Source organism: Spermophilus citellus (assembly GCF_964194105.1).
Source record: "Spermophilus citellus genome assembly, chromosome: 2".
Taxonomy (NCBI): domain Eukaryota; kingdom Metazoa; phylum Chordata; class Mammalia; order Rodentia; family Sciuridae; genus Spermophilus; species Spermophilus citellus.
The window spans coordinates 193,444,159-193,732,516 of record NC_138183.1 but is presented as its reverse complement, the minus strand read 5'-3'; the positions used below and the strand labels follow the sequence as shown (position 1 = coordinate 193,732,516).

Below are 288,358 nucleotides of genomic sequence, written 5' to 3'. Positions count from 1 at the left end.
GATCAAATGAAATTGCTTTGTACTTTGTAAATTATAAAGTATAATGCTCACAACATTGCTATTATTGTAATGTAAGTATGATGAAAACTGTAGTAGACCCAGAGATATTATCATTGTGTGTACAAGGATATTCTGTTATCATTTATTTTAGAAGTTGGATTTTATTCTGTGAAAAAAAGAGAATTTTAAAAAAAGAAGCTTTTTTCATTTGAGATTATCCCAAGCAAAATGCCAATAATACAGAGAAAAATTCTGAGAAAAACGCCCAAATCATAAAGTATTAATAACATAGAAAAAGTGTATATACAACACTAAATATAGAATTTATATACAATATTAATCTTATCATTCAGATTAAAAATTAGGCAATTTTTCTCACATTTGTAGAAATTTCTTCATTTTGGTTTCTTAAATTATAATTATTCCTGAGGGTAATTCATTAAATTCTGTAAATGGCATATATGAACCCCCTGTTTCTAAAACAATGGAAAAAAGTATACAAAATTTCTTCGAAAGTACTATGAATGTGTGCGCATGCACACATACACACACATGCACACACACACACACACACACACACACACACACAAGCACACAAACCTTTTCCTAAGGTTTTCCTAATGTTTCTGTCTAAACTAATCCCCTCCTTCAGGAACTAGCTGACTCCTTCTCAAAGGTGCATTGAATCTGGTCAAGTGCAGCAAGAATTTTTGCCAGCCTTCTCCATTACCTGCTAACCCTTCTCCAGAGTCTTGTCTTTGCTATTTTCACAGGAACACCTTGTTTCACACTGCTTGAGAAACTTTGCTGTAATTAGGGTCTTAAATCAGGATCGCACACCATCTCCTTTACTTCTTTCCCTTTTTCATATACAGATGAAAGAAAATCAGATTCCTTCCTTCTCAAAGCAAATTGAAGGTTCAAGAACTTTATATAATTATAGTCATTTGGCAAAGGAGCTTATGAACCATATATTCTAATTCTATAAATTTGTAAAAAGTATACAAATATTTACTGAGAATTTTATCAAAAATTGCACTGGATGAAGTTCAACAGGCAAGGAAGGATTTCTTCAAGATTTGCAATATGAGTCAAGAACTTTGCAATAGAAGAGAGAGATTAAAGCCAGCTGAAACAAAAAGTGCTGAGTTTTCAGGTGCTGGAATGAGATAGCGAAAAAGCACTGAAGGCCCTATGGAGTGAAATGGGTCTATGTGTTTAGGCTACCTGAATTTGCCAATTAGGGCTTTATAAAAGTAGACTGCTTCTTTCACACTGAACTTGGGAAATAGGAATGCTATATTTTCTTTCTTTTTATTATTTTATTGAGGTATAATTGACAGAGTATACATACTCAAGACATACAACTTGATATTTTGATATATGTATATATACATTTGAAATGATCATTACAATTGACACCTACTAATCAGTAATTCAGAGAGAAATGACTGGTACTTCCTGTTTTGAAAAGCTGCTCTGATCCTGATACAACACCATGAGGAGAGCCAGAGCCAGTACATTATCTGTTCTGAGCATCTCTCATTCTAAAAAAGTGAAAATAAGAAAAATGTGTTTGTTGTTGTTTTTCAAAGTTGAGTGTAAAATATAGCAGGAGAATTTACGAGATAAAGCTGAGAAGGTTTTTAACTCCAGACAGGGGGAATGTCTTGCTTTTCTTTTCATGAATAGACATGCATTATAGATACATAGTGATTGCCTTATTTTTTAGCAGTTGCCATTAAAGAATTACTATCACAGATGACCACATTTGTGAATCTTCCAGGTGTAAATGTAAGTGAATTAAATTATGTACAAAGGAGTACATATGTTATAATTCCATTACTAAAATTTCAAAAGAAGGCAAAACTAATTTATGCTATTTACTTTAGTGGATTAGTAACTGAAGGAGATCAGGGTGAAGAATTTTGATGTTCTTTGTTAGTTGTGTATGTCTTTATTTTGGTTGAATTATGGAGATGTGTGAAAAGTCTCTGAGTTTCTATTAGATTATATTTACTAATTAGCTTAATATTTGTGCACTTTAAGTTATCAATGAATTAGCCCAATGTACACACACACTCACAGATCAGGCTTGCAAGGGCTTCTCTGGGAACTCCTTTAAGACAGAACTTGGTGTTCAACTGTGATTAGTGCAGTTAGCTAAGTAACTTTGGCTCTAGCACCTTTGGGATCTGTCACAAAATTTGAATGGGGGATGCATTCTTCCTGGGCAGGCCTGAACCAGTGCTGAACAGCTTTGTAAGATAGGGAAAAATGAGGCATAATGGTTTTCTTTTGTAAATAGAAAGGCCAAAACAAACTTCCATGTATTTGCAAAAGAAGTTTTCCAAATACTGCATATTTGATAATTTTCTACTCTACCATTTAAATGAAATTCTGGCAGAATCTAATTTAAGAGGCAAAGATATTGTTTGTATAATTCTAAATGCAATAACATAATATGCTCTAGCGAAGAAAACACATTAGAGGATTAATGAGTACTTATTCATTAAATTTTAATGGGAAACAATAATTAAAATGACAATGGTTAGAAAAAGTATAGATGAATTTAGAATCAAATAATAACAGTTGTTAAAACTCTTATATTTGTCAATCACTGAACTTTATATACTTGACTTCATTTGATATGCCCAAGGAATAAAATTTAAGTAGAATTACCTCCACTTATGTATGCAATAACTAGAATTATAGTGGATATCATTTAGGATACAAATCTAAATTCTTCTTGCTTGAAGAGCTCTTTCTATAAATTGCACCATTTTATTTAAAAATACAAATATTGGTATTTAGACATAGAAAAACATGGCATACTACAAATTATGTATGACAAAAGATAAACTAAGTTATGCCTTTCTAAATAAAGGGGGTATATAGCTCTGTGGTAGAACTTAGCTTAGCATGAGCAAGGTCCTGATTAGTTCCCAGCCCTTCAAAATAAATAAAATTAGTAAATGTGTTAACTAGAAAAAATAAGAAGAAATGTTGTTGTATTCTTATCTAATGCCATAATAAAAGAAATCCAAATTGGCCTATAGAATATGAAGAAACTAATGAAATTGTCAAATCAATAAATGAGAGAACAAATTGCTAATATCAAAAATAAGAGAAACAGCACCAAAATAGAACCTATAGATATTTAAAGTACAGTAGCAATATTTTGAATAATTTAATTCAATAAATGAAATGGGAAAAATATTTGAAAGATACAATTTACCAAAACTCACCTGCAAACAAATAAAATAAAATAAATACATATATATATGTGTGTGTGTGTGTGTGTGTGTGTGTGTGTCTGTGTGTGTGTGTGTGTGTATGTAGACAGATAAATAGATAGATAGATATAGATATATGGAAAGCTTTGTATCTATTCAAGAAAATGAACTTATCGTTAAAATTCACCCCATAAAGAAAACTCGCATTCTAGATGACTTCATTGATGAATTCTACCAAATATTTGTTTTAAAAAGTAGCAATTTTGGGGCTGGGGATGTGGCTCAAGTAGTAGCGTGCTCTCCTGGCATGTGTGCAGCCCGGGTTCGATCCTCAGCACCACATACGATATTAAAAAAGAAAAAAAAAATCTTTCTCTCTTAAAAAAAAGGTAGCAATTTTCTAAAGTTCCTCAAATCTCAGTAAAAAGAGTACAAGCAAACAATTTTTAAAAAGTGAAGTATTTGAACAGACTTGTATTTAAAGATATATTCATGGGGCTTGGGATGTGACTCAGCGGTAGAGCACTCGCCTGGCACATGTGAGACCCTGGGTTCAATCCTCAGCACCACATAAAAACAAATAAGTGAAATAAAGGTATTGTGTCCAACTACAACTAAAAAATAAATATTTTTTAAAAAGATATATATGTCAATCATTTTAACATATAAATTATAAGCATATAAATCATTAAGGAAGTATAAATTAAGGTTAGATGACATTACACAACTATCGACATGGTAGTCACACCAATTTTAAAGATCATATGGAACTAGAATCTGTATAATGGTTGGTAGAAATGGAAAATGGTCAAATTACTTTAAAAACAATTAGGCAGTTTTAAAAATTCACCTAGTGTATCACATTATAAACATTCCATCTATATGCATTTACCATGAAAAATGGGAGCATGTACCCATGCATTATATTTGAATGTTCATAGCAGGTTTATATGTAACAACCAAAGAGATACAACCCAAATCTCCAACCATAAGATGAATTGGAAAAAAAAAGTTTCTGTGTATCTATACAATTCCATCTTATTCAGCATTAAAAATAGATGAACTATTGATACATGCAACATAAGTGAATCTCAAAAAATACTGAAGGAAAGAAGCAAGAAAACAATTGTATATAGGATATGATTCCATTCCTATATTTCTAGAAAATGTAAACTACTCTCAAGTAACAGAAAGCAATAGATGGTTTGTCTGTAGATAAGGGCAGAAGGTTTTTGAAGAATGAATGGCTACACCTTCCTGAAACCCAATTTCTTGCCTCATTTGGGTTGAACTTTCTAGAATGCCTTCCCCTCAATAAATAGGATGATTTCCCATGTGCTCTCTCTCTCTTTTTCCAAAGGACCCTTGACCCTTGAGGCTGAGAGTTGTCCCTGATTCCTGCAAGCAAAAGGTATTTCTGTGTGTTGCATGCTTCTTGAACTGTTTTCTTAGTTACTGATGTAGCCAGCTCTTGTGAACCATCTCAGGTTGTCAGCCCGGCTAGCAGACGTTAGCAACCTATTGAAAGATTAACTATGTAAGGGCACAATGTAGGGGCACAATCTATATTTTCATATATTTGCAGAAAGTCTAGCTCTTTTAAATTCTGGGAAATTAAATAAAACATAATCTAAGAGGAGTTTCATGTTTAGATAGAAAATACTAGAATCCAATGTTATGAAACAGATTATACTATATGTATATATGTGCTATATATACACCCATACCACATAGTATAATGCATATCCTGTTTATTATACTCTATATATTCTATTTATCATCTGACTACTTTTATTTTCAAAAAAGTGTGTCTAGTTTGTTTTCTATTTATTACTTACTACTTTCCACTTAACATCTGTTTCTACTTGGTTCCCACAGTGCTGAAATCATGGCCAAAAGGAAAGATTGTGTGTGTGTGTGTGTGTGTGTGTGTGTGTGTGTGACCTTCTGTGTTCCTCTGGAAATGAATAAGTAGTAAGAAATTCAGAGAAATATGTGATATTAGCTCTTATCGTTAGGTTCTTAGGCAAAATTAATCCATTATATCTCCATCTATCATTAGCTCTATCCATATATTATTTTTTGTGGCATGTCTAAGCACATGCCAGACATGATCTCATTGTTTCAAACTATACAGAAAGCTTTCTCTCTACATAGGCAGTCACATATTCATTTAAACCTCATAGCATATTTAAAAATATGCTAAGCATTCAGGGTAAACTTGGTATTTCACTTCACTAGATGGCAAGTGATAGGAAATGATAACATGAGGCAGTCTACAAGAATCACAAAAATTAAGGACACCAAGAGATGAAGGAAAACCTGGAAAGTATGTCATTTTCCTTGCCTTATTTATTTGTACGAGCTGAACTCTCCAGGAGTTTAGTCTTCTTGAGCCAAAGATAGAACTCAGGATCCATAGTCCCTTTCCAATGTTTCCTTCCATTGTATTATTTGACCTTCCTTAGTGAAATGAAAGTTAACTATGATCCAACTTGTCTGGAAGTTTGAAGCAAGACTAGATCATTCTGGTAGTGATAAATGAGTCCAAGAAAGCTTGGCTCTTTACTCTGAGCCCTAGTTTCCTACTCTGTGCTTGTTTTACTTTTTTTTTTTTTTACCCCAGGGGGTGAGGGTACCAGGGATTGAACCTGGGGGCACCCAACCACTGAGCTACATCACTGGCCCTATTTTGTATTTTATTTAAAGACAGGATTTCACTGAGTTGCTTAGTGCCTCATTGTTGCTGAGGCTGGCTTTGAACTTGAGATCCTCCTGCCTCAGCCTTCCAAGAGGCTGAGATTACAGGCATGCACCATTGCATCCGACTTGGTTTACTTTTAGAAGTATTTGTTAGGAAATATTTCTATTGGAATTCGAAAAAAAAATTTAAAAAAGAGAAGACTCCCAATGGATACTTGTATTTTTGTATTAGACCTTCATGGAACACTCCTTTGCTGTTTTACAAAGTGTTCCCCAGGTCCACTAGAACACATGGGAAAATCTGTTTGCTTTCCATTTTCAGTGTAGTTCTTGTGTGAACCAGTATGTGTATATTACCCCTGTCAAAATCAAACAAAAATATACAAACAAATGTCCAACAGAGAATCTTTTATTTGGGAATAAAAAAAAAAATCAATATTGCAATCAGGTATCGGCCAGAATGGCCTCTGGTATGTGTTCGGAGAACAAAGGGGTTTAGGAATTTTATTAACACACACACACAAAAAAAAAAACAAAACAAAACAAAAAAAAAAACAGAGAAACAACAACAAAAATATCCTTTTCTAGCATTTTGGGGCTTTAAAGACTCTGAGCAGTAGGAGTTACTATTTAATGTAAGTCGCACCAGTTTAGAATTCCTTGCTAAGTAAGAATAGTCTCCAAGTTAATGTAGGCTGTTTTCTTGGAGAGGTGCTGAGGTAGTTTCTGGGGCAGGCATCTGTGACTTGGGTGTTCCCCTTCTTTTCCCTGGACATGGACTCTATCTTATTGTGACAAGACAGGCAGTCAGTATAGATAGGTAAAGCAAGGCAGATCAGATCAAGGAGGCCAAGTTGAGTGAGTCCAGGAAGTTGGAGACTGCCCCCTGAGGGAATGAAAGAGCCCTTCCTCCACCCTATCAAGGTAACCTGCCCCTGCTCCAACCTGTTGCTAAGGTAACCTATCCCAGGAACTGTCGCTCCCTACAGGGAGTTATAAAGTTGTTAATTAATGTGGTCTGGGCTGCTCCATCATGCCCTTCCTCCTTTACCCACCTGGTTTCCACCTTTTGGCCCTCCCACCAAGCATTTCCTGGGCCTAGTCAGGTATGCAGGAAGGAGAAAGATAAGGGGAAGAGGGCAGGAGAACAAAGGAAGCCTAAGACATATAAAAAGGCAGAACACCTTGCTTCTTGGGATACCAGGGTACCAGCTATGGCCCCTTTCTCCCTTCCAGGAGAAGTCTATGTAACCCCTTTTTTAAATAAACCCTGCTTTATATGCTTGCCTTGGTGTGCTTCTCTAATGTTATACTTCAACATTTGAGGGAGCAGAACTTGTCATTGGTAACTGGAAGTAACATTATTGGGGTGAATAACTCCGTTTTGTACAATGCATTTTCACACTCCTGAATCTTAGGCACAAAAGATAATGAAAAAAAATGGTCATTAAACACAGCATAAACATGTTGTCTTTGAGTGCCCCACAGGTTGGTAACTGGGGACAGATGACACAGGGTGAATAAACATGACATGGGCCTAGTTGATAAAAAGCAGATTGTGTTTTGTTTGCACTTCATCCTCATGTACTGGCCAGTCTCACAGAAGGAGGTTTGCACTTGGCAGATTAAAAAGGAATTGTGTTGATTTCCCATTGCTGCTGTAACAAAATTACCACCAACTCAGCAGCTTAAAATAATGCAGTTATTTTCTTAGAGTTTTGGAGGTTAGAAATAAAGCAGTGATTTTTAACAGGCTAAAAGTCAAGGTGGTGGTGGGGGTTGTGTTCCTTTTGGAAGAACTAAGGGAGAATCCATTCCTTTCTTGCCTTTCCAGCTCCTTGAGTCTGTACACATTTCTGGGCACCTGGCTACACTGTCCATCTTCCACATCTGTCCTCACAACTCCTCTAATCTTTCTGCCTTCTGATTACATGAGCCTTACCTGGGTAAACCAGGATAATCGCCCTAACTCAAGAGCTTTCATTTGATCACATCTGCAATCTCCCTTTCCAAGTAAGGTAATGTTTATGGGTTTGGGGAATTAGAGCAGGTACATCTTTGGGTGAGAGGGCAACTATAATAACACTATATTTCTCAAAATTTTCCTCATCAAAGAGAATACACAATAACTTCAGGGAAAGATGATAGTATGTTTTGTGTTAAACTTGTTCAGGACATACGAGACTACATTTGATTCCATCTTTCAGGATGATGAAATGTCTGTGTAACTGGTTATACTTCCATCAGAGTGAATTTGTGAATGTTGATGAAACACTGAACTTGAGGTCAGCTGCCATGGACCCAGCCTCTAGCTCTGTGAGAGTTCCTTAGCATTGCTCCTGGGAAATCTTAAGTGCTCAATGAATATCTATTTCATGTAATTAAAAGGTGGTTTTATAAAGCTAGTTAGAGCTCTTGAAAAGATGAGCACAGTGAGTGGAAAAAAAAAGAGAAGGAAAGGGCATAATTTACTTTATGGCTTTATTAAGACATAGTGTATTCCCTAAATTGAGCTTTTACCCAATTGATAACATTTTCCAAATATCATTAACTGTAATGAGACATTAAGACATGAAATACGAAAATGAACCTGATGGTATGATTCAGCATCTAATGAACCATGCAAGTTACAGAAATTGTTTCATAAAATAATTATCTATATGTATTGGATAATAAAAGATTTGGACCCAGAGAATTTAAGATTTGGATCTTAAAGCAAATTGAGCTGACTTGGAAGGAAAATAAAGAGGAATTAGCCAATTAATATGATGGGAATCTTCCAAACAGGGACATATACATAGCTTGTTGATGCATTCTTGGATTGGTGATTGGAGAAAAGGATAACTGTGCATTTTGGGACATGTTAGTGTCAAGTAAATGTGCTCAACACAATTATATGGAATCAAGAAAGGATCAATGTGTGTCCTACTATGATCATCAAAGCCACCCTCCTTTCCTGACTTCATCCCGATCTGTTCTTGGAGAAGTGCCATTTTTATAGAAATCTATGGCTACTTCTAAGAGCTCTATTTATCAGTGACCCTCTTAACAGCAATTCCAATTTTATAAAAATATTTATAGGTGTCACATAGGTGGACAGATTTGCACTGCATTTTCAGTATCATCACTTGAAGACAGCTAAGGTAGGTTTCTTGGACTGAGGATGCAGCTCAGTGGTAGAGCGCTTGCCTAGCATGCACAAGGCCTTGGGTTTGATTCCCAGCACCTAAATTATTTATTTAAGCATAAGTTAAGGTAGATTTCCCGACAAAGCTATGACAACAAGTCATATGTATTATTAATAATCTCCTTAAGAACATTATACAAAGACTTAAGCTTTCTGCTTTAATGTTGAACAATATAATTAGTGACATTATTGACCTTTCATTCCCCACTTTTTGCTGTATCTGAAGCAAGATACATGCACTCAGCTTTTTAAATTTTTGAACAAAGGTAAGCATTCTCATTTCTCCCCCCAGGTGTGTGTGCATTTGTGCATAATTGGGGGCATGTGTGCACTCTAATGAGTTGAAGGGTGGGGTAATGAAGGATTGCAGGGTTTTATAAATGAAGTCCCTCAGTATCTCTAAGTAGTATCTGTAAGGAAAATAAAAGGAGACACAGAGATAAGATACACAGGCAGAAAACGAAGTGGCTGCCCCTTCAAGTAGACACATTTATTTATCACAAAAGGTTACATTAGGTCATTAGTGTCATGACTACATTATTATTTAGTATTACTTTAATCCCAGGTGCTGGGTATCTGAGATCATAGAATCTCTTATTGAAGGACATTACCATAGTAACTAGATACTGCACCTGTGTTAGTTATCTTACCAGGTTCAAGGAGAAAACTACTGAGCCTTCCAAGCATGGAAAACAGAGTGCCAGTTGCCCCCCAGGAATTCACCAGAGGAATGCTTTCAGGTACAATTTCATGGTCAGAATAACTACAAGTCTTTCTCTTCCCAGGAGCTGTGTGCCTGAGATGAAGATCCAAACTGATAAGACTTCAATAGAGTTTCCTAGTCAAGGACATTCTACAGCAGCAGGCATCCTGTGTCTTTGCACAGAAGTTTCCCAGCAGTCAGGCATTCCATGTTTTGCAAAGAAACTTCATAGCAGTCAAGCATGCCACAGTCACAAAGTTTATCAGAGACCCCAATCCCAAACACAGAACCCCTACAAGCGGACTTACCTGAAGTCTTCAGACATGCTCTTGTCCATCTGCACCAACAGAGCACAGAGGCAAATTTACAAATTAGAAGCCAGATGGAACTAGACAGCAGGAAGGATAGAGGCAGGTACTCCCAAACTTCTTCTCCTCCTGTTGTCCCATAATCAAGTCTCCTCCTGGTGCCTCCCATTGGACAAACTCAGCTGTCTGTCAGAGTCTGGGTGCTTAAGCCACAGAGGTTGGTCTTCCAGAGAACTAAGAAGGGAAGATAAGTAATGAAAATGAATACGGGTCAAACACAGATTAAAAAGACTCCCTTATCTTCATTTATCCTCACATCTATCCCCCAAAACAACCACCTGAAACTTCCTAAATTATTCTTTGGATCTTTGGCACCACATTCTTATTAAATTCACTTATATCTTTCAGTCTTGTTTTCTCAATGGTCTCTTTGCCTCCCAACTTCCATCATTCAATGCAATCTGCTATAAACATGCACACAAACATTTTAATATTTTTACTCTATCAATATTGCCGCCTGGTTACTTTGTTAAATCAGTATTCCATCTGCATTATGAAGATTACATACATAACTATTCATAGCTGAGCTGTATTTTGCATCATGACAAGTATTCCTTGCCTGGACAGATCTTCTTTTGTTCTTGTCCTCTAATTTTGATAATGGTCATTTATTTTCATCTGTTCAGTTTACCAAAAATGTATTGTTTATTCATACACTAATTTTCTGCCAATTGCATAGATTTGCTTTTAGGCAAATTCAGATGCATCAAGTATTACCTTAATTTCTTACTAGAATTCTCTCTCCCAGGGTTCTGATATATTCCAGTTGAGACTGTTTGTTCTTGACATAAGATGTACCACTCTAAACCTGGAATGATATCTTTACCATGTCTATTACATATTCTCTTTAATTTACTTCTTTATTGTGAAGGAATACAATTTCCAGTGGAAGAAATATACATAAAGTAAAATTTCTAAGACCTTTTGTATACAAAATGGTCATCATTCCACCCTCATACTTGACTAACATTCCAGGTTTCACATGTTTCTACCTCAAGCTTTTGAAGGCACGTCACCATGGCTTTTCAGGTTACCCATCTTGTCATTTTAAGTACTCAGTCAATTGATTACCTAACAGTTTTGGGGTGGCCTATTTTGTTTTAACTGATTGTTTTTTTTTCCTTCTGTATGCTAAAATATTATGAATATACTCCTTGGCTGTTGTAGCAGTTTATCCATCTTATTTCCAATAGCATCTCACCAAGAACTAAATGCTGGATCAATTATGCTATAAGTGCTGGAGGGAGGGCTTCACCTTGGGAAAGTGGTTCAGTGACACACATACCTTATTTTTCCACAGCTCTTCTTGAGAGAAAAAAGGTTCATTTGTATCATATTTCCACTAATTAGTGTCATTCACTAAGGAAATCCCTATATAGGTAAGACTGGCTAAAATTATATGAAATTAGTATCTACTATTAATGCAATGCCTACCTACTATTAAAGCAATTCTTATATTAAAAAAAAACACTTTCATCAAAATCCTCAATGTTAGTAAACAGAGAGGCTGACCGTCACTGAGATTTATTTACCAAGAACCTTACATGTTGAGAGCCACAGCCAAAGGGGCCCCAGCAAACTTCCAGCTGCCAGCAAACTTCCAGCTGCCGGCTGATGATTGGCTCACATAGGCCCCAGCAACATCTAGCTGAATGGCTCCTCTGTGGTGATGCTCATTGGTGATGCTCATTGAGCTGTTTCCCCGCCCTTTCAGACTGCCAGCTGATGATTGGCTCACAGCGGCCCCAGCAACATCTAGCTGATTGGCTCCTCTGCGGTGATGCTCATTGGGATGTTTCCCTGCCCTTTCAGACCATGGAGCTGCTCACTGGGGGACTTTTTTGGCTCTGCCCACGCGACCCAGCCAATCGGCCTCAAGAGCAGGAGGATTGTGGGAGGTGGTGAGGTTTTGGGAGAGGCTTATGGGAAGCCGGTGGTGGCAGTTGGGCTCTGAAGGTTTTCCTGAGGAGCTGTTTTGTTTGGCGTGTGTGGTTCTAAAAATAAAGTTAGTTTCTTTTGACAAGTGGCTCCTGAATTGTGCCCAGCCAGACTGCGGCACTTACATATGGCACATAATAGTGATGAAATTCCAAACAATGTATGTAAATTCAAACACTGGAGTCCTTAATCTTTGGGAGAAAAGAAGGCATGGTGCTTACTTATAATTTCTTAGCACCTGTGAGTTGTTTAAATCTTTGGTTCAATAAATTTCTCATGTGTTTTACACTGTGTATTCTCAACTTTTAATTCTTCATGTAGAATTAAAACATAATGATAAATTTGGGTAAATTTAAAAGTTTTAACTCTGTGACATATATCCTTCTGGAAAAGACTGACAGTGCCTAAAATAATTAAAATATGGTTATTCTATCCTGAACCTTCATCCTGTGTGATGGTGGTGTTGGGTGAGAGAATGTAGAGAAGGAAAACTGGGATCTCAGAAGAAAACAAGAGGTCCAGGGATTATATACTAGGACCAGATTCTCAAGTCTCTCTATATGTCCACATCGATTTCATTTGTTTGGTTGGGTTATATGGACTCTGGTGCCCAAAGAGAATCTGATCAATTTTGCTGATTTTATTCCACTTTGATTCTTAGAACTAATGAAGCCAAGCAGATGGTAAGACAGAATAACAAGCACTGGAATGGGCTGATGCTGCTTGAGTTCTACCTGAAAATATATTTATATAATACCCTTTATCAGATTAGCCTCTGATTGGTCCAAGTTCATGACTGCACAAAGCTATGCAGGGTGAGCTCTGTGTAAATTTGTTTGATGTGGAGAACAAGTCGAGCCTAAAATGCAGTCTCTGATGTTCTTGTTATTATATATGCTGTAGCCCAACAGTTGCCAAAAAGCAGTAGGGTTTTTTGTTTTTTCTATTCATGGAAAATTGATTTATGTGCTACTGGAGAGGACTAGAAAGCAGAAATTCAAGTCTGCTTATAAGCAAGGGCAAGAAACCAAACCTTAACCCTGAAGCCATATAGATATGTTTACTTGATTAAGTCCTCATCTCCATTGAATTATATTCATTGGAAGTAATGCAAGCTCTTGAATTTTACCTTAAACTTAAATTTAAATCGGTTTCTCAAAATGTCTTCAAATACATTACAAACAGATACAACATTAACACAAAAAAGATTAGATATACAAAAGGTTGCCTGTGATAGAAAATTTAATTAAAGGTAGTCAACAACAGGAAATTTCCTAGAATAGTTATAGAAGATGTCACAGCCAGGAAAGGTGGGTGTGATTGATTCATCCTTGGAGAAGGATCACTTAATGTCTTACATTGATGTATCTAAAGTTTCCAGGTGATTTCAACAGAATCTCTTTATAATCCATCTGAAAGTAATTAATTCAGGAAGAAATAAAATCTAAATGTTACTTAAAAACAAATGACAGGGCTACTCATTCACATACCTCAATATTCTCTAGGACAGATCTTAGGAGCCAAAGGGTTCAAAACGATGAGCTCAAATTGAAAGAAAGAGTTATTCCGCTTCTATGCAAACATTAGAAGAATCTGTGGATCTGGAACCAGGAAAAAGTTTAAGTTAATTCTTTTTATTGCTGGAACTTTTTTCCCCAAGTTTGACTTTGACTTTTTGTTATAATGGATATTTCTAATTCACATTTTAATATTTTAGGCCAATTATAACTTATAACATAAATAAAATAAGTTCTAGCTTTCTTCACATTTTGCCATCATAGACACTACATGATTGTTGTGTGCTCCTTGAAAATACTTCAGAATCCCCATTAACACAAAATGGGTTTGAATTCATAAGAATTGTTTTAGGTATATATGAAGGAAGAGAAAATTTTTTTCCTGTTTTCTACATGGAAAATATATATATCGTGGTTCCAAATATAATAGAACTCTTGAAAACAAGCAATTGGTAAAAAAGAAAAACTTACCAAATGTTGTGCAAGAAATTAAAAAGACAGAAAGAAAAGAAGAAAAACTTCAATATAGAGAGACACAGGATGAGAAGATAAAACCATTACTTATCTCTTTTACTGATTAAGATATAATATTAATAACATTCAAATATGTGTCACATATCCCTCCTCTTGAAATATTTTTGTCAAATTATAACTATGCTTTGAGTCCAGTGTGTGCAAATTAATTATAAAACTCTTAAATATATCTCTCAGGTATGGATATATTGAGATTTTTCTGCTAATTTTGACAATTTGGCAGTTCATATATTTTCAAAAAAATCATTCCACTGAGATTTTAAAATGTATTCATAAACACTTTATTATCATCTATTATTATCTCTTTTTATATATCCTCATTCTCTCCCAGTCTCTGAGTCTAGAAATATACCAGTTAAATATGTATATTTATATAAACACATATATACAACCCAGTCAAGAATTTTTAAACATATGCAATAAAAGTCCCATGAAAAGGAGAGAAATAAGAAAGGTAGGCAGAAGCAAGCACTGGAGAGAAAATGGCTAGTAAAGCTCTTAAAATGTTGAAATATATCACTCCATAGTTTCAAGAAGCTCTATAAGATGACAGGCAGAAAAAATATAAAAGAGAGTCCATCAAAGTAAGACCTGGTCAAAGTGATGAAAAACATTGAAACAGAGGTGGGGGGACCCCTTAAAAATTGAAGAGAAAAAAAAAAACAGCTGAAATGATTTTCAAACATTCAAGACCAAACAGGAAGAGCACTATAAAAATGCTAAAACAGAAAAACTGCAAACCTCTAACACATTGCCAGCAAAAGTATCCTTCATAAATGTAAAAGATATAATATTCTCAAACCTAAACTTGTTGCTTACATATTTTTACCAAGAAAAATCCTATAAGAATTTTTTTGAATATGGAGAAAAATTATTTCAGCCAGAAATAGCAATGCAGAAAAGAATGAAGAGTACTGGAAAGGATAAATATGTTGGCAGATATGAATAAAAATGAATTGTGTAAAGTGGTAGTGTTTTAGAAAATCTTAAATACTTTGGAATTAAAATTCATGGCAAAAATGTCTGGAAAGGGTATATGTAGCTAAAATGTGATATCTTAATGTTAGTGGAGAAATTGCCTAAGCAATGGTTTTAATACTACTTGTAAGTGAAGACATGTTGTAATTTATTTGATAATTCTGAAAATAAAGAATCTTGTTCTACTATGTATATATACATACATTATGATAGATATATCTGTATATATATATATATACATTATGATATATATATACACATATATACATAGTATACATAATACATTATTATACATAATATATAACACATTATATATTTTATAAATATTATACATATCATATTATATAAAATATATAATATACATACACACAGATATACATGGACTCATAAGAACACATATATAAGAGGTTAAATGGAAAATATTTTATTAATAGAAATGTTCCAAATGAAAATAAAAATGACATAAAACATGTAAGTTCATTATATACAAATTCCTTTTTTAATATTTATTTTTTAGTTGTAGTTGGACGCAATACCTTTATTTCACTTATTTATTTTTATGGGGTGGTAAGGATAGAACCCAGGGTCTCGAATGTGCGAAGCGAGCGTTCTACCGCTGAGCCACAATCTCAGCCCAAAGTTCATTATATACAAATTATTAAATGATAGTTTTTAATCAAACAACAGATTCAGTCGCAACCACTGCAAATGAACTATCTTAAACAAGATTATCTGATTGCATATAAGAAAAAAAGTGCTGATCACAGATTGGTGCTTAACTACAAGGATCCAAAGGTGGGTTTTTATTTATTTAATTTTTTTTTTAATCGGCTCTCACTTCCATGACTCTCTCCTGATTTGCATCTCCTCTGCTGACTGTAACCTCAGTTCTCTGCTACTTCAATCAGCAAGTTGCTATTTTCTGCTACTGGAAAAAGAAGATGCAGAACACTCTAATGATATTTTTAAGCCACAAACTCATAATTCTTACATATTACAGTTACTGTCTTTTCTAAAATTAATTATTCATATTTTAATTGCCCATATTTATGGGGTACAGTATGATAATTTGATATACATATGCGCAAGAAATTATTAAATCAAAGTAGGTAGAATTTTTATCCCTTAAGCTTTTAAAATTTATTAACATAATAACTGTACATATTTATGAGGTACAGTGTGATATTTCATTACACATATATTGTCTTTCAAGAGAGAATTTTCTTGCAGTTAATTCCAGCATTTAGTCACATACCAGATAGTGTCTTCAAATTGTTTTTTGATGAATATTTTAAGTTTTATAATTATTGTCTATAGAAAAGTTTTCTGGATCAGACTATGACACTACCATTACTGGATGTAGTTTTTAAATAATAATTTGGAAAACAACTTTTTTGAGAGAAAAAGATTATATTAAAGCTTTATTTTGTCATTCTTTGTAATTACTAGTGGTCATTTCCTTATATTCACCTCCACTATTATTTCTTCTGCGAATTGTCAACTAGTCTTTTTGTCATGTTTTTAGATAAGCTTTCACTGACCTACTTCTAAGATACTTAAAATTTATCATATATTTTATTATTCTATGTCTATCAATTTTATTTTAATGAGAAAGTTAACTTTTAATTGGCTTTAAATAATATATTTCTACCATATTTCCTCCTCTTAACCTCTGAGCTTTATATGTATGTCTGATTTATTCAGTCCTAAAATAATTTCATATTATGTGTTTTGTTTTATTTTATATAGAATTGGATTATATCTTAGCATTAAGCAATCTTATTAGTAATGAAAATTTAGATTCAATGCTCCACTTTCTTGGTGTGTTTTATCACTTCTGCTTTTCAAATGACATTCCCTTTCCATTTTGAATTATTGCAAGTATTTTTGGTTGGATAGAGTATTTCTTTAAGTAGTATATTTTTGACAAAGTACTCATGAGGAAGGGCTCTGGAGTATCTGACATTTTTTTCATTTTACTTCAGTATGAATGAAAAAAGCTTACCTACTTATTAAATCCTATCATCACTGTATTTTTCTCTTGGAAACTCTAGAAACTTATTAGCTGCTTTTACTTTTAAATTTACAAAGAGATATTTGAATTTTGCTTATGTTTGAATGTCTGTGGGTTTTTTTTTTTGTTTTTTTGCTGAATATTTTAAAGAATTAAAAAATATATATTTTTAAAGACAAATAATTAGCTTAATTATGTCCAGGTATCTGTGCAATTTTTCCATAAAACTTGGCAATTTCTTTTAATATTCAGATACTGCCCTCTGGCAAAAATTAAAACCAGTAAAAATACCTCCCTAATAATCTCTAACATACAGATAAAAGGAACCAGAAATGATGAATAATACTATTGAGAAATATATGGTAAGTGACTTGATTTGAGACATTAATTAGAAGGACCAAACTAGGCTTCACACCAATCTGCCCAGAGCTGACAAATGTGTCAAAAAGAAGTCAATTAATAGAAGCATACTTCAGGTAAAGTTCAGCTAAGTCCAGGCACCTCTCCAAAACCTTTGTAGGCTTATTAGCTATACTTCACTGTTGTGGCTTAATACAGATTGCTTAAGAGGTACAGTAGCCATCTTTATTGTTATGTTTGATCTTCCATCAAGTAATAAATGGAGTTACCAGTCTTGCCTACAATGGAATGTCCAACATATACTTCCACTTCCCTTTCCCCTTATGTTGGGTCTTTCTTGTTATGCACTTAACTTCTATGTGTATTGTTAACTTCATAATGTGCTTCATTAAAATTGTTTTTTCTTACAAAGATCAGCTGTCTTAACTGGATTTCTTAACATAAAAGGAAATGTCTCCATCTTCTCACTCACAGGTGCTATCTCTGATGTTCTTTCTTTGTAGGGTGAATCTTCTAGTTTCTTTTGTATTAAGAACAACTTTACTTCTCCTTAGGTTTTAAAAGATAGTTTTCAAAATATTGTGTGTATGATTCTAGGTTATATTTTTTCCTTTTACTACTATAAAGGTGTTGAGCTTTCCATTTTTCCAGTGAGATGTCTGCCCTCATTCTTTGATTCTCCATTTGATTGTAAGATTTTTCTTCTTATTGGTAGTTTTAAGTAGTTTGATTATGATTTGACAATATAAAATTTTTTATTTTGCTTGGAATGACATTCTTAGAAGCATGGATTTAGAAATTTCATCAAACTTTGAAAAATATTGGCTGTTATTTTTTCAAATATGTCTTCCACCTTCTCCTCTTTCTCTTTTTTTAAAAAATTTTTTTAGTTATACATGGGCACAATATCTTTACTTTATTTATTTTTATGTGGTGCTGAGGATAGAACCCCATGCCTCATCCTCTTTCTCTTTTCACTGATATTTTCTATTCGTATTTTTCAGTCCTTTTTCTACTTCAAGTAGTTCATATAATTGTCTTCAAGTCAACTCATATTCTCACTAAATTAATGTTGATGCCAATAAATATATTTTAAATCAAAATTTTGTTAATCCCTAAAATTTTCCTTTAATTCTTCCATGTGCCTCCTTAACCTGCTTGTGCTTTCCTTTACCTTTTTGTATATGTGAGACATCATTATGATTGCTCTTCTTAATGTTCTTTTTTGACAAATTCTATATTTGTGTCATTTCAGTGACTTTTTATTATTAATTATTTCTTCTGGTTATTTGCATGCCAATTAACTTTTTGTTGAGAGCCATTGTTAATTCTTTGCTTTTTGGGTAGCTTTCAAAGTTTACTTAGACTTGTCAGGCAGGACCAGAGGAACAGTCTTGAGCTTAATATGCCCAATAATCTAATAATGATTTACTGAGTGTTCCATATACATTGTGAATTTTTTCTTCCTTGTTACTGGGAACATAAACTTTCTCCAGCCCTGTGTAAACTCCAGAGATTTGCTTCAGCTCTTTCTTTTGCCTCATATAATTTATTCACAGACAGGTGCAAATTCTACTCCAAGGAACACAGATCCTGCTCCTTTGCACATAGATTCCTCTTCTATAGTACTGTTCCCTGAAAATTCTAGCTGCCTTGCTCCATCAAAGTCTCAATCCTGTTCCTTAATTCAAGAAGACCACCAAGCTCTCCTTTCCTCCCATGCCCCCTTTCATGGTAACTAACAAACTCTTCCCAAATAGTTGGAGCATTCACAGGGCTCATCACATTTAATTCCCCTCTCTCATGGAACAGTAATTGGTGCTATTGTCCATTATCTGGAAATCTATTTCCTGTTACTCTGATGAGCAGAATTTGAAATCCCCAGCTGGTGTTTCTGAACTCAACCCTTCTTTGCTGATACTCAAGCCTTTGAGAATAGGACATTGCCAGCTGGTGCTGCTCTCTCTGAGATGGTATAGTGTAGATGTCTCTAGGAGAACAGGAAAACAAATGGACTTCAATTCAAACTGCTGCTGGATGCAACTCTCACTGCGAGGGCAAAGTTAGGCTGGGTGATGCCAATAGAAATAGCTAGCAACCCAGAAAAAAATGAGTTTTCTCTTCCAATCTCCCTGTAGTGCCCCCTTCCTCAGAACCTAACAGGGAGGTATCTGATGAAGGAAAACATATGGTTTTTCACACCCAGCTTTATAAACCAAACACAGGGTTACTCAGACCAGCCCTGGGAGTTGTTATAACAGTGTGGATTTGTAGCTTCTTCAGAGTTTACCTTGGCTCCTCAGAGATACCTCATTCCAGAACATACCTATTCCTAGGCAGCTTATACTTAATGACTATTCTTTACTAGGTTGTATAGGCCTGGCCATTTGTAAGACTATCCTGATGAGTCATAGATAAATCCAAGCTTCATGTAGGACTGTGCAAGTTTTTATCAGTCCTATGATATAGTTATTATCTTCTTCCTCTTCCCAATCTTGCTTCCACTCTTCCTCCTATGAGTATTTCTATTATATGCTGATTGCCAAACACAGTCTGTGTCTACTTCTGGAGCACCCCAACCTGGCAAGGTGAGTATAGAGCTGAGACAGAAGCTTGATCAGCAATGGAGTCCACCCCTTTGGTTACTCAGTATGTTATCTTCATGTAGTCCAAGTTCTGTGTAATCTTGAATCTTTCAAGATTTCAACCAACATTTCTCTTAAAAATCATTATTTGAATGTGTAAATAACTGTCATTTTCTCCTCCAAGGGGGAAGACACAGAGTCCCAATAGTCAATGCACTTTTTACTGGATGATAGTCAAAGCATCAATTTCTGGGAAGTGTGAACTATTCCCTAAATTTGCTAGCCATCCCACCTGAATGTTCAGAATCTAAACCCCAAATCATAAAGTTAACCATCATGGTAGTCCTTATTTTAGATACTTAAGTAGCAGAAGGGAGGAAAAATAAATATTAGTTCATAAAAACATGTAATAACAGAAAATAATATTCATAGCTACTACTATCTTCATTCCAGATCATGAATCTATAATTTAGATTAATAACTTCAATTTTTACTCCCTACTTCTATGTACACTCTGCAATCCATGTTTTCTTTATGTCACTGAGGATCTCAGTTTTTGCTCCTCTTTATCTTATGGAGCAATGCAATCTTTCAGTTTTAAAAAGTCTGACTCCACAATGATACTGCCTTTCATGATTGACACAAGATATAAAAGTGATATAAGACAACTATTCTAGAGACAGCTGAGGCCCTTTATTCTACTCCACATTGCTTATCAGCAGCCCAATTTCTCCTTGATAATTAGGATCAACCACCCAGCATTGCAATGAAGTAGCCATCTTCTTTACATATTTCTCTGATGTCATCTGGAGAACAAAAGGTTCCTTTGGTAGAAATATTTCTTTATTGACTCCTAGACCTTAGGTCAGCAGAGCTAAACATTGTGGAAACAGAAAGCACAGATTCTGTGGCTGTGTTATTACAGAGTTTAATGAGAGAGCAAACCCTGCCTTTCTTGATTTACAGATCCGTATATTCCAGTTTGGGGAGAAATGTTGGTCTCTTTTAAGGTAAGAACAAAACTGCTCTGTGAACTTAAGCTGCATCTCACAAGTAAACTCTTTCCCATTGCTGTAGCTGCTGAGATATTTGTGTAGGCATGAAGCCATCTTCAGAAAGCAGTTTGAAACTACTTCTCTAGAAAACTTAACAGCTGCATTCTATGACAGAAAACCGTTGTTTCAAAGTGTTGTTTTCCAACTTGTGTCAGAACAATATCTTAGATGATAATTACACTGGGCCCCAGTCCAGTCATCAAAAGGGAAATAAAATTTCAGAGAAGCATTCCCAGCATTATAAAGCCAATAAAGAAGAGTGAGTCTGGAGCCAGGAGACAATGGTTTATTAACAGAATGACATGCCTGCAAGATGTGTGTATGCTCTGCATGCCCATAGATCCCTGGTTGAGTTCAAACTTATCTAAGGGTTATGGTAGAGAACTTTGGGCCAGCTAATGACACAATTTTGTTTCCCTTTTGAAATATCGCTCTAGTTATTCTGTAGAGGAAAGGTGCTCTCTTTGAATGTTAATTATGAAGTACTTATTAACCATCCAAGAGAAGATTTTGCAGTTGTATGGTCTGGTACTCAGTGAAGTGGGCTGCTCTACTCATTCAATTTTAAAAGTCATCATCAGCATATTGTGTTTTAGTTAGCTTTTTTTTTCACTACTGTGAATAAAAGACCTGACAAGAACATTTTAGAGAAGGAAAAGTGTATTTGGCACTCATGATTTCAGAGTCTCAGTTCATACATAGCCAATTCCATTGCTCTGGGTTCTAGTTGCAGCAGAACATCATGGCGGAAGAGTGTGCTGGAGGAAAGCAGCTCAGAATGTGGCACCAGGAAACAGAAAGACAGAGCTCCACTCTCCAGGAACAAAAAAAAATATATCCCAAAGCTGAAGCAGCACTTCCTCCCTAAGATGTTTCTTTGTCTTTCTGTTAAAAACTGCAACCTGCTAGTTTCTGCTTCTGTAATCATTCTTTCTTAGCAACTATGGCAGGAACCAGAGCTGCCTGAAGAAAGAGGGGAAAATCAAGGTGACTTGCATGAGAAAGTCTTGAAACCAAGAAGTCCATATAAAAGATACTGAGAACAAAGGGCTGTGCTCTGCTTTCTACTGAGCCTGCTCCAGTGCTGGATAAACCTTGCTCTTCCACATCTCCAAGAGCTGCTTGTCTGTTTCCAGAGCCATACTTTTCCTTTTTTTTTTCTTTTTTCCTGCATTTTCCATAACAAAAGCACCCCCCCATGACCTGCCTCTTCCAGTCACACCTACCAGCCTATCAGGGGATTAGTGCACAAATTAGGTTAAAGCTCTCATAACCCAATCATTTCACCTCTGAACTTTCCTTCATTGTCTCACACATGGTGATCTTTTGGGGTATACCTAATATTTAACTCATAACATCGAGATATATAGACTGTGGCTTAGGTCAAAGAATGATTAGGATCACACAGGGAAAATGCATAGATAGAAAAATTGAATGGAGAATTCTGGAGCTCTTCTATTCTTAAAAGTCGGTAAGAACATAGCTTCTTGGGAGTCCTACTTGGTGAACACTCTGGAGGCTAATTTCTTTAGGGCCATATTTCCAAATACCTATTCTAAAATAATATTCAGATCATAAAATCTGAGAAGAATAGATTGTCTCTAGCTTGTTAGTGAACAGGAGCTCAGTGAATTGTTTATCTGATACTTTTTTTTTATTGGTTGTTCAAAACATTACAAAGCTCTTGACATATCATATTTCATACATTAGATTCAAGTGGGTTATGAACTCCCAATTTTTACCCAAATGCAGATTGCAGAATCACGTCAGTTACACATCCACATTTTTACATAATGCCATATTAGTGACTGTTGTATTCTTCTACCTTTCCTATCCTCTACTATCCCCCTCCCCTCCCCTCCCATATTCTCTCTCTACCCCATCTACTGTAATTCATTTCTCTCCTTGTTTTTTTCCCCATTCCCCTCACAACCTCTTATATGTAATTTTGTATAGCAATGAGGGTCTCCCTCCATTTCCATGCAATTTCCCTTTCCACTCCCTTTCCCTCCCACCTCATGTCTCTGTTTAATGTTAATCTTTTTCTCCTGCTCTTCCTCCCTGCTCTATTCTTAGTTGCTCTCATTATATCAAAGAAGACATTTGGCATTTGTTTTTTAGGGATTGGCTAGCTTCACTTAGCATAATCTGCTCTAGTGCCATCCATTTCCATGCAAATTCCAAGATTTTGTCATTTTTTACTGCTGCATAATACTCCATGGTGTATAAATGCCACATTTTTTTTATCCATTCATCTATTGAAGGGCATCTGGTTCCACAGTCTAGCTATTGTGAATTGTGCTGCTATGAACATCGATGTGGCAGTATCCCTGTAGTGCGCTCTTTTAAGGTCTTCAGGGAATAGTCCAAGAAGGGCAATAGCAGGGTCAAATGGTGGTTCCATTCCCAGCTTTCCCAGGAATCTCCATACTGCTTTCCAAATTGGCCGCACCAATTTGCAGTCCCACCAACAATGTACAAGTGTACCCTTTTCTCCACATCCTCGACAGCACTTGTTGTTGTTTGACTTCATAGTGGCTGCCAATCTTACTGGAGTGAGATGGTATCTTAGGGTGGTTTTGATTTTCATTTCTCTGACTGCTAGAGATGGAGAGCATTTTATCATGTACTTGTTGATTGATTGTATGTCCTCCTCTGAGAAGTGTCTGTTCAGGTCCTTGGCCCATTTGTTGATTGGGTTCTTTGTTATCTTATTGTCTAATTTTTTGAGTTCTTTGTATACTCTGGATATTAGGGCTCTATCTGAAGTGTGAGGAGTAAAAATTTGTTCCCAGGATGTAGGCTCCCTATTTACCTCTTTTATTGTTTCTCTTGCTGAGAAAAAAACTTTTTAGTTTGAGTAAGTCCCATTTTGTTGATTCTTGTTATTAACTCTTGTGCTATGGGTGTCCTATTAAGGAATTTGGAGCCCGACCCCACAATATGTAGATGGGAGCCAACTTTTTCTTCTATCAGACGCAGAGTCTCTGAGTTGATATCAAGCTCCTTGATCCATTTTGAGTTAACTTTTGTGCATGGCGAGAGAAGGGGATTCAGTTTCATTTTGTTGCATATGGATTTCCAGTTTTCCCAACACCATTTGTTGAAGATGCTATCCTTCCTCCATTGCATGCTTTTAGCCCCTTTATCAAATATAAGATCGTTGTAACTTTGTGGATTAGTCTCTGTGTCATCTATTCTGTACCATTTGTCCACCCGCCTGTTTTGGGACCAGTACCATGCTGTTTTTGTTACTATTGCTCTGTAATATAGTTTGAAATCTGGTATCACTATACCGCCTGATTCACATTTCCTGCTTAGAATTGCTTTTGCTATTCTGGGTCTTTTATTTTTCCATATGAATTTCATGATTGCTTTATCTATTTCTACAAGAAATGCCGTTGGGATTTTGATTGGCATTGCATTAAACCTATAGAGAACTTTTGGTAATATCGCCATTTTGATGATGTTAGTTCTGCCTATCCATGAACAGGGTATATTTTTCCATCTTCTAAGATCTTCTTCTACTTCTCTTTTTAGGGTTCTGTAGTTTTCATTGTATAAATCTTTCACCTCTTTTGTTAGGTTGATTCCCAAGTATTTTATTTTTATTGAGGATATTGTGAATGGAGTGTTTTTTCTCATTTCCGTTTCAGAAGTTTTGTCGCTGATATACAGAAATGCCTTTGATTTATGCTTGTTGATTTTTTTTTTTTACTATCTCACTGTTCATCTTCTCTCGCTCACCCATCGTGGCGGTCTGTTTGTTTTTGTAGATGGATGCAATACCTTTGTTACTTATTTAGTGACTTAGTTAGTTATTTATTTTAATTGGTGTTTAGGGTGAAATCCACTACCTCACACTCGATAGGTAAACACTCTATCACTGAGCCCCAGCCCCAGCCTCATCTTGGTGGTTTCTTGATCCTTGTCATAAAATTAAGTCTTTAATAAACTAGTGTTTTAGAAAAGCAGGGTCTAGACAACTTGTAAGTTCAGTTTTCCAACCAAGATGAACTTAAAAATTAATTCAAAATAGCAAAGCTTTCAGATACATTTTACCCAACCAAGTAAAATGAATTCAGGATCTCAAGTCACTCATTATATAACCTTGAACAAATTATTATTTTTTTCCACCTATTTATTTATTTATTTATTTGTTGTTCAAAACATTACAAAGCTCTTGACATATCATATTTCATACTTTAGATTCAAGTGGGTTATGAACTCCCATTTTTACCCCAAATACAGATTGCAGAATCATGATATTTTTAATATTATTAGCTGTGGCTCTGAAGCACTCAGACTTGCAGAAAAGAGTTTGTAAAGTCTTGTTCTAGTTGGTCTCAACAATGTTGATGTTGAGGCTCAATAATTATTACAGAGTTCACACTTCTCATTGGGAGGCTCAAAAGTATGCATTTTAATGATCTTTGCCTGCTCTTCTCTTTTTTCTCCTGAATTATTCCAAAAAGGCAGGATTAGGGCTTCAGTAAGTAGCAAAATCTTAGGCAGTGATATTTATAACAAGTATCAATGAAATAGTTTAATCAACATTATAAGGACATAGAGTTTTTCATTGGTAATGCATCCTGACAATACTATTGATCATCAGAGCCTAAACACCTTTTTCCTGAAAGCCTCTCCAGTAGATTGTTTTGGTATGTCAGGAACAGTGCTTTATATTTGCTATTTGTGGAATCCCTATAGATGGTTCTGAGATCAACTGTGTTTGGGACTACTCAGAGGTTATTGAAAGCAAATTTATGGCAGTGCCTTATAGCTGACTTATCTAGTCAGTGAAATGGTAATGGCGTGTGATTACAACAAAGACAACAAATTACAACAAAGCTCCACTAGTGAACCACCATTTGTATCCAGGGAGGGCTGCTGCCTTTAGATACTTCAGTCTTAACACAGAGCAGCTTGGTCAGTGAGACCTGCCCTCCGGTTTGGATACTAGGATGTTTGGTGGGTACCCCTTGCTAGAGGTATCCAGGACCCAGAAGATTCCTCTCACATTTAGAGATAAGAGTAGGGAGTTTTTAAGCACTCTGTTTAGTCATTTTGACATGCTCCTTTCCTTGATGTGTGCCATTTACCCTTTTATTGCCCCTAAAATTCAGTTGTAAGATTTTTGTTGCAAACTTTCAGTGAAGTCCACCTTATGGAAATTTAGACAACAGGACATTAGTTAAATGATGTTTAGATGTGATTTTCTCCCCAGTTAGTAATTCAGCTAAATTAATTATTTATCCAGGTAAATAAATGTATTCTGTAATATGAATCCATGAATGTACATGTATCTGTTATTGCCTAAATCAAATAGGTGTTGTTAAACCTTTAGTCACATTTTTACCACAAGTAAGTTTATGCTTTTTCAACAAATACACATTTAGGAAATCTTACTCCTTACTTTGGTTGCATATAAAAGTTATCATGAGGGCCTTTAAGCATTAGTTCCTCAAGGCATTAGACTAGTTAATGCCCCTTTGAAATCCTAAAGAAAGAAAAGATTTTGCAATATATCCTAGAGTAACATAAAGTGAGGAGCTACAATACACAAAACTATTGCTACAGAGCACCTACCTGAACCAGCCCCTCACATCACACAAAATATCTATCTTCTAATCTCAAATCTGCTGTGGGAAGGGAAGAGATATTCAGAGAATATGAAGAACTCTAGTCGTATTCATGTCAACATAGAATCAAAGTGAGTGGGCTGGATCTTTGCACTTCCTCTATGCTAAGACAGATGCCTTCAGGAATAGTAAATCTTAGCTATGACTACAGTAACAAGAAAAAAAAACATTGTAAAAAAATAACCACCAATGGTGGCATTTATCATCAGAATTAACATTATATTATAGCTTCCATTTAAATGAATCTCTAAAATGTTAAGCAGAGTGTTAATACTTTAGAGACTCTTTAAATTTTAATTATGTTTAATTCCCTCTTTTGCTCCATAAAGAAATTATTATTACCCCTATTTTACTAATGAAACATTTGGAAAAAATTAGTTTACTTAAGGTTACACAGAGAGTGATAGAATTATTATATTAGCCCAAATTTAAAAAAAAAAAAACTATATTAGACCTGAAGATGGCTTTGGTTTGGCTGGCACAATATTGGAATGGTTTTGTTATTTGAATGTGTTCAGGGATACATTAATTTCCCTGTATTGCTGTTGGTTTGTTCCTCCTTGACTGCTTTGCTTTATATTAAATACTTTATTCATTTACTGTGGTTCTAGAGATCAAACTGGGGCCTTGTGCATGCTAGGCAAGCTCTCTCTCTCTGGGCTGCATCCCCAGCCCATTATATACTTCACAATGCTCGTTTTAATTCCTTTGTTAATTTTTTGTTAATTTTAACTATATATTTTTAAGTTACTTTCTCAGTGTTTGCTCTATGATTACAATGTGCATCATGATTTATTGAAATATACTTCATAATACTAAATGAATTCCACCAAAGTATACAAATTTTGCTCCCATACAGCTTCATTCTCTCCTCCATCCCATATGCAATAATTTTCATGTATATTTTTTGGGGAAGGAACCAGGGATTGAACGCAAGGGCACTTAACCACTGAGCCATATCCTCAGGCTGATTTTATATTTTATTTAGAGACAGGGACTCACTGAGTTGCTTAGGGCCTCACTTTTGCTGAGGCTGACTTTGAACTTTTGATCCTCCTGCCTCAGTGTCCTGAGCTGCTATGATTACAGGCATGAGCCACCATTATTGGGCTTTTTAAGCCCAATAATCAAGTGCCATATATTCTGAATGCAAAGTCCTCTGTTTTTATAGTATTTTAAAATAGAAGATATATCTTGGGGTGTTATAAAAATTTCCTGTTTTTAAAATTAATGTTTGGCCAGTTTAGGGCCTACATTTTGGTATAGTTTAGAGATATATTATGTTGAATATTTGTTGATAAGAGGTGCTATTGATTTGAAGAGACATCGTTCAGTGATGCCTGTCAAAATTTGCACTATTCAGACTCTTGGACTAAGGCAATGTTTATGTTGAAATCCAAGATCACCATCTTGGGTGTTCTTCATTTCTGCCTGTATGTTTTATTCATTCACCAGAATTGTCCCTTTTAGTCTCTTGGTCTTTTTTACTTATCTTGGAAAGTATGTTCTCAGTAATAGATACCTTCAAGCTCTGTTTTTCTGAAAATAGCCTTATTTGACTTCAATAAAATACTTTAACTTAACACATAATTCAACCATTTCAACTGCACAAATATAAGTACTTAAAATAAACTTATGGAGTTAGGCAACTATGACCATAATACAAGTTTAGATCATTTTCATTGCTTCATTATGGTGTCTTATGTTCATGAAGTATAGCACTCCCCAATCTCAGGCAAACATTAATCCACTTTCTATATTCATTGAATTTTATCATTTGGACACTATAAAAATATAATAATTCAATAATTGTCCTCCTGTATCTGGCTTTCATCACCCAGCACAATGCTTGTGGGATTCATCTATGTCATATGGACATCAGAAGTCTGTTTTCTACCCTGCTATACATCATTACTATAAAGATAAACTAAACTGTTTCCATGGATCCACCAATCATTGACACCAAGTCTGGCTCCAATTCCTAGTCACCATTGAACATTGCCACTGAGAACATTTATATAAAAATATCTGGGTGGGTATATGTTTTAATTTCTCTTGGGTAACAAACAGGGCTAATAATCATAGGATGGAGGATGGGCTAGGGAACCAACTATGTGACTTAAGGATTGGAAGATTCAATCCCTTGACTTCTGGGAGGAGAGAGGAGATAAAGGTTGATTTATCCTCAAGTACAAATATTTGATCAAACATGCATATAAGATGAAATCTATAGAAAATCCCAAAAGGACAGAGCTTGGGGAGCTTCTTTGTTGCTAAATATATGGAAGGTGGTGCATCCAGAGAGCATGGAAGTTCCATGTGCCTTCCCCATACCTGCTTTAAGCATCTTTCCATCTGGCTATTCCTGAGTTGTACCTTTGTACAAAAAAAAAAAAAAAAAAAATGTGAAGCAGCAAGTAAAGCACTTTCCAGAGTTCTGTGAGCCACTGTAGAAAATTACTGAACACAAAGTTAATGGGAGTTTTTGGGTTTTGGTAATGTGAATCACTGGTTTATAGCCTTGGTATGAAAGCACCAGTTACAACTTGGACTTCTGTTTGGCACTTGATGTAGGAGAAAGGGCATTCTGAGGGGACTCAACTTATGCCCATTGGATCCAACTATCTCCAGGTAGATAGGTTCAGAACTCAATTGAGTTACAGAACAGCCAACTGGTGCTAGAAAAGTAAATACATGGAAATAAAATCCATGTATTAAAAATCAGCATAAGTGTTCCTTGTTGAATTTTAAAATTAGAGGAAAAAATAATTTGTATTTGTTCTTATACATTTATACTCAATATTTTTAGTGTTTTACTATAAGATTATTATATTGAATACATAAGATTATCAGAGATCAAAATCCAAATACTCTTGTAAATAAATGCAGACAAAGTATTGAATAATAACCATCACTCACTTTTGATTTAGAAAAAAACTGACTCTGAATAAGAATACATATACATATATATGAATATACATACTTATACATTTATCTATGTATATATATGCACATACATATATGTACAAGTATACAAATATGTATAAGTATACATATATTTATATACACATATATACACAAACATACACACACACATATATACAAATATCCTTTATTGATAAATTAAAAACCTACCAAAAAACAAGCCTTAATGTTTATAATAACCTCTGCCAAAACTTGTCCTGAAAAATCAGTCTAATATATTAAGTGAAATAAGAAAATCCTAAAGATTTGAAAGAAAAATTCTTAGGACTGCCTCTACCAACCTGCACAGAAGCCTAAGCCCAAGGTAGGCCCAGGTCCTTCCCTCTATAAGCAGGTCCACACTGGAGCTCAGGCCCAGGACCACCCCCACTGACCAGCAGACCCACTCTGGAGCCCAAGCCCAGGCCATCATCATATTGCACTGCATGCAGTATCTTCCACCTTGTGACAACAGATGGCCTAAAAGAAGCTCCATCTCGGAACAGACATCCCAAAGTCAGAGAAGGCCCACACTTTCAGCCCCATCTCTGAAAGAAGTTTCATCCATCTTGGGACACCCCCACTGCTATCTTAAGTTACCTCCACTCTTGCCACCACCACCTTTAGTTGCAGTAACATCCATTGCGGGACACCAGCAGGGTCTGGAAGCCCAACACCAAGATGAGGCACAGATAATTTGCATGGATACTACAAGATTATAGGGTAGAAACTGTAATACCTCAGGTCCTCACCACAAGAAAGGAAGATACATAGAAAACATGAAAAAACAAGGGAAGAAAGTACCCCAAGCAAATCAGGATACTACCGTAATAGCACCCATGGTCAGTGCAGTTGATGAAATGTCAGAGAAGGAATTCAGAATATACATAATCAAAATGATCTGTGAATTAAAGAATGGCCAAAATGAGAAAATACAGACAAAAATTAATCATTCCAACAAAGAGATAAGAGTGCAAATACAGGCAAACATTGATCACACCGACAAAGAGATAAGGGAGAAAATATAGGAAGCAAAAGATTACTTTAAAAAAGTTATTCTGAAAAAATTCAGAAATCCTTGAAATGAAGGAAACAATAAAACAAATAAAAAACTCAATAGAAAGCATCACCAACAGACTAGATCACTTAGAAGACAGAACATCAGATAATGAATACAAAGTATACAATCTGGATAAAAAAGTTGACCACATAATGACAATAGCAAGAAACCATAAATGAAGCATTCAGGAATTACGGGATAGCATCAAAAGACCAAATCTAAGATTCATTAGGATAGAAGAAGGCACAGAGATTTAAACCAAAGGAATACACAATCTCTTCAATGAGATGATATCAGAAAATTTCCCAAACATGAAGAATGAATTGGAAAATCAAATACCAGAGGCTTATAGGACACCAAATGTACAAAAATTATAACAGATATACACAAAGGCACATTACAATGACAATGCCTAGCATACAGAATAAGGAGAGAATCTTAAAGGCCCCAAGACACAGGAATCACATCATATATAGGGGAAGACCAATTCGTATCTTGGCAGATTTTTCAACCCAGACCCTCAAACCCAGGAAATCCTGGAACAAGATATACCAAGCTCTGAAAGAAAATGAGTGCCAATGAAGAATCTTATATCCAGCAAAATTAAGCTTCAGATTATGATGAAATAAAAACCTTTCATGATAAACAAAAGTTAAAAGAATTTATAGTGAGAAAGTCTGCACTACAGAGCATTCTCAGCAAAATATTCCAGGAGGAGGAAATAAAAGACATCCACAGACTGAAAGTGAAAGGGTGGGAATAAAATGTACCACTCATATGGACCACATAAAAAAGCAGGAGTTTCCATCCTCATATCAGATAAAATAGACTTCAAACCAAAGTTATTGAAAAGGAATAAATAAGGACATTTCATAGTGCTTAAGGGATTCATACATCAACAAGACATAACAATCATAAATATCTATGCCCTAAACAATGGGGCATCTATGTATGTCAAACAAAACCTTCTCAAATACAAGAACCAAATAGACCACAACACTTTCATACACCTCTTTCACCACTGGATATATCTTCCAAACAAAAATAAACAAACTAGAGAACTCAATAATACAATTAATAATTTGAATTTAACAGACATATATAGAATGTTTCATCCATCAGTGAGTGAATACATTTGATTCTCAGCAGCAGATGGATCCTTCTACAAAATAGACCATATGTTATGCCACAAAGCAAGTCTTAGCAAATAGAAAACAATAAAGATACTACTACTTTATATTCTATCTGACCATGATGGAATGAAATTAGAAATCAATGGTAAAATTAAAAAGATAAGCTATTCCAACAAATGGAGATTGGAAAATACTCTATTGAATGATACATGGATAACAGAAGACATCAAGAAGAAGATAAAATAATCTTAGAGGAAAATGAGAGCTCTGATACAGCTTATCAAAATCTATGGGACATTATGAAGATAGTGCTAAGAGAAAAGGTCATTGCATTAAGCTTACTCATTAAAAGAAGAAAGAGTCAATAAATAAGTGACCTGACATTACATCTCAAAGTCCTAGAAAAAGAAGAACAAACCAAAACCAAAAGTAGTGAAAGACAGGAAATAATTAAAATCAGGGCAGAAATCAATGAAATTGAAACAATTCAAAAAATTGACAAAAGAAAAAGTTGGATTCTTCTTTTGTTTTGCTTCACTTTTGTTTTAAGTTGCCTGTCCCTGGAGATGAGTGAGACGGAAGAAAAACCGCTCACATCTGAGGAAAAACTATTTGCGTCTGAGGAACAGATAGGGAGAAAGGACGGATGGACATTTCAGGAGGATAGAAAGGCTGATATAATGATTTTGTGTGGTTCCATTTTTATTTCATTCTGTCTCGGTTTTGTTTGGTGTTATCTTGTTGGGTTGTATTATAGTAGAAATATGGGATCAGAAATTAGTAAAAAACAAACAGAAAGAGTGTTAAGTAAATTGTTAGAGGAAGGAAGCATCCCAGTAAAATCAAGAACAGTCAGGGCATACGTTGATACAATACAAAAATGTAGTCCATGGCTTTTTAAGGAGGAGTTGTTAAATATATCACAATGGAACCATAATGGTGAAGATTTAAAAAGAATAGAAAAGCCCAGGAACTCTGACAGTTGGCACATTGACATTGTGGGAGTTGGTATCTGGTTTGCTTAGTCCAAAGCCTTCAGTTCAGACAAAGATAGAGGAAGAAAGCTTAGAGCAGAAAAAGCCATCAGGGGGAAGTTACAAAAGGAGACTGCTACTAACACCTTTCTATCACCAGAGGGTGTAAGTGTCCAACCAACAGTGCCACCTCTACAGAAGACTGCTACTAACTCCTTTCTATCACCAGAGGACGTAAATGTCCAACTAACAAGGCCACCTCCATATGCTGGGAGGCCCCCAACCCCCACAGTTGATAGTTGAGATCCTGAGACAGGATCTCAAGTATTAACATGCCCTGTATTTGAGGCAGGAGGGCAGCAAATTCACCATGCTTTAAATTTCAAAACAATGAAGCAGCTAAAAGAGGCTGTAACAACCTATGGTCCTCAAACACCCTTCACTGTAAGCATGGTCGAATCCATTAACAACTTGAACATGATGCCAGCAGATTGGGCTAATATGTGCAAAGCTGTGCTAAATGGAGGTCAATACCTGTTATGGAAGGTTGCCAATGAGGAATTTTGCAAGGAGACGGCTAGGCTAAATGCAGCAGCTGGTTATCCTCAGAGAAATCTAGATATGTTGTTAGGAAAGGGACCTTATGAGGATCAGCAGCAACAAATTGCATATGATCCTGGCGTATACACACAAATTGCTGCAGAGGCGGTTAGGGCATGGAAGACTTTACAAGGACATGGAGGTTTACATGGTCAATTATCTAAGGTAATACAAGGAGCTAATGAATCTTACGCTGAATTTGTAGATAGGCTTATTCAAACAGCTACCAGAGTTTTGGGGAATACATAACAAGCAATGCCATTAATAATTGCTTATGAGCAACCGAACCGTTGGTGCAGAGAAGTCATTAGACCGTGGAAACATGAAGATTTAAACACATATATTAAATTATGTAGAGACCTTAATGAACAAGAGCAAGTCATGGCAGCTGCAGTAAAACAGGCTTTAGATGCCAGGCCAAGAACATGCTACAATTGTGAACAAACAGGACATTTTAAAAGGAATTGCCCCATAGGAGGAGGGTTTAACAAAACTAGGTATCAAAGGAGTAGAATACCGGGTATTTGCCCACGATGCCATAGAGGGAGACATTGGGCTAATGAATGCCATTCTCACACCACCATAGAGGGTACTCCATTATCAAAAAATGAACAAGGACCAGGTGTTTATCCATGATATCCTGGAGAAAGGCATCGGGCTCCATAGCCAAAAAATGGACAGGGGGGCCCAATGCTCCGGGGCCCAAAACCACAAATATACGGAGCACTGGAGGAACCCAGCAACCCCATCAGGGTAGTGCCCAGGACACATTGTCCATTAGATTCTTCATCAGACAAAACAGAGGGAGAACAGGGTTGAACATCTGCGCCTCCGCCAGAGCAGTACTAACTCCAGAGATGGGAGTTCAAATCGTTCCCACAGGGGTAAAAGGACCTCTTCCCAAAGGAAAAGTAGGCTTATTATTGGGATGCAGCTCTTCTACTCTAAAAGGACTTATGATAATTCCTGGGGTAATTGATCCAGATTATGAAGGTGAAATAAAAATTATAGCCAGTTCTCCAAAGGGTATATCAGTAATTTCACCAGGAGATAGAATAGCACAGTTACTAATAATACCCAGCCTACATGATAGATTTTCCAGTTGTACTGTAGAAAGAGGTTCCAAGGGATTAGGCTCCACAGGTGTAGATTGGGCTATGCTTTCTTTAAATTTAGAGCCCTAATATCCAGAGTATACAAAGAACTCAAAAAATTAGACAATAAGATAACAAAGAACCCAATCAACAAATGGGCCAAGGACCTGAACAGACACTTCTCAGAGGAGGACATACAATCAATCAACAAGTACATGAAAAAATGCTCAACATCGCTAGCAGTCAGAGAAATGCAAATCAAAACCACCCTAAGATACCATCTCACTCCAGTAAGATTGGCAGCCATTAAGAAGTCCAACAACAACAAGTGCTGGCGAGGATGCGGGGAAATGGGTACACTTGTTCATTGTTGGTGGGACTGCAAATTGGTGCAGCCAATTTGGAAAGCAGTATGGAGATTTCTTGGAAAGCTGGGAATGGAACCACCATTTGACCCAGCTATTCCCCTTCTCGGTCTATTCCCTAAAGACCTAACAAAAGCATGCTACAGGGACACTGCTACATCGATGTTCATAGCAGCACAATTCACGATAGCAAGATTGTGGAACCAACCTAGAAGCCCTTCAATAGATGAATGGATTAAAAAAATGTGGCATTTATACACAATGGAGTATTACTCTGCATTAAGAAATGACAAAATCATAGAATTTGGAGGGAAATGGATGGCATTAGAGCAATCTGTATACGGGGTAAAGGTGGGAGTTCATAACCCACTTGAATCATTCTGTGAAATATGGTATATTAAGAACTATGTAATGTTTTGAACAACCAACAATAAAATAATAATAAAAAAAAAAACTTAGATTCTCGCCCCATGCTAAAACTAAATATTCAAAGACATGAATTTAATGGGCTACTGGATACAGGTGCAGACCTTAGCATCATCTCTCATCAAGAATGGCCAAAACATTGGCCATTACAACAAGCCACTCAAATGCTTCGAGACCTAGGAGTGGCGACTAATCCCCTTAGAAGTGCAATGGTATTAGATTGGAAGGATCCTGAAGGATGTGAAGGAACTATACAGCCATATGTATTGGATCATCTTCCCGTAAATTTATGGGGACGAGATGTCCTAGATCAATTAGGTTTGACATTAACAAATAACATAAACCAAAATGCACCCACTATTATGACTAGACAAGCATTTAGGAAAGGAAAAAGATTAGAAAAACAAGAACAAGGTATAGCAGCAACAATACAAATAGATCAAGGAATGGACAGACATGAGTTGGATTTTCAGAAAGGGCCACTAAGACAATAAAAATTACTTGGAAATCAGAAAGACCAGTATGGGTTCCTCAGTGGCCCCTGACTAAAGAAAAGATACAAGCAGCCCATGTCCTGGTCAAACAACAATTAGCTGAAGGACATATACAACCTTCTGTATCTCCCCATAATACTCCCATTTTTGTCATCAAAAAGAAATCTGGTAAATGTAAATTATTGCAAGATTTAAGAGCTATTAATAATGAGATAGTTATTATGGGACCTGCTCAATTGGGGATTCCTCAATTGTCTGCTTTGCCAAAAACTTGGTATGCTTTAGTTATAGATATTAAAGATTTTTTTTTCAATTCCAATTCATCCTGAGGATAGTCCACATTTTGCATTTACTATCCCTGCACTGACTGAATCATGAAGGTCCTGATCAGATATGAATGGAAAGTACTCCCTCAAGGGATGGCTAGCAGCCCAACTATGTGTCAAATTTATGTTAACAAAGTAATCCAGCCACCTAGAAATCAAAATCCTGAACTACAAATATTTCACTATATGGATGATGTATTATTAGCATACAAAGATAAAAACACATTGCTAGAATGTTATGCCACACTTACAAACTTATTAAAAAATATAATCTAGAGATAGCAATAGATAAACTACAATTAAATTTTCCAATTAATTATTTAGGAGTTCTATTATCCTCAACCATGGTCTGTCCACCAAAAATTCAAATACGAGTAGATCAACTCAAATATTAACGACTTTCAAAAGTTATTAGGAGACATAAATTGGATAAGGCCTTATCTAGGTATACCAACAGGAGAGTTGGGACCTTTATTTGATATCCTAAAAGGTCCATCAGATCCAAATTCACCCCGAATGTTAACACCTGAAGCAAGAAAGGCATTAAAAATCATTGAGACATATATGGAAAATATGCATTTGGATAGAATTGATATAAGTTTGCCTTTATTATTTATTGTACTACCAACAAATAATATTCCTACAGGAGTATTTTGGCAAGAAGGTCCATTATTATGGATACATTTATCTTATTCTCCTAACACTATTCTTACTAGGTAGCCTGAGGCTATAGGACAATTAATAGTCAAAGGAAGAAAAGCAGCAAAGGGAGTGTTTGGAATTTCTCCCAATAAAATTATTACTCCATATACTATGAATCAAATTGATGAGTTAGCTAATGAGTTAAATAGTTGGGCAATAATCATGTGCAAATATAATGTTTCATTTGATAACCACTTCCCATCTAATCCTTTATTGTCTTTTTGGTCATCGCATCCTGTAATTTTTCCAAAAATGGCAAGAAAAACACCTATCATGAATGCTCCAAATATATTCACTGATGGGTCAAATAATGGTACAGCAGCAATAGTTACACCTGATCAAACTTTTACATTTTTAGTACCCAAACAATCAGCTCAAAAGGTAGAGCTTAATGCAGTATTACAAGCTTTTGTGATGTTTAAAGATTCTGTATTTAATTTATTTTCCGATAGTCAGTATATAGTTAATGCTATAGTATCCCTTGAAGATGCTGGTAGGATTTCCCCTTCCTCTACTGTTTTCTCCTTGATTTCCACTATAGAAAGTCTAATCTGGGACAGAAAAGATCCATTCTTTATAGGACATATCAGGGCACATACAGGATTGCCTGGAGCCCTTAGTTTGGGCAATTATTTAGCAAATAAAAGTACACATGACATACATATTATCTCTACACTAGAAGAAGCTATAAATTTTCATTAAAAGTTCCATGTCAATGCTAATACTTTACAAATGCATTTTAAAATAAATAAGGAACAAGCTAGACAAATAATAAAACAATGTCAAAATTGTGTGATCTTTTTACCACAAGTTAATCTTGGAGTCAATTCTAGAGGACTGATACCTAATCATATTTGGCAGATGGACATCATACACTTTCCAGAATTTGGAAAATTAAAATATTTGCATGTTACAGTTGATACTTCTTCTGGATTTTTGATGGGCTCCCTTCATGCCGGAGAAAAAAACTAAAGACATTATAGCTCATTGCTTACAAAATTTTGCCACTGTGGGCGTTCCAAATCAGTTAAAAACAGATAATGCCCCTGGTTATACTTCTACCTCTTTTAAACAATTTTGCTCATCATTTGGCATTACTCATATAACAGGAATCCCATACAATCCACAGGGACAAGGCATAGTTGAAAGAGCTCATCAAACTATTAAAAAGTACTTATTAAAGCAAAAAGAGGGAATTGGGAAGGGGTATATATTCCCCAAAGATAAACTTAAAATAACCCTTTTTACTCTAAACTTTTTAAATTGGATTCATCAGGGCTTAGTGCTGCCGAAAGACATATGTGTCCAAAAAATTTACATAAGCCCAAGGTACTTTGGAAGGATATTCTAACAGGACAATGGAAAGGTTCTGACCCAGTAATCGTCTGGAGTCGGGCGCCTGTTTGTGTGTTTTCACAGGGAGAACAGCAGCCGATATGGATTCCAGAAAGATTAACTAAAGCGATTTCTACAGACCAAAAAGAAGATGATTTGGCTCAAATCCAAAACAACTGATATCCAAAACTCCAGTTTGGCTATTCTTACATCTGCGACAGAACCAGGATGCTTTTTTCAATATCTATTTTATTATTACCCTTTCCCACATCATGAAGTTCTATTTTGTTTTTTGAGCTCACACAGACCTAGGTTAATGTTTTGCTGATCAGTTCTATTTTTTGATTATAGAGTTTTTAAACATTGCAATGGAGATTTCACCTGTAAAAAGTTACAAGGCCTTTACTATTATGTGTTGTGTGCACACTTGTGTTTTATGTTGTATGTTTGTATGTACGTATGTACATATATCATATATGATGAGTGCTCATGAAAAAATGGATCCAAATATTTTTTTTTATTCACATGATTTAAATGGTTTAATTTAAATTGGGTAAACAGCTGTTGAGGATTTTTTTAATATGTGAACAAAAAAGGAGGTTAACAGATCTGTTTGTTTACTTTCACCTTTCCTTTTCATTATATTTAATAATTCTGTTCAAGATAATGTAAATTGTTAAGAAAATTGTTTTCTTTTAGTGCCTTCTGTAATGCTATATAATTTTTTCTTTAGCCATTATTGCCAGAATTCCTATCTTCATCCCAGTGCCAGTGAAGACAAAGATAAAACCAATCTACAGCTTCGGCAATAGTCATCACTGAACTGCTTGCAGAACTTGCCTGGACTATGTATCACTTATATGCATTGTGAACACACTTGTATGCATTGTGAACTATCTGTTGGTGCAGCGAATTGTGGTAGTGTTGGGGTATTTATGCTGATGGTGTCATCGGTGGTACAATTTTTCCAAAAGGAGCCGTCAATTGGCTTGGTGTATCTTCCTCCCTTCTGCTTGTCATGGTCATTCAGCTAAAATTTTGGGGGCCAACAGAGGTGAGGCAAAGAACCTCACCCCCCCCCCCCGCTGGTACAAAGACCTGTCCACAGGTGTGGCTGTATACTGGACTGGTAGTCAGTGACGGGTAAGATCCAATTGCAATGGTACCAACCTAAGACAGGCGGCTGACACCTTGAGGTCAGCTCATCCGATAACGGGTAAGGACCATATGTAGTATTGGACAACCTAAGGCAGGCACGGTCCCTAAGCCACATGCTTGTTGTTTAAACAGAGAGGGGGAGATGTTGAGAGCCACAGCTGAAGGGGCCCCAGCAAACTTCCAGCTGCCAGCAAACTTCCAGCTACCAGCAAACTTCTAGCTGCCAGCTGATGATTGGCTCACAGTGGCCCCAGCAACTTCTAGCTGCCAACTGATTGGCTCCTCTGTGGTGATGCTCACTGGGCTGTTTCCTGCCCTTTCAGACCATGGAGCTGCTCATTGGGGGACTTTTTTGGCTCTGCCCACGTGACCCAGCCAATCGGCCTCAAGAGCATGAGGAGTGTGGGAGGTAGAGAGGTGGTGGCAGTTGGGCTCTGAAGGTTTTTCCTGAGGAGCTGTTTTGTTTGGCGTGTGTGGTTCTAAAAATAAAGTTCGTTTCTTTTGACAAGTGGCTCCTGAATTGTGCCCAGCCAGACTGCGGCACTGGTTCTTTGAAAAAAATTAATAAAATTGGTAATCCCTCAGCCACCCTAATGAAAAGAAGGAGGGTAAAACTCAAATTACTAAAATTTGTGATGAAAAATGAAATATCATGACAGACATTATTGAAATACAGAAGACAATTAGAAACTATTTTGAAAATTTATACTCTAGTAAAATATAAATCCTTGAAGACACTGACAAATTTCTAGAGGCATGTGATTAACCCAAACTGAGTCAAGGGGACATACACAATTTAAACAGATCAATTTCAAGCAAGTAAATAGAAGATGCCATCAAAAGCCTGCCAACCAAGAAAAGCCAGGGACAAGACAAATTCACAGCTGAGTTCTACAAGATCTATAAAGAAGAATTAATACCAATCCTCCTGAAATTATTCCATGAAATAGAAAATGAGGGAAGCCTTCCAAACTCATTCTCTGAGGCTAGTATCATCCTGATAACAAAACCAGGCACAGACACATCAAGGAAAGAAAATTTCAGACCACTATCCCTGATGAACATTGATGAGAGAATTATCAATAAAATTCTGGAAAATCACATAGAATAACATATTTAAAAACTAGCACCATGATCAAGTGGAGTTCACTCCAGAAATGCAAGATTGGTTCAACATAAGGAAATCAATAAATATAATTCAGCACAGCAATAGACATAAAAGAAAAGAATCACATGATTATACCAATTAATGCAGAAAAAGCATTTGACAAAATACAGCACCCTTTCGTGTTCAAAGCACTAGAAAAAAAATAGAGCTTTATAGGAACATACTTCAACATTGTAAAAGCTATCTATGCTAAACCCAAGGCAAACAATATTCTAAATGAAGAAATATTGAAAGCATCTATCTTGTTCCATCTAAAAACTGGAACATAATAGGGATACTTTCTTTCACCACTTCTATTCAACATAGTGCTTGAAACTCTAGCCAGAGCAATTAGACAGACAAAATAAATTAAAGGGATACAAATAGGAAAGGAAGAACTCAAACTATCATCATTTGGTGATGACATGATTCTATATTTAGAGGATCAGAAAAATTCCACCAGAAAACGTCTAGAATTAATTAATGAATCTAGCAAAGTAGCAGAATGTAAAATCAATACCCATAAATCAAATTCATTTCTATGCATCAGTGATGAATCATCTTAAAGAGAAATTAGGAAAACTACCTTATTCACAATAGCCTCAAAAAAAAATAAAATAAAGTAAAATACTTGGGAGTCAATAAAAGAGGTGAAAGGTCTCTACAATGAAAACTACAGAACACTAAAGAAAGAAATTGAAGAACACTTTAGAAGATGGGAATACCTCCCATGATCTTAGATAGCCAAAATTAATATTGTCAAAATGGCCATACTACCCAAAGCGCTATATAGATTCAATGCAATTCTGATTCAGATCCTATCATCATTCCTTATAGAAATAGAAAAAGCAGTCATGAAATTCATTTGGAAAAAAATAATAGAACCAGAATAGACAAAGCAATCCTTAGCAAGAAGAGTGAAGCAGGAGGCAGCACAATACCAGACCTTTAACTATACTACAGAGCTATAGTAACAAAAACAGCTTGATATTGGCACCAAAATAGACATGTAGACCAAAGGTACAGAATAGAAGACACAGAGACAAACCCACATAAATATAGTTATCTCATACTAAACAAAGGCACCAAAAACATACATTGGAAAAAAGATAGCTTCTTCAACAAATGGTGCTGGGAAATCTGGAAATCCATATGTAGCAAAATTAAAATAAACCCCTATGTCTCAGCATGCACAAGGACCTAGGAATTAGTCCATAGATCCTGCACCTAATAGAGGAACAAGTAGGCCCAAATCTTCATCATGTCGGATTAGGCCCTGATTTCCTTAACAAGACTTCTAAAGCACAAGAAATAAAGTCAAGAATTAATAAATGGGATGGACTCAAACTAAAAAGCTTCTTGTCAGCAAAAGAAACCAATTATGAGTTGAACAGAGAACCTACATTTTGGGAGCAAATTTTTGTCAAACGCACGTCAGACAGAGCACTAATCTCCAGCATATATAAAGAACTCAAAAACTTTAACACCAAAAAAAAAAAAAAAGAAAACTAATCCATAAATGGGCTAAGAAGCTGAACAGAAGAAGATATACTTTCAATCAACAAATATATGAAAACATGTTCAACATCTTAGTAATTAGAGAAATGCAAATCAAAACTACTCTAAGATTTCATCTCACTCCAGTCAGAATGGCAGTTATCAAGAATATAGACAACAATAAATGTTTGTGTGAATTTGAAGGAAAAGGCACACTTATACATTGCTAGTGGGACTGCAAATTGGTGCAGCCAATCTGGAAAGCATTATGGAGACTCCTTAGAAAACTTAGAATGGAACCACCATTTGACCCAGCTATCCCACTCCTCATTTTATACACAAAGGACTTAAAAAGAGCACACTATAGTAATGCAGTCACATCAATGTTCATAGTAGCTCAATTCACAATAGATAAACTATGGAAGCAACCTAAATGTCCTTCAATAGATGAATGAATAAAGAAACTGTGGTATATATACATGATGGAATATTACTTGGCATTAAAAGAGAATAAAATTATGGAATTTGCAGGAAAATGGAATGGAATTGGAGAATATCATGCTAAGTGAAGTAAGGCAATCCCCCAAAACCAAAGGCCAAATGTTCTCTCTGATAAGTGGATGCTGCTCCATAAGGGGGCAGAGCATGGGAAAAATGGAGGAACTTTGATTGGACAAAGTGGGAGGAAGGATGGAGAGGAGGCATGGGGCCAGGAAAGATGGTGGAATGAGATGGACATCATTACTCTAGGTACCTGTATAACTGCACATACAGTGTGACGCTACATCATGTGCAACTAGAGAAATGAAAAGTTGTGCTACAACTGTGTACAATGAATGAAACTACATTCTGCTGTCATATGTACCTAATTAAAATAAATTAATTAACAAAAAAATTCATAGAATTTATAGCAGAATTTAGAGTATAGTTTACTAGATATAAGATTGCTAGACAAGAGAATACTTACAGTGTTCCTTTATACAAACAGCAACCAATGAAACCTACAGTGTTCCATTATACAGACAACAACCAATACAGAAATAGAATTTTTAAAAGATAACATTTGCAATAGTAAAGAAGGTATTAGAAATCTAGTTGGTAATAGATCTTAAGACTAGAGTACTAATGAAACAGTGACAAAAAAGAAAGAATTTAGAAAAAATATATATATGCATATCAGAATATGGTATGTAACAGGTGTACAAATCAGTGGGGAAATATCTGCTTATTAGTAAATTATGGAGAGTTATTATTTCAATAAAAACTGTAGTGCTGGCGAGGATGTGGGGAAAAGGGTACTCTTGTACTTTGCTGGTGGGACTGCAAATTGGTGTGGCCAATTTTGAAAGCAGTATGGAGATTCCTGGGAAAGCTGGGAATGGAACCACCATTTGACCCAGCTATTGCCCTTCTCAGACTATTCCCTGAAGACCTTAAAAGAGCATACTACAGGGATACTACCACATAAATGTTCATAGCAGCACAATTCACAATAGCTAGACTGTGGAACCAACCCAGATGCCCTTCAATAGATGAATGGATAAAAAAAATGTGGCATTTATACACAATGCAGTATTACGCAGCACTAAAAAAATGACAAAATCATGGAATTTGCAGGGAAATGGATGGCACTAGAGCAGATTATGCTAAGTGAAGCTAGCCAATCCCTAAAAAACAAATGCCAAATGTCTTCTTTGATATAATGAGAGCAACTAAGAACAGAGAAGGGAGGAAGAGCAGGAGGAAAAGATTAACATTAAACAGAGACATGAGGTGGGAGGGAAAGGGAGTGAAAAGGGAAACTGCATGGAAATGGAAGGAGACCCTCATTGTTATACAAAATTACATATAAGAGGTTGTGAGGGGAATGGGAAAAAACAAGGGGAGAGATGAATTACAGTAGATGGGGTAGAGAGAGAATATGGGAGGGGAGGGAAGGGGGGATAGTAGAGGATAGGAAAGGTAGCAGAATACAACAGTCACTAATATGGCATCATATAAAAATGTGGATGTGTAACCGATGTGATTCTGTAATCTGTATTTGGGGTAAAAATGGGAGTTCATATAACCCATTTGAATCTAATGTATGAAATATGATATGTCAAGAGCTTTGTAATGTTTTGAACAACCAATAAAAAATAAATAAATTGAATTAAAGGACCAAAAAAAAAAAAAACTGTTACCTTACTACATGTCATTATCAAATTACTTTTTTTTTTTTTTTTTTGGTACTGGGCACACAACCCAGAGGCAGTTAAACACTGAGCCATATCCCATGCCCTTTTTTATATTTATTCAGAGACAGGGTCTCTCTGAGTTGCTAAGTGTCTTGCTAAGTTGCTGAGGCTGGCATTAAATTCAGGATCCTCCTGACCCTCTGGGATTACAAACCTGTGGCACTGCATGTGGCCAAAAATACATTCTAACTACATTATAAATATATAAAAATCATTAAGATAAAAAACTCCACATCTTTAGAAAAAAAGAAATATATGAGAGAGTTTTATGGCATATTAGGAAAGATTTTCTTTAGCTAAATTAAAAGAAAAAAACTCAGATAACAAAGGAAAAATTGTCTACAGGAAGATGGGAAGCAAAGACACTACTATCATTTTTCACAGTGCCATAGGCAGTTTCAGAACTGATGTGAGTCAACTTTATCTTTCCTTCTTTATTTAACTGTATTTTAAAAGGTAAACTTCTTTCTGGCTTCTATAATAAAACATTAGTCAAAGTGAAAGTCTAAGAACTGGTCATCCATAAAACTGATCTTCATTGTTACCTTCAATTCTAAAAGGAAAAAAAGTAGAGAAATAAAAGATAATTAGGGCAAGAAGCAATTTCAATTTCTTTGAAAATGCAGGAAGTTTTTAAAAACTTCTAAAATACTGTTAGTGTCTTATGCTTCAAAGAACCTGATCATGAAATGTTAAATATTTTGGAATTTTTACTAGTAATTTTGTTGTAAATTTTCCTTTAAAAATTCACACCAAGCTTCAGTAATTTGATTACTTCTGTTACTTCAATGTATCTCAAGAAATACTTATTAGAAGTTATTTTTTGTTTTATTACAAAAAAGATTATTCATGCAAAGCTTCTAGTATAAGAAACCTTAAAATAGTGTAAGACCTACTTTATTCTTAAAATAATAGATAATATTACCTTGTAGAAGACAACTTCAATTCTATACTACTACATTTTTGACAAACTGATCTGTTCTTTAAAAAATAACAGAAACATAAGGCAGTTTTCTACTAGTATGAAAATGAGGTGTTCTGTCAAAACTGATCAAATATGATACCAAAGCCTAAAATTGTACCCTTACCATTTGCTTAGTAACTGAAAAGAGTAATTGAGAGAAAACACTGTGTACAAACTAATTACATACTTTTCTAAGATACCATTTTTTAAAAGTGTAAGGCCCATCTGGCTCTGACATCTACAAAATTCCTATAATTAAAAGGGAAGGAAATAAAGTTATTCAGGGTTTTTGTGCACTTCATTAACTTTTCTAGGCTTTATCTTAGACTATTACTATGGACTCTATAAGAATTATACTTTGTTGAAATTGAAGGTACAGAGTTTTCTGATGGAAATTCTGAACATTTGATTTTCAGCTGGTCTTTAATCACTTGGTTTCTTCTATTGCTTATTATAAACTTGGTCATATAATTAACTTCATCTCTCTGTTAGCCTTAGGAGTAAAACATTACTAAAATCAGACAATTCTAGATCTCTAACCATAGGAATGGCCAAATGAAACTATTTCAGCTAACTTAATCTATATGAATCAGTATGCTTACTTTCAAAACTCATTTTAATTCATAAATTATATCTTTAATATTTAATTCTAGTGGCTGATATATATGTAGTAGTGAAGTAAAATTCCTGCTTTCCTGAAATTTCATTGGTAGGTATTTTTTATTAGTCCTAATCAGTTATACATGACAGTAGAAAGCTCTTCAATTCGTTGTACACAAATGGAACAAAATTTTTTACTTCTCTGGTTGTACATGAAGTAGATCATATCATTCATGCATTTATACATGTACCTAGGATAATGATGTCCCTCTTGTTCCACCATTTTTCCTACCCCCTTTCCCTCTCCCCTCTTCCCCTATACCCCATCCAAAATTCCTCCACTAATCCCTCCATTATGGATTATCATCCACTTATCAGAGAAAACATTGATAGTTATTTTTTTTTTAAATTTTAGCCCAATTACAAAAAGAGAAACCCAGACTCTAAGATGGATACACATGAAACAGAGATTTCACCCTCTTCCTTCTGTCTCTCAGTGAAGATTTCTGATTCTCCTAATTTTCCATTTAGTTTAAGCCATTTAATTAGGTAAAGGTGAAGTCACATACTCATTGTCACTGGAGTCAAAAGAATGAGAAGCAAGTTAAAATGTTTTATTTAATTAGAACAAACTATATGGAGATTCTTGTATATAGTTATGGATCCTACATAGCATTATTTTGTTTAAAATTTTAGGTAAAAGGCACTTATAATATTGTTATATATGCCAGACAATATCTAAACAACAGTGAAAATATTTACTAAATCCTTTTAAAAGCACTTTAAAGCAAGTATATTGTAAAAATTTCATATATTTGAAAACAATCACCAGGCACAAAGAAGTTATATACTTTGGGCAAGATTATTCAGCTATCCTGTGATAGAGCCAGGATTTAAATCTAAACATTTGGGCTGGAGTTCCATGTTCTTTCTTGTCCACTACAAATACTGTCCTTCTCACATTCATGGAGTTATGTCCCTGGGACCTAGGAAAATGTCTGCTATTATATTTAAAAAAATACTAAACTGGTAGAGACAATTTTGAGCAAAACAAATTATCCTACTGAACTTTCTGTTTAAAAAAAAATGTGATTTTTTTTTCTTCTTCAAGTCATTGGGACATGTGTCCAATAGTTTACTGAGTTTTAGCAGACACCGAAATGCTGTCAATTACAAATTATTTGCTTTTAGAAATGCAGAGTATTTGTTCCCAAGGCTTTCTATTCACCTCACAGATTGTTTCTTTTGCTGAGAAGAGACTTTTTAGTTTGAGTCCATCCCATTTATTGATTCTTGACTTTAATTCTTTCATCAAAGGAGTCTCATTAAAGAAGTTGGGGCCTAATCCCACATGATGGAGATTAGGGTCTACTTTTTCTTCTATTAGACGCAGGGTCTCTAGTTTTATTCCTAAGTCCTTGATCCATTTTGAGTTGAGTTTTGTGCATGGCGAGAGATAGGGGTTTGATTTAATTTTGTTGCATGTGGATTTCCAGTTTTCCCAGCACCATTTGTTGAAGAGGCTATCTTTTCTCCAATGCATGTGGCATATATACACAATAGAATATTACTCAGCAATAAAAGCAAATAAAATCATAGCATTTGGAAGTAAATGGATAGAATTAGATAAGATAATGCTGAGTGAAGTTAGCCAATCCCCCCAAAAAAACAAATGCCAAATGGTTTTTTATAAGGAGGCTGATTCATAGCGGGATAGGGAGAGAGAGCATGGGAGGAATAGATGAACTCTAGAGAGGACACAGGGGTTGGAGGGGAAAGGAGGGGGCATGGGGTTATTAATGAGGGTGGAATTTCATGATCATTATTATCCAAAGTACATGTATGAAGACACGAACTGGTGTGAATATACTTTGTATACAAACAGATATGAAAATTGTGCTCTATATGTGTAATAAGAATTGTAATGCATTCCAATGTCATATATACAAAAGTTGAAGAGAATAATTTAAAATAGGGAATAATTTAAAATTTATTCATTTATTTTACAAAAATCATTCAAAGCCATATAAACCAGCTAGAAAATTAATAAACATGGCCATTAAAATCCAGAAAGAAAGAAAGAAAGAAAGAAAGAAAGAAAGAAAGAAAGAAAGAAAGGCAGAGTATAGACCCCTGGGGATACAGTCCTTACATAAAAACACCAGAGCACTGACAAAAAAAAATTGTCAAGATCGACTTTTTGGAAATCTGGAAGTTAACCGATGACTTTGAGAATCTGAGGAACTACTGAGGCTAGGTAAAAGTGGCTTTGAGCTTTTCCCATCCCCAGCTACTCAACTCCATAGTCTTAACCATCACTAATCTGTGAAACACAGCAGCACTGCAGCCACTAGAGGGAGCAGATGAGTCTGGAGCGCATAAGTAAGTCTCATTCTCAGAACATCATCAATTTGACCAGTAGCTCAGATCCATTGATAAGCTTCACTTGCAGGATGATTTTTTTTTTTTTTTATAATTTAAAGTCTACTCCACAAGGAAACCGTAATCCCAGGGAATATGTTGAAAGGAATCAAAGGAATTTTTTTTAACATCCCAACTTCCTAATGATGCCGATATGAGTTGAGTTAAACAGGAGTGGTGGCTGTGGAAATACAAAACATAAAAGGAAAATCTGTGGAACAAGCTGTCCTTAGGAGACTTTAAAAAGTTCTGACATATTCCTGATGATCTAGAAGATAACACACATGTACAGAGTTACATCTATGTCAGGAAGAGTTTGAATGTGCCACTTCAAGTTATATTGAAACCCCACCCAGGCAGCAAGAAAAAGCTAAGTCAGAATTTTAAACTGTCTTCTTATAGAAAATATGTCCTGATGGGAGAGTTGTCACACACATCATTCTAGCAACTCCAGAGCCTGAGGATCACAAATACAGCCTCAGCAATTTAGCAAGGCCCTAAGCAATTTGGAGAGAATTTCGAAAAATAAAAAATAAAATGGGCTAACGATATGGCTCAGTGGTTATTAAGCTGGGGTGGGGGATATGTCCTCCTGTGAAGTAGCCACTAAACTGGCAATTTTTTGTTAATAAACTGACAGAATTTTTTTCCAATTATGAAATCTGATCTATGAAGAGTGTTTAATGAAGAAAATGCAGATGAATTGTGGTAGGAAACTGTTGTACCATTTTTGCTCACCTAAGATCCCCTAGTCTCACACGTAGACACAATCACGTGGAAAGCAGTTTGCAGTCTTGGCATAACTTACCAAGGAACGAATATGGACTTAGATCTTTAAAATACCTTTTAATGATTCCCCTAAAAGACTGAAAAAGATGATGATCTTTGCTTCCCCCACCTTATGCTGGAGTAGATTTCTTGCTGCATTGAGATGTTTTCAACCATACTAACATTTAACAGTAACTTGAACCTATTTTAAGAAATAAGAAACAATAACATTATATAATGTAGAATGGCTCTGTATAGCAATAATTTTTATATGCCTTTGAACCTAAATTGATATCAATAAAAACTATATTGTTATTAATCTAGGCTCTTCGATATAATTTCCAAAATAACTACTGAAAAAACAATTAAAAGATATGCAGAAAAAGAAATGAAGAAATAACTTTAGAAGTACACAACAAGAAAATTAATTAAGCAAGAAAGTATTTAAATAACAAAGAAAATATACATTGAATTTAAATAGGAAAAATGGCAGAGCCAATCCCTTCCTTATCAGTAATTACTTTAGAAGTAAATGGATTAAATCCAACAATCAAAAGAAAGAGACTGGAAAGATGAATGAAAAATAAACATAATCCAGCTGTCTACCAGTGACTAACTTCAGATACAAAGACACAAGCAATTTAAAAATGAAAGATGAAACCAGATATTTCATACAAATGAGAACCAAAATAAAGCTGGTATGTCTATACTATTAAGAAGTGAGCATTATATTCTTATAAAAAGGCCAGTTTATCAAGAAGATATAAAAATATTAAAAATGAAGAATAAACAATAGAGCTCCAAAATACATGCAGAAAACATTGACAGAATTGAAAGGATAAATGGACCATCAATAATAATAACTGAGGACTACCATATCCAATTTTCAACATAAATATAACATTTAGCCAGATGATCACTTAGAAATAGAGGAATCAAGTGACACTATAAACTAACTAGACCTAGGAAACATTATAGATCCTTCCAGCCAATAACTGAAGAATGTATATCCTTCTCAAGTGCCCATGAAACATTTTCCAGGATATATTAGATATTAGGCTATAAAAATTTATTTTAAATTTTTGAAACAAAATTAATATTAAAATCATGCAAGATATTTCCCCAACTGTCATGGTTTGGATATGAGGTGCTCCTCCCAAATTCCTATGTTACTGGAAGAGAATTTAGAAGTGAAATGATTAGATTATGAGAGCTGTACATTAATCAGTAACACCTGTGGGTAGATGGTCATGGCACACCCCTAGGTCGCAAGGGGTATGGCCCAGAAGTGTACTGGTTCCCTGAAGCTTCTTCCCATTTCCCACCCTGCTTCCCAATTGCTGTGAACTGAGATTTCCTTCACTGTGCACTTTTGCCATAATGCTTCACCTCACCTTGGGTCTAGAACAATAGAACAGGCTGACCATGGACTAAACCTCTGAAACTATAAGCCCAAAATAACTTTTCCCCTTCTTAGTTATTCTTGAAGGGTATTTTGGTCACAGCAATGCTAAACTGATTAACATACTTAGAACAAAATTAGAAGTCAATAACAAAAGAAAAACTGAAAGTGTCACAAATATAAGGAAATTAAACAATAAACTCTTAAGCAACCCATGGATTAAAGGAGAAATTGCAAGAGAACTCAGAAAAAGGCTTTGAAGCAAATGGAAAATGAAAACACAAAATTTAAACATGTATGAAATGCAAAGAAAGTAGTGCTTGGTAGAAATTTTATAGTTATAAAGGCCAACATGAAAAAATAAGAAACATCTACAATCAGTCATCTAATTTTACATCTCAAAAAACAAGAAGAGCAAACACAAAGCTTATAGAAGAAAAGAAATAACATTCAGAAGAGTTATAAATGCAATAGAGAATAGAAAAACGAGGGAGAAGCTCACCAACATCAAAAGAGAGTTCTTGGCCGAGAACCAAGGCACATGCCTTTAATATCAGTGGCTCTGGAGGCTGATACAGGAATATCACAAATTCATAGCCAACATCACCAAAAGCAAGGCACTAAGCAATGCAGTGAGACCCTGTCTCTAAGTAAAACACAAAATAGGGCTGGGGATGTGGCTCAGTGAGTGCCACTGATGCCCCTGAGTTCAATCCCAGGTACCCACCACAAAAAGATGGCATTGCTGCCTGAAAAGATATATAAATTTCATAAACCCAACATCTCAGTGATCTTTTTCTTTCCAGAAACAGAAATGTTAATTCTAAAATTCATATGGAATGGCAAGTGTTTCTAGACACTCAAATGAGTCTTGGAAAAGACAAATATAGAGGAATCACATTTCCCAATTGCAAATTTTTTTTTTATTACTGCAAAGCTATAGTAATCAAAACAATGTGTAAACAGGATGAATATTAACTTCTAGATTGATGTAATAGAAGTGAGGGTTCAGAACTAAACTTATACATCCCTGGTTAATTGACTTCTAACCAGGATACAAAGGCCATTTCATAAGAGAAATGAATACTCACATGCAAGAGAATGATGTTGAAGCTCTACCTCAAAAGATACACAACCATTAATTCAAAATTGATGAGCAATCTGAATATAAAAGCCTAATTTTTAAAACTCTCAAAGAAATTATAGGGGTAAATCTGGGATTTGACAATGAACTTGACAATTTCTTAGATGTGGCAAAAAACACATGAACAAAAAACAGAAAAGAAAAAATAAAATTAAAAACATTTGTGCATCAAAGCACATTATCAAAAAAGAAAAATTCTATAGAATGAAGGAAGAACATATTTGCTTATCATATAACTGATAAGGTATTTGTATCTAAGCATAAATAACAGTAATAAACACACAACCCAATATATACACAGACAAAGAAGCTAAACACAAATCCAAATAAGAAACAAAGTGGTCTAAAACATATTAAAATGTGTAAATAATTTCATTAGAAAAATGTAAGTATAAATCATAAAGATATATAGAACTTCATTCCTACTAGAACAACTGAAAACAGTAAATCAGACAATGTAAAGTATTCATGGGGTTGTAGAGAATTTGGTATCCATAGCATTGCTTATTGGAATATAAAATGGTACATTCACATTTGAAAGCAATTTTGCATGTAACACATGAAGTTACTCTCTGATAGGTGAGGTGCAATATTTCCATACAAAACTTGATACATGAAAGTTCATACCAGTATTAAACAGCAGTCAAAATAATGATATAGCTCTAATACCCATCAACTGATGAGTGGGTAAACCAATGTAGTATACACATTCAATGGAATATTCTTCTATAACAAAAATGATGTACTAATGCACAATACATCATGAATGAAACCCGAAAGGAGATATTCACATAAGAACATATATTCCATGATTCTGCTTCTACGAAACATCCAGCATAAACAATTCTAGACGGAAAACAGATTAGCAGTTCCCCAGGACTGATGCGAGGTCATGGTGGAGAGTAACTGTAATGCTTATGGTTATAATTTGTGAGGTAGTTAAAATAATATAATATTATGTTATATTATAATGGTTGCATGGTGAATATGCTAAAATTATTTTGATTACACTTTATATGGTTAAGTTTTAAATACTTTATTTGCATCTCAATAAAACATTTTCTAAAATTTCATTATTTCTTCAGTTTATACATTTTATCTTTATCAAAATTTATCTCATTCTTAAGGAAAGTTCCTGAAAAAGTATTAATTCTCAATATATGAAGAACTCCTACAACTCAACAACAAAAATACAACTCAAGAAGATTTAAATAGATACTTCTTCAAATAAGATGTACAAATGACCAACAACATTACATTGTTTTCAATAGTGGCTGCACCATATTTTATGATGGCATCTATCAAGAAAAATTAAGTTAAAATTTAAAATATCAAAATAACAAATGCTGGTGAGGATGTGGAGAAACTGGAACCCATGTAATTTCTGGGAAGAAAGTGAAACAATTGTGAAAAGTAGTTGTGTTTTGCTTCAAACAGAGAATTTCTATATGATTCATTCATTTCTTTCCTAGGTATATACCCAAAGGAATTGAAAGCAGGTCCTGAAACTCATATTTAAAAGGCTGTGCTCACAGCTGCATTATTCATTCAACTGTCCATTCATACGAGTGGATTTTAAAAAAATGTGGCACATACATATAATGGGATATTATTCAGCAAATAAAAGGAATGAAATTCTGATATCTGCTACATACATGAAAGAGCCTTGAAAATGCAATGCTTGATTATGTGTATATTTAATGCACTAACAACTGAAAAAAAATATGCTTAATGAATTAAGTTGGACACACAAGAACAAATATTGTGTAATGTCACTTACATGGGATGCCTACCATAATCAAATTTACAGAGACTGAACAGGGATTAGAATTACCAGAAATTTGGAGAAACGAATGGGGTGTTATTAGAGAGGAGTGATGGTTACACAGCATTCAAATATAATTAACACCACAGAACTGCACACCACTTAAAATGTTAGCCCTGTAGTCTTATGCTAGGTATATTTTATAATACAAAAAGATCCTTCCCCAATGGTCCTGAGCCTCTGCAGTTATTGTTTATATAGTAATGTTTAAAAGTTCCCCTTTTGTCTTGAGTAACTTCAGTTGCCCTTTACAGTTATTTACATTTATTTGACCTTTATAGACGATGAAATTATAAAGTCTCCATCGTTCTATAACCTTTCTCATACTTAAAATTTATTATAAATATAAACTTTTCTCTCCCATCCGAAATCAGCATTTTAATCTCCTTTAAACAACCTATGCATTTTTCTCTATCATGAACTTTTCTTTGCCTATGTTTGAATTTTTCCTTATTCCTCTGAAGTTGGAGTAAAACTAAAAAAATGCACTTCAGAGCGAATGTCACAAATACTTAATATATTAGAAAGCTAAGTTATTTTCTTTTTAGATCAGACATCTGTCTGACTTCTTTTACAGTATAGTATATACTGCTTTTGCTTTTCTGTGTTTCACTTAAGACTTCCAATTCTCATTTTATGTTTGTTCCCGATTTACAGTACAATTTATCCTTGTTAAGTTACAGTACAGAAGTTGTCTCTCTAAAATTCCATTTTGTAACATCTAGTTGCTTTTCTAAAGTGTTTTTTAATTTCTAATTCCATCTGGCTAAGTGCTGGCCACCTCCCTTGGTGTCTGCCACAGGCTTAATGAAAATGTTCACTAATCCATTTCCCAGGTCACACTTGCCGTTTACCTCTGTTCACTCAAAGAATAATCATCATTCTGATTTTTAACAATGAATATTTGTTTTTCCTGTTCTTAAATGTCATACGAGTGAAATTACATAGAATGTACTATTTCATATTTTCACTTAATATTATATGTGTGAGACTCATTCAAGTTGCAGGAAATTGTAGTTCTTTAATTCTTTTTTTTTTAGAGAGAGTGAGAGAGGAGAGAGAGAGAGAGAGAGAGAGAGAGAGAGAGAGAGAGAGAGAGAGAATTTTTAATATTTATTTTTTAGTTCTCGGCAGACACAACATCTTTGTTGGTATGTGGTGCTGAGGATCGAACCCGGGCCGCACGCATGCCAGGCGAGCGCGCTACCGCTTGAGCCACATCCCCAGCACTTTAATTCTTATTTTCATTAAAAAATGGACAAACTTTTAAATAGACATTTCTCCACAGAAAATATGAAAATAGCCTGAAGTATGAAGAGGCACTCAACATCACTAATCGTTATAGTTTGGATTTGGAGTGTCTCCCAAAGTCTCATGTGTTGAAGACTTGGCTCCAACTGGGGATGCTACTGGGAGTGGTGGAAACTTCTGGAGATGGGGCCCAAGGGAAAGGAAGTAAGGTTATTGGGGGCGTGCCCTTGAAGAGTATATCTGGCTCCTCCCTCCCTCTCTCCCCAACCCCCTTTCTACTTTCTGGCACCATGAGGTGAGCAATTTCCTCTTCCAGGTGCTTCTGCCATGAGGTCCTGCCTTGCCACAGGCCCCAAAACTAAGAGGCCAAGTGACCACAGACTGAAACTTCTGAACTGTCAAGCCAAAATAAATAACTCCTCCTTATATTTTATATTTATATTTATTATATTCCTATATATTCTAGGTATTTTGTTACAATGAGGGGAAGCTAACATATCAGTAATTAAGGAAATGCAAATCAAAATCACCATGAAATACCACCTAATGCCCATTAGGATAGCTATATATTAAAACAGCACACATACACACACACACACACACACACACACACACACAGAGCCAGGCTTGGTGGTGCCTCATGCCTGTAATCCTAGTTACTTGGGAGTCTAAGGCAGGAGGATCATAAGTTCAAGGCCAGCCTCACCAACTTAACAAGTCCCTAGCAACTTAGTGAGATCTTGTCTCAATTTTTTTTTTTAGAGAACTGGGATGTGGCTCAGCAGAAGAGCACCCCTAGGTTCAATCCCCAGTACCAAAATAAAACAGCAAACGAGATGAGTGTTGGCTAAAATATGGAGGAACTGGAGAAATGGAGCCCTGTGCACTGCTGGTGGGAATGTAAAATGACACAGCTGCTATGGAACACAGTATCATGAATCCTCAAAGAAATCAAAAATAGAATTACCACAAGATCAAGCAGCTTCTTATCAGTTATATACTTAAAATAATGGAAAGCACTGTCTTGAAGAGATATTGATAGATCCAGTCTGATTCCCTCTTAAAATTGGGAGCCATCTCACCACAAAGACATAAAAGCTAATTTCGGCTTTACTATAAATGACTGCAAATTCTGAACTTGCTTGGAATGCCTGCCTGTGCCTTAAATTCACCCATGGCTGGCTTTCCCTGACCAGATAACAACGCTAATGACCTTCATAAATTCTGGTCGGGGCCAGCAAAAATATAAACTAGCCTTTGTGTTATGCTTTTCAGAGTTTTGTTATCTGTAACCCCCCTTTGTATAACTTTCTGGGCTATAAAGCTGAGCTGTAAGAAAGCTGCGGGGCTGTCTTTGGCTCCTGCGGTTTTTGTTGGGAGAGGCAGCCCAGCCAGTCGAAATAATAAGCTTGCTTTAATTTGATTTTAATTGGAGTCAGTGGTCTTTTCTTTGTGTCGTGGTCTAACAATATTTGTACACCTATGTTCATAGCAGCGTTATTCACAATAGTCAAAAGAAGAAAGCACCCAAGTGTTCATTGGCAGATGAGTGGATAAACAAAACATGGTATGCATATTACTCAGCCTTAAAGAATAATGAAATTATGGCATGTGCAGGTAAATGGATGGAAATAGAGAATATCATGCTAAGAGAAATAAGCCAATTCCTAAAAACCAAAAGCCGAATGTTTTCTCTGATAAGCAGATGCTGATCCATAGTGAGGGGGGACGGGGTGGGTAGGGAAGAATGAAGAAACTTTGGTTTGTGTAGAGGGGAGTTAGGGGAGGGGTGGGGTTGTGGGGATGGGAAGGACGGTAGAAAGGGACAGACTTTATTACCCTATATACACGTATGATTATACTAGTGGAGTGACCCTGAGCCATGTACAATCAGAGGAATGAGAAGTTGTGCTCCATTTGTGTACTATATATCAAAATGCATTCTACTATAAAATAAATACATAAATAAATAAATTTAAAAGGAAAAAAAACCATGGTGTGCACAGATAATGGACATGAGACTGAATGAATGGATCTTGAGAACGTTATGCTAAGTGAAGCAAAAGACAAATACTCTATGACTCCACGTATATGAGATATTTGGAGTAGTCAAGTTCAACAGAGTTGCAGGGTTTCAAGAGTTCTGGAGAGGGATGGTGGTGATGGTTTTAGAACAATATGAACTATTTTACCAACAGCAAAAACCTGTATCTTTTAAAATGGAAAAGATGGTAAGTTTTTTTTTTTTTTGTCGTTGTTGTTTGTTTGTTTGTTTGTTTGTTTGTTTGTGGTACCAGGGATTGAATGCCCAGGGGCACTTAACCATTGAGCCACATCCCTAACCACCCCCCGCCCCCGCTTTTTAAAAATATTTTTATTAGTTGTAGATGGACACAATACCTTTATTTTGCTTTATTTTTTAAAATGTGGTGCTGAGGATTGAATCCAGTGCCTCATAGGTGATAGGCAAGTGCTCTATCACTGAGCCAAAACCCCAGCTCTCCAGCCTTTTAAAATTTTTTATTTTGAGACAGAATCTTGCCAAGTTGCTAAGGCTGGTCTCAAACTTGTGATCTTCCTGCCTCAGTCTCCCAAGTTTCTGGGTTTACAAATGTGTGGCACCATGCCCAGCAAGATGGTAGACTTTATTATGTGTATTTTACCATAATTTGAAAAGTTAACTGAATATTTGTATGTTATTTTACATGTGTAAGCAGCACTTCTCTCTCACTACTCCTTCCAGATAGAATCTTACCAAGTACCATTGATTTATGACTATTCTATCCACTCAACTGCCACTTCAAAGACTCTTGCCTTGATTTCAACAACAGTCTTATCCAACTAGGACCAGAGTGCACTCCTCTAATTCCTTCTCTGTTCTGCAGCTCATTATTCCCTACTTAACCACTCCAATTTCCCAGACACTACAATTTCCCTAGTGTTGGCATATTAGATCACAAAGCTACCATTACAAACTACCATACAGTGGCTGTCTTAAACAACAGCTCTGGAGACTGAGAAATCTTAGGTCAAGGTTCTGAAGTTGGGTTTCTGGTGTGTGTGTGTGTGGGTCTCTTCTTGGCTTGCCTTCTTCCTGTGTCCTCACACAGTGAGGAGAAAGAGTGATCTCTGGGTTTCTCTTCCTCTAACCCTGTGTTGGGGAATCCCACCTTCATGACCTCATCGAAATTGAATTACCTCCCAAAGTCTCCACCTCCAAACACCATCACCTGAGTGGGTAGGGATTTGATATATGAATTTAGGGAAACAAATTCAGTCTATAACATGTGGCCTCTACTTTCCTCATCTCCATCTTTCTCACTACACCCCTGCAAGTCTACAACCCAGCACATCAACAGCTGGCAACCTCAAGGCTGCCCTGTTCTCATCTTGTTTCTGGGCTTCTGCACGAGCCCTTCTCTGCCTAGAGTGATTCTCATCCACCTTCCTTTGCCTGGGTAACTTCTATTTGTCCTTCAGGTCTTCCCCCAAGAAGCTTCTGGCCTCTTAAACCAGGGTCCGTGTCCCTCATCTGAGCACCCTCTCCTGGGTGCTTCATATGTACCTTCATTTGTAGCTTTTACCATTCTGTGGTAATTGGTGGTTTGTGGTTTGTCTTTCTGCTCAGCATCCTCCACCCTGATGAGCTCCTGGAAGACAGGACAGGTCTTATTCGCCTTTGCACCTAATGTAAAGGGCCACTTAGGATGTATACACAATGCATTTGTATAGCACTCTGCCGTTTTCCAAGTGCCCTGACACAAATTAAGTGGTCTACAGAAATACAATTGAATGTCCTTACTTAATATTAATTTCTCTTTAATAAAATATTTTGTTTTGTTTGTTTTGCAGTAATAGGCATTGAACCCAGGGATGCTCTACCACTAAGCTACATCCCAGCCTTTGTAAAATTACTTTTGAGGTGGTGATCCTTCTGCCTCAACCTTCTAAGTAGCTGGTTCTACAGGTGTGTGTCACTGTGCCTGGCTTTAATAAAATATTCTTTAATATCACGTGTGGTGGCACATGCCTGTAATCCCAGTGACTCAGTAGGCTGAGGCAAGAGGATGGCAAATTCAAAGCCAGTTTTAGCAACTTATTGAGGCCCTAAGCAACTTAGCAAAACCCTGTCTCAAAATAAAAAGGGCTGGGGATGTAGCTCAGTGGTAGAGTGCCCCTGGGTTCAATTCCCAGTACAAATAATTAAATTAAATTGAAGATAAATCAAAATAACACCATTATTTACATGATTTCTGTTGTAACTGAGTCTGGGCTCAAACTATCTAATTTTTGCATGATATACTAGAAGAATTTGAGGAAAAGCAGACTTTTTTTGAACGACTTTGTTGAAAGTGGCATCTGTGATTTGGGGGACTGTTGGGGGAACAGGTGCACAGAGACCAGGAGTCAGCCTTCTGGGTAAGCCCCAGCTGGTAATCTGATCTTCTCATGAGTTCACATTCCTGGTTTCCTGGAACTGAGATCAGGACTAGAATGGGCACATATGCTGTAGCATGGAAGAAATTTAATTCTTACAATCACAGAATTAAAGAGCTTTGGGTTATCTGGTTCAACTTCCACCTTTAAGAGGTAGGAACAGAAATCTAATACTTTGTTCATGAAGCCTCAAACCTTTATCAATCTTGTTTTCTTTTCTTCAAAAGACAGGACTTAGAGGTCACTAGATTCCTGATCCCAATCACATATTTCATGACTGTAATCCCGGTGATTCAGGAGGCTGAGGTAGGAAGATGGCAAGTTCCAGCCAACCTCAACAAATTAGCAAAGCCCTAAGCAACTTAGTGAGACAGACTCTCAAAATGAAAAGGGCAGGGGATGTAGCTTGGTGGTAAAGCTCTCCTGGGCTCAATTCCCAGTACCAAAAAAAAAAAAAAATCTCTTAGAATTTATCTTCCTCCCTCCCCTTTCACTATAATATCACCTGAATAAATGATGTATTAATATTGCTATATAGAGCCAGGCACAGTGGCGCACGCCTGTAATCCCAGTGGTTCCAGAGGCTGAGGCAGGGAGATTCCGAGTTCAAAGCCAGCCTCAGCAAAAGTGAGGTGCTAAGTAACTCAGTGAGACCCTGTCTCTAAATAAAATACAAAATAGAGCTGGAGATGTGGCTCAGTGGTTGAGTGCCCCTGAATTCAATCCCAGGTACCTACCCCCACCAAATATTGCCCTATAGAAATTCATGGAAGACGTGTTCCTGGCCCCTAGAAAGTTACAAATGGAGATTAGGAATTTAAGAATGATTTGCACACATCATTCAAGTCAAAAGAAAGAAACTTGTAAGTGGAAGTTTTATTTAAAGGTTAAATCAGACATTAAATCAAAATAATTTCTTTCTTTCCCTTTTGTTTGAGCTATTCAGTTTGTATATGTAGATGATCTCAAGTTACAATTTAATGTCAGGAAGTACTGAGGCAGGATGGAGATTCACTTTTTCCTGATGTGGATGAGTCAGGTCAGGAGAGGAAGAAATGACACAGGAGACCTCCTGTATTGCAGGGTGTTCTAGATCAACCCCCACCACATGCTAGTGAGCTAGGGACCGTCATCAGCTTCTCTAGGAGGACTCTGAGGGACAAGGATTCCCTGAGGGTAATTGTTAATAAGGTGGGTGTGGTAAGATCCAGACCCTCTTCTGACTGTCCTAGAGCCACATCATGCTCCTGAGAAACAAGAATGGCCACTGGCTCTGTGGGTCCCCATTATCAGTTTGAAAGATGTTCAGTCTTAAGCTTGAAAATAGGTCAGGCAGCTCGACTTCGCCTTTTGCAGATGGAGGAGCCAAACCCCTAGAAGGTAGATCAACTTGCCTGCAGTCAAAGGGACAGTGACAGAGTTAGATCTGGCTCCACCCTGACAAATAAAAACCCTGAAGGGAGAAAATTCTATCCAAGAAAGAGGTCAGAATTCCTTCACTGAATCACACTAATTTCCCAAAGACTCCGAATCCAGCTGCTTCAGGCTCTAGGCCAGGCTCTCTTCTCCCCAAGCCCCACGCCCTTCAAGGTGCCTCACAGTGGGGCCAGGGAGCAGGGGTGCAGGGGAGTAGGGCTCCTGTGGCTCCCGTCATCCACTGTCACTTGCAGCCCAGGTGCTTCTGGTCTTGCCACTAGACAACTGTGTTTTTCAAAAACTTCTTGGCAACTACTCTCTTTTCCAAAAAAATCTTTCTCAAGGCATTGTCCTCATACTTAGGCCTGTAGGAGCTTTCGCTTTTATAAAGTGGATTCGTGCCCAGCTTCTTTCTCACTGTTCTTCCTAACACCCCGGTGAGGTAGGCAGGGAAGAGATTATTACCTATTTTACAGAAGTGGACTGAGGCGCCCCCTTGATTCTCCTGTGTTCTCTGGGAGGGCAGATTTCCAGGCCTCAGCCTCAGGTTGGCCCTGCAGGGCTCCTGCGGCACAGGTTTGAGTTTTCCCTTCTGTTTCTCACATTTCTTGGAATCCCAGTGGATTCTCCTTGGTGGACTCATTAGGATCAGTAGGCAGGTGACCCCTGTGTGACTGTGGAGGCTGCAGTCTCAGCTTTGGGTTGCATCGGTGGTGTCCCTTGAGGCTCCTCAGCTGACTTTCATGTGTACTCCTTCCCACTCTGGTGGTCCTTCCTGTTATAAGTCATCATCTAATCCAATTTATCTGGGTATGCAAGTGTGCAAACTTCCCTTTTATCCAGAAGATCTGTTTACTCTTGCCTAAATATTAGGCATCCAACCTAATGGGTTTCAAAATTAATATAATTTATTTTCCATTAAGTCAGTGCAAAACAAGGGTGATTTTAGACGAAGCACTGAAGACCAAAATCCTTCCTCTTCTTTCAGTTCTGTTTCTTGAATCAGCAACAAGTACGCAGTTCTGTAAACATGTGTGGGCCTGGATCCCTGTGGGCCTGAGTCCACTGCTTTATTCCATCCTTAACTGGCCTCATGCAAGGTAAGTACCAAGTAGCCTTCTTGTCTTGCTCAAAATGGAGATTCCCTCAACATCTGGACTTTCATCAAGGCCCGTTTCAGCTGCTCATAGGTTACAAACATCATCACGTTCCAGGATCCCAAACGCAAGAAGGAGGGGGTGAATCTGATGAAAAAAAGAACCACAGCATTAGGAGGAGGGGACTCTGAGCTCTCCTGTGTCCTCACTGGCACCGAGTTGTGCCGAAGGACCTTGATTGTCTCAAGCATTTTCTGAGATCCATTCCATTTTTTTCTTCTCTGCCGAGAGGCTTCAAGCAGAAGCTAGAGTCAGGAGAGGAAAGAAAACTAACATTTTGAGCCAGGTTACCATGTCAGGCACTCGATTCTCACAACAATTCTGTATGGTTACTATGTTTGTTATCAGGTTTCTTTTTTAGAAACTGCGGCCCAGGGGAGGCCTCAACCAAAGCCACACAGCTAGTAAATACCAGATATAAGGTTCAAATGAGCCATGTGACCTGACTCCACCCTGCTGCTGGGGGTTCCTGGGCTCATTTATACCCTGATCTCTTGCCCCTGAGGAGGGCCCCACCAGGACAGTGGGAAGCTGGGGCAGTGCAGGTGAGGCCTGCAGGGCACCAAACTGAGCCCAGCTCCGGAGAGCCTGCCTGTGCTGTGGTGGCAGAGGGGAGACAGTCCCCACCTCAACTGTGCCCCATGGGCTCAGGGGGCAGCTGACAGCTGGCCCCTGCCCTCTTCTCAGCCTCTCTCCCATAATGTCCACTCCCACCCCAGGCCTTTTTGCTGCTCCCAGACTCAGCCAGTTAGAGTCTCCTGACTATGCTGGGCCTCCTCACTCCCCTGCCTTTGTCCATGTTGCTCGCTCTGTTTGGACTGTCCCCTACTCTCTGGCTTTCAGGCTGGTTGCTTGTCACTCTCAGCCTGGGTACCTTAACCACACAAGGATCCTAGATCCTCATGGGGACTATAGCATTGTGGCAATATATGTGAACTTGAGTCAGGCTCCACCATTTTCTAGCTCTACAAACTTGGACAAGATGACTTAATTTTTCTGAGTCTGTTTATCTTTAAGAAAAATAATCCCAGTTACTTGGAAGGCTACGATAGGAGGATTACAAGTTCAAGGCCAGTCTTGGCAATTTAGCAAGACCTTGTCTCAAAAAAAAAAAAAAAAAGTTAAAAAGGACTGGGGAGGGGGCTGTAGCTAAGTAGTAAAGCATCCCTGGGGTTCAATCTCCAGTTCTGAGAAGGAAATGAGGAAAATCACAGTATTTACCCTATAGGGTTGTTGTAAGCATTAACTAATGTCACCTACTTGTTTGCTGCTGTTTGAGGGACTCATAGCACAGGGCCTGGTACACACAAGACGTTCAATAAATTTTTGGCAAGTGGAAGAATAAACTGAGACAAGTGGCTATCACTTAAGGTTTTACAAAAGGGGCACTTAGCAGAACACTCTCCCACAACTGATACCCTCCAGTGGCTTCTGTTTGCTGTTTGGGTCTAAACTAACTATCTGCTGATGGCTTCAGTGGTGGAGGTAAGAGGGCCTAGCTAAGAGCTACCACTGGGAGACACAACAGCATGCTGGGTGTGGTGTCGGGCAGACTGGGTTTGAGCCAGGGCTCTGCCATTTTAACTTTTGCTCTCCGACAAGTTACTTTTCTGAGACATACTCTCTTCCTTGGTTAGTGTGGGTCTGCTACACAGTTAGGGGGTTGTTGAGACAATGTAGGGGGCTTAGCTATCAGGATGATGGTTAAAATCACATTATTGAGCATTTGCTTTGTGCCAGGAACTCTGGGAGATGAAAGACAGATAGGCCACCGGTCCTTACCTCTAAGGACCTTGCACTCCAGTGTAAGGAGTAATTTAACCTTGCAAACGCTCCATTACAAGACAGGAGGTGATGAAGATGGAATCAAATGTTAATGCCAAAGTTTTCAGGGAGAAAGGAAAACTTATACATGAGAATGTTAGTGGGGTGGGGACATTTGAATTAGTCTAAAAGGATGGCTAGGAGTAAGAGCATTCAGATGGTGAGGGAAAGGCATTCCTCGCCCAGGGAACAGAAAATGCAAAGGCACAGAAACGTAAGTGTTGGCACAGTGAGTATGGTGCCTCAGCTGACACGAGTGTGGGGATGAGCAGTCAGGGTGACAAGCTGCCGAAAGGTTTTGGAATTACAAACCACCTCTTCCTCTAGTATTTTAACCTATCTTTATACTCCTTTTTCTCAAAAAGGCTTCCCTAACTCTCCAAATCAGGTTTGGTTCACTTTTTTTTTTTAACTCCCATAATTAAAAAAAAAAAATTAAGTTGTATGTGGACACAATGCCTTTACTTTTTTTTTTTTTAATGTGGGGTTTAGGATTGAACTCAGTGCCTCAGATGTGCTGGGCAAGTGCTCCACCACTGAGCTACAGCTCTAGCCCTTAACTCCCATAACTCTTGACACTTCTCCTTTGTGGCATTGACATCTGTTCTGTTCACTGCATCTCCTGATAGACTGGCAGGCAGGTAGACAACAAGGAAGACTAACTTCTCTGGGAGGGGGTGCTGGAGGCAGAGGGGAGGCTTACCCCTTGTAGAAGGCTGTGAGTCCCTCATGGATCACCAGCTTTAGCATACAGTCCAGCGGGCTGCGGTACTGGCCTGGGGGTGAGTTCATATACCGCGTCTTCACCACATCCACTGGGGAGGCCACCACTGTGGCACAGAAGCCAGCTCCAAAGGCAGAGACAAAGTGGCAGGGGAAGTTGTCTGTAGAAGGGGAGGAAGAGCAAATATCAAGGAGTGAGTGCACCACGTGCATTCATCATCTGTGATTCAACTTTGACTCTTTGAGCACAGGAAAGTATTGTCTCTCTCTTTCATAGTACCAGGTCGGATCTCTCATTAAGTCCTAGCAAATCAGAAATGGGTGTCCCTGGTTAATAAGGTCACCCAGCCCAATACTCTATTGGAGGAAATGGAAGTCAAGGTGAGAAACCTTTTTCCAGACACACAGTAAGAGATGGTGCCTGGAGCCCAGGGCTCTGGCCTGTGGCCCAGGTCTCTTTCCTACTTGTCAAAGTCCTGAACTGGGCATTGCTCTTCTCTCTGCTCCTTTTAAAGCTCAGTTGCCTGTGGGTGATGCCAACTCCAGGGCCTCACCAGTGAGCAGGCGAGAGTCCAGAAGTTTCTCCTTGATGATGTCATAAGTCACCATCTCAGCACAGTTGACGATGGCATTCCTTGTGATGTTGGGCCAAGTTCCTGTGAAGAAGGTAGCAGGAGCTGTTGAATGGGGAATGGTGAATTGGATGTCCTGGCTGTAGGACCACAGTGGTGCCCCACTGGCATGATCTCAGCTAGTAGGACCTCCCCACAACATACACCAATTCAAGCAGATTCCATTCTTCTTTCTAGAGTTAACAGCTCTCAGATCTTCCTTAGAGAAAGAAAACAGAGGGGCCCACTTGTGTTCATTTGGCTATGTTTTGGAGGATAATCTCCAATAGTTGTCAAAATTAAAATGCACCCCCTGACACCAGGTGTAGCCAGAAAAAGAAGTCATATTTGGAAGAGCAAATCTGGGTTCTTGGGACAGTGACAGAATGTAGCATTGATAGGACTCTAGAAGAGTAGTTTCACTGGGGTGGGGGGCGGTCAGGCTTGGGGATGGAGGGGCACCCAGAAATGGAGTGCAAGCCAGTACTGTGACCCAGGCACCCTACCCTTAAACTACACAGGACAACTGTTTCTTCTGTAAGGATTCACACATCTGGCCCAGATGTGGGAGAGAGTCTAGCATTTGTCCAGGTGGCACCAGTGTAGATATATAGGAACACTCAAGTCTTTGTTCCCAAGGAAGTCCCCTCCTCTCTGGGTCTCACTGCACCCCACTCCTCTCAATAGGGCTCCTCCATTGCCTGGTTTTGCTCTGTGTCCTGCAGGAGGCCCTGCCCTTCCATCTCCACACGCTTGGAGCCTGCTCAGTCTTTGAAGCCCTCTTAGGTGCCAGTTTCTCTCTGGAGCCAGCCTGGTCTCTCCCACCTCTGGCAGGGCACCTGGCACATCTTATTTGAGGTGTAGACTGCTTGACCTGTCTTATCTCTTCTGCTGTCTGAGAGCACCAGAGTGAGGACGTGTCACAGTCATTTCTAGCTCCCTGACAGAAGGTGAAGGATTGGTAAATTGAACAGAATCTGCGGCAAGTGTGGGAGGTTTCTTTGTTGGGGACGTTCATATGGAGTTAGTGGAATATGCCATGCTGGGTCCCCTGTCCCCGGGAGCCTACCTTTCCACAGGCCCCTGAACCCTTCCTCCCTGGCGATGGTTCTGTAGGCATCCATAGTTCCGCTGTATTTCCTGTGGCTCTCGGGCCCCAGGCGAACGCTGGCCTGAAATCGGACCTTCACCACATCGGTGGGCTGGGCACAAGTCACTGCCATGGCCCCCGTGGTGCAGCCCGCCAAAATCCTGATGGCGATGTTGGAATCTGGGGAGAGCAGAGGGAGTGGGCCAGAGCTGCACGCTGAAGGTCCCTCTCCCCAGCCCGCTCTCCCGGGGTCGCCCTGTGCTGCTGGCCCTCTTCCTCCATGGAAGGACTGGAGTCCTTGTGTCCCCGTCACGTCAGAGCCTCCTTTCCCGCATCTGTTACCAGTTTCCCTAGGCCGCGCTCTGCCTCTGCTCTGGCCTGGCAGGGTGTGCTGACCCACGTGCGAGCTGCGCCTGACATGACCCTTGGCGTCCACGGGGTAGCGGACACTCACTGTCCGCTCCTTTGGGGGTGTAGAACTGCTTGACAGAGTCATAGAGGCCGATGCGGATGGAGGCGAAGCTCATCTGGCGGTGCAGGCCGGCCACCAGCCCGTTGTAGGGGCTTCGGGGGCCCTCGGTGCGCACCATGGTCAAGATGGTGCCCAGCACGCCGCGGTACTGCACGCTCTGTGCCGCCGGGTTCTCTCCCTGGATCTGAGGGACAACCATGAGGACCTGAGTTGTTGGGTGGGTTCCCAGAAAGTGCTGTGTGCACAGAGGCCCCGCCTGGGCAGGACCTGCCTGACTGGACCTTGAGGACAAGCATGACCATCACCTCACAGTGAAAAGAACTGAGGTTTGTGCAGCATTTTACGGTTCACAAAGGAGGGGTGTGGCGTTTGAGCCTCAGAACAAATTAGAGGGGCAGATATTTTTCACATTTTAATAAACTAATTAATTAATTAATATATTATTATTATTATTATTTTTGGGTACTGGTTTACCCAGGGGTGCTTTACCACTGAGCTTCATCTTCACCCTTTTAAAATTTTTAACTTTGAAACAGGGCCTTGCAAAGTTGCTGATGCTGGCTTTTAACTTAGGATACTCCTGCCTCAGCTTCCTGAGTGGCTAGGATTATAGGCATCCACCTGGACTGTTTTCCTTATTTTATAAATGGTTAGTGGCTTGCCCAAGGTCACAGTTAATGCCTTAACTTTACCTCACACATTTTGGTTTACAAATCAGGGAAGGAACCTGTCACATCATGCCAAGGCATTTAGATATTTTTTTTTGTCCTGGGTAATGAGTGTAGTCCCCACTCCTCCCCTGCCCCGAGCGAGGAAGTGTGTGTTGACAGATTGCCAAGATGCTGTGGAGGGTGACTAACCCTTCCTTTGATGTGAACAATTACCCTTGGCCAAAGGGTACCTACCTGCAGGCGGACCTTGGCTGTATCCAGTGGAAAGGTGAGGAGGTCTGCGAAACAGGCCGCAGTGCCCGCCCCCAGGCACTTCACAGCGGTGGTGGGAGGCACTTCTGAAGGCTTCAGTCCAACCATCCTCTCAGTAAGATTGGCCCTGTCCCTCCAGAGCCCAGTGATGTCCAAAGAGAGAGGTCAATTGGTAGCTCTGGGCTTTAGTGCACGGAGAAGGCTGCAGGAGGAGGCCAGGGGAGGTGGATGGAGCCGGTGTTGCCTACCCTGCCCCATCTCCAGGTACCCTGCAGCCGGAAGGAGCTTTAGAAAGTAAGAAGCCTGGGCATTGCCACACTTAAGTTGTCTGAGTTTAGCCTATAAAAACAGGTCACTTTCCCATCCTTCATATCTTGCAATCCTCACCCTGTCCCCTCAGCACCAGGGAGCAGGCTGGTGGTGATATCTTCATTGTATGGATGAGGAAACAGGCTCTGGCCTGGCTCTGACTCCACACACAGCCTGTTCTCCCCAGCATGCAGCTGCTTCCTATGACAGGCTGTTTGGTGATCCTGCTCCCTGAGGTGTCTCACCACTTGAGATCTTTCTCTCCCTAACAACTGGAGCTTATACTCCTCATGACTCAATGAAACTGTCATTCATTTTGGATGAAGATATCTTTTACACAAGGATGCCTTAATATACTCATACATAAAGTAAATAAAACTCTTTTCATTTGTGGTTCCTTTTCTGTGACTAGAGACATGAGACATTCCTTCCTAACACTGATGGATTCCTGGACTGATGCTGTTGGTGGAGCTGGGAGAAGAGTGGGCCCTGACTGATTAGCTGCTGCATCCTGCAGTCAGCTCTGAGGGAGGTGGGCTAATGCAGCACCTTCTGAATGTTTGTGGCAGTCCCAGCTGTTCTGTCTGGCTTGGCACATGCCCCCTTTTTCCTAACTCCACTGAGGAGCATCTCAGACAGGGGAGGATCAATCTTGGACCAAGTGAATGTGATGTCTCCTCTTGTCCTGCTAGAGCCCATGTACACCTCTAGTTCACGTACATATATGCTGACACTGGTGTGCACTTGTGCCTGCACCCTCTTACCAGTGGTTAACAAGGGCACTTTTGCATGTGAAGGTCTATGTCTAGTCTTGGTGACACCGAGAAACTGGCACACCATCATAGGCAGTCCTGTGTTCTTGTAATCTGAATATTTGTACAATCAGGTCTTTGGTGAGGATGCCATCTCTTGGCAGGTCATGCCCACGAGCACCCTGACTCACATACACTGCTGGTATGCTGAGGTCCTGAACCTTTAGTGACCCCACGCCTGGAGCCAGAGCCAGTCCTACAGAATTGTGAAGTGGGCAGAGTGTGCACACCTTCCCTACAGGGCAATAGAATTCTGAGCCTGTGACCAGAAAATTTGGGGTCTGAGCCTGTCTTCGAGACTTACTAATGAGTGACATGATCTTAGGTACACATTTAACCACTCTTGGGCAAATGGGAATATGGATTACCCCGGCCATCTGTAGTGAATTGGGTGCCCAAAGATGGGGTATAAGCCTTTAATCCCAGTGGCTCCAGAGGCTGAGGTAGGAGGATTGAAAATTCAAAGCCAGGCTCAGCAATTTAGTGAAGCCCATAGCAACTCATTGAGACTCTGTCTCTAAATAAAATACAAAATAGAGCGGGGATGTGGCTCAGTGATTGAGTGTCCCTGAGTTCAATACTTGGTACCCCTTCCCCTACCCCAAATAGGAGTTAAGCTAGTGACTCTTAAGCCTTCTTTCAAGACTGCCATCTACTACCTTCCTCTCTCTGTTGCCTCCTCAAGCCACAGATTCCATTCAGGCTCCATGAATTAATGCTTGCTTGCTACCACCTCTCTTTGGAAAAGCCTATGTATGTGTATATATATATATATATATATATATATATATATATATATGCGCTTTATATAGATACAATACTCTCATTTTATTTATTTATTTTTATGTGATGCAGAGGCTCGAACCCAGTGCCTCACACATGCCAGGCAAGTGCTCTACCACTGAGCTACATACCCAGCCCCTGGAAAAGCCTGTTCTTTGGAAGGAACTGATCTGCTAATTCATACTAATATATAAATGACAATTTCATAAAAAAAACATTTTTCTGTGCTGGGGATCAAATGCAGGGTTTTGTACATTCTAGGCAAGAGCTCTACCACTGAGCTATACCCTGACCCAGAACCCAGATCAGATATTTCTTGGTCACCATGCTAGTTAATAGCAAAAAAAAAAAAAAAAAAAAAAAAAAAAAAAAGACATGGAATAAATTGGGTTTTGCCCTTGCCCTCAATGAGTTCCCATTCTCATAAGGAAGGTGAACATGTGTAGAATTACTTAAAGAGAGTAAAGGAGGTGGGATAAGATGGGGGGTATGGGCTGAGGCTGGGACTCACTAGCTACTGGATCCCCATCTAGGAGCCTGCAATAGTGAGGCTTTAAGAAGTCTTTCCCTGAAGAAAGGATGCTTTTATTTGATTCTTCCCAGTATGGATTTTCATTACATTTTTATTTTTTAAACTTTTTTTTTTTTAAAGAGAGAGCGAGGAAACACAGAGAGAGAGAGAGAGAGAGAGAGAGAGAGAGAGAGAGAGAATTTTTAATATTTATTTTTTAGTTCTCGGCGGACACAACATCTTTGTTTGTATGTGGTGCTGAGGATCGAACCCGGGCTGCACGCATGCCAGTTGAGCGCGCTACCGCTTGAGCCACATCCCCAGCCCTATTTTTTAAACTTTTAAAATTGGGATATAAATCTCACTGATGAGTCCAATTTACAATGATCGTATGCATTTTTTAATATTTATTTTTTAGTTTTAGGGGAGCACAATATCTTTATTTTACATTTATGTGGTGCTGAGGATCGAACCTAGTGCCTCATGCATGCTAGGTGAGCACTCCGCCACTAAGCCACAACCCCCAGCCCTGATTGTGTGCATTTTGAGGGGTGCTAAACTATGAGGGGAATTATGCACCTGTGCATGTGGTAGAGCGCTTCTTGTCTTTTCTTAAGGCATTTAAAGCCCTCTGCAGTTACTGAATGATGTGAAAAATAACCTGTGAGAATGGCAGTGTCAGATGTGGAGCCTGGTGAGGAAGGTCATTGAGCACCCCATTGCCCCAGTTGGCAGAGAAGAGAATGGGCAGTGCAGCTGAGATCTGTGTGGTGGGACAGTCAGGCCTTAGCCTCTCCTGGGCTCACCCCTAAGTCTGTCTTCCTGATGCCTGATTTGCCACCCAAGAAGAGCCCAGGAAGGGCTTTGTGGGGTGACACAGGGATGCTCAGGGTGAACTTGGCTGAGGAGACAGTATTATAGGCATGCTGGAAGAAATACTCTCTGCCTGTGCCTTCCCCACTGCCCTGTGCCCTACAGAAAGCCAGCCAGGCCCCTGGGCTCCTTCCCAGCAGGGAGGCTGGGACTGGAATGTACTGTGGGAGCAGCTGGCTCTCTCCATGGCATCCTGGTGGCCTCTTTCCCCGAGGAGCCCTGGCATTTCCCCTGCCCTCTTCTCCTCTGAAGTGAGCTGGGCTGTAGGGGCTTTGGCATCATGAATCTGAGGCCCTTGGGGGCTGTGTTCTCTATTGTCTCCTGCTGGCTAAGTATCCTTTCTATAAAACACTACACATTGTTTTTGTTCTATTTTCATGTTTCAAACTGACCTGCTTGCCCTGGGCCACACAGTGAGCAGAGGTGGGATTCCCATCAGGGATGTGTAAGTTCAGGACATCCTCTGCCCAAGGCCATTTGATGTGGAGGGTCTGTGCTGGGTCAGGACCTGCAGAGGGCACTTCATGGGTTTTGTCTCCTGCTGAGGCTGGGCCTATCTCTCTGGGGAGCCTACTCTCCCCTGGCCATCAGGCATATCTTCCTTTCTGAATCAATTTTGTCTCCAGCTGTCTCTGACCCCTGATTCCACACTTTTATTTATTTATTTATTTTGGTAGTGGGTACTGAACCCAGGAGAGCTTCAGCCCCAGACCTTTGCATTTTTTTGAGGCAGGATCTATGTTGTTCAAGTTGGCTTTGAACTTCCAATCCTTTTGCCTTAGCCTCCTAGTTGTTGGATTTCAGGTGCCAGCATGCCTGGCACCCCACACTTTCTTGAGAAGGGGTGCCCCACCAACAGGTGCAGGATCTACTTGTCTACTTCTCCATACCGTTAAGTGCTTCTGAAGGCACTCAGAGAAGCCAGGAGTTTGAGCCCACGTGCTGAAGTGAGGAAAGGGCAAATGAGATCAGAGATGCCCCTGAGGATGGATAGAAGAGGGCTTCAAAAGCCTGGATTAATGTAGTGGACAGCAGGGAATGGCTGGTGGTTCTCAAGGAGGGAATGACACTGTCAGACCTGTGTTAGAGGATGCTGGTGCAGCTGTCAAGAATGGGCTGGAAGGGAGGCTCAGGCACCAGTGAGGAGGTTGTTGGAATGTTGCTAGCAAGAGGAGCTAAAATCTGAACTTGGTCAAGAGCAACATCCAGGGGTGAAGCTGGAGCAACATCCAGGGCAGTCCTGAGCCATCCACAGGAAACAGAATGGATGGGCACAGACTCAGGTCAAAAGCCACATGTGCACAGTGGCACAGTGGTGCATGCTCGTAATCCCAGTGACTTGGCAGGCTGAGGCAGGAGGACGGCCAACTCAGGGCCAACCTGGGCAGCATAGTGATATTCTCTCTCTCTCAAAAAAAAAAAAAAATATATATATATATAGAGAGAGAGATAGATATATAGAGAGGGCTAGGGATGTATTTCCATGATAGAGTCCCTCTAAATTCAATCCCCAGTACTGAGAAGAAAACAAAAGCCACATGTGAGTGGGTGGGGGAGGTGACAATGGCAGGGAAAGGTAGAGGCTTCCCTGAGGCCAGGGGTCCCTGACCTCTTTCCACCTGCTCTCCACCCTCCTGAAATGTTCCTTGAAGAGCCCTGGAAGCCAGCAGACTTTTGCTGCTGTCTGGAAGAGGAAGTCGAGATTAGAATCCTTGTTCCAGAAGCTTTCTTGGGGAACCTGAGGATGGGATGTCTTATCTGCGGGGCCCATTAAACTTTGCTGAGTGCTTCCTGCCCCTGGCACTGTGTTGAGGGCTTTGTAGACATTAATTTGACCCCTTTATAACATGTACAGGTACTATTATAAGGTAGCTCTGCTTTGAAGGCTTTAGCTGAAGTGATGGAGCTGAGATTGGCACCTAGGCCTGTCACATAACCAGTGCCTTTTGCTCCTCCCAGAGTCCTAGACTTCAGGAGGGAGCTCAGGATCCCCTGAACCACTTGTTTACAGAGCAGATTCTCAGTCCTAGGCCCTAGAGGTCCTGATTCAGGTCTCAGGTGAGACCCAGGAATCTGCAATATACACAAATTTTCCCCTGGTAGCTCTGAAGCAGGGGGCAGAGGACCCCTTTCTAAGATGTCCATCCATATTGCCTCTCCAGCCCCACTGTCCCTGACAAACCCTCCACAGCATCCCCACTGAGGAAGCCATTTGAGCAGTGACCATGGGCTCCATAAACCTCTGACAGGTGACTTGGCCTGGGCCTCAGGCCAGAGGTGCCCCCATCATCATTACTCAGGAAAAGGGCCCTAGGACCCTCATGGGGAGAGAGGGCTTTATGCTCAGGGGAATCATGGAGATTTGGAGCCAAAGTTCTGAGAAAGTCATTTCATATCTGTGGGGATTTTCATAATTCCACCAGAGGCAGCCAGCAGGGTAAGGGTGAGTCCTGAGTGAGTGGCACGGGTATACGGTTCTGGTGTGGGGTTTGAGGACTTCCCCAGGGCTGCAATTCCCTCCTCTTGACAAGGTGGGGCCTGGACTGAATTTCTCTCAGTTTATCATGGTTCCTAGCTGCCTCTGAAAACCTCCATGGAAGGGAGAATAGGCAGAAGGGGAGGGACAGGGGTAAGTGGGAGAGGGGAATTTGTCTTACCTGTAAGCCCAGCCAGGGCAGGGGCAGCTCAGTAGATCCCTAGGGCTCCATCCCAGGGGGTGGTAGGAGGAATCCGATGGCTCCTCCTGGCCATTCACTGTTGTTCTGCTGCTTCTGGCTTGGCACAGGTCTTATACACCAGCTGACCTGAAACCTAATCCTAGAGAGGTTGGTTGACAGTCTGATCACTTGACTAGAGGCGGGCTGGAGAGGGGTAGGCAGGGGAAGGGGTCAGGGAGTTCCAGGTCTGGTTCAGCTCCTTTGACTTGGGGCCCTTTCATTCCTTCAAGTTGTGAAAGAGCTACCTCAGGTGTATATGGGGTGTCACCTTTGAGAGTCTAAACATCAAGGTCCCCCCAGATAGACTGGCAGGGCTCTCAGGGCCTCCTCTTAGTATTAGCAATGAAGCCATCATATCTTGGTGCCAGCTATAGATATTTTATACACATTATTTCTACTTTTTATACTGCTGTGAGGTAGGTACTATTAGGAGTACCAAATTTTTTAAATAACAGATTTAGGCCTGGGGTTGTAGCTTGCCTGGCATGTGTGAGGCACTGAGTTCGATCCTCAGCACCATATAAATAAATAAATAAATAAAGGTATAAAATCCCCTCACATTAACACATAATTTTAAAAAAATAACAGATTTATTGGGATATAATTTACATACTATGCAATTAACTTCTTCTAAAAACCATTCTTCAAATGGTTTCTAGCACAGAGTTGTGCAATCATAGCCACAATCTATTTTAGAACATTTCCATCATCCCTCAAAAAAACTTTTGTTCACCTCAGCAGTCACATCCCTTCCCTCTTCCCCAGCTCCAGGCAGCCATTAGCCTACTTTCGGTCACTATAGTTTTCCTGTCCTTGACATTTCACATAAGTACAGGATGTGCTCCTTTGTGATTGGCTTCCTTCATTTAGCATAGGAGTTTTTTGTTTTCAAAGCTCACTCATGCTGCAGTATATATCACTACTTCATTCTTTTTGATTACTGAGGACTCTCTTTTTTTAATATGGGGCCATGTTATGGTGTCCAGTTCAAGGCTGGTCTTGAATTCCTGAGCTCAAGCTATCCTCTTGTCTCAGCCTCTCCAGTAGCTGGGACTACAAGTGCACAGTATGGTGCCCAACTGTTTTAAACCACGCAGGAGACTGAACCAAGGCCTTATACTTGCAAGGAGCTACATCCCAAGCCCAAGATCTTCATATTTTAATGCTTATTTTACAGAGGAGAAAACCAAGTCTCAGGGAGGACAATGACTCATCAAGATCTATGGCTAGTATAAGAAAGTAAGGCCTGACCTCAGCCTGTAGACTGTAATGTTTTGGGCCTATCCACTGTGACCCTTGTTCTCTGTGATACTTGGAAGCTTCAGCATGGACTGGCTGGGGACAGAGGGAGCTGGGGCAGGGAGGGAAGGGTTCTTACAGTAGTTACTGTGGACTCCTCCCATAGACACTGAGAATAAGGATTGGGCATTAGCTGAACTTGGGCCTCAGATGACAGAGGGAGGAGAGGAGGGAGACACGGAGAAGTGATGGGAGGGGAGGAGAGGGAGAATGCAGGGAAGGAGAAGGAGTTAACTAGGTGGGGCTGAGGAGCAGGCAGAAGCCATTTCTGGACTTGGGCACAGAGCCATGATCACTGGGCAGGTGGTCAGAAGGTTAATGCAAAGCTTGGGCTGCATCTGTCCTTTTCCTTGGATCTGTCTGTCCACCCTTAATGACAGAACAGGCAGGTGCCTCAGTGGTATAAGGGAAGGGGCTGCTGGGACTGCTGAGATTGGGCGGGCTGAGGGAAGTAGGTTCTGAGTGAGCTCTGCCTGGAAACTCTAGCCTAGAAGTGGTGGGGGATGAGAGGGGACACATGACGGGGAGATAAGTTGGAATCAAAAAAGGGAGCAGCAGGCTCTGGAGAAACTGAGAGAGAGGGAGGGAGGGCTCGGCTTGCTCTGGCCTGGAAGATTCCTGAGAGCAGGTCTGTCCACCTGGGCTCCTTGTATCCAGAGTCCAGCCCTTGCTAGAAGTTCCAAGGTTGGCGCTTTGGGCTGGGATATAATGATCAGAAACACCTATTTTTAGGTATCTGTGGATGAGGTGCTCAAAAGCAAGTCGGCGAGACTCTAGTTGGTTCTGTTGGTGGGGACAAACATATCCAGAATCCATGCTGCCTGACTCATGTTGCCTCAAGGAGCTATCACTGGGAAATGTATCCAACTTCTGGGGATGAGATATTGGTAAATAACATATTCTGTGGGCGTAAAAGGTGGGTTTCAGTCGCATAGGGTGTTTCTGTGTTCACTGCGACTACTCTCAGCCTGGGCAGGAGTGGCCCATGTCCTCCTGTGGCCTTATCCTCACTTGACTTATTAGGTTATTTACAGTAACAGGATTTGGAAGGAATACTTTACCTGAAGCTTTACCCCTTAGACTCTGGAGGTTTCTTGTGCCCCAAGGGAGGTGAAGCCCTGGACCTTGGAATCTTTGGGCTGGCCTGGGAGGGAGATCAGCTTCTATGGCACTGGGGAGGAGGCACACTGGTAAGCTGAAGCTCACGGAGCCAGGATAAACAGTGGTGGGGCAGGCCAGGTCCAGGGCAGCAAAGGGAGCCCAGCTGCCGCCCCGGGCTCCTGCCTCATTTGCACCCTCTGTGGCCCGGCCTGCTGTGCTCTGCTCCTCTGTTATTGGTGAGCTTGTTCCTATTAGTTGGCTCCAGGAGCTTCAGAAGCAGGGGTGGAGCTGACATTTCCTAAACTTCCAACCTGTGCCAACTGCAGGCCAAGCACTTTTACAAAATGTTGTCTCATATGATCTTCACCACGACCCCATGAAGCCAGGGTTCTTACAGTATCTGTCTTTACAGATGAGCTTGGAGGCACAGTAGAGCCAGACTGCTCTCCTTTGTCCCCAGTTGCTCGGGGCCCAAAGTGCCTTCCTGGTTCTCTCTGCAGCTGTCCATGGCCTGACCAATTCTCTGGGCTCACCCCAGACCTGCCTCTTCTAGGAAGCCTTCCCTGCCTGCTGTAGCCTCTATGCTTTCTTCCTCCACCCTCAGGTTCCCCGAATTCAGAGAACTTACTGGCTGTACCCTGTTTTGGTCACTGAGCCTTGTAACACTTCTGGGGTTATCTTATGTGGTGATTCACTTCCTAGCTACATAAATAGAGGCAAAACTTTGTTGGGCTTCACTTTAGAAGGGGCATCAAAATATGCAGGTTAAGGGTTGCTCCGAGGACTGGAGTGAAATGACATGAGCTTGGGGGTGAAGAGCAGGGCCCTCCATGGAAATCCCCTCCTAGCCTTGTGGCTCAGCCACACTGAACACGCTGTACATCTGTGCCCCTTTCTATCCTCCCACAGAGACTTGTCTACAGTAGCTGCTCAACTGGCTGTGGTCTGTCCAAGCTGCCTAGCCCAGAGATCATGTTCTCTGGGTCATGTTCCAGGAGACCCTCCCACTTTACTGACAGATTTCAAGAACCAGCAAAAGGAAAGAAATAGCTGGTGGTTGGTGTGTGGGAAGAGGGGAGAAGAACCAGTAAAGGAAAGACTGATGTCACTCTAATCTGGACCAGTCTGATATTTGGGGGAGCTTAGAAGTCTCATGGTGACCATGGTCCCCTGTTCTGCATGAGCTTCTCTGGGGGAACTGAATGGCTGTCAAGCTTTATTTCTGTAGTTATAGCACAAATGATTTCCTAGCACCCCATTCCAATCACCAACCTAAGAAACACTTGTATATGAATACAAACATCAAAATGATTTTATTCAAACAAAGTGGGAACAATGACCTCAGATCTGGGTAAAAACAATAAGTTAAAAGCATGGTTAGAATTTCAGACAATCAGATAAACAGTTTAAAGGAGGTGATTTCCCCTTCCTTTCCTATTATTAATTCAACACAGCAAAAAAATAATTTATTTCTATAAAATACCCTTATTCCCAAGCAAATGAACTGGAGCTGGCCCTAAGATTTCCTCAGTTACATGTGATGCATACAAACTACACACCCCTCCCCAGGCTCCAATCTTTAAGGCAAAAATGGCCTATCCTATTCCATAGAGGTGGGCTCAGGTCAGCAGACAGCAAGAGGAGTTTCTCCACTGAAGATGCCTGCTTGGGTCCCTTGGTCAAAAGATGAGTGGGCTACTCAGGTGCTGGAATCCATTTTGTTTCTAGTCTTTGCTTCACCACAGAGGAAGAAATTGGAGTACTAGAAGGTGGACGCTGGGCTGGTTTGGAACACTCCTCCAGAATAAGTCCACGGACTAGGCTGGTGGTAGTTTCAGGGATGAGGCAGCCCCAGGGGAAACAGACCTGGTACCTCTTGCAAAGTGGACAAGGCTGCGGGAGGGCGGCAGGTGGCTCCTTCCCTTCATCTCTCAGGCAGCATCAGTCTTTCTGGGAGAACTGGGAAGAGAATATCCGAGCAATCCTGCGAGTTTCTTCCTCAGGCAGGTTAGGAGGGATCGAGTTAGGTCTGGGGCGACAAGGCCTCTGGGAGAGGGCTCCCCTGGTGGCTTCACTCTTGTCCTGGAGAGGAAGAAGCCAGCTAAGTTAGCACTGAGGACATGACTTTGGTTCCTCATGTTTTGGTCCTTTGGCTAACACTTAGGTAAAGCTGACTGGTTTACAAAGCCCTTTACACACCTTGTTTAATCCTCACCTCAGCCCTATGAGGCGGGCCCATCATTCTCCCTGAGTCATTAAAGATAAAATCACAGTGCAGAGGAATCCTACTGCTCTGAGTAGCACGGCTGAGTTGAGGAACCTGGCTCAGACTCTTCTGTACCTCTGGGGAAGGAGGGAGCTATCCTCTCTAGAAGAGGTTTGAAAATTCATCCCTTCTTTTGCTGCAAGATTCTATATAAGTCATAGACTGGAGTTGGGACTGTCCCACGAGTGACCCTGGGACTACACCCAGCTCCTGTGGAGATGTTGGTGAATAATACATTCTTTGTTTGGCCCTTTGAGTTCCTGGAGCTGCCAGGTACCATGAAGCACACACCCACTCATTCTGGGCATCACTTGTTCTGCTTTTGAGTGCTTGCCTGGGTAATGGCACTGTGGTCCTCTGAACTCCTCTCTGACTCACGCATTTATTCATTCAACCTTCCCTGTCCCATTTTTCTTCTATACTGTCAGGTTCTTGTGCTAAAGGTGCTCAAAGCTATACAGCAAATCCACCTGAGGCATCTGGCTGAGAGCAGGGTCCTGGGGAAGAGGTGAAGGCCAGTTTGGGAAGAGGCAGTGCTAAAAGGAGTTGGGAGCAGCCCCTCAGGCTAATCTGGCTGACTTTATAGCATGCAGCATGCCCTATGGATAGATCTCTTCCCTGTCCCAAATCCCATGCGCTAAGGTCTTCCCAAGCTGCTAGAGCACTGAGAGCACACTGCACTGTCCCTAGGCACCGAGTCAGCAGCTTGAAACCCTTGAGATTACAACCACCCCTCCCCCACCTTCCACTAATAGGAAACTGAGGCCTAGCTAGAGTTGCTTCCAGGACCAGTAACATTCAGTAATCCTTTTTTCATTTATCTTTTTTAATGTCAATTGTGAAAGGGAGACAGAAATGAACAGAAGTCATTTCCTGCCTCTAGAGCTCAGAGTTAATTAAGCGCTAGGAGACACAGAGATCCACCAAAGAATTAGGATAGCAGCCAGAACAATATAAAGGGAGTCTATTGCTCTGTTTGTATGCACTTCCTTAGTGGTTAGAATTCTGGACTGTCAGGAGCCCTCAAGTTTACCTGCCCCTTTTTATGGGTGGAAAACTGACCTTCAAGATGGTAGCTTGGCAGCTGCTAGGCCAGTGAATGGGTAGGACCAAGCTGTGGTGACCAGAGACTTACAGCGGGTGGGGAGGAGGCTGCCTCTTACAGCAAACATCTCATTCTTTCTAGAACCAGTGGAGGTTGTTCTACCATGCACCAGGTCTTTGGTTAAACCAGACCCTCTCAGGGTCTCCACAGCACTGTGTGTTTCTGTACACCCCTCCACTCCCAAGATCCAAAGTGAGTGTTTCCTGATCTATTTGGGGTTTAGAGGTAATGTAAGTCCCATCTAGTCCTCTGGGTCATCAGCTATTCCTTACGCTCTATTTCTTTCTCTGCTACAGCGAAAGGGAGCTTGGGAGATGTTTATGAGGTAGATGAGAAAAGACCTAAAATTTTGGTCCTCTATCTCAAATCCTAAAATCAGACCTTGTTTCCCTATCTGCCAGAATAGAAGCATTCTCCATTTTGGAGACTTAGATGGGTCTTTCTTTCTATGGCTCCAAGGGTCAACTATCTCAGTTCATGCATAAGAGACCTCTGTTGGTGATTCATCAAGCCTTTCAGGAGCCTCAGATCAACTCAATCTGGTTAATGCTTATGGGCAATTGGCAGCCATGGTTCCTGTCCTCATGGACAGGAAAGCTAGAGGGGAGACAGATATAGACCTACCCAACAGTCAAAGAGATGAGGCTTAAAGCTTAGAGCACTTAGAAAGGAGTGATTGATAATAGCTGGGAGGGTCCATGGAGACTTTACATAGAGCTGGCATCAAAGACAGATGGGGTTTCAAAAGAGCTGGGGTGGGCATGAGCTCACAGGGGAGAGCATGAGTGCAGCCTGCAGCTGTTGGCTAGGCCTTATCTGCCCTGGGGCTGAATCCAGTGTGGCTGATTTAGCCAGCCTTCCAGCTCCCACACCTAACTCAGTGACCTAGAGGGCTTTATCTCCACTGCCCAGGTCCGGGTACAGGACAGGGACAGGACTTGGCTTTGTGTACAGGGCAGGGCAAGGGTGTGGAAAGACGGAACACACATTCATCCGCGTTTGGCTTTTGTTGACCTTAAAAGGGTTAAAAAACATCTTCATTAGTAGTAAAGGATTCTTCATCAGGGTTGCTAACCAAAAACATAAACCTTGGAGGAACAGGGCATAAGGGAAGCTGCTCAGAGCAGGGATGCCCCCAAATGTACTAACTGTTCCTCTGAAATACTCCTACACTACTCCTGGAAGTGGGGGTCACAAGAAAATGGTCAGTACAGTATGTGCTTTGCAGGAGCCATCAGCCTTCCTGGGGAGGCAGGACTGTCAGAGCTGCAGGAACTGCAGGCCCTTGAAGTCTAGACAGTGGGTGTCATACGTGGGGTCAAATGTCTGGAAGGCATTTTTAAAAAAAATTTTTCTAGTTTTGATAGACCTTATTTCATTTATTTCTATGTGGTGCTGAGAATCGAACCCAGTGCCTCACACATGCCAGGCAAGTGTGCTATTGCTGAGCCACAGACACAACCCCTCTGGAAGGCATTTTGAAAGAGTAACTTGCAAGAGGTTTCTCAGGAGACCTGATAGGTATGCGTGTGCCTGCGTGTGTGTGTGTGTGTGTGTGTGTGTGTGTGTGTGTGTGTGAGAGAGAGAGAGAGAGAGAGAGAGAGAGAGAGAGAGAGAGAGAGAGAGAGACCACTCTCCCAGGCTGGAGGCAGAGAGAGACCACTCTCCCAGGCTGGAGGCCAAAACTGGCTTCACCATGGTCTGAGTGGGCCTCTAGTCAAGATGTCTAGAGCTCTCACAGTGCCCTATGAAATATACCAGCTTGTTCATTAAACCTCTCTCTTTCAGGGATCCGCTCTCTCTGGGCACTTGGACACCCAGTCATGAACACGACAGGCCTTCCCAACAACAGGTTCTTTTTTTTTTAATTTATTTTTTTTATTGTTGGTTGTTCAAAACATTACATAGTTCTTGACATATCATATTTCACATTTTGATTCAAGTGGGTTATGAACTCCCATTTTTACCCCGTATACAGATTGCAGAATCACATCAGTTACACTTCCATTGATTTACATATTGCCACACTAGTGTCTGTTGTATTCTGCTGCCTTTCCTATCCTCTACTATCCCCCCTCCTCTCCCCTCCCCTCTTCTCTCTCTACCCCCTCTACTGTAATTCATTTCTCCCCCTTGTATTATTTTTCCCTTTCCCCTCACTTCCTCTTGTATGTAATTTTGTATAACCATGAGGGTCTCCTTCCATTTCCATGCAATTTCCCTTCCCTCTCGCGTTCCCTCCCACCTCTCATCCCTGTTTAATGTTCATCTTCTTCTCATGCTCTTCGTCCCTACTCTGTTCTTAGTTACTCTCCTTATATCAAAGAAGACATTTGGCATTTGTTTTTTAGGGATTGGCTGGCTTCACTTAGCATAATCTGCTCTAATGCCATCCATCTCCCTCCAAATTCTATGATTTTGTCATTTTTTAATGCAGAGTAATACTCCATTGTGTATAGATGCCACATTTTTTTTATCCATTCATCTACTGAAGGGCATCTAGGTTGGTTCCACAGTCTTGCTATTGTGAATTGCAGCAACAGGTTCTTAAAGGAGCTCTCAATGCCAAAGGTGGAGCTCTGCTGGGGAGAAAAGAAAGCATGTAGAAGAAATAAGGTGTGGTGGGCTGGGATTGTGGCTCAGCAGTAGAGCATTGGCCTAGCACAGGCGGGACCTGGGTTCGATCCTCAGCACCATATACAAATAAAGGCATTGTGTTGTGTCCATCTATACCTAAAAAAATAAATATTAAAAAAAAAAAAAGAAATAAGGTGTGGTGATGGAAGGCAAATGTGAGGTTTCCCAGGGCTTGCTAAACCAAGAGGCTAACACTGGCTGGTGAGTTAGTTCTAATCCTGGCTCTATCAATTCTTCTCCAAGAGGAAAATTACTCTCTCTAGGTCTGGATTCCTCCTCTGAAAGTGGGTAGCAGAATGAGCAGATAATGTAGGAGGTGAGCTACCAAGCACACTTATTCTGGCTCACAGCTCCCTCTTTTTCCAGATCCTGGCGATGTAGCCCTTGCTCTAAAAGCTCTCCTCTTGGGTCTGAAATATGCTCAGATCCCAGCCACTGTGTTCTGGTTTCCCTCACTGCATCCCTAGGTGGATCCCTGTGAATAGGCCACATGCTCCCAGGATGTGGTAGGTGCAGGTGTCCCCACTGACCCTGCTTCAAGACATCCTGGGGCCTTTATCAGAGGGGAGACAGTGGGAAGGAGTGGAAGGAATATTGCTCTGTGACCCAGTCCAAGTTGCTTAAGAGCAAGACACCTTCTGTTTCTGGATCTCAGTGTCTTCATTGCTAAATGGAGCTAAGAACCTCTGTCTGGTCTCCCTACCCAGACAGACAGGTCTGAGCTTAAGTAAAATTTAGATTTAACCAAGGATCAGGCCAGGTGCAACAGTTTGCAAAAAACAGGGCATACACTGGAGCTAGAGCTGACACCATCTGCAGACACCAGAGCAAAACAAAGTCTTGATTTCTCATCTCAGGCAGGAGCTAGGCCCAAAAGGTCCTGAGTAGGTACTAAGGCACAGCACTCCCCCAAGGCATGCTCAATGCTAGGCCAGCAGGGGAGGTGGGGTGTCTCCCCACTCCACTGCCTTCCCTGTTTCTCCCCTGCAGCGAGCCTCTGGCTTGGGATTAGGGTTGAAGTTTGTTGTTTCCCAGAGCACCTCCCTTAAGTGACACAAACACTGACTCAGGAGCTGTAAACAAATCTTTCCAAAGAACTGAAAACTGAAAATAAGCAGCTGCCTGGTTCTGGCTGGCTAGGCGGGCCTGCCAGTGGACTGCTGCCTCAGAGACTGGGAAGGGCTCCATACAGCCGCCTGCCTGACTCAACTTTCACCCCATTGGCCGGCTGCCTTCCCCTCGGGTGGCTCCCAGAGTGCTCTCCTAAGGCAGTGACTTCCTTAGTGCTAAAAGTCAGCAGCAAACTTAGCAGCCACAACTAGGAGCAGTGGGGGAGGTGGGGCCAAGACATCTTGACTAGAGGCCCACCCCTGAGAGGTAGATAGATCCTAATCTGACCCACCAGGCCCAGCGACAGCATGGCTGGTCTGCTCTGGGCTTTCTCTCCAGTCTTGTGTTAAGAGCTAATGGGACTCTCACTACCTAAATGCTTCCTCTGTGCTTCATCAATACTTCATGCCTCCTGTCCTTGCTCTGAGAAGCCTTCCTTGACAGTCCCATGAGCAATGGCCACTTCACACAGCTTAGGGTGACCCCTGCACTGGGACCTCAGGCTACACAAAAGGCCTGAGTAAGGGAAGACTCCTCAGTCTTTTGAACCTGTGCCCTGTGAGGAAGAGGGTACAAAAGCCCAGATTCTGGAGAGAAAGGGTTAAAGTTACACTCCTTAGAAGAGCTCCTGGCTCCTTCCAGACTCTGGTCTCCTAGGAGTTCCGGGCAACTTGAGCTGAGCACCTGCCTGCAAGCCCATGGGCCCCTTCCTGGCAGGTATCTGCCAACTTGCAGTCTGTGGCCAGTTCTGGCTGCTTCCCCTGACTTCTGTACACACTTGGCCAGGCTGTTCATCTCTCTTTAAATGCTTTGTATGGCCTTTATCAGAAACTCTTTGACCTTTAGGTCTTCTCTGGGGCTCTATAGAGGGCTAGGGACTTAGTGGCTCAAAGAAATGAGGCAACAGATCAGGACCTCCTACATGCTTCCTCCACTTCCCTGAACTGCAGGCTGAAGAGAGGACCCCGGGCTCAGGAAGTCCCCTCACACCCAATCCCTACCAGTGTGACCTAGTGACTTTGTGGAGAGCTATTTTTCCCTACCAGGACCATGCATTTTTCAGCTGTCTCTGGGTTTACGGAAGAGAAACTAAGGGACAGTAAAATTCTTTGGGCTCTGGGGAGAAAAGAAGTAGCCCCAAAGTCTAAAGACTCATAAACAGACAGGCAGAGACTGCTGAGGGCAGGGCTCTACCCCCCTGGGTGGGCTGTGTGTTATCTGGGGCTTCTACTTCAGGGTTGGCACTGAGCACAGTTAAGTGCTATAGACCAAGAAACTGCTCTCCATACTTTTGGGGCTGACTTGTAGGGCCTCCATTCCCAGAACCCACCTCTGCCTCTGAGCTTTGGATCATGTTCCTATTTCTTATTACTTCTCTCCTACCATTACTCACCTCCCCCTCCAAACACACCAGAATGTAACAGAAGAACAGGGAAGATGTCTGGATAATAATGTTAATAAAAATAAGAGCCTAACACTCAGATGGTACTTACTGTGTTATGTGCCAAGAAGTTTCTAAATACATTACTTTTCTTAGTTAATCCCTAGCCAATCCTAGAAGGCAGGTTCTATTATGCATACTTTTCAGAAAAAGAAGTACAGAAGTTAGGTAACCTCCCCAGGTTTGTGGCTCATAAGTGGCAAGGCTAGGTTTTAAACTTGGGCACTCCTAACCATTATATGAGACCACATAGTAGGAAAGAGGGCCTCAAATCAACTTTTTTTTTTTAAATGTTGTTTTAGTTGTTGATAGGCCTTTATTTTATTTATTTATATGTGGTGCTGAGAATTGAACCCAGTGCTTCACACTTGCCAGGCAACTGCTGTACAGCTGAGCCACAACCCCAGCCCTCAAATCAACTCTTTGATGTCCACCCCTCCCCCCAGACCAGACAGGCTCATTGCCCAAGACCTCAGACAGCCAGCAGCAGAACTAAGGCAGAAACCCATTTACTGACTCTCAGCTCACCCACTGGCTAGAGCACCTGGAGATGTCTGAACACTGTGGTCTAGCTGAGTGGAGGTGACAATGCCAGAGTGGGAGGGGGTGGGTAACTCAAGGCCTTCAGGGTACACTCAGGCCTGGCCTTATCTCCTGCCTCCTACACTCACTCCTCATGAATGACAGCGTTTGGCCCTTGTGCCTGGTGAAACCGGGGCAGAGCCAGGGCTCAACACAGCAAGGTACAGAACAAGCCAGGGCTCATCTCGTGGGAAGGAATCATCATGCAGACAGGGCGGGAGGCCAAGGCTCACATGACAGGTTGCTTCTGATTCCTACCCTATCCTGCCAGTTTCATTGCAGGGCCCTCTGTCCCCACCTCCTCCAGCACATGTTGTTAGTACCTCTCAGCTCCAAAATTCTGTTGAGTATCTAAGGTTTCTTCTCTCCAGTCCACAGCCTGTAAAGCCTTTTCTTCATCTTTGCTGAATTCTATCCACGCCACCCCATCTAGCTCCGTCTTCCTTTCCCTAAACTAATTCCCCTTTGCTTTGTTAAAGTGCTAATATGGGCAAATGCTATTTGAGAAAGTTCATGGATGGCTTGGGGATCAGTCCCTCTCAAAGAACTTGGAGCTCACTGAAGGCAGAGTTCATAGCACCTGCTCTAGCTCTTTTTTTGGATGAGGGTGGTGGGAATTGAACTTGGGGTACTCGACCACTGAGCCACCTCCCCAGCCCTATTTTGTATTTAGATACAGGGTCTCACTGAGTTGCTTAGCACCTCACTTTTTTTTTTTTTAAGAGAGAGTGAGGGGAGAGAGAGAGAGAGAGAATTTTAATATTTATTTTTTAGTTATCGGCGGACACAACATCTTTGTTTGTATGTGGTGCTGAGGATCGAACCCGGGCCGCGCTGCATGCCAGACGGGCGCGCTACCGCTTGAGCCACATCCCCAGCCCAGCACCTCACTTTTGCTGAGGCTGGCTTTGAACTCTCAATCCTCCTGCCTTAGCCTCCTGAGTAGCTGGGATTATGGACGTGTGCACCACTGCACCCAGCTGCTCTAGCTCTTTAACATGCCAGGATTTGGTAGGAGTTGATGGTGCTTAGAAAGCTGGCTTCCCTGGGGAACTGTGGGCTCCTGAGAGGAGGGGCCATAGTTATCTTCTGTTTTCACTCATACTTAGCTAGGAGTAAGGTATGGTATAGTCCAAGTTGAAAGTCTAAACTAGCTTCCTACTCTCTGACCTGCCTGACCTCAAGCTTAGTTCTGGGCTTCACTGAGGGGAAGTTATTGGAGTGTAGAGAAGTCACATGATTTATTCAATCTCTTAAAAAGCTCACAAGATGCTGAATGGGGATAGGTTGCCTGGGGCAGGGCAGAAGCACAAGCAGATTATAAGCACAAGAGATTATAATGATGATGGTTTGGACCACGGTGGTAATGCTGGTAATGGTGAGAAATGGTTAGGTTTGGATATATCTTATAAAGGCAGAGATGCCAGAATTTCCTGGTTATTTGAAAACAGAGCTAAAAGGAAGGATTTTAAGAGTTTTGATCTTAATAACTAAACCTGAAGGATAGAGTGCCCATTAACTGAGAAAGGTAAAACTGAGGTAGGAAGAGACTTGGACATAAAATCTGAAGTTCAACTTTAGACATGTTGAACTTAAGACATTTATTAGATATGTTAGTCAGCTTTCTATTGCTGTGGCAAAATATCTGAGATAAACAGCTTAAATGGAGAAAAAATTCATTTTCGATCATGGTTGCAGAGTTTTTGGTCCGTGGTCACTTGGCCCTTTGCTTTTGGGCCTGTGGTGAGGTAGTACATTATGGTGGAACAGCATAATGGTGGAACCAAGCTACTCATATCGTGGCAGCCAGGAAGCAAGACAAAGACTAAGGGGCAGGGGTCCCTATGACCCCTTCAAGGACATGCCCCAATAACCTTCCACTAGACCCACTTTCCAAAGATTCCACCACCTTCCAACAGTGCCACAGGTGGGCGATCAAGCCTTTAACATGAATTATTGAAGGATAGTCCAGATCCAAACAATAACAACATCCCCAAGAGGAGATGATGAGTAGGCAGATGGGCATATAAATCTAGAGTCTGGCATTCTGGCATTGGGAGTCTTCAGCAAAACAGAGGGGAATGAGAGCCTTCAGACTGGATGGGTTACCTATCCAGTAAATAATTAAGTCTGAAGATGACATACTGGGCTACATCAATGTTTATAGCAGCTCAATTCACAATAGCTAAGCTATGGAACCAATCTAGGTGCCCTTCAACAGATGAATGGATAAAGAAAATGTACTCTCTCTCTCTCTCTCTCTCTCTCTCTCTCTATATATATATATATATATATATATATATATATATATATATATATAGAGTACATTTTCTTTATATATATATACATACAATGGAATATTACTCAGCCATAAAGAAAAATGAAATTATGGCATTTGTCAGTAAATGGATGGACTGGAGACTGCCATGTGAAATGAAATAAGCGAATCCCCCCAAAACCAAAGGCTGAATGTTCTCTCTGAGATGCAGACACATACTAAGAGGACAAGGGGCTGGGATGAGAGCAGGAGAATAGAAGTACTTTGGATTAGACAAAGGGGAATGAAGGGAAGGGAGAGGGATGGGAATAGGAAAGACAGTGAAATGAGCTGACATAACTTTTCTATGTTCATATACGAATATACAACCAGGAACTCCAACTCCACATCATGCACAGCCACAAAAATGGGAAGTTATATTTCATGTATGTATAATAAGTTAAAATACATTCTACTGTTACGTATAACTAAAAAGAATAATAAATAAAAAAAAACTAAGTTAAAACCCAACATCGTGGATACCCCTATATTAAGAAATAGAGGAAATGGGGGGCCCATCAAAGGAGGCTGAGCAGGAGCAGCCAGCTGGGGAGAAGGAGAACCAAGGAATGATGCCTCAAAAACAAGTAAAGAAAGAGAATACAGTGGAGACAGTCTCCATGCGCTTCTAAGAAGTAAAAAAAAAAAAAAAAAAAAATAGGTATGAGATTTGGTAATTGGGTTAGAAATATGGAGTTTAAATTTTTTTTTTTTTTTTTACAATCTTGACAAGTGTCACCCTCCTTTCTTTCCCAGTGGTAAAATATGTGAAGAGTGGGAATTCACTTGGCTAGTGATAGAAAAGTGTAGGTCTAGTTAGAAATAGTCACAGAGGAGATGGTTGGGGCTGGGTGGGGAATGCTGAGAAGTGAGTGGATTGATTCTTAGGGACAAAATTAACAGGCCTTGGTAATGAACTGGCTGAGGGTCATGAGATATAAAGGAGGAAGATGATAACTATGCTTCCTGAGGAGTAACTGCATGGATCATGGCTGAATTTTCTGTGATGAGGAAGCCGGTGGTAATGGAGTACGCAAAGGAAGATATGAAATTCAAGTTTTGGACATGATGAACTGTTTGTACCACATCAGAGACAGGACATGCCAGGTATGGTAGTGTATGCCTGTAATCCCTTGGAAGGCTTGGAAGGCTGAGGCAGGAGGATCGTGAGTTCAAAGCCAGCCTTAGCAACTTAGGGAGGCCCCAAGCAACTCAGCAAGATCCTGTCTCTAAATAAAATATTTTTAAAAAATGGGGGGTGCTGTGGATGTGAGAATCAATTACCAGTAGGTAACTATGCGGTTAAGTGTGCTCCAGGGTTCAATCCCTAGTGCCAAAAAAACCCCAAAACAGGGGCTAGGGATGTAGCTCAAGTGGTAGCGCGCTTGCCTAGCGTGCGTGAGGCACTGGGTTCGATTCTCAGCACCACATAAATGTGAAATAAAGATACTGTGTCCACCTAAAAACTAAATAAATATAAAAAAAACCCCCAAACAACAACAACAATAACAACAGACACAAGACATTTAGGATGCAGTTGGATCTATCTGTGTCTGCAGCATGGGAAAGAAGCCCAGACCAAAGATAAGAATTTGAACTTTAAATAATAACTGAAGTAATCAGAGTGGCTGAGATGATCCCAAAAGAGAAGAAAATCTGTAAGAGCAGAAGACATAGTCTGAGGAACACAACATGTAAAGTACATTAGCACTGCTCTCGTCTTCTCCTTGCTCCTTCCCTTTAGTGAGCTGATAAGACTAGTTTGCCTATAAGCAGCTAAGCCAACAGAATCAGAAATAACTTTAAATAAAACCAAGAAGTGTCTCGGTAAAGAATCACTTCACTGCAAAAGGGATAAGAAAGTAAAAGCAGCAAAATCAAGTGACTCATGAGAGTGAGCCTGGGCAGCTGGAGGACTGTGCAGCAGGTCTAACCAGCCATCCATCTCTCCCTTTCCTTCCTGAAGAGGAGACAGCAGGGGGATGAGGCAGTGAGGAGATGGGAGGGTTAAGGCTGGCCTCAGTACCCTACCTGTGCACCACTTGCTATTCTACAGCACTACCTGGTGAGGCATGATCCCCCCAACTGACAGATGAAGCAGCAGACTCAGAAATGTAGGAAAACCTGACTGATGTCACACAGATCCCTTACAGATCCCTTCACTGTGGTGGGAAAGACAAGGGAGAAAACTGTTTCACAAATTCTTGCAGTGGAGACTGTCTGGGAGGTTCCTGGGCTCAGGTGCGTCATTTGAAGGTGGAGTGTAGGATTAGGTCTTCCCTAGATCTTTTGGGGAAAAACCAGAGCAATTGATCATAAACGACAGAAGTGGAATGAATGACAGTTCTAAAATGTTAAAAGACATAACAGAATCCAAATTAAAATCTATATTCAATGGGGGAAAATATCTTTAAAAAATGAAGGCAAATAAAGATATTCCAGACAATGGAAGCTGAGAGAATCAATTATCAGTAGGTAACCATGTGAAATTCTAACAAAAGCTTTTCAGGCTAAAGGGAAAGGGTCCCAGGTATAAATCAGGATGCAAAGATTGAATGAAGAATACTAGAAATAGCAAATATGTGGGTAAATATAAAAGACTATTTTTTGTCTTAAATTCTTCCAAGTAAGGCCATTTTTAAGACTTTCAGAGACTCCAAACTCAGAAGATTACAGTGTCCCTGAACAAATATAATAATTCGGAATTAAATCTAAAATAAATCATAAGGATAAGGAAGTCAATCAAAGTTCTGACTTATCCCACGGTCACTATTTTTGGTACTTAAAAAATTTAATTCTGGGGCTGGGGATGTGGCTCAAGCGGTAGTGCGCTTGCCTAGCATGCGTGCGGCCCGGGTTCGATCCTCAGCACCACATACAAACAAAGATGTTGTGTCCGCCGAAAACTAAAGAATAAATATTAAAAATTCTTTAAAAAAAATTTAATTCTTAAAAATATTTTCTCTTGGGCTGTGGATGTGGCTCAAGCGGTAACGTGCTTGCCTGGCATGCGCGGGGCGCTGGGTTTGATCCTCAGCACCACATAAAAATAAATAAGGATGTTGTGTCCACTGAAAACTGAAAAATAAATATTAAAAAAAATTCTCTCTCTCTTAAAAAAATATTTTTTCTTACTTTCTGGTCTCTACTTGCTAGCATCAAATTAAACAACAGAGAGAGCACCAAAGAACTATGATATTTATCTGGGAATATTCAAGAGCACTGCAGTGCAGAGCAGGTGTGCCACAGAACCCAGGGGATGAGGGAGAGGGAAACTAAAAGGCAAGATGAGGACGACATATGTTATTTTGAAAAAACAATCCTTGGCCACAAGGATTAATACCAAGGGTGTTCAAGGATCAATAACAAGGGTGACTGGCACCATAGTTGAATAAAAAGTTGTTGGACAGATGTCCTTGCAGAGGCTTTATGCAAGGTAGTGGTTCCAATATAATCTTTTATGACAGTGCTTATAAAAGATCCCCTCCTTTACACCTCCCAGCTCTACTATTGTTACTATTATTAGGGTTTGACCCTAATAATAATAAATCGAAATTCCCATTTCGATTCTGACAACTTTCAAACTAGTGTCTTCAGCATACACTCAGTTTGACTCCTAGATTATCTGGAAACACCTGTCAGCCAGCCAAGAGCATATGACTCTCAGAAAATCTGTTGTAACAAATGCATGAAGTGAGAGAGACCCATCACCAGCAAGCATGATCAGCCTCCTGGGGTTTCCTGGGTGGAGGGTCTTTCAGTTTGAAATTGGGACAGTTCTGGGAAAACTGTGGTGATACTGGTTATCCTAACCAGGACCTAGAATAAGGTCTCAGGGAGAGAAGTGGCTCTGAGAGCAGCAAGCAGTGGAGTTTTACTCTGGGCAAGGAAAAAAAATGGATTAAGAAGTGCATGGCCCTGGGTTCAATCCCCAGCACCACAGAGGGAAAAAAAAAAAAAAAAGGAGTACATAGTACATGAGGCTTATCTTCTCAAAACTTGACTTGCCATTTCTTTGAAGGGAAACATTTCATCTCTCTCTCTCAGACCTTATGTCTTATGTTTAAAAGACTATCACAGGTGTGGTGGCACATGTCTGTAATCCCAGTGACTTTGGAGGCTGTGAGACCTTGTCTCAAAATTAAAAAAAATAAAGTGCTGGGGATGTAGCTTGGTGGTAGAGTGCCCTTGGGTTCAATCCCCAGTTAACCCCTTCCCCAAAGACTAAGATCCTACGTCCCCTGGGAGTAGGCACATCATAAAGGCAAAAACACAAAGGCAGGTATAGCAGTTCTGCTTGGCAGGTAAGAGATGATTGCTCTACTGGAACACAGACCTCCATTCCTGTGGCACATGCCTTATTGCCACTTCACCCACTTTGCTAGAAGGGTAAGACAGACAGGGAATTAAATGTGTCTACTTAATTCCTGTCATCATCCTATTAGCTACTCATGATTACTTTGATGTTGTTTTGGAGACTTAGAAAGGAAGAAGATGAGCTGGTGACCATAAACCAAGGTAGGAATAAAGACCACAAAAGTGCAGAGCTTCCTGGGCAGGGACTGGCATCTCTATTCCCCTAGGAAAGGATTTACAATATTGACAAAAATTGAAATGTATGTGGGAACTAGAGTGATCTATGTGCCAAAAAAACAATGGTGTTGGGAAGGTTGGAGGACAGAGGGGGAAGGAAACTAGTAAAAGTATCAGATTGTAAATGGCTTCTCTTCTGAATCATAAGGGCTCAGGACACTTCTGAACTGATCCCATCTTTTATCTGTTGTGGCTTCTGGGAAAACATATAACATATCTGAATGTTAACTATTTTGAGATTTATTTAAAAGAAGGAATTTTTGGCTAAAAAAAAAATACATCAAGTGTCATGATTTTCAAGTGGTGTAAAAGAGCAGAGTGTGGAGTGAAAAATTGAGGTCCCCAAGGTGACCCGGGCAAGTGACTTAGCAATTGTTCATCTTAGTTTCTTTATAAAACATAAAGTAGAAATAATAATGCCTGGCAGGTTATAGGAAGCTCTGAGCCTCAGTTTCCTCATCTTCTAAATAAGGAATAGTCTTATCTCATTGGGTTGTTATGAGACTTAAATGAGTTTGAACATGCAGAGTGCTTAGAATAATGCCCACTTCTACAAAATCTGTAAACTAGAGGTCACTATCACAATGAATAAGCCTGCTTATGTATGTATGTATATATGTATGTATGTATGTATGTATGTATTTGGGACCAGGGATTGAACCTAGGGACACTTAACCACTCAGCCACATCCACAGCCTTTTAAAACAAATTTTTATTTAGAGACAGGGTCTCATTGAGTTGCTTAGGGCCTCGTGATCCTCCTGCCTCAGCCTTCTGTGCTGCTGGGATTACAGGCATGCACCACTGCGCCTGGCCAAGCTTTTGTTATTTATTTAATTATTTTAAAATGAGATTTTTTTTTTTAAAGAGAGAGTGAGAGAGGAGAGAGAGAGAGAGAGAGAGAGAGAGAGAGAGAGAGAGAGAGAGAGAGAGAGAGAGAATTTTTAATATTTATTTTTTAGTTCTCGGCGGACACAACATCTTTGTTGGTATGTGGTGCTGAGGATCGAACCCCGGCCGCACGCATGCGAGGCGAGCGCGCTACCGCTTGAGCCACATCCCCAGCCCCAAAATGAGATTTTTTTAAAAAATATTTTTTTAATTGTAGTTGGACACAATACCTTTATTTATTTATTTATTTTTATGTGGCGCTGAGGATCCAACCCATTGCTTCACACGTGCTAGGTGAGTACTCTGCTACTGAGCCACAACCCCAGCCCCAAGCTAATTTATTTATTTATTATTATTATTTTTTAAATCAGGATTTCTTTTTTTTAAATTAGTTATTGATGGACCTTTATTTATTTATATGTGGTGTTGAGACTCAAACCCAGTGCCCCACACATGCTAGGCAAGCACTCTACTACTGAGCCACAACCCCAGCCCACCAAGCTAATTTATTTTTAATACTAGCTTGCATTAATCTCTGAAATTTTACATGTACACACACACACACACACACACACACACACACACACACACAATACTACTTCATGACTCCTTTTTCTAATGTCACTGCCATCCTACTTTGAAAGTAGGATGCAATCAGATGGGAAAGAAAATGGATTCTTCATTCAGTTTAAGTCAGATATTCTCCTGTACTTAACACTCTGCGTTTAGAATAAGGCCTCAACTCCTTTCCTGGGCTTACACATCTGGTCCCTTTGATGTCATTATTTCAATGTCACTAGCTTTGATCATGTCAAGCTCTTTTCAGCCCCAGGACTTTTGCATTTACTGTTTTTTCTGCCTGGAATGTCTTCTCCAAGTTCTGTGTAGTAGTCAGGAACACAGATTATGAAACTAGATTGCTTGTGTTTCAATTTTGGCTCCACTACTTACTATCTGAGTGACCAGAGAAGTTACTTAACCTCCCTTTGCTTTAGTTATAGGGTCAATAACAGTATGCTTCTTATCAGGCTGCTGAATTAAAAAAATATGAGGTGCTTGGAACAGTGCCTGGTACATGGAGTGAGTGCACCACCATGATGGTCATTCTTCACCTTACCCAGAGCCTCCTTAGATAGATCTTATTCTTAAAGTGGCATCTAGTATGCATAACATTCTATAAATATTTTATTTTTATGATGTGTACTCCATGAAGACAGAGAGTTTGTCTATCATATATTTACTGTTATAAACTCACCACCTAGGATAATGCCTGAGGGTACTCAATAAAGAAGTTATTATTATTATTTTTTTTTGCCACAAAAGTCAGGTGGTTTGCCAAGGCAGAAAAGCAGAGAGCTGGGATTTGTACTAGAGTTCTAATTACCTACCTCAGTTACATGATGATAGTTTTTGGGGTGTTTTGCAAACAGCAAATATCATTGATATTACTTTTCTCCTTTCCTCAGGGAACCTCACTCTGGTCCCCTGAGGATGCATCTTTTGTTTACTGTGTCTTCCTACTATCTACCTTTTCTTAGCTGGAGCTCCCATAGAAATCAGTATGTATGGTCTTAGCTGACTCTTGCTTTTATGCTTCTGTGCTGATTTTTTCTCTTCCTGACAATGCCCTGCTCTTATACATCTGCTCTTCCTCATGTTTCCTGAGTTTCTAGCCCACTACTGGGCCCTCAGAACAGGCTCAATGCAAGCATGAGGAGTGACCATATTGCAGCCTTTTCAGGAAGATGACTCCAGGCAGCTCCACACGCTGTGCACATTTTTAGGGAAGAGAGAGAGGATGACTCTACCAGAGAGGGAGATAAGTGGCTGTTCTCTTACCTCATTTGTTGTGACTGGTGGTGGCAAAGCTGCAGAGTGTGAGAGCAACCGCAGGGAGGCCTCCAACTGCTGGGGAGGCAAAAAGAAGTTGGGCACCACAATAGGCTCTGGGCTGTAATGGTAGTTAAGGAACAAAAATAAACCTTACCACACCAGCATCTCCACTGACCTCAACCATACCAATTCCCCAACTTACTCCTGCTCTGAATCCTTGGCTCAAGTTGTTCCCCCTCATGGAAGACTCTACCCACTCCTAACAAATCATGGTCTACATTTCTTTATGGATCAGTTCAAATGCAGCCTCCTCTAAGAAGCCCTCTCTTAATCTTAGCCCTTCGCAACAGCCAAAACACAGTTAGCAACATAAGAATGCTCAATTACTTACATATGAGATAACTCTCAATTTGTTTCCCTCACTATTCCTCATGTTTCTCAAGGAGTGAGTTATTTCCTTTAGGAACCTTAGTATCTTCTTAGTGCCACAGGAAGCTGGTACGTGGCAAGTGAAGAATGACAATTGCTGCTGGCCCACTGGTTTAAAGTTGACCTTTTACCAGTTTTCTCTCATATGTGGTAACTAGAGAGGAAAAAGGAAAAGAAGTATGTGTGTGTATGTGTGTGGGGTACAATCTCATGAAGGGAGCTCAGTAGAGGAAAGGGGCCAGGGGAGGGAAAGAGGAAATATTGGGGAATGATAGTGGCCAAATTAGTTATGTGCATGCACAAATATGTAAAAACAAATTTCGCCATAAAAAATATGGGAAAAAAGCTGACCTGTTGGATAGGGGAAGGGGTGGAAGGTGGTTCCAGGGCCATGACTTGGGCAGGACGGAGGTACTTGGTGTTGAAAGAGGGCCTATCTGCCTTGATGTTCTCTGCTCACATTCAGAAACAAGGTTATCCACATAAGAGGCTGTCCACAGTGGTCCATCCAATTTGGAAGTGAACCCTACTAGGAAGGTTCCATAGCCTGTACTTCTGTCTGTACCCTCTTAAGGTGCTGTGTTGAGACACAAATATTTGTTCTTCAAATATCCGCTGAATCAAAGCCCTGATCCAGTTTGGTTCAACTTATAGGATGGTTGAGGAGACGGTGATGTTCCAATTTCTTGTTTGTCTAATAAGCTAAGTATGGTTCTGATTCCAATTTGTTTACCAGACTTTCTATTTTATTGTTGCTCTTCCATGTTAGACTCTGAAATCCAAGAGGGCAGAGATGGATCTATCTTTTTCATAGCCATATTCCTGTCATATAGTGCAGTGCCTAGCTGAATGAATGAAATGTATCCAAGTCCAGCTTTGGTTCAAGTTCTCGATTTTTCTGTAGAGAGGTGGGGTGAACTGGAGGTCCTGAAGGGAAAGAACACTTTGACCCAAGCCTTCTCTGGAAGCGCAGATGAGGCAGAGCCTATTCGTTGCTGCTGACTGTGAGTGCTCCAGTAGCTAGACAACCCACGCTGTGAGGAAGGAGCAGTGTTGTGGGAGGGTCAGGGCTGGGTCTGAACACAGAAGCACTCCTCATCCTATTATCCATTGCCTGCTTAGGGTCCTGCACCAACAGGTAAATCCTTCAACTTTTAAGTTCTTTCTCCTCAGTTTATAAAAATATGCAAGTTTTCCACTTAGGAACCAACCCTGCCCTCTTGCCCCCAATCTCGGGTTCCCTTCTAGTTACTACTCAGCTTTGTCACTTATGGTGGACAACTTCAGGTGAGTTCACTTTTTGTGCCTCAATTTCTTCATTTTAAAGATAGATATGACAATAGTGCCCACAGTCTGTGGAGGATTAAGTGAGTTTACACAGGTCAAGTGCTTAGAGTGGTGCTTGATACAGCAAGGACTCAACATTCTCGTCTCCCCAGCTTATGGGGAAAAGATGCCTGTTCTGGCTGTCTTCCCCACTAGTTCCCTTACCCACGGAAGCCTGGTCTGTTTCCACCACTGCAAGGTCCCCTTGCTCAAGCCAGTGAATGTGTACCAGGCCCCTCTTCAGAGTGAGGGCTGCAACCTGAAACTTTTACCTTACCTGCCCTGGCTCCCAGCTCTGCTCAGCTCCTGTTTGGCTGTACCTTTGTCTTTATACACTGGTGACCCATGGGGACTCTGTCTCTGTGCATGGCCCTCCTTTTTCATGCTGTTACCCTCATCAGTTTCTGGAGAGGCCCCCCTTTATACCTGATCCTGTCTGAACTCCAGGGCTGCATCTCTTCCTGAATAACTCACATGCACATGTCCAAAATGGAAATCTATGGCTTCCTCTAAGTAGGTCTCTTTATGTGGTGTTCTCTATCCAGTAAATGACAACATAAACCTTGCTTCTTATGGCAGAAATCTCTGAGTCATACTTCATGTTTTCCTCCTCATTCCCTGCCCTCTCTCTGGTCCTCTTAAATCTATCCCCTTTCTCTTCTTCATACAGCACTCTATGCTTTAGGTCAGATTCTTTTCATGTCTTGTTATCCCAGATTTCCTGGCTGTTCTCCCTGATCTATAAGGCATTGAGTGACTTTTCCAATATATAAATCTGACCATATCAGACTCTTGCTTAACAATTAACATTTACCAGACACTATGTACCAGGCAAATTAATTTTTGCAAAATCCTGTAAGTACTATTATTTGTCTCCATTTTACAGATGAGGAAACTGGTGTTTTTTTGCTTCCAGGATAGAGTTTAAGCACCTCAGCCTGGTCTAAGATCCAGGCTCTGCCTCACCTCTCACTTACCTCTGGGTTTCAGACACAGTAAACTGTGCCACTGGTCAGGCTTTCACCAGGCTAGGCCTCTGCACACACAAAATGCCCTGGCTTGAACTTTCCCTTGGCTCTGCCTAATAATGCCTATTCATCTTTACTAACCAGCTCTCATGTCTCTTCTACTAGGATACCTCCAAGCAGAGTTGTGGCAGTTCCCTCTTCTTACTTCCACATCTCACTATAACACTTGGAAAAATAAACTCTGTTTACCTGACTGACTCCTACTAGATAATGGGAACTTGAGGTAAGGTCTTATTCAAATCTGTCCTCACTACCTAGCACCAGGCCTGGCAATACTTATTTTGCTAAAGAATGAATGGAGTCAGGTATTGCGAAACACACCTTAATATCTCAGTGACTCAGGAGGCTGAGGAAGAAGGATCAAAAGTTCAAGGTCAGTCTGGACAACTTAGCAAGACCTTGTCTCAAACAAAACCAAACAAAAACAAAATCAAAACAAAACACAACAACAACAAAAAAAGGACTTGGGATGTGGCTCAGTGATACAGTACCCCTGGGTCCAATCCCCAGTGCTGGGAAAAAAATAAACAGAGCAAAAGAGAGTGTATGGTTAGGAAGGCCTGAATTCAAGCAGCCTGAGGACCTGGACAAACATAGCAACTCCTCCAATAACCATATCAGGAGCACAACTAAACTGTGAGGGTAGAAGTATCAGAAGCCAGGATGAGTGAGGCTGGGAAAAAACTTAGCAGGAGGTAGTCTGCCCTGAGTCCTCGGGTCCCAGCCACCTCCCATGTTAAATCTTTGAGACTACTCTCCCACCCTTAGATTTTTCTCTAACTGTATTAAGTTACATCTGTGTGATATGTACGAATATCTCTACCCATTTGATTTCCTCAATAATCTTGTGAAACTATGTTAGTACAGTTTAATTAGTATTTACTGATTCTCCTCCCCTGTGCAATGCAAGGTAATGAGAACAGAGAAAAAGAAAAAGTCACTGGTTTGGGGAGCTCAAAGTTTGGTGGGTAACAGATTACATGAGAAGAAATAGGCTCAGAAAGGTTAGACCTAAAGTCACACAGGTAATAAAATGCTGGGTTTAGGAGGACTAAATCAGTCCTCTTGACTTCTAGCAAAGACGTTATTCAATGAAGTGTCCTGCTTCATCTAACTAGCCTGTGATATCCCTTATTTGTTGTCAGGACACAAAGGTGACCTGATCTGAACAGCTGGTTAGGTGTAGATGTAAAGGCTGCAGACGGTGCTGAGTGAGTTTCCTTTCCCTATATCCTGCTGGTCTGTTTCAAAGGAGAGAGGGGGAATGTCAGGTGTTCTCATCAAAGGTGCTATCTATTCTGGGGGCTTACACAAGTCCAACTCAATGGTGCCCACTTCACTTTAGCTCTATCATTTGCTTTTTTTTTTTTTTTTTTTTTTTTTAATTACCTCTTAGGAAAGTCACTAGAACTCTGAGCCTGCTTCCTTACATGTAAGACAGATGACACCTACCCCAAAGAACTGTGAGGCCTGAAATGTCTATAAAGTGCCTGGCACATAGTATATGCTCAAACAAACAATGGTAGGCTCTCTTTCCCTTTTTTTTCCCTATGTCTTCTACTTCTGTATTTTCCTTCCCCCTGTACTGGGGATTGAAGCCAGGGCCTCATGAATGCTAGGCAAATGCTATATCCTTATCTATACCCACAGTCCCTCCCTCTAGTTCTGTTTCAAATAAGATCCTGAGCATTGCCTTCGAGTGGCAAAATACCCAACATATGAATTAGATAAATAAGGTAGGCAGGCTTATGGATGCTACCAACACCTAAACTCAGTTCAAAGAATTATGCTTCGGAGGGCTGGTGTCATGGTAGATTTGTAGCACCTGTCATCCCAGTCTTCTGAAGGGTCTTCCCATGCCCCTCCAGTGCATCCCACGAGAGGCCATTGCTCATACTCACTCTTGGCTAGCCTAATACTAGCATCCAAAATGCTAGGAGATGGCTTAAGGGGCCACTTGTGGGAAATGCCAAAGGATACAGAAGGCTCTTCTTTGTGGACACCTCTGATCCAGTAGTCACCTGCTTCTGCCTGATGTCAGCACAGTGAATGCGTAGCTCCTTATCTTCCCTTTTGCTCTGGGAGGCTATGTGTATAGACAACTTCTCAAAGCTATCAGTAGAGTCACTGAGCTCACTGGAGACAGCTCCATCCTCAGCCTGGGCCTCTGGCTCAGGCTCCTTGTCCTGATTTGCCTGTGATGAGCTCCATCCAACAAAAGTATTGCTCTGTTGGATTCTTGAGCACTTCAGATGTGGGAATAGGTGAGGGCTGGTTAAGTTAGACTGTTCAACCCCTGTCTTAGAGTCCCTATCTTCATAAGCAACACTTTGAGTAGAAGAACCCTGCCTAGGCAGAGAGTTGATAGCTTTTTCTGGGCTAGACAGAAAGCTACTTCTGACCTTAATCTCCTCTGCTCTAGGGGAAGGTTCTGGAGAAGGACAGGAGGGGCCTTCCTTCTGTACCTCATGAGGCTGAGGGCTGATGACCTCACTTGTGTCTGACATAAAACTGGACCAAGGGCTAGTTTTGTCTGTCACAGTGGTTATCTCATTTAGGGTCCTGGGCTCAATAATGTCTTCTTCGTAGTCCTCATCACTGTAGAGTGGGCCCGCCTCAGTATCCTCACTTGTAATGGGTACCATATTTCCCAGGGACTCATGGAACATTCCTCCTCCATTTGAGGTCTCTTCAAGAGCAGGAGGAGATGGGGAATTTGTGCCTTCAGCCGCAGCTCTTGCCAATGTCTTGTTTGGAGTTGTGCTTTGTTCTTGTGTGGCTTCTATGTCTTGAGCATCTGGGACTGTGGTGACCTCTCTGCTTCTACTCCTGGCTCGGTGAGAAGTCAAAGCTGCTTGAGAATTCCTGGTGATAGTCTGCAGATCTGAACAGCAACAGATATCACTCTTATTACAAGGCAGGGCCACAGACAATTCAAGGTTCTCACATTGGTCTTTAGCTTCAGAGGTAGCCTTTCAATCAAATTCGAACAAACCTTAAAGTAGTTAAACCACCCAAGAGTCAGTAAAACTATATTCAAGGCAGTACAATTTCTAGTACTTTATTCTAATATCAGAGGACCAAAATCTAATCTATTTATAGTTGTGGATACATCTGTGGAAACGTTTTCAGGACTATCTGCTCATGCTCAGGAATTTTCAGGAACTGGGAGTCCTGGCAGGCATGTTCATGCTTCCATTTACTTCAGTAATTACCTATATTAAAAATCAAAATGAGAATCTACTTATTTACCTATTTGACAACAGTTACTAAAACTATCTATTTCATGTGGAAAATAAAGTCAAGAAAATATATACCAACCACAAGAAAAGAGAAAACCAAGGAGGCAGGGTATTGGAAAGAGCACAGGCTTTGGAGCTGGTCAGTCTTGGTTTCAAATATTTACTGTCCCTTGTTAACTTTGCAATCATGAGTAAATTGTCCTCTCTGAAGCTATTTATCTTAAATGGTGATTAACACCACCCATTTCACACATTACAGTAAAAAATATACAAGGTGACCTTGGGATTCAATCCCATGGGGAGAGAGAGAGAGAGAGAGAGAGAGAGAGAGAGAGAGAGAGAGAAAAGTTTACCTTCAAGACCCTCTAGTTTCAATCCTACAATTCTTGTGTCTCCTCTTTTGACATACCCTTTCTTCTAATTGCTTCCATTCTCTATCCCAAACAAGCCTTCCTTTTTTGCTGTTCTGCTTTCTTTCTTGGGGGGAAATTTCTCTGGCTGACTACAGAATGTGAGCTTGATGAAGGCAGAGACAATAACTGTCTTGTCTACCATCATATCCTACTTGAACTAGTTATAGAATTGAATCTGGAGTAGTTGATGATCAATAAGGAGTTGAGTGAATATATCCAAGCAAGTGGAAGTCAAGCATGGAGCATATACCTGGGTCTTGATTAGTGATATTAGGCATCTTGGGAGAAGCAGAGAGGAAGAAAGTTTGTACCTGATATCAATCATGGTATATGCTTACCCTCACTACCTTTAGAAAACTGAATTTATTCATCTCTGTGTGGAATTTGCACTGTATGTGTCTGTGTGTGTGTGTATGTGTTTGTGTATGTGTTTGCATGTAATGTTGGGGATTGAACCCATGGCTTCACTCATGCTAGGCAAGTGCTTTACCATTGAGCTACCTCCCCAGCCTAGAATCTACATATTTTACTTGAGCAAAATGACACCAAATGAGGGCTAAAGATGCTGACCTAGAAGATCTCTCAATGTTCCCCAAAGTTTGCCTGATAAAGATTTCCAGTTTTTTTTTTTTTTTTTTTTAAGGGAGGTGAGGGCAGGTACTAAGGATTTAACCCAGGGGTGCTTTACCACTGAGATATCCAACCCTTTTTATTTTTTATTTTGAGACAGAGTCTTGTAAGTTGCTGAGGCTGGTCTTAAACTTTCAATCCTCCTGTCTCAGTCTCCTGAGTTGCTATAATTACAGGTGTGCAGCACTGCACCTGGCAAGATTTCTAGGTCTTAACCTTGGATCCTGATTTAGTAGAACGGATTGGGACCCAGAAATTTGTATTTTAAAATAAGTGTTCCAGATGATATTTTGGGGGAAGGTGCTAGGGATTAAACCCAGGGACTATCTACTACTGAACTACCTACCCAGTCATTTTTATTTTTTATTTTGAAGACAGTGTCTGGCAAAATTACTGAAGGTCTCACTAAATTGCTGAGGCTGACCTTAAATTTGTAATCCTCCTGCCTCAATCTCCCTGCTCACTGGGATTATAGGTGTGTGCCATAATGGCCAGCTCCAGTTAATTCTTATGCTCAGGCAAGTTTGGAAAATTCTTGTTTTAGGGCAGTCTCATTCTTCGATGCACACTAGAATTACCTAGGGAGTTATAAACAATGTTAATGCCTGGTTTCCACCCTTAAGAGACTCTTGTCTGATGGTACACAGGAGGATTTTTAAAAACCCACTCAGTAATTCCAATATGCAGCCAATGTGAGAACAGAGCTCTAAGGGGTTTTTTAAAGGATGGAATATGGATTCCCAAAATCTAGAATTACTTTGCCTTGTTAAAAATGCAGACTTCTGAGAATTAGAATTTTAAACATACTTGTAGTTGATTTTTTCTGAAAAAGAGAGTGGCACAAATTTAAGAACTCTTTTTTTTTTTCCTTGGGGAAATTGAAGCAAGAAGGGAAAGGAGCTGGGTATGGTGATGCACACCTATAATTTCAGTGATACAGGAGGCTAAAGCAGGAGTATAGCAAGTTTGAGGCCAAACTTAGCAATTTAGTAAGTAACATAGTGAGACTCTGTCTCAAAAAAAAAACAACAAAAACAGGGCTGGTGATGTAGCTCAGCATAAAGCACCCCTGGGGTGGGGGGAAGGAAGGGAAAAGGAAAGGATAAACTCAGGGTCAAACAGCCAAGTATATTCCAGAAATCCGCAAGGATCTGGGTCTCCTGCCTCTCAGTCCAATGCTCTTTCCATTGCTCCATGTTCCTGAGCCATATTATACCACACTACAATGTCCCTTCTTTTAAAAGGACGATGGTTAAAAAAAAAAAAAAAAGTTATAAAACCTTTTGTCATAGGGACTTGTTAGGGGGCAGACACTGAGATGCTTTTTGAATTGGCATCTAGTGACCATAACTCAATAAGAAAGGCTCTGAGCCATACCTGAGATTAAGGAGCTGACTTGCACCACCAGGTTGTTAGATTTTTCCAGGATACACTGGCTCTCAGTGTCTAGGGTGCTGGCTTCTGGTCCAATATGGTCCCCATGGTTCTCCTGGCTCTGCAAGATGGCAGTATGAGTGTGAGGGCTCAGAGGCAGAAAAGGTTTGGTGAGCTTCTGGCTGAAGTACTTCTGGATCTGATCTAGCTCACTCAGATTCTTCCTGGAAGGGGGAAAAAAAAAAAAAGGAAAAGATGACAAAGGGTCACTCTTGGAGATGAGATTCTTTTATGTACTACTGATGTAGGACCTTAATACCTCCCACTTGGTCCATTAATATATAGATCCCTCTCCCTTCTCTAACTCACCATTCATCCTTTACTCCTCTGACTATGATTCTGCTGCCAAGTACAAATCTGCCCCTTTCTGTCTGGTTAATATGGTTTTTTGATATCTGGAAAAATGCAACCTTTTTTTTTAAAAGATATATATTTTTAAAAGATGGACACAATATCTTTTATTTATTTATTTATTTATTTATTTATTTATTTATTTATTTATTTATTTATTTTATGTGGTGCAGAGGATCGAACCCAGTACCTCACAAGTGCAAAGCAAGTTGAGCTATAACCCCAGGCCCCAAAATGCAACCTTTTAAAAAGAACTACTCTTAACCATCATGCCAGTACTCACTTCTGCTAGTCAGACAGAATAAAAGCCCTACTCCAGGCCAACAATGTTCTTTGCTACCTCATAACCATTCCTGATCCTTTAAACAAGTGCCCTTTTCTAACCAGCTTTGCTTGACTTTCTAAATGTGTTCAGGACTCCATTGTGTATAGATGCCACATTTTTTTTTATCCATTCATCTATTGAAGGGCATCTGGGTTGGTTCCACAGTCTAGCTATTGTGAATTGTGCTGCTATGAACATCGATGTGGCAGTATCCCTGTAGCATGCTCTTTTAAGGTCTTCAGGGAATAGTCCGAGAAGGACAATAGCAGGGTCAAATGGTGGTTCCATTCCCAGCTTTCCCAGGAATCTCCAAACTGCTTTCCAAATTGGCCGCACCAATTTGCAGTCCCACCAGCAATGTACAAGTGTACCCTTTTCTCCACATCCTCGCCAGCACTTGTTGTTGTTTGACTTCATACTGGCTGCCAATCTTACTGGAGTGAGATGGTATCTTAGGGTGGTTTTGATTTGCATTTCTCTGACTGCTAGAGATGGTGAGCATTTTTTCATGTACTTGTTGATTGATTGTATATCCTCCTCTGAGAAGTGTCTGTTCAGGTCCTTGGCCCATTTGTTGATTGGGTTATCTGTTATCTTATTGTCTAATTTTTTGAGTTCTTTGTATACTCTGGATATTAGGGCTCTATCTGAAGTGTGAGGAGTAAAAATTTGTTCCCAGGATGTAGGCTCCCTATTTACCTCTCTTATTGTTTCTCTTGCTGAGAAAAAACTTTTTAGTTTAAGTAAGTCCCATTTGTTGATTCTTGTTATTAACTCTTGTGCTATGGGTGTCCTATTAAGGAATTTGGAGCCTGACCCCACGATATGTAGATCGGAGCCAACTTTTTCTTCTATCAGACGCAGAGTCTCTGATTTGATATCAAGCTCCTTAATCCATTTTGAGTTAACTTTTGTGCATGGCGAGAGAAAGGGATTCAGTTTCATTTTGTTGCATATGGATTTCCAGTTTTCCCAACACCATTTTAGGGCAATGGGTTTTAACCTGGTGATTTTGCTCCCCATGGGACATTTGGCAACATCTGGAGATATTTTTGGTTGTCACAACTGAGGGAGGGGCACCACTGGTATGTAGTAGATATAGGCCAAGAATGCTAAACATCTTACAATGTACAGGACTGGCCGCCACAACAACACATCTGGCCCAATCATCAACAGTGTTGACGTTGAGAGAAAATGCACTAGGGTGAATTAGTTTCTTTTTTCAGTGGGTTCCAAATTGGATAATAACCCAATAAAGTACAACCAAATCATTAATAGTTAAATAGCCTTGATCACCAGCATCTTGCTAATCTGAGATGAGAATCTGAACACATTACTTCTTTGTAATATGAGTTCAGGCAGTTTCCCATAGTCTATAGCCCAAATTCTCCATCCTTTTAAACATATCTCATTAAGCAAAAAAGAAGTTGCCAATGTTTCTTTTCTGAATTTGCATTGTGCAACTAAAGGAAAAGTTAGTTTTTTCCAAATATAAAACACTTTAAATATTTTTTCCCCTCAAATTTTATACTCTTCTCCTTCCCTCCCTAGCACTTTCCATTGAGAATAACTATTCTAAAAGTCAAACACTTAGGTTAATATTCAAGGCCCTTCATGATCTGACATCCATAGAACTTGCCCTACTCCTTACACTTTACTAATTGCACTGCTGGTATCTTCCCAAACCTGACTTGTTGTTTCATGCATCTGGCCTTGATAATAATATTCTTTCGGCACACAGAACCTTTTCCTTCAAAGATCAGTTCAAATGTGACTTTAATTTTTTCCATCTCTAACTCAGAATGTTGCTCTTCCTCTGTCTACTCGGCCAGGAAACCTACAGTTCTTATCACCCCACATTCAACTCTTCCACCAGGAAACAAAGAGCCAGCATTGGAGGTCAAGTCTATTGAATTCTGAAACCAAATTCCTCCACTTTACTAACATTTCTCTCTAGATAACCTTGAGGCCAATCTTGCGGATCTATGATGGCCTTTTCAATTCTCACAGTGATTCTCTGGTTCAGATGCTAATTAAACTAAGAAAGGGATAGGGAAGTGTTACCAGAACAGAAGCTGGTCTGGAAGAAACCAGTGATTGTGAAGATAAAGACAGTAGGCAGGGGGCTAGGGTTGTGGCTCAGCGGTAGAGTACTCCCCTAGCAGAGGCATTGGGTTCCATCCTCAGCACAACATAACAATAAATAAAATAAAGGCACTGTGTCTAACTACAACTAAAAAAAAAAAAAGGGGGCTGGGGTTGTGGCTCAGTGGTAGAGTGATCGCTTAGCACGTGTGAGGCCCTGGGTTTGATCCTCAGCACACATAAAAATAAATAAATAAAATAAAGATATTGTGCCCAACTACAACTAAAAAATAAATATTAAAAAAAAAGGACAGTGGGCAGGATGAGGCTTTATAAACTTTAAAAAGGATGTGAGGCTGTGCAGATGTGAGACTGGTTATTAAGTTTTGGTGAACAAGCTAAAGTTCCTATATTTATATGCAGATCATTTACTTTTCTAAAGGAGCGGGAGGCTCTAAACTGAGAGATTCATCCATGAGGAATACCTATGAGGCTCCAAAAGTTCAATCCAATACTAACATGCACAAGAGCCCTCTACTAAATCTCCCAGCTCAGGGGTAACTGATGGTGGTATTGCCTGGTGCCACTGACATTCACTTTGTACATCACAATGCTTTCTTGTGTCTTGTCTTAGCAGAGTGCCTCACCTGAGAGAAGTCAAAATGGAGGTGTGGGAGGATAAAGGCGATGCGGTCAGTTTGTCATCACTTGTCAAGATTGCTTCTCCTTGCTGTAGGGATTCATGAAATCGGCGGATGTTCTGCACATGCTCTTCATGGCGTGTTGCCAGGCTTCTTGTGGTACCACCGGTACCACTTCTGTCCAGAGAAAATGGGAGCAAAATAAATTCTAAGCCCATGAGAAAACTCCTAGTGTGACAAAAAAAAATCACTCTCTTGAAATGGCACTGCAAACCTATCCCTAATACTATATTTTTGGTTACATTAACTCTTGCTTGGTTCACAAAAGTCTTCCAAATAGTCCTGCCTTCAGTCTTACCCACTCCACCTTCTTCCATTCTCCACAATTATAGCTAAAGTGATTTCTCTAAAACAGATCTGATAATATCGATAATAATAATAACATATGGAGCCCTTATTTTAATACCAAGCCTTGCTAAAAGCGTTCAATGAGAGATTAATCTATTTTATCACCATCATTCCTTTCTAAAGTTCTTTTTTAAAATCTACAGTGTAAATCTCCAATTTCTGAGCATGATATTAAAAATGTGACTCCAGTAATAATTTTTTTTCTTTTTTAAATAACAGCTTTATTGAGATATAATTCACATACCATATGTTCAACCCATTTAAAGCATACAATTCAATGATTTTTAGTATATTCACAAAGTTGTATGAGCATTACCATAATCAATTTTAGAACATTTCTATCACCTTCAAAATAAACCCCAGGGCTGGGATTGTAGGCTCAGTGGTACAGCATTTGCCTAGCACATATGAAGCACTGGGTTCTATCCTCAGCACCACACAAAAATTAAGAAATAAAATAAAGGTATTGTGTCTATCTATAACTAGAAATATTAAAAAAAAAACAACCCATAACCGGGCTGGGGATGTGGCTCAAGCGGTAGCACGCTTGCCTCGCATGTGTGCGGCCTGGGTTCGATCCTCAGCACCACATACCAACAAAGATGTTGTGTCCGCCGAGAACTAAAAAATAAATATTAAAAATTCTCTCTCTCTCTCTCTCTCTCCTCTCTCTCCTCTCTCACTCTCTCTTTAAAAAACAAAACAAAACAAAAAAAAACCCATAACCACTGCAATCATTCCCATTTCTACCCCAAACATCTCAGCCTTAGGTAACTACTGATTTATCTTCTGTCTCTATAATTTATCTATTTTGGATAGTTCAAAGAAATGGGATCATATAACATGTTTTTTTTTGTTGTTGTTGTTGTGTGACTTTCCTTCCGTTTGGCATGTTTTCGTGCCTCCTCCATATCATATGCATTAGTACTTCATTTCTTTTAATAGCCGAATAATATTTCATTGTATAAATATACCACATTTTGTTTATTTACTTGTCATTTGTTGGACATATGGCTTGTTTCTACATTTTGGTTATTAGGAGTAATGTTGCTACAAGAAAACATGTAAGTTTTTGTGTAGACATATCTCTTCATTTAGGAGTATAATTATTGGGTTAAATGGTTACTAAACATTTAAATTTTTAAGGAACTGCCAGACTATTTTTCTAAGCAGCTGTACCATTTTATAGTCTCATTAAGCAATGTATGAGGGCTCTGATTTCTTCACATTCTTCCTCACACTTGCAATATTTGTCTTTTTGATTATAGTACCTTTAGTGGATGTAAAGTGGTATCTTATTGTGGTTTTGTTTTCTATCTCATGCTTATTGGCCATTTGTACATTGTTTTCGGAGAAATGTCTATTCAGATTCCTTGTCTATTTAAACAATTGGTTGCTTTTTTTTTCTTTTCTTTTTCTTTTTTGCAGTGCTGAGGATTGAATTGTGACTTACAAATTGTGACTTGCCTTGCAAATGCTAGGCAAGCACTTCTACCACTGAGTCACATCCCCTACCAGATTATTTGGTTTTTTACTATTGAGTTCTAAGAGTTCTTTATATAATCTAGGTACAAATTCCTTGTCAAAGCTGTGATTTGCAAATATTTTCTCTCATTCTATGGGCTGTGTCTTTATTTTCTTGGTGATGTCATTTGCAGCATGAAAGTTTTTAAGTTTGATAAACTGAATTTATCTGTTATTTTTCTTTTGTTGTCATATCTGAATCACCATATAATCCAAACTCACAAAGATTTACCACTGTTTTCTTTGAAAAATTCTACAGTTTTAGTTTTTACATTTAGACATGTGACCATTTGTAGTTAATTTTTGTGTATGGTACAAAGAAGAGGTTTGGTAGGTACATAGGCTCTTGCCTATAATTCCAGCGGCTCCGGAGGCTGAGTCAGGAGGATCACAAGTTCAAAGCCAGCCTCAGCAAAAACACAGTGCTAAGCAACTCAGTGAGACCATATATGTACTTAAATAAAATACAAAATAGGGCTGGGGATGTGGTTCAAAATAGGGCTGGGGATGTGGTTCAGTGGTTAAGTGCCGCCCCTCAGTTCGATCCCTGGTACAAAAAAAAAAAAAAAAAAAAAAATTCAACTTCAATCTTCCATATGTGGATATTCAGATGTTCCAAATACCATTTGCTGAAAAGACTATTCTTTCCTCATTTAGCCATCTTGAACTTTTGTTGAAAATCAGTTGAGCATAGATTTATGAGTTTATTTTTGGATTTTCATTTCTATCCCACTGATCTACATTTCTATTCTTGTGTATTTTCTTGCTTATTGTAGCTTTTTAGTAAGCTCTGAAATTGGGAATTTGTTCTTTTTTAAGGCTGTTTTACTTTTTCTGTGTTTCTTAACCATCCATATGCATTTTAGGATCAGTTTGTCCATTTCCAGAGAGAAGTTAACAGCATTTTTTATATGAATTGTGTTGAATCTATAGATCAACTTGGGGATTGCTACCATCTTAATAATACTAAGTCTTCCAATCTATAAACATATGGGATATTTTCCCATTTATGTAGATCCTCTTTAATCTCTTCCAATAAAACATGGCAGTTTTTACAGAATACATTTAATACTTCTTTTGTTATATTTTTTTATTCCATTTGGTGTTATTGTAAATAAAACTTTTCAAAATTTCATTTTTGATGATTCATTGCTGGTGTACAGAAATATAATTGATTTTGTAAGTTTTGAAAGTTTCTCAATTCTAATATGGTAAAAATTGATATATATAACTCAAATAAACAAATCTCTTTGGGGTCATCAATAATTTTAAAGAGCAAAGTGAGTTCTGAAGTGGAAATGTTTGAGAACCACTGCTTTGCAAAGGTAGAACCAAAATACACAGTAAATGTTATATATTTAAAGCATACAATTTGATGAGTTCCAATACATGTAAACATCTAAGGAGATTATTACCACAAGATAATGAACATATCTATTATTTCCAAGTTTCTTTTTGCCTTTTGTAATTTCTTTCTCCTTCCCTCTCTCTTCACTTTGCCTTGTCCCTAGACAACCACTTACCTGTTTTCTGTTACTATATCTTAGTATGCATCTTCTAGAATTTTATATAAATGGAATTATATACAACATATTCTTTTATTATAGCTTCTATTCCTCAGCATAATTATTTTGAGATTCATTTTGTTGTTTATCAATATTACATTTCTTTTTATTTTTGAGTAGTATTCCATCATATGGATATACCACAATTTGGCTATCTGTTCATCTATTTGTTGATGGACACCTGAGTTGTTTAGAGTTTTTGGCTGTTATAAATAAAGTATAAAGATAAAAATCTTGGAAACTGCTGCTCCAGGAGTTTCACATTATTATTATTATTATTATTTTGGGGGGTACTGGGGATTGAACTCAGGGGCACTCAACCACTAAGCCACATCCCCAGCCCTTTTGGGTATTTTATTTAGAGGCAGAGTCTCACTGAGTTGCTTAATGACTCACTTTTGCTGAGGTTGTCTTGTGATCCTCCTGCCTCAGTCTCCTAAACCACTGGGATTACAGGCATGCACCACTATGCTGGGGTCATATGTATTATTACATGCGTGTAAAAATGATTTGTTTCTTTTCTCATTTACTATTCATGACAACCCTTGAGTAATATATTACTTTCATTTAACAAATAAGAAAATTAAGGCTAAGGCTCAGAGAATTTAAGTAATTAGCTTAAGATCACATATAACCAATGAGAGAAAAAGCCAGGACAGAACTCCAAATCTGTCTGATCTCCAATACACTTCACCATCAAGACTTGGAACAAGGAAGGGTCAGAAACAGTTGGATTTCTGTTAGGTGAGGTGGTTAGAGAGGGAATTACAGTTTATCCTTGGATGAATGGCTGGATTAGAATGTGACATTTTGATATGGTCTTTGTAAAAAAGTAACAGGGACATTTTTATGTGAAAAAAAAGCAAACCATTAAAACTTTTTACTTTTCAAATTACTAAACAATGAACATTAGAGACACTCTCATCCCACCCATGTGTCTCTGACTGATTATGGTCAAACAATATTTACAGATAACAAAAGAATTATCTAAACCTTGGATCTAGGGTTTGACAGACACATAGCTCTTTTTATTCAGAGAAAAGAGAATCTCTTCATACGGTAACCAAATAGAAAATTACTTACCAAAGGAACAGGACTTGGAGTGTGTAAGCAGTATGAGAGGGTGTTTTAGAATAAAGGGTCAACTCACTAACTGCTATTCTGGAGTGGTGTGGTGGGAGAAGACTCCCTGCCTCCTCCCTAAGGTGGGAGGAAAGACACAGCAAAGACTCTCTGGTGGAAGCCACTAGGGTCTGGAAGGGAGTGGAGTGGAAAGAAGCAATCTTACTGTTGGGCCTGTCTCCTGACCAGATGGAGCATGCTCTAGCCCTGATATCAAATATATGATGATGGTTGGCATAGTGAAAAGGATGGGCCAATGGCTCTCTGCAAAATAGCTTGCATATTTTTGGGAGGGGAAAGATGATATATTTCTCCCAAAATGTTAAAGGTCTCTGAGGATAAGAGTGTTTCCTGCAACAAAGTAATACTTTGGTAACAGTAAACTTCTAATTCCTATCTTATGAAATTTTATTTTCACAGATCTTAGGGTTAGGGGTGGGGGGCATTGTGAGTTCAGCAAATCTTTATCCTATCTCTAATTTCTTCCTCTAATGAAGGAGATATGACAAGCAGTTCACATACTTCCACTCTTTGACCCCACTTCTTCCCATCAAGACATTTACTCACTTCCCAGGAGAAGAGAAATCAAGTTCCTTTGAAGAGGTGTGAACAAGCTGGTCCTGGATATGTTCTACAATATGGCTGGGGAATGCAGCATACATATCAGAGGCAGGAAAGGAAAAGGTATTATATATTGGGATCTGAAAAGCAATGAGAAAAATAGTTCACTGGTTACCATGAACTCTCTTGGAACAAAGCAGTATATAAATAAATTTGTAAAATTTATTCAGTAGAATTTCCACTGAAGTCTGTTTTCTATGTGTTGAGCATTGTGCTAAGCTATTAGCATTTATTTTTCTCATTTAAACTTTACAATTATCTTATGAAGTAGGTACTATTATTATCTTTATTTTATGGACTATGTCATCAGATTGTTTTTTTGTTGTTTTATCTATATTTATGCTCTTGTTCCTCCAGCTAGTTTGTAAACTCTGGCTGGACATTATCTTGTATTTATTTTACATGTGAGGACCAACTGGTTGTGGTAATTCTTTCTTTCTTTTTTAGTTGTGGATGAATACAATACCTTTATTTTATTTATTTATTTTTATTTGGTGCTGAGGATCGAACCCAGTGCCTCACACATGCTAGGCAAGTGCTCTACCACTGAGCCACAACCCCAGCCCTGGCTATAGTATTTCTTGTCTTAAGACTATTAGGGTTGATTGGAAGAAAAAATATCTTCTATATATAAAGACCAATGAACCCTTGGTCATTTTCTAATGCATTTATCCATTCAGTAGGTATTGATTTATACTGTGTGACAGACCCTGGGCCAAGGATGCATGAAGAAGACATGAACAAAACACAAGTCTTTGCTTCAACAGAGCTCCTCTATCTGGGACAGTTAGGAAATTTCTTTCTTTTAATTCTTCTTTAACAGTTGAACTCTTTGAAAGAGTTGTCTCTACTTACTATTGCCTATTCCTCTTTTTCCATTCTTTTTTATTTTTTAAAATGAAAGACCAATGATTTTAATGTAACAGACTTTTAAAAAATAATTGATATGGTTTCAAATTCTAATCTTATTTTATTTAAAAACAGAGATAAACTTCATGGAGTATAAAATTCACCCTTTAAAAGTGTTTGGGGAGATTCAAGGTGGTGGGCTAGAGCGAGGCAGCATTCTGTGTCACTTAGTGACCTGGGACTCAAGTTGTGAGAATACTGCTTCTCTGCAAGGAAAATTCTTGCTCCCATGCAGGAATCACGGCCACCCAATTACTCACCCATGCAGGACTACTGGGTACCTGAGCGGGCACTATCCATACCTGCACAGAACTTTCGGCCACCCACCGAGCACCAAGCAGAAATCACCAAGGCCACTCCCATGCAGAATACCCGGCACACGCAGGAACTTACTCCTGTGTGGACCCCCATCTATCAACTGGGGCTCCCTGGTGGCCACCATCTTGGAACTCTATAGCAATGGATAGACTCCCCTACGTGCAGTAGCCTGCCTATTCCCTGCACCCAAGAACTTCACACAGGCTCTGAAGTCAGCTGATAGCCACACACACCCCAGAGCTCATCTCTGAACTCATCCTCCAATGCCATTGCTTGCCTCCCCACGCCCTACCCGACAGCCCACTGCTGAAAGAAGGCACTTCCATCTTGGGCCACCTTCATCACCCTCTTCAGTGGAAGGCAACACCCAGTTTGGAACTCCAGCTGGCCATGTACTCCCTCCTCTCCCCAGAGGCCATTACCCCAGCATAGTGACATCCTGAGGGTGGAGATACCAGCTAACAACAGACAACCCACCTATTGGTGAGAAGGGAAGCAGGAAAGACATGGACTTCCAACCAAAACAATCATGTTTCTTCCTTCAAGATTTTTTTCCCCCCTCTACCTCTCCATTCTCCTGCCCTCACATCCCTAACATATGTGAAACCAAGTATTTTGCAAGAATTAGGATTTTGAGGACTGGGATGTCTGAATAGTATATTATAGCTGTGTTGTGTGTGTGTGTGTATATATATATATTTTTTTCCTTTTATCCTACCAATTGCTACTATTTTAACATTTTTAATTTTTCTCAATATATATGTGTGTTTACTTTATGTACTCTACTGCCTTCCCACTTACTTGTCTACCCAAAATTACTTCCTTTCCCTTCTCCTGCTACTAATCTTCCTCTTTAGATTTCTCTTTTACACTTCCTAAGATATAACAACTCTATATCCTCACCTCCTACCTCCTCAGCATATCATCCTCCCCTCCCCTCCTGGTTCTTTGTCCTCCATCAGAAACTGTAAACTTTTTTACAAACCTACTGAGTATACTGTGGATAATAATTGAATTCACCATTTCTGTATATTGTGACCAAACTGTAAACGTCTTAATACCAAACATTTGTTTTTAGGGTGTACACTGTTTATATTAGAAACTGATAACTTTGTCCTTCACCTCAAAGGAGAAGTACTGGATCCCTACATGGGCACTATAAGCCTATAAGGTAAAAACAGTAACACCTTAGATCCACAGTGCTAGAAGGGAAGAAATACAAGCAATAGGAAAAAAAAAAAAAAAAAAGGAAGAAAGTGTCTCAAACAAATCAAGATACCACATTATCAGAATCCATGGCAAGAACAGCATAAGTAATTACTGAGAAGGAGTTTAGGATGTATATAATTAAAATGTTCTGCAAATTAAAGGATGATATAAGAGAGCAAATACAGGCAGCAAAAGATCATTCTTACAAAGAGCTACATAAACAAATTCAGGAAGCAAAAGATTACTTCAATAAGGAGTTCTAAAAAAAAAAAAAACAAACAGAAATCCTTGAAATGAAAAAAAAATAAACCAAATTAAAGCTCAATTGAAAGTATCACCAACAGATTAGACCACTTGGAAGATAGGACCTCAGACAATGAAGACAAAATATATAATACTGAAAATAATGTAGATAATACAGTGAATATGGTAATAAAACAAGAGCAAAACATTCCAGAAATATGGGATAACATAAAAAGACCAAATTTAAGAGTTATTGGGATAAAGGAGGGAATAGAGATCCAAACCAAAGGAATGAGCAAACTATTCAATGAAATAATATCAGAAAATTTTCCAAACATGAAGAATGAATTGGAAAACCAAATTCAAGAGGCTTATAGGATGCCAAATGTACTTTTGATCACAAAAGATCCACACCATCACTTTATAATGAAAATGCCTAACCTACAGAATAAGGAGAGAATATTAAAAGCCACGAGAGAAAGAAATCAGATTACATATATTAGATTATGTGCAGATTTTTCAACCCAGACCCTGAAAGCTACTAGATCCTGGAACAACATATATCAAGCTCTGAAAGAAAATGGATGCCAACCAAGAATCTTTTTTTTTTTTTTTTAGAGAGAGAGAGAGAGAATTTTTTAATATTTATTTATTTATTTTTTTTTAGTTTTTGGCAGACACAACATCTTTCTTTGTATGTGGTGCTGAGGATCGAACCTGGGCCACACGCATGCCAGACAAGCACACTACTGCTTGAGCCACATCCCCAGCCCCAGAATGTTATATACAGAAAAATTAAGCTTTAGATTTGATGATGAAATAAAAACCTTCCATGATAAACAAAAGTTAAAAGAATTTACAACTCAAAAGCCCTCACTATAGAACATCCTCAGCAAAATATTCCATGAAGAGGAATTGAAAAACAACAATGAAAATCAGCAAAGGGAGGAATTACACTAAAGGAAAAACTAATCAAAGGAGAAGCCAAGTCAGGTTAAATACCAAACAAACAAAAATGGCTGGGAATACAAATCATGTGTCAATAATAACCCTGAATGTAATGGCCTAAACTCACCAATCAAAAGACATGGATAGGCAGATTGGATTAACAAACAAACAAAAAAAGACACAACAATATGCTGCCTCCAAGAGACTCATCTCACAGAAAGACATCCACAGACTAAAGGTGAAAGGTTGGGAAAAATCATACCACTCTCATGAACTGTGAAAGCAAGCAAGGATCTCCATCCTCATAACAAATACAGTAGACTTCAAGCCAAAGTTAATCAAAAGGGATAAAGAAGGACATTTCATACTGCTTAAGGGAACCATTCATCAGTAATACATAACAATAATAAATTTATATGCCCCAAACAATGGAGCATTTTTGTTCATCAAACAAATTCTTTTCAAGTTCAAGAGTCAAACAGACCACAGCACAATAATTCTGGGTGACTTTAACATACTTCTTTCACCACTGGATAGATCGTCCAAACAAAAGCTGAACAAAGACTGACATATATAGAATATTTCATCCTCAATGAACAAATATACTTTCTTGTGTAATACCACTTCTCAGCAGCACATGGATCCTACTCTAAAATAGACCATATATCATGCCACAAAGCAACTCTTAGCAAATATAAAAAAGTAAGATACTGGGGCTGGGGATGTGGCTCAAATGGTAGCGTGCTTACCTAGCATGTGTGAGGCACTAAGTTCAATTCTCAGCACCACGTAAAAATAAAATAAAGATATTGTGTTCACCTAAAACTAAAAAATGAAAAATATTTGAAAAAGTAGAGATACTACCCTGCATTCTATCAGATCATAATGGAATGAAATTAGAAATCAATGATAAAATAAAAAAATAAAAGCTACTCCAACACCTGGAGACTAAATTTAGGCTACTGAATGAACAATGGTTTGCAAAAGACATCAAGAGGAGATTAAAAATTCTTAGAGGTGAATGAGAATGCAGATACAATGTATCAAAATCTCTGGGACACTATGAAGGCAGTACTAAGAGGAAAGTTCATTGCATGGAATTCATTCTTTAAAAGAAGAAAAAGTCAACAAATAAATGACTTAACATTACATCCAAAAGCCCTAGAAAAAGAAGAACAAATCAACACCAAAAGCAGTAGGAGACAGGAAATAATTAAAATCAGAGCTGAAATCAATGAAATTGAAAAAAAAGAAACAATTGAAAAAACTGACAAAACAAAAAGTTGGTTCTTGGAAAAAATAAATAAAATTGACAAACCCTTAGCCATGCTAATGAAGAGGAGAGAGAAAACTCAAATTAGTAACATATGTGATGAAAAAGGAAATATAACAACAGATACTACAGAAATACAGAAGATAATTCGAAATTATTTTGAAAATTTGTACTCCAATAAAATAAAAATAAGGCACTGACAAATTTCTAGAGTCATTTGATTTGCCCAAATTTAATCAGGATGATATATAAACAGATCAATTTTAAATGATGAAATAGAAGACGCCATCAGAAGCCTACCAACCAAGAAAAGCCCAGGACCAGATGGATACACAGCCAAATTTTACAAGACCTTTAAAGAAGAAATGAGGTCAGTATCACCCTGATTCCAAAAACCATGCCAAGACCCATCAAAAAAAGAAAAGTCAGACCAATATGTCCAATGAACATAAATGCAAAAATTCTCAATAAAATTCTGGCAAAACGAATATAAAAACATATCAAAAAGATCGTGCACCATGATCAAGTGGGATTCATCCCAGATATGCAAGGTTGGTTCAACATATAGAAATCAATAAATGTAGTGATCATCACATCAATAGACTTAAAGATAAGAATCATATGATCATCTCAATAGATGCAGAAAAAGCATTCTACAAAACACAGCACCCCTTCATGTTCAAAACACTAGAAAAACTAGGGATAAAATAAACATATCTCAACACTGTAAAAGCTATCTATGCAGAGCCCCAGCCAATATCATTCTAAATGGAAACAAATTGAAAGCATTTCCTCTAAAAACTGGATCAAGACAGGATGCCCTCTTTCACTACTTCTATTTAACATACTTCTTGAAACACTGGCCAGAGCAGTTAGACGAAAGAAATTAAAGGGATACAGATTGGAAAAGAAGAACTCCAATTATCTCTATTTGCCGACGATATGATTCTATACCAGAAGACCCCAAAAATTCCACCAGAAAACTTCTATAACTAGTAAATGAATTCAGAAAAGTAGTAGGATACAAAACCAACACCATAAATCAAAGACATTTCTGTACATCAGTGACAAATCCTCTGAAAGGGAAATGAGGAAACTACCCCATTTACAGTAGCCTCAAAAACAAACAAACAAACAAACAAACCTTGGGAATCAACCTAATGAAAGAGGTGAAAGATCTCTATAATGAAAACTAAAGCACATTAAAGACCTTAGAAGTTGGAAAGATCTCCCTTGTTCTTGGATAGGCAGAATTAATATTGTCAAAATGACCATACAACCAAAAGCATTATACAGATTTATGCAATTCCAATCAAAATCCCAATGACATCCCTCAGAGAAATAAAAAAGCAATCATGAAATTCATCTGGAAAAATAAGAGACCCAGAAAGACGAAGCAATCCTTAGGAAGAAGAGTGAAGCATGTGGCATCACTATACCAGAACTTAAACCATACTACAGAGCAATAGTAACAAAAACAACATGGTATTGGCACCAAAATAGACAGGTAGACCAATGGTACAGAATAGAGGACACAGAGACTAACCCACATAATTACAGTTATCAAAGGCATCAAAAACATACATTGGAGAAAAGATAGTCTCTTCAACAAATGGTGCTGGGAAAACTGGAAAGCCATATGCAACAAAATGAAATTAAACCCCTATCTCTCACTATGCACAAAACTCAACTCAAAGTGGATCAAGGACCTAGGAGTTAATCAGAGACCCTAAGTCTAATAGAAGAAAAAGTAGGCCTAAATCTCCATCATATTGGATTAGGCCCTTACTTCCTTAACAAGACTCTTATAGCACAAGAATTAAACTCAAGAATTAATATTGAATGGAATCAGACTAAAAAGGTTCTCAGCAAAAGAAACAATCAGTGAGGTGAATAGAGAGCCTACAACTTGGGAACAAATTTTTACCACTTGCACATCAGATAGAACACTAATCTCTAGGGTATATAAAGGACTCAAAAAGCTAAACACACACACACACACAAAAAACAACAACAACAACAAAAAAACCCAAATAACCCAATCAACAAATGGGCCAAGGAACTGAACAGACACTTCTCAGAAGGTTATATACAATCAATCAACAAATATATGAATAAATGCTCAATGTCTCTAGCAATCAGAGAAATACAAATCAAAACTACTCTAAGATTTCATCTCACTCCAGTCAGAATGGCAGCTACTTAAGAATACAAACAACAATAAGTGTTGGCGAGGATGTGGGGGAAAAGGCACACTCATACATTGCTTGTGGGACTGCAAAATGGTGCAGCCAATATGGAAAGCAGTATGGAGATTCCTTGGAAAGCGAATGGAATCATCATTTGACCCAGTTATCCCACTCCTCAGTTTATACCCAAAGGACTTAAAAACAGCATACTACAGTGATGCAGCTACATCAATGTCTATAGCAGAACAATTCACAATAGCTAAACTGTGGAACCAACCTAGATGCCCTTCAGGAGATGAATGGATAAAGAAAATGTGAGATACACACACACACACACACACACACACACACACACACAATGGAATATTACTCAGCAATAAGATCATAAAATCATAGCATTTGCAGGTAAAAAAGGTGGAATTGGAGAATATAATGCTAAGTGAAGTTATTCAATCTCAGAAAACCAAATGCCAAATGTTTTCTCTGATATAAGGAGGCTGATTCATAGTGAGGTTGGGAGGGGTAGCATGGAAGATTAGACAAACTCTAGACAGGGCAAAGGGGAGGGAAGGGAATGAAGGGGACAAGGGGGTAAAAAAAAAGATGGTGGAATGAGATGAACATCACTACCCTAAGTACATGTATGAAGAAGACATGAATGGTGTGAATATACTTTGTATACAAGCAGAGATATGAAAAATTGTGCTCTCTATATGTAATATGAATTGTAATGCATTCTGGTGTCATATATAACAAATTAGAATAAAAATTAAAAAAATAAGCCTAACTCCCAAAGACCTATTCTCTCCCTCACACACACTCACACACAGACACACACATACACACACACACACACAAAAAAAAATGTTTGATTAACTGGTTTCCAGTATATTCAGAGTTGTATAACTATTACTGTTACCTAAATCTAGAACATTTTCATCATTCCCCCCAAACCAGGAGGTTATTATGAGATAGGAAAATATAATGTGTTCTATAAGTCAGAAAGCACCAGCATACAGGATCTTATGGGCTTTGCTCAGTAGGACCCTTACTAGTTAAATGTGAATCAGGATACATACCAGTGTTCCTGGGGTCTCCACCCCACGCCTTGCTTGTCTTTCTTCTTTGAAGTGCATCAAACTCTCCAAAGGGGAGATAGCAACTTTTATCTGCCCCTGGCACTCTCCACTGAAGTCTGTGATGTTATACCAGCCACAGATGAACTGGAAGCCAGACAGCAATGGGGAGAGGTCCACTGAGGCAAAGCCAATCACCCTCTCTTCATCTGTGGAAGAAACAGAAGAGTTGGGCAGCTTGGCTGGGCACACCCTGCCAGTGAGATTAGAGGCTACACAGAGAAGCTAATCAGGCAACTTCAGAAGTTTAGTGATTCCAAAGCCATCAAAAAAGACAGATGATAAAGTTGAAAGAGCTGGTAACAAGAGCCTGCTATGAATTCCCTTTCTGCAAGGTGAGGGAAAAAATGGCAGGGTTGAGCCTTGTCCTTATGATACACGTAACTAGAAAATATCCCTAACTTAAGGAACACTTGTTCTTTTCCCTTGGTTATCATATCTCAGTGATTTTCCTCAGGGCATTGAGTTTTGAAACTATGGAATTATAAGAGATTTGCATTTTCTTATTTATTCTTATCTGTATTTTCCAAATTTTCTAAGATATACATATTTATTATATCTAATTAAGAACAAATGAACACAAATTACAAAAAGAAGACAATCCCCTGGAAAACCGACACAGGTTACTCTATTTGTAGTCCCTTCTTACAGAATGTTCTGCTCCTTTGTTTCTCAGCTGAGATGTGTTCTGAGAAGCCTCTAATATCCTAGTCTGGGTTAGATGTTCCCTTTCAGAGTACCCTGGATTGCCTAATCATACTAAACTATATATTTTTTGTGTCCCTCACTGGCTGTAAGCTCTGTGAGGTCAGGGACCATGTCTATCCCTGGCACTTGTCATAGTGATTGACACAGAGTAGGAATTCAAATACCTGTTGAGTATAGCCTTTGTTTACTGCTTTGAGTACTTTCTATAATAGATTTGCTGAATCTGTGTGGAAAGGATGGATTTATGAGAAGTCTATACACACTGAGAGAATTAGATAAATATTGCTTGGTTTGGTCTAGCATTTTCTTCACCTTCATTTAAAACAGAATCTTACAGGACCCTCTAGAGAGTCTGAAAATCTGCAATTTATTCTCTATACCCAATAGCTCTAGAACAGTATCAGCATAATAATAAAAGTATCTCTCCTTATTAAGCAACAATTTTTCCTCATGAAACCCTGAAAGACAAGTACTATTATCCTAATTTAAAAAATGAGGAAGAGAGAAGAGATAAAGTGATCTATTTCAGGTCATATAGTTATTAAGTGGCAGAGTCAAAATTTGAACCCAGGTGTGCATATGGCCAAAGCTTATTCTTTTTTCTTGCTATTGAATTGAAGTGAACCCTGGTCTACTTGATGATTTCTCTAGCACTTTAGGGGGGCGGGAAGCAAGAGAAGAGTGAGAAGCCCAGCTAAATACTGCAGGAATTTCTTGTTTTGATTTAAAGAAATCTGATTTTTGATCAGTTTTTCTGCATTGATGAGGCTGGATAATGGTGGGACTAGCTAGCTGAATGCAAAGCAGCAACATGGAACTAACCATCAAAACAAGAACAAAGGGCTGGGGTTGTGGCTCAGTGGTACAGTGCTTGCCTAGCACATGTGAAACACTGGGTTTGATTCTCAGCACCACATAAAAATAAGTAAATAAAATAAAGGTATATAAAATACAATAACATTATTAAAAAAAAAGAACAAAGCAGCCCTCACAAACAGGAACACAAGCAGAAATACTTTATGTAACTTATGTTACACCCTGATTACTCTGGTCTTTTAGGCTTTGTGGTCAATACTGAAAATTAGCATTGGCCAACAAAATACTGACTTTGTAGGTGACTCCAAATTGATGAAGGTTTGGAAACAAGCCCTTGTAGGAATCTTTTTTTTTTTTTTTTTGGGTGGTGCTGGGGATCAAATCCAATGTTCACGCATGCTATGCAAGCACTCTATCACTTAGCCACATCCCCATCCCCCAGCAGGAATGCTAAAAGAATTAGGTTTACAAGAGGGATATAGTGAAATAAAATTTACTAAGCTTACTAAACTGTGAGATGGTGGGACATCCTTAACACCTCATTTTTCTGCGACATCTAAACTTACCAGCATGGTGGAGTATAAGCAGTGAAGGTTGGATAGTTAGTTCAGAACTGAGCTTGAATCCTGACTACACCAATTAATAGCTATACAACTTTAGTTGCCACTAAACTTCCTTGGGCCTCAGCTTTTACATTTATGACATCAGATTAATTGTATTTGCACCTTGCAAGATTAGAGATGTCGTCAAGTTCTTGGACACTGTCACTTGTTAATAAATACAATAAAATTGACAGGGTATTCATAAGTGTCAGGCTCTTATTTACTTCTCTCAAAACCCTCTAAAGTAGGTACTATTATTTTTCCTAGTTTATAGATGTGAAAACTGAAGCACAGAGAAGTTAAGTAATTTACCAAAAGTCATATTGTGACAGTAAAGGGCAGAATTGGCATATGAATCCAAAGTCTGGCTTTAGAACCAATGTTCCTTTTGGTGGGGGGATACTGGGGATTGAACCCAGGGGTGGTTAACGACTAAGCCACATTCCCAGCTCCTTTTTATAATATTTTGAATCAGAGTCTCCATAAGTTACTAAGGGCCTCAATAAGTTGCTGAGGCTGGCCTTGAACTTGCAACCTTCATGCTTCAGCCTCCTGAGCCACTGAAATTACAGGTGTGTACCGTTGTGCCAGCAGAACTAATGTTTTTAACACGACTGGGTTATGTCGCTGAATAAATGGTAGTTGAGTAAAACTGGGTTCAAGGACCATGATGTCAGCATCTCTCTGAGTTTTTAAAACAAGGGAAAATAAGTTTTCTTTTGTACTGCCTAAAAATGCTAGTGTCTCTTGCTTAATAAACCAATCAGTGAAAGGCCTTATCATGACTCAAAGTGAAGAGAAATGACTGTATGTGGCATGCTGGGCACTGGTTACTGACAGACACAACTGGAAATATTCAAATGTATTTGGATTTCTTCACTAAGCAGGTAATCAAACAAAATATGATTTCTAAGTATTAAATTCCACTGGAGAACACTGTGGCCTTCTGTGGGATTTCTCCCAATCCCCAAATATCTGCATCCTTAGCACCATCAATGCCACGGCTTCACTTGGTAAAAAAAAAAAAGACTGCAAACTGTCAATAGGACATAGCTTATTTTTATATTCACAGAACAGAGTTCATACCTCCTTTATGCCAAACTTTGAAGACCAGGGTTTGCTGTGGGTCCAGAAGCAGCTCTTTTGATAGCCTATTGAGAAAAACAATCACCATAAATTAACTGTGGGAATCTTCTATAGTATGAATCTTAGATTTGAAGACTTCTTGTAGTTTGCAAAATAATTTCCCAGTATTGTTTCACTTCATCCTCACAGGCATCTTCTAGAATATATTTTTATCTTCATGGTCAAAATGAGGGGACAGGCAGCACAGAGAGATGAAATAACTTGCCAAGACTTGAAAACAGTTTCTCAAGCTGCAGCACTTCCCCTTCACCCTGGTATTTACATTCAAACTGTTTCTCTAAGGGAATTGAGTATGAGAAGGGAGCTTCTCAACATGTAATTAACAGTTTTATTGGGAGTGGGTAAGGATTCTTTTGAAGTTTTAAGGTGAGAGAATAGTAAGAATGGAAGAGAGAAAAAAAACAACAATTATTAAACACCTACCTGCAGGCATAGTACTATGTGTTTCATATATATTTAATCAACATGAAAACCTGTGGCATGGGTGCTATAATCCTGTTTTATAATCCTGAAGCTAGGCTCAGAGAGGAAAAGTGATTTACTTAAGGTTATATAAGAGTAAATAGCAGGGCTGGATTTGAACTTTGAACACCTGACTCTTCTACACTGTGCAGAGGCAAGGCAACAAAATAAGAATGTGCCCAACTTTCAAAGCAAATAAAGAAGCTGAAGTGGAATTTACTAACAACCTCTAATATATTTTATATAAAGAAAATTGCAGTTCTCAATTAAAAGCTAAAGTTTGAAGTTCTAAAACAGGGGCCACTACTTTAGGTGAGCAAGATGGAGATCCAGAGAAAACCAAGAGACTTCATTTCATTCCCTAAACAGCACTAGTGAACCTACTGGAGAGTCTACTTCAAGATCCAGAAAAGATAGTATGCTAAAGTGAAAGTAACACAGAGTTAGGATTCTAATTGTAGACTTAATTTTGTGATAAAGATATTGTAAACAGCACTACTATTCATTTTTCTTTTAATCCTGCCTTTGTTTTCAACAAAAATATGTAACCTCCCTTGGCCACAATCTCCTCAACTGTAAAGTTCAGGGACAAAATCAGGAGCTTGCTAAAAGTCCCTTCATTGAGTTTGTGAAGTTTTATAATTATTCTGTTAGGCTGCCTCCACTTAGAAGCTTAATCTTTTGGTTTCCTGATTTTTGGGGGTAGATTTAATATTTTAGATGAGTACCCTGGTTACTATGTCTCGAATTTCTGTAATTTCCAGTAGCTCACTATAATATTGCTAAGTTTTCAGCTTCTGACTCAGGTCAGCCTCTCAAATTATACAAAACTGAACATGTGAGCAAATGATGAGACTCAAGTACACGAATGCTGCGAGAAAATAGATTAGAGAATATGTACTATGGCTGGTGTTCGTGGACAAGAATTAAATTTTGTAAAAGGTGAGGCAGTGTAATGATAATTAGCATTAGCATCCACATATTTAATGATGCTCAGAGTAAGAGAAGAAAAGGAAGGACAAACACTGCACCCCACTTGTGGACCTTCTATGCCAGCCCCCCACCTCGGTAACATGATTGACAAAAACTCCACCTGCTATTTTTTGAGCTTATTAAAGGAAAGCTGATGTTTGTTATACACATACTATGTACTGTGAAGTAGTATTTCTAATTTGAACCTTATAATAACCCTATAAAAATTATACTTGTTTTACAGATAAGGAATCTGAACTAACTTGTTCACACAGCTCGTAAATAACAGATGGGGTTAGAGGTCAAGTCTCTCTGGTTCCAAAGCCAAGGCTCCAGAGTATTTTACAAGGATGAAAAATACACAGCCTTTCCTGAGGTTTGTTCTCTCTGACTGGAGTGCTCTTTTCACCCTACTTCAACTGAACAACTTGTATACGTTCTTCAATTTTTTTTTTTAAAGTTGTTGATAGACCTTTATTTTATTTATTTATATGTGGTGCTGAGACTCAAACCCAGTGCCTCACACATGCCAGGCAAGTGCTCTATAGCTGAGTCCCAGCCCCAGCCCATACATTCTTCAATATTTTGCAGAGGTATCTTATTTATGAAGCTTACCCTGAATTTTCAGGATGGCCCAAATACTCTTTTTATTCTGAGCTCCACTAGCATCCTTTTTACTTTTGTTACAACATGTGTCACACTTAATTGTAATTTTTTATTTGTATTTCTTCCTAGTTAGACCTTGAACTCAATAGCAGAGAATTTCAATGCTCAGTGCCTATAACAGAAGAGGGTACATAAGCGGCTGTCTCACTGAATACTTTCTGAATGCTACTGATTAGAGTTAAACCACTGTTAGCACTAGTGAATTCATAAGCACTAGGATTAAATAACTGCCTGCATAAGAAAAGTATTTTTTAGGTCTGCTTAAATATTGTGTTAATTACTTTGTGCTTTTCTTTTGGAACAAAAGGCAGATTCTGGGAGGTCAATGAAACATCAGCAAATACAAACCTTGACTGCTGTTGAAAATTCCAGATGGGAGAATCTGTGTTTTCAATCACTTGGGTGTACACAGGAGATGGCTCATCAGCTGTTGCAAAGGATACACAACAACTGGGTAGTGATACTTTTCGCTCTGTCAAGGGGCTCCCTGAAATAGAACATAGAGTGACTATACTTTAGGGTACCAAAAAGAATGTGCTAGAAGTAGCCTCCCACTATACAGTACAAGCAGGATCATTTCTAGCCCTTTTTGACCTTTGGGTCTTTGAGTTACTCCCTGTACCTACAATGTGTCTAGTGATTTTTCTACTACTGCAATTGTTCTTTTAAGGCTCTGTTCATAAACAATCCGCAGCAAGAAGGGACTTCTCCCATCTCTTCATGAGATGATGGGAATACTAGGGAGAGGAGAAAAAACTGCAGAGTCTTAGACTTAAGAGTCAGATGATCAATTATTAGCTCTACCATACATGTTCTGTGTGATCTTGGGCAAGGACTGTCTAGGTCACAGTTCCTTCAAGTAAAATGGGACATATTATACTTATACAACCTAAGATGGTTATAAGGATTAAAAATATGCACTAATAGTAGATACAATATCACAGGCACTGTTCAAAGAAATTTACATATATTAACTCATTGAATCCTTAACATAACCCTATGAGACAGGCATTTTTCTATTATTATTCCCATTTTATAGATTTTAAAAACCCGTGGTACGGAGAGATTAAGTTAGTTGGTCACACATTTATTAAATGGTGGAACAGAAAGTGAAATTTAAGCATTCAGGCTCCAGGATCCATGTTCTAAACCATGTCCTACTTTTGCCTCAATGGAGTGTTAAAGAATCCCATAGTACTGCGTGAAACACTGGGTACTGTGCTGGTGTTAATTTTTATAAGATCAGGTTTCCAAAGTGGGAGACTCAGTGAAGTCATTTATTCTTTTTTTTTTTTTTAAAGAGAGAGAGAGAGAGAGAGAGAGAGAGAGAGAGAGAGAGAGAGAGAGAATATTTTAATATTTATTTTTTAGTTTTCGGCAGACACAACATCTTTGTATGTGGTGCTGAGAATCGAACCCGGGCCGCACACATGCCAGGCAAGCGTGCTACCGCTTGAGCCACATCCCAGCCCCATTTATTCTGTCTTAAAACAATTTAAAATGAAGATGGTGGATGATACTTGATAGTCTAATTTAGCTGTTTAATAAGATAACCCACTAGGCCACAGGTGGCTACTATTCAATGTTAAATTAATTAAAATTAAATAAGATTAAAATTCATTTCCTGGGCTGAAGATGTAGAACACTTGGCTAGCATGTGCAAGGCCCTGGGTTCAACCCCAACACTGGAGGGGAAAAAAGTCAGTTCTTTGTTTATAAATCATATTTGAAGTGCTCAATAGCTGTATGGGGCAAATGGCCACCATACTAAACAATGAAGACACAGAACACTTCCATCATAGAATCAAGTTCAGGGCTGGGGTTGTAGCTCAGTGGTAGAACGCTTGCACTGGGTTTGATCCTCAGCATCACATAAAAATACATAAATAAAAAAATATATATTTTTTAAAAAGTTAAAAAAAATCAATAAAAAGATTTTATATTATGTTCCATCATAGAGACATATTTGTTTAAACCAAGCAAAGCATTTTTGTCCCCAAATTTTGGTAAAGGATTGATGTGTCATGCTGTTTAATCTCATGACTCAAGCATTTCAGGATACAAAATCAGACCAGCAAGCATTACTTTTATAGTTTTTACTGGGCACAATAATGAAAGAAATTGGGTGACAGAAAGAGAAAAGGGAGACATAGAGACTTTGTGAGGAGGCCCTGGAAAAGAACTGAAGTGGAGGAAGAGACCTGCTAATTTCACAAGTGAGACCCAGTGGGAAATAAAGCAGGTAGGGGAGCCTTAGAATTGGAAAAGGACTAAAGTATAGAAGAACTATAGAAGGACCCAGCAGTGGCACATGCCTGTAATCCCAGCAGCTCAGGAGCAGAGGCAGCAAGATGGTAAGTTTCAGGCTAGCCTAAGCAACACAATGAGGCCCTAAGCAACTGAGTGAGACCGATCTTAAAAAAAATAAAATAAAAAGGGCTGGGGATATATTTAGTGGTAAAGTGCCCTTGGGTTAAATCCATAGTACGAAAATAAAACAAAACAAACAAAAACCATATGAGGAATCAAATAATACCACTGGCTACAATATGGCAAAACCATTTTATAAGCATATTGGTGAAAGAACAAGGAAAGATGATTCTAACAAAATGGAAATAAGCAAAGAATATTTAATGGAAACAGTACTCTTCATTGTTCACTTAAAAAGTACAGAATAGCACTAATAATACCTTTATCTAGTGAGCTATCTTCTTAAAAAATTTTATTTTAGTGTAACTAAATAATATTTATATTATTGACTTGCTTAGCATCTACCCCACCTACTTTCATTGTATTATATTCCTTGATTATAGAGATTGAAAGTGTTAAAAACTATATTTCCAAGACACATACAACTAGGATATGGAGGGAAATTGATCTCTCCCACTTAAGATAACCTTCACAAAAGATGTGGATGGCATACATGAGGCAGAAGACATCCTTCATCTCCTGTGTTTGCTAATAACAAGGAACCTGCAGAGATATTGTTTTCTGCTCCAGGATTTGGTCCTGGATATAGACAGGCCCTGGTAATGGCAATGAGGATAGTTTGTGATTCTTGAATTTGTTTTGGCACTGTATCTTGAACTTAAAAGATTAAGAGGTTCTCTCATGAAAATTTAGCCTAGAGCCCAGTCCTTTAAGCCTTTCCAATGCCATGAAATACCTTAATATTCCATACTAACCTGCTTTCTGCTTAAAAACAGCTAGAGTGGGTTCTGTTTCCTACAACTAGACTCTGCCTGATACAACCTCCCACTCCCTACTTTCCTTTGTGGGTTTTCATCTTCTTTTTCTTCTTCTTTTTTCCTCTATGGTATTGCAGATTGAATTCAGGGCCTTGTACACTCTAGGCCTGAGTTCTCCCACCAAGCTACATCTCCTTTTTTATTTTGAGACAGCATCTTCCTAAGTTGTTCAGGCTGGTTTTGAACTTGTAATCCTCCTGCCTCAGCCTCCAGAGTAGCTGGAATTATAGATATGCCACTGTACCTGGTGGTCTTAAGCTGTTCAACTGATTTCTTCTAATAAAATGTAAACTCTCACAATTAGGGAGAGATAACCTGCCTCTATCACAGCAGTTCTCACAGTATTCTAGAGTAATCTGTGTTTCCTTCAGTAGACTGAGGATGCACAAAAGGGCCCAATGCCCTTATAATAGGTTTGCAGAATCACCTCTGCCCTCTGTTTACAGAAGGTTGCCAGGGTTGGAGGAGAGAAAAGCTGACTCATCTGCTTGCATGCACACAAGCAGAGGTTTCCAGAAACAGACAAATCATCAGAGAGGATTACCTGCAATTCTGAGAGAGTCAAGATAACTTGTTTCCCATGTTCTCAAACACTAATTTAGTATACCACCTCATTCTAGTTCCTTCAACCTCAGTTTTTTTCATCTGAAATGTGCTATCAATTACTTTCCACTACATATATATATATATATATATATATATATATATATATATATATATATTTTAATATTATCTGAGATTGAATGAAGGGCACTTTACCACTGAGCTACATCCCAAGCCCTTTTTAGCTTTTATTTTGAGACAGGGTCTGGTTAAGTTGCTTAGGACCTCACTAAGTTGCTGAGGCTGACGCTGAACTTGGAATCGCCTCCAGAGTTGCTGGGATTATAGGCATGCACCACCATGCCCAGCTTCACAGTAAAATTCTAACTCTAGATGTACACCAATATTGCTCAGATCTCTTTTTCATACCACTGGCTTCCCACCCACTGAGTTTTACTTGTAAAGCAACTATTTGCTAAAGGCCTTGAAACAAAATTACTATTTTGACTTTGGAAGAAAATTGTTCTTTAATCAGTCTTAAGCAGAAATGCTCCTTTGAGCCAAACAGGCAGATGATAAATCAGGATTCCCTGTCTCTCTCCCTTGTGTATAAACTTATTTGAGCCTGTTTATGTTTCTGGAAAAGGTCAAGTTCTCAAACACATTTGGAGGTGGCCCAGAAGAAAATCTATTCCTCTCACAGGGTTGAGACACACATTGAGAACAGTTAAGAAGACCTGGGCGGAATCAATTTTATCATTCCAGAGTTTTCACTGAATTTCCTGTGTTTTCCATAAGAATGAAAATAGTCTTATGAATCAAGAATGGGATAATTATTTTAATGAGATTAAAACAACTTCTTTTGTTTTAAGAAACTGTTTTCTTATACACACTAAACTCATGCTGATCATACTTATGAAAATCACCTAAGATAGGTGTCTCTCTCCCTATTTTACAAATAAGGCAACCAAGGAACAGAAAAGCAAAGTGGCTCACTCATCATGCACCTGGTTAACTAGAATTTGGAAGAGCCAGCCAGATTTCCTGACTCCTTCTCTAGGTTTTTTCCACTGTAATAGTTCTAAGTAACTCTATTTAGTTAGGAGAGGAGCTTTCCCCTTTAGCCTAAAGTGATTTTCACTTTAGGCTAGGAAAATTTTCCCCTCAAGTATTGCCTAATTTTATATATTGTACAAATTTAGTCCAGTTCTCTTAAGCTAACATTAACTGACACCTCTGTGTCACACATGCACAAGATGAGTCATATTTGATTCTTGATCTGAGAGAGACAGATAAAAAGAGATCATTAAAATGCACTAAGATAAACACTATGCTAAAAGTGGGAATCCAGGGATGCCTGTCCTCCTGCCTGGGTAGGCTAATGAGTACCTCTAGGAGTTGATGATACTGTAGCTAATTTTGTTTCCTGGGCATAATTTATATTCCTTCAAATCACTTTACCTCTTAGTTTTTCAGCTGCCTCATTTATAAAACAGGGCTAGACATAGAACTGTCTTGTCAAATGTGAGTATGAAAAAATCTTAAGAGTACTGAATTAAAGCTGTTATTTTTGTTTGTTTGTTTGTTTTTGTTGTTGTTGTTGTTTTGAGACAGGGGTCTCACTATGTTACCTAGGCTGGCCCTGAACTTCTTGGCTCAGGCCATTCTCTTGCCTCAGCCTCCTGAACAGCTGGAATTATAGGCATGTGCTACCCTGTACAGCTTAATGTTGTTTCATAATGGAAAGTTTCTCAGAGCTTTTTCTTTTTAATTTTTTTTAGATGTTGATGGACCTATATTTCATTCATTTATTTATATGTGGTGCTGAGGATTGAACCCAGTGCCTCATACATGCTAAAAGGCCCAGAGACTCAGTGCTCTACCACTAAGCCACAACCCCAGTCTTCAGAGCTACGGATGAAAACCTTGAGACAAAGAAAGGATAACTTGTTAAAAAATTGACATGCATGTACGCATGCACGTACGTATATACCCTATTGGTTAGGGGCACACAGATGAATGTTTCTACTAGAATGTAATTTCCACAAGGGCACCACACTATCTATCTTATTCACTGATTTATCCCTGGCACTAAAGACAGTGCATAGCACATAGCAAATACTACAGTTAAGTTTTATTGCCACATAAATGACTGCATTTTGAATAAACAAATGAGATAAGGTCTTTGCTCTTGAGCTGCTTAAATCTAGTGAAGAAGAAAATCATGGAAACAATTTTAGTACCATGTGATAAGACACAACACTGAAGAAGGCAAAAGTGGTAAGGGAACAAACAGAAGGGGGCCTTTACATCACCTCTGGTTCATGGTGATGTTTGAGTTGAGTCTTTGGGAGAAGAGATGAAATGAACCAGGCAAAAGAAAAGAGTGACAACAAGGGGAAAATTTAGGGGAGAGTGCAAGGTTGAATAAAGGTAGGGAAGGAATTCTTTATGCCATGAATTCCTTTGACCGTCAGATGAAGTCTCTGGGCCTTTTAACAATGTTTCTTTAAAATGTGTAATACAGAAGCCAGGTGTGATAGTAATTACAGCCACTTGGGAGGCTGAGATGGAGGACTGCAAGTTTAGGGTCAGCCTCAGAAACTTAGTGCATTTATGTTTTAAAAACAACATAAAATACCCATGATTATAAGGAAATGCAATTAGACTGAAACAGGGAAACTTAAAAGAACTTTGTGATATGGATATGTTTAATTAACAAGATCTTATGGCAACAACTGCTGTAATTTCAAAGCAATGTTAAGTATAAATAATATTCCAAGATATCCGCAATAATATAATGTGATATAAAAATACCTGTGATTTCTATTGTTGATGACATCACAGGTACTATTTTAAAAAATTAAAAATTTAATTAGAGTAAAAAAATTAAAAAATTCTAATTAGCAGTTAATAAAAATTAAAATATAATTATTTTCTTATCCAAGTCACCAACCCTCAGTTTCATTTATGAATCCCTTGGGGGTTTATGGATCTACTGTTAAGAATTCCCTGATTCCAGGTACATATTGAAGGCCTTTGTGAGTGGCAATGGAGAAGAAGAGATTTCTGAGAAATTTAAGATACAGAACAATTTAATAGATGTGATGATATGATGGTAGATAAAGAGAAGAGAAATATCTAGGTAGATGTCCAAGTTTCTAGACTGGGGAATTTATGATATGCCACATTAGGATATTGAAAAAGATCAGTTTTAAGTTCAAAAAAGCTTTCATGTTATTTTAGGCTTGGGAAATATAATAATTATTAGTAATTAATCACTTTTATAGGTCCTGTCATGATTTGAAAGATTTGTGAAGATAGGACCATTTCCTGAGAAATCAGAAATTTGCCTCAGGATAAATAAGCAAAGCCTACCTTTCAAGCTCAAGTGCATTGCTCTTTCTACCAGGATACTGACTGCAAAAGTTCTTTCCAATTCGGCAGGGTCCATCTGGGCCAGGCAGACTTCAGAGGTGGTGCTGTTGCAGGGGACCTGGGTGGAGGCAGACTTTTGGTGGTCACCAGGTGGAGAGAGCTGGATTTCATCATTCCTTCTGGAGAGCTGCTCAGACTCACTGTGACTACTGCAGTCCACAGAGTCCAGTTCATGAGTGGGCTCAGTGTGTGGAGGAAGAGAGGAAAGAACCACATGAACTCGCAAGGCAGCTCCTGAGAGGTTGGAAGCATTACGTCCAAAGAGAGGATACACACCTGCAGAGGATAGAGGAGAACAAGCCTTGGCAAGCAAGAACCAAGAACACTCTCTAATTTTGGAGGAAATACTCACTGAGGGTATATGTGGTTCTCTCTCTTGGGACAGGCCCACAGGCCCCAACACACCAATTTGCAAAAAAAAAATATGAAGTTGATATGCAATGTGAGAATTTTTTACAATGTCTCTATTATCTGCTTTGAAGCTAAAACCAAAAGACTATCTATCAGGCAGAGTTGTTGTGGAAGGGATTCATGTACTAGAGCAACTAGCTGAGCCTAAGTTTTTTTTTTTTTTTTTTTTGTGGTGTTGGGGATTGAACACAGGGGCTTTGTGCATGCTAGGCAAACACTCTACTTCAGAGTCCAAGTCCAATATTTGATGAAATCACAAGTGTCCGTCTTCTCTTCTTCATGTTCCATAGGCTCCTATTTTTAGACTTCTCCCAATCAGGAAGTTGTACTGGTGCTCAGTTGAACCTTGCTTCACCAATTAAATATGTTATGGCAGTAACCCTGATGATTATTTTGAAGGGAAATAGGAGGTGGAAGCAGGAGGCAAGAAGGAAAAGTAAGGGAATTAATGGTAGTTAAGTCTTTTTTATGTGCCAGAATCTCAGAAGGATTAAATAATTTGCTAAGATCACTACACCAATAAACGGCAGATTTAAACCCAGGGATTTGAACTTTGCTGGTTTGCTGCATGTTAAAATGAGATTTTACTTACAAAGCAGAAGGCACCAATAGTTCCTTCTGAATCTCAAAGTTTGTTCTGTTAAACTCAATTCAGGAAAATGGAGTTAACAGATTCACATATGGCACACATAAGATAGAACTTTCTAGTCTCTTTTTATTTTTAAATAAACTATTTTCTTCTTGGTGGAATATGTAAATTGTTATGATTATCATGAACAGAAAATAAGGGCAAGTCATAAGAGGGAAGACACCTAAAGGCAACACAGTTAAATCCTTATCCTCAGGAAACTTAATAGTATGCAGAAGTCAGCTGGATGGATCCTAGATGGGTTGACTGACTCATTCAACAAAAACAAAAATGCAATGTCTTGTATAAGGCCCTTGAACAAGTGGATAAAAAGCTCAGACTAGTGGAATGTGGAGAAGTGGAAGGGGCATGGATGATATAAAAAGTTAAATAACCTCTTTAGTATTGTTTAATATAAAGGGGTATATATGCTAGACCCTTAGATCTATATTTAGTGTTCAAAATCTACATTCTTCAGAAGACTGAAGTTAAAAGCCTGTCTTTATGAAGTTCATTCAAGTACCCTTGGCTCACTTCAAGGACTTTCCTCTTGCTCTCTGAAGTGATTCCAAGCCAGCCTCAATAAAATAGGGCACACAACATTTGATAAGGTGCTCCACTGGGCCAGATTTATGCTTGCGGGATCCAGAGAGTTGAGATAATTTGGACAATCACCCAAATTCACTCAGTTACCTTCTTTTAACCTGGGTCACCTGCTCAATTAAAGGGTCAGAGTAAAATAGACTAACTCACAAAATTACAATTATCTTATATTAGACAAAGGTGCCCAAAACATGCACTGGAGAAAAGATAGCATCTTGAACAAATGGTGCTAGGAAAATTGGAAATCCATATGCAACAAAATGAAATTAAACCCCTATTTCTCACCATGCACAAAACTTAACTCAAAATGGATCAAAGACCTAGGAATTAAATCAGAGACTCTGCATTTAATAGAAGAAAAAGTAGGCCCTAATCTTCATCATGTGGGATTAGGCCCCAACTTTCTTAATAAGACTCCTATAGCACAAGAATTAAAACCAAGAATCAATAAATGGGATAGCCTCAAACTAAAAAGTTTCTTCTCAGCAAAAGAAACAATCTATGAGGTGAACAGAGAGCCTACATCCTTGGAGCAAATTTTTACCCCTCACACATCAGAACACTAATCTCTAGCGTATATAAAGAACTCAAAAAGCTAAGCACCAATAAATAAATAAATAAATAACCCAACCAACAAATAGGCCAAGGATCTGAACAGACACTTCTCAGAAGAGGATATACAATCAATCAACAAATATCTGAAAAAAATGCTCAGCATCTCTAGCAATTAGAGAAATGCAAATCAAAACTACTCTAAGATATCATCTCACTCCTGTCAGAATGGCAACTATTATGAAGACAAACAACAATAAATGTTGGCAAGGATGTGGGGAAAAAGGTACACTCATACATTGCTGGTGGGCCTGCAAATTGGTGCAGCCAATATGGAAAGCAGTATGGAAATCTGGGAATGGAACCACCATTTGACCCAGCTATCCTTCTCCTCAGACTATACCCAAAGTACTTAAAAACAGCATACTACAGGGACGCAGCCATATCAGTGTTTATAACAGCACAATTCACAATAGCTAAACTGTGGAGCCAACCTAGATGCCCTTCAGTGGATGAATGGATAAAAAAAAAAGTGGCATATATACACAATGGAATTTTACTCAGCAATAAAAGAGAATAAAATCATGGCATTTGCAAGTAAATGGATGGCATTGGAGAAGATAATGCTAAGTAAATCCCCCAAAACCAAATGTTTCCTCTGATATAAGGAGGCTGACTCATAGTGGGGTAGGGAAGGAGAGCATGGGAGGAATAGATGAATTCTAGATAGGGAAGAGGGGTGGAAGGGAAAGGGAGGGGGCAGGGGATTAGCAAGGATGGTGGAATGTGATCGACATCATTAACCAAAGTACATATATAAAGACACAAATTGGCTGTCAACATATGTTATATAGAGAGATATGAAAAATCGTGGTATATATATATGTGTAATAAGAATTGTAATGCAAAAAACCCCAAAGTGCATGTATAAAGACATGAATTGGTGTGAACATACTTTATATACAAAGATATGAAAAATTGTGCTCTAGATGTGTAATAACAATTGAAATTCATTCCACTGTCGTGTATTTAAAAAAATAAAATCAATTAAAAAAATAGGGGGAAATGACAAACCTTACAGGAGTGTTATGCTGAATAAATATCATGTTTGTAAAGAATCTAGTCTGCTTAGCTGGAATTTATTCTGCACTATACTTGCTAGAATTTTTTTTTTTTTTAAAGAATGCAAAGCTGTTACTCCTGTATTCATAACCCATTATACTAGTTTTCCATAGCTCCTGGAAAAAAGTCCAAACTACTTAGAAGTAAGAGTTGAAACACAGTACTCTTGCCTACCTCTCTAGCTTTATTGCCCACCATTCCAACCTATGTATCCTATGATCTGGCTATCCCCACTTATACCACCTAAAATTTATCAAACCGCTTAATGCCTCTGTGCCTCCATAAGTGCTCTTCCCCTTTTAAGAATACCTTTCTTTCCTCCTTTCCTTGGCTTATCTCTAAATCCTTTGAAACTTGGAGGTCAAGTACCACTTTCATTGAGGTGTCATCTTTGCCCCAGAGATGCTGCATCCCTATGCTTCCAGAGCACCACTGAGAATACCTTTTCTTTAGTTCTTATGCTTCCCTGTAATTAGTTTACTATTGTATTCTCACAGTAGACAGTAAAATCAATGAGGTCAGGGACTATTTCTTACTCATGTTTGAATTCTCAGGGATCAAGAAAGTAGCCAACCCATACCATTTGTAAAATGTTACTGTTTTCTTTTCTGTATGATAATGAACTGATTGATTCTTGTGAAAAAAATGTTCAGCATACGATTCACAAGAATCAGTTCATTACCATATAGATTTTCTTTATGGGTCCAAATGTGCTGGCCAGAGAGGATGCATATCCTTGTTTCCTTATCAGGTATTCCCCTAAATTTACTAATTCTATAAATATTAACTGAGTATTTACAATATTTTAGGGACTATGTTAAGTGCAAAAATCTGATGATTTTGGATATACTCTAGTGCTACGAAGTTCAAAGCCAGTTCTTGGATCTTTAGTGACTCCAAGAACTGTAACTTGGGAATACCAGTCTGTGGACCTCTTTCGTTGAAATCTCTTTCGTTACAAGAAGCACGACTACATTATTATTAATCTTTCAGCATGTAATAATGGAAAGAACACTAACTAGTTTGTGACTCTGGGCAGGTTACCCAACCACTCTGAGCCTTCATTTTCATGACTATAAAATGGGTCTAATATGTATCCCACATGATTGCTGGGAAGCTCAAATAAAATAATGCTGGACAGGATGTCTCATACAGTCCTTAACACATAGTAGATACCCAAATCATAATAGTTGAGCCTGGCTTACCACTGATAGTTAGTGTCCTTGCTGACCTCTCCCCAAGCCTGGCTAAGTCCACGTAGGCTGAGCCAATCCAGCTGTCCGTCTGGTGGGGCCTCTCTACACTATCATTGCCATAAGCTCTCCATACTTGGATCTCTAGCCTCTCTTCCCTGAAGTACCAAAGCAGTGAAGGGCCCCGAATTACTTCTGCTCTTTTGGATGCCTGGAAAGTAACCATGACCTGATTTTTGACTGCAGATTCTTTAGGCTTCTTGAGAGGAGTCCAGAAGGCTTCATGATCATAGAGCTTATAGCGAAGGTAGCAATATGTACTCTTATGAATGCGTGTGTGGCCAGCAAGCAGCACGCAATGCATGGGCAGCCATAGTCTTGGGGTGGAGATGGTGACAGTGGCTGGCTCCTCTTCATCCATCTTGACAAGATCCTTCAGACTATTCTCAAAGTTCCATCCTATCAACTCAGCAGCTTCTAATACCCGTTCTCTATCTCCAGGATGGGTGAAGGAAACTGAAAGCTCCAGACCACCCACAATCTTCTGTAAAAGCTCCAAACCGTGAGGCAGGTCTCCATCTTCTGGTAAAATGACAGGATACCACCCTGTGATTCCTTATGGGAGAAAGAAAAGATTTTTAATTATTGTCTTTAAAAGTAAAAAACTTACCCCCTTTCCACTCCAGATTATCCATCAGCTTGGCTCAAGACAGAAAAGAAAACATACCAACAGTGAATTTGAGTTTCTCTTCTATCTGACTATTGAGGCAATGAGATTAGAAGGGAAGAACGAAGACTAGGAGTTGAAAGATCTGAGTTCTCTCTTTGGCTCAGCCCAGAATCAGCGGTTTATTCTGGGTAAACCATTAATCTCTCTTAGCTTTGCTTTCTTTACCTCACAAATGAGAAAATTAATGCTGATCTTGTTTATCAAAGTTATTATAATGGTTAAGGAAGAGCTTTGAAAAAAAAGTACTATAAATGATGTGAAAATATTATTACTGTCCTGTGAGTACAATGGAAAAGGCCAGGGATAAAACATCAGGAGATCTGGGTCTGATCTCAGGTATTCCACACCAAAGGTGTTTGCCATTTAGTAAACACACACCAAGGACCAGACATTAGATTCCAAAATAATAATGACTATTTTATTTTTTGGTACCAGGGATTGAACTCAAGGGCACTCGACCACTGAACCATATCCCCAGCCCTATTCTGCATTTTGTTTAGATACAGGGTCCCATTGAGTTGCTTAGTGCCTTGCTTTTGCTGAGGCTGGCTTTAAACTCATGATCTTCCTGCCTCAGCCTCCTGAGCTGCTTGGATTACAGGCGTGCACCACCACCCAGCAATACTATTTACTTTTTATTCAGTATCTATTTCAGAAATTGTGCTAGTGCCATGTATATATTATTTCATTAATTCCCCTGATAACCAACCCTATGAAGTTCTGAGGATTAAATGGGATAATCCCTATTCTACATAAGAAAATGATAGCTCACATACCTAATCAAAAAAAATTTAAATTTTTATTTTGTAGTTGTAGATGGACAGCATGCCATTCTTTTATTTATTTTTATGTGGTGCTAAGATCAAACCCAGTGCTTCAGACATGCTAGGCAGGTGCTCTGCTATATCCCAGCCCCCAATCAAATTTTATTACAGCTATGAAGTGGTAAAGATTTGAACCGATGTCTAGTTGCTTCAAAAGTCTATAATACACTTACCACATGTTCATACTATCTTACCTGAAACCCCTAGGGCCAGATTTGTTTCTGAATTTAGAATTTTTCAGACTTGAAAATAAACAGAATATTATACAACAATCAGGGGTCATTTAAGTTAGGAGTTGGCAAACTTTTTTAGTAGTAAATATTATAGGCTTTTGGGTCATTTGGTGTCTGATGTAACTATTCAACCATGCAGCTATAGTGATAAAGTGGTTATAGACAATATATAAATGAATAAATATGGTGCTTCAATAAAACTTTATATAAACAGAAGGTTGTCTAAGTTTCATGTCAGGTAAGGTTGGATTTAGCTGCTTTATGAGTTATTTAAAAACTTGATTTTCAGGGTTTTTTGGATTTCAGAATTATATTAAAGCAGATTGTGGACAAGTATGATAACATTCACCGTAATTTTCTGGGAAATGTTTGTCACAAATGAGACAATTTGGACTTACTGAGATTAACTTGCCAAAGGTTACATAAGGTTTTGGACAGGCATTTAATATTTCTGGCCTTCTTATTTTTGTTTACAAAATGAGGTGGCTGAAAATGTTGATCTTTAAGCTTTCTTTCCACTTGGACAATCTAATAACTATGGCCTTGGCTTTAGTATAACACTCATTTGAGTATTTTTCTATAACCTAGTTATTCTTAACTTTTTTTGGTCACAAGTCCCTTTTGCTCTAATAAAATCTACTAGTCCTAGAAAAATATACAAATGTGTGTAGAATTTCTCACTTGTGCTTAAGAATTGCTTAGATTAGATGGTCCATTTAGCTCTGAGATACTATAATTGAGATTAGTGGGAGGAAGAAGTAAAATAGAATGTTCACTTTAGAACTCAGAAGAAAAGACAAATGATATATCCCAAATTGTCTAAAAGGCTTATGCAGAGGGTTAATTTTAATTTGTAGAGATAGATTTACCAGATGGTGCCTGCTCCCTGACAAACTCTGTAGTAAGTTTCAGAAGGAAGGAAGCTGAGGTATTCTATGTGCCCCGCTCTATTCACATGTATAATTTCAATAAATGCTTCCATAATTTTGTGACGAATCTTATTATTTCCATAGATGAGGGAGTTATAGATCTGAGATATGAAGTAATTCATTCCAGATCACAAATAGCAAATGACAGAAGTGAGAACTGAATCATTTATCAAATTGTACAGACTTCTCTCTGGCAGACATACAGGTCCTGATCTGAGGGTAGTGCTCAAATGTTAATTTACAATTAGGAAGTGTGTGATAAATTCTGGAAACAAGATTACACGATTATATAAAGGAACATGGATGAGAGAAGAAAAACTAACATTTACTGAGTACCTACTATGTGTCATGTACTCTGATTTCATCAATTCCTACCTTGTATACTTGTCAAGATTAACTATCTTCATACAGAGGCTCAGATAGGTCAAATTACTTGGGCAAGGTCACCCATCTATGAGTAAGGATGGCACCAATATTTCCACACTGCCATGGTAGTTGTGTGTATTCTTTTGGGCCTTTATCACCTACCTTATTCCTTCTTCTTCAATGAAAGAGGACAGTATGGTAAAAAACAATTGGTGAATCTGAATTTGATTTCAAATTCTGTTACGTACTAGCGGGGTGGTTTTGACAAACCATTTAATCCCTGAGCCTGTTTTCTCATCTGTCAAATGAAAATAAGATTCTGTACCCTTGACAGGTAGGGTTATCCTGAGGCTCTAAACAAGATCAGAGAAAATATTTTACAAAATGCTATGTAATGTAATGGGTATTGCCATATTCTCGTCCTCCTCCTCCTCTCTCTTTTTCATCATCATCATCATTCTTAGAGTAGGATGAATACAATGAATAAAATGTTTTAAGCTTCATTGTTTTATTTGAAGACATTTGGAATGATTAGGCAAGATTGGGGAATAAAATTGAGGCTTTAATATGCCTTTGAGCAAAGCTTTGAAATATCTAGAAGGGTTCAGAAGCTTATGCACATTTTCAAGGAAGCCAGACAAGATTACCTCTTTTTTAAAAAACTTTATTTATTTATATTATGTGGTGCTAGGATCGAACCCAGTGCCTCACACATGCTAGGCAAACCCTCTACCACTGAGCTACAGGCCCAACCCAAGATTATCTCTTGAAGGGAAGTGAATGGGCATTGACAAGGGTAGGGTCAGAAAGTGATAATTTAGGATCCTTACCAGATCTCTTGACTAGCAGCTCTTTGGTTGGAATCTTTACTACTCCAAGCAGATACTCTTTGCATGACTGGATACTGGCTATACTACTGACTGTTAAGGAAAAAAAGAAAATTATTTTGTGGTCTATTGATTAAGGAGCTTTTGTTTACAGTATAGTCACATAATCTTCTACTTATACTTACTGAATCTCAAGTATTGAAAGATGCTTTAGAAATTATCTTGCTCACTCACATTCTAGTTAAAGTCTAAATGCCTTAAAAAAAATTTTTTTAAAGAGAGAGTGAGAGAGGAGAGAGAGTGAGAGAGAGAGAATTTTTAATATTTATTTTTTAGTTCTCGGCGGACACAACAACTTTGTTGGTATGTGGTGCTGAGGATCGAACCCGGGCCGCATGCATGCCAGGCGAGCGCGCTACCGCTTGAGCCACATCCCCAGCCCAAAATGCCTTAAAATTTTAAAAACATTTTATTTTGAAAAAATTACAGGCATACAGAAAAGTTGCCAAGAATATCATAATGAATTCTTAGGCATCCTTCACCTAGACTCACACATTAACATTTGGATTCAGTGCTTTTCTCCTTCTACACTAACTCTACACACACACTTTCTCTCTTCACACACAAACTTATTTTTTGTTATACCCTTTAGACATAAATTGCAGGAATCATGACCCTTCACCTTGAAACACTTCATCAATGTGAATCTCCTAAGAAAGGCCATACCATTCAAATTAGCCTCTTTTAATTCTTACTATGATGAGTCATTTGGTGCTTACCTGACTTGGTATTTTCATGATAAATACCAAAAGTAATTTCTGCAAACTCTAATTGTTCTGCTAGGAAACAGGCCTCTCCACTAGAATATTGAGTGACCAAGTTACATGGGAACTCTATGTGGTGGGAGAACTCAGGACAGAAGGAACAGGCCACAGGGCGGGTTCTACGCTGTTCTCCTTTGGGCAAGAACGAGAGATGAGTGGTGACAGAGGCATTGACTCCAACTGTGGCACTAAACTGTAGAGCGGGATCTTGCTCAGCCAAAGCCCTGTAGGGAAGAAGGGTGGGAATGAGAAGAAGGTATACCATGATATTACTAGAAATCAGTTTGACTGCCTAGAAAATATCTTGACTCCTTCCATGAAACCATACAATTTGACAAGTTGCAGCAGTCACTCATTTTGCGAAAGACAGAGGCATGCTGAGTGTTTTTGTGGTTTGTAGAGTGATCTTTTTTTTTCCCCCAGAAGAAATGGACTGTTATATTTGTTAAGTGATATATATATATATATATATATATATATATATATATATATATATATATATTTTAATCTTTATTTTTATGTGGTGCTTAGGATCGAACCTAGTGCCCTCACGCATGGTAGGCAAGTGCTTTACCTCTGAGCCCCAGCCCCAGCCCCTAGAGTGATCTTTTGATCTGTTCTTATTTTTTTTTAATTTTTTTTTTAAAGAGAGAGAGAATTTTTTAATATTTTTTTTTTTTTTTAGTTTTCAGCGGACACAACATCTTTATTCGTATGTGGTGCTGAGGATCAACCCAGCGCTGCGCTCATGTCAGGTGAGCGTGCTACCACTTGAGCCACATCCCCAGCCCTTTTGATCTATTTTTAAATAAGATTATAGAGCAGTCTTGTTTTTGTCTCACTTTTCATGGTCACAGAGTGGTTTTATCTGATGCTGATATTCTGTGAGATTATGTTCAGCAAGAAAATACCCAAGCCTAGCTATGAATGCCAAATGGCTTCCCAGATGTCAGGGGTTGCTTTGTTCTTCCCTGTACAGATGTTCCATGATATACAGATAGAATATGCAGATCTTTAATGGCCAGTCATAAAGAGTAGTTTTTTGTACAGGCATAGTATGAGACAAATCCTCTGACCCCCAAATCCCTAAGGGAACAGACAAAAAGGTCACCTGTTTTTGCAGCATTTCCTGATATCCCTCTAAAGCAGACTTGGGAGCCTTTTCTTCTAAGATCCCCACTGTGCATCATATATATATATTCAGAGGGTGGTAATTTGGAGTTACACAGATCTTGGTTTGAATCCTGGCTCCATCATTTCCTTATTGTATGATCCTGGACAAGTTACTCAATCTCCTTCCAGTCTCAAAATATGGTTAATAAAAGGATATGACAAAAAACTAAAAGTGTATATATATATTTGGATGTTTATTGCAATTTCACTTCTAATAAAAAAGGAAAACAACCTAAATAATCATTAATAGAAGATTAAAGTGTGTCCATACAACAGTATTCTGTGAAGTTTTTGCTATGCCTAGGATATTCTGTAAAGTTTATGCTATGCCTAGGAAAAATGAGGCAGAAATAAAATGAATGCTAGTAGTCGTTAAAAAATAGTCATAGGGTATTTTGAAGATACCATTAGATAATAAATACAAAGCAAAGAACCTGCCTATGGGTAGTGAAAAGACTTTTAATAGGGAACTCTCAGAGATGGCAGTGAAATGGCAGAATGGCTTGGGCTCAATGTGGTTTGAATTCATTCATTTACAATTATTTGCTGAACATGTGCTCTGGGTCATGCACTGAGTTCAAGGTTGGGTATATAGTGAAACAGCTATAATTTCTCACTCTATGGAACTTAAAAGACTACTGCCTATGTTTAAGAAAAAATTTCTTCTCAGTTAAAGATCAGGTGAGTTGGAAGATGCAAGTGAATAAAAAAGAAGTGCCTACTTTAGACACCAAGAATATCCATAAGATGAGGAATGGTGTCTCTTGAGAGAAGGTTGACTTTAGAGCACCTGTCATCAAATATCAGACTGAGATTCAAAGGAAGGGAACATTTAGAAGACCAAGACATCTTCTAAATGAAAGGCAATGCAAAGCTTACTTCAAATTTTACTATATTCTGTTGGCTTTTAATAAAGGTGACATTAATTTATCAATACAAGTGGATGTAATTATAAAAATTCATACATTTGTATAGTTTTTGGCAGCTTCTAAAGTGACTTCATATTTTTAAATTTTTATTCTGATCCTTATAAAAATCAGGACAGATAAATTCCAGTTTTTAGATGAAGAAAAGTAGGCTCAGAGAGGTAAATAAATCAGCCCATGATCATGCTTAGCTACTAGGAGATGGGGGTAGGACTAGAAGCCATAGTGTCTGATTTTCTAGTGTAGTTCTGTTTCTATTACACAGTGCTTTGTCTTATATCCTGTCGAACTCCTTCAACTATCAGAAGAGTGCAGTGTTAGAACTGGCAAGCTTCTTGCTATTCTTTTTTGAAACTGCCACACAGACAAAATCCCTTTGAATCCTCAGAGAGAATTATTGAGTATTTTATGATTCAGTCTCTCAGAGATGTGCTGAGTAATATTTGAGACCTTTTCTGACAATTAACCACTAGTTAATTTAATGTTGTACTGAAGAATTCTGATCTTGGCTGGGTCTGCCACAGAACACATATTCTAAATATACAAGTTTCATACCTTCATGCCTTTGCACATGTTCTTCTCTTTGACTAGAATAACTTTCATCTCTCTTGGGCATCTTGGTAACTACTACTCTTCTTTGAAGACTCAGACTATAATCCCAATGGCTCAGGAGGCTGAGACAGGAGGATCATGAGTTCAAAGCCAGACTCAGCAAAAAGCGAGGCGCTAAGCAACTCAGTGAGACCCTATCTCTAAATAAAATACAAAGTGGAGTTGAGGATGTGGCTCAGTGGTTGAGTGCCCCTGAGTTCAATCCCTAGTAGCCCCCACCCAAAACAAAAGAGTCAGACTAAGATATTTTGAAGGGCTTTGAATGCTAAGTTAAGGAAGTTGGACCTTATTCTGCAGGCCAGTGGTCCCTAAAGAGAAGCATCCAGCTTAGGAGTTTCATAGAGCAAATGTTCAGGCACAGAAAGAAAATATTTAAACTTTTTTATCTGCTATCTCATATATTAAAGTTTTCCTATTCATCCTATGGTATATTTTATTATGTATTTAACATAACAGTACAGTAGTACATGAAGATGATTTATACATGAATACATATACATATTTTTAAAAGGTATGCTAATTTTTTTTATTAATAGAAATGTACAATTCCTATCAACAATAGGAAACCATCAAAGGTTTTCATGTAAGGGAGTGATCTGACTAAAAACTGCCCTAATGCCACTTTCTCTGACACTAAGATATTTTGGGCAGTTAAAAAGTCTTTTGGGAGAAGTTAGTGGAGGAGGAGCCTTAGGAGTTCTATTTCTTACTGTTGTTGCTAGAACTATTTTATATGGTGGGGGGACAGAGAAAAATTCAGAAAGTGACTTAGAGTAGTTATTCACAGCCTAGTGGGGGAATATTCATGCATGCCAATAATCCAAACAGAATAATATGTGCTACAACCAAGGTGCTAATACACAAAGGAAAAACCACCAACTCTGCCTCCAGGTAGGAAGAAGTAAAGGAAGGCTACTTATATGTTGCAAAGTCTTGAAGGAAAATAGGAATTTAAGTTGACAGGAGGAGGAGGATGAACATTCAAAGCCAAGAGAAGTATGAGCAAGACTTGAAGGAGGTGAAGGAGGGCCATGGCTATTCTACATGGCTTCCTTTTCTGAGCAGAGAAAACAACAAGATAAAGGCCTGGAGGGGGAAATGTGCTTGGTATGGATTGAAGAAACAAGAAATCCAGTGGCTGAAGAGGAGTAAATAGAGTGGAGACTATCAGGAAGAGACAAGGCCACAGAAATAATGGGGTCAAATCATGTGGGGACTTAAGGCTATTTCAAGGACTCTGGCTTTTACTTTGAAAGAGATGGAAAGTCACTGGTGGGTTTTAAATAGACACATATCAAGGTCTGATGTGAGTTCTCATAGGATCATTGACCATTATGTTGAGAACAGACTGAAGGGAAACAAGATGAAAAAACAGGAGTTAGGACTAAGAGACTAAAATGAGTTAACATGGGTTTATAAAGGAATTGCAGTGACTGGGCATGGCATGGCTTAAGGATGCAGGGCATGACCATAGCGGTAAATATTTTAAAAAGGTAGAGGATAAAATCACTGGATAAGGTCAAGGAACTGAGTTGCAATAACAGTTAAATTAGCAAAGTTTTTAAGTGATTTACTTAAATTCTGAAATGCTTTCTTAACAGACAAAAAGTTGGGTTAAGAGCTATAAATTGTACATAAGAAAATTATGGACATGTGAGATCATACTATATGAACTACAGTAGAAAAAGGTTTGAAAACTGCTTTTCTAAAGTGGACTTACTTGGCTGCTGCTTGCAGACCACAGGCTCTGATAATCTGCACTGAGATGGAGACAGTTCGGGCAGCAAGAACTCCCTCTGTTGTTCTTGAACTTCGCCTATACCTTAGGCCCACATCTAGTAAACCTGAAGAATGAGGGCAAAAGGGGAAAGATTAAAAGGTTGGTTAGCAGAATCTCTGTTCTACACAACCACAAAGTCCTAGAGAGGAAGGCTGAAAGGAGAAACACTATAATCATATTGAATAATAAGGGGCCTTAACACTGAGAGAATCTCTCCATGGTCAGAAACACACTAAATATTATATTTTAGGGTTAATAACTATATGTGATCTTTTTTACAAAAAAAATTCTACCATCATGTCTCATTTCAGGGAAAGCCTTAAGGAATAACTGAACAAGTTGATCAATGAGGGGCAGGAGCATATGGCAGGAACATTTTGGCAGACACTCTTCAGCAAGCATGTATAGTGTACAGCAACTTGATTTAGGAAGCTAATCCTAGATAAATTTGGAAGGCAGATCAACCTGCTGGAACCATCAGGTTGTAATGCCTTTCAAAACTCCAAACTCTAGTTAATCCCTTCCAAAAATTTAAATCCTAACCTTCTCCTCTCTTACAGTAAATTCTCAGCTCAAGCTCACTATATTTCATCAAATCTACATTATGTTGTCTTAGAAAATAATTCTCCAAGTGCACCTATATAACACTTAGAATTTATGCTATGAAAGCTTATTAAACACTTGTTAAAGTTTAAGGTGACATGAGGCAAGAGACACTTATACCATCTTTAGAACTCTGACTTTTCTAGAATTATATGAAATTTTGCAGTGTATATTCTACATTTATTTTTTCTGGGACGGTGTCTCATAGTTTTCATCAGATCCTCAAAAGGGTGAATACCTCAAAAAGTAAAGAATTGCTAATTTAGAAAGAAAAGGGATATTTATATATACTGATTTTGAAAGGGAAAGACAAACTAGTCTTCAATTACCTGATAACTGATTCCTCAAATCCTCCCTGTTCTCAAACCTGGAGGTTAAAGGGAGATTAAAGGTCTGTATTCCCACATCCTCACGGTGCTGCATGGTTACCATGGCACAGATCCTTGACAATGGCAAGATTCCTTTGGCGACCATCTGGTCTCTCACATTAGGATAATAGTATCTATAAACCACAAAAGCACAAGCTGTTAATTGGAAGAATTAGATAATGAATGACTCAGTCAGCTTAGGGATTAGCTTTCAGTATTTAGTTATCTTCGCAGCCTGATTGATATTGGTGATACACATCTTTGGTTGTCTAGAGAAATTCACCACCTATTACATGGAGGAGCAACCCCATAAATTATAATCTGAGTTCAGGACACAGCCCAGCTTCCCAAAGGCTTTCGTTTGAGATTATCTGTATATGCCGTGGGCCTCTGGAAATAGTTGCTCCCTACAGTTTCCAACCTGAAGTAGCAAAAATGTTTCTGGATGGAGCAGTCCCAATCTCTTTCCTGGCTCATCCTCATCTCTGGGCCTAGACCCTTCTAATTTGGAGAAGTAATAATGAAGATCTGTCAGTACTTACTGTATTTCTTCCTCATGTCAAAACAATCCATTTTCAGATTATGAAGCTATAAATCAAACCTAGGAGGTTTAAAAAATAATTCTGCACTTGCTTTCTACCTGACTATATTTAGAAAACATTTCTGGCATAAGACGGTAGTCTTCTCTAGTTCTATATTTGACACTGTTTTCCTTTCTTTTATATCTATTTTTCATAATCATTTTAGTTGATTTCTTGGAGGTATGGATGCAAGTAAGTGAAAGAGACTAGATATGTGTATATTTTCTACAAATCTTCTACCAAAGCCAGCAACATTAAATGGATTTATATTTTTATGAAAGACTACTCTTCTGGTGATGAAGGACAGATTACAAGAAATGAGTTTAGAAGTGCAGAGACCATTATGGAGGTTCTGATAGTAACCAGGCATCATATAATAAGGGCGTGAATCAAGTAAGGTGGTAAGAGAAGCCCCTAAAAGTTGAATGATATATTTAAAAGATAGTAGGAGGGGCTAGAGTTGAAGCTCAATGGAAGAGTGCTTGTCTAGCACATGTGAGGTTTGATCCTCAGCACCACATAAAAATAAATAATTAAAATAAAGGTATTTTAAAAAGAGAAAGAACCAAGAAATAAACAGTAGGAGGCTGAAAATAATAGGAACTCACTTGCAATGTGAGTAATGGTTAAAGTATGAGATTCAGCCAGGTGCACACCTATAATCCCAGTGACTTGAGAGGTTGAGATAGGAGAATCCCAAGTTTGAGGCCAGTCTGGTCAACTTAGTGAAACCCTGCCTCCAAATAAAATACAAAAGGCTAGGAATATAGCTCAGTGGTAGAGTATCTCTGAGTTCTATCCCCAGTATCAAAAAAATAAAAAAAGAAAGAAAGAAAAAGAAGTATGAGACACAAGGCTCCTGAGACTCTAACAGACTGTAGAAAAAGCTAGACAATAGTCACAGTCAAAAGAAGAATATAAAATGGGTCCAAAGGGGCTGTTTAACTCTCTTACAATAATTCCTAGGTTGGCTAAGAATAAGATTCTTTATAGGGGCTGGGGATGTGGCTCAAGCAGTAGAGCACTCGCCTGGCATGCACGGGGCGCTGGGTTCGATCCTCAGCACCACATAAAAATAAAATAAAGATGTTGTGTCCACCGAAAACTAAAAAAATAAATATATAAAAAAAGGATTCTTTATAATTGTGCACTTCCTTCCTGGCATAAGACTGGGTCGCCCATACTGTACCTGCACCAGATTTCAAACTGGACTCCACCACCAGGCACAAGACCCTGTGCAGAGAAGACACTTAGTAGGAGCCTTTGTACTGGAATTTCAGTTGGTAACAGGAGAGAGTGATGATGCTCACTATTAAAGATGGGATCTGGAACGCAGAGTGTGGTTGCAGTTCTGAAGGACTTCAGAGAAATTCCTTTGGAAAAGAAAAGCAATTCAGAATATCCAACAAATCATTAAATGTTTTATATGTCACAGGAAAGTGATCACATAAATAGAAAACTAAGCAGGTACTATCATTCTTACTTCACAGATGAGGACATGGACTTAAGGTTTCACAGTTAGCCTGAAGGTCTTAGAGCTACTAGGTGACAGATCTAGAACCAGAATCTACATTTTCTGTTACTCCTCCAAGGTCCACATCCCTAATGGCTATGGTTCCCTAAGTTTTCATGCTAATAGAGAAGAAAGAGGTCCCTTTGCTGGTGGACAGTGTATGAAAGTTTCAATTTTTACACATACTGCCAACACTCTCTCCAACGTCTCTCTCCTTTATATTTTTTAAAATTATTATTTATTTATTCTAATTAGGTATGACAGAATGCATTTTAATTCATTGTATGCAACTGCAGCAAAACTTTCACATTTCTCTGGTTGTACACAATGTAGCATCACACTATATGTGCAGTCATACGTGAACACCTATGATGTCCATCTCATTTCATCATCTTTCCTGCCCCCATGCACCCTTCCAACCCTCCCTCCCTTTGTCCAATCAAAGTTCCTTCATCTTTCCCATGCCTCCCCACTCTCTGTTATGGATCAGCATCCACTATTCAGAGAGAACATTTGGCCTTTGGTTTTTTGGAATTGGCTTACTTCACTTAGCATGATATTCTCCAGCTCCATCTATTTACCTGCACATTCCATAATTTTACTCTCTTTTAATGCTGAATAATATTCCATTGTGTATATATACCACAGTTTCTTTATCCATTCATCTATTGAAGGGTCCTTTTAAAATTATATCATTTTGGTGGGTGTGAAGTGTATTTCATGGTGGTTTGGATTTGTATTCCTCAAATGACTAATGATGCTCTGTATCTGCTACAGCTTGGATGAAGTCTGTCCCCCAGTGGTTCATGTGCTGGAATGCCCCAGGTGATACTGAGAGGTGGTAGAACCTTTAGGAGGCAGGGCTTAGTGGAAAGTAGTTAAGTCACTGGTGGCACTGACCTCAAAAGGGATTAATGGTGGTCTTGTGGAGTAAGTTAGTTTTTCTGTTTATTTTTATGTGGTGCTGAGGATTGAATCCAATGCCTCACATGTGCGAGGCAAGCACTCTGCCACTGAGCTACCACTGCAGTGCAGTAAGTTAGTTTTTTGAAGAGCAAGTTGTGAGGCCACTCATGCGCTTGGCTCTTTAGCACACAGCACTTTCCCATTTTGCTTCTCCATCACATTGTGACTCAGATACCAGAAGTGGAATTGATAGGGCTACTCAAACTTGAACTTTTAGCCTCCAAAACTATAAGCTTAATAAACCTCTTTCCTTTTTAAAGTAACTTGTTCAGGTATTTTGTTATAGCAATGGAAAATGGACTAATATAGCACTTTCTGTTTATTAGCCATGTATGTATCTTTGAAAAATGTCTGTTCAGGTCCTTTACCCACTTTTTAAAAAAAATGTATGGATTTATAACAGTTCTTAATATATTCTGCACATAAATCTTTTATTTGAACCCCAAAATCAATACTGGCAGCACCTGGCAGTCTTTAATAGACATGTGCAGAACGGCAAAATGTTTGAGTTGCCAGATTTGCTCATTTGCAGCTGAGATCAAATAAAGTGAGACTCTGCCTTCTAGTTTTAGCTATCAGAGACGATCAGAAGATGGAGATGGTAGGGGCAGTGCAGTGTAGTGCACAAAACTTGAGTTCTGGGTCCAGCTGGATAGGTTTTGAATCTTAACTTTGCCATTTGTTATTGAGGTTAAGTTACTTAACACTTACAAATCTCATTTTCTCTTTTGTAAAATGAGAAAAATAGAATCTACCAGGATAAGTTGTTTGTAGGATTTTAGATTATGATTTATGTGAGATATGCATATGTACATATTTCTTTAAGAGTAATGGTTCAGTATTCCCTAATTTTCTAATGTCTTCACAGTAATTTTACAGAGTATGATTACTGCAAATAATAAGAATCAACTATATATGTATAAAAAAGGGAGCAGCCATGTGAACAATAAATATGGGGTAAAATGCAAATAATCAATAGATCCAGGTGAATGTATACAGAAATTCTTTGTATCATTTTTATAAGTGCTCTGTAAATTTGAAATCATATCAAAATAAAAAGTTACAAAAACTAGTTTAAGAAAAAAGACACATTAAAATTTTAGCTCATGTCCTGTTTTATAATCTAGGTTAGATTAGAAATATTCAGCAACACAAAATTCACTCAGAAAAAAAATTTCCTAAATATGTCCAAAAAAAAAAAAAAAAAAAAAAAAAAAAAAACCAAAAACCTACACACACAACAAGAAGAAGGCCTAATCTTCCAAACCTACCATTTTCAAGGAATTCAGGTCCTTTGAGCACACTGGACTGGGAGTCTTGAAATGGAAAGTAATACTGGATATAACAATCCGCTTCTCCCCAGACTGTTGTCTGAAGCGGGACTAGACCTTTAACCATTTCTATATGGAATTCAAAGTGGTGCTCCATCAATCCATTTCCTTGGCCCTCTGCCTATTAAAAGAAACAGAAACACTGGTAAGCTTTAAAGAGAACCTTGCTTAGAATATTCCTGCTTATCTATAAAGTCTGAGTATAGATGAAGAAATAAGTGAACTGGCTGACACTAAAACAGATATTAAAACAGTTTTTCTTGTATACAGGATAATTGGACTAAGCTGAAATTATTCTAGGTCATGAAACTAAATTAATATTAGGAAATCCATAAATGTATTTTCATGCATTAATAGCACAAAGAGAAAAAAGCATTTTAATCTCAATAATGCTAAAAAGGGATGTAATAAAATTCAATATTTGATGAAAGTTTTTAGTACACTAAGAATATAAAGCTATTTCTTTAATAGGAAAAAGAATACACATTTGAAGCAAACAGATATTAACTTACTTATTATTTCTAAGTAAGTTAGGAATTAATGCTTGGAATGTCCAATAACAATAATAGAAAGGACTCCTGGAGGGAGGTAGTGAATAATTGCTACTGATGGTAGGCATTACTACTAATAATAATTAATCATGTACTGAGTATTTATTATCAGCTAGACACTTCCACCTGTATTAGCTAATTTAACATGCATAGCAAATAACAGTGGAAGCAGGGTTTGGATTCAGGTAGTCTTACTCTGGATCCAGTGTTCTTTACCCCCATCCTATACAGAATTCACTAACATTAGAAAGGTGATTACTAGTATTATTCAAAGGGGGAATTTGGGATTAGGATATGAGGGAAACATCTTAATATACACATTTAACATTCTGATTATTAATCCAATCAATCTGGAACAGAGATTGCATAAAGTGTTTGCTCTGAAATCTAAAAACATATCAGTGTGCCAAGCCAAAGGAACCTGCCTAGATCCCTGGCTGGCCATGGATGGACAAATTAGGTCAGTCAGGGATCCAGGCAGGTTCCTTTGGCTTGGATGTCTATACTACACTCAAAAATTTTTCTTAGGGAAATAGAATATTTGCAATTTGATTCCTTAAAGCAAAAAAACTGGGGGTGGAGAAGATCTCTTAAGAGTTACAGATGTTGGGCTGGGGATGTGGCTCAAGCGGTAGCACGCTCGCCTGGCATGCGTGTGGCCCGGGTTCGATCCTCAGCACCACATACCAACAAAGATGTTGTGTCCGCCGAGAACTAAAGAATAAATATTAAAAAAAATTCTCTCTCTCTCCTCTCTCTTTAAAAAAAAAAAAGAGTTACAGATGTTTAATTTGATCATATAATAATACAGCAATTTAATGATTTAGTTCTGCATAAGGTGAACTCAATGAGAGTCATGGTATAGAGGAGAAAACAATTATTTATAGATAGGTAACCTCACAAGCTGGCATTTGAAGGACTTTCTCCATGACCACATTTTTAACTTTTAGTATGGAATCTAACAAAATCTGAGTCTACACTGCAAATGAGGGCCATATAATATTTAGCAGACTTGGGAAAAGTACTGGTGATTTGTTCTTTTAAGTAATTTCTAATTTGAAAAATACCACTTAATCTATTGTTAGACACTAACATCTAACAAATTGCAAGGAAATGATTAGAGTTTATAACAAATAAATACACAATAACCTGTTAATAGTTAATGGTTATTTCCCTGCTATAGACATTTAAATTTGCCATTCAGATTTAAAAACACGATATAGTTAAATGGTGTGTAAATAGAGATTTGTTATATTTTGGATCTTTAGCATTCCCTGAAGAGCTCATGTGCTAGGCAATGAAGGAATGCTCAGAGGTGACAGGATTAGATTATGAGAGCTTTAATGTTATTAGTAAATTGATGTATTTGATGGATTAATAATTCAAATGGACTATTGGGTGGTAAGGTAGGCAGGTGAGGCATGGCTGAAGGAGGGAGGTCACTGGGGCCTCTGGCCCTGACCCCTTCCCTGTTCTGTCTGCTTCCTGGCTGCCATGAGTTGAGCAGCTTCCCTTCACTGTGCCTTTCTGCCACCATGTCCTTCTCACCTAGGGTACTGAAGCAACAGAGTCAGTCAACCATGGACTGAGACCACTGAAAACATGAGCCCAAATACTTTTCCTCCTCTAAGTTGTTCTTGTCAGGTCTTTTGATCAATGCATTGGAAAGCTAACATACTAGTAAGTAGAGACATCAAATGTCAGAATCAGTAGGAAGTGATCCAGTAAAAGGAAGACCTGCGTCTGAACCCTGATTCCCCCAGTTTTAGTTATGTGACTCTGGATAAGAATTGCTGTTTCGGGCTGGGGATGTGGCTCAAGCGGTAGCGCGCTCGCCTGGCATGCGTGCGGCCCAGGTTCGATCCTCAGCACCACATACAAACAAAGATGTTGTGTCCGCCAAGAACTAAAAAATAAATATTAAAAAATTCTCTCTCTCTCTCCTCTCTCACTCTCTCTTTAAAAAAAAAGAATTGCTGTTTCATTACTAAAAAAGAGAATGACAATGATTTACCTCATTCAGTTGTTAGGGAAATAAACATGATAGAGAATGTCAATATGTCTTCTTAATTGTTTAGTAGAAAAGCAAGGTACTTCACTATAACTTTCCAACAGGGACTTAGCCAACAGAATAAGATTTTGCTGACTTACAGCTGGGATTGCTCCCTTCTCCCTATATTTGAAAAGTCAAATAAGTTAGTAAATTAGAGGATTAAGATCTGGTTGTCCAATTAGATTTTTTCTTGATAAATTCAGGGAGCTAAATGGACACAGAACCATTTAAACCATGAGAAAAATAGCAATGATTCCTCTTATTTAAAGCAAGCACTGGAGTGTAAGCTATACTCTTTCATTGAACTTTCTACTGCTGAGATAAGAATTTGGGGTAATGCTTTCACTAAAATGTGCAAGAGAAAATGAGATTATAGTTTTCTATGAAACATGGTGTTGAGTCTCTACCAGAGCAACAGAAGGCTGGTCCAGGAAATGGGCTGGCCTAGGGCTGAAGGGAGGGAGTGTTCCTTCTTCTTTCTTTAATCGCTGCAGTGCAATAATCTGATCTGAAGAACCCATGGCTAAAAAGACTCGAAGACTCCCATTTTGGTGGCCTGAGAACACATCAATCACAGGCATATAGCTGTCAACAGCAACAACTGGGTACTTGGCATCGAGAAGCAGGCGAGAAATCTTGGGATCTCTAGAGGGGAAGAAATTGTGAATGAACAAATAATAATCATCAATCATGTCAAGAGTTGCTTCATTCCTTACTTATTTTCTCAGTTTATTAAAATGGATCTATACCTATAAAAGTAATAAGGTTTAAAAAAACTGTGGTTTTGTCATTACCCAATGAAACTGAAATCACAAAGCAGGTTAAGTTCAAAATGCAGAATTTCAGGGCTGGGAATGTGTCTGATACTTCTCTGTATCATGGTGGCCTGAAGCCATGAAGTCTCTGATAAAACAGCATCTCAGCCAAGGCTTGCTGAATTGTATATTTTACAGGGAGGCAGTGTGGTCAACTAGGGAAAGTATGAACTTCAGAATCTGGTAGATAAGATTTTGATGTTACCAATGCTATCTGCCACCTACTAAGAGCTTACTATGCAGTAGGCATTTTATAGTATTTCCAATTCATCTAACACTATAAAGGTTGATGTTATCCATTGTAAACAGAAGAAAAATTTAAAAAGAACAATTAAGTTACTTAACTAAAGATAGATAGGTAGTAATAGGAGATTGAGCTGGGATTCAGGTTTTGAACCGTTTGATTCTGAAGTCCAAATGCTCTTCATTATATCAGGCTGAATCTTAGCTCTGCCACTTACTTGTTGTATGACTTAAGCAATCAACTTAGCCTTTCTGAGTCTGATTCCTCATTTATAAAATGTAGATAATTAAACTTCCGTCACAGGCTGTAGATGGGACTAAAATGAGATAACGTAAAATACCATCTATGATGCTTGACACATAGAATGCTCTGTACTTGAGTAGTTACAATTGTTTTATACTCTTTCAGCAAGGAATGAATCTTATGAAATCAGAAGTGAAGTGGAAGAAGATGAATACCAGATCACAACTATAAAATATCACAGTTACAGAAAAAGGAAAAAACCAAAAGCCTATGGCAGTCAATGGTATCCATGATTTCAGTAGTTTTCCTCAGCCTGGCTGGGTTTTACAATGTTACTATGGTAAGCACTATGTTGTATCACAAGTACTTAGTATTCACAGAAGGAAAATACATATATTTTCTCACTGAGTTCTCACAATTGCTCCATGAGAGAGATAAGGAGTCTATCATCACCCTCATTTTATAGATATAGAAAAGAAATCCAGAGAGATTCTGTGACTTTTCCAAGTCAAAAGACAAATTTTCTTATTTCTAAAATGGGGACAATGCTAATACTTCAAGAGGTTATAGTAAGGTTCAAGTCAAATAATGAACATAAAAGTATTCTTTATAAAATATAAAGAACAATATTTCAAACACAGAAGAAATGAGAAGGCTGCTAGGCAAGGGGTTGGGGCTAAAGTAATTAAATGCATTTTGAATTAAAAAAACAGTCTATACTAAGGATAGAAACTTCAGGTTAGTCAATACTCTATCTAGATGTTAAAGTGAGGAACAATAATCAAATCTAAGGTCTAAAGCACAATACTAATTACAGAAATCTTGTGAATAGTTGATATGAACCATACTGATATTTCATGACAGAAAAATAAGGTATTATTGTGAGCTGGTAACTTTTGGTACCAGAGCTTTCTGGTAACAAGAGTGGTCTTCAGAACCAGGCGGTCCAGTTCTAACCCTTCTATTCTTATAACATTTGAGACAAGAAATTTAACTTCTCTGAGTCTCTGTTAACTTGTCTGTACAACAGGGGAAATGAAAATACCTGCCTCAGAGGCTGTTATGAAGATTAAGTGACTTGATGTATGTAAGGCTCTTAGCACAATGCCTGAAACATAGTAAGCAGTATCTGTACAGCTGCTTTACAATAGGAGCAAGAGCAGCAGCTGTGGTGAAACTGAGAAAGATCCTCCAAGGGATTACTGGGCTATTCATATTTGCAAACCAAAAGAATTCCTCTTCAGTCCATACAAAGTTAAAGATGCAAAATAAAGAATACTCCAAAAGATCCTATTTACTTGAATGACATGTAAAACTGATGGAGAGGGAGTTTCACCAGCCCGAAAAGCTTGTCCTGTCCTGGGCTTCGCACCTTGTTCCAAGTTTCAATTACCATCACATTGTTCTTAAGCCTTTCCAGGTACTTGGAAGACAGAGAGACAGGAATCACCTGGGGAGAAACAAGGGGGAAAAAGCCAATATTGAGACAAAGAATTAACTTTTATTTAAAAGCATCCACTCAAAGGTGACTGCATGCATACATTCTGTAACCTCAACAGAAACACTGTCTGCTGTATAGATTAACATACAAAGTCCAAATCAGTTTGAGTTATCTGGTAACATTGCTCATATAGATGGGACAAAGAAAAGACTGCCACAAATGTCAAACACACCCAACCATTTCTAAGGCAAAGTGATCCACTTATAAATCCTACTGAGAGAAAGGTGTTTTGAAAGAGGATGGCAACTGTTTGGAAAAGGGCACTTTATCCAAGGATTGCCAATCCTTGTGCAGACAGCTCTCCTCAAGAAGTGTCATGGTAAAAGCAAAGTCAATTTCTTATCTGGATTTTCAATATAAAATTTTTCGAGAACTGGCTAGCTGGTAGTTGGAAGAGAAAAGATAAGCCATAAATACAATCAGAAGATCTAGAGCCAAGAGCAGCTCCATCAAATTAACAGTAGAATCAAGGGACCACCAATTTGAAGAAACTTAAGCTTTAGTGATAACTATAATAGTAGAGGGATAGCTCTAATGATGAAACCAACAGAAAACATGAGAAGCAAAAGGGGTGAAACCAGACATAATATAAGGTTTGGAAAGTCCTGGGTTCGATCCCAGCATCAAAACAAAATATATAAGACATAATAAATGGAAGACACCAGAAGCACAGATAACCAGAGTAAAGCTACTTTTGTATTCACATAAGAAACTCTTATTAAACAAGTACATTTTTGTTCTTTGAAATTAACCAACCACACACAAAACCAACATAGCAACCTAGTCTTCAAAGAAGGAGGTTTCAGAGTAAGTTTCAAAAAGAAAGTAACCCTAAATTAAGGATGAGAAGAGTTAACTAGAACTTAATGCTTTGCCTAATAGGTGTCATATAGGTTGAGGAGGAAATTAAGGCAGAAGGAATAGCACATGCAAAGGCACAGAGGTTGGAGGAGAGAATATTCAGGAAATGCTGGACTATCTAGAGTGAAGGGAAGAGTAGCAGATGCTGAGACTGGAGAAGTGTCTACAGTCAGTTCTTAAAGGGTCTTGGAGTCCATGCTAAGAAATAACATTCTTTTCTGAAAGCTTTGGAGAATCACTGAAAAGCTTTAAGCAGGGGAGTAAAATGTTCAGATTAGTGTTTTAGAAAGATCATACTTGCAGGTACACAGAGAAAGAAATGAACAGGACCAGAGGGGTAAGAAACAGGCAGACCAATCTGAAATCTGTTTGGAATGAGGGTTGGGACCTGAATGGAAGCAGTGGCAATGGGATACAGATAAGGGGATGCATTTTAGAGATAATTGAGTCTGGAGTACCTATTGGAATTGGTGAATAATTATAGTAGAGTCAAGACAATTTTCAGGTTTACTTAAATTTCTGAGTAAATTATAAAATGAATTAGGGCATTCATTTTAAGGAAGAACTGATTTGGAAGGAATAATAAATTCAAATTTGGAATTCCTTCTTTCATTTATACCTTCTTATTGAATATCTAGTACACACCAAGCAATGTATTAGGTGCTAGGTGTAAAGTGCTTTTGAGAATGGTGATGACCAGCAGGCAGTTAGATACAGAGAGCTGAAACTACAGACACATGTGTGGCTTACATAAAGTGTAGATTTAGAAGCTATCTCCATAAAATGAAAGTTTAAGTGGAGGAGTAGATGTGAGGACCATGAGGAAAAAGAGGATCAATTTGAAGACTGACAGCAAGACTAATAAATGGGAGTTGGGGGTGTAGCTCAGTGGTGGAGTGCTTGTCCTGCACATCTGAGGCACTGGGTTCAATCCTCAGTACCACATAAAAATAAATAAACAAAATAAAATATATTGTGTTCATCTATAACAAAAAAGTAAAAAATAAAAAAAGAGTAATAAATGGGAGCACCAATAGTTAAAGGTTAAGAAAAAGAGAGAAATACGGGAGGTGCCAGGCATTTCATGGTTTCTCCTGAAAAAGACTGGCTGTTGAGTCAGGAAGAAAAAAGTTGGAGTTGCAAAACCCAAGAAAAAAAGAATTTAAGCAACAGCACCAAATTCTACAGAGAAGTCAAATAAGATGAATACTGAAATAAGAGGAAGAATAAATGAGAGTTAGGAAAAATATAAATATTAAAAAAAGAGACTGAACATATAGGAGAGTGGGGAAGCTTACCTAACCAAAGTAGAAAAAAATAGAATCCAAAACTCTGGCAAAAGAAGTAGTGAGAGGGCTGGGGTTGTGGCTCAGTGGTAGAGCACTTGCCTGGTACATGTGAGGCACTGGGTTTAATCCTCAGCACCACTTAACAATAAATAAAGTATACAATTCAATGAAAAAGAGAAGAAGAAGAAGAAGAAGGAGAAGGAGAAGGAGAAGGAGAAGGAGGAGAAGAAGAGGAGGAGGAAGGGGAGGGAGGAGGAGGGAGGAGGAGGAGGAGAGGGGAATGAGGAGGAGGAGGAGGAGGAGGAGGAGAAGGGAAGGAGGAGGAGGAGGGGAAGGAGGTGGAGGAGGGGAAGGAGGTGAAGGGGGAGAGGAAGAAGAAGAATAGTAGTAGTAGTAGTAGTGGTGGTGGTGGTGGTGGGGAGAAACCAAACAAATTGAGAAAGAACAAAAAGAAATAGAAAAAGTTTTAAAATGTTGGCAATGTCTTTTCCTCTTTCCACTCAATAGAACACACCAGATAACCACAACAATCCTTTCCATTCTGAACATTCTAGATTTCTTTTAGATTTGAAGTATGATTTGGAAAACATTTATTTCCTGCCCCCAATAAACCCCTAAAAGATATGGACTAGACAAAGTTACCTGAGAAAAGTTAAAGACTGGTTGTGTTGTACCCCATACAGTGATAGATCTACTGACTTCTTCTGTGCTGAAGAGTTTGCAATTTAAATACACATTGCATGGTGATTGTTTCTCAGATTCTCCAGTAATAAAATCTTTCCCATCTGGCACCATTAATAGCACATGCAACAGCAAAGCATTTTCTTTTGTTGACATATCTGTCTGATTGACTAAATCATGGGAGGTTGGTACAGCCATGGAGGTTGAAGAATTTGGTACTATAGAGCTTGGTGACTTTGGGTTGGGAAGCACCAAATTCTGTGCTTCCTTTGTAGTTTCCTCTAGAATTTGAGTTAGAGTCTGTGAATTTTTGGTATAGGTAGTATCTTGGTTGGGTTCTGGCAGTATCTTATCAGGATTTGTGGAAGCACAAAATGGGGTATGTTGGATGCTGCTATTTAACTTGGAATTGACACGAGTGAAATTCTTATTATCTATAATAAGCTCCATGGTTACCTATAAAACACAAAAGAAGAGTCACTAAGAATGTCCTGTAGAACTGGAATCGGAATTTTGGAGCTGGAAGTAATGTCAGATTATTAGGAAATTAGTTAATTCATCATTTAATACCAACATAGGATGAATACAACAGACTGGACTGCACATACATTAACTTAGACTAAGAAAAACTAGGTAGATTATTTATCAATAATACTAGATGAGACCAGAATATTATCTTATACCAGGAAATAAGGAAATGCTCATAAAAGGATGGTGATGTGTTTAAGGGACATAGAATCTAGTTGAAGAGGCTTCTATTGGCTAAATCTAGGATAATTTGAGCATCAAAATAAATTATAGGAGTGGACTATAACCTATTGAATAATATATGAATCTGTGAGTCTATACCAATATAAAATTAATATGGGAGAAGGGACATAGTCTTTTGCATAGTAAAATGTCAATTAACAGATGCTCAGAAAGAGCTGCAGATGTAGCTCTGTGGGAGTGCACTTTGCCTAGCATGTGCAAGGCCTTGGGTTCAGTCCCCCGCACTGAGGAAAAAAAAAATCACATAATAGTATGTGACTTGGGTAAACCCCCACTAGAGGGGTATTCTACAAAATAACTGGCTTATGTACTAAAATATAAAGAATGACTGTGGAACTATTCCAAACTAAAGGAGATCAGAGAAAAAATGACAATTAAATGCAAATGAGAATCCTAGACTAGAAAAAATATTCTGTAAAAGAAAATATAGGCACAACTGTGAAAGTATAGACTACAGATACAATATATTATCAATATAACTCTTTGAGTATTATGCATGATGATGTCTTTGTTCTTAGGAAATACATGTAATGCATGCTAAAGAATCTAAGGGGAAATAGATATGATGCCTGAAACTTATGTTAATAGTTTGGAATAAGGGTGTGTGTGTATCTAAAGAGGAAACAAAAGGAGAGAGAGAGACAGAAAAAGAGAATTATAAGACTAATATCACATTAAGAACTGGTGAGTCTGGGCAAAGGGCATGCAAGCTCTTTGTACTACTTCTGAAACAGTTCTCTAAGTCTGAAGTTATTTCAAAGTGAAACATTGTTAAAAATGCTAAAAAGTAAAAAAGAAAAAGGATGCAGGATAAGTAACGAATTTGAAGAACAGAAGTGGTCACTTGCTAACTATAAGAATAATTATTAGGGATAGAGTATTCTTACTGTTGCTTTTATTTGAAACCCATAGGTGTTACACACAGTTATTTTGCTCTATCAAATATAGTAGCAATCAATCTAGCATGGATTTCTATCAACAAAGTCAGGACAGAAAACAATTTCTAGTCCATCAATCCTTTTCATTATCCTTTTTAGATTTTATTTATTCATTTATTATTTGAGTACTGGGGACTGAATCCAGGGACACTTTACAACTGAGCTACATCCTCAGTTTTAGTTTCCCAAGCCAGCCTTGAACTTGTGATATCCCTCTGCCTCAGCTTCCTGAGTTGCTGGGATAATAGGTATGTGCCATTGCACAGCCCTTTTCAGATTTCAAACCTTGCACCAGGCAGAATGAACCAGGCAGGCAAAACATAAAATTTGGTTAGCAGAAACATAAGGTGGTATCATTTCCTTGCAATAATAATCATATAAGTCTTTAAAAGATTAAGTGGTATATATAAGGAAGACCAGGAAAAAGAAAGGCTTTCAAGAAGAGGAAGCAGTGTGAAAATAAAAATTAAAATTAAAAAAATATGGAGGCACGAATCTTCACAGTACCTTAAGTGATTCTTTACATAGTTTGACATGGCTACTGGCAGAGGATGAATTAGTAGGCAGGTGTCACATTGTGAGCCTTATACTTTATTCTCTGGGTCACTTGGAGCCATGAGAATGTTTTAGGCAGGACTGTGAAGATTTTTAAAACTCACCAAGGCACCAAGCAAAGCTGTACTGAGGCCATATATTCAAATTCTGCCACTTAAGAAATCTTGATGCTTCTGAACACAAGGAAAGGACCCTTTCTCAATTATATTTACTCCAATTTACATCAGAATTTACTCCATCAGGGCCACTGTTACTTCTCTCCTTGATGACAGCCACAACTCTAGTCTAAGTCACCACCAATCATTTCTTTTTGGGACTAATGCAACAGCCTCTTCATTTCCCTTCTTTCTCTCTACGGTCTACTATCCACACAGAAATATTTTAAAAATGTAAATCAGATGATGGCATTTCAGTGCTTAAATGTCCTTTCCTTGGCTCTTGGGCTAATATGTAAACCCTTTACCTTGACCCAAAAAATTCTAAATGATATGGCTCCTACCTGCCTATCCAACTCTACTTTCTACACTTTTCTCTTGCCTACTATCCTGTAGTAACATTCTGTCCTTTGATGACACAAAGACCAATTCCACTTTAGGACCTTCTGCATGTGTTATTCCCTCTTTCAGGAATGATTTTTCCTGTGTTACTTTCTCCTCTCATTCTTCAAATTTCACCTTATATGTCACCTCCTTAGAGAGAGCTTGCCTGACTATCAGGTACTACTTCATCCCAGGCATTCACTATCATAACAAATATCATTCATTTCCTTCATAGGACTTCTGTTGCCCTATCTCAATAGAAGCCCCATAATAGGTAGGGATCATGTTTCCTTGTTCACTACTATATTCTCAGTGCTAGCCAATAAAACATGCTCAGAAAATACTTCTCTGATCTTCTGATTGTATATTAATGTACCTTTAGGGGGCCAATTGGAGTTTGACCATTTTCCTGTTGCACTGGAAGGTGGTCACTGAAAGAAAGCAACTCTGACTGAATGACAGCTCGCAAAGGAAGAGCTGCAGATCCAATGACTTCTGGCTGAGGAAAGTAGGAAAGAAAAAGCTTAGGTTAAAGAGGAGCCACAGGGGATTTTAACTGGTGGGTCAACTTATGATGACTTATAAAAGAACCCATGTTTTATGAAGTACAAAGATTTATTCCTTGACTGAGGCAACTCTACGTGGGATCCCATAATCTGTCATATTTTGGTCCCCCTTCTGGGTTTCCATATTTCTTCCTTCCTCTGGAAGATTGTAGAGGATTTCATATGCTATAAAGAGACTGGAAGGTTATCTTTTTCTGATTTTAAGAGTTCTTTTTTATTTTTTGGTGGTGCTAGGGATTGTTGAACCCAAGGCCTTATGCATTCGAGGCAAGCACTCTACCAACTGAGCTGTATCCCCAGCCTTGATTTTAAGAATTCTTTACTCAGGGCTGGGGTTGTGGCTCAGCAATAGAGCACTTGCCTAGCATGTGCGAGGGCCTGAGTTCGATCCTCAGCACCACATAAAAATAAATAAAATAAAGGTCTAAAAATTAAAACAAAATTCTTTACTCAAATTTCCAACTTTGCCATTAAAAATATAAAACAAAATTTAGATGATACAGCTTTTGCCATTAAAGCTAAGAAAATTATAAAACTTAGTGATTATCAAAGCTATGGAGAAACAAAAAGCTTCCATGTGAATAAAACTGAGAATATAAACTGGCAACATACTTTTAGACAGCAAATTTGGTAGTTAATAAGGAAAAGCTTTGAAAATTCATATTCTTTGGCTCAGTAATTCCATTTCTGGGAATTTATACTAAAGAAACAATAAAGATACATAAACAACTTATGCATTAAAATATAGGTTAAAAATTAGAAATAATTTAAGATACTCAACAGTCAAGAATTACTAAGCTAATTATAGCACATCCATATAATGGTATGATATGCAGACATGAAAATGACATTCACTAAAAGTTTATAATAATATGAACAACATTGCTATAATATTTGATAGAAGTAGGACATTAAATCATATGTGTATATATATAGATAGATAGATATAAAGTCTTTGAAAATATTTATAATTATGTGGAAAACATTAAGTACATTCTTTTGAAGAAAAATGAAACAAACAAGGTTAAATGAGAAAAAAGGCAGGATAGAAACTGCAAATGAAATTATATAACACTATTTATTTGAAAAAATAAGATACACATAAATGTTAATAGTTACTTCATGGTGATGGAACTACAGGCAATTTTGCTTTTTAAAAAACATGTATAATTCTCTTAAAATTAGAAAAAAGCCATTAATTAGAGGAAAATGATTCAATGTAAATATATCATAACATTAATAGAGATTGTCTTAAGATTGCAGAAGCATGCATTTCCACCCTCCCTTCTTGTTTTGCTATCTTTTACAAAGCACTTGTATTATTTATATCCCCTGAAAAAAACAAACCTAAGAAAATAAGTTGCTTTCTTCATGCTATCCATATACAAGATGAAGTTAAAAGATTACACAGGCTACTTTTTCACTAAAAGAAGTAAACATGGCTCACATCATAGTTTATTGATTTATGTTAGCTGTAGTAGATTTATAAACTTGGAATTAGTCAACATTTACCCACAATTATATTATTATGGACATGAGCAAGATACCTTAGGTATTCTACCTGCAAACAGGAAGTAGAACTTCAAATTAAGGCTAAATAACCTATATCAATATAGTCACTTCCCTACAATAAGGGAACACAGTAAAAATGTTAAGAATTTAGAATCTAAAGAAAAAAACTTGGGTCTTGGCTGTCTTTTATGAGGGTGATCATAGACATGTCATTAACCAAATCTCAGTTTTTTTAATCCACAAAATGAAGGTAATAATACATCTAATGCACAGAGTTATTGTGATGATTAAATTTGATAGTTTGTATGGAGCCTATAACCATAATATCTGGTCTATAACAAACAGCAGAGAGTAGTAATAATAACAATAAATAATTATTATGATATTAAAAAGCATTAGTGTACCTTGTGCTTAGAGAAATTCCTAGCTTAAATTGGAAAATAATTTTAAGTATACTCTTATTCTCTGGTGTAAATGGTGAGGCAAAGGTCAAGATCACTCATAATACCTTTTTCTGTGGCATTTTCTTTGCATAAATTTGGAAAGTGAGGTTAGAATTCCACCAGTGTTCTATCATGGGGCCACCAAACTGTACTGGAAACACAAATCGCTGCTGGAATTTCACCACTGTAAGGAGAAACACACAGAGGCACACCATTCAGCCGGAGCCACGATTAATCCATGCCTTGACACCACCCACTTCCCTTTCAAATCTAATTAAAAATCTCTTGCAGGAATCTAGTCAGTATGATTTCACAGAATGTATTAGGGTTTTGGAGTTGAAAGAGAAAACCCTTGGTATAGAAACAGCAGAGAAGCATGCTGTTGTTCTGTTTTATTACATGAGCTCATGTACATGAGCACAGAATGTATAAGGAGATATCCATATACTTCACTATATTTAGGGTAATATGACGGTTTTTAAAAGACAAGTTGGTGAGTAGTATAATAAAAAAGGGGAGCTAGCTTAAAGTGAAACAATGAGAGATAAATAGAACAGAAGAACTGAATCTAAAATGATAATAATAAAAATGAGTTAATCTGCTGGATGATAGGACACTCCCACTGTCACTCAGAAAAGGTATTAGGTACTGATGTTACTTAGTCATGTTAGGAGGAGTAGAGTCCATCTCTTGAATGGAAAGGAAGGGTTTTCTGCTAACAAGTTTAAATGGGATGAAGTGTTGGTGGTATTTTAGTTTGTATTTGTTGCTATGGGGCATTAACTGATAAAAAAAAAATCGGAATTTAAAACTAGAATCAAAGGACGGTGTTTAAGTTTTACTTCTATTACTTACTAGTTACCAACTCAGCAACAATTTATCACTTGTAAAATGATCTTCCTGTTCATTTATTTATAAGGTCCTTAAAATGGATACCCTCACAAATAGCCCAGTTATGGAGAATTTGCTACCAATGGCATTCATTCAAGTTGCTCATTTTGACATACTGATCTCTCTATCCATCTCTGGCCATCTTTGTTCTCTCTCTTTTTTTTTGGGGGGGGGGGGTGGGTATCTATTTTATTTCACTTTTCAGGTGGTTAAAATTGAACACATAACCATAGATAGCAACTTTTTAAAGGCAGTGTTTCCTAGCAGCAGCTGGATCTAGCCTGGCCAGCAGGAACCCTTGCATTTAGCCTTGTGTGTGTACTTCTCTTCGTATTCTTGGGCAGGATCTGGGTCTTGCTATCTGGATCCACACAAAGAAAGTATGAACAAAAGTTCTGGGCCCAAGAAGCCCTCATCCATTAGGAGATTAATTTCTCTGAGTGCTCTACCACAGGGAAGGGAACAAAGAGAACACCTGTACTTCATTTGTGTGCTGGAAAGATCAACTGGGGTAATAAATGAAAAATCTTTAATGTATAATCAGAACTCTATCTCAACTTGGTCTTCTAAGATTTCTTCTTACTACCAAGGCATATTTTTATAGTATTACTGTATTTCTCATATAGTCTGTTTCCACCTGCAAACAGGAAGTAGAACCTCAAATTAAGGCTAATATAACCTATATCAATACAGTCACTTAAGGTTGTTGTTGTTATTATTATTATTTTACCACAAAGTAAGTTAAGGTGATAGTGGAAGAAGAAATTCAAATACATAAATTGCTAATAATGTCTCAGACAAGATTTTTTTAAAGAATTGGAAGAGATCCTGAAAATATCTATAGTCCATTCTATATTATTGAAAGATGACAAAGTGATTTTGCCAAAGGTCACATAATTAGTGTGGTATAATCAGAAGTAGAACCCAGTCTTCCAAATCCTGGGTCAATGCTTATTGCATTTTTCCCAAATGATCGTTCTCAGAAGGACACAGGGAGAATTCAATCACTGTGGTCAGAAATTAAAATAATGCATGAGAGGCTAATTAGATTAAGGGAACATGACTTAGAATCAAAACAGTTTTAGGTTCTATTCGACCATACCAGCTATGTGTGTGGGTGGGTGGGGGTTGTTACTGTAATGACTAAGTGGTTAATGTATATAACACAACTGAGTAGAATTAGTGTTCAATAAATATTAGTTACTATATAGAGTTTATTATATAAATTCTACTATTTTAGAGCTTAATGCTTTTACACTTATTATCTTCCTTGATTGTCCACTAATTCCTTGTGTGATTATAGGTAGTCTTGGCTTCGTAGACACTATGTTAGCTGAAATTTGTGCAAACCAGAGTGGTGTCCTTGCTTTTGCATGGTTCTATGGCAACTGAGAACTCAATTTCAACTGGCATGAATTTCAATGAACACTATAGCAGCAAAATGAGAACTGATATATTTCAATTTTACAGATGGGGAAATCAAGGTTCAGAGATAATTTAAGAAATTCATAAAATGTTATATAAGTGGAATGAAGTAGAAGGAAAAGCCCTGAGAAAAGGTTTCAACATTTTTCTTTGCATATGGAGGTTTGATAAAAAACATTTTAGCAGGCTGGAGCTATAGCTCAGTTGTTAGACTACTTGCCTTGCATGCACAAGGCCCTGGGTTCAATCTCCAGCATCACAATAAATAAGTAAGTAAATAAATAAGTAAATAAATAAATAACAACAACAACAAAAATAGTTTAGCCACAATAAACATGCATACTTTCAGTCAAAAGAATTATTTATACAGACTTGCGTGCTCTGAACAAACCCCCAGGACAGCTTCTACTGCTGTTAATAAAAGCATACAGCCAGAAAGCAAGCAGAAGACAAATTTGAAATGCCCTAATTCTTCCTTAAAGTGATGGGGAGGGTGAAATAATGTGGCCTAGTAAAAGAGTATATTATATTACTTTAAGGCTAAATAAGTGTTTATTTTAAATATTCACATTAGATATGCTTATGCCAAGTGAGAAATTATGCACATAAAATATTATTAAAATATTATTTTTAACAGAAAAAGGTTGAAATAACTTAAATACTGATCATATTTAGGGCTGTTTCAATTATGGCATAGCAGCAAAATGGGATAGTATGTAGTCATTAAAGGAATGATGAAGCTCTTTATGTCCCAAAATGCAAAAATCCCTAAGCTATAATGTCAAAGGCAAGCTACAGAATGGCGCACATGGTACTCTATCTCTATCACTTACATAAAATGGGGGTAGGGATAGAAAGGAATCAACACATTTGCTGATATATGCAAAAAATAGCTCAGGAAGTGTATAAAAGCAACAATGTTGTTTGCCTATAGAAATGGAACCTAAAAACTACATGAATGGATTATCTAGCTCAAAAAGCAAATAAAGCAAAATAAAATTAAAAATATCTAAAGTTATTATAGGAAAGTTACTTGAATGTGGAGGACAGTTAGAACCACATATTTTGTTTCTCAAACAACCTCCCAGAGAAGAAATTTGACACTAACAAACTGTTCGTGGATTAAACTGAAGAGCCAAGGCAAAGATATTTTCAAACTATGTTAAAATAAATGGTTTGTGGGCTAGGGTGGTAGCTCAGTGGTAGAGCACCTGCCTAGCATGTGTGAAGCACTTGGTTCGATTCTTAGCACTGCATATAAATAAATAGAGGTCCATTGACAACTAAAAAATATTTTAAAAAAAACAGTTTTAATTTTGGATTGCAGGAACATGTTTATTATACTATCCTTTTATTTTTCTATACTAGACATATTTAAAGCAAAATAAAAAAGAATATAACAACAGAAGTACAAGCAACCAAGAAAAAAATAGAAAAATTGGATTATGCGAATATTAAAAACAATTCTGCAATATATTAAATTATACATGTCAAATGAGTGTATGGTTTGTGAGTTGTATCTTTATAAAACTGCTTTAAATAAGGAAAGAAAAATGTCAACAGTTGAAAAATATGAACTAAGCATCAGATGTTTTGAGTTTTAGTCTCAGCCATGTTACTGACCTGCTACGTTAAATTATGACAGTCAGTGTACCACTGAGCCAGTTTCTTTACTTACAAAATAAAGGAGTTAAAGAAGATTCACTTAAACATTCTTTTTAGCGCTAAGATTCTATAGCATTACAAAAGTCAGGTAAGTAATTAGGGGTTCAAAAATTCTTCCAAAGTCAAAATATTTAAGGAGCTGAAAACCAGTCTATCTCTTACTTCCATCTGTAATTTTACTGGAGGCAAGTCGAACAACTTCAGTGATCAAAGCCGTCTTTTCCAATCCACTTTTGGAAAAACCCACAGGAAAGTGATATTCCACAAAGAAAGTGCTAAAAAAAGAAAAAAGGTGATTAAAAAAAAACAAATAAGAAATCTATTTTCTATTTATGAATCTACACATCTTGGAAAGCCTATTTTCAGGACTTCTGATCACCAGAAGCTGTACCTCTTTTCTTCAAATCTTTCATTAGTCTGGTCATGTGGAATGAAAGGCTTGCTTCCACAGCACTTTCAATATGAAACATCTACTCTGGTTTCAAAGGCCCTATTATACACAGTGATTTTTTTATTTGTTCTTTTTTAGATATACATGACAGTAGGATATATACATGAAAAGTCTAACTTATACATATTACACAAACATGAAGTAAAACTTATTCTAATGAGGATTCTAGTCTTGCGGTTGTACATCATGTGGAGTTTCACTGGTCATGTATTCATATGTGAACATTGGGAGTTATGACCAATTCATTCAACTGTCTTTCCTATTTCCATTCTCCCTTTCCCTTCATTCCCCTTTATCTAATCCAATGAACTTCTATTCTCCCCTCCCTTTCTTATTGTATGTTAGCATCTGCATAAGATAGAGAATATTTGGCCTTTGGTTTTTGGGGATTGGTTTATTTCATTTATCATAATAATCTCCAGCTCCACCATTAACTGGCAAAAGTCATAAAGCCATTCTTTTCTATGGCTGAGTAATATTCCATTTTATACATAAATGTTGCCCTTTTTTGCTAACTGTAAGATCTATAAGAACAGAGATTGCTTCTTAATTTTCTTTATTCCCAACTTACCTAGCATAGTTCTTGGGACCTAGTGGAGATTCAATACATTTATATTGATTAAATAATGGAGATGAAAACACATTACAAATCATAAAGTGTTATACAGTTATCAGTCATATTTTCCAAAAATATCAAACTTATCTTCTCATGTTAGAGACATACCGTTTTTTAGCTATTGTTAGCTTAGGTGGTCTCCCAGTAAGGCTTTTTTTGCCAGGGGTCACCTGGGGACTATCTGGAGGAACTCCCATTGTTTCGATGAACATTCTGACTGAATGTATTCTTCCCAAAAGGGCCAGTCTATCCACACTTAAGGTCGTCACTTGTGTATTTTCTGGAGTTTCAGAGAGCATCTGTTGTTCAACCAAATTTCTACAAGGAAATCATATAGATGGGCATGCAAACAGTTAAAGAGACCCAAAATGAAAACAAACTAGCTTGCACAGGCAACAGGTAGGGCAATAAGCAAATTAATTCATAAGTGGAAATGGCTTTATCCGAATTTTGGTTTTAATCTACAACGAAAGAAATCTCAAAAAATGTAAAAAATTCTTTTAATAGTTGATCTCCACATAAGTGTAAAAAATGATGTTATAGAATTAAGTTTCTCTTCTTTTCCAGAAAGGACAGAAAATTTATTCTCGCTACCCACTATCCTAATATAACTACCTTTGTCACTTTTGTGTATTCCTTCTCATTTGCTTTCCTTATTTTTCTACATAGGTATGACCACAGTACATATACAATACAGTATTGTTTTCTCCCTTAACCATTTTAATTGTACCTATCTTTTCATGTTATTAAAATTTTAAGGAACACAATGTTTACTGAGTTACTGTAACAGTCATTCTGATAGTGCTGGGTAAACACAGGTCATCACTTGAGGAGATCTTATGGAAATAATCTTCCTTCGCTTTTACCTGTAATCAAACATCCACAGAGAAGCTCACCTATTTTTCTTGCCTGGTGCCTTCTTCTTTAGCTTCTGATCACTTGACTCCAGGACTTTAGAAGATCTGCGAAGAGCTTTTGACTGGTTCATATTTTTAGAAGGGACAACATCATCATCTTCACTGAGGAAATCACTGATACTAGTATCGGATTTCTATGGGAAGAAAATCAGAGAGAGACACTAAAAAATGATTGTTGTAAGAACAGCAGTGACAAAACATTTCTCTAAAAGTAAGTGCGTGCTTCCTTGAAATACATAATTATGTTACTGACAATGAGAGTAGAGACATAATCTCTTATTTCTCCTACTTATACAAAACTAAGCTTCAGTTTAGCTCAAAGTAAATAAATCAAAGTCAATTCTTTTAAATTCTTAATAACATGGACCACTATCTATTGATTGGCTACTATGCATTTAGTTTTATGCTAAATGCTGAATGTATATTTCTAATATTCACTACATTCCTACGAGGTATCCTTATTCCAATTTCTACAATTGAGAAAAGTTAGGCAATTTGTTTATGATCTATAGCTATAAGCAGCAAAGCCAAATTTTGATCTCCCTGGGTTTCAAAGTCTGTATTTTTGCCATAGGACTGATACAATGTCACCTAACTGGATACAAAAACTCCCTTTTATTTATTTATAACTATCCATACTACAAATGACTCATTCTTCTTCTAATCTTGCTAAGATTAATATATTTACTATATTTCACAAATTTCCTTGAGAGGAGCTAAATCCCCTGTGATTTTTATTGGAGAAAGGATTCTATTGCAACCGATTGATTAGCTTCTTATATCACAAAATGGAAAATAGAATGGCATAATGGTTATTTGGCTTCAAATTTTAAAGCATAAAGCTTGTTAATACAAATTTAGGAGAGCAAATCAAAGCCATTTTAAGCCTATCATCTTCAGTTTCCATTTTTCAGCTTCTTAGGGTGTATCATGTATTGACCTATAAGGGAACAGATTAATTCAAATAAGCATGCTAAGAATATTCTTCTAGAAAGAAAAACAACTTAAGTGGCAACTTTTGTCTATTTAATTTTTAATCAATTAATTAATTAACTTATAGTCCTGGGGATTAAACACAGGGCCTTGTATATGGGCAGCAATGGCACTGCCACTGAGCTACATCCCTGCCTGCTAAGTGGCAGGTTTTTAAAGATGGTCTTTGACAGGATAATCAAAATCTAGATAGGTTTATAGGCTGAAAGAAATTAGAGTAAATATAAACTAGACTTTCAAAAACTAAAACTTTCAGGAACCCAAGACACAAGGTAATAATGTTGAATTTCTATGTTATTTGATATAAGTATATCAAACACTGACCCTGGGGAAGGACATGAGTATTCTAAATCCAGGGTCTTCCCATTGCCTCATGGTCAACTGGTTTTCTCTTTCTTCCAGTTCACCAACATTTTCTTTTTTAAAAAATATTTTTTAGTGTTGATGGACCTTTGTTTTATTTATTTATTTATATGTGGTGCTGAGAATTGAACCCAGTGCCTCACACATGTGAGGCAAGCACTCTACCACTGAGCCACAACCTCAGCCCCTCCACCAATATTTTCTAAAATTATTTTGTTAAAATCGCATAGGGAATTACTTAGCACTATTCATACATTCATTTATTTCACTAAGTATTCACTAAGTGAGTACTCACTATCTGTTAGGCCTTTGCTGTACTGGCAATACAAAGATAATAAAGATGTGTCCCTGTTTATGAGGCACCATATCAAACAATGTGGTAAAAGCTATATCAGCTGGGCACCGTGGCACATCCTGTAATCCCAGCAGCTTGGGAGGCTGATCATGAGTTTAAAGCTAGCCTCAGCAAAAGAAAGGCACTAAGCAACTCAGTGAGATCCTATCTCTAAATAAAAGATACAAAATAGGGCTAAGGATGTGGCTCAGTGGTCAAGTGCCCCTGAGTTCAATCCCCGGTACCCAAAAACCAAAACCAAAACAAACAAACAAATAAACAAACAAAAAAGAGCTATACCAGAAGTATATGTAAGATATTGTGGGCATTCAGGCAACAAATTTTGTTCAGGGGAGTCTAGAAGGTTTCTGCAAAGAGGTGATGAGTTGATTCTTAAAGAATGAAGTTTACCAGATGGGTAAGGCTATTTCAGCATTCACAGTAGAAGGTTTAATACCAACAAAAAATATGGAGATACAAGAAGAGCTAGAAAGTTTGAAGAATGGGATGAGATTCTAGCTAGAGTCTCAAATTGGTAAAGGGAAAGTGGGAGATGAGGTTAGGGAGGTAAGTCTCATACTGCTCAAGACTTATGAGACAGTATGGTCTAGCAGAAAAAAAAAGTGTGGTCTAGCTTTGTGCCAGACAGACTAGGATAAGAATTCTTAATGACTAGTACTTAACCTCTCAAAGCTTATGATATGTAAAATAAAGAGAATACCATCTCACAGGCTAATAAAAGAATTAATTAAACAATAGATTTAAAACACTTGGTATAGTTCTCAATAAATGACAGATAATATGTAAAGACCTGGCACAGAAAATGGGTAATAAATAATAAATGTGTAAAAAAAAATACCCTTTTCCTCTTTGGCTCATAGGTAACATAGCATCAATAATGATTGGTAGCAGAGGAGGTCATGAAATCTTAATTCATAATGCCTTTCAACTGCATCTCCTCCTTCCCATTTCCACTGCTGCCACTGCCACTCTCATTCTGGCTCTCTCTCACACCTCAATGGCTTCCTGTCTGCTTCTGTTCATTTCTCCCTCAGTGTGCTCCCTCCATGGTTGCTACATTAAGATTCCTAAAACCCTATTTGGCCATGTCATTTCCTCCTTGCCTGACATTCAAAGGCTTTCACATTGGCTACAGTGTGCTAACCTGCCTTATCAATTTTTTTCTACACATATTCCTTTCTTTCTCTCTTTCTTCTTTATTTTTTCCCCCAGGGTGTTGGGGGTCAAACTCAGGGCCTCATGTATGCTAGGCAGATATTCTACTACGGATTTATGTTGCTCAACCCCTCTGTATGAATTCTCATCTAGTTAAGTTGGATCCCCTGAAGTAAATAAGTATGTGTTTTCTTTTTTTTTTTTTTAATATTTATTTTTTAGTTCTCGGTGGACACAACATCTTTATTTTATTTTTATTTGGTGCTGAGGATTGAACCCAGTGCCCTGTGCATGCCAGGCGAGCGCGCTACCGCTTAAGCCATATCCCCAGCCCAAGTATGTGTTTTCTACTTAGGCCATTCTTTCAAGTCTCAGTTAAAACCCTTTAGGCCTGACAATGTTTTTTCCTGACAATCTAATGTAAAAGTTCTTCCTACCTCTTTTGAATCCTGGGAGCCCTCAGTGTCTTACAACTGAGTTAGTACCCCTTACCTTGTATTTCAGTTATCTTTTTCTGTTCTTGAAAAAAGGAAAGTCAGGCTTCCTATGTTTGGATGTGGTTTGAGTGTGTGCCTTAAGGTTCAGGTATTGGAAGCTTGTACTTTCAGTATAGAAAATGGAGGTAGAATTGTTGGGAGGTAGAAACTTTTACGTGAGGCCTCATGGGAGGTCCTTAGATTAGGGGCAAACCTACAGAAGATATTGTGGGACACCCGTCTCTCGGTTTTCTGTTTGGTGATGTGATCTTTTCTTCTCATATATGCTCCCTTCACTGCCATCTGCTATGAGATGATGTAGCCAAGAAGGGCCCTCACCAGAACCTGCATTGTGCTGTGTCTACTTTTAGTCTCTAAAACTATAAATTAAAAAAACCCTTTTCTTTATAAATTTAGCCTAATTCAGGTATTTTGTTGTAGTAACAAAAATTTACTAATATAAAGACTATGACAATAATCTTGACACATATGATTACTTATGGAACAGGACTAGACTTACTATGTATAGACTCCTGAAGATGCTACATCAGTGAATAGAATATATAATATGCTAGATGTAAGAAAGAGCTGTGAAAAAACAAATCTGCCTGAAAAGAGAGTGACCTGTTTTATGGGCAAATAGAGGTATTTTTCAATACCTGTGAGTAGAAGTATTTCTAGAATATTTTAAATAGATACCAGGTCAAGGGTGATCTGAGAGTATACCTATGTTTAGTTCTAACTCAGAAGTGCTCTAAGGAAGTCATATATTATTAAGACCACAGGCTTTGGATTCAGGCTAATTTGAAATCTAAATTTTGGCTCTAATATTTGTTATGTGTTCTTGTCAAAATACTCAATCTTTTTTTTTAACTTTTTAATTTTTTTTTAAGTTGTTGATAGTCCTTTATTTATTTTACGTGGTGCCTCACACATGCCAGGCAAGTGCGCTACCACTGAGCCTGAGCCCCACCCCAGCCCTAGCCCCAAATACTCAATCTTATTAGGCCTGTCTCCTGATCTATAAAATGAAGATACTATTTTTCTCTTCATATTGTCATTATGATTAAATAAGGTAACTTATGATTTAAAAAGTAAGGCTTTCTGTTTGGCACATGGTATCATGTCTGCAGCTACTAAAAATACTTGTTTTCTTCTATTCCTAAAGCTTTGGGTTCAATGACTTACAGGTGCTGTATAAAATAAGTTCTCCAGGAGACTCTGGTCATACTGAGGGTCGTTCAGCTCACTGCTGCAGTACACATCACTCCCAGGGGAGGGGGAATCTGGAGGGGAGCCTAACCCATTCCAGAAATGACCTTGGGATAATTCAGCACTGCAGAGAAAAGAAAAACAAAGCAGAAGGACTTTAACACAAGTTTCAGCTGCACTATTCTTTCTTTAGTAAGATTTGAGAGTTCTAAACATGGAAAAAGATAGGTTAAACTCACATGAAACAGAAGACTATTAGAAAATATTTTCCAATTATATCCCCCGCCCCCCACCCCCGGGATGACAACTAGTATCCAAAATCCACTAATGACATTGATTGTGATCTCACTCAGCATTTCTTGGTCATCTATTATGTGTTAGGTCTTGGATGATATAGGGAGGGGTAAGCTAACACAATCTGTACTCTTGTGGAGTTTTTGGTCTAGTAGGAAAAAAAAGGGTAACTATAATTTATAAGTTAAGTGTTTATACCTTATTCCATTAAGTAATTATGTGCATTTAGGATTCATTATGGCATGATTAGTTTTATGGGGATATAAAAATGAATAAAATTTTCTACTTGCAAGAAGTTGGTAAACTAATAGGAAGATAAGCACATAAATAACTATAAATTCAAAAATTTTAAGGAATAATTTCTCTGTTTTTTAAAATTCATACCATTCTGGTACTGTTTTAGAGAATTTTTACTTTCTATCTTTTCCTTCAGGTCCTTGTATAAATCTCATATTTTCCCTCAAAATGTAAGCTCCTTAAAGGCAAAGTATATGCTATTTGTATTTTGTTTTTCTCTTATACTAACTAGCACTTAATGAACATCTGTTAATGAACTTAATGACTTCTTAATGAACACCTGTTGTTAATAATAAAAGCAATAATATTTATTAAATACTATATGCCTCGGGCCTACGGTTATGGCTCATAAGTAGAGTGCTTGCTTCCCATGTGTGAGGCACTGGGTTTGATCCTTAGCACCACATAAAAATAAATAAAAACAAAATAAAGATATTGTGTCCATCTACAACTAAAACGTTAAAAAAATACTATGTGCAGGCATTGAGCTATGCATTTTGCTATTTCTTTCTACTTTCTTCCCTTTCAAGCTAGCTGCTATACTTTTTAATTTCTCAAGAAAATAGTACATAATCACTACCTTCAAATGAGATGATGCTTTTACATTACTTTGAATGAGCAGTTGCAGCAAATTCTCCCTTTCTTACCTTTCCCTAATCTACAGCAGGGTTTCTCAACCTTACTACTGACATACTGGGTCAGATAATTGTCATTGGGCTGTCCTGTGCATTTTGGGTCCCTGGCCTCTACTCACTAGATACCAGAAGTATTCATCCCCAAATGCCTCCAGACATTCTCAAAAGTCATGTGGGGTTAGGAGTGTGGACAATCACCCCCAAGTTGTGGACCATTAACAAATTGCAATCTCTCTCTCAAAATGAACAGCTTCTTGCTGGGTGAGGTGGCATACACCTGTAATCCCAACGTCTTGGGAGGCTGAGGCAGGAGGATCACAAGTTCAAAACCAGCCTCAGCCTTAGCAAGGCCCTAAGTAACTCAGTGAAACCCTGTTTCTTAATAAAGTATTAAAAGGGCTGAGGATGTAGTTCAGTGGTTAAGTGCCCTGGGTTCAATCCCTGGAACAACAACAACAACAACAACAACAAAAACAACTTCCTAACTGCCAAAATCCAGTTAAGAGTATCCCAATCTACAAGCTTCTCTGAAGCTTCTGAGCACTAATGCTTTGAGAAATTCTACTTCTTATACTCTACAATAAACTTTCTTCCTTGTCACTTATGTTCTCTCTCTGTTCCAGCAGCTGCTTTCTGCCCCCACTTTGCACACCCCTAAAGTTAGAGATCTCCACTGTTTATAGTATATAGTCCTCCACATTTTACTTCTTTATTCTTACAGTGTAAGATTTCTTTGAACTTAATTCACTGTCTAGGACATATTGAAAGGATGGATTTTGCCTATGTTGCCTGGCCATAAGATAAGCTCACTTTTAGCACTATCTCTTCTTTTTCTTCCTCCCCTGCTTTTTTTGTTTTGTTTTGTTTTTGGTGGTGCTGGATTGAAACCAGGGCCTGCAGCATGCTAGCCAAGTGCTCTGACACTGAACTACACCCTCAGCCCTTCTTTTTCTTCTTACATATAATTTTTAATCAAATATATATACTTGTTTTGAAAGTTAAGAAGACAATAGGCTGATAATTAAAAACAGTAGTTGCCTAAATTCCTAAAGACAATTGCCTTCAACTCCCTGAGATGCTCCTGGTATTTATGAACATATTTCTAAGTGATACATATGCATTACTATTTTCAGGGTTAACATATCAGAACCAAGTGTAGGATAATTAACTTACTTCCTTTCTTATACAATTTTACTTTCTCTCTTATACAACTCCTGGTTTTCTTTGGTATTAATAAGTGTCTTAATTTTCATTTGCAGAGTTTTATATGTACCTATTACTATTTTATTACTCAACTCCGCCCCCCCAGACTTGACCAATATATATTTTATTCTTCCTTGTCCCCCAGGCCTCAGAAACGTCTCCTCTGAAGCTCTGTCCTGTACAGATTGCTTGCTCTGTAAATATGACACACATCCTAAACCTCCTTTTATCTCTCTTCTGTGTTGTATTCCCTCCTTCTTGGACTCCATGTCTTCCTTTTCCTTCTTAAGCCCTCTCTTCGGTAGAAGATATCCCCCTAAGGTTTCCTGAAGAATACTGATAGGTAAACTTTTGAGATTCTCAATATATGAAGGTATTTTTTTTCTCTACTATCTCACTTGATTGATAGTTTGATTAGTAATGGAAGTTTATATTGCAAATAATTTTTTAATATTTGTTTTTAGTTGTAGTTGGACATAATATCTTTATTTTATTTATTTTTATGTGGTGCTGAGGATTGAACCCAGCACACCTTGCATGTGCCAGGCAAGTACTCTACCGCTGAGCCACAGCCACAGCCCCAGCCCCACAAATAATTTTTAATTCAAAATTATGAAGACATTTCTCTACTATCTTCCAGGGAACTGTGGATAGTCCTGATGTCATTCCAATTCCAACATATAGGTGATTTTTAATTTTCTTTAATACTGTCTCTTTATACTCAGTATTTCAAAATTTCATGATTATACATCTTGATGTGGCTTTTTAAATTTATTGTGTTGGATTCTAGGTTGTTTTTCTCCTAAACAGCTTTATAATATATGATTCATATACCATATTATTCACCCACAAAGCAATTTTATAGCTAATAATTCACAAATATAAGCAGCCATCACTCCAGTCAATTTTAAACATTTTCATCACCTCAAAACAAAACTCCATAACCTTTACTTTCATTACCCTATCCACCATTACATTCAACCTTAAGGAAACACTGATAATAATTACACTATCTTTATAGATTTGCCTATTTTGGACATTTCAAATAAATGAAGTCATAAAATATATAATCACTTGGCACTGATTTTTTTCAATTTACGTGTTTTTAAAGTTCATCCATGCTGTCATATGTATCAACACCTTGTTTTTTTATTGCCAAATAATATTCCACTAATGGATATTTCATGTTTTAAAAGTCCATTTACCGGGTGGTAGACATCTGGCTTGTTTCCATTTTTTGAATATTATGAATAATGCTGCTAGGCTCATTCATATACATGTTTTTGTTTGGATATATGCTTTCATTTTCCTTGGGTATATGCCTAGGAGTTGATCATATGGTAAGTCTATGTGTTACAGTTTGAGGAACTGATAAACGATTTTCCAAAGTACCATTTACTTTACATTTGTACCTTTTACATTATCACAAGCAGTATACTAGGATTCTAGATTCTCTACATTCTCATCAATACTTATTATCCAGACTTTTTTAATCTAGTGGGTGTGAAGTGGTATCTCATTGTTTTGATTTGCATTTCCCTGACAAATAATGGTGTTGTGCATCTTTTCATGTATAAATTTACCACTTAAATATCTTGCTTGGAGAAATGTTCAATCAGATCCACTGTCCATATTTTAAAGAATTATTTGTCTCTTCAGTCATATGAATTCTTATAAATTCTGAGTTATGTAAGTCCCTTATCAGATATAAGATCTGCAATTTTTTCCTATTCTCTTGTCTTTCCTCTTTAATAGTATCAGTGGAAGCACAAAAATTTTTAATTTTGAGATGTCCAATTTGTTTATTGTATGGCTTGTGCTTTTTATAAAATTTAGGATTTATTTTATATTATACCAATTTATCTGCCAAATCACAGGACTTCTTTTTTTGAAACTCAATATATCTTTTACAAAAATTTTAAATGCATCTTGCCAGTAGTAAATTTTTGAGCATACATCTCAATAAATGTCTTAATTAACTTATAAGTTATGCATGTAAATATGATATGCATATACCACCATACTAACATAGGATCACATTATAAAATACACACAAAAACAAAATTCTAGAAGAATGAGATACACTCCTCATGATTCAGGGACTGGGGCTGGAGATTGAACCCGGGGTTGCTTTACCACTGAGCCATACCCCTAGCTCTTTTTGTTTTATTTTATTTATTATTGATATTATTATTATTAATTAATTAATTTATCTCAATTAGATATACATGACAACAGAATGTATTTTGATTCATTGTATACAATTACAGCACAACTTTTCATTTCTCGATCGTTTGTGCTTTTGGTGCCACATCTAAGACGCTTATCCTAATCTAAGGTCATTTAGGTTTACAATCTATAAGTTTTATGTTAGTCCTTCCATTTAGCTGTTTGATTCATTTTGAGTTAATTTTTGTAGATGGTGAGGTAAAGATCCAACTTCACTTTATCTAGGCATCCCAGCGTCATTCATTGTGAAGACAATTCTTCTATCACTGAGTGATCTTAACAGCCTTATTGACTATCAGCTGACTAAAGATAGACACTTGGGTATTCTAAACTATCAATTCTATTTCACTGATTTATTTGTCTATCCTTATGCTAGTACTACACTGACTTGATTGCTATTGCTTAGGTAAGTTTTAAAATTGAGAAGTGTGACTCCCATTTCAAGAATGTTTTGGCTATTCTGGGTCCTTTACAATTTCACATGAATTTTAAAAGCAGCCTGTCAATTTTAACAAAGGAATCAACTGGAATTCTGACAGGGATTGTGCTGAATCATGAACATGTAATGTTTTTCTATTTACTTAGACCTTTTGAAATTTCTTTCAACAGTGTTTTATAGTTTTTAGAGTTTATGTTTTACACATCTTTTGTTGGATTTATTCCTAAGTATTTTATTCTTTTTGATGTCAGTATAAATGAAATTTTTTTCTAAATTTATTTTCAGATTGCTCATTGCAAGCATGTAAATATATAATAGATTTCTGCATACTGATCTTGAATCCTACAATCTTGCTGAACTTAGTTCTAATTTTTATTAGATTCTTAATCATTTTTATTGAATTCCTTATAATTTTCAACGTACTAGATCATTTCATCTTTACAGAGATATTTTTCTTCAGCCTTTCCTATTTAGGTTCCTTTTATTTATTTTTCCTAATTGAAACAGCTAGAAGCTATTGCACAATGTTTAATAGAACTGCTGAGAGCAAATATCCTTGCTTTTTCCTAATCTTAGGAAGAACACATTCAGTCTTTTAACATTAAGCATAATGTTAACTCTGTGTTTTCTGTAGATGCTGAGGATTTTCTCTTCTATCTAAGCTTATTGCGCATTTTGTCATGCAAGATCATTAGATTTTTGTTAAATGCTTCTCTCCATCTTTTGAGATGATCCTGTGGCTTCTGTTTTTTATTCTATTTATATTGTATATCACATAAATTGGTTTTCAGAAATTAAACTGACCTTACATTCTAAGTAAATTCCACTGGGTCATGGAATAAAATTTTAGTTACTTGGCTTGGTTTGAGAATATTTTGTGGGGAATTGTTGTCTCCATATACATATTGATCTGTAGTTTTCTTGTGATGCCTCTGTCTAGATTTGGTAACAGAATAATGTTGGCTTCATAAAATAGTAGGAAAGACTTCCCTACTATTCCAATTTTTAGAAGAATTTGTGAAATATTGGTATTAACTCTCTTTAACTGTTTGGTAGAATTCATCAATAAAAACTGGGCCTGGGCTTTTCTTTGTGGGTAGTTTTTTGAATTTCTAATTCAATCCCTACTTGTTACAGGTCTATTTCTTCTTGAGTCAGTTTTAGTAATCTGTGTCTTTCTAGCAATCTTTCCATTTTATCTAAATTATTTGTCTTTAAAAAGGTTTTAAGTGTTTTAATTAGTGAATCATAGTTATACATAATATTGGGATTCATTTTGACATAATCATGCATGCATGGAATATAATTTATTCCACTTCAATCTCCAGTACTTCCTCTTTCTCTCCTCTCCTTCTTCCCATTGCCCATCTTCTATTCTACTGGTCTTCCTTCTATTTATTTATAGTTATATTTTAAAAAATTAGTGCTTTAGGGGCTGGGATTGTGGCTCAGCCATAGAGCGCTCACCTAGCAGGTGTAAGGCCCTGGGATTGATCCTCAGCACCACATAAAAATCAATCAATCAATCAACAAATGTATTGTATCCAACTACAACTAAAAAATAAATATTTTAAAATAAAAAAGCTAAAAAAATTTAGTACTTTATAGACATAGAGAAAGGTGAAATTCATCATGCTAAGTGAAATAAGCCAGATTCATAAAGTCAAGGTTTCAATGTTTTCTCTCAAATGTGAAAGCTAGACCAAAATAAGGGGGAAAAAGGAGGGGATCCCATAAAAATAGAAGGGAGATCAGTGAAGCAGAAGTAGAGGAAAGGATAGAGAGGGAGTGGGGAAGGAGGAGGGAGAGGAAAAGGAATGCATGGTGGAATGAAATTGACCAAATTATACTATGTAAATTATCGTTTATTGTCATCCAAATGTTCACAGGATTCATTCATAATGTTTTATTTATATAAAATTGGTATTAACTTTCCCTGTTTAATTTCGAATTCTAGTGATTTGCATATCCTCTTTTTTAAAAAAACATTTATTTTTTAGTTGTAGTTGGACACAATACCTCTATTTTACTTATTTATTTTTATGTGGTGCTGAGGATCAAACCCAGGCCTCATGTTCAAGGCAAGCGCTCTGCCACTAATCTACAGTCTCAGCCTCCTTTCTCTTGCTTATGTCCTACTCCTCCCTCAGAAGATACCTGCTGATTGGCGCTATGGGAAGAGGGAGTTCTAAGTCCTTGGCTGCCCCAGTAAGGAGGGAAGTTTCTATGTGTCTGAGTTAGAAGAGATGGGATAGGGGGTCTTGGCTCAAGTATCAGCACAGAAGCTGATATGCTCCAGTTCAGGAGAATTTTTTCATTTCCTCTTTTCTGAAACTCTAATTATTTGGTTGTTGAACTTCTTGAATATATCCTCAATTTTGTCTTTTCTTTCCTACTTTCCAACTCTGCCTTAAGGGGAAAATAGGATTTTCCCTCACTTACCTCTTCCATATGTTCTGTTAAATCTTGTTGTCTCTATGTTAGAGGCATTCCTTGAATGCCTATAAATCTTAGCTATCTGGTCATATTAAAGTCAGGTCCTCAAATGCTGACTGAAAGTCCTATTTCTAGCTTGAGAGTTGGAGGAAACTTGTTGACTGGTGGGTTTCATTATAAAATATTTAATTGGGCAGAGCCAGATCATTTTGGAGGGTAACCTCCATGGTTGATGTCTTTCTTCTTGAGCTGGAGTTTCCATGCATAATCTCATCTCCTGTCTGGGAGGTAGTGACTGTCAGTGTGCTAGGAATCAAGGAGCAAAGGGAGTTTGGGAATGGAGGGATATTCATCATTCTCATATGTAGAATTTAAACTTAATCTCCTTTCCCTCAGTATGGTGCTCACCCTCACCTTCAATTGCATTTGACATCCTTGAATCCCGAGATCTGATAGTACTACCTCTACAAAGAATAAACTCTAGTCTTTGACTGGGCAGGAAAATGTCAGTCTGTTGGCTCTGTCCCTCATAGAGGGACAGTTATTATAATAATAATAATACTCAATATTTATTGAGAGGTTACTCTATGCCAGCAGTATTCTAACAAGTTTATAGGAATTAAATCATTGAATTTGCTCACAAAATATCAGTAAAGTAGATTATATTATGATATCTATTTAACGGATAAAAAACTACAGTAAAATGTGGTTATAACTTTGGATGATTTTAACACTAGTGAGTGACAGAACTTGGATAAAATATAGGCAGTCTGGCTCAAGGTACAGCTTTCTTTATTTTGCTGGGTCAGTTATCATTGTCCATCTGTTTTCTAACTTTTAAAATTTTATTGACATCTTTCATCTGTTGTCATTTCCCCTTTTGGTTCTTGTGATTTTTATGCCTTTTCTATTACTTGACCATCATTTTACTGAGGTTTTAAAAGGAGTGGGCACCAATTAATAGTCAATGAACTGAAAAGACACTTCTCAAAAGAAATACAAATGACCAACAAATACATGGAAAAAAAAATGTTCATTATCATTACCAATTAGGAAAATGCAAACCAAAACTATATTGAGATTTATTCTCACACTAGTCAGAATGATAATTATCAAGAATACAAATAACAGTAAAAGCTGAAGAGGATCTGAATAAAAAGGAACAGTGTTACACTGTGAGATTGTAAATTAGGACAACCACTACAGAAATCACAGTGGAGTTGTTCAACAGATTAGGCATGGAACTGCATATGACCCAGTTATATCACTCCTTGCTATTTGTCCTAAAGAATTAAAGTCATCATACTATAGTGATATATGCATACTCATGTGGCACAATTCACAATAGCCAAACCATGGAACTAGCCTAGGTGTCCACCAATAAATGAATGAATATACATACACAATGGAGTTTTAATCAGCCGTAAAGAAAAATAAAATTATGTCATTTGCAGGAAAATGGATGAATCTAGAGACCATTATGTTAACTGAAATAAGCCAAATTCAGAAGGTCAAGGGTCATATGTTTTCTCTCATATGTGGAAACCAGAGACGAAAAAGAAAAGAAGGGGCAAGGGATCTCATGAAAACACAGAGAGATCAAAAGAGGAAAGAAACCAGGGGATAGGAGATGGGGAGAGAGGCGGGGAAGTGCTAGGGAGTGATATTGGCCAATAATTATACTGTAATATTGTGTGTACATACAAATACGTCACAACAAATTCCAGCATTATGTACAACTATAATGCATCAATAAAAATGTAAAAGAAAAAATATTTTATAAAGTAAAATTATAAAAAACTAAAATAAATAAATAAATAAGGAGTGGGCATGAAAGCGTGTCCTTCATTCTTACTTTCTTTCTCCTATTCTTTCCTTGGGTACCCAATCCTGCTACTCTCAAGATTTCAATTACTGCAGTGTAGATGACACTCAATTTTTATCTTTAGGCCAATCCTCTCTCCTAAACTTCACTCTACATATTCAAGCACCTACTAAACACTGCACTTGAATGTTCTATAGACAACTTAAGTTTCACAGATTTACAAGCTTAAACTTGAATTTATTACCTTCAATTTCAATCATTATAATCCATGGAGTTCCTAACCAAAAAACCTAGGGGTCATTTTTCAGTTTTCATTCTCTTTCCACAACTAATTAGTTATAAGATCCTGTCATACCAACCTTTAATTTTTTATGTTTACAACTCCACCAGGGAGGAAAAACTATTCCCACATACTTTTCCATTTAGCCTGTAGAGTTGATTTTCCATACTGTTGCTAAACTAATCTTTCCACTCTTCTGCTGAAATATTTTTCTGTCTAACCAATTTATAACATGAAATCTAAACCCTTTAACATAATATTCAAAGTCCTTCAAAGTCTGGCTTCCACTTCCTTTTCCATTATACCCCTACTCACTCTACCTATACCATTAGCAAACTAAAATGTTTATGCAGTCTTTCTCTTTTCTTTAAGAAGTCTAACCTTAACCCAATTAAATGGAGTTTCTGAAGAACATGTTCTCTTGCACCTTATTTATTTAATTAATTAAAATTAATTAATTAATGTAAATTTTTTTCTGTTATTGGGGATTGAGCCCAGGGGTACTCTACCCCATACTCCCCTCTTTTTTTTTTTAATGTTTCATTTTGAGATGGGGTTTCTTTAAGTTGCCTAGTCTGGCCTTGAACTCATGATTCTCCTGCTTCAGCCTCCCAAATTGCTGGGATTACAGGCAAATGCCATGAAGGCTGGCCTCTCACACTTTTATAACTTAACACATATTGCTTTTAACCACCTTGCCAAGACAGTAATGAGGATAGTATTTTACTCAAGAGACAATAAATAGATGAAGGCACATGTTAGTGGTAATATTAACAATTATAGCTATTAGGAATCAAATTAATATGTGTCAAGCACAGTGTTAGCTCATTTACATACAACATTTCTAATCCTCATAATTTTTCAAGGTTAGGAACAATTCTAAATTTATTGGTGCCTCTGAAGGTAAGATACCTGCTTAAGAACACAATGTTAATAAGCAACAAACCTCAAGTTTTAATTTAAATCTGTCTAAAATTCATGCTGCTTTTACCACATCATGTTAATATTGGTGTTGGTAAGAGCTGGGAAATAAGAATGGAAAGGTGAATTGAGAACCATTCCTTAAATGAAGCCAAGAACAAAAAGCTAAAAATTGAATTTTTATTTCATAGGCATTGAGTAGTAGATTGAGAAACAGAAACCGACTGGTTAATTAAGGAAGCAAAGATTTAGAAGGATGAATTTAACATTATATTTAGTGAATTGTAGGAAAAATTTGAAAGGAACGAAGCTGGTTAAAGCACTTACCTGCCTAATAGCAGCTGTATAGCTCTGGTATCAACTTTTGTGTCATGTTTCCAAAATGTATCCTCAGTTGAAGGAAGGACATGATCTTCAACTTGATTCTTAGACAACACTCTGATTCTGAAGTGTGGAAAAATACTTTCTCACTAAATGGCTAACAGATGGGAAAAATCTGAATCATAATTAATTGAGCAAAAAAAAGAGTATTATGGAGCTGGTCTGATTCATAAAATTTATTACTTTAGACTTAAATGCCTTACATATATCTAAAACTTTACACTCTGTGAGATCTTTCCTACATCAGAACCCCATTTCATTTCTGAAAAATAGGAAGAAAATATCCCCATTTTATATACAAGCATTCCAGTTCAAAAAGAGCAGCAAAATTACTTATTTATACATTTATTAAGTATCAGTGCCAGTACTAGCATCTTAATTCCTAGTTTAGACTTCTTTATCACCTCATCAAAAATTATTTCCAAGATTGTCCAGTTCATAATTTAACAAGAAATACAGGTTGGGAGGGCGCTGGGGATGTGGCTCAAGCGGTAGCGCGCTCTCCTGGCATGCGTGCGGCCCGGGTTCAATCCTCAGCACCACATACAAACAAAGATGTTGTGTCCGCCGAGATAAAAAAAAATAAATATTAAAAGATTCTCTCTCTCTCTCTCTTTAAAAAAAAAAAAAGAAAAGAAATACAGGTTAGGGGCTGGAGTTGTAGCTCAGTGGTAGAGTACTTGCCTAGCACATATGAATGAGGCACTGGATTCAATCCTCAGCACCACATAAAAATAAATAAAATAAAATAAAGGTATTGTGTCCATTTACAACTAAAACATTATATATATATATATATATATATATATATATATATATATATATATATCACACATATTTATTTTTAAAAAAAGAAACACAGGTTAACAACTATTAAGAAAAATGAACGCTGGGTTTTTGTCTATTCTGTAACTTACTGGGTTGATGGTCTAAGAGAATCTTCCTTTATTGGAGGATGAATTTTGTCCAACAACATGCTAGTATCTGGGCTTGATTTCATTGCAGAAATCACCATGGCATTGCGCAGTTTGTTACCTTGTTCTAACAGAACTGAAAGCAGAAAAAGCAGAAAATGAAAACTCTGAAATCCAGCAGAAATGTTTGCAACATTCAGTGTATTTCCTTCTCTTTTCAGACTTACAACAAGGTTCTGTAATGGCTTACTTGTCCACCCTTCCCACTAGGCAAGAAAATTCCTTGAGGATATTCACTTAACAATAGGTGTTCACTGAGCTTTTACTTTCTGTACTGTTTTAGATCTTGACATTGCATCAATAAAGTCTCTTCTGGAGAGAACAGCCTTCTTGTGGGAGTCATTAAATCCCCAGGCATTCAGCCAGGTATGGTGGTGCACACCTGTAATCCCAGTGGCTCTGGAGGCTAAGGCAGGAAGATCTCAAGTTCAAAGCCAGCCTCAGCAAACGTAAGGTGCTAAGCAACTCAGGGAGACCCTGTCTCTAAGTAAAATACAAAACAGGGCTGGGATGTAGTTCAGTGATCGAGTGCTCCTAAGTTAATCCCTGTTACCTCCCTGCTCACCTCCCCCAAAAGATATATAAGTCCCCAGGCATTCAGTTCTTCCAACTGGTATTTGTATATAATAAGTGTTCTACTTTATTCTTAGTTATTATTGTTAATCTCTTTCTGTGCCTAATTTATAAATTAAATTTTATCAAATACATGTATGTATAGGAAAAAAATAGTATATATATAGGCCCAGTAATAGTTTCAGGCACCTATTGGGGGCCTTGCCTTACAACAAGAATTTCACTTTCAATCATTATAATAAAAGACAATTACTGTATAACCAGAATGACTCCCCATTCTGTGCTTTTATTCACTTTATCTATGTGATCCCACTGTAGTTCTTAGGCTTCCCTTTAAAAACTGAGGACCAATGGTATTATTCCATGGAACATGGGAAGTATCACTACTTTATAGAATTCTATATTTGCTTAGATGGTAAATGAGACAAAAAACCAAAGTGTCTACTTTCTAGTCTAGAGTTTTATAACTTCTGAAAATAATGAAAATATGGTGGTTAATCGAAGCAAAACAACCACAACCCTCAAAATGTGCCAAAGAGATCCATAAAGATCTAACATTCATTACTATAATAAACAGATCAAAATAGTTTTAAAACTTGAAAAAAGACCCCAAAACTTAAATATCATATCTTCAATGCATGATGGGAGAATAAAAGCAAACTAAACCAAATAAAGCTCATCCATTGTGGTAAACAGAATTCAATGTCTCAGCCCTTTGTGTACACATAGCTTTTCCTAGTGATTCACACACTCATCTAGGAATTGTTTCAAAGGGATTCTGAAGATATAATTAAGGCTCCAAATCTGTCAACTTTTAAGATAATCTGATTATCTTGGTAGGCTGGACCTATGATACATATGACCTATCTATGCATATATGTCTATATACACATTTCTTTTGCAAAAATGGCATATTGTATATTCTGTTTTATAACTACTTCTGACATATAGAATTATGAGATAACAAATGGGTATTGTTTGAAGTGTCAAGTTTGTGGTTGTTTTGCAGCCATAGAAAATTAATATACCCATTAATATTACTAATCAAGAATACTGATTATTTGCCAGGTATGGTGGCACATGCCTGTAATCCCAGTGGCTTGGGAGGCTGAGGCAGGAGAATTGTGAGTTCAAAGCCAGCCTCGGTAACTTAGCAAGGCCCTAAGGACTTTTGTGAGACCCTGTCTCAAAAAATACAAAAAGGGCTTGGGGATGTGGGATATGGCTCAGTGGTTAATCGCTCCTGGGTTCAATCCCTGGTACCAAAAATAGTTAATGATTATTAATATTTTGATGTGTCTCGTAGTTTTTATCTATGCATATGTATGTCTGTATATCCATTTCTTTTGCAAAAATGGCATATTATAGATTGTGTTTTATAACTACTTTTCCACTTAACATACTAACTTTTTCTCAGTAAGTAATGGCTACACAGTATTATATTAAGAATTCATTTTATTTATTTTTTTATTGAAAGAAAGAAAATCTCTGGGATTCAGCTAGAAAACGTCTGCATCCCAAAGAGATTTGGCTTGTTTATTCTCTGAGAGAGGGTGAAGAAAACATGGTCTACCAAAATTGAAAATCTGGTTAGATATAAAAGTCTTCCGTTTAAAGAATCTTAGTATGCAATAGGATGCTTTTCCTTTTAGTTGATACTGGCTTTATTTGATATGGTTTAACGTTCTTTAATAAGGTGGATGAATAAAGAGGCTAATGACAAGCAATGTTTGATTTTAAGGCCATGTTACAATAACCTTTTCTTCCGATACTTAAAATGTTCCTAAGGAGGTAACAGCCTTGGTACTTTATTATGTATCCATATCTGTTATGATTTGGATATAAGGTGTCCCCCAAAAGCTTCTGTTAATGCAGTAATAGTCAGTGGTAACATGACAAGAACTGTAACCTAATTCTAGTTTGAATGGACTGATTAGATGGTAACTGTAGGTAGGTGGAGAATGGCTGAAGAAGGTGGGCCACGGGGGGCATGCCATGGAAGGATGCATGTTCCTTATGGTTCTTTCTTCTTTTCCTGGATCTCTCCTTCCTTTAAAGACATTTTTTTTTCCTTTTGGTACTGTGGATTGAATCTAAGGGTGCTTTATCACTGAGCTACATCCCCAGTCTTTTTATTTTTATTTTGAGACAAGGTCTCACTAAGTCGCTTAGGGCCTTGCTAAGTTGCTGAGGCTGACCTTAAACTTGTGATCCTCCTGCCTCAGTCTCCTCAATTGCTGGGATTACAGGTGTGAGCCACTGTACCTGGCTGATCTCTGCTTCCTTGTAGCAATGAGAGAGCAGTTTTCCTTCACCAGAACTCTTCTCACCTTAGGTTCAGAGTCCTAAAGGACTTGGCTATCTATGGAATGAGATCTCTGAAACTGTGAGTTCCAAATAAACTTTTTCCTGTAAACTGTTCTTGCCAGGTGTTTTAGTTACAGTGATGAAAAAGCTAGCTAACACAATATCTTTATTATCAGTTCCTTAAGTCAAAATATCTCCTCTGTGCTCTCAGAATCCCTGGTATTTAACTTTATCAAAGAATTTACCATGCAGTAATGTTAACTGTCGTTTTTACCTAATTTATAATTCTGGGTTGGTTTTTTCTGGTCTTTGTACTCATGGTATCTGGTACAGTGTCTGGCATATATCAGGCACTTGATAAAATGTTTTAATGAATATTTCCATTGCTGTATCTATTTATACATAACTGTGATTTGCTTTTAAATCTATCTCCTTTACTAAAATGAATTCCTTAAGGGCAGGGGCTAAAACATTTATCATTGTAACCCTAAAATTAAGAACAAGACTGACACAAGACAGACACATGAAAAATAATGAATTGAGCTTATTTTTCATCTCTGATAAATAAAAACTCCGTTGGGAATGATAATATTGAAGAACAATTTATTGAGTCCTTTAAATCTGAATGGGAATTGGTACCTAAGATACTTTCCAAAGCAGGTTTTAAGTGGAATAAACATTAAGGAAGATAAATGAGAGAAATCTATGCACAAGTAGTCCAGTCATTAGCCTCCGAGTGGTTTCACTGTTGAAACAGCCATTTTTTGGAAAAGATTTTTTGATGTCATAAATCTTTTATGACATACCTTAGACTTAGAATATTTTATATTGACTTTTCAGGGAGAAGTTGGTATCTCACAGTATAAAGACTGTCATGGAATCTTCCTGCACCTTAATTCAATAACCATTTTGTGCACACACTAATATAGCACTCTAGCATGTTCAGGACAAATATTTCCCTTACTTATTTCCTACATGCCATGGGTACAGCCCTGGCTAAACAAGGTATGTAAACAAAATGTGTAGTTGGTATTTCAGAAATACAAGCTAGCTGCCGAATCATTCCGCATCACTTCCCACTTTCTGGTATATTAGTACAATGAAGACCAGAAAAATCATTGGGCTTAGCTATTTATTGTGTCCCTCCTGGGAACCTCAGCCCTAGTCCTATGGCAGTAGCCCAGTTAATCTTAGTTCCCTAGAATCCTGTGTTTGGAATAGACTTTTAAAGATTCCATCCAAATGTCTACTTGAAATTTAATCCAATATGCAAGAGGATCATCACATCTCCAGCCCATGCCTGACTATTTACAGTGGTGTAGAATTTATAACCTTTTGAAGTGGTTCTCTCACATTTTTGCATATGTCAGATTATTAACTCAGAGTCAGCTACCATCTGTTTTGTTCCATCTTTAAACCCACTGATCCTAGAAGATTATAGAAGAGGTTGCACATTGGCAGGCCAGGGGTTGTGCCTGGCATATTTTGTTTGGCTTGAACAATTGGCCAGTATAGTCTTTTTTTTTTTTTTTTAATATTTTCGTAGTTGTCAATGAACCCTTTATTTTATTTATTTATATGAGGTGCTGAGAATCAAGCCCAGTGCCTCACGCATGCTAGGCAAGCACTCTACCACTGAGCCACAACCCCAGCCAAAAATCAGTATAATCTTGATTAAAATAATAATAATAATAATAAATACAGTCATGCCTAGGTAAACAATGAACTTACCAGGGCAGGGTAAGTTAGGACCTTAGGACCTAAGACAAACTGAGGAGCAACTGCCCCTTTTGACAAGGCAGAAGTTTCCTAACTCTTAGCCTATGTCTTCATTTTAAAATGGGGATATAATCCCTACTGCACAGTGGTTTTTCTAAGATTCTGGGTATAAAGCACTTTGAATAGTACCTAGCACATAATTAGTGCTCAATAAATGGTAGCTGTTTTCTCCAGGCTAAATAGCTCTTGTTGGTTCTTTTTCCTTATCAGACTAGTTACTCTCCTTAGAAGGAATTTTTATGTGTTTGTGTGTGTGTGGTGCTGGGGTTCAAACGCAGTACCTCACACATGCTAGTTAAGTGCTCTACCAATGAGTTACACCTCCAGCCTCCATCATCTTTAGATCTGTAATGCTACCTACTTAATGAGGCCTTCCTTTAATGCTGGGTGCTAAATAATCCCAGTGACTCAGGAAGCTGAGGCAGAAATTGGAGGCCAGGTTGGGCAATTTAGCAAGACTCTGTTAGAAACAAATAAACAAAAAGGCAGGGGATATAGCTCAGTGCTTGAGCACCCCTGGGTTCAACCCCCTGTACCAAAAATAATAAATGATTTACCAAACCTACATAAAACAAATAATTCTTTCTTTCACCTTCCTTGCTTCATTTCCCCCCACCATTTGCCATTATCACCATCTGATACTACGTATTTATTTATCTGGTTTATAATTTGCCTTCCCATTCAGAATATAAGATCCTTAAGAAAGGAATATATGTCTTTTTAGAAATGAAATTAAACTGCTGTATTCCTGACACACAGAAGTATCACAAACATTTGGTAGATGCTGAACAAATAACCCACTTAACTTTTTCCAAGTCTGGTATCCTAGTCTATACAAAATATTCCAAATGTAACTCAACAAGCACTGAGAATTCTTTCTTGTTAATGGAGTCTTTGTGTTAAAGACTAAAATAAATGGACTATAATCTTGGAATATATTTTTTAAAATAGACATTTCCGTTGAAAAACTATGAACAGAATGTTTTCTTCATTAAAAAAACATACCAGGCTTGATACACAGCTCTGTGGTACAGTGTAAGGCCCTGGGTTCAATACTCAGCAACACAAAAAACAAGAACAAAAACAAATAAAAATCAAACCAGATGTCCTTACTAATATGAATTATGTACCTTAATAGTTATTTAAAAGACTTTCCTATGAATGCTATAGATATTCTATTTTGGAAATTTTACTTGTGGGGATGGAAACAAATTCTTGTCATACTAACAATGTCACAGTAATAATATGGTATAATATAAGCCAGTTAGTTGCTTTCATTGTACCACTCCCTAACCTGTGGTACTTAATTCTATTCCCATTTGCTTCGCACCCCACCCCCTCCAGTCTAAGCCCTTATACGGGTAAACTTGTCTCCTTTCTACTTCTATTTAGCGACACAGAAGTTAATTCCCAGGCTTAAGATTAGCAATTATGCTATGCACTGAATATTCTCATTAAGACTACCAGTTTTCAGAATGTGAAATGAATTTGGTACTATCCTCTCTGTACAATAGTAAAAGTATATGGGCTGATAATACAAAAAACATATCTGTCTTGAATTATTTGGGGAAAAGTAAGAACTAATATTTTTCTCTGACAAAAACTACCCTCATATCCAATTCCTTTTAAATAGTTCCTTCCCCAATCTGCAATTATAAGAAACTAATTTAGAAGTTCCTTGGTAGACATGGATGGAATTAGAGGTCATTAGGTTGAGTGAAATTAAAAGTAACATCTTCTGAGATCTTCTTCTATCTCTCTCTTTAGGGTTCTGTAGTTTTCATTGTATAAATCTTTCACCTCTTTTGTTAGGTTGATACCCAAGTATCTTATTTTCTTTGAGGATATTGTGAATGGAGTGGTTTTCCTTATTTCCATTTCAGAAGTTTTGTTGCTGATATATAGGAATGCCTTTGATTTATGCGTGTTGATTTTATAACCTGCCACTTTGCTGAATTCATTTATTAACTCTAGCAGCTTCTTTGTAGACTCTTTTGGGTCTGTTAAGTATATTATCATGTCATCCGCAAATAGCGATAGTTTAATTTCTTCTTTTCCTATTTTTATGCCTTTAATTTCTTTTGTCTGTCTAATTGCTCTGGCTAGTACTTCGAGAACTAAATTGAATAGAAGTGGTGATAGAGGGCATCCCTGTCTTGTTCCAGATTTTAGAGGGAATGCCTTCAATTTTTCTCCATTCAGAATGATGCTAGCCTGAGGCTTAGCATAGATAGCTTTTACAATGTTGAGGTAAGTTCCTGTTATCCCTAGTTTTTCTAGTGTTTTGAACATAAAGGGATGCTGTACTTTGTCAAATGCTTTTTCTGCATCCATCGAGATGATCATGTGGTTCTTGTCTTTAAGTCTATTGATGTGGTGGATAGCATTTATTGATTTCCGTATATTGAACCATCCTTGCATCCCAGGGATGAAAACTACAGAACCCTAAAGAGAGAAGTAGAAGAAGATCTTAGAAGATGGAAAAATGTACCCTGTTCATGGATAGGCAGAACTAACATCATCAAAATGGCGATATTACCCAAAGTTCTCTATAGGTTTAATGCGATGCCAATCAAAATACCAACGGCATTTCTTGTAGAAATAGACAAAGCAATCATGAAATTCATATGGAAAAACAAAAGACCCAGAATAGCAAAAGCAATTCTAAGCAGGAAGTGTGAATCTGGAGGTATAGCGATACCAGAGGTCAAACTGTACTACAAAGCAATAGTAACAAAAACAGCATGGTACTGGTACCAAAACAGGCGGGTGGACCAATGGTACAGAATAGAAGACACAGAGACTAATCCACAAAGTTACAACTATCTTATATTTGATAAAGGGGCTAAAAGCATGCAATGGAGGAAGGATAGCATCTTCAACAAATGGTGCTGGGAAAATTGGAAATCCATATGCAACAAAATGAAATTGAATCCCTTTCTCTCGCCATCCACAAAAATTAACTCAAAATGGATCAGGGAGCTAGATATCAAATCAGAGACACTGCGTCTGATAGAAGAAAAAGTTGGCTACGATCTACAAATTGTGGGGTCGGGCTCCAAATTCCTTAATAGGACACCCATAGCCCAAGAGTTAACAACCAGAATAAACAAATGGGACTTACTTAAACTAAAAAGTTTTTTCTCAGCAAGAGAAACAATAAAAGAGGTAAATAGAGAGCCTACATCCTGGGAACAAATCTTTACCCCCCACACCTCTGATAGAGCCCTAATATCCAGAATGTACAAAGAACTCAAAAAATTAAATAATAAGATAACAAATAACCCAATTAACAAATGGGCCAAGGACCTCAACAGACACTTCTCAGAGGAGGACATACAATCAATCAACAAGTTCATGAAAAAATGCTCACCATCTCTAGCAATCAGAGAAATGCAAATCAAAACCACCCTAAGATACCATCTCACTCCAGTAAGATTGGCAGCCATTATGAAGTCAAACAACAACAAGTGTTGGCGGGGATGTGGGGAAAAAGGTACACTTGTACACTGCTGGTGGGGCTGCAAAATGGTGAGGCCAATTTGGAAAGCAGTATGGAGATTCCTGGGAAAGCTGGGAATGGAACCACCATTTGACCCAGCTATTGCACTTCTCGGACTATTCCCTGAGGACCTTAAAAGAGCGCACTATAGGGATACGGCTGCATCAATGATTATAGCGGCACAATTCACAATAGCTAGACTGTGGAACCAACCTAGATGCCCTTCAATAGATGAATGGATAAAGAAAATGTGGCATCTATACACAATGGAATATTATGCAGCACTAAGAAATGACAAAATCATAGAATTTGCAGGGAAATGGATGGCATTAGAGCAGATTATGCTAAGTGAAGCTAGCCAAGCCCTAAAAAACAAATGCCAAATGTCTGCTTTGATATAAAGAGAACAACTAAGAACAGAACAGGAAGGAAGAGCATGTGGAAAAGACTACAGATAACAAAGACGAATGGGGGGAGAGAAACGGAGAGAGAAGGGAAAGCATATGGAAATGGTAGGAGACCTTCAAGGATACATAAAATTACAAGAGGCTATGAGGGGCAAGGGGGAGGGAAAAAAAAAGGGAGAGAATTGAACAACAGCAGGGGAGATAGAGAGGGAAGATGGGAGGGGAGGGGAGGGGAGGGGTGATAGTAGGGGTTAGGAAAGGTAGCAGAATATAACAGACACTAATATGGCATTATGTAAAAATGTGAATATGTAACAGATGTGATTCTGCAATCTATATTTGGGGTGAAAATGGGAGTTCAAAACACAATTTGAGTCTAATGTATGAAAGATGATATATCATGAGCTATGTAATGCTTTAAATAATCAATAAAAAATTAAAAAAAAAAAATTAAAAGTAACAGAAAGACAAATAATGTATCTTCTCATTTATATGTGGAAGCTTAAAAGTTGATCTCAAAGTAGTAGAGAACAGAAGAGTGGTTATCAAAGCCTGGGAAGGGTGTTGGGGGAGGGACAAAGAGGAGATGATTAACAGATACAAGGATACAGTTGGATAGGAAGAATAACTTCTAATTTTTATAGTAATAATAAGATAACTATGGTTGATAATAATTAATTGAATATTTCAAAATAGCTAGTAGAAACAGGTTTGAATGTTCCTAATAAAGAAAGATAAATATCCAAGGTAACAGATATGCCAATTACCCTGACCTGATCATTATACATAATATACATGCACTGAAATGTCCCAAAGTAAACCATAAATATGTACAATTATTATGTGGTGAGAAATTCTGGACCACAGCAAGTATTTTATTTAACTAGTTCAAACACAAGTCTTGGTTCTCCTTTATAGGTATGCTAATAAGCAGAGCAATCCCAATAAATATAGTTTAGTTTCTGTTCACAAATACATACACACCTGAAAGAAGGTCCTTGGTAGGGGGGTTGTTTGAAGAAAGAATGCAGGAGTCACTATGACTCTTGGCAACTGATCTAATTTGAGGCTGAAATTCAGAACTGCTGTGAAGAGACATCTGCTTCCGTGGTGCTTTGCCTTTTATAGTTACAGACTCTAAACTCTGTCCTGAATTAAGATGGTGCTGTAGTCCAAAGAAAGAATCCTTTATTGTATCAGAGTTCTCTACAAAGTACAAGTGGTCTTTTCCCCTGTTTAAAAAAAAGGACATTGTCATCAGTATCTAATCCATTATGGTAGCATGCCACTTTGTCAGAGTCAGGAAAAGGATCAGTGATGGCAATATAGCTTGGACTTTTGAAAGAGGCGACTTTCTTGCAATGTGACTTTGTAATACTGTTTCACATCTATTAAATAACAGATGCTTTACCTATAGCTGTGGGATTGAATCTTGAGTAAAATAATGAAATAAAGAATTTAGCACAAAAAGATAGGGGGAAGGTGAGCACAGAGCCTGATATAAAGGAAATGCTTCATAAACAATTGGGAGAAAGATCTGCTTCTCTTATTCTACTCTGTTCCACAAAATAATTCCTTTCCCTCTTTTCCCTCATGGACATCTACACATTATTTGGTCCTATTTATTTGTACGTTGGCTTCTCCACTAGATTATGAATAGTCCCTAGAAACAGGAATTGTGAGGTTTTTTGGTTTTGTTGCTGGGCATGCTAATTAAGTATTCTACCACTGAGCTACAATCCCAGCCTCGGGGATTGTGTCTTATTAATTTCTAGGCTCCTGATACTGAACCAGGACCACAGTGGGAACTTAAAAATTATCTGCTGAATGAGTGATGATATTTCTGTCTTCAGTTTTTCACTTAACCACAAATGAAAGAAAGAAATCACAAGTACAAAGGGAGTTAGCTGACAGACTGGTATTAACTCTGGTAATTACCTTGGTGTGGTTGATCTACTACTGTTGGCTCCTAATTCTTTTCCATCATTTTTGAGGGTAGGTACCCCATGGGACCTTGATGGAATCAGAAACTGGGTATGGCTGGATTCAGTATTCTCTCTGGATCCCTGCTTAGGTAAAAGCACATTTTCTGCCATGTCAGTGATAGGAAGAGGATTGTAGCTGTTGTAAGTTTCTGATAGAGGCTCCAAGGCAAGTGAAACCTGAAAAAAACATGTAATATATCAGAGATTTTCTTTAGCATTCACTAATTTTGTCTCCCCTACTGCATATAAATTATGTTCCCCATTCCTTACAAGGTTAAGTCTAATTTCCTGCCTACTTCAGATGCCTCATCTCTCACCATGCTCCCCTCTCTTTCATCCCTCTGGCCTGGTCAGACCAATTACTTAGAGTTCTCTAAATGTGCCTTACATTTTATTGCTTTATATCTTTGTATATAAAATTTATCTTAACATTAATTCTTTATGTCCAGTAGAGATGTTACATTCATTGCCTTCTTCATGTTTCTGCTTATTTGGTATCTACTCTGTTTCTACTTATTTGGTACCCACCCATCAAATACAACCAGCAAGTACTGAATACTATAGCTCAGGAACTCACCCAGAGAAGCTTTGGATTATATAACCCTATCAGGAAAGTATGCTATTCTAATTTGAAGACTAAAAGAAAAAAAAGAAAAGCAGAGGCTTGGAGAAGATATTTGTATCTTTTATTTATCATCCTAATTAGATTATAAATTCCTTGAAGGCATGAATTTCCTTCTTCAATTTTTAATATGGTTTTTCCTCTTTTTAAATTTTTTTTTTGTTTTAGTTGTAATGGACACAATACATTTATTTATTTATTTATTTATTTATTTATTTATTTATTTGGTACCAGGGATTGAACTCGGGGGCATTCACTGAGCCACATCCCTAGTCCTGTTTTTGTATTTTATTAGAGACAGGGTCTCATTGAGTTGCTTAGTGCCTCGTTAAATTGCTGACGCTGGTTTTGAACTTTCAATCCTCCTGCCTCAGCCTCCTAAGCCAATGGGATTATAGGCATGCACCACCATGCCTGGCTTGCTTATTTATTTTTATGTGGTGCTGAGGATCAAACTCAGTGCCTTTCATGCAAGGCAAGCGTTCTGCCACTGAACTACAACCCCAGCCCCTTCAATTTTTTATTATTTATTATTTTTTAGTTGTAGCTGGACACAATACCTTTATTTCACATATTTATTTTTATATGGTGCTGATGATTGAACCCAGGGTCTCGCAAGTGTGAAGCGAGCGCTCTACTGCTGAGCCACAACCCCAGCCCCCTTCTTCAATTTTTGATTGACTAATTTATAGTACCACACTCTTGGTACTCAAACCTAGTACACTAATGAGAAGGCATGGCATCTTCCACATTCTTCTCATTAGTTGCTGGGGAAAAATAAGCCCCTAGTTCTATGATGGAGAAGAGAGACAGTGAGAAGGGAGAAACACTAAGATTGAAAAAGAAGTTTCTATTTGATGTGGTGGCATGTGACTATAGTCCCAGATGCTCAGCAGGCAGAAGTGGAAAGATTGCATGAACCCAGGAATTTGGGGTCAGTCTGAGTAACACAGTGAGAAAAAGAAAAAATAAATTTACTTAGTTTTTCATTCCTTTAAGTTCACTATTAAAAGGGTTTTCAATCCTCAGAAAAACCCAATGAAGAAAGTCTATTAGAGGATTTAAAAAAAAAAGTCTAAAGTAAAACTCTGCAGGTGAAATTGAGGAATATATTCCAAAAGAAAGAATAGCAATGTTGTAAGTTCAAGGTCAGAAAGCAGAAGGAATTGTGTAAGCAAACCAGGAGAATCAAATAATGATGAATTATTGAACACAAAAATGAAAAACTGTAGTTATATGTTTTAAGCTATCTCTGGGAAGGTCAATGGAATATTCTGTGTAGGGAAATTGCCAAGACATAAACCCAATAAAATATGCCTAGATTCTGATGAAGAGAATTCTGTTCATGAACCAGGCAATATACAATCCTTCAGATCTATTCATCATCAGATTTTCCTACAAAGACAAATGATAGGAATGTAGTGGGATGAATAATCTGAGCAATGGTCATTGTAATAGCATCACCTAAAATCCTGGCTGCCCAAATGCAAAAGTCAGGAAGTGTTCCCTTACCATTCATCACTTGCCAAAGACTACCACTGCATTCCAGAAACAAAGAAGATACTGGGGATACAGTCTAAGTCCTGGCCTTAATAATAAACTGCTGACTGGCTACTGAGTTTTGTTTTTGCCTTAAGCATATCTGAATCATTAGCAAAACAACTCATGGGCCTATTCTACCATTGGTGAAAAGGCGAAAGAAATTCCAGGCATTGTCTACATCCATCTTACTAATCAAAATTTAGGGGCTGGCCTAACTCAGTTATACAAATATTGGTTGATACCAGCTCTATGCAAGGCTCTGAGCTACCTGTCTGAGGCAAAGAGATGTCTAAAACATGGATCCTAACCCAAGGAATCATATTATTTTGTAAGGGAACTTTAAGGTATTTAATATAAAATGGTGAGCACTAAGATAAGGACATGTATAGATGCTATAGGAATACTAAGAAGAGGTTTGAGCTTGGGAAAAGGTGAGGAAAGAGTACCAGACATGGTTTCCAGGAGTGTAATACAAAAATCTGAGTTAAGAATCTCAAACATGAGTAAGTTAAATAAAGCTGAGGGAGTTTGAAGTAAAACCTTATAGATAGAAGGAAGAGCATTTGTCTAAATTTGGAGACATAAAACAGAATATTGTTCAATCAATTCCTATCCTTTGGACCTCTACTCTTAACCCTCTCTTTCCATAATGTACCCAATATAATCCTGCATGCATGTCCTCTATCTTCATTTCAGTTCACCTCAGTCGTCTCCCTGCCAATCATGGCTCACCCTTATGCTTACTCCTCTGCCAACTCCAATATTGGGCCCTGCAGATTTTCTTTTTTACTTTTCTTTTTCTTTCTTCTTTCTTTGGGTGCTGGGGATTAAACAAAGGGCCTCTGTTATGGTTTGGATGTGAGGTGCCCCCCCCAAAGCTCCTGTGAAGGAATATCCAGAGGTAAAATGATTGGATTATGAGAGCTGTCTCCTAATCAAGTCTATCATAGTTTGAAAGGTCTGACTGTAGGCACGAGAGGCATGGCTGGTGAGGTGGATCACTGGGGATATGTTCTGGAAGGATGCATCTTCCCTGTGGTCCCTCTCTCCTACTTTTCTGCTACCTGATCCTGCCATGAGCTGAGCAGCTTTCCTCTGCTGGGCCCTTCACTATGATGCGCTCCCTTACCTTGGACCCAGAGCAATGGAGCTCATCATCTATGTATTAAACCTCTGAAAGTATGAGCCCAATAAACTTTTCCTCCTCTAAATTGTTCTTACAGGGTATTTTGGTCATAGTGACACAGAAGCTAACTAAAACAGCCTCACACATGCTAAGCACATGTTCTACCACCATAGCCAGATTTTCTATGTTATAAAACTATTTCATCACTTTAACTGGACATATCTTTCTTAAAAGGCCCTCAATTCTCTAAAGTCTTCTCCAATGGAAACTTCCACTTTCCAGGATAAGAAACATTGACTTACTCTTTTCTGGTGCTATCTACACACCAGCACTCCTCTTCTGTTAAATATATCATTCCTCTTCTGAAGCCTACACCCGTCCACATATACTATAAATATACCATATACTTCCGCCATCCCTAACAGAGCAACCTTAAGATGCTTACCATCCTTCTAGCAACAAGGTTCTCTTTAGCACTAAGTTGCCTACAATTATCTATTACATCTAAAACATCTAACAATATCAGAGATAGTAGTAAATTAGTATGTCTAATTTTCAGATTTATGCTGGTCAATGTAGCATTTAAAAAAATTAAATCACTTAACATTGCTTTGAAAAATTGCATTTCATATAAAAATATGAATTTCTGACTTCTCTTGAAAAATCAAAAGATCTAGCAATGCTAGGCCTCCATTCCCACATGGCAAAAATTAGTTACAGCTAATTGCTTTTGTCAGGATATGTATTCCAGCTACAAATTCCTAACACGTCCCAAAGGGAGGCAGAATAACAACTGCTGGTTATAGTTCCATCTGGGGCCCTGTTTAAAAATTTTTTTTTGTTTTAGTAAAATCAACATTTTCATAAATGTACAGTTTCACAAGTGGTTTTTGTGTGTGTGTGGGGGGGGGGGGTGGACAGGTACCAGAGATTGAACTCAGAGACACTCAACCACTGAGCAACATCCCCAGACCTATTTTGTATTTTATTTAGAGAAAGGGTTATAATGAGTTGCTTAGCAACTCGCCATTGCTGAGTGTCATCTTCCTGCCTCAGCCTCTGGAGCTAAGCAGCTGGGGATTACAGGAGTGAGCCACCACGCCCAGCCACATTCACAAGTTTTTAACACAAGAATACATACACATAACCAGTTCCATAATCAAGATACTTAACACTTTCATCACTCCAAATAATTCCCTTGTGCTATCCTTTTTTATAGCCACACCTTCTCCTCACCTCTAACCACTAGTGGTAAGGCTGCAAACTTAAAAGGCAAGTTGAGTGACAATGTTAAATAATTTGTATCATGTCTCTTTATAGTTGATGCAAACACAGATAAAAGTAACTATCTGATAGCTCTACTTATTTAAAATATCAATGAGAATCTCAATGTGATTGAAAAACTTTTGGACGTGATGCTCATGACAAAAAGCATGAAGAAAATAATTCTCTTAGGCTGGGGATGTGGCTCAAGCAGTAGCGCGCTCGTCTGGCATGTGCGGGGCTGTGGGTTCGATCCTCAATACCACATAAAAATAAAGATATTGTGTCCACCTAAAACTAAAAAAATAAATATTAAAAAAAAGGAAAATAATTCTCTTTACTGAGAAAAGTCTTGAACAGTTTATTGAAGACATGACAATGGGCAATGCTGCTGAAATGGTCTTTGTCAACAGTAGACTTGTTTCAAAATCTAAATCTCTGGCAACACTTTGCAAAGACACAGAACTCTAAACTATTCATTAACTTTTTTGTCTAAACAGCGAAATGTCAAACAACATACGTATATAGTTAAAATATGAATTAAATAAATTTCCGGGTCAATGTTTTACTTGATAAACTGGATCAGAACTTATAGTATGCTGTTATTATTACATCGATATTAGGGGGCTTCGAGCTAGGTGTGAGGCTAAACAAATATTTTGAGCTTGGGCTTGAGCCAAAGGAATTCTCAGCCTCAGATCACCAGCAGAGACTGATACAATCTGATTACTTATCTGCAAGGACACTCACGTGGAACCACATAATACATGATTCATTTTATTCCTTTTTCAAGGATTTTATCTTTGGAAAATTTATCTGGAAAGGAATGATGTTTTCTATTTTGCTCTATTTTTCCATGCTCAAAGAGGATATTTAGAAATGAAAATAATGACATAAAATGCATTCCTAAAGTTATAGAGCTAGGAATTAATATCCCAAAAAGATTTTTTATTTTAAATTTTATAAATATTAAAAATGTTCAATTTATATTTATCACTTATACTGAAAACTAACTTATGCTGGCTAATACAATACAGAGCAACACTTAGGATTAAACATGACGGTTGAAATTTTAAGTTTTATAAATATCTTAGAATGAAATTCCAACATGGCGGCGGGCGCCAAGAGATCAAGTCTCTGACCTCTTCAGCTGTGCGGGCATAGGGAGTCGTAAATAATCTAAATTCTGTTTGCTCAGGATTACTAGGCAATGCTGAGCTGACGTGGATCTGGGGCGAACAGTCTGGGCCTCTCAGAACACACACTGAGCTCGGATCGGCTGAATTCAAGCTCCCGTTTGCCTGCTTCCCACAGACAAACAGCTGTGACTCAGCACTAATCCATCCGGCTGAAACAACTGGTCAGCCCTTCTGATCCTACAGAGGTAAATGCCAACCGAGCCTTCATAGGTAGTGGCCACAGGTTTGAAACGGGGCTTGGGAGAGATAGTAAGGACCCACCCGTTGCATTGGTCACCCGGCAAAGGGAAACGAACTGTTGCCATTTGCAAGAGATACCACCATGGCAGAGAACTGACGTCACCAGACTGCGGCGGAGGAGATAACTTCATTGAAACCTGCGGCTACAGGTGTGTAATTCCCTAGCCTTCCCTCTCCAAACACCGGGGAAACCTGAAGGGCCCCTCCCAGCTCTCCCATGAGCACGATAGCCAGACTGAAGGAATCAGACATGGCGCGGGACCCGCGGCGCAGAACTCCTGGCTACCGCTCCCACCAGTGCTGACAACTGAGGTCTCTTGCACCAGCTACCGGGGGCGTGGCTACCAGAGGGCAAGTAAAATTCGCTGAGGATTCTCAGCCCCAAGCTCTACAAACTTAGGGTCTGATGGAATGGCAAACAGGGAGAGTGTGCCCAGTCATTCATGTAAACAGGGCTCCCAGGAGCAGCAGACCTGGCTTGTAGCCAGTATTGTGGTGAGCGGCACCCGTGAGAGGGGCCTGGCTAGAGGAAAAGTGGGGAAGTGACTAGACACAAGAGGAGGCCCTAGGCACTCAGGATTGGAGACTCGCCCAGTCTGGGAAGAGGAGCTGCTGCACAGTGATTGGTTCCCGCGTATTGACAGGAGAAACTTGGCCTGGTGGGCACAGCGCCACCTACTGGAAGAGAAGTTAATCAAACTCTAAGACTGCAATTATTAGTTTTTTTTTTCTCTTTTTTTTTGATTGGGTTTTTTCTTTCATTTTCATTTTTCTTTCTTGTTGCTTTTTAAATTTTTTTTTAAATTTTTTTTGATTTTTTTCTTTTAATTTTAATTTTTTAAAATTATTATTATTATTATTTAAAATTTTTTTCTTTTTTTATTTTCTATTTTTTTTCTTCTTTTGTCTTTTCATTTCTTTTCAATTTTCTTATTCCCCCTTCCTTGAATTCTACCTGCTTACTCTCATTCTCTTTAGTGACTTCTTCCCTTCCCTTCTAATACCTTTCCTCCCAAGCATCAAATAAATCTATAGGAGTAAACAGTAACTCAGCATTCAAACAGAACAAGAAGTCACATGAGCAGCTTGAAAAAGCAAGGAAGAAAAGGAGTACAAACAATGCAGGACAGCCTAAATATTCAAGAGGACCTAGAGTCATCAGAAAAATGGTCATATAAAGAACTCAAGGAACACCTTAGACAGATGGAATGGAACCTTAAAGAGGATACAAGACAGCAAATTCAAGCAGCGAAGAACACATTGAGAATGAATTACATAAACAGATAAAAGAAGAAGTTAAGCATCTTTATCAGGAGATAGAGATTATAAAAAATAATCAAACAATAATTCTAGAAATGAAGGAAACGATAAATCAAATTAAAAACTCAATTGAGAGTATCACTAACAGAGTGGAGCAAGTAGAAGCCAGAACGTCAGATAATGAAGACAAAATATATCATCTTGAAAAGAGTCTAGCCAACTCAGAAAGGCTGGTAAAAAATCACGAGAAAAACATCCAAGAGTTATGGGATAACATAAAAAAACCAAACTTACGAGTCATCGGGATAGAAGAAGGTACAGAGATTCAAACCAAGGGAATGAGTAACCTGCTGAATGAAATAATTACAGAAAACTTTCCAGAAATAAAAAAGGAAACAGATATACAAATTGAAGATGCATATAGGACACCGAGCACACAAAATCACAATAGACCAACGCCAAGACACATTGTTATGAAGATATCCAATATACGGAACAAAGAGAAAATATTAAAAGGTACAAGAGAAAGGAGGCAGATTGCATTCAGGGGTAAACCAATAAGGTTAACAATGGGTTTTTCATCACAGACGCTGAAAGCAAGAAGGTCATGGAACAATGTATTTCAAACACTGAAAGACAATGGATGCCACCCAAGAATTCTGTATCCAGCAAAATTAAGCTTCAGGTATGACAACGAAATAAAAATCTTTCATGATAAACAAAAGTTAAAAGAATTTGCAGCCAGAAAACCAGCATTGCAAAGCATTTTGAGCAAAACACTACACGAGGAAGAAATGAAAAACAATAACCAAAACCATCAGTGGGAAGTGCCTCGGTAAAGACAGAGGGCGAGGGGAAAGATAATCATGGAGAAACAAACTAATTTTTTTTTTTTAAAAAAAGGAGAAATAATCAAACATGGCTGGAAGTACAAACCATATATCAATAGTAACACTAAATGTTAATGGCTTAAACTCTCCAATAAAGCGACATAGGCTGGTATCATGGATTAAAAAAACAAATCCAACAATATGCTGCCTCCAGGAGACACATCTGATTGGAAAAGATATACACAGGCTGAAGGTGAAAGGATGGGAAAAATATACCACGCACACGGTCCTCGTAAGCAAGCAGGGGTGGCCATCCTCATATCGAATAAAATCGACTTCAAGACTAAGTTAATCAAAAGGGATAAGGAAGGACATTATATACTGTTAAAAGGAACCATTCACCTACAAGACATAACAATTATCAATATTTATGCACCAAATAATGGTGCTGCGACATTCATAAAACAAATTCTCCTCAAGTTCAAGAATCAAATAGACCACAACACAATAATTATGGGTGACTTCAACACACCTCTCTCACCATTGGACAGATCATCCAAACAAAAGTTGAATAAAGAAACTATAGAACTCAATACCACAATCAATAACCTAGACTTAACTGACATATATAGAATATATCAACCATCATCAAATGGATATACTTTTTTCTCAGCAGCACATGGATCCTTCTCAAAAATAGACCATATATTATGCCATAGGGCAACCCTCAGTAAATATAAAGGGATGGAGATAATACCATGCATTTTATCTGATCATAATGGAATGAAACTGGAAATCAATGATAAAAGAAGGAAGGAAAAATCCTACATCACATGGAAAATGAACAATATGTTACTGAATGATCAATGGGTTACAGAAGACATAAAGGGGGAAATCAAAAAATTCTTAGAGATAAATGAAAATACAGACACAACATATCGGAATCTATGGGACACAATGAAAGCAGTTTTAAGAGGGAAATTCATCGCCTGGAGGTCATTCCTCAAAAAAAGAAAAAACCAACAAATAAATGAGCTCACACTTCATCTCAAAGCCCTAGAAAAGGAAGAGCAAACCAACAGCAAATGTAGCAGAAGGCAAGAAATAATTAAAATCAGAGCGGAAATCAACGAAATTGAAACAAAAGAAATTATTGAAAAAATTGACAAAACTAAAAGTTGGTTCTTCGAAAAAATAAATAAGATCGACAGACCTTTAGCCATGCTAACAAAGAGAAGAAGAGAGAGAACTCAAATTACTAACATACGGGATGAAAAAGGCAATATCACAACAGATGCTACAGAAATACAGAAGACAATTAGAAATTATTTTGAAAACCTATATTCCAATAAAATAGAAGATAGTGAAGACATCGATAAATTTCTTCAGTCATATGATTTGCCCAGACTGAGTCAGGAGGATACACACAATTTGAACAGACCAATATCAATGGATGAAATTGAAGAAGCCATCAAAAGACTACCAACCAAGAAAAGCCCAGGACTGGATGGGTATACAGCAGAGTTTTAAAAAACCTTTAAAAAAGAATTAATACCAATACTTTTCAAGTTATTTCAGGAAATAGAAAAAGAGGGAGCTCTTCCAAATTCATTCTATGAGGCCAACATCACCCTGATTCCGAAACCAGACAAAGACACCTCAAAGAAAGAAAACTACAGACCAATATCTCTAATGAACCTAGATGGAAAAATCCTCAATAAAATTCTGGCAAATCGAATACAAAAACACATCAAAAAAATTGTGCACCATGATCAAGTAGGATTCATCCCTGGGATGCAAGGATGGTTCAATATACGGAAATCAATAAATGTTATTCACCACATCAACAGACTTAACGATAAGAACCATATGATCATCTCGATAGACGCAGAGAAAGCATTCGACAAAGTACAGCATCCCTTTATGTTCAAAACATTAGAAAAACTAGGGATAACAGGAAGTTACCTTGACATTGTAAAAGCTATCTATGCTAAGCCTCAGGCTAGCATCATTCTGAATGGAGAAAAGTTGAAGACATTCCCTCTAAAATCTGGAACAAGACAGGGATGCCCTCTCTCACCACTTCTATTTAATTTAGTCCTTCAAATACTAGCCAGAGCAATTAGACAGACAAAAGAAATTAAAGGCATAAAAATAGGAAAAGAAGAACTTAAATTATCACTATTTGCGGATGACATGATTCTATACCTAGAAGACCCAAAAGGGTCTACAAAGAAACTACTAGAACTAATAAATGAATTCAGCAAAGTGGCAGGATATAAAATCAACAAACTAAAAAGTTTTTTCTCAGCAAGAGAAACAATAAGAGAGGTAAATAGGGAGCCTACATCCTGGGAACAAATTTTTACTCCTCACACTTCAGATAGAGCCCTAATATCCAGAGTATACAAAGAACTCAAAAAATTAGACAATAAGATAACAAATAACCCAATCAACAAATGGGCCAAGGACCTGAAGAGACACTTCTCAGAGGAGGATATACAATCAATCAACTAGTACATGAAAAAATGCTCTCCATCTCTAGCGGTCAGAGAAATGCAAATCAAAACCACCCTAAGATACCATCTCACTCCAGTAAGATTGGCAGCCACTATGAAGTCAAACAACAAGTGCTGGCGAGGATGTGGAGAAAAGGGTATACTTGTACATTGTTGGTGGGACTGCAAAGTGGTGCGGCCAATTTGGAAAGCAGTATGGAGATTCCTGGGAAAGCTGGGAATGGAACCACCATTTGACCCTGCTATTGCCCTTCTTGGACTATTCCCTGAAGACCTTAAAAGAGCATGCTACAGGGATACTGCCACATCGATGTTCATAGCAGCACAATTCACAATAGCTAGACTGTGGAACCAACCCAGATGCCCTTCAATAGATGAATGGATAAAAAAAAGTGGCATTTATACACCATGGAATATTACGCAGCACTAAAAATTGACAAAATCATGGAATTTGCAGGGAAATGGATGGCACTAGAGCAGATTATGCTTAGTGAAGCTAGCCAATCCCAAAAAAACAAATACCAAATGTCTTCTGTGATATAATGAGAGCAACTATGAACAGAGCAGGGAGGAAGAGCAGGAAGAAAAGATTAACATTAAACAGAGACATGAGATGGGAGGGAAAGGGAGAGAAAAGGGAAATTGCATGGAAATGAAGGGAGACCCTCATTGCTATACAAAATTACATATAAGAGGTTGTGAGGGGAATGGGAAAATAAACAAGGAGAGAAATGAATTACAGTAGATGGGGTAGAGAGAGAAGATGGGAGGGGAGGGGAGGGGGGATAGTAGGGGATAAGAAAGGTAGCAGAATACAACAATTACTAATAGGGCATTATGTAAAATTGTGGATGTGTAACCGACATGATTCTGCAATCTGCATTTGGGGTAATATTGGGAGTTCATAACCCACTTCAATCTAATGTATGAAATATGATATGTCAAGAGCTTTGTAATGTTGTGAACAACCAATTAAAAAAAAATACCTAACACAAAAAAAAATCTTAGAAGTAATACCCTATTAAACCAAAAAAAGGCAAAATTGATAAGTTTGATTTCATTAAAGAAAAACTGTTTTTCAAAAGACATCATCAAGAAACAAAAAAGATAAACCACAAGCTAGGACAATAAATAAATAAATAAATAAGATATAAACAAATTAATAACTCCATAAACAAATAAATAACACCTAAGTCCACTTATATATATCACAAATATAAAAATGCTTTCAAAACTCAATGAGCTTAGCATGGTAGCAGACACCTGTAATCCCAGCTACTTGGGAGCCTGAGGCAGAGGATTGTAAGTTCAAGGCCATCCTGGACAACTTGGCAAGGCTCTAATGCAGAATAAAATATAAAGGGCTGGGGATAGCTCGGTGGTGAACACTCCTGGGTTCAGTCACCAGTACAGGAAAAAAAAAAAAAAAAAAAAAAACAGAAAACAAAATACTTATTTTAAAAATGTGTGGGCTTTGAGTGTACCTCAGCAGTAGCACTTGCCTCATGAGGGTGAGGCTGTGGGTTCAATCCCTAGCACTGAAAATAAAAATTAAAAATTAAAATGGGCAAAAGAATTGAACAACAGTTTACAAAGGTAAATTAGAGGTTGGTACATTTTCTTAGGATGGGGCCAGAGACTTAATATTTTAGGTTTTGTGTGCTCTGTCATAATTACTCAATTCTTTTGTCGCATGAAAAAACATAAACCATATAAAAATGTAGGGTGTGGCTGTTTTCTAGTAAAGTTATTTGCAAATATAGGTGGTGTTTTAGTGAACTTTTGCATTATTGTGAACAAAATACATGATAAGAATAACTTAGAGGAGAGAAAGTTTATTTGGGCCTCATGGTTTCAGAGGTCTCAGTCCATAAATAGCCAACTCCATTGCTCTGGGCCCAAGGTGAGGCAGTATGTCATAGGAGAAGGGCCCAGCAGAGGAAAGCTGCTCAGCTCATGGCAAGATCAGGAAAGAGAGAGAGAGAGAGAGAGAAAGAGAGAAAGAGAGAAAGAGAGAGAGAGAGAGAGAGAGAGAGAGAGAGAGAGAGAGAAAGATATACCCTTCCAAGGGCATGTCCCAATGGCCTACACTTCTTCATGCCATGCCCCACCTCCCTAGTTACCACCCAGTCAGTCCATTCAAAGTAGGATGGACTGATTAGGTTACAAATTCCCAGTCTTATCATTTTACCTCTGAATATTCCTGCATTAACAGAAGCTTTTGGAGGATACCTCATATCTAAACTGTAACAGGTGGTGAGCCAGATTTGGCTTGAGAGTTATAGTATTTGAACCCCTGAAGAAAATATAAGAATGGCCAAAAAGGTGATGAAAAAATACTCAGCAAATCATCAGGAACTGCAAACTCTGCAGCAAGATATAAGTATATACTCACTAGCTAGAATGATAAAAAGACTGACCATATTAAGTTCTGGTGAGGATGTAGAACAACTAGAATGCATGTTCTACTGATAGGAATATAAAATTGTACAAAAACTTAAAAATCACTTAGCATATGGATCAGTAATTCCATACTTGGGTATTTTCCCAAGAGAATAATAACTATGTCCACACACAGAGTTGCTTTATTTGAAATAGGCAAAAAGTAGGGGGAAAAAAACTCAACAACTGAAAAAAAGATTTATAAATTGTGGAATATCAATACAATAGGAACAACTAAGCAAAAAGGAACTTTTATATACAAAGTGATATGGATGAATCTGTGTAACTGGCTTCTTCTATTTATTATATTAATATTTCCTAACCTAAGTGAGAAGCCAATGGGTATTTACTATATGGCTATTATTTTACCTTATATATATAATGTTTTGCATATCTATCTGTTTAATGAAAACAATTTTAAAATGATAAATGAAATAAAATATATAGTGCCTAATATATGGCAGGTGTGGGCATACAATAAATATTGATTTTTAAAAGGTTAGCATCAATGTCCTTAATTTTGCCCTGCTCAATCTCAAAATGTTTCTTTTTTTATCCCCTCCTAGTATAATTCCTCCATCCCAAATTTAAGCCTATCATTTGTCTTCGTGAGAAGAACTCATTCCCATCAAATTCTCTTCAGAACCTAACTTATCAATTATTTCATTTTACTTTTACTCTCTTCAATTGTTCTTTCCTTTGGCCTACCAAAGTCTCCTGTATTCTAAAAAAGGGATGGCAAACTCATTCTGTACGAAGTCAGATAGCAAATATTTTAGATTTTATTTGCGTATAAAGATCCTTTAAACACAGAAACCATTTTTTTTTTTAAGTCAAAAAGCCAGATTTGATCCATGGGGTAGTTTGCCAACCCCTTGTTCTAAAACATGATGCACCACAACTTCTCAATTCTATTTCCTGCTACCAAAACTACCTCTGTAACCTAGGGAAAATTTAAATAAACCCTGTAGCTTCACTTGCTTTTAGTTGATTTTAGAAAGCACTAATTTTGGAGGACATGCAGCTGAATAATATTAGTCTCCCACTAGCTTTGCTATATATGACACCTCTGACTGAATCTAACATGTTAAAATTGTTCTTATGCAAAAGCTGCCTTTCCCTATCTTTTCTGGCAGAAGTTGTCTTTCACAGTCTGCCCTGTTCTTCAGAAAAAGATGACTTTTGTATCCTAATGCTTATCTTCAAGGTTAGTTATTCCTGAAAAAAGGAACTAAAAAGACATGAGTCAAAAGACTTTCTAATCAGTAAATTTTTTTTTTTTTTTTTTTTTTTTTTTGGATTTGCAGAACCCAGCACATCTGGTTGTCTACAGATAACAGTGGCACATTTCAGAAAATTTGTAACTACCATGGAGTCTTCCTATCTGGTATGCTTACACCCAAATTCCTATGTTAGCCTTGCACTTGCATCTCCTGAACAAGATGGTTTTTTGGTGACAGCAACAAAGACCATCTTCTTTGTTTTGCTAGCTTTCCAAATAAACTTTTTTTCCTGGCCCCAACAACTTGTCCTTGAGTCACTGGTCTGTTCAAGTAGCCAATGTGAATTTGAGTTTGGTAACATTTCTCAAATTCAAGTAAATTTGCTGTGTTGCCATCACACACCTAACACCATATTAAGCGTTTCTATATTTTTTTCATCTCATACAATCCTTGCAGTGATACTAAAATGTTTGAGAACTATTTTACAAAATAGAACATTGAGGGGCTGGGGTTGTGGCTAAGTGGTAGAGTGCTATTCTTGCACATGTAAGGGACTGGGTTTGATTCTCAGCATCACATAAAAATAAATATAAAATAAAGATATTTTAAAAAATAGGATATTGAATCTTGGCAAGTATAAACAATTAGGTAGTTAACACCAGAATTGTTTTTATAACCAGTTTCTTTATGTCTAATTCTAGAACACTTTTGATTATATCACACTACTCCCATTTCTTCACTGTGACTTATCTGGGAAACAGAAATCTTCAACTGGTGCTTCTACTTTTTCACTGAAATGCCTACTATTTTTGTACTCAATCTTTCAGAATCTAATTTCTGTCTCCACTGCTCTATTAAAAACCATTCAACAAATCCAGTAATATATAAATTTAAAAACTACAGGGCTGGGGCTGTAGTTCAGTGGTAGAATGCTTGCCTTGCTTGTGTGAGGCACTGGGTTTGATCCTCAGCACCACATAAAAATATAAATAAATAAAGATTGTGTGAATCTTGGGTGAATGATGAAATGTTCTAGAATTAGAACATTCTAAAAGAAAAATTTTAAAAAATTTATAAGCCACAAGTCTTATTATATCAATGACATTTAAGTATGATTTAAAAAATAGAGTAGCCACTTTGAAAAGTTTGGCAGGTCCTCAAAAAATTAAACCAGATTACCATCCCACCCAACAATTCTACTACTAGTTATATACCCAAGAGAACTTAAAACATGTTCACAAAAGAACTTGTACATGAATGTTCACAGCATCATTATTCATACTAATCAAAAAAAAGGAAAATTCAAGTGCCCATATCAACTGAAGAATGGATAAACAAAATAAGGTATACTCATACATCAAATATTATTATCCATAAAAAGGAATATAGTGATGATACATGCAGAAAACATGGATGAACCTTAAAAACATTACGCCAAATGGAAGAAGCCAGTTGAAAAAGGTCACACATTGTTCTGTATATATGAAATGTCCAAAACAGGCTAATATATAGAGACAGAAAGTAGATTAATAGTTGCCTGAGATTGGGGAAGGAGAAAATGGGAGTGGTTGGTAGTGGGTACAGTGTTGCTTTTTGGAATGATGAAATGTTCTAGAATTAATAAGTGATGGTTGTATAATCTTGTGAATATACTAAAAACTCCCCAAATTATACACTTTAAAAAGGGAAATTTTATGGTGTGAATTATATCTTAATTTTAAAAAAGAAAAAAAAACCTACCTAGAATCCTATATTCCTACCTTTTCATTTTTCCCTATTTTTTCCCTCTAGTCATCAATTATATGTACATATATAATTAATCACTTCAATTTTCCTGTCATGGATACAAAATCATTTTCCATGCTGCCATACAACCATAACTATGTAATTTTACCTCTTATAGATATAAAATATATCAAAAGACTACAATTTTAATATTTTGTTTTTTCCAATATTAAAAATGTATTCCCATAATTAAGCCTAAGGGGATCTTAGGCTTAATTATGGGAATCTTCTTTTTATGATTTTTTAAAATTTATTTTTTTCTACTTTTTCTATTGGTGCACTATAGTTGTACACAATGATGGGATTTGTTGTTACATATTCATACATGCATAAAATATAAAAATATAATTTGGCCAATATCACTCTCTAGCACTTACTCCCATCCCCTACCCCCTTCCCATCCCTTGATCCTTTTCCTCTACCGGTCTCTCTTTGATTTTTAGGAGATCCATTCCCACCTTTCTTTTTCTTTTTTCTTTCTAGCTTCCACATATGAGAGAAAACACAACTCTTGACATTCTGAGTTTGACTTATTTCTCTTAACATGATTGTTTCTAGTTCCTTTTTATGGTATTTCTTTACAATCAGTTCCTAAATTGGAATTATTGAGCTATATAATATATGATAATTTTTATGGCCCTTGAAACATGGTTCCTACTATCTTGCAAGTCTGATACAATATATACCATCATCAGAAGAGCACAAGTAAACAAGACTGATAACCATAATATTATCAACATTAGGTGTTATTTTAAAATTTAATGTATAAAATCTGACACATACAATAAAGAAAATGTTCTTTCACTTAGTTTGATCTATTTCTGGATTCTCTAATCTATTCCACTGACATAATTACCTGCTTGTGGTTTTATAATACATTCTTACATCAGATAATGTAGATGCTCTTTCCTTATTCTTTTGGACAATTTCTTATTTATTTGTTTAATTTTCTATATACATTTTAGAACACACTTTAAAGGTATAACTCCCCCTTGAATTTCTAAGGCATCTATCTGAGCTTTCTCTAGAAAGCTCTCCCAAAGAGTCCCCTCAGAAAAGTGACCCTTTGATGTTCTTTCCCAGGATGTCTATGCATATCTGCAGCATAATATATATCACTCTGTTTTCTGGAAAACTAAATTAGAGGGCCATCACTTATATCTGAATCCTAAGTTAGTAGAACCTAACTTAGGATTCAGATATAAGAATCCTAAGTTAGGTTAGGAAGAAAATGTCAAAGAAAATGTAAGGTTAATCTATGAATAAATCAAAGACACCTCTTGGCACAAGTTTAACAAGAGATTATTGCTTGGTACTACATTAGAAGCTGGGGGAAAAGCAAAGAAAGAAAACAATCTTGCCTTTCAGGGAAATCTGGACTTTGAAAGGAAGGAGAATAAAAGGCATCCTACTAATAAGCAACTTTGGAGATTTTAACAGAATGATTATGTAATTAATGTTTATATGAATTTAATAGAATGTAAAGAATGAGTACAGTAGGAGTTATGAAGGACTCTTGGAAATTGAGATAGGCAGAGAAGCACTAAATGGATTTGGTATGTTATAGTCTCTGTTACAAACATGAGTAAAGCCATGAGGTGATACATGGGATGCATGTACCTATCAACTCCACAAGGCTTAATTATTTCTGCCCCCCAAAATTTTATTCTATGCAGTAAAGAATTAAAATGTTTTTACCTGAAGTTCTCCAAGTTTCTTAGACATTGGTGAAACAATGGTAAAAAATCCATTGATTTGATGGGTTGGAGAAAGCTGAGCTAGTCCACTGATCTGAACTTTACCAATTGGAAGATGATCAAGTTTGGTGATTACTTCCAGCACCAGGACAGCCATATCTAATTAGAAATAAATCATTATTTATTAGATATTTTTCATTTATTTTTAATTTTGGAAATGGACGAGGGATATACATTGAAAAACACTTTTACTTAAAAATTTCAAATAAACCAGACACTTTCAATACCAATTTAGGGGTAGGGGGGGAGTGTAAGTGTAAGCCCAAGACCAAAAGAACAAGTATGTTTCAAAGAAGAATGATAAATACCTTACACTAAGTGGGGGAAAAATACTGAATAAAATACTTAATATACCAAGTATCTGGACAAGGAATATACCTTTAAAAGAGTACTGTACTAACCATATTTGCCAAGAACTTAGGCTTTGTCTTTGAAATATAAAAGCAATAAATCTCAGTTGAATTCTTTCATTGAATTAGACAAAAGGCTGCTCTTACATAGCTGAAAGGTTTGGTTCCCGTCTCCCAGGAGTATCTAAATGCTTACTCCTGGGTTATATCTGGAGAACTGAGCTAATGAAATAAATCCCTTGAAACTAAGGAATGGAAATATATACTTTAACTGTTTTCTTCAATTATTCATTTAGACCTAATACCTTCATGGTCTTCATTCATAGAAGGATAAATATTAAGTATGCAAAATGAATCTATGATCATTTCAAGAAAGTACAACTTCTAAAGATTATTAAATTGTTTTTAGATATTGATGGATCTTTATTTTATTCATTTATTTATATGCAGTGCTGAGAATCGAACCCAGTGCCTCACACATGCTAGGCAAGTGCTCTACCACTGAGCCACAACTCCAGCCCCAATTTCTGAATATTTTATTACCAAAGTTGAGAAATAGTTCACTTTCACCACTGAAAGAAAAGCATGTGGAACTTATAATGAGAAGACCTATGGTTGTGTCTTGATTCTAATATTCACAAGCTATTTCTGTGTAAACCACAACTATCTATAAACAGGCATTATAACACCGTATAGTTGCTATGTGAGAAATTAAGGTACACAGGGCCCTTCTACACCATAGTCGCTAAATGGCTATTATATGACTTCAGGCAAATTACTTAATAAACCACAGTCCCTTTCTTACCTACTCATGGAGGTTTTCTAAAAAAATCATATGAGCTAATAGATGCAAAAATGTTTTGTAGTCTATAAAATGATATGCACAGGTGGAATAAGAGAAATAGATCAACATTTGTGGGCTCTTTACTAACAGCCAAGTTCTCCCATGTCTCATTAATCCTCTTTATGATTCTATGATATAGGTGTTTCTGTCTCTATCTGGGGATAAAACAAGCTCAGAGAGGTCACATAAAATTCCTGAGTTTAATAAGCTTTAAAGAGCCAGAACTAGGCTAAAACTCAGTTCTACTGAATTATATATCTCTTCATTATTCATTACTTTATTATAATGCTTAATTCCCAATAGACTTCTAATCTTTATCCTTCATTTTTGCTGTTGCTAGAATTCCCATTGTTCAGCATTATTACCACCCCTCCTGTCTTGCATTTTCCTACTAATTAAATCTTATGAAATTATAGAGAGGCAAAAATCAAGTGGTAAGGTCCACAGAAGTACCATAATTTTTCCAGTTTCTACTTTAACCTTTCCATATTCCAAATATTTTCATGGCTGCTATTTCCTACAAAGCAATAAAGGGCAAGGGAGGAAAAATATAAGAAGAGACTGTGAGGCACATCTCCAAATCCTATAATCCTTCTAGTTTTTGAATCCACATGGCATAGCAGAAATATTAATGTTCTTAGAATCACCAGCCTCCCTGAAATTAGGATTAGTGTTATGGTAACCTTAGGTTGATCACTTTTAACTCTTTGAACCTCAAATTCATGACTTAGAAAACGAGGAAAATACACAGTACAAACATACAGATCCTCATAGAATGCATTCTAGTACTTCCCAGAGACTTTATTACTATAATTCTTCTATTATATTTTCACTTTCACACACACAAAAAAAGCTTTAAAAGATTAAAATTGCAGAACTGGGGTTGTGGCTCAGTGGTAGAGTGCTTGCCTAGCATGTATGAAGCACTGAGTTCGAACTACTCAGCACCACCTAAAAATAAAAAAATAAAATAACGGTATTGTGTCCATATACAATTAAAATTTTTTTTTAAAAAATGCAAAGATTTTTCTCAATAATTAAAAAAATCAATATTTAACAGGTATTTACAATTTCCTTAACTTCTTTTCAGAACAAGACAAAATAGACATAAAGAAATAAAATTTAAACACTTTGCCAATGTCACAGGGTCATTTGAAACACCAAGTAAGATGATAGAAGTGAAAGTATTTCATAAATTGCAAAATATTATACACATTCCCTTGTTTTCCTATGTTATTTTTATTTAAATGCATATAAACTATTGACTACCTTAACTTCCAAACTGGACTAATTCATATTTTATGCTAATATGTAACATCATATTCATTAATTTTTGTTATTTTATTTTCAGTGAAATATGCATCAGAGTATATAAAAGAAAAACAATAAAACACCCACCCACCATACAGTTCAAGAAATAGTAATACTTTTCTGAAGTTTTCAGTTAGAGCACACAACCTTAAGAATTAATATTTGATCTCTTGACTCTTCATTCTCTAAAAAACATGTCATGCTCATGTCCACAACTGGGCCATCACTTACAAGGTTCACTTTATCTATCTCCTACCCAAATCCTACTTTTTCCATGACTTCTTTACTTCTTTCCTACATAGATATATGAAATTTGTATGCTGACACATTTGGTGTTTATCTCTTTCAAAGATGGGAGAATTAGGCACAGGAAGATGAAATAGCTTGCTCAAAGTAAAGTAGCAAGAGTAAAGAACAGAAGTAGGATTCTGGCTCCTCGGTAATTAAAAATTAGCCCTTAATTAATGACCTAGAATATTCATACGATACTATGTATACCAAGTAATCAGATATTTAATTATATACTTTTTGACACTGCTCACTACCATTTCATGTATGTCAGTTTTATATACTTTCAAACTTTTAAAAAAAATTTTTAATATATATATATATATATATATATATATATATTTAGTTGTAGTTGGACACAATACCTTTGTTTTTTATTTATGTGGTGCTGAGGATTGAACCCAGTACCTTGTACATGCTAGGTAAGCGTTCTGTCACTCAGCCCCAGCCCCAGCCCCTCAACTATTTTTTTTCTTTATTTTATTTATTTATTTATTTGCAGCCAAATATTTCAGTTTTATTACAGTTCTGAGGGGAGCCCATCAGGCTGGCAGGTGGTTCTGCTCATGTAGTCATTCAGGGACCATGCTGACAATGGTTCTGCAATTTTCAACATGTGGCTTTCAGGAGCCCCTAGTCTTTAGCACTCCAGCCAACAGGAAGGGGAGAAAGAATGTTGGGGAAGACATGGGCAGGGTTTCAGGACCTCAACCTGGAGATGGCATTCATCACTTCTGCTCCCGGACCTTTCCTCCAGAAAAAACCCATCCTTCCTCTCAGGATCTGCCCAGTTTTATTTATTTATTTTTTTATGTGGTGCCAAGGATTGAACCCAATGCCTTACACATGCTAGGCAAGCACTCTCCCCCACTGAGCCACAACTCCAGCCCTTCAACTAGTTTTTTTTTTAATTGGTTCTCAAAACATTACAATGATCTTGACATATATCATACATTTGATTCAAATGGGGTAGGAATTCTTATTTTTACCACGTGTACAGATTGCAGGACCTTCAACTAGTTTTTAAGTTCCTTTTCAGTGGGGCCTATTTTTAAATCTCTGTATTCCCCAAGTGCCCAAGACTCATATATGCGCAAGATTTTCACCAACAATGTGTGGAGTGTTGGAGCAATCACCTTACAAACACTTTTTCATTTAATCTTCAGAATAATTCCTGATAAGCAGGTATATTTTCTATCCACCTAACAGGAAACTGAGATTCTAAGATCTTAAGGAATCTCCCAGCATAGTACAGAAATTCAGTTCTGAAGACAGAATCCAAACTCTAGATTGAAAGTCTGTATTCTTTCCATTCACAGGTCACTTCTTCATGAAAATACCTAGAAGGTGAAAGGGTAGGTGATCTGATTTTACAGATGAAGGAATGGGATCAAAGCAAGAAAGGACTTTCCCAAGTTCGTAACGCCAACTAAAATGTTCAGATGTCAAGTATAATGCATTATTATACCAGATTCTCAAACATTTGACCTGTTGATTATTATATCAAAAGATATAATTTCTCTTAGTAAATTTCTAATCACTCATTATTTGTTAAATTATATAAGAATACTACCTGAGGATCTAAGTTGTAGGTTTATAATAGCAAGAGCTATCTATGGGTATCCTTTAATAATTCTAAGTTATTTGTGAAGTTAGAATTAGATACCGTTCTGATCTTTATCTGATTAATTTTTGTAATCTTTACAGTAAGCCACACAATGTCTAAACATGCTAAGCATTTTTTTGAATGACTAAATTTATAGCACTTGTTCTTTATGTTTTGATGTTTCAAAAATTTTTCCCTTTACCTCTAATCTTCCAATATTCATAACCCAACAATGTTTACATGATAAATGCATGATTTTTATTGACTTGGAACTGGATTGATTTGGTAAATAGCCCCACCATCTAATATGTGTTTATGTGGAAACTTAATTTGAAGAAAGAAAGAACACATAAATTCAGAATATTTTGACAGAAATGAAGACATTTTGCCTTCTGGTTCCCTATAAAGGGATCCCTACATTCTCTACAAATCTATAACATTAATTCATTAAAAAAAAAAAAAACATTTAGGGGCTGGCTCAGTGGTAGAGTGCTCACCTAGCAAATGTAAGGCACTGAATTTGATCCTCAGCCCCACAAAATAAATAAATAAACAAACAAACAAATAAATAAATAAAGGTATTGTGTCCATCCACAAGTTAAAAAAAAAATGTTAAAAATAAAAACAACCCATTTGGTATTTAGAAATACAGACTAGAGACTATAGTTCTTACTTAGAGAGTATGTTATAGTGCAGGGTGTGGTGGCACCCACATGTAATCCCAGCAACTCAGGAGGCTGAGGCAGGAGGATCATAAATTCAAGGCTGGTCTCAGCAACTTAGCAAGACCCTCTCTCAAAATAAAAAAAAAGGGGCTTCGGCTCTGTGGTAGAGCATTTGTCTGGCAAGTGTGAGGCACTGGGTTTGATCTTTAGCACCATATAAAAATAAATAAAATAAAGGTATAAAAAATAAAAATAAAAATAAAAGAGAGCTGGAGATATAGCTCAGTGTTTAAGTACCCATGCCCCTGAGTTCAATCCCCCTTTTTTTTTTTTTTAATATGGTATAGTGAAAAGACCATTTTTTGTTGTCGTTTGTTTGCTTTTCATTTTTATTGTTGAGATGAGGTCTTGCTATGCTGCAAGACCTAGGCTGGCCTTGAACTCCTGGGCTCATGTGATCCTCCTGCCTCCGTCACCCAGATATCTAAGACTAAGAATCATGAGTTTTGGTGTCAGTCAAAAGTGGATTCAAATTCTAGTTCTGCCATTTATCAACTGTGACATTAGACAGTATGCATTTCATCTCTCTGAACCTTCGTATTGTCTAAAAACAGAAAATACCTATTTTCTAGGGTTATTATTTCAAGGATAAGAATATGTATCAACTACTAAACACAAAGTATACACTCAATAAATGGTAGTTATTTAAAGCCTCTTTCATGCAATAATTAATGCTCATAAATCCTAGATACATAATATCACTTATTGCTGACAGCATACCCACATACTTCCTATCATATCTGTAAGTAAAATAATAAACGAAAACATACCTGTTAAGTAAGAAGTAAATTGTTTTGGACCACAGCGAATAGCATAACGTGTAGTAGTTCTCACAGCTTTTGGTTCAGTTTGCAATGCATCCCGGGGACAAAAGAGGGTACCATCTGATGTTTCTCCCCACCATCTCACTCGTACAAGTACACAAGTAGGAGGCTTTGCAATCTTCCATATGACTTTATTAACTGTGAGTTTTAGAAAGCAACGTAGCTGACCTTCAACCAGAGGTGGTAGACTTGTAGATGGTGAAATGTCACTCAAACCTATGGAGGAATCTACGAACAATGAGTCAAAATCTACACAAAACATTAAAAAAAATACAATTTGATTTTTGAATGAAAACACAGCCCTTTAGTTTTACAGAGAGAAGGCTTATCCTGCTTATTCCAATACATGAGAAGTAACTAGCAATCCAGACCACAGAATAATCTACCCGGTCACTTATGCCCCCCTGATAACTAATTAGTATTTAGAGTTTGATTCTGGTTATTCTAAGTAAAAAACATACCAACTAAGATATACTAATACAAACTTTTTGATTGAAAAGATACTATTTGAAAAACATAAATATAATGATACAAGTAGATAGGTTCTGCTAGGTAGGTCCAATTTGGTTTCTTTTTCCTTGTGGTAGCAAGTATCGAACTCAGGGGCTCACACACACACTAGGCAACCAAGTTGCTACATTCCCAACCCTAAGTACTGCTTTGATTATTAAAATACCTATGTTTTTAAAGATATTTTACCTTTACTTAATTCTTACTTAATGTTTTTGCCTAATAATTACTTCTTGCTAAACATAAAACAGCAACTCCCTTCACTTGATAAATGATTTAACAATTCAACTCAGTATTATAATAAAGACCACCTGAATCTTTCCTTTCCTACAGTACTTATTGGATTTCAGAAGTATGATAAATCAAAATGTAAATGAGGCAATTACTATGACTCTAGTTGTCTTTTCACAGTCAGTACCTTTTTTACAAGACTTAAAAAAACACACATTCCTATATTATATATACCTTTCTATTCTGACTTTTCCTTTCAGGAGTAGTCATGCCTCTTAAAAGAAAATATACTGGAATCTGTCAGAATCCTATACAACTAATTCTTTGAACTTCCAAAGCAAACACTCTCTCTACTGTCTATAATGGGAAAAGACCCATCACAACTCTCATGTATAATTAGTTTCAATATAAAAATTATGTGCAATGGCATACCAGCTGTTCCTGCACATGCACTTGATGTAGTGAGGAAATTCTTTTCTATGCTGTTACATTATGTACTTTGATTTTCCTCCTATTAACCTAATATGCTTGCCTGGTTTGACAAGGAACACCAACACTGGACACCTCCATGCATCATTCTCAGATCCTCTCATCACTCCTGGCAGACAAGGCATTGCCTCAAAAATGCCTTAGTGATCATTTTTTCCCCCCAGATTTGGAAATGCCCTTTTATTTATTTATTTTTAGTGATCATTTTTTAAAACATACTTTTTTTTTAGTTGTCGGTAGACATTTATTTATTTATTTAGCTATTTACATGCAGTGCTGAGAATCAGACCCAGTGCCTCACACATGCTTGGCAAGTGTTCTACCACTGAGCCACAACCACAGCCCCTTAGTTATCATTAATCAGGACAAAATTAATTCCCAGACTGCAGTTTCAGTCCTTAACCTAATAGCCTAATGTTCTACCACTGTTTCCAATATCTTTATTCTCACCAAACTGACTATAACGTCAAAAGGCAAGGTCACCCAATATCCTCTGCCCTGCTCTTGGAGGTAGCCTTGTAGAGATTCAATTTCTAGTTTCCTGATCTGCCCTAAATTCCTAGGATGGACTGTTCTTACTGCAGCTAACATCTTCCAGTTTCCTAATCTGGAAGAGAGAAGATTCTTTTTGCAAGCTTGTTTCTCGTAACTTGAAGAGGTCCTCTCGCTACATATTCTTTCATCATTTCGGGTTCTTTAGGAGACCCTCGTGCCTTTACCAAATCCTATCACATTTTGTCACTCCCCACTCTGTCCTTTATACTATCTCTGGCTTGTAGCCCTTCATATTTCATCATTAATTGCTTCTCTCTTTCTTCATTCAACTAACATTAACTGAGTCCTGTTTGTTACAGTCCTGGGCGATTCAGTAATGAATAAAATGCGATCATTGTCTATTAGGATCGTAAACTTACTCCCGTCTCCCACTTAAGTTTCTTATAGCCCCATGTCAGCCGCCAAAACTAAGCATACATTTACCTTTGTTATCAAAAACACTCCATAATTTTATTGTTTTACCAGGACGCATTTAACCCTCATCCTACTTCATTTATCACCTCTTTTGGCTCCCACTTCAGGCTCTCTCCTTTCCATTTTCAAGAGGGTTCTCTCTTAACCTTCTGATTCCTTGGTTATTCTCTCTTCCACCCCTGATTTCCCCCTTTCCCTACAATTCTTTACGCCCCGTTTATCTATTAAGCTCGCCCTACTACGCTTTCCTCAAATTTTGACAACTTACCTCTTTTCCTGCGCCCACCGCCGCCCCCAGGCCCCTGGCCTTTTCGTTGTTTCATGACGAGCCGGACCTCTTCACCAACTCAACTCTGGCCCCAGAAGGCAAGCTGTACCCTCCCGCCATCCCGTCCCTCGGTGCCTGCGTTCCCCGGCAACCGGCGCCGCTGGGCAGCCTGGGAGGCAGGAAGAAGCGGCTCTTTCTCCAACAGCCTCCGGAAAGCAGTGGGAAGAGAAGGCGCCAAGACGCCTTCCCGCCAATAGACTACAACACCCAGGATGCTTTGCTACATTACCTCTGCGGGGTTGGAAGGGGGCACGTCCATCTGCGCAAGCGCACAGGGATACGCCCTTTGAGGACTCCATTGCCCAGCGTGCATTGCCTTTCGAGCGCTCCTTCTTCCGGCGAGGGGTTGTCAAGTTCTCCGCTGGGGTTTGAGGAGTTCGCAGACTCCGTTACCCAGCTTCCTTTGTGGGATGGCTGTTGCGCACTTCCGGGGGAAACGCTAAGGCGAGGGGGTGGAGTTTACAGAGCCGGTGGGCGGTAGGCGGTGCTGCTGGTAGCTGGGTGCTGTCCAAAAGTGACTGGGCGTCGTTAGAAGTGAGCTGTGACCGGTTGGGCCTCACCTAGCGTAGGAAGAAGCTTCGGCACTGTTTGACTGTGTGCGGCCTCCCCTTGATGTCGGCCCTCGAAAAGAGCATGCACCTCGGCCGCCTGCCCCCTCGCCCTCCTCTACCCGGTAGCGGGGGCAGTCAGAGCGGAGCCAAGATGCGAATGGGGTACGTGACTTGTACCTCTTCTCCTTAAAGGCCAGATCCGGGCCTCTAAAAATGGGGTCTTGGCGTTTAGAGCGGCACGGGAAGGGAGGCTTAGGATAGGAGGAAATATTGGCGACGACCTGAGACGTTTAGATGGAGTAGAAGGCAGATACGAGGACTAGGGGCGGCGACAAGTGAATAGAAATTGGAGGACAGATTATATTGTTGAAGGGAGAAGGAAATGAGGGAAATATTGGAGAAGCTGAGAAAATAATTAAGGATGAGAGAAGCAACTCTGGAAGAAGGGATAGAGGTTGGAGGGAAGACTAGAACAGTAGCAGAGGTGGGGGTAAATCTGCCAGGGAAGATTGAGGGGAATGGGAAAAGACTGAGAGAAAAGTTGATGGTAATGGGGTGGGGGGAACTAAGGAAAGATTTGGCGGTAGTATAAAGACTGAGAACTGAGCTGAATGCTAGAAAGGCTGAGTACAGGGCTGGGGGTTTAGCTCAATGGTAAAGCACTTGCCTGGCATGCACAAAGTCCTGGGTTCAATCCTCAGCACTGGGGGTGGGGGAGGCTGAATAAAGAACATCTGAGGCAGGACTGGAGAAAGAAAGAACTAGGGAGCAGAAGGTTCTAGAGAGAGTTCCCAGAGTGTAAGAGGCAGATTCAGGGAGTGAGGAGAGACTAGGAGATTAGGTCCCTTAAGGGAGAACTGAGAATGCTTGGGGAATAGGCCTAAGGAAAGGTAAAGAACATATACAGATCGACTTTAAAGGTAATAGGAATACACTGAGAAGCTGGGAGGAGTAGGGGAGGTGTGATGAGGGAGAGGATGGAATTTAGAGAGTGGCTGTAGGCTCTAAAGATTGAGAAGTATCTAAGTTTCATGTTAATAATAAAATAGACTTCCCCCACCCACTTTGAATTATGAAGCTGGACAAGAGGTTTGACGTCTCATTTTACCACTATATCATATAGTTAAGAAATCTGCGATTCAGGGAATTCAGGATTCTGTAAAGAGGTAGGGGAAATATCTTAATAAATGAGAAAACTGAGATATTCTCATGTTAGAGCATCCCTAGAAGCTTAGTGGTAAAGCTACTGAGGGCTAGAACTTGGGTCTTTGATTCTGTGGCCTGTTGTTTTGGTATCTGTAGTTGTATTCCTGGGAATACTTAATATGAGTTGCATATGTTATTCCTTTGCAAATACTCTAGAATTCAGTCTTTCTTTTTCCTTTAGTCCTGATTTATGAAGTTTCACTTCCACCAGTTTCAAAGCATCCTTCACTATTTCTCCTTCAACTCACTTTTTTCTTCTTACTTTCCCTTCTTTTTTCCACTTCTTCATCCATCTCTTAATCTCTTTATTTTCAGGTTGGACCTGTTCCCTTAACAACCTCTTGTATAACTTACTTGTATGACTTACCACTGTTTTAAATAATCTCTTTGCTTCATTTTTCACTAAACCTTATTTAAGTGTGTTTGCATGTGGAATTTATGATTTTTCTTGAGTTTTCTCAGTATTTCCAAAGTACTTCTGGATGATGTAATGATAACAATTAGTTTTTTTAAAGTTAAGTCCTGTGCCAGGCATTGTTCTAGCAACTTTATATGTATTACTTAATATACCTGCCACCCTGCGAGGTGGTAGATATTTCCCTGCATTTATAGATAAGGACATTTAGGCTGGGAGATTAAAAGTAATCCACCTAGTACATGTCAGAACTAGGATTCAGCCAGGTTTAATCTAGAATCTGTTCCCTTTTCAGTACACCAAAACTTTATCTTGGGTAAGGTCTGAAATCCTGATGTCATTGTTCCTTAATGGATGCTTCTAGATGGTATAAAAGTATAGTGATTTTGAAGTGTATTAAAGTTTTTAGAACTACCCTAATTAAGTTGCATTTGGGATCTCTACTTGTTCTGCACTCTTGATGTGTTTAGAAGGAGTAAATCACTGCTGTGGTACATAACATTACCATTGAAAAGACTATAGAATATTAAAATGATTCAACATGTTTCTGGTTTATCAGTAGTACTACTTCTTTCTGATTCTCTTACATTTCTATAATCCTTAAAACTGGCATGTTCATATTAGTGCCTATTTGTATTTTCTATTCTGTGAGTTAAACTAGGGCAGGTTTGTTTTTTTTTTAAACAAATGAGAAAACTAAAATGTTCACGACTTGTTTAAGATGATGAAATTTCTATGTAGCAGAAACAGTATTCAAACATAGGACTTCAGATTTTTATTCCATTGTTTTTCTTTCATGTTATGTCTTGGACAGCAGAATTTGGTGTTCAAGTGACATAGATCAAAGTTTGAAGCCCATCATAAGTATTTACATTGGTAAAGCCATTTATCCTCTTATAGTTTGCTTTCTTATTTCTAAAACGGGCATGCCTCTGCTTACCATTCAGTGCTATGAGAATGAGGTAAATACATGAAAAACAAAGTTTTGACACATAAGCTCTTAAGGAATGATAACAGGTAGATTATTATATATTGAGAACTGTGAGGAAGATTTTTATAAGGTAGAAGTTTTCCAGTTCTTATAGTGTCAGCCTTTGTTTTTCTTTTTTTTTTTTTTTTTTGAGGTAGGGCCTCACTATGTTGTCCAAGTAATCCTCTGCCTCCCCAGTAGCTGGGACTATAGATGCACTAACGTAGTTTTTTTCTTTCCCTGAATACGTATTTTTATTCATATCTGATTAGTCTTTCATCAAACTTTTAAAATTTGTTATGGATATCAGGCCTCTTATGAAGACTTTAATGACCTATTCACACAGAGAAATAAAGGGCAAAGTGAATTGCTTTGCTTAAAAATCACAGATTGAATTACTGAAAGAATCATATTCTAGTTGTTCTGTTTTTGTTATTTTTATTAAAATTCATTTAAATAGAAGTTATAATTCATGTACCATAGAATTCATGCTTTTAAAATGGCATTTCAAAGGATGAGGATGTAGGTCAATGATAGAGCACATGCTTAGCTGTACCAAGTACTGGGTTTGATCCCCAGCACAGGGGAAAAAAAAAAAAAGTACAATTTAGTGTTTTGTTTTGGTTTGGTTTTGTATATTCAACAGGTTGTACAATGATCACCAATAACTCTAAAACATTATCATTGTGCCATAAAGAATCTTCATCCTGGTGGTAGACGCCTGTAATCCAAGCGACTTGGGAGGCTAAGACAAGAGGATCACAAGTTTGAGGCCAGCCTCAGCAACTTAGTGAGACCCTGTCTCAAGATAAAAGATAAAAAGGGTTGGTGATATAGTTCAGTGGTAAAGTGTCCCTAGGTTAGATCCCCAGTACAAAAAAAAAAGAAAAGAAACCTCACATATTAACAGTTACTCTGCCCTCCTCTACCCTCTGGAACCATTAATTTGCTTTCTGTCTATCTATATTTGCCTATTCTGAACCTTTTTAATATAAATCCTACAGTGTATGATCTTTTGTGACTGGTTCTTTTACTTGGCGTAATGTTTTCAAGATTCATCTATGTTGTAGCATGTGTCAGTACTTCACTCTTTTTTATGGTCCAGTTTGTTCTGTTGTACGGATTATAACTCACTTAATTTACACATTTAGCAATTTGTAGACACTTGGATTGCTTCCAGTTTTTCACTATTATAAGTAATATTGCCATGAATGTTTACATGCACATCTTTGTGTGGAAATAATGTTTGAATTTATCCTGGGTAGATACCTAAGAACAGAATTGTTGGGTCCTATGTAAATTATTTTTTATGAAACTGCCAAACTATTTTCCAAGTGGCTCTTTGAAGCTTTTTATGTATTAGGGTTATTCCTCTTTAAAAGGAATAACCTTAATACATACAGTTGCTTTTTTACTTTTTTTTTTTTTTTTGCCAGGTAAAGGTTTTGTTTTTAAATTTAATTGTTTTAATATATTTATCTAGCATATATTCTGGATTTTGAGTCACCAAGAGGTGTTTTCTTCTTTCAGGTTCTAAAGGAATTTATATATTTCTTTTCCTGCCAAGACCTGTGTGACTTCTTTTTTCTACCTCCATTTGAAGTTTATTTTGATGTGCAAAGTGAGGAACAGATCCAATTTTATCTTTATCCACAGCTATCCAGTTTTTAACACTGTTTATTAAAAAGTCCTTTTGTCATGTGAATTTCACTTCAATAAAAAATAATTCTTTCCCTCACTGACTAAATGACATTTTTATCATATATCAAGTTTCCACGTAGATTTGGATTTTTAAATGAAATTTCCTTTTTATTCAAGCCCATTTATTTATGTGTCTCTATACTTATAATTAGAGAGGCTTTTAATAATATGCTTTAATAGGTAGTAGAGGTAGCTTCCCCCTCAGTCTTTTTTAGGATTTTCCTGGTTCCTCTTACTCATTTAATTTCTTTTCTTCTTCTTGGTACTGGGAATTGAACCCAGGAGCACTGTATCACCCCAAGCCCTTTTTTATTTTGAGAGAGGGTTCATTAAGTTGCTTAGGACCTTACTAAGTTGATGAGAGTGGCTTCAAACTTTTGATCCTCTTGCTTCAACATCACCAGTTGCTGGAATTATAGGTGTGCACCACCTGCTTGGCTTATTCACTTAATTCTTATCTAATTCTTTCTAATCAACTAAATTAATTCCAGAAAAAAGTCAGTTTTATTGGAATTCACTAAATTTGTAAATTAATCTATAATAAACATTTTTAATGATGTTGAGTCTTCCTTGAGGAAATATGTTATAGTATAACTTGTATGAATCTCTTTTAAAGGAAAAATATTTCAGGCTCAAGTATTGACGTAAGTTATATTTAACATAATGTTACCTGTGATATACTACTTTTATTGTGATATACTACTTATTAACTAGATAAGCTGCTCACAAGGAGATCATTAGCATCACAGGGTGTGTTAAACAGATATTCACAACACTTGAGCTCACTGCAATAACAACAGTAAGTGGCCACAAAGTTACTACAGTAGAACAGTGTGTTCTATACCCTTTTAAAAGAGTGATTCACTTATATCCCACATTTAGATGTTCCAAATACAGTATTATTACCAATCGCAAGCTCATACTACTGGTGTATTTTGAAGATTGAATAAAAAATTATGTTGAATATTCAAATGATTCCAAACACAGTAGAAGACAAGTTAGTCCCTTTTCAACATTCCCTTCTACACGTCCTTTATTATGGATTTTTTTCCAGGTGGAAGAAGTGGAAATCCACTCTGCCACTGACAAGCCATGTCAGTTGTTAAGCCAGAACTCTGATCAGTTATTTTTCTTTTTCTGGGCCCTACAGTTGTGGTGTAGTAAAAAGAACACTTGGCAACAGACATACTTGAGTTTGTTTTTTGTTTTTATAGTGCTGGGCATTGAACCCAGAGCCTCATGCATACCTAGGCAAGTGCTCTACTACTGAGCTATATCCCCAGCCCCATACTTGAATTTAAATCCAAGCTCCGTTCTTACCAAAAGTGGCTCTGGGCAAGTTGTTTTATGTCTCTGAGCCACCCTTAAAATAGAAATACTTGTCTTTCAGAGTTTAAAACCCTTACTGACATATAATGAACACCTATTTGTTTCCTTTCATAAAGCTATGGGTAGGATGATTTCTAATAGCTTGATTCAAGATATGTGTGATTTTTAGAAGTCTGCTGCTTTAATAATATGTTATCACTAGTAATGAACACTCCAAACCTACCACAACTCCCAGCCAGCCATCTGGTTGCCTTCTTTCCATTCTCTTTAAAGCACTACTAATGAGGACATTTCAAAAGCAGTGGTGCCTTGATTTAAACGGCTGGCTGCAATTAAGCTTCAGTATTCATCCTCTATACTACAAGATTCATAGTCTGGAGATTTAATGACAACAGTGACTAGTACTCCTACTGTGTAGTTCATGACTCATCAATAACTTAGCAGACTTAGCAGCCTAGTAGATGTTGAAGTATATTAGGCCTATTTAATTTGTTTTGTTATTGTTGTTGTTTTTGGTGCTTGGGGATTTGAACCCAGGGCCTCATGCATGACAGGCAAGCACTTGTACCACTGAGTCACATCCCTAGTCCTAGGCCTATTTAATTTGATGTTTACTTAAAAATGTGTGTGTGTGTTAATATTTATTTATGTGTGGAGTGGGGTACTGGGGATTACATGCAGGGACCTGCTTATACTAGGCAAGCAATCTGTCACTGAGGTACATTCTCAGCCTTTATAATTTTTTTTTATTTTGAGACAAGGTCTTACCTTACTGAATTGCCCAGACTGTCTTGAGCTTGATCCTCCTGCCTCAGCCTCCCAAGTTGCTGGGATTTGTGTGCATCACTATGTCCAGCATACAACTGTGCTTCTTTTTAAAAAATTATTTTTTATTAATGTTTTTGTAGAGTTACTGGGGACTGAGCTCGGGGGCACTTGACCACTGAGCCATATCTCCTGTATTCTGTGCAGAGACAGGGTCTCACTGAGTTGCTTAGTGCCTCACTTTTGCTGAGGCTAGCTTTGAACTTGAAATCCACCTTCCTCAGCCTCCCCAGCCAATGGGATTACAGGCATGCACCACTGCACCTGGCAACTTGTATTTCTTATTTCTTGTTTTCTCAGGGTAAAATTTACTCTGTTTTTTCTTCCCCTTCTTCCCTCCTTTCTTTCCTTAGTAGCTGGTCATATGATTTTGTCGGTTGATCATTATCTCCTAGTAGGCATCATCATATACAATATGAACAGCACATACTCTATGCTCCCTAGTCCTCTGTGGATATAACATTTACCCCACCAACTTATAATTATTGGCCAACTCTCTGCTTCTCAAGATTGAGCTTCTTTAGGATAGGAATGTTGTTTGTATTTTCCTGGTACTTAGTATGCTGGTTTTCAAGTGCTGACCAAATGAGAAACCCAGCTCATGGACCTAATAGCCTCATTTTTTAACCTTATTTCCTAACCAGTTCCTTTAAGATGGCATAACTAGACTTTTAATACCTTTCTTCATAAAGCTTGTTACACTTCATAGAATAATAGAATTTCTACTTTATTTCAATACCAGCTTTTACATAAAAGACATTGTAAATGCTTACAATATCTTGATTTGTGATTTAAAATACTTAAATGGTTGAAACTTATATAATTGGTCTCTCTACTGTAAAGTTTCATTCCTGTTACTTAGTTTTATTTTAAGAAATTTTGACAATTTATCTCTTCCTATTTGATTTCCCCATACCCAAAAGCATTTCATCACTGTGAGAGTAAATATCTATAGCAGTTATTTTCAAACTAGCTTCATTTTAAAGGATTAAGTTGTTCTACCCTTGCCTGATTTATCTCCTATTTTCTAAGTACAGACTATTTTCCAAGGAGGTGGTCACACACTGGTGACTCCACCAATTATAGGGACCAGAGCAAGCGGTGTGTTTTCCAAGGGTAGCATTAAAAGCTCTCTGTAGTTATTTCCAGGCACTATAAATTACCCAATTCACAATTTTAAAAAAATGTTTCGTTGCTATGGATTGAAACCAGGTCATTATGCATGCTAAGCATGTGCCTACCATTAACCTATACCCCCAGCCCATCAAAATATTTTTTTTCACATGCCAGTTGCCAAGTTTATTTTCCTCGCAATGGTTGGTCATTATCTCCTAGTAGGCATCATAATATACAGTATGAACAGCACATACTCTATGCTCCCTAGTCCTTCTTTTTCTTCACTTTTTCAAGTTCTATCCATCTTTAAAACTCATGAAACTCTTTCAGACTACTGTAGCCCATTCATTTTCTCTTTCCCTTTTTAGTACCTATAACACTTCTGTTATTTGTACTAAATTGCTGATTTTTGTATATTACTGCTTAGTATTGCAGTTTTTATTGTTTTATCAAACTTATCTGTGAAAAAATTTATGCAAATTTATTATTTCTCCAATAAAATTACAATTCTTGGAGTGCAAGGGTTTTTGTATTTCTTTGTGTCTTCTATATAAGCACAAATAAATGTTTTTTATAAAGTGTTGATTTGATGGACATACAACAGTCATTTCAAATGGGTCCTGAGGCTGTTCTAGGTTAGTCTAGCCTGCTCTGATCTTCTATTTTCTTTTTATTGGTTTTTATTTTTTGTGGTACCTATCATTTATACCAGTGATCAGAAAACTTTTTTCTGTGTGGAACTAGACAATAAGTATTTTAGGCTTTGCAGATCACATATAGTCTCTGTTGCAGGTACTCAATTCTGCTGTTGTCGAGTGAAAAAAAAACAGTCACAGGCAAGCAGTAAATATATCAATTGATATCGTATGAGGTTGTATGGCTGTTGGTCTGTAACTGAGTTCCAACAGTATTTGTAGCCAATGAAATTTGAATTTCACATCATTTTCTTTGTTGTTACTTATTAAACAGCTTAATTAAATTGGAATCCAAAAAACTTCATACCTTTATCACATAATTTTCACTTCATTAATTAGTTTTTTTCCCCAACCCCAACTTGCCCAAATCTTTAAAAATTTAAAAATCATTCTCAACTCATGGGGCTTACAAAAATTGATAGTGGTCTGGACTTGCCCATAGGCCTTGGTTTGCCCACTCCACTACTAGTTCTGTATTTTTTCTGTCTTGTAGGAGAAAGAAGATAGATTTTAAAACCAACAAACTGGATTCCCTTCCTGGTTTCACTCCTTAACAAATAACTGATGCTTAACCATGGAGCCACATTCTCAGCCCACTTTATTTTTTATTTTGAGACGGTGTCCTACTAAGTAGCTTAGGGCCTCACTAAGTTGCTGAGGCTGGCTTTGAACTTGCGATCTTCCTACCTCAGCTCCCCTAATTGTTAGGATTAAAGGAGTTCACCATCTCATTAGGTTTAACATTTTCTTAATGTAGTTTTGAGGAGAAAATGAAATGGTGTATGTGTGGAATATTTAAATTGTAAGGTGTGATGTAATGGAAACTTCTAAGATGCATTTCTTTTCATATTTAAAATGATGGTGGCCAAGCCTGAACACCCACCTGTAATCCCAAGTTGATTTGAGAGGTTGAGGTGGAAGTATCACAGGTTCAAGGCCTTAGCAACTTAGTGAGACCTTGGCTCAAAATAAAAATTAAAAAGGGGATATAACTCAGTGGTAAAGCACCAGTACCAAAAAAAATTAAAAACCTTAAATAAGTAAAAATAAAATGATAGTGTTTTAACATTGCTGTTGATCTGGTGACAGTCCTACATTGATTCTCATTGCCTGTATGTGAATGAACACCAAAACCAGTATCAAAACTTTCCAGATAGGTGTTGATAACTTGAGAGAGAATCTTGGAGATAAATAAGTTCTCTTTTAACCACTAAGAACTAAATCATTGTGAGGAGGGGTAGGTGTTTAGTCAGATGAGTTAAGCAGTGAGTAAGATAACTTTACATAATTATAAAGCCAGCATATGGGCTGGTATTTAGTTTTAGGAAACACTCCATCACCAATGTTCTTATGTGGCACAGAGAACTATATTGGTAAGAGTGATTCAGAAGACAGTAGGACTTTAATATGAAAAACTTTGTCAGGAATACCTTAATTATTTTATCTCGTGAAAAATGGAAAAAAGGAAACTTTTACACTAATAAGTGATGTATGATTAATCAGTTTAAGTATAAATGAACTCTTATATAAAAATAAAATGAATTATTTTATATAAAAATATAAGAATTCTGAGTGAAAAAATATTGTGTCATACTTTATCTTATAGTTGATGGTACTTTGTATAGACAGTATTTCATATATTCTGCTAGCAACAACATTGTGATCTACCTGTTTAGTCTTCCTTAATTTAATTGTAAACTCCTTTGTATTTTATTTACCTGCCCCCAAACAGCATATAGGAGCTCAATTAACATTTGTTGAGTGAATGAATATCACTTAGATAAAATGGAAACATGACATTTTTTTCAATAGTTTAGACTTATTCACCCTGAATTTAGTAGGGAAGTAAATGGGAAGGAGGAGCTATAGATTTGGTGAACATAGAAATGAGATTAAAAATTGTGATTATTGACAAGCTGTAAAAATGAACTTGTTCTCTATTTATATTCCCCTATGATTTAGTATTTATAAACCTCTGTTCTTATTATTTTAAGAAAATATAAAATGTAGAAAAAAGAAAACATAAGAAAAAGACAAAAAAGAAAATATAGTTCAGGTTCTTGTAAAGTACCTAGCATATATACATGCCCTGCTTGTTTCATTTAATCTTTCTCATCCTTTTAGTTAAACCACCTTTTCCTTAAACATGAGAATCATGGTTGTGCTGGTGTAGTGGCATGCTTATAATCCCAGCAACTCAGGAGGCAGAAGCAGGAGGATCACAAGTTCTGGGCGAGCCTCCACAACTTAGCAGGACTCTGTTTCAAAATTTAAAAAAAAAAAATTTTTTTTAAAGGAATGGGGATGTAGCTCAATGGTAAAGTACCCCTGGGTTTAATCCCCAGGTCCCCCAGGCCCAAAATAAGAATTGTGGTTCAAAATGTATTTAAAAATTTAAATTCACTTGAATTTCATATTTATCTAAATGGCATTTTATCAATTATGGATAAGTAGGCTGGGAGCAGAGCTACCCAGAGAATTTACCAATATATCATTATACTGTTAGGAGAATTTTTAGTATTCATAACCTACTACTTTAAAAACTTTAAACAAATCCATTTTTAAGCTGGAGAATCTGTATATTAACATTTTTCACAGTTAATTGGAAATTGTGATTTTTATATTGTTAATTAAAGAGAGTTTGTACTTTTGCCCATTCCCTATACAAGTCAGTGTTTAATAGGAGTGGTACTTTGGGACTGGGGGTATGGCTCAGTGGTAGAGAGCTTGTTTTGCATGCTCAAGGCCCTAAGTTTCATCCCTAGTGTTGCTTTAAATAAAGAAATAAAATACTCCTTTGAATTTTTATACCATTTGGTTTAACAGAGTTTTCACACCAGATATCATCTTTGTGACTCCTTCCTTGACCAGTTCTTCAACTGGATATCATCTATGAACTCTTGTGACTTACTGTTGTTATAACTGTGGTGTACAATGACTACTTACCTTCCCTGTCCTCAAATGAATTGAGGCAGAGTCCAAGTTTAGATTTCCCCTCTCTCTTTCTCTTTTTCTTTAATGTGTGTGGTATTGTGATTTAACCCAGGGCCTCACACTTGCTAGCACTGAGCTACATCCCCAGTCCCCCATATAATTTTTTTTCAGGACAAATTTTAATCAATAGAAACTTCTGGCCTGCTTATTTCCCTAGTACCAGGTAAGTATATCAAGGCCTGCCATTTAGAGCATACTAAAATGTCTCTTTAATTGAATGGGAATAAGCACATAATTTATTATCTGCTTATGTAAGGGACCGGCGAAACGTCGGAGGAAGAGACCACCAAGAGACTGCCTCATGCAACAGCAAAAGGGTTTATTTGGGGACCAGCATGCTGGGGCTCAGAGCTCACTAGAGCAAAGAGAGAGAGAGAGGCCTGAGAACAGCTTAAGCAGAGTTTATATACTTTCCTTGGAGAGGGCAGGGAGGGAAGTTCATTGACGTGTCAGGGCGAGTGGGCAGTTTGCCTGCAACCCAGTGAGGGAGTGCATCCTGCAGTTTGGCAGTTGGGGACAGCACATTCTGGGAACAAGATTTCAACAGTGTTTTGTTAAGCATATAGAAAAACAGAGTGACAAGTACCTATTTTATTAACCTTTCACTTATACCGTGTAAGTAAGTTATGATTGGAAGGAAGTTCAAAAACAATTACCCTAAAGATATTTGCTCCTTGCCTTTAAAATATGTCTTTTATTGTAGATCATCAGAGCATGTAGAAGAGTCTGAGGAGGTGGTTATATGACTATTGATCTGACATACACTTCACCAGAGACTTCTGTATGGACTTTTAAATTCTAATTCCAAACCTACTTTCTATTATGTCAGAATAGTAGCTAATATAGATTCTGATTACTGGGTAAAGCCACATATGTTGATTATAAGGGTAAACAACACAATTAGTACTTATAAAACATCAAAAAGCTTTGTCTGCCTTTTTGCTTTCATCAGTGCTAACAAAAGTGGCTATTTTTTTATATTTGAGCTCAGATCATTTTAGAAAAGTTGTCATATATATTTGTCTTTGTGTGTGTGTGTGTAATCTTGCTGTGTTGACCAGACTGATCTTAAACTCTTAACTAAAGTGATCCTGCCTCATCCTCCTTAGTAACTGGGACTACTGGGAATTGACACCTTGCCTGGCTTATTTTTTTAAATTAGGGCTAATGCTAGCCTTACAGAGGGGGAAAAATGACATGGTATTTGTTTGGAATCATTATTTAAGTTGTAAGACCATGTAGTAGAAAAAATTATTTCCTGTATCTCATCAGTTCTTAAAGACATTTCAAGAACAAGCCTAAGAACAATAGAATTGGAACATTTCCTAAAATTCATATCAGCCCATATGCTGGCTTTATAATTATGTAAAGCTATCTTACTTTTGACACTTACTGCTTAACTCATCTAACTGAACCCTTCTTCTCCTCACGATGATTTAGCTCTTGGTGGTTAAAAGAGCATTTCACATTTATCTCCAAGATTTTCTCTCAAGTTGTCAACACATATCTGGATAGTTTTGATACTGGTTTTGGTGTTCACTCACATACAGGCAATGAGAATCAATTTAGAACCATTACCTTACCAACAGCATTGTTAGGACACTATAATTTTAAATATGGAAAGAAATGTGTCTTAGAATTAATGAGATATAGTAAATAAGTTTCTGTTATATCACTTTACAATTTAAATAATGCTTCCTTCTACACATGCACAGTTTCATTTTCTCCTCAAAACCCTCTAAGGCTTTTATTATCCACTTGTTAAGAACATAATGTCAAGCTGGTATCAGTTATTTGTTAAGGAGTGAAGTCATGAAGGGAATCATAGCCTGTTGAAAAGGATATACCTTTTTTTTTCCTCTTTACTTTTAGTTTTTTAGGAAAAGAAGGCAACAACTATTTGTTCTCCTGGTGAGTTACTAGTGGAAATAAATTTAGGCTTTTTTTTTTTCTTAGACAAAGAATTCTGGTATAACATTACAACTGTTTTTCTTACGCTGCAGCAGTTTGTCTATGTATTTTAAGCAAAGTATATTTTTGTGTGATCTGACTCAGCAGGTTGGAATTTCCCATGGATTAAGTATCTTATGTGAAAATGATTTTAAGTGAAGTAAAATTTCATTTATTTGCTTGAAACCACATCTTGTAAGTACCCTGGCTCTAAATATCCTGTCCTGTCTAATGCAGGACATTCTATGAAATGCTACTATTTCCATTTTTGGATTTTGTTGTTTCCACTTATGAGATGATTTAACATACTTACTAATGGCCAACATAGAAAAGTAATAGGAATAGGATTTAAGATTTTAAAAATTTTCAAGTGTATGATAAATCAGTATTTAATTAAGTTGGAATGTTTTAAAAAGGCCTCCTGTTCTCTCTTGGAATGATATCACATACACTTGAAAAATGTCTTTGATTCTTCCTTCTCTCTTCATGTTCCTGCTCCCTCCTGATATTATCTTTATAGTTGTAAAAATGGACTTTTTTCTTAGCCTCTCTGGTGCTCAAGTTTGCTACAAGGGTCCTCTACCAATTATTTTACGTACAGCACCCACCTCTTCCTAGGCATTTCTGGATGTTCATTGCCAGCTTTAATGTTTTCAAGAATGAAGAACCTAATGTTATTGTGAGGATAGTATTTAGAACTGATAAGGAAGTGACCCAAAAGTCAGATTTTTAAACTCAGCTAAGTTTTTATTGTTTTGGATAAGTTATTTAATATCCCTTGATCTAAGTTTTCTCATTTTCAAACAGGGAAAATAATAACTACCCCAGAGGGTTTTTGTAGAAGTTAATTCATTTTTCTATATTTACTTCCTAAACTTCATCATATTATAATAATTTGGAAAAAGAAATAAAACCAAAAAGACATAGAAGAGGAGGAAAAATGATATATCATCAAAATTTAGTAAGATAGGAAGTAAGTTGAAGAATATTAACTCAGAGCAGAGAAGTAAAAGCTGAAAACTACTTGGAGGAGAATGGAAATGCAAGCTTATCCATATCACAAGGTTTAGGAATTATAGGTGCTAAGTACCTCTGAAAGGGTCCCCCCCATATTTCTTGTTAGTATATTATAGGTGTACATAATGGTGGGATTCATGGTTACATATTGGTACATGCACACAATATAACAATATAATTTGCCAATATCAGTCTCCATTATTTCCCCTTTCCCTCTCCTCCTAGTTCCTATCCTCTATTCTCCTGATCTCCATTTGATTTTCATTTGATGCTCCCCACTTGCTCGCTCCCACCTTTCTTTTTCATTCTCCTGTCAGAGAGAAAACATAAAGACCCCTGACTTTCTGAGTTTGGCTTATTTCACTTAACATAATGTTCTTAAGTTCCATCCATTTTCCTGTAAATGCCATAATTTCATTCTTCTTTATGGCTAAATAAAACATATACATGCATACCCACATGTGTGTATATATGTGTGTGTGTGTGTGTGTGTGTGTATGTATATATCACATTTCCTTTATCTGTTTATCTATTAACAGACATCTAGACTGGTTCCATTGTTTAGCTATTGTGAATTATACTGCTATAAACATGGGTATGCTTGTATCACTATAACATGATGATTTTAATTCTTTAGGTTAAATACTAAGGAGAGAGAGGTATCTCTGGGTTAGATAGTGGTTTCATTCCTAGTCTTTTGAGAAACCTCCAAACTGATTTCCATAGTGGTTGCACTAATTTACAATCCCACCATAGTGTAAAAGTGTTCCTTTTTCTCCGTATCCTCTCCATCTTTTATTATTGTTTGTATTCTTGGTGGCTGCCATTCTAACTAGAGTGAACTGAAATCTCAGTGTAGTTTTGATTTGCATTTTCTTAATTGCTAACTCTGTTGAATGTTTAGACCAGAAACTATGTGACTCAAAACATAGAATCAGTAGTCCAACATATAGGCGTAAGCAATGACTTTCTCAGTAGAACCCCTATAGCTCAGGAAATAATGCCAAGAGTTAATAAATGGGATGACATCAAATTAAAAAGCTTTTGCACAGCAAAGGAAACATTCAAGAATGTGACAAGAGAACATACAGAATGAGAAAATCTTTGCTAGTTACTCTTCTGAAAGAGGATTAATACCCAGCATATATAAAGAACTCAAAAAACCTAATAACCCAATTAATAAATGGTCAATATGACACTTCTCAAATACAAATGACCAACAAATACAAGAGTTTTTTTTTTCTTCTAAAAGTTTTATAGTTTTAACTCTTACATGTAAGTCTTTCCATTTTGAGTTACTATTTTATGTATGATTTGAGGAATGTGTCTGGTTTCATTCTTTTGCATATGGATAACCAGTTGTCTAACACCCACTTATTGGAAAGACTCCTTTTTGCCTATTGAATTATTTTGGCACCTTGGTCAAAAATTCTTTGACCATTGGGGGGGAGAACAAGGGAGGAAGATTACCTCTAGATAGGGAATAGGGGTGGGAGGGAAAGGGAAGGAGAAGGGGAATAGCATGGATGGTGAAAGGAGACCCTCATCACTATACAAAATACATGTATGAAGATATGAATTTGGTGTCAACGTATGTTATATATAATCAAAGATATGATAAATTATGATATAATGATGTATTAAGAATTATAATGCAAAAATAAATAAATAGATTTTAAAAATCCTTTGACCATAAATGTATGGGTTTATTTTTGAACTCCCAAATTTTATACCATATATACATATATTTATATATGTACATATATATATATATATACACACACACATACATGTATACACATATATACACAGATATATATGTACACATATCTTGCATTTCTTTAGTTATATATTTATTCCTAAGTATTTTTTTCTTAACAATGCTCCTATGAATGGAACTGTTCTCCACATAAAAAATTTCATTTTTTGATTGTTCAGTATAAACATATAGAAATACAATTTATTTTTGTATATTGACCTTATAGTGTCTGTCTGTCTGTCTCTCATATATATATATGTGTGTGTGTGTGTGTGTGTGTGTGTGTGTGTGTGTGCTTGTATTACTGTCTTTTGATTGTAGTAGCTTTGTAGTAAGTTGAAATCAGGAATTAAGGCCTCCAACTTTGGTTTTTAAAATATTATTTGTTCTAGGTCCCTTGAATTTCCACATGAATTTTAGGATCAGCTTGTCTGTTTATGCAAAGAAGTTAGCTGTAATTTCGATGAGCATTGCTTTGAATCTGTATATCAATTTGGGGAGTATTAACATCTAACAGTATTAAGTTTTCATATCTACAAACGGGATGTTTTTCCATTTTTTTCTGCTATCTTTAATTTCTTAAGCAATGTTATGTAGTTTTCAGTGTATAGGCCTTGCATTTCTTTGGTTATTTTTATGATTATTTACTATAAACACATAGAAATACAATTGATTTTTGTATATTTACCTTATATTCTATACCCTTACTGAACTTGTTCTTATAGTTTTTTAGTGATTCCTTGGGATTTTGCTCTAGATATTACAACATACATACTGAATAGAAAAGTCAAAGTTTAATCAATATCTCTGCTGTTCTTTTGAAATAACACAAAGACTTTACAGAACCTATGCGAAGTGGAATAATAGCACCTTGAAGATACTAAGGTACTACCCTAAGACCTGTGAATATATTTGTTTGTTTGTTTTGTTTGTTTTAACAAGGTGGAGGGGGATTAAAGTTGCTTATCAGTTGTCCTTAAAATAAATAAATATCCTGAATTTTCTGGATGGATGCAAAGTAGTTTCTAGTGTCTTTTAAAGAAGAAGGAGGCAGAAGAGCAGGTCAGAGTCTGAGAGAGATTTGAAGATTCTGCTACTTGTTTTTAGAAGTGGAAGAAGGACCTACAAGCCAAGTAATACAGGCTTCCTCTAGACACTGGAAATTGCATTTAGATCTCTCATTCTGGGCATTACAGGAACTCATTGCTTCTAGGTTGGTTTTTGCTTGTAAACTTAGACATAGCTAGCAATTAGGACAAAAAGATCATAAGTATATACTCATGTTCAATTCAAATTTAAGATTATAGTGTTGTTTACTACTTTGATTTTATTTATTTATTTCTGTTTAAATCTTTATTAGGGTTTATTCTTTTTTTATTAGTTGCTCAAGACAATACAATGATCTTGACATATCATATATTTGATTCAAATGGGGTATGAATTCTTATTTTTCCACGTGTACAGATTGCAGGATCACATTGGTTATACAGCCATACTAATGTCTGTTGTATTCTGCTGCCCTTCCTATCCCCTCCTCCCCTCTCCTCCCCACCCATCACCTCTCTCTACCCAATCTACTGTTACACATTTCTCTCTCTTACAATCTTGGTAATCTTGGTTTCTAATGACATTAATCCAGCTACCTACTTGTTTTATCCAAATACATATGTATATCATGTTTCAAATAATGAATTTTACTACCAGTAAAAACAACCAACAATATTACTGAGTACTGTTTAAAATTTCTCCCAGTTTTTTTTTTCCTTATCCCACCAGAGATGTGCAGTCAAATAATTGTGTTTTAAAGTCACTTGGAATAATTTCTACTGTATTGTTACTTATTCCCTTTGTTGATAATGGTTGTGATTGAGATTTTTCAGACTGCTTAACTTCTTATTTTTAGAAGTGGAAGAAGGACCTACAAGTCAAGTAATTAATACAGGCAGCCTGTTATTTAAATAACTCCAAAGAAAAGTTATTTAAATAATTCCAAAATTGAAATTATTTAACAATGTATTCAGAAAAGCCTGGTTTCTGCTTTTCCCTTTCACTGCCTCATAAGTAACCATTTTTGTTAGTTTTTGTTTTATTCTTGCACTTTTTTTAAAAAGTTCAAATATTTATATTTCCTCCTTTTAGAAAAGATAATAGAATACATAGTGTTCTACATATTGCTCTTTTAAAACCTGATCATTTCTTATCGGTACACCAGATCTTTCTCATTCTCCACCCCCACCCCAACTGTGTAGTAGTCTGTTGTATGGATATAACAGTGTTTTTCAACCCATCTCTCTTGATAGCCATTGTTTTTTGTTGTTGTTGTTGTTGTTTTTCCTATTCTTTTCTACTTCTACTGGTGCTGAAATGAACAAACTTATCCTTATGTCCTTTAGTATTTTTGGCAACTAGGGGTTGCTTTAATTGTTTTTAAGCTTCTGCAGTTTTACCATAATGTATTACTTCTCTTAAAATTATGACTGGGGGAGCAGAGGGGGTGCTGGGGTTGTGGCTCAGTGGTAGAGCACTCACCTAGCACGCATGGGACACTGGGTTTGATCCTCAGCACCACATTTTAAAAAAAGGTTAAAAAATATGATTTATTGGATTTCATGAATCTGTAGTTACAATGTAATATCAGTTCTGAAAATTTCAGCATATTACCTCTTCAAATATTACTTTTATTCCATCCTCTTAATTCCTTTTGGAACTCAAATTTTGACATATGTAAGTCTTATTTACTCTCCTGTTTATATTTCTTAGCTTCTTGGATATTTTCCATCTTTTTTTTGGTTTCAGGGATTGAACTCGGGGGCACTCAATCACTGAGTCATTTCCCCAGCCCTATTTTGTATTTTATTTATAGACAGGGTCTCGCTGAGTTGCTTAGCACTTCAATGTTGCTGAGACTGGCTTTGAACTCGAGAGCCTCCTATTACAGGCATTTGCCACTGCGCCTGTACCCAGACTCATATTTCACATCTTTTGTTTCTGTGTTGTATTCTAGATATTTAGATATGTCTGAACAGATTACTGTTGGCTCTCCCCTTCTGAAGTTTCCTTATCCACAGATTCAAGTAATTTTAGGTGGAAAATATTTGGGGAGAAAATTGTGTCTGTACTGAACATGTACAGTCTTTTTTCATTATTCCCTTTACAATACAGTATGACAACTATTTGTGTAGCATTTACATTGTATTCTGAATTATAAGTAATATAGAGGTGATTTAAAGTACAATGGGGACTGGGATGTGGCTCAGTGGTGGAGCACTTGCCTAGCGTGTGTGAGGCACTGGGTTTGATCTTCAGCACCACACAAAAATAAATTTAAAAAATAAAGGTATTGTGTCCATCTACAACTAAAAGAAATATTAAAATATATGGGATACAAATACTGTACCATTTTATGTAAAGGCCTTGAGCATCTGAGGATTTTGTTGACTATGTAGGGTCCAAGGACTCTGAAGGACAACAGGAATCTGTGATTTACCCCTAGCTCTATCTACATGGTCTGTTAAACTTGATCACTTATTTTTAAATTTTAATCATTTGTAATTTAAAGCTATATGTATTTCAGATTCTTGTTTATTTTAATGTATTAAGCAGTTACTTTGTGATAATTTCAGTGTGGGAAATCTTTATAGGTTTGTTTCCTCATGTGTTTTATGCTTTTTGATTGTGTGGCAGTCACTTGCCTTGGAGTTTTATCTTTCTTTGGTAGTTCTGGGCCCTAGAATGAAGGTCACTTGTCATCACTTCTTATAGTCGAGGAAAATGAGGCAGATTAACATGCTAAAGTTCACAAAACTTATACATGAAATTTAAACAAAGATGATCTAACTTCATAACCCATGCTATTGTCCTTAAAACTATGGGTTAACTATCCTTGCACAGTATTATGAAGACTGCATATAGGGCTGGGGATATAGCCCAATTGGTAGAGTGCTTGCACAAGGCCCTGGGTTCGATCCCCAGCACCACAAAAAGAAAAAAAGAAAGAAATGACTAAAATTTTAAAAAGTGCATATTTTTTGGTAATTATTTATTCTAATTGTTATACATGATGGCAGAATGCAATATTACACATATAGAACACAGTTTTTCAAGTCACTGTACACAAAGTATTTTCACACCATTTATGTCTTCATACATGTACTCTGGGTAATGATGTCTAACTCATTCCACCATCATTCCTACCCCCTTCCCCCCTCCCTTCCCCACCTTCTCCTTTGCCCTAAAGTTCCTCCTTTCCTCCCATGCCCCCCCACCAATTGCCATTGTGAGTCAGCATCCTCATATCAAAGAAAATATTTGGCCTTTGGTTTTTTGGGATTGGTTTACTTCACTTGGATAGCATTATATTCTCCAGTTCCATCCATTTACCTGCAGATGCCATAATTTTGTTCTCTTTTAATGCTGAGTAGTGTTCCATTGTGTATATGTAACAAAGTTTCCCTATCCATTCATCTACTGAAGAGCATCTGGTTGGTTCCACAATTCAGCTATTGTGAATTGTGCTGCTATAAATATTGATGTGGCTGTGTCCCTGTAGAATGCTTTTTTTAAGTCCTCTGGGTATAAACTGAGGAGTGGGGTAACTGGGTCAAATGGTGGTTCCATTCCCAGTTTTCCAAGGAATCTCCATACTGCTTTTCATATTGGCTGCACCGATTTGTAGTCCCACCAACAATGTATGAGTGTGCACCTTTTTCCCAACATCCTTGCCAACACTTATTGCTAGAGATGTTGAACATTTTTTCATATGTTTGTTGATTGATTGTATATCCTCTTCTGAGAAGTGTCTGTTCATGTCCTTGGCCCATTTATTGATTGTTTTTTGTTTTTTGTTTTTTTTTTTTGATGTTAAGGTTTTTGAGTGCTTCATATATCCTAGAGATTAGTGCTCTGTCTGATGTGTTTGTGGTAAAAATTTGCTCCCATTCTGTAGGCTCTCTATTCACCTCACTAATTATTTCTTTAGCTAAGAAGAAGCTTTTTATTGTGAATCCATCCCATTTATTGATTCTTGGTTTTAATTCTTTTTTTAATATTTAATTGATTTTATTTTTTAAATACATGACAATGGAATGCATTACAATTCTTATTACACATATAGAGCACAATTTTTCATATCTCTGTTTGTCTATAAAGTATGTTCACACCAATTCATGTCTTCATACCTGTATTTTGGTTAATGATGTCTATCACATTCCACCATCATTGCTAACCCCCTGCCCCCTCCCTTACCCTTCCACCCCTCTATCCTATCTAAAGTTCATCTATTCCTCCCATGCTCCCCCTCCCTACCCCATTATGGATCAGTCACCTTATATCAGAGAAAACATTCAGCATTTATTTTGGGGGGATTTGCTAACTTCACTTAGCATTATCTTCTCCAACTCCATCCATTTACCTGCATATGCCATGATTTTATTGCTGAGTAATATTCCATTGTGTATATATGCCACATTTTTTAATCCATTCATCTACTGAGGGGCATCTAGGTTGGTTCCACAGTTTAGCTATTGTGAATTGTGCTGCTATAAACATTTATGTGGCTGAGTCCCTATAGTATGCTGTTTTTTAAGTCCTTTGGATATAGACCGAGGAGTGGGATAGCTGGGTCAAATGGTGGTTCCATTCCCAGTTTTCCAAGGAATCTCCATACTGCTTTCCATATTGGCTGTACCAATATGGCACTCATACGAGTGTGCCTTTTTCCCCACATCCTCACCAACACTTATTGTTGTTTGTATTCATAATAGCTGCCATTCTGACTGGAGTGAGATGATATCTTAGAGTAGTTTTGATTTGCATTTCTCTAATTGTGAGAGATGATGAACATTTTTTCATATATTTGTTAATTGATTGTTTATCCTCTTCAGAGAAGTGTCTGTTCATGTGCTTGGCTCATTTATCCATTGGGTTATTTGTTTTTTTGGTTTTTTTTTTTTTTTTTTTTTTTTTTTTGTGCTTAGCTTTTTGAGTTCTTTATATACCCTAGAGATTAGTGCTCTATCTGATATGTGAGGGGTAAAAATTTGCTCCCAAGATGTAGGCTCTCTGTTCACCTCACAGATTGTTTCTTTTGCTGAGAAGAAATTTTTTAGTTTGAGGCCATCCCATTTATTGATTCTTGGTTTTAATTCTTGTTAAAGTTTTAAGTCTTGTTAAGGAAGTTGGGCCTAATCTGATATGATGGAGATTTGGGCCTACTTTTTCTTCCATTAGGTGTAAGGTCTCTGGTTTAATTCTTAGGTCCTTGATCCACTTTGAGTTGAATTTTGTGCAGTGAGAGACGGAGGTTTAATTTCATTTATTACATGTGGATTTTCAGTTTTCCCAGCACCTAGGCTATCTTTTCTCCAATGTACGTTTTTGGCACCTTTGTCCAATATAAGATAACTAGTTATATAGGTTAGTCTCTGTGTCCTCTATTCTGCACCATTGGTATACAGGTCTATTTTTGTGCAAATACCATGCTTTTTTTGATACTTAAACTATGTAGTATAGTTTAAGGTCTGGTATAGTGATGCCACCTGCTTCACTCTTCTTGCTAAGGATTGCTTTGGCTATTCTGGGTCTCTTATTTTTCCAGGTGAATTTCATGATGATTGCTTTTTCTATTTCTATGAGGAATGACATTGGGATTTTGATTGGGATTTCATCGAATTTGTATAGTGCTTTTGGTAGTATGGTCATTTTGACAACATTAATTCTGCCTATCCAAGAACAAATTAAATCTTTCCATCTTCTAAGGTCTTTTTTAATTTCTTTCTTTAGTTTGCTGAAGTTTTCATTTTAGAGGTCTTTCACCTCTTTCATTGAGTTTATTCCCAAGTATTTTATTTTATTTTATTGAGGCTATTGTAAATGGGGTTGTTTTCCTAATTTCTCTTTAAGAAAATTTGTCACTGATGTACAGAAATGCCTTTGATTTATGGGTGTTGATTTTATATTTTGCTACTTTGCTGAATTCATTTATTAGTTCTAGAAGTTTTCTGGTGAAATATTTTTGGGTCTTCTAGGTATAGAATCATATCCTTGGCAAATAATGATAATTTGAGTTCTTCTTTTCCTATCTGTATCCCTTTAATTTCTTTCATCTCTCTGATTGCTCTTGCTAGAGTTTCAAGAACTGTGTTAAATAGAAATGGTGAAAGAGGACATTCCTGTCTTGTTCCAGTTTTTAGAGGGAATGCTTTCAATTTGTCTCCATCTAGAATGATGTTGGCCTGGGGCTTAGCATAGATAGTCTTTACGATGTTGAGATATGTTCCTGATATTCCTAGTTTTTCTAGAGGAACATGAAGGAATCTATATTTTGTCAATTGCTGTCTCTGCATCTATTGAGATGATCATATGATTTTTATCTTTGAATCTATTGATGTGATGAATTACATTTATTGATTTCCGTATGTTGAACCAACCTTGCATCCCGGGGATGAATCCTACTTGATCATGGTGCATTATCTTTTTGATACGTTTTTGTATTCGATTTTCCAGAATTTTATTGAGAATTTTTGCATCTGTATTCATTAGAGATATTGATCTGAAGTTTTCTTTCTTTGATGGGTCTTTATAGGTGTGCCTCTCTCCAGAACTCCAGGCTACAATTGCATATAGTTTTAATGAAAAGTTTCTAATTTGGGTGAGATCCAAATTCTTAAGCTTTTGCTTTTATCACTTCTGTTGTTGGTGTTGGATCTAAAAAATTGTTGCTTAACCCTTATTAGCATAAGTTTGTACCAGTAGTGTTGACCCTCATGCTATATAAACCCCTGGGCTAGCACAGACAGAAAACCTGTTATGAGGTCTCTTCTCCCACTGCCAGATTTCTGTTCCTGTTTCTATTCTTCAATAAGTCCAACTCTTAACACTCAAAAAAAAATTTTTTTTTTGTTGCCTAACCCAACATCATGAAATTTTTGTTCTTTTACTCCTATGTATACGTCTCAGGGTTTTACAGTTTTAGATCTTAGGTTTAGGTTTGTGATCCATTCCATATCTGAGAGGAATAATGTTTTGCTGCTGGTACAGTTCTGAATTTTCCCCATCATTAGGAGAAAGAATAGGAGTGGAAATAGGGGAAGTCTCAGGATTCTTCCCATTTCCTGTCTAAAGATGAAGACATAATTTGAAAACAGATATTTATTGATTGTTTTTGTTTTAAAATTTGTATGTTTTCATAATCATTGTCAAAAGGCATTTAGTTATGTGTGTGGTATGAGGAAAGGTTTCAGTTTCATACTTTTGTATGTGGATATTCAGTTGTCAGAACATCATGGTTTGGAAAGACTATCCTTATCCTCATTGAATTTTCTTAGCCTCTTTTTGAAAATCAGTAGATGATAATAAATGTTATTTCTGGACTCTGGAATCTATTCAGTTGTTTATGGTTTTCTTTACACCTGTATCATATTCTTGATTAGTAGAGCTTTATAGCATCACTTGTTCTTTTACTAGAAAGGTTTAAGTAAAGGCAATTATATTCATTAGCCTCAAAGCCACTTAATAATAGTAATTAATAAATAGTTATTGAGATGCAATGCCAAGTGTTTTAAGCTCATTCCACACTGTCAGCAAACATTCATCAATAATATGTCAGGTTTGAGGAATACATTGGTTAAAAAAAATGGCAAATGTTCTTGCTCTCATGTGTCTCACATTAGTACCAAGTTAGATGAGGAGACTGTAGAATAACAGAAAGTTTAAAAAAATAGAATAAACTCACTTGAGAGCAACTAAGCAACTACCTTAATCCTCCTAACAACCAAGTCTATACCATAAGCCTTGGGAACTTGTAGGAATTGTACAAAGGTATTAGGAACTTTAAGGAATTTGAACTCCTCTCTCTTTCCAAACCATGTACTCAATACCTTTATGTTTCTAATACTTGTCTCTCAATTTGGGGAATTTTAAAAATTCTCAAAGCTTAAGCCATACCCTTGACCACTTGATTTCATTTCTAGGGTGAGACCCAACTGTTAGTATTTTTAAATGTTCCTCAGGTGATTTCGTTGTTACAAAGATTGAAAATGACTGACCTGGCTCAATTCCTGGAACAGAGTAGACATTCAGTACAGTGAATGTATCACTATTAATAAAAATTCATCCTGACTACCTAGCTGCTCTATTTATTTCCAATATTATAATCAACCAAGAATACTTTTACATAAGTTTTTAAAGAAGCTTTGTCTTATATTTTAAAAATCTTCTATATTCAGCCTCATGGCATGTACAGGAAGATACCTGACAGGAATGATGTTTTGCTGCTGGTAGAGTTCTGAATTTTCCCCATGATTGGGAGGAAGAATAGGAGTGGAAATAGGGGAAGTCTCGGGATTCTTTTCATTTTCTGTACAAGTATGAAGATATAATTTAAAAATAGATATTTATTGATTATTTTTGTTTTAAAATTTGTATTTTTTAATAATCATTGTCAAAAGGCAGAAGTTGGATATACTGACTTTTAGACATACTTTGATCAATGTTATATCTTCTAGAGATATTCTAAACATACTTAAACAATTATATATATTTCCCAGTTTTATACAAGTATGTACCTCATGTTTGCCTTTTCACTTAACAATGAGTCTTGGAGTTATATACATGTGCAAAACATTTTTTTAGTGTATAATTCCTTCTGTCAGTCCCCTGCTCTTGGATATTTAGGTTGTTTACAACTTTTCTCTATTAGAAATAATGTTATATTGAGTAGATAAATCATTGTACTTCTATGTAAATAGGTTATCAGATGAATTCCTAGAAGTTCAAGATATTATATTGCCAGTTTGTCTTCTGTGAAGGTTCTATATTGACTGGTTGGGAAATGACAAAAAAACAAAAACAAAATAAACCCATAAAAGAGTGTGAGAGGTTAAAGATGTGAAGAAGTAATAGTGATTGAGAATGATTGTAGTAGGAAAGATATAGGATAGATAGAGCCTACAGCTAAGATCAAGGAGAGAGAATGAGAAGATTTTGTGCTATATATATACATGGAATTTATTTGTGATTAAAATATGCTAATGAATTAATTTTATAAAATCCTAAAATTTTTACTCTTTTTAAATTTTTTTATTATTATTTTTTTAATATTTATTTTTCAGTTCTCAGCAGACACAACATCTTTGTTGGTATGTGGTGCTGAGGATCGAACCCGGGTCGCACGCATGCCAGGCGAGCGCGCTACCGCTTGAGCCACATCCCAGCCCCCCTAAAATTTTTACTCTTAAATTTATATTTGAACTTATGTAAACACATTTTTAATGTGATGTTTTATAATGAATGCCTTATTTCTTTAAAATACTCTTGCTATTTAAATTTCAGATTTACTTTAGCATTTATTGACCAAGATCTTCTCATGCATAACTATTTTTTACTTGAAATGTCTCTCTCTCTCTCCCTCCCTCCCCCCCCCCTCTCTCTCTCTCTCTCTCTCTCTCTCTCTCTCTGTTGTTTTTTTTCCTTAGCCCTGGAAGAAAGCGGGACTTTTCCCCTGTTCCTTGGAGTCAGTACTTTGAGTCCATGGAAGATGTGGAAGTAGAAAATGAAACTGGCAAGGATATATCCTCTACAAAGTGACTTATTCATTAGTAAACTTATGATGTTGTCTAAATTAGAAGATTTGTGTGTAGTTTCTAAAAGGTTTTTTGTTCCTGCTATTTATTTCATTTTATTTTCCATCTGTTCTTTATACAGCATGTAATATTTCCTGAAAGTCCATGCCAGTGCCTTTCTTGGCTATAATTGTCTAATACATGGCAAAGGGATTAGGAATTAAATTCCCAAAGTGTTATATCTCTTGGGGACCCAAGAGAAAGTTTCATAAATCAATTGAGTTTACTTTCTAGAATTTGGGGTCTATGTCCTCATTTTAGGACAAAGGGAATCTTTTTTTTTTTTTTCATTAAAAATAATGGTCTTATTAGCTTCAGATTTCAAAAACAGATGGTTGATATCTCAAGAACATCTATTTAAGTTTCTTTTAAGTTTGGAAGTCTGCAGTTTTGCATGTAGCCTGGTGCTTCCTGAATTTTTTTAGTTGGTATTAATTATGACTAAATAATCAAAAACTTCAGTGAGTAAAAACTGAAACATTTTATCTTTAACTATTCATACACTTTTCGAGTTTACAAGAGTGGTTCAGAGGGTCCAGTCCTGCTCCTTCTGCACGGAGGAGGCCATTCTGCCCTTTCCTGGGCTGTGTTCACGGTAAGTAAGTTATTGATAGTGGAAGTTGATGTTGGTACAATCATTGTTTACATCTAGATAAATTTAACTAGCTAATTCTTTTTTCTGTGCTTATTCATATTGCTTGATATGAGAATGTTCTTAGAGATGGAGTGGATTCCAAATATTTTATCATAGTAGGTTCAAGATCATCTGTTCTTTAAACCAGAGGTTTTAGATGACCCTTAGTGCCTTCAAACAGTTTATAAAATTTTATAATTTTTTATTATAATTTTATTTTTTTAAACCGTTTGTTTATATATATATATATATGCTCATTTGGATAAGGGGAATGGAATTTGTGCCTTATCAAAAGTGGGGTCTGTATCTCAGTAATTGAAGTAATAAATAAGTAGACATATTGTATTTCAATGCTTTAGATAATGTGTTTCAGTTTGTTTCTTTCATAGAATCTGCATGGTACTTCGCACATATAGATATCTCATAAATATTTGGAATATTTTTTTCTTTTTTTTTAAGTGATGCTATATTTTTTTATGGTACTTATGAGCTCCTAGGAATTGAAAAAATGTTTGACTGATAGTACTTCGGTCAGGAGTAGAGGATATGTGCCTGTGTGAGTGCTGTCAATTGTAATTTTTCCTAACTCTGGAGTGGCGAAGCCCATGTGCAAGGAGAGGTACTTCTAAGGAAGATACTATAACACCTGTATCTAAATGAAGTTTTTTCTTGTGTGCATCAAACAAATATACATACTTCCTCTACCACTAGGGAAGCTGAAACCGGGAGCAAGTAGGAATGTAGCAATAGATAACTGGAGCCAGATGGCCATGGAATTGAGGAAAGCCCTGAACATATCATTTTGTTCAGGAGGCATTATTGGAATTAAGTACAAAAGCACCTTCACAGCTTTTTTATTAAACCATAAATTCCTTGAGAACAGGGATAATGTTTTATTACTTTTTTGTTTTTCAAATGCCTATAATTGTTTTTGACACATAAACATTTATTTAACAGTTAATAAATGATTTGGCTCTTGTCTTGTTTGCTATTTCCTTATCTTTCTGTAGGAAAAACTATATGATTTTGCCCAATAAGTTCCAGGCTCTCACATGACTCTATAATGTAAGCTAAATGCATAATTTTAAATTTTTCTGATAGACTCATTAAATAAGTCAAAACAAACAGGTGAAATTAATTTAAATAATTTTAACTCATTCATTATTATATTTATTTATCATTTATTATTTATCATTTCAACAGGTAATCAATGTAAAAATTATTGTTGGCATGTATATTAATTTGGTTTTTGTTGCCAAGAGCACAATACCACAGACTGGGTAAGTTATTTGGAAAGTTTATTTTGGCTGAGTTCTAGAGATGCAAGATAGAAGGATCATATCTGTTGATGGCCTTCTAACTGGCAGAGTCCTGTGGTGGCATGGGGCATCACATGCTATGAGTCAGGAAGTACACGTGTACGTATGTGTGTGTCTGGTCTCTTCCTCTATAAAGCCACCAGGATTCAATCATGGAGGCTCCACATCATGATTTTTATCTAATCCTAATCATTTTCCAGAAGTTTTCACCCCTTAGAATCTCACAATGGGGATTAAATTTTAATACCTGGGAGACACTGAAATCATATTCAAATGATAACATATTTTACTTTTTCATACTGTCTTTGAAATCCAGTATATATTTTAAGTAGCACACCTCAGATTTTTAGAGGCAAAGATCATGGCTTATTTATGCTTACTACATATTTGTATGGTAAAGGGATATTTTGTGCATGAATAAGTAACAGCAACATGTAACAGCTATAGTAGTAAATGCACTCTATTGTCCTGAATCTAGGTCAGAGCTACCAGATATGGCTTATATGCTATAACTTGACTGGCTTTGTTCTAAGCTAATACACTGTCACTGGGCAGTTAACACATTAGAGGCATGGAATGAAAGAGATGGGTGACTGCATAGAGGAAAGAGGTACCATCTTAAGTGGCATGTCATATTCATACCACTGCATTATAACTTGCTAAGGATAGTGACTCCAGACTCAACCTCTTAAGAAATTTTGCAAAAAGTAACATGTGAGTGGGTTTAATGAGAATTTCATATGTAGACCGTAGGTAGCTTCACTATTTTCCTTGAGCTTTAGAGCAACTCCCTAGGACTCTGGAGCAAAACAAAGCTAACGTTGCCCATTTGAGCCTCCAGGGTCCTTAGAGAGGAGAGGTCTAGATAAGGCTTGAACAGATTTTCTATGAAAACAGCTATTACTTTTGACACTAAGGGAAAAACAATGAAATAAGGGTGAGATATAATTTCTATTCTCTGATTTTTACCAGTACTAGTAGTATGACCTTGGGGGAGCTTAAGTTGTACTTATGCATTTGAGCAAGCCTCTTAAGTCATTTATATGTGATTGGTAAAATAAAGAATAATACGGTCAAGAAAAATCCCCAACTACCCTATTCTCTAAGTGTAGTCTTTGTATATTTCAAGGATTCTTTAAAGATTATGTAAAATGATGAATATGAGCTTTTTGTAAATCATAAAAATTTTATGCAAATATTCTAATCTGTTTATTGACATGTATTGATAGTAAATATTTTTAATTCCTTAATAGGAAAATGAAATAATATAGGAAGTGCCTGCACATAGGAGGTGATTGATGCTTAGCTACTGATGTTAATGTGTATTATCATGGTAGAGGATATCTCAAGTTCTTTTATCAAAATATATTCTGAAGACTACTAATTCAATTAGAGGTTAATGAAGTAGAGATTTTTGTGATTAAATGAGTTTGAGAAATGTTACATATGTAGGTTGAACATCGCTAATCCAAGAATCTGAAATGCTCTAAAATCCAAAACTTTTGAGTATTGTGTCAGCATTCTAAAAATTTTGGATTCTGGATTTTAGGATGACGGTGTAAAACCAGTAAAGTCTATGTGAAAATTCTGAAATCTGAAAGCGTCCAAAATCTGAAATACTTTTGGTTCTAAGCATTTTGGATAAATGATAGCCTGGAAATTCTTCTCTTACTTCTCTCGTGGAAGTTCACCCTATATAATAGTATAGTGGTAAATGCTCTGGGATGTCTTTCTAAATCTACTTATTTACTTATTTTAGGTACTGAGGATTAAATCCCAGGGGCATTTAACCACTGAGCCAAAACTCCAGCCCTTTTTTGTATTTAGAGACAGAGTCTCACTGAGTTGCTTAGGGCCTTGCTAAGTGCTAAGGCTGACTTTGAACTCTTCCTGCTAGCAGCCTGAGTTGTTGGAATTGCAGGCATTTGTCAATTGCCTAGCTCAAGTATGCTTAATTTTAATGGTGTCTTCAAATACATTTGACCACTCAGTTCCTTTTTTAAAAACACCTATTAGTATCCCACACTTTGTGGAACTCTGTTATAGATAACTAATTTTATCCCAATTGCTTACACAGTAATACCAAGGGAATTCTCTACCACTCAGTTTAATAGCTTAGACTTATGACTGCTTAAATTTAGCTGTCTTTTTTTGTTGATATTCCTGACCACGTATCAACTCAGTGAGACTCTGTCTCTAAATACAAAAAGGGGCTGGAGTTGTGGCTCAGTGGTTAAATGCCCCTGGGATTCAATCCCCAGTACCTAAAATAAGTAAATAAGTAAAGTAGTTTTAGAAAAACATCCCAGAGCATTTACCACTATACTGTTATAAAGGGTGAACTTCCAAGAGAGAAGTAAGAGAAGAATTTCCAGGCTATCATGTACTGAATGAATTTATACATGACAGTCCTTTGAAAATAAAAATGGCTATGTGGAAGTTAGTACTCTAGCAACTGGCTTGACTTTAAAGGTCAGAATTCCTTAAGCTTTGGAATTTATCTGTGGATCCAAAAATCAGTTAAGATGTACAGCATCTATAGCAAACATCAGGAATAAACCCAAGTATCTTATCATGAGACAGGATTTTCCCCAGACCTTCATCCGGATAATAACTGGTAAAATAAGACAGTGAATAGAAGCAGATAGGCACTAGTATAATTGGAGGACAGTATACTGAACCAAATATTGCCATGATAGATATTTATAATGCTAGATCATGAGATCTTTGAAAGCAGAGATGGCGCCTTATTCATTCTTACATATCTAGCACACAGGGCTTGTCATGGAGTTTGTGCTTAATAATTATTCCTTGAATAAGTTAATGCTATCCCTGAACAATTAAGAAAAGGTTGAATTTTGTTTTCTGTATTTAAGAAAGCACAAAAGTATGCAATTATTCTAAAGGCTATGTTAAATGACAGTGAGTCATTTATAGTGATTGATAAAATAAGTAATAATACTGTCAAGAAAAATCCCAAACTCCAGGAGACAAGGCCAAAGACTATGAAGAGACAGTTCATAAAGAACAAACAGACGTGGGAAACAGTCATTCTCACCAGTAATCAGATATGATTCATAGGAGGTGTTATTTTCATATACATCTACTTAATGTTTCTAAAACAAATTTCTTAGGGTTGGCAAGGTACTAGAAAACAGAAGCTATTCAAACATAACTAGTTATGTCGTAAATGAATAGAGCTCTTTTGCACTGTGGTTGAATCATCAAAATATTTATACCATTTATCATAGAAATTACACATTTAGGATTCTAAACTCAGAAAAACGTATTGTCTAAATAAAATTAACTATCTGTGTCCCAACAATAAGTAGATGGTTCTATAAACTGAATGCACCTGTAATACAAATTACACAACTTAAAAAAAAATAATTTTCCCGAACAGTGGCAATAGAAGGCAGATAAGAATGAATGAGGCACAATTTCTACTATCAAGGATCTCATGATCTAGCATTAAAAATATCAATCACAGTGTTTATCTCTTCCCCTGTTTCAGTATGTTTGTCCTCCTGCTATGCCTTTCTGCTTCTGTTTCACTGCCCCATGAGTGACTTTCCAATTATTTTCTAGGTTTTCATTTGTATATTTTTTATTACTTTAATGATTTAATGATTGTTTTTTCCTTTAATGGCAACTGTTTTCAGAGGGGAAAAAAGTGGTATTCAGTTCCAGGTCCTACAAGTTAATGAGAGATCAGCAAACTGGAACTTATTCAGAAAAGAGGATTTGGATAATTAGAATGTTTGAAACTATCTCATTTTAGGAATAGTTGAAGGAAGCGAAAAGAGGAAAGACTTGGGAAACATAATATTTGTTTTCAACTGTAATAAGAAAAAAATAAGCCTCATCTTCCAAACTAAGTAATTAGGTGCATGATCTCATTTAATTTTTCTGTAATCCTATGAGATTAGGCAGATGAGGACGTTGCAGTTTAGAGAAATCACATAGTCAGTAACAGCACCAAAACTCTACCTGACTCTACTATGAATGTTTCTCTGAAGACTGATCCTATTCTGCCTCATAGGAAAGATGTACGGCAGAGACTATAGGAACAAAATTGTGATAACACATAAGGCAAAACTTCTAAAGATTAGAACTGTTTCAAAATAACTAAGATAGGAAAAATGAGCATCACACTATAGAATTTAATTATGACTATATCCTTCAAAGTTCCACCTTATTCATTACTGTAAAAAACTCCCTGGACCTGAGTAGAACTTTTCTTCCACCTAAATGTTTTGTGGCTTTTGACGGGGAACAAAACCCAGACATTCACAGAAGTCTTGTCATCTATCAAGAGAAAGTATTGCTGCTGGGGATGTAACTTAGTGACAGTGCTTGCCTTGCAAGCCCTGGGTTTGATCCCCAGCACCAGAGGGAAAAAAGAAGGCATTTTTATTTTGGCTTTAGTAATAGAAAATAAAACCATAAAGCACTTGGAAAACCTTTATTATCATTTTTGTGTTAATTATTGAAGGGTTGTAGTTAACAAAGGAAAATTATGCTGTTTTAAAAGATAGGCTTAGATTTCTAGAAAATTAATTATTTAAGCCTTTCATGTTCTTGTTATTTCCAGTTGATTAGTTATTGTAGTTGCTGCTGTAGTAATCACATTTATCATATATAATGGACAATATGTATGGCTTCTATCACCCTCTTCCATCAGCAAATACTGATATAACAGACTGGCCTAATTGCTGGGGAGAATCCAGAACTGAGTGAGAAGAGAACAGTAGTGGGAGCTTAGTTAGCATCACATGCAGCCTCAGCAGGTTACATTTTGCCAACCTCCAGGTGTTTTCAGCTTTGGTGCTAGGACTAACCAAGTGTGGACTGATTGGAACCAATAATTAAATATAAAGTATCTGCTGATTACTATTTCTTCTTCCAGTTAATTCATTTTTGGAAAATATTTACTGTGTATATCCTGTTCCAAGCTTGGTGATGAGTTACTACTAACTCTCATCAAAAAATGAGAGTTCAGGGCTGGGATTGTGGTTTCACGGTAGAACACTTACCTAGCACACGAGAGACCCTGGGTTCAATCCTCAGCACCACATATAAATAAATAAAATAAAGGTATTATGTCCAACTACAACTAAAAAATAAATATAAAAAAATGAGAGTTCACTCTCTAATAAGGTCAGCCAGCCTCAAATACTGTGTACCAAGCATCACACTAGATGCTATAGACAGAGAATTAAACACATATACTATGCTACTATTCTTAAAATGTATAGTGAGAAGGTAAGAAAAATTGAGATAGCTCATGTATATAAATAATACAGCAAATATATTGAGAAACTTTTTTCCTCAAACAGATTGGGTTTTGAATCTCAAAGCAGCTTAATCTAAGTATTGGTTTCTTAAGATAAAATGAGTATAACACCACCTAGCTAATAGGGTAGTCGTGAGAATTAAAAACATGTGAAGCTGGGTGCAGTGGTGCACACATGTAATCCCTGCGGTTCAGGAGATTAAAACAGGAGGATCACGAGTTCAAAGTCAGCCTCAGCAAAAGCGAAGTGTTAAATACAACATAGGGCTAGGGATGTGGCTTAGTGGTCTAGTGCCCCTGAGTGCAATCCCTGGTACCCAAACAAATAAATATGTAAGGGTCCTTGGTAACTTGCTTGACTCATAAGCACTCAGCTGAGTTAACAGCATCTATGTACATGATATGAAAGTAACAGAGGAGGGAATGATTAACTTGTGATGCACGAGACGACTACAAGGAAAAATTTATGAGAGAGAGGACATCTGGATTGCATTTAAGACCAAATAGAAGTTGGATTAGTGGGGAAGGCATTCCTAGGAAAGATAAACAAAATGGTAGTGGAGAGTGTTAACAGTGAAGTATGTTTTGGGAAGGCTAAATAGCTTTGTTGTAGTTTGGGAACAAGGAAAGAGGTGAATAGACAGATCCTGGGCAAAATTGTAGGAGGGTCTTGTATACCTAGTGAGGGAATTGCACCTTAGTTACCCTTTAGTTCAGGGTAATAGTAGAGAAAGCTATTTTTCAACAACATTCTCCCTCCCACATCCACATTAATATAATTTAGGCATATCAAAATTAGGGAGGGAATATAGAAGGTATGTTTTGCTTAAAGCAAATCCATAACTTAAAAGTTCTGGGAAGTTGTACTTTTTTTTTTTCTTTTCTCTCTTATATTAGAAATTGAACCCAGGGGCACTGTGCTACTTTTTTACTGCTTTACTTTCCCCTGAACTACATCCCCAGCCTTTTTTGGTTTGGTTTGGTTTGATTTGGTTTTTAATTTGAGACATGGTCTTGCTAAGTTGCCTAAGGTCTCACCAAATTGTTGAGGCTAGGTTTGAACTTGTATCCTCCTGCCATAGTTTCGAAGTTGCTGAGAATTTTGATATACACCTATATAACTCTAATTGCGTAGCACTGTTTTAGGTAATGGGAAGCACTCCAAAACATAAAAGGGAAATACTCCAAAACACAGGCATAGGCAGTGACTTTCTCAGTAGGATTCCTAAAGCTCAGGAATTAATAAATGGGATGGCATCAAACTACAAAGCTATACAGGAAAGGAAACAGCATGAAGAAAAAACCTACAGAATGGGAGAAAATCTTTGCCAGCTACTCTTCCAACAGAGGATTAATATCCAGAATATATAAAGAACTCCAAAAACAACACCAAAAAAAAACCCCACAATATTCTATTTAATAAATGGAAAAGTAAACTAAGTAGACATTTCTTAAAAGAAGTATGGATGGTTGACAATTATATGAAAAAATATTCGACATCTTTAGTCATTAGGGAAATGCACTGAGATTCCTTCTCACTCTAGTCAGAAGTCATCAAGGATACAATAATAATAAATGCTGAAAAGGAAAGGGCAACACTTATACAACACTGGGCCAGGTATTGTGGTGCACGCCTATAATCCCAGTGATTTAGGAGCAGAAAGAGCCCAAGTTCCAAACCTCTGCAATTTAGCAAGACACTGTCTCAAAAAATAAATGAACTGTGATTATAGCTTGGTGGTAAAGTGCCCTGGATTAGTGTGGCATTTGGGAGAAAGAGTAAAGATATAAGTCTCTGGATAAAAAGAAATTTAATATATAATGAAAAGAACAATCCATATGAATTAAAGGACTGAATTGGGAATCAACCACAAAATTATTCATGTATCTTAGCACAGGTTTTCTTAAACTTGGCCAAAAGAAGTAAAAGCCATAAAGGAAAAATTTATTAATTTGACTTTGCCAATACCACAAAACAACAACAACAACAACAACTTCTGTTAAAAAGCACAAGCTGTGGGCTGGATTTAAAATATTTAAAATGCATTCAACATGAAAAAACAAGCTAAGGATTAATATTTTCATTATTTTTAAAAGGGGGAGGGGACTATAAAGCAGTAAAAAATAAAAACAATCCAGTAGGAAAGTGGGCAACAGATAAGAAAGGAGTTCACAAAGAGGACATATAAAAGAATACTACTTTTCAGTTATGAAATTGGTTTGAAGATAGCACATGTTTGTGAGGATACTTATTTCTCCACATCTTCACCAATACTAGATATACCCCTCAGAACCTTACTTGTCAGCTACAAAAATTGTACAGATATTTTCCCAGTCTGACTTCTCAGGAAGATAATTTGAAATTATCTGAGATAATTTGGTAAGATATCAAAGTGACCCAGAAGCGTGATATAACTATCCAGATTGCTTCTCCAATCTTGACTCTTTGTATTAATTAGAATTACTTGGGAGCTCTAAAATTTATAGATAATCTTATAGATAACCTTGGCCCCTCCCCTACTTGACTAAATCAGAATTTCTAGTGGGTTAGTGGCTGGGCAGTAGAATTTTCTCAAACTCCTTAGGTGATTCTGCTATATAGGCAGGGTTGAAGACTATCTAGAGTCAGATCGCCTAGATTTGAATCTTAAATCTATCATTTATTAGCTCTTTGGCCCTGGGTCTTCACCTAGAGATGATGAAAATTGTGTCTAGGTATTAAAAGATGTGTGGAAGAAAGTTTGATAATTTATTTGAAGCATTTATATTGGTGACTGCCATATAGTAAGTATTAGCTGTTTCTGCTATTGTTACGATTGCTCACACCACAAAGTCTAGTAAGAAAATGGATTAGTCTAGTTCTTAAATTGGTGCTTTTCACTCATTCTATAAGTAGCAAAGTTGTACTATTTGAGATGATCTGAAGTAATTATCATAGAAATGCTATGACACTTTTTCCTTATCCATAAAGTATATGTTACTCTGAATTTACTTTGCTAATTTATTTTTTCTTGTCTTCCTCTGCCCTACTAGAATGTAAACATCATGAGGGGCCTTGCCTCTTTTTCATTACTATAACCCCATTAATCAGTTGATGCCAAAGTCATAGATGTCATTTAGAAAGATTTATTAAATATGTGAATGAAAAATCTTTTAATATTCTCGTCAGTATCTTCTGATGGCGCATATGATTGTAAATCATTGCTTTCAAACTAAAAGTTGAAAGTGATAGTTACTGGCTTAAAATGTGTATTTGTTTTATAAATCTAGTTCTAACTTAATGTGGAGCAATCAAGCAAATTTGACACTAACTTTGCACCTAAACATTATGTCTAAAATTATGAATTTGTGTTTGTCATTGAAGGTTTAACTATGACCATAATGCATTAAATAACTCTGATAGGCAGGCCTGGTGGTACATGCTTGAAATCCCAGTGACTTGGGAGACTGAGGCAGAAGGATTGCAAGTTTGAGTCCATTCTTGGCAACTTAGTGAGACCCTGTCTCAAAAAATAAAAAGGGCTGTGGATGTAACTCAGTGCTAAAGCACCCCTGGGTTCAATCTCCAGTACCAAAAATACTGAAACAAAACCCCAAAAAACAACAACAAGAAACAAAAAACTCAGTTTTTCAGAACAAACATCAAAATATAGTAGAATTTCAGTACATTGATTTTGACTTTAAAGGTGTTCATTGGTTGGGAGAAACAAAAAATAGAAAACAGTGATTTTCTAAGTAATATTTAATTGTAATTTTAAGAATCTGACTTGTTTTGTGATATATTTTGACTTTTATTTTGGTAACTTACCTTTATTCTAGTTCTGTTTTTACTCCTAGCTTGCAAAGTTACCCTGGACAAATAATATCCTTTCTCTTGGCCTCAGTAAAATTAGGTAGTTCTCCTACTTTATTCTTTTTTTTTTTTTTTTTTTTTTTTAAATGAGGTGCTGGGGCTGAGGTTGTGGCTCAATGGTAGAGTGCTTGCCTAGCATGTATGTGGCACTGGGTTTGATCCTCAGCACCACAAAAAAGTAAAATAAAGATATTGTATCCACCTAAAAAACTAAAAAATAAATAAAAATGTGGTGCTGAGGATCGAACCCAGCGCCTCACACATGCTAGGCAAGTGTTTTACCACGAGCTGCAACCCCAGACCTCCTATTTTATTTATTTATTTATTTATTAATATTCTCTAATTTTAGGTGGACACAACATCTTTATTTTATATTTATGTGGTGCTGAGGATCGAACCCAGTGCCTCATGCATGCTAGGCGAGCACTCTACCACTTAGCCACACACAGCCCCTCCTATTTTATTCTTAAAGTTTAAAAATATCAGTGACGTTTTTTAACTTTAAGTGACATTTTTAACATCTAGTTCACTTGAAGAAGATCCCCAGTTGTTTTAGGTTTCTTTAAATCTCTAAAACTGTACCTCTCTCATGGTATTTCTTCCTCAATACATTTTTATTTAACTGTAGCACAAGCTTGTACTGCTATCATCTCTCTTAGGTGAATTTTTGGTAGATTTCATGACTGATTTCAGGGTCATACATGATTTAAGTGTCATATTTGCATAATATCCTGAGCCAAGATATAAACTGATTCATAGTCTGTATCTAAGGGATTCTCTATCCAGAGTAAGAAAAAGATATATCCAAGGAATATGAATGAAACTCATAGATAATAGCAAAGCTAAGAGGGTCATTGCCTAAAGTGCTTACACTGTATTTCAGTAAAGAAGAGTTAAGGTTTAAAGAGGAATTTAGGTGGAAAAGCCATATTTGAAGTTGAGACAACCACAATGTATTCTAAAAAAGCAGTAAATCATTTATTTTACTTAAAAGTAGAAAGTTTACTGCTGATTTTTTGGTTTCTTTGAATTCTAATGGCAGTTTATTTAATATAGTTATCATTGGTATCTAGGCAAATTTGCTGTCCCATCTGTATCTTACTGCTTTTTGTTTTTCTCCTAGGCAGCGATCATTAGTAGAGTTCAGTGTAGGATTGTGGCTTTGGATCTGCGAAGTCACGGTGAGTGAAGTTCTTAATTGATTTCAATGACATAGTTACCAAGCTTCTTTGAAAAAACTTAGTGTGGCCATAAAATAACCCAGTGTATTCCTTGTGGACATTTGGGGAATAGTCCTACCTTCCAGCAAGGCTTTTGTAATTATCTTCTTTAGAGTGGCTAACCATAAAGATTTGTCTGTAATGTAAAGAATTGTTGCTAAATTCATCATATAAAATCCCCATTTTATTGTCAAATTCAAGATTTTTTTTTTAAATTTTTAAGTTATAGACACAATACCTTTATTTGGTTTGTTTATTTTTTTTAATGTGGTGCTGAGCATTGAGCCCTGCCTCATGTATGCTAGTCAAGCATTCTACTACTGAGCTACAACCCCAGCCTAAGATATTTTAAAAAGGAATATTGTTGCTTTTATAATTTCATCCTTGGGAACTTTTAAAATATTTTCTTTTTAGGTGAAACAAAAGTCAAGAATTCTGAAGACTTGTCAGCAGAAACAATGGCTAAGTAAGTAACTGAATATTGCTTGTTTGATTATAAATAATAATGTCACGTTATCATTTTGCTGATGAGATTGTTGGATGATAATTTACACTGAGAAAATTTTACTTCTCCCCTGTTTTTGGTTTATATTTACTACATAATTGTGAAAGAAACTTCCATCTTTCTTGGTATATCCAATGTGATGGTCATCATGTAAAACACTTGGAATTTGTTCAAGGTTAGTTTGTGTTAGCTTTTGAAAAGTTTTCTTTTGTTGATGGAGTTGCATAGAATCTGGATATCTGTGTGGGACAGATTGGAAAAATAGTTGAATGCAAGCGGTGTTGAGTATGTTAAGGTCTACATTATTTGTCTGGTTTCATAGATGAGAGCAGGATATTAAAGAATAACTGAAGATACTCTGGGCCTCAGTGAATGAACAATGAATGTAGTTTTTACAGTGGCTCTTAAATGTGCTCACTCATCAGAATCATCAGAGAAGTTATTAAAAATACAGATGAGGAGCCGGGTGCAGTGGCGCATGCCTGTAATCCCAGTGGGTCGGGAGGCTGAGATGGGAGGAATGAGAATTCAAAGCCAGCCCCAGTAATTTAGCAAGGCTGGTAAATATGTCCTCAATTTTATCATTTATAAAATAGTAATAAAGACCTTTCAGACAGAGCTATTAAACAATTATATTAGAGAATATTATAAGAAAGTTCTTAGCACATAGTAGGCACCTGTCTCAGTCATTTTCTGTTGCTGAATACCACAGACGAGAAATTTATAAAGAATAGAAGTTTATTTAGCTCATAGTTTTAGAGGCTGGGAAGTCCAAGAGTATGGTGCTAGCACCTCATGAAGGCCTTCTTGCAAAATAACTTGTGGAGGGCATCACTTGGTGATGCAAGGGAGCTAGAGAGATTTTTCACAGTACCACTCATGTGATAACCCAGTATTCCAAAATTCTCTATCCACTTTGAAAAGTCCTACCTCTAAACAGTTTAGCTATTAACATGAATTTGAGGGAGACATTCAAACCATAGCCATTCTAAATAAATATTAGTTCTTTTTTCTTCCCTTCATATCATTTTGTCTTCCAGAGAGTTTTGTGTATGGTATAGAAGCAGCCTGATATCAAAGAAGCTTGGACTTTCTCAACTTCATTATCTCCTTTGATGGTTGCCTAAACTACTTTGTAGGAAATTGCATAATAATTTACATTTGTATAGCAGTGTACTCTTTCAGAGTAGTTTATATTTACTTTGCAGTCAATTAACTTTGCAATAAACGTTATTCTTAACCTTCACTTTATAAATGTTGAAATTCACTGTTGGAGAAGTTAATAAACTAATCCAAGATCACACAGTAAAACATAAATTAAGGCTGGTAATCATCTTGTAAATCCAAATTTTATTACATTATAGTTGAGAAAACTGAGGCATAGAATAGTTAAATTATTTGTCCAGAGCTTTAAGCTTAGGTTCAAAACAAAGGCATTATATTTATGTAATTGCGCTAAGTGTATGGAACAGTAAAAGTGTGATGTAAAAAAGAAAAATTAGAATTTGGGTTCTTAGTCTTTAACTTGGTATTTATTAGGAGAGCTACATATGTGGCTAGCTGCAGAGATACTAGAGGGCATGATTACATAGGTGTGTTGTAAGATGGCCCTATAAACCTTTGCCATCCCCCAGAACTACTATTTACAGATCAAAGGAAGGATCTGGGAAAGAAAACTAGTTTAATGGTATTGTTAGAGAGTATTACCAGCATTTTCCCCCCATCTCTGCAGGGATGTTGGCAATGTGATTGAAGCCATGTACGGGGACCTCCCTCCTCCAATTATGCTAATTGGACATAGCATGGGCGGTGCTATTGCAGTGCACACAGCATCGGCTAACCTGGTGCCAAGCCTCCTGGGTCTGTGCATGATTGATGTTGTGGAAGGTAAGACCAAATCAGAATTGTTGACTTATAGGAGATATTTCTGATAAATTATTATCTTGTTTTAATTTATTATCAGTTTCATTCATCTTGAGACATGTCCCACTTGGTCTCTTTTTAAAATTGTATAATCATTTTTCCATGTGATTAGAAATTCTTCATTAATATCCTTTTATGGCTAAATAATATTTTAATTGTATGTCATATCCCATAATTTTATTTAACCATTTAAAAAGAAGCTGCCATATCTTTTATGATCCAGACTGAAAAGTCACACTATTGCTTATACACCCTATTTATTGTAGGGGCACTACACAAGGGAGTGATTAGCAGTAGGGCTATATTGGAAGCTGGCTATCACATTAGTCTTTGGATTTTCTTAAACTGTATCTTTGTTTTCCCAAGCATTATTGAATTCTGCTGGCACCTGGGGTAGATGTAGAGAGTTGACTCAGTAAGTGTAAATGCTCAGAATAAGTTAAAGGCTGTGGTTAATATTTCTTATATTTTTGTTTAACATCCAGGTACAGCCATGGATGCACTTAATAGCATGCAGAATTTCTTACGTGGTCGTCCTAAAACCTTCCAGTCTTTGGAGAATGCTATTGAATGGAGGTAGTTCCCAAATATATGTTGTCTCAATTTTAAGTGTTAAATTGAAGCTTTTCTTTTTTGTCAGCATAAACACTAAGATTAAAGGAAAAAAGTAATTTTCCAAAGCTTTATTATAATAGTATGTGAGAAATTAAATTAGTTAAAGAGCAGAATTAAAAAAACAAAAAACAACTTTAAATGTTTCAGAATTGGCTAAGTCATCTAAAAACCTATCCTTTTCCAATAAATTGTAATATTTCCTAAGGTCTTAGTGATTGTGGATCATCTGCTTTGTAGCCACTTCTGCCTCTAAGGTGAAAACTTGGACTAGATTTACTCTAAGTCCTCTTCTATCTCTGATACTCCATGGTTCTAGATTCACATTCTGTGTTTCAGGTAAAATGAAAATGATAGAGAAATAGAGGATGGGTGTAAGTTCCATTCTCAAGAATGTGTTTGAGTTTTATGTGAATAGTTCTTATAAAAAATGCTGACAAAATTGGCTATGGCTTCTGCTTAAGAAAAGACTGTTCAGTAATAAATTCATTCCTTCAATCACTTTTATTAAATATATATCACTTTTTATATAAATATTTATATTTATTTTATGCTAAAGGATGAAGATTCAGAGATGACTGAAACATATCCTTCCCTCAAGGAGATAAGCCTTGGAATAGAATATCTTCCACATCCTAACTTCCTACCTAATTCTTCAAAATCTATCTATAGTTTCTTCTCCAGAATGTTTTCTCTTAATCCTCCATATCATGAGATAACACTCTCAGCAAAATTGCTAAAGTCCTTTGAGTTTATTATTATATAGCACTATATTTACTCTTAGTCTTCCAGTCTTCCTTTGAGAGATATGCTCATATATTGTTATTTTCATTATTGCCGGTCTCAGTGCCTTTCCCACATCATAAAGGTAGAAGCTGTTCTCTATTTCTTTTGTACTTTCACACAGCATATAGCATACTGCTGTTTGCCCTAGAAGACAGAACATGTCTATTAACTGAATCAGAGATATCAATTGGAAACTTAGACACAATGTAGTATATGTATCCTAAAGAGTTTTCCTAGGACATAGGGTCTCATGCTAGAATATGACTTGCCAGAATGATGCTTGTATTTGCTGAGGTTGCTTCTACCATTCCTTGTTCAGTGTCATAACACAAGATTTAAGATCTCTCAGAAACACCAAAGAGAATGAGAATGAGAATGCAACTGCTGCCAGACATGTACCTCAGGTGCCCTGCCTGCTTTCTTAGTAATAACTAGTGAAAAAACTTATCTATAATTTATCCTTTTCCAAAATTTTTAAAATTTATTCAGCAGACATTTTCTCTAGTACATAAGATATGTACCTGTTCAAAGGCCTAAGGATAAATTGGAGTCAGTGTCTTGCATTAAAAACAAAAACAAGGGGCTAGGGTTGTGGCTCAATGGCAAAGCACTTGTCTAGCATATGTGAGGCACTGGGTTAAATTCTCAATACCACATATAAATAAATGAATAAAATAAAGGTCCATCAACATCTAAAAAATATTTTTAAAAAACAAAACCAAGTAAATACATAAATATAACACAATGAAGAAAGCATAGGAGTTATAGAAGGGCACCCATCCAGGGTTGTGATAGGCCCTGTCTTGATTCTAGTGCAGCTACAGAATAGAGTAAGATTTCTGTTTGTTAAATGTTAAGGTGTTCTAGATTCTATGTGTCATTGATTTTTAGAACCTATTTTCTGTGTCCAAGAATCATAAAATATTATGAGGTATTTAATATTTTGTTTTGTACCCCACTGGATATCTGAATCAAGTGTATGACTCTTGGCCATTTTCTATTCCAGATTAAAGAAAAAAATTATTGAAATACGGGGTCAACAATTACTGCTTTTGCTCCTTGGTCTTGCTAATATGAAGCAGTAGGGTATGATCACTAAGAAGGGGCTTTGAAAAATCAGACAGTGAGTTGCATTTTGGTTCCACTGCTCTGGCTCTGAGAAAAATAAAATAGGAAGAAGAGCAGGAAATGGGGTGATAATGGCAGTTGATTAGGAGGCTATTGTAGAAATGTAGGAGAGTAATAAACTAGGCAACAGAAGAAATACGATTGTTGCTGAAAGCTCAGTCCTTGTCCCCGATGCCAATCCAATAATGAGGACATGGTTTTGAGGAAAAGGAAAAAGATAGTTTATTGCTATGCTAGCAAAGAAGAAACACAAGGGGTTCCCATCCCAAAGGCTATGATTCTGTTCATCATCAGCCTTTTATAGACGTGAATCAGAGAAAATGAGATTAAGGAGGAGAGATCAGCAAGGAAAAGATCAGGGAGGAGAAGTTAGGGAAAAGATCACAGAAGATCAGAGAAAAGATTAAGGAAAAGAATATCAGGGAGGAAAGGATCAGGGAGAAAAAGGTTAGGAAAAAGAAAAAAAAATGTAAGTTTCAAAGCCACAAGGGATATAGTCAAAGCATCAAATGAACCCCTGATACAGTGTAGTAAGATGTATATTTAGAAGGTTGAACTGACAAAATCCACCTATGGATTGAATATTGGGAGAAAAAAGATGGCCAGGAGGGAGCTCAAGGAAGAATTATAGCGATTGTTGGATGAACAGTACAGACAGAAGTCAATTGGGTAGAAATAGGGAAAGGGAATTTGTTTTGGCTAAACTGAAATGCTTATTAGAAATCTAGGTGGAAATGTTAAGTAGGAAGTTGTATATACTAGTTAGAAGAGGTTGAGCTACAGACAAATTGGGGAATTGTCATCACTAAGATAACATTTAAAGCTGAAAAATCAAATGCAATCACCTAGGAATTTGATGTTGATAAAAGATCAAAGAGTTGATCTTGGGTATTCCCCCAATATTTAGAGGTTAGGAAGAAGATCCAACAAAGGAAACTGGAAAGTCACAGTTGGTGAGGTATAAAGTAACCAGGAGGGTAGAGCACATGTTTTTAAAAGGAGGGAGAGAGCAGCTGAGTCAAATGCTGCTGAGAAATCAAGTAAGATGAGAACCAGGGAATGACCATTGAATTCAGCATGAAAGTAGTGACCTTGACTCATACAAAGCTGGGTGTGGTGGCACATGCCTGTAATCCCAGCAACTTGGGATGGGGCAAAAGGATTGTAAATTTGAGTTCAGCCTCAGCAATTTGGTGAGACCCTGTCGCAAAAAAAAAAAAAAAAAGGGGGGGGGGGGCTGAGGATATAGTTAAGTGATAACAGTGCCCAGAGTTCAATCCCCGGTACCAGAAGAAAAAAAAATCTAAATGGAAATATAACAGAAGTATTTGATATATATATTTCAAATATATATTAATAGACATCAAGACAGTTCATCATTAGAAATGCTGGTACGTATATTGGTTCAGTTGGTGGTTGAAAGATAAGGTAGTAGTTCTGATTGCTTTTGTTTATCATTAGGTAAGAAATAATATTATCTAGGAAGGGGCTTTTAAATCTGCATGATTTTGTGTGTGTGTGTGTTACTGGAAATCAAACCCAGGACCTCACACATGCTAGGCAAGCATTTTACCACTGAGATACATCTCCCAGCCTCTAACTTACATGATTTTTTTAAAAAAAAAAAAATTTTAGTTGTAGATAGACACAACATATTTATTTATTTATTTATTTTTATGTGTGCTGAGGATCGAACCCAGGGTCTCAGTGCTCTACCACTGAGCTACAGCCCCAGCTAAAAAATTTGGAGATGTGTTTTTCTTTAAGCAGTGTTTCTAGTTTCCCTGGGGATACGAAATCATTTTGCTTTGCCCTTAGGTAAACAAGTAGTGAAAAGACTAATCTATTCAGATAGTCTAAGCTCTATAGCATGGCTGCGTCTTTGTTTTATGCTGTTGTCAAGAATACCAGACTAGACAGTTTATAAACAATGAAAGTTTATTTTTCTCATAGTTTTTGGGGCTAGAAACTCCCAGATCACAGCTTGCATTTGAGGGCCTTATTGCATTCACTGTATGATAGCACAGGGCACCACATAGTGAGGGAGTTCAAGAGGGAGCCAAACTCACTTTTTTAACAAACCCACCCAACATAAGGATATTAGTCCAATCATGAGGACTGAGCTCTGCCTAATCATCTCTTAGAGGTCCCACCTCTCAGTTTGCAAGGAACTAGCCCTTGGTATACCAGTCCTATTCTGTCCTGTTCCCACTTTGCTGTCCCTTGCTACTCCTTGTATTTGGTTTTCTAAAATCATCTTCCTGCTGACTTTCACATCATGGTATCTTTTTTCATGATATACTTTCTGCCTACAATGCTCTGATCAACTTTTATGTTCTGATTAGCTTCTTCTGTCCTGCGCATAGACTTGGCACAAGTACCCCCTTGGTAAATATTTGTAGAACTATAATGACTTTACTTGACTTTTACGACCCAGTTTATAGTTAAGAGAGACAGAGGAGGAAGAATAGTGGTGATTTTCAATAGTGGTGAGCAATATGGGTAACTATAACTTTTTGTTAGATCCCACAGAATCTGCAGAATTACTCATTTGATTCTAGTAATGTGATGAAATCAATACTGAGTAACCTTCTCTCTCCTTTCTCACTTTTGTCTCCTAGTGTGAAGAGTGGCCAAATTCGAAATCTGGAGTCTGCTCGTGTCTCCATGGTTGGCCAAGTCAAACAGTAGGTCTTACTTTTTCCTTTTGGGCTGGTTAGAAGCTGAATTTTGGTGAGGGAGTTATAGATTGCTTTTTTTTTATGTTATACTTACTCATCATACTGACATGCTTTCATTATTTTAGGTAATTTTATAGGTGAGCTTATTTGGGCAAGCCTTATGGATACTTTTTTTTTTTTTTTTTAAGAAATCCCAAAGCCAGTTATTGTTATTTATGTAATACTGAATTACGTTAGCAAAACTCTAGGTATTGAAAAGTAAGGCATTCAGAGAGTTCACATTAAACATTAAGTGTCCACTTTTGACTGACAGCTATGGTTTCATTCTCCTCATAAGCCAAACCTCAGTATGAAGAAATTATAATATAAAATCTGTGCATAACCAGAGTAAAAGTCAGATTCTAAGGGTGAACTAAAATTATTTAACCCAATTGATCTTTTTTGATAGAGTTACTTGGATCCTGGGAATTGCTGCATAGCCACAAAATAAACTTTAGATGAATTGAAAGAATGTTATCCAACAGAATACATAGGAGTACAAGAGTTAGATGAAAATAATAATGGCATTATTGAGTGGTTACTATTTGCCTGGCACTGTGCAAAGTATTTTATATAAACTGTCTTTATTTTTAAAACCTTGTATTATGGAAAAAATCACAAACATGTTGGAATAATGCCATAAACCCCAATGTACTCACTGCCCATTTTTAAAAAGTTACTAACTTATGACCAGTTTTGTTTCATCTGTGTGCCCATTTATTTCCTTCGCACGTAAATATTTTGAGGCAAATTCCAAATACAATTTCCTCTGTAACTGGCTTTTTAAACCTAATCTCAATGATATTATCATACCTTAAAAAAATTAATATCACCAAAATCTAATCTGAATCATATTTCTGATTTGTTTCAAATGATTTTTTAAATTTTACTTTTTATTTATACAGTTATGGGGTACAACATGATATTTCAATATTTGTATTTTTTTGGAATGCCTGATTCTAAATTAGCATATTTAGCACTTTAAACATTTATTTTTTTGGTGATAGATCATTCAAGAGCTCTCTTTTGAGCTACTACATTATATACTATCTTGTTGTTAGCTTCAGTTCCTATTATGCATTTCATAATTTTTTTTTAAGTTAAGATTAGTGGGGCTGGGATTGTGGCTTAGAGGTAGTGCGCTCGCCTAGCATGCGTGAGGCACTGGGTTCGATCCTCAGCACCACATAAATATAAAGACATTTTTTAAAAAGTTAAGATTAGAATTAAATAAAGTAAATACATAACCAGTTAGTTGATAACTTCTCTTAAGTATGTTTTAACCTACAGGTTTCTTTTTTTTTTTTCTTGAAATTTATTTACTGAGGAAACATAGTTGTTTACCCCATAGAATTTTTTACATTAGGAATTTACTAAGCAAATCCTCAAGCTGTAAAAAAATACTGCTTTATAGGTGAGGAAATAGAAGTTCAGAGAGATAAATTAATTTCCCACGACTACACAACTAGTAGATAATAAAGCTAAGATTCAAACTCATGTATTTGACTTCAAAGCCTGTAGCATGTATTGGTATGCCTAAAAAGACATTTTCAGTAATAATATCAGACAGATACAATGCAGACGCTTTAAAGAAGATATGACACTGCCAGGTTCCATGCTGAAATTTTTTGCCCTAAACCTTCTTATCCACACACAGGCATTGGAAATTCAAAACACATATTTCTTTGTTACACTATTTTTTTAATCACATCTGTACTACTATATTATAGATATGAAACTCAGCACTCGAAGTTCATAGAAAACCCTCACTTAACAAAATATTTATGAATATACACTTTACTAAAGGTTTGGGAGAATATAAAGAAGTTATCATTCTTAAAAATCTCCACTGACCCTTCAGTTTATTCTAGCCTTTTTATTTTCCTTCCTATCTTCTCTCCTTTTCTCCCATTTTTCAAGGGCAAAAATAACTTCCTCTATATCATGTAAAGTAGACCTTGATACTGGCCTATACCCAGGCCCTTGGGATTTTTACTGTTAGCACTTGTCAGTGTATTTTTCCATCAAATTATCTCTAAAGGGATTAAGTACCAGCTGCTCATATAATAATAATTTTTATACCTAATTTCATAATATAAAGAGATACTATTTGGTGGGGTAGGAGAGTGGTAACCAGGGATTAAACCCAGCCAGGGGTGCATAACAACTGAGCCACATCCCCAGCCCCCCCCCCTCCACTTTTTTTTTTTTTTTTTTAACATTTTATTTTGAGACAGGGTCTCACGAAGTTGCTGAGGTTGGCTGTGAACTCGTGATCCTCCTGCCTCAGCCTCCTGAACCTCTGGAATTACAGGCATGCACCACTGTGCCCTACAACAGATACCATTTTTAAGAGAAAAACACCTAGCAATAATTGGTTGGATCAGATGGTCTATTCAGCTGGCCATGGTTGTTCTAATTGCCAGTTTCTTTCAGCCAACTAAAAAGTAGGTCAGGCATGGTGGTGCACGCCTGTAATCCCAATGACTCAGGAGGCTGAGGCAGGAGGATCACAAGTTCAAAGCCACCTCAGCAACTTAGCAAGGCCTTAGCAACAACTTAGTAAGGCCTTAAGCAACTTAGCGAGACCCTGTCTCAAAATAAAAACAAAAAGGGCTAGGGAGGTAGTTCAATTTTTAAGTACCCCTTGTACCAAAAAATAAAAATAAAAGTAGTATCTTTTACCATTTCATCTGAGTCTTATTCTACTGTAAGCAGAGTACAACAACAAAAAAAATACCATGTGGTGGAGTTTGTTGGGGCTGAATTTGCACACCAGCTTAATCCACCCATAAATAATTCTTTCCAGATAATCCTGGACAATTATTATCTCTTCAGGGCTACTTCATATGATTATAATGATAATTGTATAAAAGAACACCAATAAAACTTTTGTCACCATGCCTCAGGAAATGGTTGTTCCTTTTCTATGGGTCTATATTAGTACAAGAGCTGAAAATCAGCCATTGGAGTATAGTTACATATTGGTCATGTTTTTTCACATTTTCACATTCTCCTTCTTCCAAGAGCATTATTAAGTTCTATTAACATTTGATTAGAAAAGGCCGTAAATATGGGTATCTCTGAAACAATTTGTGATAGAAAAGAAATATGTAATAGTAATTTTATTTTTAAAAAAATCTAGGTGTGAAGGAATTACTAGTCCAGAAGGCTCAAAATCTATAGTGGAAGGAATTATAGAAGAAGAAGAAGAAGAGGAAGAAGGAAGTGAGTCAGTAAACAAGAGGAAAAAGGAAGATGACATGGAGGTAGGTGAAGGCCTGCTGTCTTAGAAAGATAGGGTAGGGGATGGTTCTAAGTGTGATTACATATTTTAGGGGACAGAGACACCAACATAAGAGATACTTAGGTTAAATATAAGATAAAAAGCACTGTCAATAGTTTTGACCAGTTGCAATGTAAAACCTTAAAGTATATAATCTCCCCTTAAACAGAACTGCTTTCTCACCAGACTTTCTCATCTCTCCCTCTGTTCCTATAGTTTCTCATGAGAAAAAGCCCATTTCTTACCTGTCTACTCTAAGCCCATCTAAATTTTACTCAGCTTTCAAGGTCTATCTCCTTGGAAGTGTTTTCTGACCTCCATTTATCAGTCCATTTCTAGTACAGCACCTAAAGTTGATATGACACAACTTAGTATTTCTTTTAGAAATTGTGTTTGTTGAGCCATAGTACAGATTGTCGTAAACCACATTTAAAAATACAGTGGTCTCCTGCTAGTTATTTCTAGGTTGATGGTCCATGTTGTTCTCTACTTGTGCAAAAATTGTATAACAAGCAAAAAAAAAAGTGTGCATTTTCAGGGCAGAAACTGATGTTCTGCATGAATTTCCCTCAGCATTTATCTCAGGCTTGTGTGAGCAGTAAGTGTTCTGTGGGTACTGGCTAGACAGTTGGTTTGAGGACAGTAAAGGAAAGGGGTGCTTTTTTTCTCGGAAATGTCTAGTGACTATGAGCAGCAGACTTTCTGGAATGGATTATAAATATCTTACTAATGACAAGTAATTGGCTTGGTGTAACCACATTCTCCTTTACTTTTGTAGATGCTACTTATTATTAGCAAGGAGAGAACATTTTTTAATGGTATTTTTAATTTAATGAGGATCTTCTTGCCATCCTTAAGATCAGTGATCTGAATAATACTTGGTATATCTTCAGAGTTTGCAAAAATATAAATAATACATTGTCTATTTGGCCCTCCCAACACCCTGTGATATCTTTTCTTCCATATTACAGTATAGTAACTGAGGCTCAGAAGTTAAGAGTCTTTCTCAAGGTAACGAAGCAGGTATTTAGTAGATTTAGTATGTTTTATTACTTCTTACCTTTTATGTGCTAGGCACTATCCTGAATACTTAACATTTGTCAACTTCTCATTTTAGCTCTGCATTGTAAAAATTATCATCATTTTTTGTGTCTCAGGTATAGATACTTTCTTAACAGTATCACATAAAAGTAACAGTAACATATAAAAGTTAGAGTTAAAACACACCAAGATCCTCCGATTTTCAATTCCAACTCATTTTTTGTTTGCAATTTTTTTATAAGAACCATTATAGATTTTATAAACTCCAGCAGTTTTGTTGAGAGGACAAACTAAAGTGCATCAGTTATTATCCATTAGCCATCACTTCCTATTTCTCCCCAACTCTCCTAGCCTTAGGCAATCACTAATCTACTTTCTGTCTTTATAGCTTAACCTATCCTGTACATTAAATATAAATGGAATTATACAACATGTGGTCTTTTGTGGCTGAGTTCTTTTACCTTAGCATAAGGCTTTCAAAGTTCATCATGTTGTAACATGTATCAGTCATTTGTTTCTTTTGTGTCTAAAAAATATTCCATTTTACAGATGTGCTACATTTTATCCACTCATCAGTTGATGAACATTTGGATTATTTCCACTTTTTTTTTCTATTATGAATAATACTGCTATGAATATTTACTTTGCAACTTTTGTATGGACATAGGTTTTTATTTTTCTTGACTATGTATACCTAGGAGTGGATTGCTGGATCATCTGGTAAATATGGGTAACCTTTTGAGGAACTGTTTTTCAAAGTACTGCAACATTTTACATTCCCACTAGCAGTGTCTGAGGCTTTCAGTTTGTCCATATCCTTACAACACTGTTACTATCTCCCTCTTTGATTATAGTCATCTTTGGGGGTATAAAGTGATATCTGATTGTGATTTTGATTGTATTTCTCTAATAACCATTGATGGTGAGCATCTTTTCATGGCATTAGTGTCCATCTGTCCCTCTTCATTCTTTTGCATATGGATATTTATTTGTTTAGTTACCTCAACACTGTTGAAAAGACTGTCTGTCCTTTTCCCATTGAGTGCTGTTGATACTCTTAGCAAAGGTCATTTGAAATCATGTGCACACACACACAAACACACACACACACACACACACAGGTTTATTTCTGGGTTCTCTGTTTCCTTGGTCTATTTTTCTTCATGTCAGTATCAAACTTAATAGCTTTGTAATGGTTTGAAATCAGGGAATGTGAGTCCTCCAATTTCATTGTTTTTGTTTGTTTGTTAAGAAAATCCTCAAAAAAAAGTCACTGTGCTTTTGATAGGGATTACATCAACTCTATAGGTCACTTTGGGTATGGACATCTTAAACATCCAGTGATTTTTTTTTTCTTTAACATGTTTTGTTATTATCTCGTGTTTCCTTTAAGATTTTCATATTGTGGTTAGTGCAGTATCCCAATTATTTATTCCCATTATATTTCACCTATTTCAGTAATGCAAAAAAGTTAAAAAAAAAAAAAGCAATAAAATAGAAACATTTATTTGTTTAGCTAATACTTGATTGTATACCAAGTGCCATCCACTTTCCAACTATCAAGATAAAACATGTTGACATGTTTTCATATTTGTGTCATATTTCTCTTTTGAATTACTTCTGCAGGAACAGTATCTCATTATCATAAATCAAGATATGAGGAAAAATATACTTTACCAACAAAATCAACCTATTTTCAATTTTACCATCTGTTTTTTTCACCTAACCATATCACTTTTTTCCAACAGTAATTCTAACCTAGATGACATGTAACAGTCCATTTCTTTCACTTAATACTGTAAACATTTTTTTATCCTACAGTGTGGTGTTTGTGATTATTCTTTTGATGATTTTGATGATATGTTCTTTTTCCAACTGAGTATAAGAAAAGTTTGATCTTGGCTTTACAATTTACCAGTTTGTGATCTTATAAGTTACCTGTATCATTAAAGCTAATAAAAATAGCTGGGCATGGTGGCATGTGTCTGTAGTCCTGCTACTCAAGAGGCTGAGGCAGGTGGATCATGTGAGCCTAGGAGTTTAGAGCCAATCTAGGTAACACAATAATACTTCATCTCTTTAAAAAAGAAAGAAAAGGAAAAAAAACTAATAGAAGTAAAAAAGAAAACTTTGGATTATCTAAAAATGGAAATTTCAATAACCTGTGTAAGATTACCATAGAATTAAGTGTTTAATAAAATGCCTGGAATTCAGTAGGTCCTTAGTAAGTGCTAGTTTCCTTCCCTTTCCTTTTCTCAGGGTCCTAGTTTTTATCCTATTCCTCCAGGGGTGGCCCTCAGAGACTCAGGATTTGCTCTTATTCCTCCAGACCAAGAAAGACCATCCATATACCTGGAGAATTGAACTGGCAAAAACAGAAAAATACTGGGATGGCTGGTTTCGAGGCTTATCCAATCTCTTTCTTAGTTGTCCTATTCCTAAATTGCTGCTCTTGGCTGGTAAGTACATATTTACGTGTGTGTGTGTGTGTGTGTGTGTGTGAACTTAGCTGCAGTAACAAAATATCATAGATTGGGTACACAACAGATAGGTATTTTTTTCACAGTTTGAGAAGCTGAAAGTCTGACATCAGGGTACCAGTAAGATTGGACTCTGATAATGGTTCCCTTCCTGGTTTGCAGATCGTTGCCTTCTCTGTGTGTTCTTATGTGGACCAGAGAAAGAAAGAACGAGTTCTCTGGTGTCTCTCCTTATAAGGACACTAATCCTTTTGTATCAGAGCCCCACACTTTTGGCCTCACTTAACCATGATTACTTCCTATAGGTCCTAGCTTCAAATACAGTTACATTAGAGGTTAGGGGCTCAACATGAATTTTGGGAAACAATTAAGTCCATAATAGTATATTGTCACCTGGGTATAACCTTTTTAAAACTATTAACCAAAGTTAATCTTCTGTGCCCTTTCTCCTCTCCATATCCCAATTCCTACACCTAACTAAGCATATGTATCTATTGGGATGTCCTGATTTGGGCCTGGCTTTTGTACCTGATTAAGACCCGTTCCCCCTAGAGCTAGATACCGTGGTGTAAGGATAGCCTGACTGTTTATGAGAATCAAAACAGTAAAACCTAGTTTCCAGAATCCACTTTAAATGAGCAAAATGATTGTAGGGAAATCTCAAACCTGGAAAGTTTTATCTGGTAAAACTATACCATCTTGAATTTAGGATCAGCATTAATGTGAATTAAGAATGTCATGTTTACAACTTTTTCACAATTTTACTTAATATTGGAAAAGCAAAACCTGTTTCACGGGGTCTTTTCTGGAAAGCTACTTTTATTGATTCTCTTGTTTTGTTCTAGGTGTTGATAGGTTGGATAAAGATCTGACCATTGGCCAGATGCAGGGTAAGTTATCCACAAATTATGCCCTTGGTCTCATTTTCTGAGGGCAGAGAAATAGGTAGTCATGTGGAAATTAATATTCTAAGATGATGAGGTACAATGGAAAGAACAGGAACTTTAGAGTAAGACCTACCTTTGACTTTTACCTCTACTTCCAACCCACCATATGATTATGGGGCAAGTGTTTCTCTTTTCTGAGCAATATTCCTCCCTCCTCTCCCCCCTACCTCTCTTTTTCATCTAAAAATGAGGATTATAAAACTATGTTTCAGAAGTACAAGAATTAAAATGAGACCATGTGTTTGAAAATAATAAAGTACTACATAGGTAAGTAAAATTGTGGACAGAGATATTATATTTACTGATCAATGCTTTTATTATTTTTAAATTTTTTTAGGAAGGGAAATATCCAAGATAATCCAGATACCAAAAGATCTAAAATCTATTTAGAAGATAGCATGGTGAGGTGGTGAAAGCAGGTGCTCCAAAGCTGAGAGAAATGGGTTTTGAATATTGCTTTCCTAGTAATTGTTTTACCTGGAGCAAGTTACTTGACTTGTCTCAGCTTTGGTTTTTTTAATGAGTGAAGTGACAAAATTGATGGCAGTCTCAAAGGGATTGTGAAATATAATGAGTAGGAAAGTGACAGATTGAGCATTGTGCACAGGTACAAGTGTGTTGGCCATATGGCATTGGAGACAGCAGGACCAATTTTGTAGAGTTTCTTGCTTTAATATGGGTAAAAGATCTGGTGAAAGTGAAGTCAAAAGACATTACATCTGGGGTGATGGAAAGAAGAGGTGCCAACTCCTAAACTACATGGATTCACGCTTAAGCAGATTCTGTTCTTAACCTTTCTTCTTAGTGTTACTAGTTTTGTGACCTGAGTGAATTGCCAACTTCTTATAGATAGAGTTTCTCTATCTATAAAATGGAGATAATAATATATCTTAATACTTACTTACAAGGTTGAAGTAAGAAAATGTGGAAGAAGTAAGATTCTGACTTATGATACTTTTCATTGTGTCTAGCAAACATAGTATATGTAATTTCTCATTAGATGCCCTCCTGTTTCTTCAGTATGGACTATCCAAGGCCACCTTCTCTTTAAGGAAAGTATCCCATGAGTAGAGAGTAAATGGCTAGGTTGAAGGTTGTTCCATAGAACAAAGGAAAGTGGCGAAGTCTGCATAGATCCTAAGCTACAGCTTTCCCAGCACTGTGTTCAAACCAGTCAAATGTATTATAGAATTCTAGAAATCTACCACTTATTCATGGTGCAACTTGGATCAATGAAAATATTCCCATTTCATAAAATAATTATGGGAATAATTGTGAGGATTAGTCATGAACATGTTAATTTATGTGTACCCAACCCAGTGTTATTAGTATATATGAGTTCTTCCTAATTACTTATTTCCTATTATCCCAAAGAGGAATGAAAAATACATCCATAGTTATCAGAGGCTGACCTCATAGAAATGGTGTTGGGTCTAGTCATTGTTCAGAGATTCATTCATTTATCCACGATTTAAGCACCTACTCAGTGCCCCACTCCTGTGTTGGTATATAGAACAAGTAATAATACTAGCTCCTGTTCTTGTGGAAATGACATGCCCTTGGGGAGGCAAGCACCAGTGGCATATAATATATAACAAAGAGGGGCACCCACTGCTGACTGTTTGGATCCAAATGCATTAATAGTAGTACCTTAAAAGATTGAAAGGAGAGGCAGCTTGGCTGGAGCCCCAGAGGCAGCTTACTGCAGGAGGAGGGTCCTAAGCAGGGCTTTACCGAATGGAATAGTTTCAATTCATCCACTAATAAAGCAGCATTATGCCGCAGTCTGGCTGGGCACAAAATAACCTAGCCGCCACAAAGCCTTGTAGGTTCAAACAGCAACTCCCCCCGCCCCCCACCCCCACTCTCACGGGCACTCTACACACAATTCCCGGGAGCACACTCCCTCCACCGGGCCAATTCTCCCGGAACCCTGCTAGAACTCAATGGGAACTCCAAAGTATCAGGGCGCAGGATCCGCCCTAATCCCAGAGCCGCCCTATTCCCCCCGCCCCCCCAGCAGAGTGACCTTTCAACCATTTCCTCTGGCAAAATGCCAGGCGTCATTCCGACTAAACTGTGGCTTTCAACAGCGTTAGACAAGACACTTCATCCATCATGACCTCAGTTTCATGATCTCAAAACAGAATGTCAGTGTATATCGTGTGTAATTTTATAGGATAGATTTGAGAATCTATTTGAAAAGTTGATAGAATAACAAAGAAAAAAAATGGGTGGAACATGTTGAAAACTTTTTGAAACACTGTGTAACTACGGTGAGAAGCACAAAATGAGGACCAGAACTTCCAGAGCTTATTATTTTGTAAATGAAAAGCTGAGCCACTGAGTCTGTTCATTATACCTGTGGGTGCCTTTGGTCTTGGTCACTTATCCTTTATCTCCTTAGGGACCTTCTTTTATCAATGATCTCTATTCTTTCTCTCTCCCTCCTTCAATTTTGTCGGAGTTGGGATCAAATCCAGGGCCTCATACATACAAGGCAAGCAATCTACCTTGAGTCCATCCCCAGCCATCTGTTCATTCTTTAATAGTTCCACATTAGTTGTGATCTTAGTGTTTCAAAGGACAATGTTAAGAAAGTACTTAGTTCAGTGCCTGACACAAAAATACTCAAACAGTAACTTTTATAATAATAAACATAAAAATTCTTAAATGGTCTACAAAATCCTTAATGTGGTCACTGCTTACCTCCAGAACCAAGCTTCCTGTTATTTCCACTTCAAGTTTTCCCTCCCTTGTGAAGGCTGTTCTTTCTGTACAGGAGCCTTCCCGTTGGACTGTGAAGCCCCTTTCCCATGCTCTCACAGCCCCAAGTGCCCATTTTCATCATAGCAACTACATGCTGCATTTAAATATTGATTTTTATGTTTTACTCCTCTATTAGACTATAAATCCTGTGAGGAAAGGATCTTTTTCCTCTGTGAAGCCCCTTTCCCATGCTCTCACAGCCCCAAGTGCCCATTTTCATCATAGCAACTACATGCTGCATTTAAATATTGATTTTTATGTTTTACTCCTCTATTAGACTATAAATCCTGTGAGGAAAGGATCTTTTTCCTGTGAGTCTTGCCCAAAGTAAATGCACATTAAATAGGTATAAAAGGGAAAATAATTGACCAGAGGTTACAATTACAGGTTTTTATATCATCATCAAAGACTTGGTCATTGGGTCTAAGAGGTTTTGGGGGGAAAGGTGCTATGTTCCTGGAATGGCCTGTGAAGCTGGAGAGGGAGTAAGGAGAGGATAAGTCCCTTTGCCTGGCTTTGTTTTTTTCTCCAGGGAAGTTCCAGATGCAGGTCCTACCCCAGTGTGGCCACGCAGTCCATGAGGATGCACCTGACAAGGTGGGTCTGGTACTGAAAGACGTAAAAGGACAAAGTGTGAGAGTAACTTTGGATATCACAGAAGACAGGACAAGCCTCTTGAGTCTCAGCCTGCATTACCCGCGGCAGCTGCTGTGGGTGGGGCCTGGGTAATGCACCAGCTCCCCAAACCTCTCCCTGGCAGATGCTTATGATCTGGGCTTTGTGGGTCTGAGCTGAGGAGCTGCTGCCACCCTGCTATTTTATACAAGGGCCCTTGGTTAAGATCTCAAGTTCTCCTTCTCCGTATACCTAAAAGCTAAATGGAAGAAGGGATCATTGGAGTAGAAACTACATCCTAAACTCCAGTCACAATTAAGAATTAATATGGGCTTCTCCTTTGGGAAAAAGGTGCTTGTAACTCTGAAAAGCTGCTTGTAACAAGAAGCTCTCATTCTTCCTGAACTCTCTGGAGCCATCCCTGGCAAGGATGGTGCAGAGGAGTCTCCCACCCTGGGTTCTTTTGCTCTTAAGCTGCCCAGATTGATGGGACTGATGTAAGGACACCACCAAGACTGACCAACCAACAGATGCTCACCGGACTCCCAAGGCTAGCAACATTACTCACCTTCATATGACCTGGAATCTCTCTTCCTTTTTCAGGTAGCTGAAGCTGTTGCTACTTTCCTGATCCGGCACAGGTTTGCAGAGCCCATTGGTGGATTCCAGTGGTAAGGATATACAAGGGTTTATGAGCCCTGCGGTGCTGGCCAACCCAGTACACAAGCATTTGCAGGGTTATCAGTACTCTGCTTTACCTCTGTTTTGTTTGGGTCACCATGCCCCTCCTTCCTCCTCCTCAACAAAGGGCACTGCATGTGTCTTTCTACAGAGCCACGTGGGTTGTTGGCATGCTATGGCCCAATGAGCTGTTGCTGAGACTGCAGTTGAGTCACACCTTGTCTCCCACCCCTCATTGTAGTGTGCATTTCTTCTTGAAGCACTCCTTCTTTGAGGAGTCTGGGATGGGAATTGGTCCTTATCTGGAGAAATTCTCTGTGTCTTCTCCTGCCCTACTACTGAGCAGAGCTGGGAAGGCCATTGGGGGAGTTTGAGCAGGATTTTCAGCCTCAGCACGATTGACACCTGGGGGTAGGCAATTCTTTGGCATAGGGGGCTCTCCTCTACATTGAAGAATGTAGCAGCATCCCTGCCTTTACTTGCCAAGTGGCATTAGTACTTCCTGTACACAGTTCTGACAATCAGAAATGCCTGCAGGTATTACAATATCTTTTAAGGGAGGCAAAAGTGAGAAAACCACTGGTCCGGAGGAAAAAAGGAGACCAGGCCTCTCATCCCAGGAAGTCCTTCATTGGGAGACACAGTTGAACTCCATTGAGGAGGAGAGGCATGTTGACCTACACCAGTGGTTCAGGCCACTTCATGGACCTCCTAGTCTGTGCTGCAAAGGCCCTTAGTTCTGAGAGATCCAGTCAGCTTGATGAGTTATTCCTGCCACTGGAAAGCATCTTGTTGTATTAGTAGTAGTAGTAGTAGTGGTAGTACTGGGGATTAGATTGAACCCAGGGGTACATTGTCACTGGGCTGCATCCTCAGTCTTTTTGTTTTGTTTTATTTTATGACAGGGTCTTGCTAAGTTACTGAGGCTGGCCTTGAACTCTATCCTCCTGCCTTAGCCTTCCTAGTTGCTAGGATTACAGGTGTGCCTGGAAAGCTTGGAAAGCTTTTTCTTTTGATGAGGGTTCAGAGGAACTTGCTCCTTACCCTCAGAAAACTTGAAGAAATATTTTCTGCCTTAGACAACTCTGAACACCATGGCCTGGGAAATGATAGTGACAGGCAGAGAAAGTATCAGAGATGATGACAGGATGCTGTCACAAAAGTGACAGTCTTAGGCCATTCCACACATCTAGCAACTGATCATTGATGGATCCCAGGAATCAACAATAAATGCTTAATTTCTTTTAATGAATAGTTTTGGGGGACCTGTGGTCAAATGAGCAGTACAATGAGTGCAGACCCTGTGTCTAGCCCTGAGTGAGGCCATGAGAAAATGGGACAGATATGCAAGGGCTTTGGTGGTGGTCATAGGGAGGGAGACAGGTAAGTATGGGAGAAACTATTGGTAGTTATATTTGTTTCCCTTCTCTTTTTACTCTTGACAGTGTGTTTCCTGGCTGTTAGTGACCTGCTTTTCACCCCTCCCTCAACATTGAGCTCTGTTGTAAATACATCGCACCAGAGGCCACTGTGATGCCGCTGTCTCCTCCTCACCATCCTGCCCGGCCATGTGACACCGGCTCCCTATAGACGGGCATCCCCAGATGTACAAACCCTTTTGTGTATTCCTGCCAAAAGCATTGTTTTCCAGGGCCCTTGTTCAACATTGGCCTGCCCAGTCCAGGGTCCCCAGCTTTTACTCCTTCCCTGTATAGGGGTAGCCTCTGCCTGTTCTCCCTGCCTTGCCTTCGGAGAATACCCATTCCTGGCATCATGCAGTGCACCTGGGCCTAGATGTCTCTTCAGGCTCAGGGACCTCCATTCTCTGTGATTATTCTTGGCATGGTCCTGCCCTACCTCATGGGATGGACAATGCACAGGGTGGTCCTTATTTTTCCCTTAATACCAGTCAGGTACCTTTTTATCCCAGTCTTACTCTTCTAGGTTCAGAAGACCCAGAGAAGCCAGGATTCCAGCCTTAGGTACAGGGAGGGGTGGTGGATAGGTAGCAAGCATCACAAGAAACCAGCCTGAAAATCAGGTACAGCCAGTCCAAGCACATGGCCTCCCATCTGGGTGAGCCCACTGTCCCACTCCCACATGTCTGGGCACCTGCCCTGGGCTGAGGCCAGGCTGCTCCAGGGGCCTCGAGCCCTCACCTGACAATGAGCAACCCAGGTTAAATACAGCCCATGCACAAAGCCATAGGCTAAAACCTGTGGAATTGTTTTTAATAATTGAATTTAACCATTTTCATAGTTGGTTCTGGAGGTGTGCAGAATGCCCACTTGCCTCTTCTAGGCCCACAGCTTCTCGTTGCCATTTGTGGTTTCCAAGTCACTCTACATAGAAACATTACAACCTAGCATCCCCAGTCTTTGCCCTCGTCCAGCTGCCTCATCCCCAGCACTGCAGCCTCCCCCTGCTGCCCAGGCACGCCATTTCCAAGGGCAGGGAGAGGCAGTCTCCTAAAGCCCATCTTTTCTGTGACTGTCTAGGTGATGTGTAGCCCCCTCCGCCTTTCACCCAACAACTTCCTATCCCTGTCCTGCTGCAGGTCCAGAATCTGGGACCTACTTTGTTTGTTATTTATGACCTTGTTTAAAGGAAATAAATATCTCCCAACCTTTATGCATCTCTGTGGAGTTATCCTTATTTCTGCTAATCTGGGGGAAGAGGTACAGTTCATTGAATTTAGTTGTTACAGAAATCCAAAAACCACTTTTCCTGTAGCCTATGAGTATTTGTGCTCTTCTTGCTCCCCAGATCAAAATACCTAGTGGGGTGGACAGAGCCAGTCTCTACTATAGCCAAGGGAACCTGGATTCCAGTCCCATTTCTTTTACTGGCACAGAACAGTATAGTCTGCCTACATAGCCTCAGTCATTCATGGCTTCACTTTTGCCAATATCCAAACTTAAGCACAACCTAGATGTCTCCTGAATTCTAACCCTTAGATGCCTTAGGTCTCTTCCAGAAGACCAAGAGCATCTTCATATTCACCACTTCTAACACTGTCCTCATCTTCTTTCTCAAATTTGCCTTCTGTCTTTCCTAACACAGTAAGAGATAGCTACAATCAAGTCTTCAGTGGCCCAGACCCCCTACACTGTTCTCTCACACTCACACCCATATCCAGTTTGCCATCACATCTGTCTACTCCCTCTTCTCTGTCCCTCTTTTCCATTTCACAGACACTCCCTAGCCTAGGCCTCATCAACTATGAACCAGGTCACCAGTAGGCTTGCCAGTTTCCTGCCACAGCCCCTCCCTCCTTCGGTCATCCTCCACATGCTATTGGAGTCATCTTTCTAGTAGGCTTCAAGCCAGCTGCCTAAATGAGAACCCACGGCCTGCCTACTACTAGCTGTGCTGTAGTTTCCTTGTCTAGAAAATGAAGATAAATAGCACTTGGCATACAGGGTCTTAGCGACTATATGCGTTAATAATAGGTTAACTGAAGAAAATAAAATATATTAACTGGCTCTCTCAGTAATAGAACATGGTAGGCAATAAATAGTTCCTATTATGTGACACCTTTATTATACTTAGAACTGTCTTTACTCAAGAGTGGCCCATGAGCCACAAGCACCAGTTCACCTGGAGTCTTATACGTTTTGTTCCCACCCAGATCTATTGAGTCAGAACTTATGTGTTTTAACAGGTACATTAACGTCAAAGAAGTTCTGGTTTAGATGTTCACTAAATATTTCTGAGTAAATCGTGAGCTCCCTAGCAGAGGAGAGAAAGGCCTGCCTTCTTTGTGATCTGATTTCTCCCATCCATCCTGTGAAGTGCCTCTGCTGGGCTATTGCCCCTTGTCCACAGGGGGGCAGCATGATCACTTGTATGGCTTTCAGGAACACTGGCTTTTGTTCACCAGGCAAGTCAAAATAATTACTAAATTTGAGCATCATCTCATTTACTTGACACAACTTAATCCTCAGAGTAACCCTATGAGATAGGTGCTATTTATGTTCCTTTTACAAGTAGGGAGACAGGTCCAAATTCACCCAGCCCAGAAGTGACAGTGTCAGAATTCAAAGGTAGTTTTCACATCACCCTGTCTCCTGAATGATAGAAGGGACAGAAGTCCCTAGACAGAAGTCCTATCGGCCCAGATACCTTACTTAAAAGAGGAGAAGGAGTGTGACCAGGGAAATGGGGCCTCTGCAGGCTTAGTGAATAAGGGCAGAGGCTGAATGGGATATTGAGCTTGTCAGGTACTTTGCTAAGCGCTTACATCTCCATTCATGGTTATGTAGGTGTCCATCAAGCACAGGCATCACCATCCCTAATTCAAAGGCAAGAAAATAAACTCAGAGGTGTGAAATGTCTTGCCCACAGCCACGACTAGGGTGGCAGCATCTTTTGTCTTCTGACTCCAAGTCTACTGAGCATTCACTATACCCCAGTGGAGAGGACCATTTGTATGTTCACTTACCATATCTTTCATGAAGACTGACTATGTGCTGGCCTTAACTGTGTCCTTACAGAGCATATAGATCAGCACATGTGGACTCAGAAAGGGAATCAGGGGTCCTGAATGAAGGATCACCACAGAGCTAGAAGAAGAATGTTTGGGTCCAACCAAAATCATTCTGTCACTAAAATTCCAAGGGGAACTCCTTCCAAAAAAAGGAAGATAGGCATGTTTTGGAGGCAGACACATCTAATGCGGGAAGAGGATAATCTTGAGATTGAGAAGACTCAAAGACATAAGGGGAGCAGGCATGGCTTCTTGGTACTATATTCTTAAGATACTCTCCTGAGGACTTACTTGTTCTTTTAGTAAACCCAAGCCCTGATTCTGTGTCTAATGGCCAGTGGAACATTGGAGACAAAAAGTTGAGGCCTTTAAAATGAATTTACAGTCTAGTGAGGCAATTTAGAAATAGTAACCACATTGAATAAAGTTTATAGGGGAGCAACTAAGCTCTTCTGGAAACAGGCCTGGGAC

The 288,358-nt window shown here is 37.5% G+C and overlaps 3 protein-coding genes and 1 long non-coding RNA gene across 9 annotated transcripts; 2 read left to right on the top strand and 2 right to left on the bottom strand.

Moving 5' to 3' along the window:
• Positions 1 to 61,139: 61,139 nt before the first annotated feature.
• UCP3 (uncoupling protein 3) lies at positions 61,140 to 73,445 on the bottom strand. 6 transcript variants are annotated; one of them, XM_081263074.1, is made up of 7 exons: positions 73,306 to 73,445; positions 67,343 to 67,562; positions 66,420 to 66,621; positions 65,945 to 66,145; positions 64,819 to 64,941; positions 64,245 to 64,425; positions 61,140 to 61,804 (listed from the first exon to the last, which is right to left on the bottom strand). In XM_081263074.1, exons 2-7 carry the CDS (start codon positions 67,466 to 67,468, stop codon positions 61,690 to 61,692), a joined length of 948 nt encoding a protein of 315 aa, XP_081119200.1. In that variant the 5' UTR covers positions 67,469 to 67,562; positions 73,306 to 73,445; the 3' UTR covers positions 61,140 to 61,689. The 6 variants fall into 6 exon arrangements, with proteins under 6 accessions (XP_081119200.1, XP_081119199.1, XP_081119201.1 ...); XM_081263073.1 differs by having other exon boundaries at positions 67,343 to 67,629; positions 73,306 to 73,444; XM_081263075.1 differs by having other exon boundaries at positions 67,343 to 67,493; positions 73,306 to 73,433.
• Positions 73,446 to 74,544: 1,099 nt separating this feature from the next.
• Positions 74,545 to 106,669, top strand: LOC308631698. The gene is made up of 3 exons (XR_014018308.1): positions 74,545 to 74,590; positions 80,925 to 80,988; positions 106,441 to 106,669. It is a non-coding gene; the product is annotated as an uncharacterized lncRNA (long non-coding RNA).
• On the bottom strand, positions 77,049 to 224,612 carry C2CD3 (C2 domain containing 3 centriole elongation regulator). The gene is made up of 33 exons (XM_081263133.1): positions 224,377 to 224,612; positions 221,856 to 222,125; positions 215,903 to 216,060; positions 198,107 to 198,330; positions 197,153 to 197,400; positions 187,544 to 187,676; positions 186,573 to 186,689; positions 175,663 to 175,810; positions 171,112 to 171,266; positions 170,324 to 170,533; positions 169,311 to 169,423; positions 165,233 to 165,351; positions 163,023 to 163,145; positions 159,805 to 160,299; positions 156,810 to 156,961; positions 154,617 to 154,854; positions 151,546 to 151,726; positions 148,985 to 149,168; positions 147,176 to 147,348; positions 146,184 to 146,307; positions 141,708 to 141,976; positions 140,932 to 141,021; positions 137,032 to 137,634; positions 132,451 to 132,786; positions 125,630 to 125,768; positions 123,122 to 123,186; positions 119,853 to 120,058; positions 111,631 to 111,764; positions 106,451 to 106,621; positions 102,986 to 103,206; positions 99,304 to 100,207; positions 94,547 to 94,658; positions 77,049 to 77,847 (listed from the first exon to the last, which is right to left on the bottom strand). The coding sequence occupies exons 1-33, from the start codon at positions 224,429 to 224,431 to the stop codon at positions 77,707 to 77,709; spliced, it is 7,011 nt and encodes a 2,336-aa protein (XP_081119259.1). The 5' UTR covers positions 224,432 to 224,612; the 3' UTR covers positions 77,049 to 77,706.
• A 209-nt stretch (positions 224,613 to 224,821) lies between these two features.
• Positions 224,822 to 286,029, top strand: PPME1 (protein phosphatase methylesterase 1). Its single transcript, XM_081282622.1, has 14 exons — positions 224,822 to 225,149; positions 251,437 to 251,531; positions 252,087 to 252,178; positions 263,809 to 263,866; positions 264,320 to 264,371; positions 266,143 to 266,297; positions 266,819 to 266,909; positions 271,481 to 271,546; positions 274,725 to 274,848; positions 278,236 to 278,365; positions 279,232 to 279,276; positions 282,635 to 282,699; positions 283,321 to 283,388; positions 284,844 to 286,029. The coding sequence occupies exons 1-14, from the start codon at positions 225,049 to 225,051 to the stop codon at positions 284,860 to 284,862; spliced, it is 1,161 nt and encodes a 386-aa protein (XP_081138748.1). The 5' UTR covers positions 224,822 to 225,048; the 3' UTR covers positions 284,863 to 286,029.
• Positions 286,030 to 288,358: the final 2,329 nt, after the last annotated feature.

Excerpts from the sequence above, each read along its gene's own strand:
- UCP3 (XM_081263074.1), bottom strand. The coding sequence starts at position 67,468 with ATGGTTGGACTGAAGCCTTCAGAAGTGCCTCCCACCACCGCTGTGAAG. Across the intron at positions 64,942-65,944 it reads GTTCAGGGGCCTGTGGAAAG|CTCCTGCTACCTTCTTCACA; the intron begins GTAGGCTCCCGG and ends CCCATTCAACAG. Across the intron at positions 64,426-64,818 it reads GGACTCTCGCCTGCTCACTG|ACAACTTCCCCTGCCACTTT; the intron begins GTGAGGCCCTGG and ends CCCCTTCTACAG.
- C2CD3 (XM_081263133.1), bottom strand. The coding sequence starts at position 224,431 with ATGAAACAACGAAAAGGCCAGGGGCCTGGGGGCGGCGGTGGGCGCAGG. Across the intron at positions 187,677-197,152 it reads TACCAAGGACCTTCTTTCAG|TTCTGTTAGAACAAGGTAAC; the intron begins GTGTGTATGTAT and ends TTCTGCTTTCAG. Across the intron at positions 154,855-156,809 it reads CAGTTTTACATGTCATTCAA|AGATCCCAAGATTTCTCGCC; the intron begins GTAAATAGGATC and ends CTTCCCCTCTAG.
- PPME1 (XM_081282622.1), top strand. The coding sequence starts at position 225,049 with ATGTCGGCCCTCGAAAAGAGCATGCACCTCGGCCGCCTGCCCCCTCGC. Across the intron at positions 251,532-252,086 it reads AAATGAAACTGGCAAGGATA|CTTTTCGAGTTTACAAGAGT; the intron begins TATCCTCTACAA and ends ACTATTCATACA. Across the intron at positions 263,867-264,319 it reads TTTGGATCTGCGAAGTCACG|GTGAAACAAAAGTCAAGAAT; the intron begins GTGAGTGAAGTT and ends TTTTCTTTTTAG.